The sequence below is a fragment of the Misgurnus anguillicaudatus genome, chromosome 5 (genome assembly GCF_027580225.2).
Source record: "Misgurnus anguillicaudatus chromosome 5, ASM2758022v2, whole genome shotgun sequence".
In the NCBI taxonomy this organism is placed as follows: Eukaryota; Metazoa; Chordata; class Actinopteri; order Cypriniformes; family Cobitidae; genus Misgurnus; species Misgurnus anguillicaudatus.
The window spans coordinates 10269554-10494600 of record NC_073341.2 but is presented as its reverse complement, the minus strand read 5'-3'; the positions used below and the strand labels follow the sequence as shown (position 1 = coordinate 10494600).

At 37.0% G+C, this 225047-nt stretch overlaps 11 protein-coding genes and 1 long non-coding RNA gene across 20 annotated transcripts; 4 read left to right on the top strand and 8 right to left on the bottom strand.

Annotated features, from left to right (window-relative positions):
- Window positions 1–12102: 12102 nt before the first annotated feature.
- Window positions 12103–19085, bottom strand: LOC129415074 (uncharacterized). Its single transcript, XM_073867511.1, has 8 exons — window positions 16961–19085; window positions 16696–16796; window positions 16468–16518; window positions 15957–16347; window positions 15696–15872; window positions 15258–15378; window positions 15085–15172; window positions 12103–13652 (listed from the first exon to the last, which is right to left on the bottom strand). Exons 1-7 carry the CDS (start codon window positions 18165–18167, stop codon window positions 15148–15150), a joined length of 2073 nt encoding a protein of 690 aa, XP_073723612.1. The 5' UTR covers window positions 18168–19085; the 3' UTR covers window positions 12103–13652; window positions 15085–15147.
- Window positions 19086–26576: 7491 nt separating this feature from the next.
- Window positions 26577–30741, bottom strand: LOC129414898 (uncharacterized). Its single transcript, XR_012369549.1, has 3 exons — window positions 30717–30741; window positions 30345–30420; window positions 26577–28587 (listed from the first exon to the last, which is right to left on the bottom strand). It is a non-coding gene; the product is annotated as an uncharacterized lncRNA (long non-coding RNA).
- An 8009-nt stretch (window positions 30742–38750) lies between these two features.
- rad21l1 (RAD21 cohesin complex component like 1) lies at window positions 38751–53158 on the top strand. 3 transcript variants are annotated; one of them, XM_055169024.2, is made up of 14 exons: window positions 38751–38910; window positions 39714–39882; window positions 43655–43784; window positions 43899–43998; window positions 44094–44194; window positions 44278–44373; window positions 44687–44791; window positions 46774–46899; window positions 47241–47470; window positions 47600–47696; window positions 48061–48203; window positions 48297–48410; window positions 50692–50766; window positions 52315–53158. In XM_055169024.2, exons 2-14 carry the CDS (start codon window positions 39742–39744, stop codon window positions 52501–52503), a joined length of 1647 nt encoding a protein of 548 aa, XP_055024999.2. In that variant the 5' UTR covers window positions 38751–38910; window positions 39714–39741; the 3' UTR covers window positions 52504–53158. The 3 variants fall into 3 exon arrangements, with proteins under 3 accessions (XP_055024999.2, XP_055024998.2, XP_055024997.2); XM_055169023.2 differs by lacking the exon at window positions 38751–38910 and adding an exon at window positions 39303–39460 and having other exon boundaries at window positions 44094–44188; XM_055169022.2 differs by lacking the exon at window positions 38751–38910 and adding an exon at window positions 39304–39460.
- A 627-nt stretch (window positions 53159–53785) lies between these two features.
- On the top strand, window positions 53786–63130 carry snpha (syntaphilin a). Of its 4 annotated transcripts, none has more exons than XM_055168934.2 (5): window positions 53786–54008; window positions 57922–58019; window positions 58357–58482; window positions 60017–60166; window positions 60971–63130. In XM_055168934.2, the coding sequence occupies exons 2-5, from the start codon at window positions 57976–57978 to the stop codon at window positions 62187–62189; spliced, it is 1539 nt and encodes a 512-aa protein (XP_055024909.2). In that variant the 5' UTR covers window positions 53786–54008; window positions 57922–57975; the 3' UTR covers window positions 62190–63130. The 4 variants fall into 4 exon arrangements, with proteins under 4 accessions (XP_055024909.2, XP_055024908.2, XP_055024907.2 ...); XM_055168933.2 differs by having other exon boundaries at window positions 53786–54027; XM_055168932.2 differs by having other exon boundaries at window positions 53803–54008; window positions 58354–58482.
- A 3271-nt stretch (window positions 63131–66401) lies between these two features.
- Window positions 66402–69241, bottom strand: fkbp1aa (FKBP prolyl isomerase 1Aa). The gene is made up of 5 exons (XM_073867509.1): window positions 69100–69241; window positions 68843–68890; window positions 68016–68128; window positions 67026–67190; window positions 66402–66761 (listed from the first exon to the last, which is right to left on the bottom strand). The coding sequence occupies exons 1-4, from the start codon at window positions 69134–69136 to the stop codon at window positions 67062–67064; spliced, it is 327 nt and encodes a 108-aa protein (XP_073723610.1). The 5' UTR covers window positions 69137–69241; the 3' UTR covers window positions 66402–66761; window positions 67026–67061.
- A 2234-nt stretch (window positions 69242–71475) lies between these two features.
- On the bottom strand, window positions 71476–81112 carry mfsd2al2 (major facilitator superfamily domain containing 2a-like 2). The gene is given in 16 exon segments (XM_073867368.1): window positions 71476–71697; window positions 71781–71854; window positions 71857–71864; window positions 72117–72233; window positions 73058–73110; window positions 73470–73522; window positions 73525–73588; window positions 73707–73725; window positions 74074–74215; window positions 76678–76689; window positions 76692–76753; window positions 78697–78777; window positions 80459–80507; window positions 80866–80907; window positions 80910–80958; window positions 81011–81112. Coding segments are annotated over 16 exon segments (1149 nt in total).
- A 3334-nt stretch (window positions 81113–84446) lies between these two features.
- fam110a (family with sequence similarity 110 member A) lies at window positions 84447–91495 on the bottom strand. Of its 2 annotated transcripts, none has more exons than XM_055168908.2 (2): window positions 91373–91495; window positions 84447–86450 (listed from the first exon to the last, which is right to left on the bottom strand). In XM_055168908.2, the coding sequence occupies exon 2, from the start codon at window positions 86323–86325 to the stop codon at window positions 85033–85035; it is 1293 nt and encodes a 430-aa protein (XP_055024883.2). In that variant the 5' UTR covers window positions 86326–86450; window positions 91373–91495; the 3' UTR covers window positions 84447–85032. The 2 variants fall into 2 exon arrangements, with proteins under 2 accessions (XP_055024883.2, XP_055024882.2); XM_055168907.2 differs by having other exon boundaries at window positions 91212–91390.
- Window positions 91496–97021: 5526 nt separating this feature from the next.
- On the bottom strand, window positions 97022–139329 carry prickle3 (prickle homolog 3). Its single transcript, XM_055168186.2, has 11 exons — window positions 139099–139329; window positions 130934–131016; window positions 112976–113159; window positions 109347–109460; window positions 107781–107918; window positions 104674–104877; window positions 102243–102429; window positions 100629–100985; window positions 99996–100259; window positions 98026–98382; window positions 97022–97641 (listed from the first exon to the last, which is right to left on the bottom strand). The coding sequence occupies exons 1-11, from the start codon at window positions 139138–139140 to the stop codon at window positions 97217–97219; spliced, it is 2355 nt and encodes a 784-aa protein (XP_055024161.2). The 5' UTR covers window positions 139141–139329; the 3' UTR covers window positions 97022–97216.
- A 1576-nt stretch (window positions 139330–140905) lies between these two features.
- Window positions 140906–159598, bottom strand: plp2b (proteolipid protein 2b). Of its 2 annotated transcripts, none has more exons than XM_073867508.1 (5): window positions 159248–159598; window positions 144506–144661; window positions 144228–144326; window positions 144048–144140; window positions 140906–142025 (listed from the first exon to the last, which is right to left on the bottom strand). In XM_073867508.1, exons 1-5 carry the CDS (start codon window positions 159341–159343, stop codon window positions 142014–142016), a joined length of 456 nt encoding a protein of 151 aa, XP_073723609.1. In that variant the 5' UTR covers window positions 159344–159598; the 3' UTR covers window positions 140906–142013. The 2 variants fall into 2 exon arrangements, with proteins under 2 accessions (XP_073723609.1, XP_073723608.1); XM_073867507.1 differs by having other exon boundaries at window positions 140906–141769; window positions 159248–159597.
- Window positions 159599–161182: 1584 nt separating this feature from the next.
- On the bottom strand, window positions 161183–173263 carry sypb (synaptophysin b). The gene is made up of 8 exons (XM_055168458.2): window positions 173119–173263; window positions 168968–169033; window positions 166255–166379; window positions 165953–166151; window positions 163962–164153; window positions 163740–163881; window positions 163028–163216; window positions 161183–162640 (listed from the first exon to the last, which is right to left on the bottom strand). Exons 1-7 carry the CDS (start codon window positions 173134–173136, stop codon window positions 163059–163061), a joined length of 900 nt encoding a protein of 299 aa, XP_055024433.1. The 5' UTR covers window positions 173137–173263; the 3' UTR covers window positions 161183–162640; window positions 163028–163058.
- Window positions 173264–173849: 586 nt separating this feature from the next.
- nfu1 (NFU1 iron-sulfur cluster scaffold homolog (S. cerevisiae)) lies at window positions 173850–179293 on the top strand. 2 transcript variants are annotated; one of them, XM_055168459.2, is made up of 8 exons: window positions 173850–174001; window positions 174520–174596; window positions 174755–174890; window positions 175239–175305; window positions 175386–175503; window positions 175883–175946; window positions 176826–177000; window positions 178531–179293. In XM_055168459.2, the coding sequence occupies exons 1-8, from the start codon at window positions 173943–173945 to the stop codon at window positions 178573–178575; spliced, it is 741 nt and encodes a 246-aa protein (XP_055024434.1). In that variant the 5' UTR covers window positions 173850–173942; the 3' UTR covers window positions 178576–179293. The 2 variants fall into 2 exon arrangements, with proteins under 2 accessions (XP_055024434.1, XP_055024435.1); XM_055168460.2 differs by lacking the exon at window positions 173850–174001 and adding an exon at window positions 174112–174130.
- A 2114-nt stretch (window positions 179294–181407) lies between these two features.
- On the top strand, window positions 181408–218832 carry gfpt1 (glutamine--fructose-6-phosphate transaminase 1). The gene is made up of 19 exons (XM_055167969.2): window positions 181408–181522; window positions 189719–189826; window positions 189921–190028; window positions 190215–190340; window positions 190487–190545; window positions 190629–190763; window positions 190845–190906; window positions 192483–192562; window positions 196246–196354; window positions 196819–196982; window positions 199606–199701; window positions 200144–200241; window positions 201455–201575; window positions 201666–201823; window positions 207809–207923; window positions 209021–209148; window positions 214765–214932; window positions 215329–215490; window positions 216993–218832. The coding sequence occupies exons 1-19, from the start codon at window positions 181516–181518 to the stop codon at window positions 217035–217037; spliced, it is 2049 nt and encodes a 682-aa protein (XP_055023944.2). The 5' UTR covers window positions 181408–181515; the 3' UTR covers window positions 217038–218832.
- Window positions 218833–225047: the final 6215 nt, after the last annotated feature.

Below are 225047 nucleotides of genomic sequence, written 5' to 3'. Positions count from 1 at the left end.
CGCATTCATGACGATTTATGATGATTTTATTTCCGTTACACCATTGCCTAAAATGACGCTGATGCGGGATTCCACTGTTTCAAGATGGCGGCTCTGTTTGACGCATTCGGTCCAATGAACTGCCGTAGCCAAGGTGACATCTAGTGTACATATCTATGATTCATTTCAATGGAAACCTGGCGACTTTCGGCGACACGAGCGAAAGTGACCGTTGGCGACCGTATGGGCATGTCCAGCGACGCGAGAAAGTTAAGAAAAGTTTAACTTTATGCAAATGTCGAGCGACTTTCGGGAGCGACTACCAATGAGAACAAAGCAGTGGAGTTCACGTCATCCTTCCCTCGTCAGTTACTGGCTTGGATGGTACTCATTTGTTTATGACAAGCAGATTTAGAAACGCCTCATTGAAAGAGACAAGGGACACACAGCGATAACGTCGCCGGACACGCCCATACAATCGCCAACGGTCACTTTCGCTCGTGTCGCCGGAAGTCGCCAGGTTTCCATTGAAATGAATGAGATCGCGTCGCTCTGCTACTGCTTGTCGTTGGCTGTCTGAATGGGGCGTAATGCTTCAAATCAACCGCTAGATGGTGATGACGTTGTACGACTTCGCGGACACGTCAGCGCAGCTCGCAAGCTTATAGCTCATGAATATTAATGAGCTGTGTGTACATAAATACGTTGTAATTAGAATCAAAGTCCCCATATGAAAAGTATCCGCACTCCGCTGCCATTTTTTGCAACGCCTCCGGCAGATGTTTTAGTCATGCAAGACAAAGTCCTATCGTCTTTAATGGGGAAAGACTGATGTATTATTAACAAAATATTTTAAACCTAACATCAAGCGTGTGATCACAGACATTGTTGCAAGGTGACCAGGAAGCACGCATAATTATCTTTAGCAACTCATCTGTTGGTCAAGAGATGCCAAAACTCACAGGGACAGTGGAGGCTGCTTGGGCACAGTGGATATCCACTGAGACCATATCTGTTCACCCCTGTTGCTAATCCTGTCAATAACAGAGAACCAGATTTCATCTATGCTTTCGGGCTATTCACAAGTCCAGTAGTGGTCTTTGCTTTGTGCCACAAAAGTTCTGTAATAACAGTAACAGCCATGTTGCACAACATTGTAGTGCTGGCAAGAGTGCCCTTGGACATCAGGGAGGAAGACAAAGAGGTGGAGGAAGAAAATAAAGAGGGCAGAACCATAACCAAGGCATGTACAATGGCTGGGTTTCATGCACGCCAGCAAGTTGTTGACACTTTTTTTTTTGAGGTCCTCCTTTATTTTTTCCCTCTTAAAAGCATCCTGGCTTTGAAATGTTCATATAGTATTTTCATTCTATACTCATTTATTTGTGTTCAGTCATGTCATTTTTATTTTATTTCTTTATTCATTATTATTTCTATACTGAATTATGTGTAATGAGAAAAGAATATAGGTAAAAACAAAATAAGTCGTCACACTGAAGAGGTCAATTTTAGGTGCAATTTGCTGGTTGTCCAGCAGGTGACCTCATAACTCTGTCTCTTTCTTTCTTTCGTTCTTTCTTGCATTTCAAGCATCTTAACAAACCAAAATAGGCTAACATAAACACAACTGTAACTCCTCACAGACTGAGAGATTCATATAATTCATATTATAAAAATAGAAATAAACCTCCATACAGACAATAATTCAAATAAAATAACATAAAATAAAGTAAAATATATATTCATGCAATCAAAAGAAATGTAGGGGATTAAGCAAAGCCAAACTTATTAAACAAAACCCGTAATTTCTTGGCTTGTTCACATCTCATAACTTTAAGGATATCTGTACACATGTCAAGCTCCTTTTTAAAAACATTAAACTGGGGTGCTGTTTTCAGAACTTTATATTTGTGAATAAAGAATTTTAGCATGATAAGTAAACAATTTACAACCAAGTCTACACTTTTATCCTCCAAATGAACTCCAAAACGTCAACATGTCCCAAGTAATAAAAATAGATATTCTTTGTTTTATCCAATGAAATACTTCAGTCCAAAATGAATTAACCAGATAACAATGGAGAAATAAGTGTTCAACAGTTTCTACATCCTTATGTAATCTCAGAAACTCCTTAGAATGATAAATATCGTATAAAAGTTCACTTTTTTATATTTTGGTGGAAGAGGAAATAACAAATATTTGCATCTAAATTCATTAACTGATTTCCTAATTAGATGTTGAAAAATATAGTAATTCTTATTGGGCCAGGATAGCTTTCCTGCATAAGATCATTTCTTATAAACTTATTAATACACTTCTCATCTGCAAAATTTACTTTGCCTAATATAAGATCCAAAATTTTGGGGATGATAGTCGAATATGTTAAAATCCCTTATAGAATATTAAGGAATGGTAGGGGAATACTTTTAATAACTTTCAAAACTCTGTCTCTTTACAATGCACTTTACGAGTAAGCCATAGCACTTGTAGATCTACGATGATTTTCAAGTGCTACTCAAGTTAGGTGCTTTTGGGAAACAGACCGTAATATTAAGATCAGTCATACGATCGTTTTAACGAACTTCTTTGGCTTACGAAGCTTTTGGGAAACCCGTCCCAGATCCAAATGATCTGAGTAAACTGGTTTTTAATCATTTAGCATATCTGTCATGCAGGGCTGGACTGGGACAAAAATTCGGCCCTGGCATTTTGGCCCAAACCGGCCCACACAACCCTGCAAAAAATGATTTTCAAGAAAAAATATCTTAGTATTTTTGTCTTGTTTTCAGTAAAAATATCTAAAAATTCTTAAATTAAGATGCTTTTTCTTGATGAAAATTACCCAAGAAAATAAGTCTAGTTTTTAGACCAAAAATATCAAATTTAGGTGATTTTGTGCATAAAACAAGCAAAAAAATCTGCCAATGGGGTAAGCAAAAAATCTTGAACATTTTCTTAAACACTAAATGCAAAAAATTCCCCATGCTTACCCCATTGGCAGATTTTTTTGCTTGTTTTATGCACAAAATCATTTAAATTAAATTTTTTTGGTGTAAAAACTAGACTTATTTTCTTGGGTCATTTTGCTCATTAAGAAAAACCATCTTATTTTAAGAATTTTTAGATATTTTTTACTGAAAACAAGACAAAAATACTAAGAATTTTTTTCTTGAAAATCATTTTTTGCAGTGTATAATTACAAATACCACCCATCTTTGCACGCCTTTAAATATAGCAATAGCAACTCCAATTCCATAAAAGCACTAAACCCAATTAATAGCAGAAAAGAGTGAGAGTTGACACAACAAACACTTCTAGAACATTAGTTCACTTAGTTTAGTTTAGTTTAGTTTAGTTTAGTTTAGTTTAGTTTAGTTTAGTTTAGTTTAGTTTAGTTTAGTTTAGTTTAGTTTAGTAATCCACACTTATGAATCCTAAAACAAGCTATATGCAATTGGCAAAATTTGCCATTGAATTGCTGACTTTTTACAAAATACAAGTCCTGCTTACAGTATTATTGAAAACTGATTATTACTTGCAGTACTTACAGGAAGTATTCAGTACATTCACTGAACTAAACTTGTGTGATTACAGTAATAGAGATTTTTAAGATTATCTGTCAAGTGTGTTGTTATATACAATAAACATATCTTTTTCTGTAAGCAGATCTCCTGTATTGTTTGATTTTGCTTGAAGAGAAATGATACGTTTTGAAACAGACAATAAACGAAAAATCTACGAATCAGATACAATCTCGTAGTCACAGAGCAAAGAGTGCAATTATTTTATTGCAGCTTTATCACCATAATTGTGTGTTTTTGACTCAGTTTTATCAAGGGGTATCTATCTAAACTTGTGTTTTGAAAGCAGTTCTGCTTACCGCAGGCACTACACTCACTTATCTCTCCTCTCCTCACTGACACTTTGCGTGCTGGAGCTGCCAGTGCCACCACCATCATCATCATCATCACCAGCGACGCGAGTTGAAGGTCCTGCTGTGTTATTTTAACACATTGCAGCGTCTGCTGAATAGCCTGTTTCTTTTGTCGCGCAGTTTATCTGCGCCTCCCTTTCGTGTTATCTCCATCTCTCTCTCTCTATTTTGACACGTGAACTGACCGACGACGCATGCTCGCTTGCACAGAGACCAAAGCGGTGATTGGGCCAGCTTAATGTCAATCAAAAATAACCAATGGGCTGCTGCTGAGTGGGCCGGTCTATCTAGGAAAAAGAGGACGATGGCTGGGCTGGGCAGTCATTGGGCCAGCTTAATGTCATAAAAAAAAATAACCAATGGGCTGCTGCTTAAATGTCAGTGGGCCGGTCTGTCTAGAAAAAAAGACGCTAACTGGGCTGCTCAGCAGACAAAGATAGTATGAGATATAGCGGCCCAAAAAGTACGTCGGCCCACCGGGAAACTGCCCGGTGTGCCAGATGGCCAGTCCGCCCCTGCTGTCATGTATTTTGACCCTAAGCCGAGTAATAATACTTTAAAATCTGTTCTAAATGTAACAGGAACAAGAAGTCATTGTAAGGACCTACATGAGCATATGTGTCATTTACACTGGGTACGCTGGGGACATGTCCCCACCACTTTTTGAAAGCATTTGGTTGTTCTAAAAAAAACAAGCAATGCTTAAGACTGGTTTTGTGGTCCAGGGTCACATATATGTTGCGTTGTATGCTTATGGTGTGTTTTCTTGTACATATGTAATGAATTTCATTGCAACCATTGACTTAACATGCACTGCCGTTTTCTACAGTATGGTGCTTTGGCACTGTTCGGTTGAGCTGGTGTTGCAGGGACTGTTACATGTGCAGTCAACATTGTCGAAAGATTTATCCTGAGTATTTTCGTGTTGTTGACTGGCCTACGCTATGCCCATTTTTGATGCGCCTTATTAAAAAATTTTCCCATCCTGCTATAATGTTTTTTTTTCATCTGATCTTTTGTCCCCACCACTTTTCAGGACTGGTGTGCTCAGATGTGTTCTGCATGAGTTGCAGCTGTCTACTGGGCTTTTTGGGATCCCAGTTAGGACTCCATTGCAATCCACCCTGCTGGTGATAAAAGCATGAACAAGTTTCTCTAAGTCCTGTCTTGAGACAAAACATCTAATTCTGGCAATATTTCTGAGGTGGAAGTAAGCTGATTAGCTTATTGCTTTTACATGACTACTGAAATTAAGGTCAGACTCTAAAGAGGGTCGCACACCTCTTTAATGTTTCCAGCATTGCTTGTCGTAATTGTATTTTGGCGAGTAAGAACTACACCGAGAGCTCAGGAAATATGTTCAAATAAAAGATCAAAATGGCTTCCTCAGGTAAAAGTCAGATCTTTATTGGCACTTAACAAACCTTGCATGTTTTTGAGGATATTGAAGTCCTGAAGTCATTAGATTAGAATTAGAAAATTATTTCATTTAGATTTAAAAGGATAGTTCACCCAAAAATGTAAATCCTGTCATCATTTACTCATCCTCATGTTAGTCTAAACCTGTATGAGTTTCTTTATTCTGTCGAACACAAAAGAAGATATTTAATATCATAGATGCAGTAAGCACACAGCTGATATCTTCTTTTGTGTTCAACAGAATAAAGAAACAGGTTTAGATTAACATGACGATGAGTAAATGATGAACTATTACTTTAATTGTCGTAGTATTAAATCCAATTAATGTTTGCATGCAGTTTGTGTAATGATCTTTATAAACTCCTTTAGCAGTTTCTCTTTGTTGTTTGTGATGTTTTTGCCAGCGACTTCCGTTAGAGGATCAATCATATCAGGACCGTAGGCAAGTTGATTGGTAGTATCCCTTATGCAACAAAAATATACTGCAGTATATTGGAAAATATCATGTAATATATTAGGCAATATATTCCCATATATCGGATTTAATATTTATATTTCCCAATATATTGTAATATATGCATAGAAAATATCATGTAATATATTAGGCAGTATATTCCCATATATAGGATTTAATATGTATATTTTCCATTATATTGCAGTATATGAATAGACCATACATGTATATATTGATACAAAATATATTGTAACCAAGACCAAAAAGGGCACTATGTTTTCCATGTAATAGTTTGTCTTTATATGATTTAATATGCTGCAATATATGCAGGGGCGTCGCTAGATCCCTTTTACTGGGGCACATGCCCCAGTGTAAATCTTTTGGGAGGAGGAGGAGGGAGAGAAAGAGGAGGAGGAAGAGGAGGAGGGAGAGGAAGAGGAGGAGGAAGAGGAGGAGGGAAAGAAAGAGGACGTGGTGAAGGAGGAGAAAGAGGACATGGTGAAGGAGGAGGAAGAGGACATGGTGAAGAAATAGGTCGAGGAGGAGGAGGGAGAGGAATAGGAGGAGGGAGAGGAGGAGGCAGAGGAGGAGGACGTGGTGAAGGAGGAGGAAGAGGACATGATGAAGAAATAGGTCAAGGAGGAGGAGGGAGAGGAGGAGGCAGAAGAGGAGGAGGGAAAGGAAGAGGACGTGGTGAAGGAGGAGGAAGAGGACATGGTGAAGAAATAGGTCGAGGAGGAGGAGGGAGAGGAATAGGAGGAGGGAGAGGAGGAGGGAAAGGAGGAGGGCGTGGTGAAGGAGGGGGGAGAGGAGGAAGATGTAGTGAAGGAAGAGGAAGGAGATGAAGGGCAAGGTGACAAGCAATTTCAAGGTGAAATTCAAGCCACTCTAGTTGACCATGTCCTGGTCCATGGTATGACTATGAGGGAGGCTGAGCAATGAGTAAAGCCTAACTTCACTTATGCCTCCATCTTCAGAGCCTTCAGGGAAGAAAACAGATAGATATACTTACAGTAAGACTGTTCTGTACAGTAACTTTAGTGTGCATACACTGTTGGACTATGCTACTGGAATAAAGAAATGTATCAAATTGCCTTCCATACAGATAGACATATCAGCAGATGAATGCAGAGGGTGGATCAAGCAAGATGATTTTACCCTCGCTGTTTGGCTAGGACCAATATAGCCTGTGATGTGGATGAGATTCTCTGGCCTGACCCAGATCTAAGATGGGATGTTGAGGCGAAATAATACAAAAATTACAGTTGTGCTGTGTATAGCACATGAATGAATAAAAATGTGCTAATGCATACATTGATTGTGTCTTTTAGGTCATGTGAAAAGGTTTTTGAGGGGGAGAACCACAAGCAACTTACCAGTTTTGGATATATTGTTTTGAATTAATTGCACCAGTGTGTAATACTATGTTGTAGTGTGTGTGTGTTTTTGAAAGCTTGTGTGTGTTTGGTATTTCAGTAAGAGTGAATGGTTTTGAGTGTAGAGCTTCATTTTGACCTGAAAATATGATGTTTGGAGTATTGTGTGGAATTGTGTTTACTGTTTTGAGAATATGAGGCATAGTTTCAAGAAATGTGTAATAATGTTAGGTATAATGAAGATTATACTTGTATATATGTATCTTTTGCAGTAACTGTTGAACTGTAGAATAGTGGGTTAAGCAAAGGACATTGTATAGAAGTGTTGCACACTTCTTGCACACAGCAGGCTTTCAAAAAAAGTCAGCAAAAAATGGGGTGCCTGTGCCCCAGTAGAGCTTTATATCTAGCAATGCCCATGAATATATGCATGTGCTATGTATGTATGTATGTATGTATGTATGTTCCTTACATTACACTTACAAGTAAACAAATAGTTTAATCCGAATTCATACTTGAAATCGTAATTCACACTATTTGGTGACTTGTCCCATTGGTGTGGTTTTGCTTATCAACTAAACTACAGTAGAAATGTCATTATTTAATTATAAGATTATGTTGAATATAGCATGATATATATTTATATATCTTGTATTAAGTATATATACTATTACATTATAATATTTTAAACGTTAGTTCTTTGTAATTCTAGCAAGTTAAAGTTAACTTTCTTTTGTTAATAATTAGTAAGAATTAAAAAAAAAATTAATTAAAGAGGATATTTGTTTTGTTCTTCCTCTTCTCTTTTGTTTCATTTCTTGATGAATTTGTAATAATACTATGTATTCTATGATTTTAAGATTTTGTCATAACAATACATTGTATTGTTGTATAAAAAGTAAATTGAATTTCAATTAAAGTATAAGTGATTTTGCCTTCCTTTATTTACAATTTCTTTATTAATATTATTTAAAATAACCACTGTAGAACAATCAGCAATAACTTTTAAGTTTTAAATATATTTTATGTATATACACCAGTAGGTGTCACTGTCACAAAACTGTCATGCATTCTAAGGTTAATCAATTTAATTTAATAATATAGCACTTTTCACAATTGTACATCATTTCAAAGTAGCTTTTTCATGAAAAAAAACAAAGTAAAGAAAAAAGCTAAGAAAAAAAGTAAGGCCATTTTAAATATACTTTATGATGCAGTATATGAATAAACATGGGAATGGACTAATATTATTTAAATAAGAAATAAATGTGAATTGCCCAAAGTATATTATGAACATAATGTAGAATGGAAAGTATGCAGGTATTCAGTTTTGTTATTACAGTTTTTCTCAGTCGCTTTGGTACACTTCTCAGATCAGAATTAAAATTCTCAATTGAAATTCTCATTTAGTATTCACTAAGTTATAGAATATAGTCAATAATACATTATAGAATTCAGCATCCCTGCTAAATTTACATGGAAGTAATCAATTGTCACTGGGAATTCATCAATTTGGTAGCATGATAATAGACATCAAGTGGATCAATTGTGGGATGAAATAGGTTCAAAGTGGAATTGAACCTATTTGTCTTAGATGTCCTCTGTGAACCAAGGATAACTCAGGGGAACAGACGCAAGATGTTATTAATATAGAGGCTACTTACATTTAATATTAAAGGCATACAGTCATACACTATAATAGATATGTCCATGCTCATTATAACTAGGGATGCTCCGATCAATGCCGATCTCCACTAATAATACATGGCCGATGGCGATCACTATTCTGAATCGGACAGCCGATCTTATTACAGCTATTTCCTGTACTACGGCTTTCGATCAGTAAGTCCTTATCGATCTAAAATCACTGTTAGTTTGAGTCGTTTATAACATGCATTTGAAAAAGCAACACTAGTCAAAAATAATTATTAAAAATATTATTTATTATCATGAAAATAACTGAAAAGGTTTGAAGAACAGCAAAATTAATATATCCTTCAGCCATTTCATGGAGCTGCGTGTCATCACAGTTGCGTGTGTATTGTTCTTCGTCTACAGCGCATTTTGAGTTTCTGCACGAGAGCGCCCCCTGGCTTTTGGATGTAGCGGCATTTCACCGTAATTCATTGAGAAACATAGCAAGCATTATCGGCCGATCGATCGGAGCATCCCTAATTATAACAATGATTCACATCAATACACAAAAGTTTATTTACTGTATTCACTTTAGACAGCTTTAAAGTTGTAATTCTATAAACCAGGTTTTGTCATTCTATAATTAAAATGCAGCCATATTTATCATTGTACATCTACGCCATAATAGACTATCATAATTGATTGATCAAAATATCTTTTCTGTTCATCTGAAAAAATAAATTCAAATAGGTTAAGAACAAGATGCAATTGAGAAAATTATGAAAAAAAATAATTTATGAGTGATCACTTTAAAGCCAGTTTCATAAAATTTATAACCAGCAAGTGGAACTGTCACAATACACAACAAAATATAAAACAAAATAAAATAAAATAAAACTCTTACCCAAGGTTTCACAGACTCAACAGAAAATAACTTGCACTGACAAATCTTAAAGGGACACTCAACTTTTTTGAAAATAGGCTAATTTTTACAGCTCCTCCAAACTTAGACATTTGATTTTTACCATTTTGGGATCCATTCAGCCAATCTCCGGATCTGGCGGTACCACTTTTAACATAGCTTTGAATAATCCATTGAATCCGATTAGACAATTAGCATCACACTAAAAAATAACCGGAGAGTTTCGATATTTTTCCTATTTAAAACTTGACTCTTCTATAGTTGCAGTGAGTGATATTACGCAGCACCTGAAAATAGCCCTCTGCTATTAAAAGTTACCAAGGGGACTATTTTTGGGCACTGTGTAACATCATTATACCTCCTGCAGCCATGGTACAATAGCAAAGTCCTTGATTATTTATTACACAGGAACCTTGGATGAATGGCCTAGAAAATTGCAACTTTTAATTTTCTGTCAGTTTTAGTACACAATGTAACTACAGAAGAGTCAAGTTTTCTGAAAAAATATCGCAACTCTCCGAAACTCATACAAAAATAATTTTTCTAAGGCATGTTTAAAAAAAGATCTTAATTTAACTAATTCTTAGTCCAGTAGTATTTTCTGTGAAACTAGGCCTTAGTGTATATATAATCCACAGACAGATAGTCTATGTTATATTAACACTATATATTAGTGTTAAAAAGTAACATTGCATTAGCATTGAAGTTAATGAGATCATGAACTGATGAATGAACATTACAGTTTTTCTCAGTTGCTTTGGTGCATTTCTCACATCACTAATTACACTTAATGCAGTTCTCCAAATTAGTACAAACTGCAAAACCTAGTTTATAACCTGCAAAGCGTGTCACCTGCTCAAAATGGATAGGTCATTTCTCAAAAGCAAGTATTCATGTCAATGAAAGTGTCAGTGTCATCAAGATGAAAAGTCCTGACATCATTGTTTATAAACAAGATAGTCAAATGACTTTATCATGTTTTTATTATAAACGTTTAATAGGTAAATGTTTTCCAATGCAAAGAAGTCAGATCTTGGTGACACTACCTGCTCAAGGCAGCACTATATGGGTGATTCTCACGAAACCATTGAAACACCACGGCACTAATGATTTAAGCATTAAAATGTGTAATATAGTAACATTAAAAAGCATCAGAATTAACACAATACTGTGTTCTACCTTGCACAATCTGTGATTTCAACATAAGAATTTATAATTGGAAATTTTATCTGATTTTCTGCTGAAATTCTCATTACCGCAATGTGTCCGGCTGTGTTTGAACATGCGTTATGTTGTAATTTAATCAAATTAACACAAAAATATTAAGAAAAAAAATAAATGGATGTTTTGCTAGACTACTTTAGATGACAAAATTTTTTTTTACTGAATATTCATGTATAATAATAATGAAGAAAAATTAGGAAAATAATGTGTCCATGCCTGATGTTCTCATCCTCCGCAACACTTTTTGAGAACAGTTTAAGCACACATACAGAATTTTAATAAAGTTTGATTTTGAGTGACCAAGCACATGGACCAGTTACTTCAAGATGGATACCAGGTAAGATCATTTTTTTACAGTTAATTTGAAATATTGTCTTGTCAGAATGCTTACACGACATTTTGATTATCATTACCGCAACAGATGCTTATTAAATGTTCATTTAATTAATAAAATCATAATACTTTGATTTTAAATGCTTGTGCAGAATCTCCAAATTATGTTCTTTCAGGTTTGTCATGTCATTTTGAAAATATGTCAGTGTTGATGTTTTCTGACTGTTGCGGTAATGAGATTTTTTAGGACAAATGTTTTAAATTATGTTACAAAAAGTGTTAAATGATAAGTAAAAGTTTTAAAATTAATGTTCCCATTTACTCCAGACTTTGTTTTTCAATGTCTGGTGGGAAAAAAAGTACATTTAAGCAATTTTTACATTTTCATGCTTGACATTTTTAAAACCAAGTTTTCGTGAGAATCACCCATATATACTATTAGCACAGTCATTTGAAAAACACAATAAAGTTACACATTACTGTATTTAGTGAGGTAGCTGAGTACAAGACACTGAATATGTATGTTTCACATTTTTACTTCATATGCTCTTAATCCATGATGACTCATGGTTTTAGATGTGTTGTTGCAGTAGTTTTAGGCAAAAATAGCCATTTTCTATCTCAAAACCACTAGGTGGCGCTATGACAAAATTGTGCATGCAACATCAGGTCATGACTGCGTTACATCTAGCTAGTTTCATGACTATACACTTTAGTTAAGCAATAAAATAGTTGTATGACCATAGGGCTTGCTTAATATGAAAGATTTTGCTCAATTATAGGGCCACCTAGTGGTGCAGGCATACCATTTTTTCATGTGGCCTCAGACTCTGCTCATACATCAGCGTATCAAATCTGGTGAAAAAAATCCATTTCGTTGTGGAGTTCTAACCATTCATGTGTAAAAAACACAAAATTTAAAGGTAATTTTTCGTTTTTCGCAAATTCCGGGCATCAAAATTTTAATATAGGGTCAATAGAGTTTTTTGTTCAGAAGGTCTTGCATTGTTCTTCCTATGGCATTTTCGAGTCGATCAGAATAACGCTCGCGGAGATATTTGCGTGTGTTTTTTAAGTGCTGTTTTGCTGCGCAGGGCTAACCGTAATCTGGCATGTTTGGTATCGTTGGACTCGGCGACTACTCAGGACTCCTAAAAATCAAGTCCCGTCAAAATACGTTGATCGCAGCCGAAGTTATAGGTGTATGAAACATTTGTCTTGCCACTAGGTGGCGCTGCGACGAAACTGTGGATGCACCCTCAGTTCCTGACTGGCATCACAATTACCAAGTGTCGTGTCAATAGGCCTAAGTTTGACAAAGATACAGCCTAAAATCAGTTTTTTTGCGCTCTACGTAAAATTCGTTAAGGCGCTATACGACAACGGATTGGTTTTGTGGCAATCGGACAACAGCTTTAGGACGAGTTTGAAAAAGTATGTTTTTCGAATAATTCAAAATGGCGGAAACATTTTCATGACGGAAAATGACGTCATAGGGTCCAATCGAATCGTCTTGAGCCAAGGAATCAGCAAGAATTTTGTTTCTAGGACTTACGGATCAGAAGTTATAAGCAAAAACATAAGTGCAACTTTGGACTGTTGGTGGCGCTAGCGGGTTAGACATAGAGACTCCAAATTTGCTGTGGGGACAAATTAAATAAGTTAATCAAAATGTCTTGATGATTGAGAGAAATGATGCAAATTGAACTAAAACACAGAGTAATGAAGGGTATATTTTAAGGTTTAGGTCAAGTGTACTTATTCATTTGGGTTAAAACAGCATCAGGTTTAACATTGTGTCTGATTGGATTTACTACGTTAACTCCCAGTATTTTATACCAAGGTCAAGGGTTTGATATTGCATATGAAAAACATGTACATAAGTAACCCAAGTTAATCAGTTTGATCAAATAAAAAAATGTAAAAAAGCTAATTAAAACATCTGCTAAAGAAAATCTTCCATATTCAATTCAATTTCATTTATATACTGTAGCACTTTTCAGAATAGTTTAATTATTGCAAAGCAGTTTTACATAAAAAAAGGAAAAACAGAAAAATCAAGGGACAACAAAAGTTGCAAAGTACAGATTAAGCTAAACTAGCGAGCGTTGTGATAATGTAATGTATAGAAGAGAGATCTAAGTTAAACCTGACTCCCTAAACTCCTAGGAGAAAAAAAACCCTAGAGAGAGAGCCAGACATAGCTGATTCTATAGAGGACTTACTATATATTAGAAACTATATTATACAACTTTAAAATATAAAAACATTAAGAATTAAATTTTTTTTTTTTAATGTGTTCAAGGATGAGACAGGATCTGCATCAGACGTTCAGCCAGCGGTCTGTGTTCATGAAGTCTGAGGCTGAAATAAAACCTGAAGATGAGAAAAAAAGGAAATGTCAACATTTAATTTTAGTCATCATATTTATAGTATATCTAGAACCTTAAAGCCACAATATCAGTGGCGGCTCGTGACTGCTCATCCGAGGGACGCTAATTCAAAAGAAGTGTTCGGAGTGTCATGTGTGTTGCTTGTGTTTTTAAAATATTCACATCATATGAACCATGTGCATCACGTGTTTTGTCAAAATAAGTGCCTGCTGCACGGGCGTCTAAACCATTTATGATAAAAGAGACGCTCACGTTCACAAAATACACGCAAGACACTCCCTTAACAGTAAACTTTGATTATGAACGAGATTTTGCGATTATAGTTAAAAAAGCATTCATTCATACTAGGGATGTCAAATTATGCAATTTCCCATATTCGATGATCATTTAAATTAACGATCAATCAATCGAATAATCGTTAACAGTAATAGTGCAATAAGCCTTTACAGCAGTGGCATATAGCCAATGACATAAGTGCGTAAAAATGCCAGCTTCCTCACGCGAATTAAAAGATTTTATTTTGTCTAAATAACATGCTAGTGGGATTGTAAAATGAGTCCATGTAGTTGGTGTTTTGATAAGAATCAACAATTTAATCTCGTAATGAAATATAATGACTAATAGACACAGTAAACACTTCATAACAGGCACTCCGCACAGTCGGATGAAAGTCCGTGCGTCCATGACAAAATAAAAGTTTCTTTATCATCACGTGTTATTTTTCTAGTTGTTCACTTCGCTTTTCGAGTCATTGATACACCGCTTGTTGTAATTATATCCAAGAAGCACACAAAGGGCACTTTTCCCATCGTCACCTCAGCTGCGGCGTAGTTTCAGCAAAGATGCTTATATTATGAAGACTTCAAACTTCCATTAGAAAACCTGCAAAAGTGTTTAGCGTGTAGCGCCTCAGCCAGTCAATAATGATGATCAATGATATATGTTGCGGGCGTTCAGAGTGTAACGACTGTCAGTTACAGTTTACATTTAACAGTTTCTTGCCAGAATTTAAGTTTTACATTTCAATCTGTTTATTAAAAACGGCTTCTGGTCTCCTTTCCTGTGTATAGCAGCGTAGCCATGCTAATCTTGCAGGCTTCCCTGAAGAGGGTCTTTGCTTTCAGTATCCGAACTGTGTTTAGATTTTCGTCATCGGACCCTCTCAGATCCACTGCGGATGCCATTTCATTGCGTTAGCAGCCAGCCTTGTCTCGAATGAGGTTAAAAAGCCCAAGTGTGTGTTTGGCATCGAGCATCGTTGTGATCATGGCTAGTTTAACTTCTTTGCACTTGGTTAGTTTTTTCTCCAGCTGTGTATGTGCTTTGCGCAGGCGCCAGACACACGTGCTTGCTTTTTCGCCAATTTTTAAGTTTTATCGATTTAATTCTTATCGACAATTAATCGAAGATCATACCTCCTTCAAACTCCATATGTCTGAGGATGATGAAAACAGCATCTCCAATCATTCCCCTCTTCTTCAGTCATTCAGCTCATTCAGTGCCCTGTAGTGATGAAAATGTACAATCTTACTATACAACTAACTTCACAAAATAAAAAGCATGTAATCTGCAAAATGTAGTTTCCTACTTGGAGTATAACTCTTCTTCGTCAGACTCAGTTTTAAACCAATCATGATCTAAGATCTGCTTGAGCGTCGGACGATCACTTGGATTTTTGGCCAGGCACCATCTTAACAGATCATAGATTTCTGTACAAGATTTAGGAGAGAGCTGGTTAGTCATCATGACACACAAATGGCAATAATGATCATGGCATAAAGAGACGCTTTTGTTGTCATTTAATAATACTGCAAAAAAGTCTGTCTATCATCTAAAGGGCCCCTGGTCACAGACAGACAGTACCTCAGGTTAAGATGATGGCACAGTGATGTAATACATTGGCGAGCCACTAAATGACTGTTTAGCTAAACACAATAAAATCTAACATCTTGCCAGACAGACCGTATCCTCTGATAATATTTATTGTGGATTTGTGTGTGCATGTTGATCAGTCATTTTCACTCACCCTTTGATAAATCCTTCTCATTTGTATTCAGATACCCGGAATTAAAGTTGTCTAAAAGAACGGTAAAACATCCAACCACCATGAAGTACAGCACAGTACCCAAGTTCAAGACGCTTGCTGGCACGATGTCCAATTTCTTAGCCGTTTCGATCTCAAGAGGGGTGCGACATGGAGCTCCTGTACACAAAACATCACGTTGAGTCATTTTGTAGAAGAAACAACAGATTTTAATACTCCACTATATAAAAAAATGCAGCTCACCCATAAAGTAATAGGAATCATAGGAATCATAGGTGTCATGCGTCAGATTATATCCAACCCCAAAGTCAATTAACTTCAGTGTCATTGTTGACTTTTGTACCAAGAAGTTTCCGGGTTTGATGTCGGCATGGAAAACTCCATTATCCAGACAGTGTTGCACTGCCAGTACTGCCTGACGCATGAGATGTCTTGCTGTATTTTCACTTAGTTTTTCTTCACGAAGAACAAATTTCAACAAGGATTCGCTGTGCAGTGGGTACTCCAACACGAGCATGTGAAAGTGTTTAGTCTCGTACCAGTCATACAACTGTATGACATTGGGGCAAAAGGGCGCATCTCCTAACTTAAGCAGCAGCGCCACTTCTGTAATAGGTTGTTTGGGGTATCCAGGCTGGAGAAAAAATGGTCAACAAATTACAATTAGATAAAACGAATATCTTGTATTGGTGCGTAATCGCTATACTGTCTATTTTCTGTTTAGTTCACTTCATCAAATTTTATGACAACTTACAATCTGAAGACTGCTTTCATTCTTTCGTTTGCTTATTCGCTTGATGGCAACCTGTAAAGAGAAAAACAACAAAAGTTAATTTCTCTTGAGCTGACTAAAGCGGCTCACCTGACACTGCACACATAACTTTAAGGTTTGAGAATCTACAAACTTTAAAACATGGTTTAGATCAAGTAAACATACAAATTTCAGCAAACATTGTGTTTGATTTAAATACGAGTGCATTACCGGAGTGCCATCCGATATACGGAACCCTTTGTACACTTTGCCACAGTAACCTTGCCCAAGCAATTCATCCTCCAAGAGTTCATATTTAGAATCAAAAGGCTCTGAAAAACACAGACAAATGATGAGGTGAGAGTACATGTTAACACTCATATACTCACAGATGAAAGGTACAGCATACATTTCCAGGTACAGAAGAATATGATGAAGAAACCATTTCACATATTGGTGCAACCCACCGTAGGAGTAATGAAGTCAGTACACTCACCTTTAGGCACTGAGGGATCAGCTGGTTTCTTCTCGCTTGGGGATTCAAAAGCTTGTTGAACAACATTTATAACTTTTGGCCTGACAACTTCTTCTGGCGAGGGATATCTGGGATTTTCAAAAGCTTTTGGGCTGACAACTTCATCATCATCTGGCGAGGGATCTCTGGGATTTTCAAAAGCTTTTGGCCTGACAACTTTATCATCATCTGGCGAGGGATCTCTGGGATTTTCAAAAGCTTTTGGCCTGACAACTTTATCATCTTCTGGTAAGGGATTTCTGGGATTTTCAAGGGCTTTTGCCTCAGGATTTCCATCTTCTTTTGACCCAGGATTTTTTGCTTTATTTGGGTCGGGATTTCCGCCACCTTTTAACCCAATATTCTCTGTAATGGCACCTAACTTCTGTAGCCTGGCATTGGCTGCAGCGATGCCACCAAAACTGGCCAGATCCGCACCATCCATGGCATCAGGAATAGCTGGATCGGCATCTTTTTTCACTTTACTCTTCCCTTTTTTTCCCCAAGGGTTGTGAAATGAGCGGCTCTTTGAAGCCTTTTGTTTTTGTTTCTTAAAGCCAACACTCTTCGATTGAGAATCTGCCAGATCAACAACTTCCCTGGCATCAGGGATAGCTGGATCGGCCTCAATCTGTGAAGTCGGCACTGACTCCACTTTACCCCTCCGGACGCATCCAAGCAAGCGTTCCCACAATGTCATGCGTTTATCCGGACAAATCTTTGGTTTTGATTGGGGGCAGGCCAGATCAGGAACATCCATGCCAACAGGAATATCTGAAATGACCTTGGGCTGTTGAGTTGGCACAACAGTCACTTTTTCTCCCTGGAGGTTAGATTTGCGGCTCTTTGAAGCCTTTTGTTTCTGTTTCTTCGGACCAACGTAGGTCTTTGACTGTGATGCAAGATCAACAACTTCCCTAACATTAGGGATAGCTGGATCTGCTTTAAGCAGGGGAGTCGGCACTGACTCCACCTTGCCCCTCCAGAGACAGTCAAAGAATGCCATTCGTTGTTTTTCCGGTTTGATCTTATTGTTTAATTCAGAGCTGGCCAGACCAGCATCATCCTTTAGATTAGGATTAGCTGAATCCGCATTAAGCTGTGGAGAAGACCAGAGGTGGGTCAGACAGACGGACAGACAGACAGACAGATAAATGTTTCCAGCCATGTTCAGAAGCCATGTTTCCATCCAAGGCTTTTTAGCAAAAAAAAAATGCTTTAGCGCATAAAGGCAATGTCAATACCTCAAAAAAAAAATTTTTTTTAAATAGCTTTAATGCAAACAAATGTGATGTCACATGATAGATCTTCATCACGCGCAACCTCTGAAGGGCATAACAGCAAACAATGGGCGCTCTTATTGCAGCCTGAGACTTTCTGTTTTGATTTGCAGAGTCGATCCTCCATATACGCAGAGGGTACGCAAGCTGCACTGAACTTACTTCATGAAGTGCTGAAATTTCAATCACTTATACATAAAATAAATCATGTTTATTCTCCTAAATATTCAAATTTTTCTCCTAATAATCGGGTCTCTTTGGTGAAAGCATTTATTTTAAATTACAGAGACCACAAACATCAGACTCAACCTGGCTAAGCTTTTATTGTAAGAACATTAGTGAAATTAGGTAGATAATTTGCTCAAGGTTTGATTTTTTTGCGATACACAAAAACTTATGTGACAATTCGCTTTCATCATTCGTGACATCACCACGGACACCATTTTAGCACCGTTTAAATAGAAAACCTTTTTTACGCATATTCACTTGGTCGATAACAAAACCTGGATGGAAACATGTCTATAAATGGACAGATAGTTGTAGAAAATGTAATGTAACAAACCTCTGAAGGAATCAGTGTTTCCACTTTATCATTATGAAGGAATGGCTGCTTTACATTCTCCCATCCCTTCTTTATTGATTTAAAGATTTTATTCTTGCATTTTTCTACACCAAAAAATAAAAACAAATGATTCATTATGACAAAAGAGAATGACAAAAAACCGTGGTCAGTAATAATCCTTAATAAACACATTTAACAAACTCTCCACCCAGATACTATTTGATCAAATATGTATATGTAATTGAGTATCTAATTCTTTATAACAAATTCCTAAAAATACAGCAATGATTATTGCATTAATAACGCTGTTAAAATAAGAGTTTAAAACACACTAGAAAAAAATTCTAAACTTAATTTCTTATTGTAAGATGCTTTATTTTACTGACTTTAATGTAATAAGATATCAGTATCTGCAAGGGCAGATACACTAGAAAAAAATTCTAAACTTAATTTCTTATTGTAAGATGCTTTATTTTACTGACTTTAATGTAATAAGATATCAGTATCTGCAAGGGCCAACAAAACTATTGAGGAACAAACATGATACAGATTTAAAGATTGTCAAGAACACAAAATTTCCATCTGACCTGTGGGGCTGTTCGCCTCCTCAAATGCAGGAGTAAACTCCTTTACTCCTCCTCGTGGATGTGAACTCCAGGCGCGTCTGTCTAACAAATGTCCGTTGTTCGGGACAATTTCAGGGACAGCGCTTGGAAGGACAAAATCCATTCCACCATCATCACATCTCCATCCCAACACTGCAATTCAATAAATAATGTTATGAAATGAATGCTTTAACTGAAGTGATCAATACGTGTCTAAAACTTGTCACTTATTTTCATGTATTATTTATTCAACTGTATAAAATATTTCACATTTGCAATCATGCTGATATATATATATATATATATATATATATATATATATATATATATATATATATATATATATAACAAGACCTCATACAGTGGCAATTCTTATTTTTAATTTGGGGACAATTTATTCATGTTAATGTCTTGTTATGAAGCTGTTGTCAGACCATTTTAGATACATGTATTTAAAATCTGTATTTTAGTTTAGTACTTTTGCATTTTCAAAATATAGAAAATCTCTTAGACAGCAGAAATGATAAACATCAGACAGTAGCAAAACAATGACATGATGTTGTGTATTGTGTTATTGTAAATCTGATGAGACAATAACATTAATAAAGCTGTTTTAACATACTAAACATAAGATTAAGATTGAATTTGTTTTTATATTGAGGCTTTGTCAAAATTTGGTTTTCTGTATTGCTTAAGTGAGAAGTGATGTCATGTGCCAAAGGAAAAGTAAAATGAGGTAAAAAGTACACAAGCACCACCCAGTGTCTATCTGTGCACGTGCATTAAGAATAATGTATGTAAACTTATCAGCATTAAAGCCACATTTTGCTTTCATTTTCTTCTTACTTGTTGGGATTTTCTCCTCTCCTCCTCCACTTGGATTCAAACCCCCGGCAGCGCATCCGACCTCTGACGAAAGTCCGATGTCAGGGACAAAGTCATAGGTCAACACAGCATTCGGTAGGAATGAATCCATATCTCCTCCAAACACTGCAATTACAATTCAATAAATTAATGGCTTCATTTGAAATGATAATTTTTCTTTTTGTCTAAATTGTATTGAAGCCGAGAGAGACCATGCATTATTATTATTTTTGCTTGCTTGTTTTCTCATGATCATGACTTAATTTTCTGGGGATCTCGAGATAACAAAAAGTTGTTATCCTGACAATCCAAATGTCATAATGTAATTTCCTGTCCATAATTTTTAGTGTATTTTAAAGTGAACTGCTGATGCATACGTGTAGCTAATAATTACATAAAGACTAATAAATAAGAGCTGTCCAAACTGAAAGGAACTTGCACTGACATAAAATACATCAGTTCCCTTTGTTTTGCCTCAAAATGCACACAAGTAATGCTTTTAGTAAGGCAAATAAATGAAGGCCTAGTCCTGGTTTAAGATAATCTATTCTCTTCCTGGAAAACCACCCCATAATGTGCGTGAATTTAGGGACCATCTTTAAAGTAATAATGTACATGTTTCTATCTTCAATAGTATTTAAGAGTTTATATTAATAAATATATAAAAAAGTAAAAGTGTACATTATAGCTGACAACCATATGAACACAGTTGGGTTTGTGACTGTTGACTAAAAGTAGCAATGCTGACATCGCGGGCACGCGCTTCGAAATTCTTAGGCATAAAATCTGCTTCCGCCCGCGCGGGACTTTTACAATGCTTCTCATGCTATATCCAATTCTCGTCGCAAGGTTGTAGTGTGTTTTCACTAAATACGACAATAAATACGTCAAGTCCGACCACCGGAAGCGTTTGATATTTTGAGTTTTCAACTCGGAGGTGTTTTAGTTCACAGCAACGGTTTAAAAATGTGTGTCACTTTCAACCGGTCGGTGTGCTTCCACTAAACTCTGGACACTAATGAAACGTAGATGGACCACAATATATATCTTTTATCTTGGTGCTGAAACATTTTAATCTAAATCTATGGAGGAGATTGTATTTAAATAAATCGCGGAAATTTGCATACTACGTTTCTTGTAATAGACTACAGTGAAAGTCCTCTGCAGGCATCGTTCTAAAAATCATGGTTACCATGGGTCCGATGCCCATTCCAACTAAAGTCTGATGCCCATTCTGACTAAAACAGTAAATGTTTATAATTTAATTTGAAGGTACTAACAAAATTCTACCTTCTGTTAAAATTTCATGAAAATATCTGATAAAATGAGAAAGTTATAAGCAAAAACATGTGAATAAGCAGCATTTTGGTCACACACATTCCATAGACATCCATATATAACTTTTTTCCTCTGATTTCTAATATTAAAAATATAATAACTTTCTCAATCCTCAATGGATTTTTACAATCCTGGGGCCTCATTTATAAAAGTGCGACGTAGGAACTGTCCTACATTTAATCTAAGACCATTTCTGAAATGATCGTAAGTGTGATTCAGAGAAAATGAGCGTACGCCTCTTTTCCAGATGTGCGGTTTATAAATCACAAATGATCTTAAAATTGTGCGCAGATGAATGCTTTTAGAACTCTGCCTTGTAAACGCCCCTAGTTTAATTCATTAGCATATAAATATTATCAAAGGCCAAATTCTCTGACTGCTACAATGGCGAGTGGTAAAACAGGCTATTTGTTTGCTTAAGTTTTTAATATTTCTAAATTCTAACATGGAAACTTTATTGACATCACTCAAGTTAAGGCGATTATTAGTGGACCTTTCAATTCACGGGTTTCATTTAAATATAGTTTTACACATAAACGTAATATTTGTGTCTTTAAAGTTTTGTTTCAGTTTGCCATATGCCTCCTGCATAGCGATGTTAAAATAAGATATTTTCAACTTTAAAATTCAAAGGTGATATCTTAAACTGTCAGAATATATTCCATATGGATTCATTTGGATTTACAGATGTTTAACATTAAAATCGACGCATGGGAATAATTGATATTAATTTTTGAAATACCTCAAATGTCTCTTAAATGTCACATGTCCATTATTGTACATCGAGGCTTTTCAATTTAGTTCCTTTCACGTCGTTTTAATCATTAAATTCGATTCGTTTTTACTTTCATTCAATAAAGCACACGTTCTGTAACATTTACATGTGCGTTAAACACCGCGAAACAGTTTTGCTATTTTTTTTATATTTTTTTGAAAATGTGACGAACTAGAAAATCGTTTCCTGAACCTATAGCATGGGCGCCACCTTTTTGCATTAGAATAGACCTTTTAAAATATCAAAAGCCTACATATTTTGTCATTTTGTTATGTTGTTTAATTTGTATGAGCCATATTCATTTTGTATTATTCATTTTGCATTATGTAATTTTGCCATGTGCCACTAGAGGGCAGTTTAAACTTGCTAGATAATATAATACGCAATTGTCTCACTGTTGATTGGTTTTTTTTCCTAGGGGGTTTTTTCGTCCCAGGGAGAGTCAGCCAACTTTGGCTTAACTTAGCACTTTACTGTATACGTTACATTATTAATACGCTCGCTTGTACGGTTTAACCGCTATCTCTACTTCTTATATTATCTATTGATTTTCTGTGTTCTCCTCTACATCTTCTCATGTAAAGCTGCTTTGCAACAATTAACACTTGTGAAAAGCGCTATATAAATAAAATTGAATTGAATTGAAGTGTAAGCTGCACGGGCACACGTCAAAACTTTATACACTCTATTTGCACCAGTACTAGACTTTGTTAGGACATAGTCAGTACATAATTATTTTGGAGTAGTAGGTCTTCTCCACAGTTCATTCTTGTTAATTTTCTGAGTTCGTCATTGTTGCATTCTGAATAACGAACAGCGCAGTTTACATGCTTCATCCTTGTTACATTAGTTCATTAACATAATTCTGAACAGATTTCTGTAGATTAAACAACTCTGAATTAAAACATTTTCGATAATGTGTAGGTCGGGCCGGGCTCGGACACAACGTGCAGAGGCTTCGGTTATGGTTTTTTGGGCCCGATTTAAGCTCTAATACAGACAGATTTTAATCAAACAAATTCAACACTTTTTACATTAACCAGGGGATAAAAGAGAAAAAGAATTAAATAAAAACATGGAAATGCTGACATACATTAATACATTTAGCAGCTTTCTTGTTTATCAGATTATAAATAGATTTTGGGTATTGCTTAACTTCTAATAGAAAAATACGGAATAATGGTTTATAATCACCATATTTACATTAATGTATACTAAACTTAATTAAACATTTTAAAAACAAAGTCTGATCAAAATATAAATTCTAACAAAAGAGCACAAATCTAACCAAAACATTTTTTTTAATAAGGACAACTCCAAAACAAATGAAAAAATGTTTCTGTATGTTGACCACAAAAGGTAAAAAACAAAAAGTTTTGAATATGCCTACCTGCAATACTGCAATATTGCCACAAGGAAACGTGCGTACGTCAAGTCGGAACCTGACGTGGAGGTAAGTACCTTTCCACATTAAAGACGAGTTTTATAAATCTGAGCGTTGGAGTGGATTTGAGCGTACGCACGGTCTAAGATCAAATTTGTGCGTAAAAACGCTTTATAAATGAGGCCCCAGGTATCTTTGTAAACGGGAATGTCTGCTCTGTCTAGTCATGCGATAGATTTTGAGCTTTGGGGTTTTTGAAAATTTTGTCATCATACCTAGGCTACTAAAAGTCATTCCATTTAAATGCTGTAAAAAGTAGAAACGTGTATATTAAGGAGTAACTTTAGAGACGCTCCCTAAATTCACCACTATCAAATTGTCAACTACATACTGACGAATCGTAGCCTGACGTTGTCATACTCAATTCCGGGGTGCATTCCACTCCAGTTTTAGACACACACTCGCGAACTTCCCTAAGCACTTCCCCTCAGGGGAATCCCTGTCGCCATTTTGAAGTGCGTTCCACTTCAGGGAAGTTTGTATGGACAGACCCTCGCTCCCTCGATTTTGACCGAGGGAGCGAGTCTGCTTCATATGTACACTTCATGCAGCTTCATATCCCACAATGCAGCACGATTGTGACGTCACTTCAGCAACTGCGCTTTTCACATGGAGGGGGCGGTCTAAGATCGGCTGGCACCCAGGCTAGACGAATCGATTTCATCTTAAACGAATCCCTGATCCAAATAAAACGTACCGTGTTTCTCAATCAGCTCCCTTGTTCAGTAGTCAGGGCACTGATCAGGGAGTCTGACATTTGAAGGGCTGTCTCAATGGCAAAATCCGTCCAGTGCACTGAAACATTTGTTCCCTAAAAACTCCCACAATGCAACCCAAAAACCAGTGAGCCTCGATGATCCCTATGTTCCCTATCCGGAAATCACGTGACCTTTTCTGAAGCTCGCCAACCGAACATCACGTGATCCAACTCAATAAACTTTATGAAATATTACAGAACTTTTATAAAGACAAACGTTTGTTTTAGTTGTAAATATAAACACACATTGCTACACAGTAAGGGACCACAATCTACTCAATATTTAAAAGAATAATATTTATTTAAAATTGTAAATATATTTATTAAATTTAAAATATAATTATATGCCTCCAATTTTATGCACAGATATGTAAGAGAATAATGACAGCATTTTTCACAATGTACTGTTTTTAAAATTGAGTCAGAAAGATGTTGGTTTTGCCGGTTGTTGATGAGTAACAGCTGTGAGTGATTACAAGGCGCTTAAGCAGCCGTGACAGAAAAATAAGTGAACATCGTCCCAAGGTGAAGTGAGCTAGGGTCCTTACCAGTGCCCGAACCTGTGTACACGATATACTGATTCACGACCTCGGGAGCTAGGGAACGAATTGAGACACACGGGTAATTTGTTCATCCCCTAATTTAACAAAATATACCTCTGCTGTCTTCAAAAACAATACAACCCGTTCATGTACAAAAAATACACATAGCTTTCATCACATCACAAAAACTACAACTTATGTTAACTTGAGATAACAAGAAATAAAGTTGTGATCATGAGAAAACAAGCAAGCAAAAATAAAAATAGTACACAACCTCGGCTTCCGTAAATGAACAAAACAGTCTGGATAACAACAGTCGTATGCACTGCTAACTATTTATTATGTTAATATACATCACTTATGTAATTTAACATGGTTTTACTACAGTTACATCGAACAAAACATGGTTTACTGTACTGTATTAAAACCATTGTTACCACAAAATAACAATGGTTTTGCTAATAGTACTCAATACACCAATAACATGGTACTTTTACCACATAAAATCCATAGTTAATTTTCGTGAGGGACATTAAAAAACAAGGCCTCATACGGCGTAATTATTATCTTAAATTGCGGGGATGTTTTATTCATTTTGGTCGCTTTTTGTTAAATTAATGGAGTCAAAATTTGTCTGCGTATTCTGCCGGTCAAGAAAAACGGCGGGTAAAATGTCAAGTACACGAGCACCACCTGGTATGTCTACATGTACACGTGCATTAACAACAACACAATAACTGTATGTAAACTTATCAGCATGAAAGTCAGACTTTTTGCTTTAACTCTCATCTTACCTCTTTGGCGTTTCGCCTCATGTGTTGGATAAACATCCACCATCTCCTCCTCCTCCTCTTCTCCTTCAAATGGATTTAAATAACCGGCAGCGCGCCCGACTTGTGACGAAAGTCCGATATCAAGGACATAGCCAAAGTTCGGCACAGCATTCGGCAGAATAAAATCCATATTTTCAACATCTGCTCCTTCCATGTCCTTGTCGGACAATGGTGTTACAGGACGAAACATGATGTGAAAAGATAACTGCAGACTTAACTGTGCTTAGACTCGGTTCACAGAGGGTTGAAATCTAAGTAAACTGTCTGTCTGTACACAGTGCGTCGAGCAGTTTAAAGTTGCGAACTTTTGGAAAGTCTGCAAAATTCACTTGGTAATCTGTACAGTAGCGTTCGGAGTCAACCAAAGGCAAGCGTTCAGATCAGTCAAATGATACCGGTCTCATCTGGCTGAGCCCTTTTATAACCATTATGTGATGTCATAATGTTATGTGATGTCATAATGGTTCCATGACAACGGCGAGTTATATATAGATGTCATTGAGTTCAGTGATAGTTCTGTAATTACGGCTCAACTCTGATGAGTTTTTTTTATTTTTATGTCATGTCCCCTGTGTTGTTTAATTAAAACTATTAACAACTTTTGGACTTTTTATTGTAGATATATATGAATAGCATATCAAAACTCTTTAATATGTCTTATTTAGCTTATTACTACTTTTTAAAATTTATTTTACAGTATGTATAGATGCTATTTTGTATTCATATATTTAGACCTATTGTGTTATTCATTTACAACCACTAGATGGCGCTATGTCAATTACCAGTAATGTTAAAAGAAAAGAGTATTAGTCGAGAGTAAAACACAGACATGCTCAGATTGTATGGAGATTTTATTTAAATCATTAAAAAGCACCAAAGGTCATATATTTTAATGCATGATACATACGAAAGGTTTTTTCATTGTTCAAAATCCTTCAGGCATATCAAAAAGTTAAACACTGGCAGTCAGTCAAAAACAGACATTAAGTTAGATAATAATCCCTCATCCCTTACAGCAGTTAAAGCATCAACAGAGTTACATATTGCTGGGTTTACTGCAGGGTTAAATTCACTAAACACTACTTAATATTAATTCCCAAAAACATTAAAGGACATTTGACTGATGAAGAACCACCACAGAGACTAAAGGGTCATGGTGGTGGACAAAATCCTGTATGAGATGAGAGGAAAAGATCTTAAAAAATGTTTCCAATACCAAAATTATATTTTCTGCCCCAAACCAATTTATGCAACAATCTCCTATCTTTGGTCAGATAACATGAAGCCTAAATTAACCTCCTAAGACCGAGCTTTGATTTGTCTTTTTTTTCAGATTTCTACCAGCTATTTTTGGGAACCAATTAATATAATAACCAAATATTTTTCTATGAACATGAAGCAGTGTATTTGTCCATGTTTGTGTATAATAGGTTCCAGTTACACAGAATTAAGTATTATGGTGCAAACAACAAAAACATTGATGTCCACATATGTGACATCCAGGTCTTAGGAGGTTAAATGTGGCATAATACAACTGTAAATAGAGATAGAACTTATTTAAAAATGTTACCTTATTAAAGATATCAAGATTATATTTTTTACATTATAGATTTTATGTAGAAATCTCTCAAACTTGCTTCACTGATACTCTAAACTATATTAAACTACATCTAAACACAGTTTAAGAATTATCTTCATTCACTGTTATATTTACCTTTAAGCTAAAGAAGACTGTACCATTAATCTATATAAAGCACTGTACCATCCCAGCAAACACAAAAACGTTATAAAAACGTTTTTTCACGTTGTGAAAAGATTGTGATAACGTTCTTTTCCGACATACTTAATATGACCAAATGTCGGGTTTTTTGAACTTTATAAATACGTATTTTCACAACGTTGCAAAAACGTTTTGATAACGTAATCTAAACGTTTTTGCAAGGCTTAGCTAAAGCTAGACTATGCCTTAGTTAAATTAAGATGTTTAAATATCTTTAATAAACATGCCTTAGAAAAAAATGTTACTAGTGTCCATCTTAAGAAAAATCACTAGCACTGGCTTATTTTAAAATCTTGCATTGAAAGTTCTTTTCAATTGAGACAGCTCAAACATGTGTCTTAGTCTAGGACTATAGGCTTAAGCCTTGTCTGTGAACCTAGAGATAAGCATTTATCTCATTAAGTAACAAAGTAATGTTCATATGTTCACATATGTTTCACGTCATGCTCAGTTAAACAGACAATTATGATTATAGAGGAAGTTTACAGACTTCCAACCCACTTTGTATTGTTACAATGTCTGTAATATATGTAATCTGTCATCTGGCAGAGTATTGTCAAGAACTAATTGGGAATTTAAGTTTAACTCAAGAAAAAAAGCGTAAACATTGCCCGTTCAAATACCCCAATTTATTGTAAAAATATAAAGTGAGTTGAAAATCTGCAAACTTATGCTTTGAGGCAGTGATTGCAATATATATAATGTTTGGCAGTTTTGTATGTCCATCCAGTTGCCATCATCTGAAGTCTCTGAGAGTGTAGGTGTCATCTGATGTCTTTACAAGTGAGGCTGGATCCATACTGGAGCTTCTGTAACCTGTATGGGTATCCTGATAGATAAAAACAGGAAAGCAAAAGGATTACCATAGCTGCTGTTCATATTATTTCAAGCAAAAGATGATCATGTGCACTTGTTTAATACTTTTCATAACTTAAGAACAAGGTTATAAAATGTGTTATGTGAATGCTTGGCTGAAAAGGTAGGACTTTTTCTAGATTTACACTGGAAGAGTTTGGAAGTAAAAGGTGAAAAAGTTCTGCCTCCTTTTGTGGACTTTGACATCCTGGGTACTACCAAGAATTTTGTGACCTCAAAAAAATGTGTCCTTATTATTTGGGGAACCGAGACAGTCTATATGGAACAAACTACATATGCAATAGTATTATTAAAGGTGTAAAAGAGGATGTTTGTTTAATACATTTTTGCAATATTACTTAAAAATGTCTTTACTAAATGATAAAAGGCTATTTATTAGGCGCACTGAAAGTAATAAAATTAATATATGTCATCTGTGCATAAGGTAAGGCCTTAAAAACATCAGCCAATCGTTCACGCAATCATCGCATCAACAATTGGCCCTCTGGCTTGTCAATCACTGCCATTACGTTCCTGTTGAGAAACGTGCACGCTCCAGTAACTTTACACGAGTGACGTATGCGCATAGCGCATGAAACTCCGTCTTTAGTTTCGGTTTGTTTTCATTGTCGCTCCTGCTTTCCTCCTTGAATTTGCACCATGGAAGAGAAGAAACCCGAAGGAGGACATAAAAGAAAGAGTTTTTAAGTCGCTGAGAAGAGGAGAAAATTGTCAGAAGAATGTTATCTAACCAGAGTCGTTATTGGAGAAACATTTCAACGTTAGAGAGAGCAATGAAGGAACAGAGAGGTATCAAGACAGACGCACATGTCGCAAAAATTCTCTTCGACAGGTAACAGTGATTATTCTTTCTTTGTGGAATAATTATTGTTGTACTGTTATTCAGGTATATCGATGTTGTTCTTGTACAGTAGTTGTAAGTGACCAGTCTGCTACATGCTAGTTGAAATGGGAGTAGCGTCGACTGATCTAATTTTACATCTTATGTGTTTATTATCATATCATTTCACATAATGAATCCACTGATGCGACACAGCATATGCCCGTTGTAAACAAACACTCGTGTTCAAATGCTCGTGCACGAGTTTTGGAAGGCGTTCCCTAGAAATGAGCTGTGAAGGAGGGAGGCTGTTCTTACGCATGCGCTTATTTAAAAAAACTCAGTAACGGTCTTTGGATTCTCAGTCGGCGGAAACATCCTCTTTTGCGCCTTTAAGTTGGAGGAACAAGCCATCATAACTATAATTTACAATACCATTCAAAGGTTTAGGTTCAGATTTTTTTTACGTCTTTTATTATATGAATATATTGTAAGTTGTAATTTATTCCTGTGATTAATGATGAATTTTCAGCATCATCACTCCAGTCTTCAGTGTCTCATAATCAATCAAAGTTCATTCTAATACGCTGATTTGCTGCTCAAGAAACATTTCCAATTATTATCAAAGTTGATTGTTGTGTTAAGAAATAGTTAAGTGTTATTTTAGTGTTACCTTAAAATGGTAAGTTGCACTTCTGTTTGTTATAAGTGAGAGTAAAGATTCTGTTTTGCATCACAGAAATTACACTTAACTGCATATTCACAAAGAAAACAGCTCATCTAAATTGTGATAATTTCACAACATTTCTGTTTTCACTGTATTTTTGTCAAATAAATAAATCACAGCCTTTTGAACAGTCAGTAGTGTTTAAGTTTGAGGTCTTACTTACTAGCCATATGGTTCATACATAGCCCCTTAGAGGTGTTTTCTGACAGGTTTGCTTCAACTCTGCTGCATGGACAAATCTACAAACATAACAACTTGTCACAGAGCAAACATTATTTTGGATGCAGTGCAAAGGGAAACAAGCAAGAGGAGAGTTGAAACGTTAAAAAGGATGGTATACAAAAAATAGAATATACAAAAATAGCTGAATTTTATGTTTTAGGTTTACTTATTCATTTAATATTGTGCAGTGTCACTCACGTTTGTCAAAACCTTCTTTAAATAACTGTAATAAAAATTTTAAAGGAAAATAACAAGATGCAAGATTACGTTGTGAAGTGCATATGAAGTGATTGAATGAGCTTTTTCAACTCACCTGAGTTTTCAACATCTCTGTCAGCTCCCTTCGAAAAAATGCTGAAATCTTGAGCTTCTTTTTTATTAAAGAGGGGTTATTTTGTCACTCCTGAAATCAGAGAACAACTTTTATCTATATTGGTTTACGATAAAAAAAATTGTAATACTTTCAGCTAATTTTGACGTCCCATGTTAAGTTGCTACTGCCTAACGTAACAGTACATCCATAGACTGTGAGTACATCGCATATTTTAAGATAAACAAATTAACCTACTTCCAATAATGCATTGACACCCTTTACAACACTTTTAAAACCTCCCAATGACACATTTAGATGTTCTCAATCGCCCAAACTTTCATAAACAAGCGCTAAGCGTTAGCGCCATGCTAACGGAGATGCTAACGGACTTTTCTCGAAGACACAAACCATTTCAACAAAATATCAATTAGGTGTCAACCACAGTTGTGTGTATTATTTTTGTAATTTGAGGGACGAAACTTACCTGAAAATGTGAAGAAAACGATAAGAAACGCGGAGCTTTGCGGCTTTCTGTTGTTCCTAGCAGCCTCGTTTCCATGGTAACTGAAGTCACTTCAACGGATTTAAAGAGGCAGCACCCGCTGCGCACACACACACACACACACACACACACACACACACACACACACACACACACACACACACACAGCATTTACATAAATAAAATCTTAGAAAACTACATAAACAATTTAAATCGCATTAAATTATTATTGAATTGTGAATTTAAAACTTTTGGTTGTTCTTTGTCATATAAGATAATTTAATATTTCTATTAAATCTTTTTATTTAACTTTTTTTTAGCTATTAGGGGGCGTGCACACCAACGCTTTTACGCCCGCGGCCGGCGCATGTTTTCAATTCATTTCAATGGAAACTCAGCGTTTTTCAAATAAGCCAGCAGCTAGCGTTTTTTTCCGCGCTGAAAACCGGCGCAGAGAGTTGAGAAATGTTCAACTTTGGAAAAAAAGCTCCGCTCGTCAATGTCAGCTCTCACGCGGCCGTCCAATCACAGTGGAGGAGGGGCGGGACAAGTATCGCGGCAACCAACCGTCTCACAGCTGACGTATCACAGCTACCAAAGCGCTCAGCTGAAGAAAGCTGGCACTCAGCTGAAAAACAGCTGGCATTCGGCGTCCTCACGGCGTTTTCAGCCGCGTTTGAAAGTTTTGGTGTGTCCAGCCCCTTACGCTAGTATTTTATTCTAATCCTAAGGGGCTGGACACACCAAAACTTTTAAACGCGGCTGAAAACGCCTTGAGGACGCCGAATGCAAGCTGTTTTTCAGCTGAGTGACAGCTTTCTTCAGCTGAGCGCTTTGGTAGCTGTGATACTTCAGCTGCGAGCCGGTTGGTTGCTGAGGTAATGTCCCGCCCCTCCTCCACTGTGATTGGACGGCCGCGTGAGAACTGACATTGACGAGCGGAGCTTTTCTTCCAAAGTTGAACATTTCTCAACTCTCGGCGCTCAGCGCGGAGCGCGGAAAAACCGCCGGGCGCCGGTTTTCAGCGCGGAAAAAAACGCTAGCTGCTGGCTTATTTGAAAAACGCTGAGTTTCCATTGAAATGAATTGAAAACATGCGCCGGCCGCGGGCGTAAAAGCGTTGGTGTGCACGCCCCCTAAGATTCTAAACTTGTATAAATGTATTTGCTCTAATTACCTCGAAGGTATTATGAGGATGTTCATAATTTAACCGTTCGGGAGCCACATTCACTTACATAGTATACTTTTGTCCTACTATGGAAGTGAATGGGGCTTATTAACAGTTAAATTACAAACATTCCTCAAAATATCTTACATTTTGTTCATCAGAACAAATACATTTATACCGGGTTGTAGCAACACGAGAGTGAGTCAATGATGACAGAATTTTCATTATTGGGTGAACTATTCCTTTACTGGTCAATGTGTTATGGAGCCATATGCACATGTTGTTTTTCAATTTCTGAGTTGGGTGTGTAACTCACCAAATCCAACTTTATATTATCGTTTTATCTAAAATATAGTACAATTTTGTTCTATTCAAAAATCCTACAACTGCCCGACTTGAAAACTTTTGTTTACAAAGAAAAGTTAAAGTAACACAGTGTTACAACTAATCCATAAGTTTACAAGATAATGAAAGAAAACAATGTAAATTTCATTAATCAAAATGAACTGTAAATACAATATCACATAGTTGACAATTATGAATTTGTGTGTGTGTGTGTGTGTGTGTGTGTGGCCCTTTCAAAAATACTTAAGCTATTCATATGCAAGGATCCAAGGATGCTTATGAGGGAGACATGGATCGCTACAGTATGTGGATATCTGTTATAAACAAAAACATCATTCACATCTAGCATGTATAGAATAGTATTTAATTATTTTTAAATATAATTTTCCAGCAAGTGTTACAACCCTTTTAATTACCCCACCCATGGGGTTATCTGTAATGTTTGCACTTCTGTCAGTTTAGCTAAATAAAAATATATCTGGACTTTATAAGGACTAAGTATAAGGAAGCACACGCAAAATCTGAGCTGAGCCAGTTCAGAGTTGTATAGTGTAGCTGCACATTGAGATTTGTGTGAGAGCTGAACTCTAAAGAAGAGAAGTATGTAAAAGCTGCGAGTGGGGACTGTGCAGCTTTTTAGCACCACCTTTGCGCTTTGGTCTGCCCATTTTGAGAGAGAGGGAGGGATAGAGAGGGTAATTTAAGCGGAGCAGCTACTTGCTTCTGTGGCGCGTTTAGTGATCAACAGATGGCAAGCCGCTGGCCCTGCATGATGGAGCAGTCCTTGGCAAAAATATCAATGCCGGATCGGCCCCCAAAGTGCGTCGGCCCACCAGCAAAATGCCTACCAACCCAGTCATGCCTAAAACAAAACGTTGCAAAAAAACATTGCATTTTGATCTGGTTTGGTTGCGTAGTAAACAGACGTGGTATTTACGTTTTATTCCAACGTTATAATTACATTATTTTGACATCTAAATAAAACGTCGTACAAATGGTTTCTTTTCGTCTGGTTTTATTTTCGTAGTAACCCTGTCAACACACCCATGTGGGGCCCATAAGGGATGGATATGGGCTGGTGAGTGGGGCCCAGTTAGTTTTGTCCGGGGGTTTCATGGTGGCCCCACATGGGCTTGCCCAGATGGGTTGAAGATGGGCTCTTGATGGGCCCCTTATTGGGCCCATATGGGTAGACCAGAAAGATCCCTTGGCCCCATCTGGGTTGCCCACATGAATTTGATATCGAAACTGAGTGGGGCTTATGTTGCCCCACCTAATGAAGCCCACATTATTTACCAGGTCCCAGTATGGGTTTTTAATGGGTACTGGACTGGTCCCTTATTATGTTATAATTATACTATTAATGCTTAATTGTAATTGACTTAAATAATGTATTTGTTTAAAATTGATAACCGATAAAAGCAACATAATTTCGGTTCGATAAAGATCAGTTTTCAGTATAAATATTCAACAGTTCATTCATCTATAACATCACAAAACATGAAGGAGGTGCAATATGAAAAATGAAATACAAAACTGTAAAGGTTCAATATATCAAAATACTTTATTGTCAATTTATAACACTTTCAATGCGAAAATAATCATCAACATCTCAAAACTGCTAAAGCAGGTAATGACTAACAATTTAACATAACACTTAAAATAAGCATCAAAAGAAGTCAAACTCTTAAAATACTTGAGACTCAAAAACAAACCAAATATTGCTCACTGTTCTGGAGATGGTCTTAATTCTGATCATCAATTAATCTCTACTCAACAGTTTTATGAAGAACTTCCAAAGCATCCACAGCCGAACTCATTAAATGTCCTTGCACGTTTGCTTTGATTCATCCCTGTGCAGTCCGTGAACTTGTACCGTAGTATTACATTTTCTATAAACACAACTCAGGATAAATTACAAGTGTAACAGTTGTGAGAGACTCCTGCTGCTCTGATAGAAACCGTATCCTTGCGCCTGAGCGGAAATTCTTGTAGTTTAAATGTTTATCATCTTTATAAAAGTCTGCCTTTTTAGCAAAGATTATTTAAAATATGATATTATATTATGTGAAAAAAATCACAATTAAAAACATTTAAAGCAGGACTACTTTGTCAAGCGTAATGTGTTGTAGCAGTGAGCAGATCTCCTTATATGAAACACCTGACTCCACTAATCAGACTCCTTTCAGAATGTTTGAAACATTTCTTTAATTAACACAACAAACTGATGAACTTTCTGACATTTCTTATTTTCACTCATGCTCAGCTGTGCAAATTCAACTTAAAATTATTAATTGGCAGGTAAACATTATAAATATCACAATTAAACAATAATGCATTTTTATTTTAAATATTTTATACTGATCATATACTATCTGCGATATTATTTGCTCTTTGTATAAAAGTGACTATCAATCAAAAGTAATAATTTTAATAGTTTAAATGTATATAAAATGTATTTTAAGCATGAAATTATTTTGCCCACATAGGTCCCATATGGGTCCCATATTATCATCCAACATGGGCTTACCTATATGGGACCCACATAGTCAACCCACATGGGACCCATATATATTGCCCATGTTAAGCCCATGGCCACATGAAACCCATGCTGCCCAGATGGGACCCACGTGGGGCCCACATATGTTGGCTGGGAAACGGACGTGATATTTACGTTTTATTTCAACGTTATAATTACGTTATTTTAACACCTAAATAAAACGTCTCAAAAATTGTTTATTTTGGTCTGGTTTTATTTTCGTAGTAAACTGACGTGATATTTATGTTTTATTCCAACGTTATAATTACGTTATTTTAACACCTAAATAAAACGTCTTAAAAATGGTTCATTTTGGTCTGGTTTTGTTTTCGTAGTAAAGAAGTAGTACAGACGTGATATTTACGTTTTTTTACTACCTTAAAAAAGTACTAATTAGGTGCCTTTACAACGTATTAAAAACGTCCTTTTTTGGTTACATTGTTTTTTTTTTAATTTAGGGTGTCGTTTTTAAAACGTTGTGCTGCAACATTACCTAATTACAACCAAAATACAACGTTGTGAAAAGTTGTAAAAACGTTTTGTGTTTGCTGGGACGGCACTGCTGAAAGTTTGAAATAAATAGACCTTTCGTAATTTAAATTGCTTTAATTTATATTTTGTATATTTTCTGTTTTATGTCACTCTTTTAAAATGTAATTTATGTAAATGTAATGCAAGACATTTATGTAATGTAAAGCAAACCACATTGTCTGACCATGTGCAAAACCTCTTGTGGTTGTAATAGGTCTGTTTAGCTCTCTACCTCAAATTTAGTATGTGTGCCTGATTAAAAGAAAATAAAGGTGGCTTTTGATAGATTATCCATTAGTCTGTGTTAATATGTGGTATAAATGTGTGTACATATTTTTATGTATATATTTCTATATCATTTTACATATTATTTAAAATATATTCTACCATATAGTAAACATACATTTGACACTATATCTGTACATATATTGTTAATAAATTTTTGCATATCAATCGGAATACAATATAGCAGATATTTATAAATATAATATTGCATATATTTTGAGATATATAAACACATATATTATATTCACATGCAATATATTAAAAGCGGCAATTATTTATATTTATCAATATACTGCAATAAATTACATATATATAGAATATATGTATCAACATATTACTCATGTATTTTACAATATACTGCAATATATTGCATACATAAAGAATATATGCATCAACATATTACTCCATATATTGCCAATATATACTGCAATATATTACATAGAAAAAGAATATATGTATCAACATATTACTCCATATATTGCCAATATATACTGCAATATATTACATACATAAAGAATATATATATCAAATTATTACTACATATATTGCCAATATATACTGCAATATATTACATACATTAAGAGTATATATATATATATATATATATATATATATATATATATATATATATATATATATATATATATATATATATATATATATATATATATAGACACGGTAGGGATAGGAAGCGGGTAAGCGGATTAAACTGGTTCAGCCGGTGGTCGTTGGTCACGTATCGGCGGGCAACACGTTGAAGGACAGCCAGTAGATCAGTGGTGTGATGACCTTCACAGCATCAGGAACTGGGTCTGTTTGTCTAATTGTCCTCGGGGTCGAGGACGAGACAGGGAGACAAAAACAGAGTTGTATTAGCATAGGGGCCGTTCGCATGTAATGCAAGTGTCATACATTATAGTGGTTTAAGTCAGCTCGGTTCTAGACAGGCTAACTATTGCGGCAATAGTATATTACCCATATGAGGTATGTGAGTACTTTTTTCTAAAGAAACTAACTATTGCGGGATAACCCTGCTGAAAAAAACAGCATACCAGCAAGACCAGCATATGTTGTTTTTTGGTGCTGGTTTGCTAGTGAACACCAGCTTAACCAGCATCACCACCAGCATCACCACCAGCATTAGCACCAGCTAAACCAGCATTAGCCCCAGCTAAACCAGCATTAGCACAGCATCCCATGCTGGTCATACCAGCATATATTGTGTTTTGGTGCTGGTATGCTGGTGACCACCAGCTAAACCAGCATAATTCCCATGCTGGTCTATGCTGGTTTGATGTTGTTTTTTTTCAGCAGGGAAGTACATTTACTGGACATTTTATGTGAATGCTTTGTTAAAGAAGAATGTCTTAAGTTTAGATTTAAATTGATCGACTGTGTCTGATACTCAAACATTATTTGGTAAATTATTCCAGAGCTTAGGGGCTAAGTAGGAAAATGATCTACCACCTTTAGACACTTTTGATATTCAGGATAATTAAGTGACCAGAATTTTGTGATCGCAGTTTACGTGATGGATTGTATTCTGATAGTAGTTCTTTAATATACGAGGGCGCTAGGCCATTTAAGGCTTTGTAGGTGATTAGTAATATTTTAAATTGTATGCGATGTTTAAAGCTCACGTAACACACGCTGTTTCTGCATTTCGGATGTTAATCTGGAGTACCTATAGAGTAGTATGACATCCTTTATATCTCTGAAGAGTCTTTAGTTTAATCAGATTTATAAAAGAAAGATTAGCTTTACCGAATCTTTACGATAACGTACGAAAAAATGAAGAAGGAGGAGTTATACCACGGGAGGAGCGAGTACGAGTCATGCAACACTATACAACACTGTTTTAACTGATGATTCACTACATGTTCGTGTCATTTATATAATATACACGCGCCTATTTCCAACATAAGACAGAAGTCTTACTTACCACGTGCAACTCGCCATGACCTGGTTGGGAAAATCCACTGCATCAAACACACACGCAAAACTCCGCTGCTACCCCGGATAATAAACTATAGGCTATTCATTGTTTCCATAAGGCTGGATGTCTTCTCCTTAGATCCAAAAACACACTTCATCTTCCGTGCCATTGTTGACTTTTGAAATTAAACAAAGCTGAGTGGCGTGATAAGCTGTTAGCAAGCTCTAGCGTCTCCCGCTGATTGACGGGTGGGCGGGGTTTTCCGGGGGAAGTTTTCCGGGGGAAGCCCATATAAAGAAGTGATACGTGTCGAAAACCCCTGAAACGTCAGTTAGAACCATAATCGAAAAAAAATTGCCGAAACTTGTACGAACCCTGGCGAAGTGCATTCGGCACAGAAATACTCTGTAACACGTCCAACTGCTGTTTTGACACTTTGCCTGCGTTTAGCTGTGTTTATAAGTCAGAATGCTTGAAATACCATTAAACCCCCCCTTTAACACGTCAAGCGCACTGATGAGATCCTTGTTTACATTTAGTTTAAATGTAAAAGACTGTAAGTTACATACCTCAACAAACTACATCATTTAAAATATCTAAGATTTGAACTTCAGTATTTGACCTTTATTTTATTATGCATGTCCAGTGTATTTTTGCATCTTTACATCAAACAACGTTAAACATTGGGACACTGAACCAAGTGTGTTCATGGTAAGAGCGTGATTTACAAATCCCTCACAAAATGCACGCGCATAAACGGCAGTTAAAGATTACACACGCAGGCTGGCTAAATAAGGATATATCGCTTTAAGAAATGGCGGGATGCACGCGGGTGTCTTCCGATGGAGTAATATGTTATTTTCACCTTTAAAACATCATTTAAAACAGGTAAGAGGCAAAAGTTAATGAAAGCTGTCAAAACAATTAAAATAATGTGTGCCACATCCGCTACATTTAAACTATATTCTAGTCAGCAAACTTAAAAATGATGCTGCTTCAAAGCGGCAAACCTGTGTGGAATAACCGAACATACTGCGTGTAGTTTTTAAGAATAAAGTAACGTTAACGGTGTAAACGTTGTAAAAAGTTAGCATAAGAGATGTAACGTTAGTTAATTGTTAGCTCGCAAGCTAGTGAGCTGACTAACGTTACATGGGTAATTCCCTAAGCCCTAAATGTGTGACAAGTTACCTAACTACAGCAGTTTGTTCGGAACCCGTCTATCTGTGACCCTAGTAACCTGTGAAAACCCAGCTAAAGTCATTTGTTAAGTAACTTACGTGACAATCTCGGCTGTCAATTTGGTTCCTCTCGACGAAACTTCGGAGTAACTTTGATTTAGTTTAATTGCTAAACTAAGTGAACGAAATTTCAATGAATTTGAACGACGCGCAAGGGTTGCTTTACCACCCGCATAATGGAAAACAATGGGACAAAGGTGATGATTTTCGAGTTTCAAATGGACAGTATTTTGTTATGCAATAGACATGGTCTTGGTGTCATTGTAAAGTTTTTTTCAAGCTCTTTCTATCTGAATGCTCATGAGACTTTAGCCTTGATTTCAGGGTCACATTATTGTTCGGTTTTTCTAGGTAGTTCAATCTAGACACCGTTTGCTAGTAGAAATATAAACAAAACAAAACAGTGGTTTGCATATTCACTATCAATTCATTGTTATTTGTGCTCCACAGTGCATACTTTGAATCTTCGTCCAGCACGATGTTTTATGCTCAACTCTTCACCTCTAAACGAGGCACACTAGCCAAAATCTGGCTGGCAGCCCACTGGGAGAAGAAGATAACTAAAGCACATGTGTTTGAATGTAACCTTGAGACCACCATCCAAGAAATTTTATCTCAGGTGAGATTTACCTGGTTAAAGGAATAGTTCACCCCAAAATGAAAATTCTCTCATCATTTACTCACGTTCACATTGTTACAAACCTGTATAAATTTATTTGTTGTGATGAACACTGATGAAGATATTTTAAGGAATGTAATCAAACAGTGTGGTAGCCCCATTTACTTCCATAGTATTCTTTTTCCTACTATGGAAGTTAATGGGGCCCACAAACGGTTTGGTTACAAACATTCCTCAAAATATCTTCATTCGTCTTCATCAGAACAAAGAAGTTTATACAGGTTTGTAACAACATGAGTGTGAGTAAATGATGACAGAATTGTCTAAGGCTGGGTGATAGTAACCAAAATTCATATCTCTGTAATTTTGGGATGATTGGCAATAAATATGCTGTATTTTCTACAAAGTGGAATACTGCCCTACAAAGACAAAACACCTGAACTCACTAAAAAAATATGATTTGACTCATGAATAACATTAGGTAGCGTGCACACCAAAGCTTTTTCACCAGCGGCCGGCATATGTTTTCAATTGTTTCTAATGGAACCCTGGCGCTTTTCAAAAAAGCCAGTAGCTGGTGTTTTATTTCGTGCTGAAAGTCAGCGCTCGGCGCTTTTTTCTGCACTCGGCGCTAAAGTGGTGTGGACACCAAAGCTTTAAAGCAACACTATGTAGTTTCTATGTAAAAATGACTTACAGCTCCCCCATGTGGCTGAAAAGCACAACAGTGCCTGATATCAGACACTCTTCTGCAGGCAGGGGAAGGGGCGGGGCTTTGTGCTCAACCCTCCACCGCCACTTTCAGAGTGTGCTTGTAGCAGCTAGGAGGCTGCTCGGGTTGCAGCAACAGTACAATTTGTCCAGTAAAAAGTTGTTCTATCACTGAAATAATTTTATAGACATAGTTTGCGCCTAGTTTGCCGCTTGAACAGTTTGAATGCACTCTACTGTCTAGAGCGAAGTAGACGAAGTAGAGTAGGCAAAATCCGCTTCTTGTGGAAGGGGCAAGTGCTATGCAGTTGTCTGTTTGCAAGATGACTGATGTTGATAGCTTGTGTCGTATAGCTCCGGGTGACTGCTTACGGACAATTTCAAGCGTTTCTTCAGGTTAAATGAGTGACTCCGTGTGGGGCTCCTGATTGGTTAACGCAGCGCGAAATTTTGCCAAAGTTCAAATTTTTCAAGTCGAGCGTCAGCCGCAAATTCGCGTCAAACGCAAAATGCACCATTCGCGCCGCGCCAAACCCCTCATCCGCGCCACGAGACCTCCAGACGCGCTTTAACGTGTCTTCAGGTTGACTTAACATTGAAATCACTCGCGCTTCACACCTCTACCGCGGCTGGTGTAAACGCAGAAAAACACCTATACCCGGTGTATATTTTCAATTATTTCCAATGTAAGCTGGGCGTTTTTTAAAATAGTCGGCAGCTAGCGTTTTTTCCGTGCTGAAAGCCGACGCTCGGCGGTTTGTCCACGCTCAGCACTGAGCACCGAGATTTGAAAAATATTCAACTTTGTGTGAAAAGCTCAGCTCGTCAATGTCAGCTCTACACGGCCGTCCAATCACAGTGAAGGAGGGGCAGGACAAATATCACAGCAACCAACCGGCACATTGTTCAACGACTGATAAACAAATAGAAGTATCAGCAACCAAAGCGCTCAGCTGAAGAAAGCTAGCACTCACCTGAAAAAACAAATGGCATTCGGCATCCTCCAGGCGTTTTCAGCTGAGTTTTATAGCTTTGGAGTGCACATCCCCTAAGCGTAGAGAGTTGAAAAATATTCAACTTTGGGTGAAAAGCTCAGCTCGTCAATGTCAATTCTCACACGCAGTGTTTCCCATATATTAATTTATATATATTAATCAACACTGGCCGCCACAAATAGATTTTTCATGATTCCCATTAACATTTTAATTTTACTATTTAGAAAGGCTTAATTCATTGCAGCGAGCGCTCAGCGCGCCCCCATCCTCCCTCTCTCGTTGTGTGCAGCGCCTCAACAGCGCGCGCCTCCGGCCCCCTCCCCTCTCTTTGCTTGCCGCCTCTCTCACGTAACAGTGAAAAGTATTTAACTCCGTGTTCCTCCGTGTACTTTCTCTTTTTCGCGTAAGCATCAACAGTCACGGATGTTACTGACATAGAAGACGGCTGATCAAGTTCATCATGAGAGTAACTTAACAAAAGGTTAGCAGTAGTGTTTCCCACACATAACCGTTCTGATGTGAGTCTGTGTCCGAGCTCTCTCCCTATGATGCGGCATGCCCGTGCACATGTTCTGTAGTAACAGCAACCGTTTATTCTCTCATATTTCTGAATTTGCAACAAATTGTTTGCTCTATACGCGATATACAATAAAAGTTATAAAACTACCACTCGTATTTCAAATAAAAAAGCGCTCATAACACAACAACACTGATGAGAAGAGCAACATCAGTACAGCCTCAATGTAAACGTATGATGATTTTTTCAGACAATGTCGCGTTTTTAGCAGCAGTTAAAGAAAGAGCTGATTGGATTAAACAAAGAGTTACTGAGTCGTGGGTCGTTACTGGGTCCTGTTTAGTCACTATTTTATAGACAACAGAACAGAAACTATGTAAAAATAGCATTCAGTTGTGTTAAAATGCAATATAATGTGACGGATCAAAGGGGCTGTCCACACGGAGACGCGTATCACTGTATACGTATAAATTTGTTATCGTATTGGCGTTTCATCCACACGGATCCGGCGTTTTGGGAGACTGAATCCGCTATTTTTTTAAACCGGGTCCTAAAGTGGATAAATCTGAAACCGACACACTCGCGGTTTCGTCTGTACAGCCAATCCTATATTTTGTGAAGCGAAAACGTCATCACATCACGTGTCGGAAGCATCACACGTAACAGCAACAACAATAACGGCGGATTACGTGATTGTGTTCGTGCTACAGAAGCTACTAAAGCTTACTAGCTTTATTACAGCAAAATCTATTGCTTCTATGCAATTGTGGTGACCAACAAGCGGTAATGGACAACACCATACGTTGGTTATGCGCATGCTCAAAGTTCTTCTCCGTGTATAGTGTATATCTGTGGCAGAATTACAGCGCCCCATACTGGTCTGGCATATATACTACACCGCTTTCAGTCGGTTTCAGTGGTTTCGTGTTTACGGATTATTTTTTAGAGCAAGGAAAAAAATTATCGGATAGGGAATGCACCGGCTTCGTGTGGACATAGCCAAAGAGTAAAACACGACGGAATGACGTCACATATATGCTAATCAGCGTGTGACGTCATCACCGCCACAGTATCTCAAAATCCTGTGGGAAACACTGCGCACGGCCGTCCAATCACAGTGAAGGAGGGGCGGGACAATTATATCACTACAACCATTCGCCGCATCGTTCAACGACTGATAAACAAAGCAGAAGTATCACAGCTACCAAAGCGCTCAGCTGAAAAAAGCTGGCAGTCGGCTAAAAAAAACTGGTAGTCGGCGTGCACCTGGCTTTTTCAGCCATGTTTAAAAGCTTTGGTGTGCAGACCCCCTTCATTATGAAAAAACTTTCAGATTGTTTACGAATAATTATTGCTGGCAATCTCTCAAATATATTAACTAAATTTGATATTCTGCCCAGCCCTAGTGAATACTTATCTAACTTTGACACTCATCTTAATTCTGATAACTAAATGTGCTAGTGCTAGTTTTACTGTATCAAACATAACTTTTATTTGTGTCTGTCTGTCTGTGTGCGTGTGTGATCCATGTCAACCATTAACTTTCCAGGTTAAAATTGGTTTGCGTACTTCAGGTCACCTTCTCGTAGGAGTTGTTCGGATATACTCTCGGAAAACCAGATACTTGCTTGCAGATTGCAGCGATGCATTGGTCAAAATTAAAGTGGCTTTCCGGCCAGGTGAATGCAAACTCACATATGTTGTGTTGTGTATGTTATCTTAGATTTGACAATAAATGCAGAATGTCTATATTGAAAAAGCACAGTGTATGATACAGATTTTTGTCACTACAGGACAGACAGATTTGCCTGAGGATGCATTGGAGGCCACATTTAATCATATTACTCTGCAAGAAGACTTCACTGACTTTGACCTCCAATTGCCTGATCTCAAGTAGGCATTATCTATATCACCCAATCACTGCACTTCAGATATACATTTTTTGCTATGCTATTACTTATTTATCACGTTATGTCATTTACCCATAGCACCATTGATGTGGTAGACCACTTCTCTTTGAATCAATGTCGCACAGAAGACATTACTCTAAAAGAGACTCTTGCAAACAACTATCTCAACATGGGTATAGGTAATAGCTTGAATTAATAGCAGTACTAGTTTTTTACATCAACTGTACCACACTGTCTGCATTTGCTTTATGTGCATTTACAGGGGAAGAAGCCCACACATTTCAGGGGCTGTTTGATCAAAGTTTAGGCGTCCATGGCGACTGCTTTGGCGATGAAGAAATGCCTGTTGACCTCATTGGTACATTTTAACATCCACACATGGCATTCACATTAGATTTTCACAAACTTAGTACCCAGTAAGCAATAGCTGTCATTTCATTGTCTAGGTTAACTATAGACCTGATATAGTCCGGCTATGAGTAACCCACTTCTAGCCAAAATAAACTTTAAATAACTTGTGAGATGTATGATATTGGTAGACGTTTATTACGTAAAGTCTTACTGACAGCCCAAATTGTGCCTAATTGTGTTATTCGAGTGATGTCACATAGGTGGATTTAATGGCTCCAGATTTTATTGCATTCATTGTTTTTTGTGCTCTGCATGGCAAGATTTTATAGCAAGCACCAGTAAGGATGCTCAAGTGACTGATTTCGATGAGAACACACCTAATGAATTACCAGCTACACCTCCACCAACTGCTATTGGTGTAGAAGGTAATATGTGCTATATTAATAATTAAAGGGGCAGTTTCCCAAACAGGGTTTAGATGTCAGAAAAGGGATTATGTATGTTTTTACAATCATACCTTACAAAAACATTACAGGTGTGCATCAAAACAATGTTAATGATATATTTTACAGTTTTTTACAGACCCTAGGACACATTTCTCAATACTTAGGTCACTTTTGCAAACTCTTCACACAGTTCTCCTAACCAACTTTCAGCTTGGCAAAGCAGTTCATTTCACATTCAAAATGCACTACAACTACCAAAACACTTTATTCAGGTCTCAAATCAACTCATTGTTCCAGAACACTAGCAAATGTTGACATCCGACAAACGCACTTTGTCACCCACAAAACAATGACCTAAAAAACACTAACAACATGTAGCATTATACAAGGTTTTCTTGTGTAAAACAAGGACACAACTCTGTTTATAATTCACTGCAATATATGTTACTGGAATGAATCAAACATGATGCAGAATTTGTCATTATTTTATGTTGTTTATTTTATTTTAATTTTTTTGCACTGGGTAATTCCAAAATACAAGAATTTGTACACCATCCACTGATATAAGCCGTTTCTCAATGTCAAGGAAGGATCCTCGGAAGCTAGAATTTCGAGGATGCTACGTCATCGACGTCTGTCGAAGGACTGTTCCAATGTCGAGGATCCTTGAAATTTCAGCCAAGGACTGAGTCCTTCGTTCGAGAAATATCCCATAAAGGATGCAAATTTGTATCCTTCGCGCTCTTCACGCGCTGAAATCACCCACAATCCTATGCGCGCAGCACCGAAAGCACACCTTTCAATCACGCAATGACGTAATGACGTGCACTTGCTAGCCTGTTCCATTTAACGTGTTCTCCGAATCCTTAAAAGGAGCCTCGCCTAGCCTCTGAAGGAAGTGACTTGTAAGGACTAGTCCTGCCAAGGAAGTATCCTTGACATTGAGAAACGGCTATAGATACAATAGTAATGCTAATCTACTCGGTCTTCTCCTTTTGGCCAATTGGTTTTATAGCATTTATTTTTAAGAATTGTTTTGAACATAAGTTTAACAGTTTTGAAAACGGTATGTAAGCAAATTGGCCTGTATGTATAAAGAGTTTTGAACGTTGAGTGAGAAAAAAATTTATTAATTGAATGCATTTTGTGCCAAAGCAATGATAATTGATCCTCAGTTTAGCCCACATAGACTTCTGTTGTGCTCACTGTGTTGAGAGTTTTGCAAAAGTGACCTAAGTATTGAGAAATATGTCCTAGCTTCTGTAAAAAACTGTAAGATGTCAATGCAAGTTGTTTTCATGTTTTCAGACATGCATTTTAGTCTGGGATTATGCTTAAATCCTGTCTGGGAAACCGCCCCAAAGGGGTTAAGTTAAGTTTTGGTTTCAATGGATACATGAAGTAAAAACAAGAATGCACTGTAACGTTACAGTTAATAATGTGGGAATGGACATCTCGAATTTTGTTATGGAGATTAAAATTAAGATTGGGTGTTTCAGTCCATTTGCATTATGATACGAGTGTATGTTAGCATGATTTTTTTGTTATTTCTCTATGGCTTTTGAGATTGGTTGGACCGGGTAATTTGGCTCCTATTGTAATGTCAGAATAGGATAATACCGCCCCCTTTATCTGCACTATCCAACCACGGGACAGTACAGAGAGAAAATAATTCACAGCACGACTGAGATTCAATTGCTAAAAACCACCATCATTGTGATCAGTGTTTGCTAGCCGCTACTCACCGAATAAATTCTTGCGCCTCGACAGCCGACGAGCTCAAGTGTCTGAAATCACTTACTCGTTTTCATTCATTTATTTGAGTTCACTATATTAGTGGACTAATGTGGGGAATAATGGATGAGGGCATGGGGGGCTATTTTAAAGCAGCCTATGTGTGATGTCTTAGGAGTTGCCTTTTGCTTGCAACGTTAACATTTGTGTCCTCCTCCTCCTCAAAGAGCCAGTGTTTGTGAATCCAGAGTTGTCCACTTCAGAGATGAATATGAATAGTCTGAACGTAACCGAGACCACGTTTTTAGTGCATGCAGAGGAAGGCTTTGCCCTCGCACCCACTGCTGCTACACGTGAGTGTTAACTGCTATAGGAAATAATTTTAACAGTAATTTAATGTTTTTGTAATTTAAGTCACATTGTAAACTGTAGGACTTTTAATGTTGAGGTTATAACTGCTTGTGAAGCCACAAGAGGGCACCATTAACATAAGATTTGATAGGGACATGTTTGGAATGCAGTATGTTTACATCAAATAGCATGCATGAAAAAGTTATATACTTTGCAGAATACAGTGTAACATTAAATTCTGTATCCCATAATGCAATGTACTCAAATTTCCAGTGTGATGAATGAACTGTAAGTAAATACCAAAAGCATTTGGATATCAAAATATTGATGTTTCATTCCATAGCATCTTCGGTTAAAAAGAGAGGGAAGAGGAAAAGGAAGTTGGTGGTTGATCGATCAAAGGAACTAACTAACGATGTCATCAAGGAACATCTGTCTGACACCTCTGATATTTTAACTGTATTGGAAATAGCCCCACCCACTCGTCAGCTCATGGAGTGGAAGGAAAACGGAGGGGTGAAGCAACTGTTCTCATGTTTCTGCCTTCCAGTCTTACACCCCGACTTAAAGCAGGTATCACACACTCACTTCTGTCTGGTCCTGATCCTGCAGCAGAGCTCAGCTTTAGTCCACAGCTATCATTATACTGTCAGTGTGACATTAAGGCAGTGCATCATGGGAAGCATCCTTTCTTTCCTCTAGCTGTTGCCTCGTGACATGTCTGCTAGGAGACAGAGGTTAGGCGAGGAAGCGGGAGAGCAGATAGACCCCGAGGAGATGAAAGAACAAACCAGAGAGGGTACGACATGATGAGAAACTGTTGGGTCAAAAATACAAATTCTGTATTTCTACTTGGATATACTTATTGTATATCTACTATATATCACTTATCTATACTTATTTCTGTGTAAACTAAATCTCAGGTTCTCATGTTGCTTTTTTAACACATAAAATAAAATATATATATATTTGTGTAAGGACATCAATGTAAAAAAATCACATTTTCACTCAGTGAATACTTAAATATCAGCCTGGGCATTCTACAAAATAAATGAAAAAAGTGACTCATGGGGGATTAAGGAGACAGCGTTTATTTAAAATCATACAAATATGCTTTCTCTACTAATGCTTTAACTTGTTGGGGTGTATGTTGTGCGATGTAGCTGACGTAGAGGACACTGCTGACCCAGTGTTGGATGACTGGAGTCTGCTACAGCAGTCTGTAGCTCAAGATAGAGCAGCAGATACATCTGTAGAGCCCTCCATCACTCATGCAGCACCTCCACCTCCCTGGAACACCACCAGTGTAGGAACAAATTCACACTTTACTGAATAAAACATTATTTCTGTAAACCCATATTTAATTTGTTCCTCTTTCTTTCACATATCTCTGTCACAGGAGGAGAGTAGGATGGAGGTGTCATATCCTGAGCCTCTCTCTGAGGACACAATGTTTGTTGATCCATCTGGAGAGATAGGGGAAACCTCAGGAGTGACACAGACACTGGTGCAGGTGGTTTTAACACCCAGCCACACACAAACACATTTGCTTTTAATCATAAGGGCACTTAAAAACAGTAAGGGGCCAGTCACACCAAAAGCGTTTATGGCAGTTGCAGGCGCCTTTTTTGAATGATATTCTATGGGCAGGGCGCGTTTGCGTGCTGTTTATGCGCACCAAGCGCCTTTGCGGTTTTTTGCCGCCTGCGGAGAAGAGCGGAGAAACGCCCGACGTCATTCATGTCTTTTCATTGTCCAATCGAATGAGGGGAGAGGCGGGCCTTACGTTGTGGTGAGTGAAGTTTACAGTTGCTTTGAAGAACCGGACTCCACTCGCTCACTCTCTCCTGCGTGTTTGTGCACCTCTCATTTGTGCATCTTTTTAAAGTTCCAGCTAATATGACAGTTAACAGCAAAAGAGCGCTCACGCTTCAATATGTGATTGACAATACAGCTGACTCGGTGGTTGCTTAGCAATATGAAAAGACGCGTCGCACTGCTCTTTTTTTTAAAAAAAGGCAGTGCGTCGCGCCTTGCGTTTGCAAGCGTTTAAAGCGCTTTTGGTGTGACTGGCCCCTAATAATGTTTGTAGGATGATAGCGGATGTAAAGTACGCGCTTTGTCTTTTAGCAAAGTTTTTATGATCATCCATACTTCTTTTTCGTGTCCCTGTGAAATACAGTGAGGGTAATAAGTATTTGAACACCCTGCTATTTTGCAAGTTCTCCCTCTTAAAAATCATGGAGGAGTCTGAAATTGTCATCGTAGGTGCATGTCCACTGTGAGAGACATAATAATAATAAAAAATCAGAAATCACAATATGTTTTTTTTAACTATTTATTTGTATGATCCAGCTGCAAATAAGTATTTGAACACCTGTCTATCAGCTAGAATTCTGACCCTCAAAGACCTGTTAGTCTGCCTTTAAAATGTCCACCTCCACTCCATTTATTATCCTAAATTAGATGTACCTGTTTGAGGTCGTTAGCTGCATAAAGACACCTGTCCACCCCATACAATCAGTAAGAATCCAACTACTAACATGGCCAAGACCAAAGAGCTGTCCAAAGACACTAAAGACAAAATTGTACACCTCCACAAGGCTGGAAAGGGCTTCGGGGAAATTGCCAAGCAGCTTGGTGAAAAAAGGTCCACTGTTGGAGCAATCATTAGAAAATGGAAGAAGCTAAACATGACTGTCAATCTCCCTTGGACTGGGGCTCCATGCAAGATCTCACCTTGTGGGTTCTCAATGATCCTAAAAAAGGTGAGAAATCAGCCCAGAACTACACGGGAGGAGCTGGTCAATGACCTGAAAAGAGCTGGGACCACCGTTTCCAAGGTTACTGTTGGTAATACACTGACTAAGACGTCATGGTTTGAAATCATGCATGCGACGGAAGGTTCCCCTGCTTAAACCAGCACATGTCCAGGCCCGTCTTATGTTTGCACCTACAATGACAATTTCAGACCCCTCCATGATTTCTAAGTGGAAGAACTTGCAAAATAGCAGGGTGTTCAAATTATTTTCCTCACTATATGTACACAAAATGTACAAATATTCCACAACTTTTGAAAAATAATAATGCCTGCTTCTGGCAAAAGTTAGTATTTAGTGTGACCGCACTTGGCAAGAAAACACAGCAGGGCCATGCACATAGGGGTGGCCCGGTGGTTAGAGCCTCTGCCAATGCCAATGCCTTTACAAAAAAGAAGACACAGACAGAGGGTTTTTCATTTATCTTTAGTTTGCCATGTTTTCTGATCTAGATATGTTGCTAGATCCTCCTCTCCTCATAAGCCTTCCATACATATGTCAGGTCTTTAGATAACCGGAATGCCATTAGTACATAATTTTAATGTTGTATATAATTTTTGGTATCTGTTTAATGACAAAATGACAAAAACATAAAAGGCATATGCTTTAGTTTATCATTATGTAATAGTTGATAATGAAGTATAATACTAAAGAGGAAGTTCAGAGGTCAATGTTACATATACATTCTGGGTCACTAAAGACCCAATGAATGATGTGTAAAACATTAATGTATTTAAGGGTAAATCTTTGAACTTTGTGTTATAGCACTGCTTCATGTTACTAAACCATTTTGTGGTCTTTTTAATTTAGAAGGCCAATGTGGTCATTTAAAAACAAACTTTATTTTTTAACCTGTTCTTTTATTCAATAAAATAATACTGACAAATGCTACAGCACCGAACCAAATCCTTATGCAAAATTGATACTGGCACATGCCTAGTCTAATCTACTTATGTCGTCCCTGTGTGTCTGCAGTCTTCTCTGGACAGTCAAGATGTGGAAGATAAGAGAATGACCAGTCAGGCACGCAAACTCCTCCAAATGCTCAAAGTAAGAAGTAAACAAACAAAACTCTATGTGGGTGTGGCCATAAAGGGTTAATTAATCGGAAAATTCTATTTCTATGGATAATTTTTGGACTCTTTCAACAAAAAGACAGTAGCTACATTAACATGCAACCAAATAATTTGTTTGTTATTTGATTGATGGCTCAATCGTATTGAAAGAAGTGGTGTACTGTAGTCCGATCTGTGATCCATTCTTCAGGAGAAAAGTATGCATATAAACGCGTGAAATGTAGTATTTTCTTAATCGAATGTAAAAATACATTGTGCACATGCGCAGAACCATTGTGCTGTAGTTCTTGTCCTATATTTACCTCATATTTACATATCGCATGATCACGTCAATGAAACATGCATTAGCAAGGCAATGGCAACATGCATTATTAAGGAAATGGGGTCGCACGCTGTACATTTCTGCAGTGTTCATGTGTACTTTCATAACATTAGGCTACATAAAAAGCAATAAAATAGCGCTGTGCCTCTCTAAAATTGTGTTTTCATTGCCTAAACTGCAAAAAATTAGTTTCAAGAAAACCTTTTCTTAGTATTTTTGTCTTGTTTTTAGTAAAAATATCTAAAAATTAAATTAAGATGCTTTTTCTTAATGAGCAAAACGACCCAAGAAAATAAGTCTAGTTTTTAGACCAAAAATATCAAATTTAAGAGATTTTGTGCTTAAAACAACAAAAAAATCTGCCAATGGGGTAAGCAAAAAATCTTTAACATTTTTCTGAAACACTAATTTCAAGAAAAAAATCAAGGAAAATATGCTTACCTCATTGGCAGATTTTTTAATGCACAAAATCACTTAAATTTGATATTTTTGGTCTAAAAACTACTTATTTTTTGGGTCGTTTAGCTCATCAAGAAAATGCATCTTAAATTATTTTTTTTATATATTTTTACTGAAAAAAGACAAAAATACTAAGAAAATAATTGTTTTGCAGTGATATCTGAAAACTTCTTTATAACAAATTTCTTCAACTCAAATTTGACTTTGTACATTTATCCAGAGATAAAGCGTGAACTTGTCAAGTGATGCTGGGCGCAACGTGGCATTGTCAAGTCCTCTGCTTTTTTTAGTTCAAATTTGGGCTACTATCCACAAGTTGTTGTTTTTCTGCTTGTTAAAGGGATTTCGTTCATTAGTAATTGATATTTGGGCTGTGAATAGTCATTGGGATGCTTTTGGGCTAGTTTTGAATGTCCATTGGGATGGTTTTGACATGCGAATCTGGCAACCCTGGTTGTGCGCAGACATTTGGTTCAGATTATATAGAACGTGTAAACAAACATTTTAATTAGATTGCAATGTTTAGGGTACATGTAATCTGTATTGTCGTAATCTTCAATCGCTTCAACTTTAGTCGGATTGACAAAATTTTGTGCATGTAAACATAGCCAGTGTGGATTGTGCGAAGCAAACTTGAACCTAGAGTAATTCAATAATAGCATTAAATGACAATTTGTTATGTGCAGCTTGTAAAGTTCAAGTGTGTGTGCTCACTAACAGTTTTTTGTTTGCTACCCTCAGAGTCAAAACTGCTCTCCGAATGCAACATACAGCCTTCACGCTATATGTGAGCGAAGCAATCGTTCCTATGTAGCAGCAGTATTCTTCTGCCTACTGGTGTTAAAGAAGCAAGAGGCGCTGAACCTGCATCAGAGCGCCCCCTACAGTGACATCATAGCCACACCTGGACCCCGCTTCCACTCACTGTAGAACAAGTCATCCTTAGCTTTAGGAGCCATAAACTTTACTTGAATATATAAGTTATTAAAAGCCCTAGGCTTGTTGCATGTTCTTGGTTTGAAGCACATTGCTGCCCTGTTTAGGTAGACAACTCACCTTACTAAACATGATGAACTCAAATCCAAAACGATTGTAAATTATTTTGTCATTTTTATCTGAATTTGTAGTGTTGTATAGTGTAAAACAAGGTAATATATACTAAGATCTATCACATTTTTATGACCTGGGTCTGGACCCCGAACTATAGAGCAGAAAGCATAACATTGGACTGTTTTTGTCTCTATATCAACTTAACATTTGATTGTCTCAGCCTAGTATAATACATAAAGTACATTTAAATTTAGGTTCATCACAATAGAGGTATAGGTTAATAAGTACGTTGAAATGGCATGGGCAAAACCCCAGTAGGTTGTTCTGTTCATTTCTCCCTACACAGATTCAATATTAGCTTAGTTTGGTTAAATTTGGTTGGTTTTGTCTTGTGTTGAGTATGTTTCCTATTGTTGGTTGTGTTTTCACCCTTTGTTTGTTAAAGAAAAGATGACTTCACATTTGGGCAATTGACACAGTTATATATTATATGTATATTTATATGTATAAATAAAATAAATCAAACATTGTTAAATTAATTAATTTTTTATTTAAGATACTAACAATATCAAGATTATTTTTTACAGAATGTTCTTTACGCTATTTAATAGAAAATTTTGTGTTGAAAATCACAAAAAAAGATTTTTCGGCGTTTCATAAACTAGTTTTGTGGTCTTTTTTTATTGAAATATAAGAATAACAAAATTATATTAACAACAAAGGCAAATATACATTTACAGTGTAGATAAGTATTACAGGCTCAACACATTATAACTAATAAATTGTTTAGAAAAAATAAAGAAAATAAATAAATAGAAATTTGAAATTATAAATTACATGAAGTTAAATAGTGAGTAAAAGGAAAAAAAATGAAATGATAAATATTAGGGGCAGTATCACAATAAATTAAATGATGTCAATAAATGTATCAGCTTCATAGCACTCTGACCTTTCATCTTACTAAGGGCTTTGAAAAAACATTTTAAATCATTTTTGAATACAATAAGTAGTGGGGGGATTTAAATAATCTACATTTATGAATTTTGCTAATATTACAATGTTATTAAGCAAAAAGGAATTAACACACCAGTCTTTAGGTACTCCAAATAAAATATGATGTAAAGAAACAAAACTATATCAACAACCACCTCTTTTTCTATACTAGTTTTGTGGTCTCGGTCCCTTTAAGAACCGCCGTTACATCATCGCGCTGACGCATCTTTCTCGTTTCTGCAGGACTCGTGCGCGCTCATCAGCCGCATCCGTACATCTACACCTACACACAAGCCTTAAAACATGATGTCGCGCGCATCACTAGCCCGCGCACAGGGCCACCTCACATCCCCAAACAAACTTCAGTGGAATACTGCAGTGCAGCGTTGACGGTAAATAACAGGATGTACTGTAAGTCAATTTCATCCTGGTCGACTCTTAAGTTACATCCATTTCATAAACTTGACTGTGTTTGTCTATCTTGATAGATGCTTTATGTATTTCACCAGAATAATTTAATGATGCTCTAATTTGTAATTATATATATATCAATAACATAAATCTAGTATAAATCTAGTTTCTGTATAATTATGATTATTATGTTGGCTAATACGTGTGTATGATCGACAGTTTAGCGACTCGCTGTTGCTGCGCGGAGTTTTAGTCTGAGGCAGAAGTGTTTTGGCTGATATCAAATGATGTTGTTGCATAATTTCTGTCCGTGCCCTTTACTAGACGAGGACGATTCACCTGCAACATATGGGGTGTGGTGACGTCATACATCCGGTCCCATTATGGCCCAGAAACCACTCAAGTCAGAAGTGCTTCTAGCCTTAGATGCGTAATACTCAAGATATTAAACAGGCAAACGTGTTATCTAACATATTTTATAAAATTCTGTTGTGGGTACATTTAGTTATTAATTTAATGTCTCAAAACGTGTGTTGGGATATGTTTTTGCTTTTTACATATACTTTTTGAGATAATAAAGGGGTAGTTCACCCAAAAAATAAAAATTTGTCATCATTTTCTCACCCTCATGTTGTTACAAACCTGTTTAAATTTCCTTATTCTGATGAAGACGAATGAAGATATTTTGAGGAATGTTTGTAACCAAACCGATCATAAGCCCAATTCACTTGCATAGTAGGATAAAATAATACTTTTGGTTATGAACGGTTTGGTTACAAACTTTACTCAAAATATCTTCCTGTGTTCATCAAAACAAAGAAATGTATACAGGTTTGTAACAAAATGAGAGTGAGTAAATGATGACAGAATTAAAATTGTATTTAATTGAATCCCTTTAATTTATCATTCTGAATATCTGACTGACCTGCATTATTCCCAGTGTGCCCCTAAATGATTTTATAAGCTTTAATAAATAATTTTTGAACAGTTAGAAAGCTGGTTAGAAATAAATGCTTACTTTGGTATTGCAGGAACAGAGAAATACTTATTATTTATATATATTTTTGGCTTTTAATAAAAAAAAAATTAAATTATATATTATTTTCTATAAAACAACATTATTCTTGTTTAAATGCCAGGCATATTTTTTATCATACTACAGCATATCTTAAGCACATCTTTTAAAGGATGACTGTGCAGACTTCTTGGGAACAGAGTATGTTAGAAATGGGTCATGCTAGAAAAATCATAATTGTGAGCCAGTCTAAAAACACACAGTTTTTTAGTCATTTACTGTTTTCTACATAAAATAATCATCATAATGTAAAGAACATGATTTTTTTATTGACTGAGTAAGTTCATGTCAACGATTGAATTCAATACATGCTCCGCATCTCATCATTAGATTATGATACTTTACAGACAGGATCACATAATATGTTATTAGACATTGTGGGGACAATTATCATTTATCCTTAGACATTTAAAATTAACTAATCTAAATATATTGCCTACTGTAAAAACAGGTACGACAGGCTTTCACGACAACCCTTGACAAATGCATACACATGAGAATCCTACAATTACAGCATTTACTGAGAATGTTAAGCAAATATGCAAATGCATTAAAATGAATCTAGAAACGCATGACATTTGTAGTTTGTGTTAGCTTTGAGATGGCCGCCCGCCGGTATTACGTCAGTAACACCCACACACACTCCTGTCACTCATGTCACTACTTCATGTACTAGACACAGTTCATCATTATGTAAGTGTGTGTGAATAGCTCGGTGTTTTAGAGTTTGTCAGCTGTTATATGTGTGTTTGAAAAGCTTATTTTCTTTATTGTTTTTGAGTGAATGGTACACAAACATTTAAATTTCTGTGAGCCATGCAATATCCAGAAAAAATTTGATTTTTAACAGTTCTCTTTAATAGTTGTTTAAAGGGACACCCCACTTAAAAATATCCTAATTTTCCAGCTCCCCTAGAGTTAAACATTTGATTTTTACTGTTTTGGAATCCATTCAGCTGATCTTCAGGTCTGCCGGTACCACTTTTAGCATAGCTTAGCACAATTCATTTAATCTGATTGGACCATTGGCATCGCGCTAAAAAATAACGCTAAAGAGTTTTGATGTTTTTCCTATTTGAAACTTGACTCCTCTGTGGTTGCATTGTGTGCTGGGACTGACGGAGAATTGAAGGTTGTGATTTTCTGGGCGATATGACTGGAAACTATACTCTTATTCTGGTGTAGTGGTCAAGGAGGCGCAATGATATTACGCAGCAGCCAAAAATAGTCCCCTTAGTATCTTTCAATAGCAGGGGACTATTTTCAGTTGTTGGTTTCAGTTGGGACTAGTTGTTTATGTGTGCATTTGATGTTCTTATTTAAGGTTCTGTTTTTTAAAACAGGTTCATACATCTCAGGCCTCAATGTTAATGTTCATTTAATGCAAGGGCGACCAATCGATCACAAAGGCAATGCCGGTAGATCGCACATAAGTTAATAACTGTGTATGCTGCTCCACGCCTTCATGAGCTTCAGAAAACAAAGCGCCAAATTGGCATTATGGTCTTAGAAACAAGTCCTTTTGTGTTGCTGCGCATTTCTTCTCAAAGTGTGTTTTTATAAATCTTATGGCTGCCCGCTGCACGGAGTCATCTAACTTCTGAAATTTGGATGCACATTCTTGCCTTCATGCAGGAGCTGATCCACACGCACAGTGTATGTGCGCGCGCGAGTGGCCGAACGAGGGAGAGAGAGAGATGCTTCTGATGTTGTCATTTTCTAGTTTGTTTAATCAAAACCGCATCTCCGCTATTTTAAGGAGTACTCGGCATGTTCTCAAGATTTTTTTTTAACTCCTCAAAAAGAATGGATTAATGGTGACAGCCCTAAATCCAATGTAGAGATATATGCAGTATAGTCCTAACACACATTTAAAGTGTTATTAAATATGTATGTAATAAAAAATTTAATTTAGCATGTAGATCTTGTCAGCTTGATCATTTTAAAAGTAGGTTGCCACTCAGAAAAGTCTGGACACCCCTGATTTAATGTTTATGCTTAAAAAATTACAAATTACAATAAATAAACTACGTTTAAAGTACTTTGTTGTTATTTATTCTTAGAGGAGTTACCGGAAGTTACGTGTTAACCACGAAAGTCGCTTGTTTATGGTGTTACTGCTGAAACTGTCTATAGTTCCTAGACATATCTGCATAGAAAATCTTAACTTTTAATTTTCCATCGGTTTTAGTACACGATGTGACTGCAGAAGAGTCAAGTTTTAAATGGGAAAATATCAAAACCCTTTGGTTATTTTTTTTGCGCGATGCTAGTGGTCTAATCAGATTCAATAGATTGTGCTAAGCTATGCTAAAAGTGTTAGATCAATGGATTCCAAAACGGTAAAAATCTAGTGTTTCACTCTTGGGGAGCTGGAAAATGAGTGTCCCTTTAAATCTAAAATGTGTGTTGTGGGTTTGTGTCAAATGGCAACTAGCTTCTTATTGTACAGCAGCGTGTTTATCACACAAGGACTAATATGAATATACAACTTTAAGGTATAATTCGGCCACAGATGAAAATGTTTTAATGACCCTCATGTCATTCCAAACTCACATAATAGACCAGAGTAGCTGTGCTGCTTTGGCATACGTTAAACAGTATGTATCATATATAGTCTGTACGACATGTGTCGTACAAGTCATACGATAGATAAAAGCAGACTTTTATTATACTTCCATGGTGCATTTTGTCTCTTTTCACTGGTTGTTGTGTGGGCTGAGTCTGACCACCTCATTCTCCTTTTGTCATTTTTGTGATGTTTTTATTTATATATGTTTAAGCTTTGGCAATCTTAATCTCTTATATTTGTGTCTTAGAGATATTTGTCCTCCCTGTATCTCTGGAGACACTGTAAAAGGCAGTACAAACCCATGTCCCTCTCTTCTAGCAGAAGGCCATCTGCTGGTTCTCGCAGGTAATGCCACATTTTTTAGCATTTAGATTTCCGCATAGTAAACAAAAATTTAAATCTACAAGATTAAGACTGAACGAAGAAGCCTTGGTATATCATTAAATACTCATACACACAAGAGTAACATGGTAAAAAACAGCACCCTAGAATCATGGCAGTTGTAAAAACTGCAAAAGTCCTGTTTAATAATGTAACGTAATATATTTAGTGTTGACAGTTTGAGTTCTTTTAATACATGACCAGTTGACTGTGTAAAAACTTTTGTTTTCAAGGTTTCATTGACAGCATGTGTGATATATCATCAGAGCTCAGCTGTCAATGTGTGTTTGTATCCTAGAAGGTCTGCGGCCCCGAGCGGCACTCGACACTCACATGGGGACTCGTCTGTCCGAAGCAGTTACTCAACAACACCCTGCAAATGCACAGAGAGCAGTACTGCACCACGTTCAAACCCAGCCACACCACGGTAAGCACTCACATACTGTACTAAAGGCAAATGAGATTTATGTCTGACTTCAGGGTCGTGTTCCAGATTTAAGACTGGTTAGAAAGTGCAAGATAAAAATAGACTTACTAACCGAGCAAGCTTGATGGATGCTATATATTTATATTAGCAAAAAGTGTGTTTATTATGTTTGTTATGTTTTATTTTTAGAAATGTGAAATAAACAATGGGTTTCATTCACTAAGCATGTGTACGCACAACTTTGTTCGTGAAATGTGCATACAGGCGTTTTATCGAATAAATCATATGTATGCAAAAATGTAAGAAAAACTTACCGTGGGTTCACACCGACCAGACGCGTTTGAGGCGTCAAATTTGCGTCTACCGCGCGTAGTTGGACGCTTGAGCATTTTGAGTTTACTCCCTTCATTCGCGCGTGAAAGCTGCGTGAAATTCTAGTCATTGAGACATTCACGCGGAAATTCGCGTCATGGGCGGGGCATCTGGGACTCCGCTCGCTTCCTGTAATCACTACTAGAGCAAGCTCATGATTAGTTAACGCGGCTCGTTCACATTTTTCAACTCGCGCGTTTCCCACGGCAACCCTCAATTTGCGCTATTCTACCACACCGCGCTACACGGCTCATTCGCGGCGCAAGCCCTCCAGATGCGCGTCAACACGTCTTTACATTGACTTAACATTGAAATTACTCGCGCTTGACGCCTCTACCGCGGCTGGTGTGAATGCAACATTACTGTGGGTTCACACCAGCCGCGTTTGAGGCATCAAATTCGCGTCTACCGCGTCTAGTTTGCAGCTTGAAAATTTGGAGTTTACTTGCTTGAAGTTCTAGTCATTGACACATTCACGCGGAAATTTGTGTCATGGGAGGGGCTTCTGCGAATCCGCTCACTTCCTGTAATCACGTCACTACTAGAGCAAGCTCCTGATTGGCTAACGTGGCGCGGTTTTCCGTCAAAGTAAACATTTTTCAACTTGCGCGTTTCCCGCGGCAACGCTCAATTCACGCGAACTAGACATGCAAATGAGGCGGAATTCTGTGTCTACCCCGCCGCGCTAAATGCCTCATTCGTGCCGCGAGACCTCCAGACGAGATTCAACGTGTCTTTACATTGAAATGACTCGCGCTTGACGCCTCTACCGCGGCTGGTGTGAACGCAGCATTAGACCACACATACGCAATAATCATGAACAAGGAAAAAATATATAACACACATAAAGTTCTTTTTTCCTTGTTCATGATTATTGCGTACGTGTGCTCTAAGTTGTTAAGGGACTTTTTTGTGCATTGAATTGAATAATGTCTCAAAATAGCACAGTTGAGTACACTAAGGTTTATCTTAAGAAGTACTAAAGACACATTTTTGGTTTATTAAGTACAAAATGAGTGCATAAAAATATTACATTTACATTTAAAATAGTACATTTAAGGTGTACTTTTTTTTTATCTGAGATGTTATTCCAAAGCCTTATCAGGCACAGCTCTTCTTGTAGCTCATCTTGTCTCCTTTTTGGCCTCTGATTTTGAACTAGACGGCAAACAAAGTATGCAGCCTGTAGTGAGAATCACGGGATCCGTCCACCGGCACCCGAACAGTATCTCACCCCTCTACAGCAGAAGGAAGTGTGTATTCGTCACTTACGAGCTCGGTTGAAAGAAAATGTGGAGAGGCTTCAGGACCGGTCAGTAGTTTCTCTAAGCAATTCAGTTTTACAGCTTCTTACCTTTTTAACACCATAAAATCACAGCCAGAGTATCCTACATGCACATATGCTCAGTGTTGGGGGTAACGCATTACAAGTAACGCGCATTACGTAATAATATTACTTTTCTGAGGTAACAAGTAAAGTAACGTATTACTTTATAAATGTACACATTAATATTTGAGTTACTTTTTAAAAAAAAGTAATGCAAGTTCCTTTTCAGTTTAATTAATTCAATTTAAAAATAAAATAATGTACTGAATTAATCTGAACATATTAACGTAGAATTACGAACTCTGAGCGGGAACAGTTTGAGTCAGAAACGGAGATGGCAGGCCAGAGCTTGACATTTTTGTGAACATAAAAAACACCTGCAAGGCCTGAAAGAGATCATGCCTCAGCCAAGTAAGAAAAAGTAACGCAAAAGTAACGTAAGCAATACTTTCCAGGAAAAGTAACTAAGTAACACAATTAGTTACTTTTTGGGGGAGTAACTTAATATTGTAATGCATTACTTTTAAAAGTAACTTTCCCCAACACTGCATATGTTAACTAAAATGCATGCTAGCATCTCATGAACTGTACATTTTTTTGCACTTTACATTTTTGGCACTGTATTGATATCTGTCAATATTAGTTTTTTTTAATCATCTGATTAAAAGGCATTATTAGAAGGATGAGTCGAGTGTGGGGAGTATGTCCAAAATCATTTATCACAGTACGATATAACCAGAAACTATAGGTTTGTTGTATGTCCTTATATTTGTTTTTCTAACATGACAGAGACTCTGAGGTCGAGGAATTAAGGATGCGACTGACTCAAATGCAGGAGGATTGGATTGAGGAGGAATGTCATCGTATAGAGGCCCAGCTGGCCCTGAAAGAGGCTCGGAAGGAGATCCGGCAGCTTCAGCAGGCCGTGGACACAGTTAGGTCCAATCTAGAGTCAGAGCAACAGGACTGTAAGTCTGAAAGTTTAGGTGCAGGTAAGATAGGGCCACGAATTGGGGCATCTAGGTCTTGTGGCTGTTCTCCGGCCCATACCATGAATCGCAGTGCCACTTTCACCAGGCTCAGTAGCGAGACGTCACCCGGCACCACGGACCGTAATGGAAACGTGCATTCCAAACACTACATTCCCGCCAACAGAGGCGCGATGACGTTACCTAGAGGTGACGGTCGCACTCATCTTCTTCTGGAAGCGGCTCTGCTGCCTGAGCATCTTCCACATGCACAAATATGCTCGGCTTTGTCGCGATCCTCCACCTGCGAGAGGTTGTGCGGCGGAGAGGCGATACTGCCGGTTAGTCGATCTTGCCATGCCGTGAACAACAACTGCAGCTGTGGCCCACATACCTACCTCCCACATCACCATCTGTTTTTGCACCTCCCACAGGAGGAAGCACCTCCTCCTCCTTCCCCACCTCCAGCGCCCCCTAGTGCATCAGAGGTAGGTGACAGGCCAGGGTACCGTTCACAAGCATGCAGTCCCACCATAACCTGGATTTCTGAAGAGGGTGATGCTGAGCCGCAGGTATTTTCGCCCCCATCTGCCGCTGCTTCGCCTGCTCAGATGTCGTTCATCACAGAACCTTTGCCGCTTGACAGCGTAGCTGAATTTACATCATCGACAACAACGCCTACAGTGTTGACCATACCACAAGTTCATCAGCCTTGCCCCCGAGCTTCACCACTTTCAGAGGAAGCCGGTGATGAAGATGGAACGGGTGGAGCTTCTGCCCCGGAGGAGGAGTCAGAATTCGCTTCTCCTCAGATGAGCCATTGGAGTCGTTACTTCCTAATCGATCTGTTAGCTGTGGCTGTACCTGTAGTGCCCACGGTGGCATGGCTTTGCAGAGGGTCAAGGAACGATGGCGTGCCCATGTACAACATGAGCTCCCTGCTGCGCGGCTGCTGTGCCGTTGCATTGCACTCTTTAAGGCGGGCTGGCAGCAGATGCGATCATGACCCCTCGGGAACAGGAAGAGCAAAACCTATTTGAAAACTTAACAACATCAAAAAGATAATTAACTTCAACTTGGGTTGACTCTTTGTTCTTGGTCTCGGCTAAATAATATTTTTCGAGTCAAGTAGGTCTTAATCCATTATACTAATGCTTGTTTGGGACAATGATCGAGGGTACCTTATTTGCACAGACATTCGCTTGTTTGCTCTTGCTCATTTCCACCATTTGTTTTCTCTTTTCCTTTTGGCTCTTTTCTTATCTGCATAATTTCCTCTCATTCTAGGCTGAAACTGAGTTGGCAATACGTAGTCAAGCAGCAATAAGTTACATGCAGAGCAGAGAACGTACAGATAGTTAAAACCGATGGGGAACAAGTTTAGGGATGTTCACTTCAGTTAATTCTTTTGACCGACAGCCGCAGCTGGTTACCTGAATTTTAACCGTTAACTGATAAGATTTTAAAATTAAATTGTAAGAATATAGTTGACTGTTGTCTGTGACTAAGTAAAAACAATACAAACATTTTATTTAACTTGACTTCTTATACAAATGACTATTTTACCAGACCGTCAGGGCAGCAATAATTCACGTCATTTACAAATTAAGGATAGAAAAGTGAAATGTCTGTAGGCATGTGTCGACATGCACTGTGTGTTAACAAATATTTTTTTCTTTTACTGATAATATTAATTGGTCTTAAATTCTTACATTTGGTTAACCTGTCAATATGAACATCCCTAATCAAATTAAATAAACTCCTTTAAAATAAGTAAGGGTTCTGTCTAGGGATGCACTGATACAAAACTGCAATTCAAAATAATAACACAGCATGAACATCCTCCACTTTTGTTTGTCAGGATATAATCTGCCCTGATCATCGGCTGTTTATTACGGAGCCCCTTAGGGGACATGGAGCAAAAATTAAGTAAAGTTTAGTTTTGCGTGTGCACATGAAACTATCGCGTGCTCACATGAAACTATCGGGTGCTCACATGAAACTACCGCGTGCTCACATGAAACTATCGCGTGCGCACGTGAAACTTTCGCGTGCTCACATCAAACTACCGCGTTTAGTTTCACGTGAGCACGCGAAACTAAACTTAAAAATAATTTTGCACATGAAGGTTTTGCGTGAGCACATGAAACTAAACTTTAGATTTTTTTACTCCAATGTCACCTTAGGGGCTATAAGCTTGTTAATTCATGAGTAAAGAATACTGTTTCAGAGTCCAAGCCTCCACTCGTTTCAATAGAGGATATTATTTAAACATCCGTTTATGAGCACCATTTATTCATATTACACATTTACGCGAAAAATATATAAACTGTACACTGCAGTCTCCAGGCTCACAACAGCAATATATTAATAATTTGTACAAAAATTCATTTTCATTAGTCCATAACTCCATGTTTGGTCATCTCAGATATTGTTATAGAGATAAAAGTAAGGATCTGGTGTTTTTGTGATACATTGCAAACATCTTACTTGGTATTTTTGTCTTGATTTCAGTGGAAATATCTAGGAGTTCTTGAGTCAAGATGCGTTTTCTTGATGTGCAGAATGACCTAAGAGGATTAGGCTAGTTTTTGGACAAAAAATATATATACAATTTGGGTGAATTTGTGCTTAAAGCAAGCAAAAATATCTGCCAATGGGGTGAGACAAAGTTTACATTTTTCTTAAACACTTAATTAAAAAAAACGTTCTCACACCATTGGTATTTTTTTTTTTTTTTTTTGGTTGTTTTAGGCCCAGATTCACTTAAATTGTATTTTTTGTCTGAAAACTTAACTTATTTTCTTTCATTTTGCTCATCAAGGGGGTGCATCTTGATGTGAGAGTTTTGAGATGTTTCAACTGAAAACAAGAAAAATTCTTGTTATTTCCTTATGGCATTTGAGATCAGTTGGACCCGGAAGCGGTGGATAACATCTGACTTTTAAAGGGACACTCCACTTTTGTGAACATATGCTCATTTTCCAGCTCTCCTTGAGTTGGACATTTGATTTTTACTGTTTTGGAGTCCATTCAGCTGATCTCCAGGGGACGTGGAAAAGTGCTTAGCACCACGTCAGGGTCTGAGCAGACGTACGCACTTTTGCTTGTCTAATTGCTGCAGGTTTTTGGAAATATGAACCATTCTTGCTGTTTGAAATTGGGTTTAAACATTGACAAGCGCTCTTTTATATGTCCATGACATTAATGAGGCATTTTTTAAAGGCGGAGATCTGAAACTGCTCGGCTGCGCGCACAAGTTCAAGTTCATTTGCAGTTTATAGATTTGAAGGGGGTACGTTCGGTTTATGAATCACACGTACGCAATTTTGATAAATGATCATAAGATCAAATGTAGGATGTTTTTTACGCAGCATTTTAGAAATGAGGCCCCAGGTCTGGCGCTAGCACTTTTGGCATGGCTTGGCGTAGTCGGTTGGATCTGATTAGACCATTAGCATCACGAGTTTCGATACGTTTCCTATTTTAAACTTGACTCTTCTGTAGTTACATCGTGTACTAAGACCGACAGAAAATGTAAAATGATTTTCTAAATAGTCCCCTTTCAATGGTAGAGGACTATTTTCAGGCAGTGTGTAATATCACTACGCCTGCTGCAGCCATGTTACAGCAGCAAAGTCTTTGATTATTACGCCAGAATGAGAGTATAGTTCCTAGACATATCTGCCTAGAAAATAACAGCTTTTAATTTTCATATCGAAACTCTTTGGTTATTTTTTAGCTAATGCTAATGGCCTAATCGGATTCAATGGACTGTGCTGGGCTGTGCTAGAGGTGGTGGCGCCAGACCCGGGATCAGCTGAGTGAGTTCCGGGGCGGTGAAGGTCGGATGTTTGATTCTGGGGGAGCTGGAAAATGGGCATATTTTAAAAAGGGTTGAATGTCCCTTTAACAAGCGGATACCAAGTATAGGCCCATATATCTGTGCATCCCTAGTTCTTTGGATTTTGTTCGTTAAATAATTTCCATTACATTCTCGTTATTAATTTTAATTATGACAATGTGAAGCATTTTGTAAATCACTGTTCTGATGACATTTACTGAAACTCTACTTTCTTATTTAACATCATATTGTAATTTATTTACCTATTTATAATATAAGTAAAAATATATATTTTTGTTTAAAATGTCATATTTTATTGATGAAGCAATATGTGATGATTTATAATTTTGTTTGTTAGCTAACAGGTTTGAGAGGGAACTCAGGTGACAAGATAAGAGAAATTAATGAGGACAGAAATGTTTCATCAACAATAGTTGTACATCTATTGTCATAATGACATAATTTGTAATACAGTATCGTAAGATTTCTGTTTAATGCTTAATTAAAAAATAAACTGATAACTGCTGCATGCATCCAGCTAACTTAGTTGAATTAGTAAAATACTGAAGTGAATAATACTGGCATATCAGGAAATTATGATAAGGGCTGTTTAAGATGCATGTTAGCTAAATTACTAGTAGTTTGGAACTACTTTAAATTGACATTTGGATAGTTGGTCTTAATTTGTGACCCTGGACTTCAAAACCAGTCATAAGTCGCACAAGTATATTTGTAGCAATAGCCAAAAATACATTGTATGAGTCAAAATTATCGATTTTTCTTTTATGCCAAAAATCATGATGTTATGTAAAGATCATATTCCATAATTGTATTAAGTAAATTTCCAACCAAAAATATACATTATTTTTGTGAATGGATGTTAAGGACTTTAAAGGCGATTTTTTTCAATATTGCCAAATATTGTCCTATCCTAACAAACCACACATCAGATGATGTATAAATCTCAATTTAATTTTTTTTTACCCTTATGAGTAGTTTTGTGGTTCAGGGTCGCATTTGAAAATGTGTTACAAAATGTTTCTGACCAACACTTCATCCCTGGTTGTAAATTTTGATTGCTTAGTTCAATCACTCTTACAATGAAGTTTCATTAAAAATGATAAGACTACTTAAAATGTTGACTTGCTCATTTGCAGTATCTTAATGTTTTTCCTCATTTAAAGGAAACCGCTGTGCAATGTCAAACATTACAAGAAATCAATTACAGATGGGTACGGATTAACGTAATGGGTCAGTGTGCATAACGCTATTGAAATGAAAGTCAGGTAATCATACAAATATCTTGTTCATCATCATGGCTTGTTGATTTAAACTCTGGTTACGAAAGAAGGTTTTGTTTCAATATTTTTTTTCAGAACCACATTTCCGATCAACACACCAGAGACCATTGTTTTGTTTTATAAACAATTTATTTTCAAGTAGTTTATTGTTTTATATTTAACCAGATTTCCCCACCAGAGTACTTTTACCAGCTCAGCAAAACCCTGTTGCTGTGATCGTGTTTACACACAGAAATCAAATGTAAAAAACAGAAGGAAACAAAGAGAGCTTGTTTCATAGTGAATATCCAATGATTGAGAGCATACCAGTAAAGATGATGTCAAACAGGAAAGAAATAAAAAGACAACAAAATATACAAATGTAGAACAGAGCTAAGCTAAGTGGTATCGCTAATAGCACTAGCCCCTTTTGAGGATCACGTGCATGTTGTTTGCCATGTTCCTTAAAAAGGTCGACCCTGAAAGAAAAGGAAAGAGGTCCGTTAAACAACTGCATCATGGTCATCAAGAAGGATTACAAGACTTGTTAAATAAACTCGAAAGCTCCTAAAGGACAAGAATTATCTTCTTTAAAGATCATCCTCAAGTTATTAAAGCTACCTGCATGCCATGAACTATGCACAATAACAAGGAAATGTTTTGATCGAAGTAGACTGGGGTTATACATTGACTAAACAATAATAAAACACATAATAATAATGGTGGAAGACAGTGTACTTACCCTGAAAGAATGAATAGGGAATAACCTGAGTCCAACTGTGGGGGCTTTACTCCAAACCAAGCAGCTCAACGTCAAATATGAGGGTGGCATTGCCAGGAATGATGCCTGGGTGCCCCTTGCTCCCGTAAGCAAAGTCTGGAGTGCAAGTCAGCTTGGCACGCTGCCCCACGCTCATCTGTTACATGGAGGAAAAAGTCATTTAGCAAACTTCTCTCAAACATAAATACCAATAAAGTGCCATCCTGTTATCCTCTACATGAGGCTCAGCTTGGCAAAGCTCCAAAAAGCACATACATCCATTATTTATGTAATCCAAATGGCTTAATATACGTCTTTAAGCAAAGCAATACACTTGTAAGAGACAACTTAATATTTTGAGCTAATTTAGCAATTGATACATCATGTCAACGATATTTTAAGACAGCATTTGGATTTATGTAAATGATTCCTTTACTAGATTCTGTTAAGTGTGATGGCCTGGATATCAACATTTTACCAGAAAGTATTTGTCTTTTGCAAAACTATTTTTTTCTAAATAAGCAAATAAGATTACTATATGTTTTGTGTGCTTGTTATTTGTAAAAAAAAAAAAGTTGTACAGAACATTAGTCAACAATTTTGTGTTTTTAATTATGCTTTATAAATAAATCACCTTGCCTTATGAACAGACAACCTAGCAAACACAGGACGTTTCCCTAATGTTAGTTTTTGGTTACCTTTTGGGGACTAAATAATTCTGGAAACGGCCTTTACGTTTTATTTTTGAACCATAAAATAACAAGCCCATAACGTTAAACCAACGTTGAACCAACGTTATTCTAACGTTAAACCAACGTTTTATTTTCGTAAAGAAAACTTTCCTGGCTAATTAAAAACAAACCTTGGAAAATAACGGTTGTGGTGGATTTTTGAAACAAAAAATTATTAGCTAGGAACATAGGATTGCACAAATAAAAGTCTATCTGACCTATTGATTGTTTGTTATATAACTTGGTAGTACCTGGGCTACTCCCTCATCCCATCCACGGATCACTTCCTGTTTGCCAATCTTGAATTTGAAAGGCTTGCCCCGGTCCCGGGAAGAGTCAAACTTGTGTCCATCTGTCAGAGAACCTGTCAGAAATGTAAATGATGCGGTATATCAACACATGACTTCAAATTCAATCAAAGCAAAACCACAATTTAATATTCTGGATCATTAACACGTGATTTATAAGCACAATAACCCCGCCTGACTGCATTTTAAAGCAGCATGGCGCGTCAAATTCACACGGAGCGTTCCATTTGAAGCTGTTTTAACAATTAAAACGCGTTCATAAAAGTACATAAACATTTTGAAAATTGCGAATAGTTAGGAAAACATTTTAAGTCGTCATAACCGCAGTCGAGTCGTACAATATTTGAGCATCACTGGCGCGTTATTTAAGTTGAAATAAAAACCTATGTTAAATATATTTGATCCGAAGCATCTTTAAGTATTTTACGTGCGCGTTAACGTTTGTGTGTGAACCGTTCGGACGCGCCTATAATGTCCCAAACAGCCAGCGTTTGAAACACAGCCCATCTCAGCATAGCGTTAACGTTAAATGACGACGGTACAAAACAGGCCACGGTTGTTACGAACAGAAGATCTGAACGCTGTTACAAATGCCACAGATAAAGACGATGAAAACAAACAGATATGTTATCATCTTATAGATTCAAACCCACAATGAGCCGATTGCGGATGTAAAACGATCCATTGTGTTAATGTGCTAATCAGCTAATGCTAGCTCACCGACTCACTGACCATTTACGCGATTCATCCAGAACAAACATATAACTTACCCACATAGTGCACGATACACGTCTGTCCTTTTTTAGGGAAGGTACTTCCTAAAAACAATAAAATAGAGAGATTATCAGAAAATTGTGGTTTAAACCATTTGGGAAATTGGGCTAGCTACGGACTTGATGTTTAGCTAACAGGCTAAAGTCCGTTATGGGAAATCCGTCAAATTGTACCGATGCAAAGTAATAATCATTTTCTATATTGCATTAATATCGTAAGATAGTGATAAGATTTAATACGATGGATATTTTACCGTCTCCAGGAGTAATGGTTTCGACCTCGACTCCCATTCTGGCTGCTTGTTTTTACTCCTGAAGCTCCGCACACAAAATGCGCTTCAATTCAGTAATTGTGATTGAGGGCAGTGAGCCCCTGCCTGCCTGTATGCGCCACATATGAGCTTCGTCCGCCTCTAGCGGACAAACAACGAACAACACGTCATTGGTAATCCGACTGAAGTAACCATGGTAACAGTGCTTTCCTTAAAAGATCATGCTTATTAAAGTTTGTCATGAAATGTCTTCGCTTAGGTTGGAAAGTCCTCTTCTCTTTGCCGACAAACGACTTTTAATTTTAATAACAATCTGCATTCATGTGGGTATTATGGCTTCTGGATTTTGCATTTTAGTTCACAGAATTCCTACAAAGTGTGTTGTCTCCCAAAAACTCTTTTTTTTGTCACATCCATAACACCAATGTATATTTCCCTTATCTAAAACACGAGTATATAAACTGAACTGAACTGAACTAAATGTGGGAAACACAAAGGAGATATAATTTGATCCTAGAATAAGAGATTGTATTTATGACCCTCTTTATTGCTCACAGAAATATTTAGGAGTATTAAGGCATTGGTAACAGTTTACAATAAGATTGTATTTGTTTACTTTAGTTAATGCATCGACTAACATGAAATAACAATAATCAATATAGTTTTTCTTTGTTAATATTTGTTAATGCCAATAGAGTTATTCTAGTTAGTTAATGGTGCATTGACTAACGTTAACTGAAATTAACATGAACTAAGAATAATAAATGCTGTAATAAATGATTCATTGTTAGTTCATGTTAGCTAACTAATGTTGTTGGGGAAAGTTACTTTTAAAAGTAATGCAGTACAATATTTAGTTACTACCCAAAAAAAGTAACTAATTGCGTTACTTAATTACTTTTCATGGATAGTAATGCTTACGTTACTTTTAGGTTACTTTTGCGTTACTTTTTCTTACTTGGCTGAGGCTTGGTCTCTTTCAGGCCTTTCAGGTGTTTTTAATGATCGCAAACATTTCGAGCTCTGGTTTGCCATCTCCGTTTCTGACTCAAACTGTTCCCGCTCAGGTGCACAGAGTGCGTAATTAATTTTACGGTAATATGTTCAAATTATTTCAGTACATTATTTTTACATTTAATAAATTAAACTGAAAAGTAACTCGCGTTACTTTTTTTTAAAAAGTAACTCAAATGTGTACATTTATAAAGTAATGCGTTACTTTACTCGTTACTTCAGAAAAGTAAAATTATTATGTGCATTACTTGTAATGTGTTACCCCCAACACTGGTTAACAAATACAACCTTATTGTAAAGTGTTTCCAAGGCATTTAGTTGCAGTAGTCATAATCAAGGTTTACCACTGTTGTGTGGCAATAATGACATATTTTGTATGTATACTGATTAAATAAATTTATTACACACCACTGAGATTGGCAACTTTAAATAAAGAATAATCACATTATTTATCAGTTTATTGTTATTTATTTAATTTATGCAATGTTGTTCTGGATTGTTTATTTACAAAGTGTAAAACACTAAAACACACATAAAAACAAATAAAAAAGTCATAAAAATTATGTAAACATTTAATCAAAACCTTATTTACTTTCTTAATACACATTTTTTTGTTTTGTTTCATTCTGCATGATTCATCAATAGACCTTGTAAACTTCAACAATATAGTATTACATATTACTCTGGCTTTGATATTACTTTCTTTATAAATGCCATTCTGCATCGAACTTAATGGTTTAATCAGGGCTGCTTGTTTGCAAATTCAAACCCATCAGTTTGGTACTTATATCCAGACCCAAAATACTTTTGAGCTTACATCAGGAATGTGTGGACACCTCAAAGCACGTTCATGTGTGTAGTGCAGTGGTCTCCAACATGGTACCCGCGCGGAGTCTGTGAGTTGACCGCCAAAGCCTCAATTTTAATATTTATTTATTACATATTTTACATATAAGCTTGGCTTCTTGTATGTATGTTAACACTTTAAACAATGATAAAAGTTTGGAGACGCTGGTGTAGTGAATATATCTCTGAATGATGAGATAAGTTGTTTGAATGATGATGAGTAAGCTAAAGATTTATTGTTGTTATGTTTTTGAGAAAACAGTTTTGCAGAATGTTTTACATAGTCCAGCTGTTTTTAATTACAATGAGAAATTACTCTTGACTTTGATTTAAAAAATAACTCTCTCTTGTTGAATTCAGAGTTGTTTTTTTCTCTTCCAAACAAGGGAGGGTGGTAAGATCAGGCCTAAAAACAAGCAAACAATTAAGTATTTTTCTACAGAATATATATAGAAATGCAATCTGTGTAATTTGCACAAGTTAGACCCCTTGCACTTCTCACTTTATATGTTTAAGATTTTCCTTTCGGTGTGTTTCATCGATGCGGTACAGAGAGAAAAACACTAAACACACCATCTGTATAGGAGCCAAAAGCAATTTCAATGTCAGAACAACTGTATCTGTGTGGCTGCAAGCACCTGCTTTGTATCCCGTGAAGCTTTAACAAAACACATTGCAAATGTAAACATTCAGAGTAAACACTTCCATACAAAGGCTGAACTATTGTAAACATACAGTAAGCTTTATTTATATTTTTAGCCAAACATAGTCACTTGAAACTTTGTGATACATCAAAAGTGAACACCTAAACTAGGATTTAAGAAGGAGATGCCGGCAGACAAAGGGTTTTGAAAAGCAAACTCGCCTAATACATCTGCAACATTGACCTGAGCATAACAACGCAAATTAGTCCAATTTGGAGAAAATGGATGTGAAAATGACTCTCCACCACAATGCAGCTGTAGGTGCCTGTCAGGGTGTTGCTGTTATATGATTGACGATAATATATGTTTTAGGAAAAGTGATTTCCATTTAAAGAATTACTGGTAGATCACCAATTCTCCATAGTGAAGAGCTCTGGCCTGCTTACCAGAGATGAACAGAATAAAGTTAGAGATCCAAGTCTTAAATTTTCTCACCATGGTAACAAGAACAGTACCGGTAAACTGGCTCCTATTAAAACACACATGGCTGGAAAGTTCTCAGACACGCTAACTAGGACAACCAGAGCTGGTATGAGGAGCTGCAGAGAGATACTGACAAATTAGATTTATACAGTCATGGCCAAAATTGCACCCTTGGTAAATATGAGCAAAGAAACCTGTAAAATGAATCTACAATGTTTCTTCTTTTAAGCTTTCATTAAAAAAAAATACAAAAATATAATGTTTGATTGAAGTAAAACAATTGAAAGTGGTGGGGGGAATTACATTATGAAATAAATGTTTTTCTCTAATACACACTGGACACAATTATTGCACCCTTTGGCGCCTCCATTTGTAAGGATAACAGCTCAGAGTCTTGTATTTTAAAGGGGCCATGGCATGAAAATCTGATTTTTTCCATGTTTAAGTGGTATGATTGGGTCCCCAGTGCTTCTATCAACCTAGAAAATGTGAAAAAGATCAAGCCAGTAACTTAGTTTTGGTAAACCATTCTTTACAAGCACATGAAAAATAGGTTGTTGAAATGTGGCTCTCCTTTTGATGTCATAAGGAGCTCTTGTTATAATAATACCACCTCTTAATCTGCACTATCCAACCACGGCACTGCCATTTAGTGCAGAGAAAAGCACAATTGAGTTTTAATTGCAACAAAACACCATCATTGTGATCAGTGTTTGAATTTCATCAGCTCATTTGCATTTTAAAGGACACACCCAAAAACTGCACATTTTTGCGCACACCTACAAAGTGGCAATTTTAACATAATAAATTATTTATATGGTATTTTGAGCTAAAACTTCAAATATGTGCTCTGGGGAAACCAAAGATTTATTTGACATTTTAAAAAAGTCTTGTGCCATGGCCCCTTTAATGTCGGATGAGATTGCAGGTGATCTTAGATTATTCCTCCATACAGAATTTCTCCAGATCCTTTATATGAGCCTGCTCTCTCCTCTGCAGTCATTTTCTGTACGGTTCAGGTTCAGAAACTGGGATGGCTCTGCACTTTTGTGCATTTTTTGGATAATTGTTTTGAACCAATGTCTTTAACCATGACCCACTAGAAGATATTTTATTAAATGATGGTAAGCACACAGCGGATTGTAATCATTGACTTTCATAGTAGGAAAAACAAATACGATGGAATTCTATGGGTACCGTCAACTGTGTGCTTACTATCATTTACCATCAAAATATCTTCTTTTGTGTTCATCCGTAAAAAGTTTTTTTTTTTGAGAAAATTATGAGAATTTTAATTTTTAGGTGCACTATCCCTTTAACTTAAGTTCATGTGTCATTCACAAAATCATATTCCAGAGGTCCAACCTGAAAAGCCAAGGTGGAGAAGGAGAAGCCGAGGACCAGACGTTTGTATGATGATGATGTATGTTCTTCTTTGAAGCTTTCAGGTATGTGGTGTGCATGTGACTCTGCCCATTGTGAGGCTTTACAAAGGCCAGAGGGAGAAGCAACAAAACATCTTTTCAAAAGAAATTTGACACTGAACTAGGTGAAGAATTAAGAGTGCCAACAACATGTACCATTATATAAGGCCCCACACACCAAAAATGATACATGAAACCTAAAGTTTAAAATTAAAATACTTATATAAATATTGAATGATATATTATCGGAACATTTATGATAATAAACTATATGTTATGTTATATTTTATTATATTATATTATATTATATTATATTATTGCATTATATGAGGTTCTATTATTTTAGTTACACATATTAAATGTATGTGTCATGTTTAAAACTTGGGGTTGTTCAGGTTCCTAACCCTACTATATGTGCAGTATTGCCTTAGCAGGCACTCCTTTACATGTGAAAGTATTATGTTTTCGCAGATAACATCTGCACAGTTATACTGTAGTATTTGCAGCAGTCATTGAGGCTGGTATTTGTGTGTAGGTGGTGTTACGGTTTCATGTTGTGCTGTGGCGTGTGGGAGCTGCTTTGATCCATGCTGAGACAGGCCTGATCTCAGTCTTTGTTATACACCCACAGCACCTGACCTTGTATCACAGCAGCCATCAGCATAACTAACACCTCCACACTCATCCCTGATGAAGAAAGACAGATGTACACAAAATAAAACATTGTTCAGCAAACTAAGGACAAATCGGTACATTGAAAAAAAAATAACATCCTGTAATGTATGTGAAATCCGGGCTGATGATGTCACTGTAACTTAAAAAAGTAGGTTACCTGGTTGCCTTAAAATTTGGAGTTAATTCAATTTAAAACTTTTACTGTAGTTTGCAAACTATCTTTACACAAAATATTTTGAGATAACTAATATTTTTAAGTTGAATTAACGCCAAATGTTAAGGCAACAAGGTAACTTTTTCTTTTTTAAAGGGCATTATAGCCTTTTACAAGATGTAATACACTTACCTAAAGGATTATTAGGAACACCATACTAATACTGTGTTTGAGTCGCCTTCAGAACTGCATTAATTCAATGTGGCATTGATTCAACAAGGTGCTGAAATTCTTTAGAAATGTTGGCCCATATTGATATGATAGCAGCTTGCAGTTGATGGAAATTTGTGGGATGCACATCCAGGGCATGAAGCTCCCGTTCCACCACATCCCAAAGATGCTCTATTGGGTTGAGATCTGGTGACTGTGGGGGCCATTTTAGTACATTGAACTCATTGTCATGTTCAAGACACCAATTTCAAATGATTCGAGCTTTGTGACATGGTGCATTATCCTGCTGAAAGTAGCCATCAGAAGATGGGTACATGGTGGTCATAAAGGGATGGATATGGTCAGAAACAAATCTCAGGTAGGACGTGGCATTTAAACGATGCCCAATTGGCACTAAGGGGCCTAAAGTGTGCCAAGAAAACATCCCCCACACCATTACACCACCACCAGCAGCCTGCACAGTGGTAACAAGTCATGATGGATTCATGTTCTCATTCTGTTTACACCAAATTCTGACTCTACCATCTGAATGTCTCAACAGAAATCAAGACTCATCAGACCAGGCAACCTCTTTCCACTCTTCAACTGTCCAATTTTGGTGAGCTTGTGCAAATTGTAGCCTCTATTTCCTATTTGTAGTGGAGATGAGTGGTACTCAACTGCTGTTGTAGCCCATCCGCTCCAAGGTTGTGCGTGTTGTGGCTTCACAAATGCTTTGCTGCATACCTCGGTTGTAACGAGTGCTTATTTCAGTCAAAGTTGTTCTTCTATCAGCTTAAATCAGTCGGCCCATTCGACCTCTAGCATCAACAAGGCATTTTCGCCCACAGGACTGCCGCATACTGGATGTTTTTCCCTTTCCACACCATACTCTGTAAACAAAGGAATGGTTGTGCATGAAAATCCCAGTAACTGAGCAAATCACCTTTCTTTCCCATTCTGACATTCAGTTTAGAGTTCAGGAGATTGTCTTGACCAGGACCACACCCCTAAATGCATTGAAGCAGCTGCCATGTGATTGGCTGATTAGATAATTGCATTAATAAGAAATTGAACAGGTGTTCCTAATAATCCTTTAGGTGAGTGTAGAAGACTCGGGTGTGCCCAGAATGTGTATGTGAAGTTTCAGCTCAAAATACCCCACAGATCATTTATAATAGCATGTACAAAATACCCTATTTGGGTGGGAGCAAAATGGCTGTTTTGGTGTCTGTACCTTTAAATGCAAATGAGCTACAGCTCCTCACTCCCTTACCAACAGACAGTGAGCGCTTTCAGTTAAAATAGATCTGATTAATACATTCTGAGACAATAGTATCTAGTGTAAAGAAGGTGGAAACCAGGACTGTAAGTGGGCGGGGTTTTATCAGTGTGATGTCACATTGATAAGAGCATCAAAACGGCATGTCTAATGAGACTGCTTTGGTCTAATGGGGTGTAAAAAAACAAGGAGCAGGTGGATTTTTTTCATTGTAGGGTGGTTGTGTTCACACACTGCCAACACACATTAGGTCCAAACACCTTGTTAAAGTGGATTTTGCATAATAGGTGCCCTTTAAGTTGAACCAACAAATCTTTATATAATTATGAGATAAGAAGCATTAACGTTTTATTTCACTCATTCTGAGTTCAATCTTTGACTTCAATCTTTGTCAATATTAAAGATATCAAGGTTATATTTTCACAGAATATTTTTAACTTATGTAGAATGATTTGATGTAGACAACAATCCCAAAAAATTAGCTTAAGATGGGCTTTCACAGACTAGGTCACAATTGTCTTGAGAGTACAAGGGGTGTACAGAGCTCTGTTCCAAAATCTAGTGAGCAACCTAACAGGACAGAAGAAACCTTTACTCAGAAGAAAAGGTACAAAATCCGTCACGGGGGCGGTACTCTTTCAAAAAGCATACATTTTGCACCTGAACAGTTCATATTAATACCTCAGAGGTATATAATTTATACATATCTGTACCTCAATGGTAAATATTAAGACATTTTAAAAGGGATGACATCTTACTAGGTGCTGAAACCTAGTGTGATTGTTCCTATAAAGCAGAACATGTATTAAGTGTTTGGGCTGGTTTTACTGTAAGCCGTGCTGAGTCTCTGTCTCGTGGATCTCCTCCCAGGAACATGTTGAGGGTTATATATGGAACAGTGGAACATAATGTTCACTTTAAAGAAGTCAGGGGTAGAGCAGAAGAAATGAAAGTGGTTGTGGGGGTCAGCTGTGTGATTGACATCAGTAATGAGCATGAGAGTGCCACTAATGGAGGCTAATTTACCGATTACATAAAAAGCTTTTGCTGAGCCACTGAGAACATGAGAAAAGCAGTGATGTGTTTGTATTTGAAGGAGGACTTTAAGTCCTACACTCCTCAAAAAGACAGCTGATTGTTAGGTACTGGGACACGCCGAACGCCGAGCTCACTGCATTGTGAACCAAAGGGTGTGTCTTATGACTTTTAAAGCAACCCCACAAAGGTCGGGGGACACATATTATGCCCATTTTTACAATATTTAAGTATCAGGTGTGTCTAAAAGTTTCAGCTTAAAATACCCCAAAGATCATTTATTATAGCATGTACAAATTTGGATGGGAGCAAAAAAGTGCTGTTTTCATGTGTGTACCTTTAAATGCAATGAGCTGCTGCTTTAAGTTAAAAATAGATCAGATTCCTGTAAATAGAGTCTGGGACAATGTGGCAACAATCACATGTAGAAAAGCTTTTGGGTAATATGAACCAGTCAGTCAGTGGCTGTGGGTGGGGCTCTGTTTGTGTGACATCACATTAAAGGTGCAGTGTGTAAATTTTAGCGGCATCTAGTTGTGAGGTTGGGAATTGCAACCAACGGCGTAGTCCACTGCTCACCCCTTGCTTATGAAACACATAGAGAAGCTATGGTAGCCGCCCCCGGAAAAACATGTCATCGTCGGAGACAACTTAGTAAAAAAAATTGTCCGTTAAGGGCTTCTGTAGAAAAATGGCGGCACAAAATGGTGACTTCCATGTAAGGGGACCCTCTTTGTATGTAGAAAAAAAGGTCTCATTCTAATGTAATAAAAACATAACGGTTCATCATGAAAGGTCTTTATACAACCCTGATCATATAGTTTGGTATATTATTTTGCATTTCTGTCAAGAGATCCTTCAAAAAATTACACACTGCACCTTTAACAGGAGAATCCAAACAGCATGCCTAATGAGAATGCTCTGGTTTAATGGAGATTATAAAGTGGAGGGTGATTTTATTTCATTGTAGGGTTGTTGTGTTTACACACTGCCAAAACACATATTTATGTCCAAACACCTTGTAAAAGTGGATTATGCGTAATATGGGCCCTTTAAAATATATCTTGTAATGCATTCTATGTCGTTTTGGATAAAAAGCATTTGCCGAATGTATAAATGTCTAGTTTAATATGACGGCTGTTATTTTTTATATTAACTGACATGGGGCGGTTTCCCACACAGGGATTAGATTAGTCCTAGACTAAAATAAATGTAAGAGCTGCTGAAAACAACTTGCGGTGACATCTTAAAATACATCAGTGCCCTTTGTTTTGCCTCAAAATGCACACAAGTAATGTTTTTAGTAAGGCATGTTTGTTAAAACTAGTTATATTTCATAATTAAACTAAGGCCTGGTCCTTGGTTAAGCTAATCCCTGTCTAGTGGGAAACCACCCGTAAATGTCCAATAGTCAAAGAAGAATATACCATTTTATTACAATATAATCTCTATATAACAGCAATATATTTTACTCTATATACTGTTAATTTAATCACTATCCTGGTTTCTTTTCTTCTTCATTCACACATGTAAAGCTGCTTTGAAACAATACAACGAAAGTGCTATATAAATAAATTTGACTCAATGTTTATGTGCAAATGCAGCTCTTATTGAATTGAATGGGGAACACCAACATCTAACATTTCAAAATCATTTTCCCAGTCAGCAATTCTAAGACAAACTTTGTTTCTTATAAAATAATGATAAAACATTGCACATTTTCCTCCGGCAAGGGTGCATGTGCGATGTAGACCACACGATAAGCACAAGATTTCTACTGCTGGATCACAAGCTGCCTCTTAACCCACCCACCATGGGAGGAGCTTGCCAACTGGGGTCTGCCTACTCCTGCTCACTAGATATCCAACAAGTGGATCAGTGACAGCATCCCACCCAGATAGCAAGAGCATGTGGGCCACTTCAGGCAAAGATGCGGCACTGCTGTCCTTCCTATGGCCCCGGATAAAAGGGATGTGAAGCTAAAGTGGCTCACATGTAAAATATCAGAAATGGGCAAAATATATCAAATCACAGGTGGGCCTTTTTAGGCAAAGATACGGCGCTCACGGCAACATGTCATCTGAATATGAACCAAAAGTGGCCCATCCGACAAATAGTGAATATGGCCCAAATATCAAACAACAAATATGGGCCACCTTTGGCAAAAATGCTGCACAACAGACACGCCCGAATCTTGGAATAAACCAAATGTGGCCCTCACATGTTGCAGTTCTTTACAAACGTGTCTGGGCCAGTTTTGGCAAAGATATGGCACAGTTAGCACCAGCTTATGTGGGTGTGAGTCTAAAGTGGCCCATATATGATGTTGCAAATGTGGCCCAGCTGTATAAAGACACATCCGGGCCAGTTTTGGCAAAGATATTGAACAGTAAGCATCGGCTCATGTGTGTGTTAGTCTGAAGTGATCCATTTACCAGCTAACAGAGAAAAGTTCTAAAAACGTTCTCTGAAAGTTCCCAACGTTCCTAAAAACGTTTTGCCAACATAAAAAGCATCCAGTTTTCTTGATGTTTTAGAACGTTTCTGTTGTCTGAACGTTAGAGGAATGTTACATTTTATCATTTTTAAACGTTATGACAATCTGTTTTAATGTTCACACAATGTTTAAAACAACAACTGTTTTTTATATTGACTTGTTTGATTGTTATGTAAATGATTGCATTTTATTATTTTATAAAACATTATTTCTGAATGTTCAGTAAAAATATTGCAGAAAACACAATTCACTTATTAGGTTTAAATGTTGATGCTTTGTTTAATTTTGAGTCACCATTATTGGGATTAGTGTTTGGTTTAGTTAAACCCTTGACTTATTTACTAGATTTTCCTAGTTTCCTTTTCCACATTTGTTATGGTAATGTAAAGTTAATTGTGCAATTCTGTGGTGGTTGGTATATGATGGTAAAAATCATTAACTAATTAATTGATTTACCCATCAAAAGTTGATTTGCTGTCTATATTGTATATGCGATCCAGCACTTCTTTCACAGCAGTTTGTCATTAAGGAGTTTTAGAAACTTTGGGCAAAAGTTAACTGCGGTATATTTGGGACGTACAAACACCAAGAATCAGAGTATGAATCTCAACCATGGTGACAAAGAAAATTGTAAAATTCTCATATTGCAGTGCAGGCTGGGAGTCCTGAATGAGATTTGTAATTTGTTAATACCCAGCATGCATTGCAGCATCAAGTTTTTAATTTAATTAGATTCATACTCTGATTGTGGCATCACTCTGGCTTGCTCGTGGCTGAGATGTGTCAAACAGGAGTGGACCACACAAGTGCCATCAATCCATGCCAGGTGTGGGCCAGAGAAAGGTGTTGGATCTGGGCCAAATTTTAAATCAACTATTACCCAGATTTGGGCCAGATCTGCATTATTTGCGTTGTGCTTGGCTGACATGTGGTATCTCTATAGCTTGCTTGTGATAAAGATCTGGGAAAAAAAGGGGTGGACCAATCAACTGCCATCTTTCCATGCCAAAGGTGGGCCAGATGAAGGTGTCAGATGTGAGCCAGATCTGGGCCACAGCAATTTTGCTATCTGGGCAGGCATTACTGATGAACAGGATTAAAGACACAAAAGACGCCACCATCTGCAGCCAGTGCCAAGACAGAAATAATGCAATCACAGTGAAAATGAGGGATGATGGTAAAGAGGTGAAATGAATACGGGATTATTTCCCACATGTAAGAGATATAAGCCTGCAGAATGCTTCTGAATAGTTTGCTAATCTATTCATATAGCGTGTTAAATACAGATGTTCATTCTTAGTATAGTTGTTTTTAAACTCAAGTCAAATAAGCCAATTGTACAATTACATTTTATCCATAGATAAGACTGAGCTGGAATACCATCTTTGGGAAGTGATAGAATGTGGCGAGGGTGTATATGACTATGTCTTTAGGCACCTTTAGACTGTAATTGTGAGAAAATGCTGAGGTCATTCATTCCTTGACTACATCTATCAGAAAGATCTGTAGAGAAAAGCCAAATGCTGTGGTACACCTCCTACTGCATAACACAGCTTTCTAGACAGAGGAAGGCCATCCTTGTATTGTGAAAAAACAGGGATAGAGACTGGTCTTATGAAAAGAACTTACAGTCGTCTCTGTTTCCATGTTTATCACAGATACAGAAGAAAGCAGTCTGTTGTTTATCAGCAGTCGACAGCTGCTGGTGATGTGATGATGTTTTTCTTTCATTTTTTCTTTATAACCTTACGTACTCCAATTCACAGGTTTTACTAGTGCTTGCTGATTTCTTAGAAGAGTGAAACCAGTGAAACAGGTCCAAGTTAATCTTGAAGTATAAGTACACCTGACCTCACTACATTGGTGATCTGGTCCTCCCACATGGCTTAGCAAACTGAACAATAGTCTGTCAATCACACAAGAGCTTCAGCATACTTGATCTTTTACATCTTAGCTTTTTAGTACTTTAGTGTTTTTATTCCATTTAAGGCGTAAATACGTTTTGCATCTGAGACATCTTAGTGGCAACAACGTAAATAAATGGCATTTGTGGACCTAACTTTACTTCCGGTAGACTTCCATAGAATCAATAACATCAGAATCTCTCTAAAGTAGATTATTTTAAGGCGACATTTTTTAAGATGTCAAATAAATCTTTGGTGTCCCCAGAGTACATGTGAAGTTTTAGTTCAAAATACCATCTAGATAATTTATTATAGCATGTTAAAATTGACACTTTAGTCAGCAAAAATTTGCTGCATGTTTTTGGGTGTGTCCTTTAAAATGCAAATGAGTTGATCTCTGCACTAAATGGCAGTGCTGTGGTTGGATAGTGCAGATTAAGGGGCGGTATTATCCCCTTCAGACATCACAAGGGGAGCCAAAAACTAATTTACTGGGTTGATTTTTTTCAGTTTTAAGTTACTAGGTTGATTGAAGCACTGGAGACCCAATTATAGCACTTAAACATGGAAAAAGTCAGATTTTCATGATATGTCTCCTTTAAAGTCAGATAAATTTTTTCTCAGTTTGTGACACCACAGAAAAATGTCATATTAACCACCCAAATCTTGAAAAAACAAACTTCAGGATTGTCGGATTCTCTGCTCTCAAACGGTGGGGGCGTGTCCACTGTCTGTGCTAAAACCACGCCCACTCCCAAAAATACGAAAATAAGTGAAAGCAGGTATTTAAATAACCTAAAAAAAACAAATAAAATAGATTTTTAAATTTGTCAAATAAATTAGGATAAAAATATTTGATTATACTTATAGAAAGCAACTTTAACATATTTGATATGCATGTATTTTACCAGATTGTTCTGCTTTAAGTGTTTTGAGAATATATCAACCTATTAAAAAAAACAGCATTTTCCCATTTAGTTAAATGGCTGTCACCACTGAAAGCAATATTCACAGGAGGGGTAAAAAAATTATTTTGTTGTCCCACCGGTGCATTTCAAGGTAAAAAAACTGCAGTAAAAATGTTGCTTTCCATATGACGACCCTGGCACTTAAAAAAACACCTGATGTAAAATTGTACTATTGTCCAAAATGAAGCACATAATTTTTTGCTACATTTTTTTACATTTTAGATTTAAGTGCACACAATTTTCTTAAACGTGCACTGAAAAAAATTATTCATTCAATTTACTCAATTTTTTTTTATTTTATTTGACTTTACTAATCTTTTTTGTTTAAATGTAGCTTAAATAAATTGATTGCAACCACTTACCTTAAAAAAATTGAGTAAATTGAATTGAGTCCGAAGTTAATTGTGCAAAAACATATTATAAAAAACAATAACGAAACCCAACGTCACAGGGGTCAAGGCAAATCTTAAAAAAAAATGTACGAATGTGGTCGTACAAATTAATGCGAATTAGCCCCCTTGTTAAATACGTACAAATTGCCATGAGATAGTGTTGAAAATACTAACAGGAATATTGTATGTGTTGGTAGAGCAGAGGTTAAGGACTCAGGCCACCACAACTAAGCTTTATCTTTTTAACTCTAAAAAGTTAACAAAAAATCTGAGCATTACAATAATTTATTCATCGTGTCCTTGAGCAACCAACTTAAAATCAGGTTGTTACACGCCAACCGTTATGCAAGATACTTTGTGTTACAGGGCTTTATGAATAGTTTCAGGATACTTATCATTATTAGAGATGTGGAATGGGCACTAGAGAAAGAAATACTGCCCCACTGTTTCCGGTCTATAATAACAGGAAATAATGAGAACTACAATGTACCAAAAACAAAAACTTGTTTAATCTTAGCTGCCTGCTATATTCATGATGAAACCAGTTAATCTACACAGTAAAAAGTGAAAACTTTAATTACTTCAATTGGTAACACCTAAAAAAGTGAAAAGTTTTTCAACTTAAATATTTCACCCACTCAAAAAAATAATTCATTGGATCAACTCAATTAAATTGTGGGCGGGATTTTTTGTCAAAACTACACTTAAGTGTAGTTGCCTCAACTCAATTTAATGTAGTCTAAATAACTCAATTTAGTGTAGTTTGTATAATTCAACTTATTGTAGTGTAGTCTGAATAAGTAAATTCAGCTATTTTATATAAAACGTTTTTATATCATACTAATTAGCATGAGCACATGTTAGCATGCTAATAATAATAACATATGATACATTGGATGAGCATGTGAGACTGATCTCCAAACAGTCATTAGCACAGCTAGAATTCATTGAGAGAACTACGTCACATCCACAACTTAACCACAAGCGCCACTCTTCTGCATGATGGTTACCAAACAATTTGAAAAAAGAACACAAACTCTTCTAAAACAATAAGATAAACGAACATTAAACACTATTAAGGCTTTCTTTTTACCTAAAAATGCATAAAATAACACTTAATTAAAAAAATACTCTCCAAACACAGTTGCATGCAAAGCATGGTGGGAAATACAGATCCACGGCCCAGTTAGTAATAGCAACAAAAATCATTCATGTTGTCCCAACATAAAATGATTAAGTGGACTAAACATGATAAAATTAGGATAAAAAAACACTATTCTTAACTCAAAGTAATTGAGTCAACGCAATTCAATAAAGAAATCAATAAATTAAAGTACATATTCATTTTGTGTTAGACTTATTTAATATATATATAGTTATTTCTTTTAATGAGGTATTTAAATTAATTGAACACAATTTTAATGTGTCATTTTTAAGAAGGGCTTGAATCATTTTTTTGAGTGCCTAAAGTGAAACGTACGTATTAAACAAACTTTTTACTTGGATTACACAAGTTAATCTATAGACAAGTTGGGGAGGTACGATCTGGCATCTCAAATTCATCTAACCATGTGTTTGGACTGTGGGAGGAAACTGGATGCAAAGACCTCCCAAACCCATCTGAGGCTAAAACCTAGGACCTTTTTGCTTTGAGGCAACTGTGCCACCCCAAGGATAATGTGTAATGTGACCTACAAATGTTCATTTAAATGCCACTTTTATACAAGCGAAAACACTTAATATAAAGCACTGCACTTTCATTGAGCAATCCATACAGTCACAAAAATGACATGAGGGGGAATAAATGTTTTATTCTTTTTAATAATCTTGCAGGTATACAATCATACTGTCTGTTATTATTTGTAGGTGCAATACTGTCAACATCTGCTTTGTCATTTGACAACAATATTTGATATTCCTTACCTACAGAATTTTATACATACTGGCGTGTCGCATTAAACCAAGAAAACAACTTTCCAAAAACCATTCAAATTCATCTTTAATGAACAAGGATTTCAGACAACTAAACCAGCGATAAACAAAGCACTGTCAGGAAACAAATACAAAAGCGATCACATGGACGGTAACCTTTTGAAAGGTCCTAATATGTATAATTTACAAGTGACAGCTTTTGTACTTTAACCTCTGAGAGGGAATATTCACATTTTTATTTCATTTTCCCATGTACCAAAGAAATAAATATTTATCATCAGCTGCAATAATAGACTATACTATTTGCCAAAACTCCAAGTACAGTACTTGAAAACACCTGAACACTTTGAAACATAATAGGCTAGTCGTACCTTACAAAAACCTATACAGAGCTGCTGTGCAACAATGAAGCGCTACACAAATGAAACTGAATTTAAGACTTTCATTTCGGTCTGTTACATACTGGCCACCGTGGGACTTTCTTTGGCCTGACGCATTCCATAAAGCCATTTGATCACTCGTGCATTTCTTTCTATAACAGAAATACCATAACCCGTAGGTTCATCTTTTGCTGCGTCTTCCTCCTCATCATCTTCACCCTCGGCCGTACGCTCGGATGCCGGGGCGCTTGCGCTGCGAAGGCGGGAAACAGACACGATGTCGGAACCGGGTCTCGCTAGCTCCTTTAAATCAGAGGGGTCGAGCCCACAATAATTAAAGAATCGTTCAAGCTCCGCCCCTGCCCTTGAAAAGCAGTCGCTGACATCCGATTTCGACCGTGTCAGTGAAGGACGCTTTCTGGAGCTTGTGGAGGAGCGATGGGTGATGGCTGGAGACGGTGGCGACTGGAAGTCATTTTTGGCTAGGAATGACGATACTGGGGACGGAATATTTGTGGTGGGAGACGAGCACGCTGCCGGTTCAGTGTTTGGTTGAACGGGGACAGGCGGAGAATCAAATGGGCTCGATGGGGAAGTTGGTGAGATCTGGGCAGGACTGTTTGGTGGTTTAATAGGTCCTCGGGAGGCATTTGTAATGTTTTGTAGCCGTTTGAAAGCAACCGGGTGCTGATTTTGCTGTCTGTATGGCCTGAGCAAGCGCAGAAGTTGCATGGGGACCTGCGGTGTAGTGGGTTGCAACAGCGGTCGGCCTTGCAGCTGCGGTCTTCCGGTCATTCTCATTTGGGGTAACTGCGGCCTGACGTCGACTCTTCGTACGGCCACGCTGGGACATCCGTTAGCACTTGCAGTCTCTCCCATGGCTTTTACTTGACTTGACGAGGTTGACGCGACAGACGGTTCTTCAGTCGCTCTCACAGATGGGGAGAGCTGTTTGCACGGATCAGCATCCTCTTGGACTTTCCCATTGATGTTGGGTTGCGTAGACTCAACGGTGGCGGTTGTATCACCAACATCATCGATCAGTTTGCAGAGATGTTTCAGGTCAAGGGGTGGAGTCTCAGATTTAGGCGGTCGTGCAGGGATCTTCCTCGTTGGTTGTTGAGGACCTGGTCCACTCTGGCTGTTGTTAGAAGGACAAGTGACGGGTTGCTGCTTCGTCAAAGCCACCTGTTGGCTCTTGACATACTTGACCTTGTCCGCTTCCAAACGTTCTACCGCACTGGGTTTGCGTGTCCCTGGAGATGCTTTGACTGGACAACGGATCTCTGGGTTGCGACTCGGAGTGCCCGGAGTTTCAGCAAGCCTTATTACTCGCCGTGGAGATGGTTGCAGAGCGTCAATTGACATCCTTGGAAACAAACAACTTGAACTGTTTGCTCCTTTCTTGCTTCTTTTACTCTCAAAATCGTTCACTCAGTATTTGTCGGTATCCTTCCTCAGTAACTCATTTATGCATCCGAGATCGGATTCATCTGGGGGAACAAAAATAGCAGTCACAAAAAGATAATACCAAATTTTGGCTAAACATCATATTCACGTACACTGTGGTCGCAAATATCTGGTCTTTTAATTATCCCTAGAATGTCAAAAGTGTGTAAAGGTGGTAAATCCTTTTCCTACTTAGGGCCGATTCACACCGGCTGCGTGGCGTGTGCGTCTCAGCTGCATGGCGTGTCCGTTTTTATTTAGGCTCCCATGTTAGCAGGTTTGACAGTTCACACCGCCTGCATGACACGCACGAAAATGCGTGCATGCTAGGAATAGGACCGACTCCTATTTTTCACGCCACACGCAAGCGTCTTGGAAGCGTTTCCAGGCAAAACATATGTCACCTATAGCAACAGCAGCGCGTCAGCGCCGCTTCAGGCACGCTTCTGGTATGTACAGGCACAAAAAACGTGACGCAGCCGCCACGCAACTGACACGCAACAGATACGCCACGCAGCCGGTGTGAATCGGCCCTTAGCCCCTAAGCTCTTGAATGATTTGCCAACTGATGTCCGTGAATTAGACATAGTCGATCACTTTAAATCTAAATTTAAGACTTTTCTCTTTAACACAGCATTTCACATAATTTGTCTAGTAAATGTACTTATCTCGCAATAACTAACCTGTACGGAACTGAGCAGATATTAAACCACAACACTGTATGACACTTGCATTACATGTGAACGGCCCCTACGCTAATCCCCGTCTCATCCTCAAACAGACCCAGTTCCGGCTGCCGTGAAGTTAACACATCACTGATCTACTGACCGTCCTTCAACGTGATGCCCAGCAGATGCCCAACCCAACGACCACCGGCAGAACCTGTTTAATCTCCTTATCCGTTATATATATGTATCCCAAGGGTTTTTTCCTCCTAGGCTTAAAAATTGGGAGTTTTTTTCTCCTAGGGGGTTTTTCAACCCCGGGGGGTCAACCGACATTGGCTTAACTTATGCACCCTCTTCTACACGTTACATTATTAATACGCTCGCTTGTAAAGTTTATTCCTAGCCGCTGTATGTTGCTACTTATGTTGTTTTTCTATGTTTTCCCCTGTTTCTATTAATGTAAAGCTGCTTTGAAACAAGTACCAATTGTGTAAAAGGCTATATAAATAAAATTGAATAGGAAGTATGAGTCACATTTAAATGCACACTTTAAAACATGCATCTTATAAAACTGTTAGTTCGACAACGAAGGCATTGTAAAACACCCAAATTAACCATACATTGACCACATTACTAAACCTTCTGGGTCTAGCTAGGACAAATGTGTCTTCCTAACTAGCCACGGGGGTGGTTTCCTGGACAGGGATTATTTTAAACCAGGACTTGGCCTTAGTTTAATTATGAAATATAACTAGTTTTAACAAACATTCCTTAATAAAAAACATTACTTGTGTGCATTTTAAGTGGTTTTCAGTTTGGACAGCTCTTACATTTTATTTTATTTTATTATTTTAGTCCAAGATGTGTTATTTTAAACACATTCGTTTTGAGGTCTAAGGTCTCGTAACTGAAAACAATTTGCACGGACGCATCTTAAAATTTGTCAGTGTCATTGTTTTGTCTTAAAATGCACACCAGTATTGTTTTTTGTAAGGTATATTTGTAAAAATCTAATTAAATACCCTAATATAACAAAGGCCTAGTCCTGTCTTAATCTAAACCCTCTCCAGGAAACCACTTTTCTGTGTGTTTAAGTGTGTGTGTGTGTGTGGGGTGGGGGGGGGGTGTTTTCGGCATTACAGGAGCTACTATCTATTATTGATGTCAAAGGAATAGTTTCTGAATGAGAATTTTTTTTCAAAAATGAAATTTCTGTCATCATTTACTCCTCGTGTTGTTCTGAAGCTGTATGAACTTTATTTTCTGATAAACACAAGAGAAGATATTTGAATAAATGATAGCACACAACTGATTGTATGGCTTCCATAGTAGGAAAACAAATATTATGGAAGTCAATAGTTACAATCAGCTTTGTGCTTACCATCATTTATTAAAATTTCTTCTTTTGTGTTCATCAAAATAAATAAAGTCATGAACTATCTCTTTAATATGTGTGGTAAACAATGCCTGCAGAAACAAAGCATGCCACATAAAAACTGTATATTTCTCTTTGTCATGACCTTGCAGCATTTGCATTCAAATAAATGACACTGCTTGGTGGAAGTAGCATTATTTTCAATATCGTTATACTTTTTTCCCCTCCTATTTCATTAAACTTTACCAGGTATATACAATAATATTTTATAAAAAAGGCAACAAGCCCAATAAAGCAGTGCTTTAAAAGTGATTTTAGAAATAAGGGTTTTAACGCCCCTTCAGTTTTAACGCCCATTAGCAGTTCTACAATCACTGTAAACGGTCCGAAAAACTTTCAAGAAATGGACCCTAGCTGTCACTGGGATGGTACTCTTTCAAAAACTACACATTTGTACCTAAAAAGTTCATATTACTACCTTCAATAATTACCCTCTTGGTAAAAAAGATACAAATTAGGAGCTTTTTAAAGGGTAGCCCCCCAGTGACAGCATGGGACAGTTTTTTGGACAATTTTTTCTGACAGCTTTATTAGCAAAGAACAAGAATGAGCTCTGCAAGTTATTAATGAACGTTTCAGGATGAGTTGTAAGCATCATTAGGATCCATTAGCAAAGACTAAAAGGACACAGTTGTATTGATAAATGTGACCCTGGACCACAAAACCAGTCATAAGTCTTACGGGTATATGTAGCAATAGCCAAAAATAAATCAGGGTCAAAAATATCACTTTTTTAAGCCATAAATCATTAGGATATTAAGTAAAGAAAGATCATGTTTCATGAAGATACTTTGTATATTTTCTACCATAAATAATATATCAAAACTTTATTTATCATTAGTAGGGTGATTCTCACGAAACCATTGAAACACCACGGCACTAATGATTTTAGCTTTAAAATGTGTAATTTAGTAACATTAAAAAGCATCAGAATTAAGACAATACTGTGTTCTACCTTGCACAATGTGTGATTTCAACATAAGAATTTATAATTTTTATCTCATTTTCTGCTGAAATTCTCATTACCGCAATGTGTCCGGCTGTGTTTGAACATGCGTTATGTTGTAATTTAATCAAATTAACACAAAAATATTAAGAAAAAAAATAAATGGATGTTTTGCTAGACTACTTTAGATGACAGAAAAATATTTACTGAATATTCATGTATAATAATAATGAAGAAAAATTAGGAAAATGATGTGTCCATGCCTGATGTTCTCATCCTCCGCAACACTTTTTGAGAACAGTTTAAGCACACATACAGAATTTTAATAAAGTTTGATTTTGAGTGACCAAGCAAATGGACCAGTTACTTCAAGATGGCTACCAGGTAAGATCATATTTCTTTACAGTAAATTTGAAATATTGTCTTGTCAGAATGCTTACACGACATTTTGATTATCATTACCGCAACAGATGCTTATTAAATGTTAATTTAATTAATAGAAGCATAATACTTTGATTTTAAATGCATGTGCAGAATCTCCAAATTATGTTCTTTCAGGTTTGTCATGTCATTTTGAAAATATGTCAATGTTGATGTTTTCTGACTGTTGCGGTAATGAGATTTTTTTAGGACTAATTTTTTAAAATATGTTACAAATGATAAGTAAAAGTTTTTAAATTAATGTTCCCATTTACTCCAGACTTTGTTTTTCAAAGTCTGGTGGGAAAAAAAGTAAATTTAAGCAATTTTTACATTTTCATGCTTGACATTTTTAAAACCAAGTTTTCGTGAGAATCACCCAGTAATGTGTTGTATGGACTTTATTTGAACTTTAAAAGGCACATTTTTTTCAATATTTAGATTTTTTTTGCACCCTCAGATTCCAGATTTTCTAATTGTATATCTAAACCAAATATTGTCCCATCCTAACAATAGAAAGCTTATTTATACAGCTTTCAGATGATGTATAATCATCTCAATTAAACAAAAAAGACCCTTGTGACTGCTTTTGTGGCCAGGGTCACAAATGCAAGAATCATTTATCATTTAGTCTCAAATGATGCTTGATACAACATGAAGCTCAGTAAAATCACAACGAGATCTTTTTTAATGCTGCTATTAAGATACATTGTCTACTTAGCAAACAACACTTAACATGTCTGCTTATAAGTCATTGGTTAACTCAAAGGTCATTTATTGCACTAGACAGCATATATAAAGTAGTTGCATTTATATCCAGACCGCAGACACATCAGCTGAATGTTTATCATTCCATTATAGTCACTCCGCCTGAGGTTAAAGTGCACTGGGCTCTCCCCCTCTCTAATGTCTTTCACAATCTATCCATTATTCTGTACTTTTAGTTTCTCTGTAATACATCTACCTCCTTCACACACTAATAATAATAATATATTTCCTTCACACACACACACACAACAATGAGGGTAGATTTCAGGGTAAGTATTGTAGCATAAATAAGAAATCAGTCCCTTAAGGCAGGAAAAGATAAGGTAAACAAGAATTACTGTAAGAGGAGATTTCACAAACAGATTCCGAGGACAAGATTCAGCACGTCTATACGTTATCCAGAAAAACGTCTCAAATAAAAAAGTTACAGGGAATCAAAGATGAGTTTATACATTACACGTATGTTACTGGACTATCCTAGGTGTGATATTAATCAGTCACATTTTTTAAAAGGTTTTAACACTGACACACATTCACAGATCTACTATACACACACAATAACACATACCTGGAACTGATTTTAGGAAGTGAACTGCACCGGCGTTTTCTTTAAAATGTAGATATATCTCCACTGCTCGGTTTAGAAAGATGAGCCCGAGTAGGCAACTTGTGAAAGACAATAAAGAGACAGATGGTACATGTGTTTGTTAAGAAGAAAGTAAAACTCACCAGACCAGTTTGAGTATCCCCTCAAACACACCTCCCGCCCTTTATTTTCTTCCTGTCCAATCAGAAACTCAGTTACAAACCAGGAAGTCCCATATTTGAGTCACCTGATAACTGAAGAAAGAAGAAGAACTTTGCCTTCAGGATGTAGTCCTGTCTGTTATCGCTCTTTGTGTACACTTCCTTTTAAAAGTTTTGAAAAACGTACTTATTTTTTCACACAATTTATGATCATTGTAAACTCGTCAAATGTAACTACAGGAGATAATGTTGTGAATAAAATCAAAACTTGTATTTTGGCATCTTCAAAGTCACCTTTTGTCCCTCACACAGGGATTTTTAAACTATATGGAAAATTCCACATCTATTATGGGTGTGTATTATTATCTACTTTTCTTCATTATATAATAAAAGTCATGCATTTCACAAATCTTTCATTTATAAACCAAATCAAAATAGTTGCTTAAAAGGATAGTTTACCCAAAAATAAAGAATTGTCATTATTTACTCAAGTTCAATGTGTTACAAACCTTTATTATTTTTGTTTTGTTCTGCACACGCACGCACGCACGCACGCACGCACGCACGCACGCACGCACGCACGCACACACACACACACACACACACACACACACACACACACACACACACACACACACACACACACAATTTTGAGCAATGTTTGTAACCAAACCATTTTGAGCACCATTGACTTTCATAGTATTTTTCGAATGGGGATCCTTTTTCCTGCTTGATTACAAACAATTTTCTCTGTGTTTAACATAACAAAGAAATGTATACAGGTTTGTAAAAACAAGAGAAAGTGAGTAAACGATGACAATATTTTCATTTTTGGGTGAACTATCCATTTCAAGTATTTAAGTACAGCCTTGTTTCACAAATAGGGTTTAAACTTAGTCCCAGACTAAAATACAAGCTGTCTTAACTGAAAATCACTTGTCATGACATGTCTTAAAATATATCAGTGCCATTGTTTTGGCTCAGGATGCACATCAGTAATCCCTTACGAAAATTAACCATAGTTAACAACAACAACAACAACAACAACAACAACAACAACAAAAAAACGGTTATTGTAGTAAAACCATGGTAACCACAAAATAACCATGGTTTTGACAACCATAGTTTTCAAAAACCATAGTTAAACCATGGTTAGTGTAGTAAAACCACGGTTTTGTTAAAAGTAATCAATACACCAAAACACCATGTTTATTACACACGTTTACCACAATAAAACCATGATTAATTTTCATAAGAGATGTTCATCATTTATAATTAAACTGGGCCTTAAAGGTGCAGTGTGTAATTTTTAAAAGGATCTCTTGACAGAAATACAAAATAATATACAAAACTATATTATCAGTGGTGTATAAAGACCTTTTTGTAATGAACTGTTATGTTTTTATTACCTTAGAATTATACTTTTTTATCTACATACACAGAGGGTCCCCTTACATTGAAGTCGCCATTTTGTGCCGCCATGTTTTTACAGAAGCTCTTAACAGACAAACCTTTTTTTGCTAAGTTGTCTCCGTCAATGACATGTTTTTCCGGTGGCGGCTATCGTAGCTTCTCTATGAGTTTCAAAAGCGAGGGGTGAGCAGTGGACTGAGCCGTTGGTTGCAATTCGCAACCTCACCACTAGATGTCGTTAAAATTTACACACTGAATCTATAAACATGCAATTTCATATTAAACAATTTTTCACTCAAGTGTTTCAAAGAGATTATTTTAATGTCTTGGTTTCATACCAGTCAAAACAGTTTGATAAGAAAATACATTTTCCCTAAAGAGGTTATTTTACTATACATTTGTTTACAGTGTGGTTTATGAAATAAAGTCCAAAGGTCATGAAACAAAGAAGTGCAGGTATTTCTCATTTTCTAATGTTACGATTGCCCATCATAAACGGGACTGTATGTAAACATCACTTTGTTTAAGCAGTAATGGTTTATTTTTCAATACAAAATGTTTTTATTTACACATATATGACATAATATTCAGGTTCAAGTCTTTTAATTTGTTGAAGGATGCTAAAATTATGTTGCATACCAGGCAGAAAGCATCTTCATAAAGATATGAACACAATCACCTTGTTGTTCATTGAAGTATAATTTCATTTACAATCTCAAAAAAAAAAAAGTGTCTTTATTTTAACTTTCATTTACAAATTGACTGGCTTTAAATGTAAATATTTACACATCATGTAAAGATAAAAATGACATTCCTGTTTTATTGCAGGGTCTTAGGTTTGTTGGCTTTTATTATACTGTATGATATACACACTCATAGAGATAAAAGGTACAAAAGTTGTTACTAGGGCTGCGCCCTTAAAAAGATCCTAATATTTACCATACAGATAAGTACCTGTGAGGTACTAATATGCACTCTTTAGGTACAAAGTTGTACATTTTAAAGGGGTACCACCCCAGTGACAGTTTTGTACCTTTCCTAAAAGTGTAGGAATTCCACAAAAACCATTCTGCTGGTTAACTTGGGTTACTTATGACACTGCATATGTTAACACGGTAACAGAGTAACATTGTGTTTGCATTTCAATAAGTTTCAGCTTGTTAAACATTTAGCGAGTGCAAATTACACAGCCCTTTCAAAACTAGTCAAGCAAGACACAACTGCTCACTAGTTGAGGTAGCTGCTTTCAGATACGGTACTAATAAATTTAACATCACCTATACTATGGCTTCAGTAGATCTAGGACTTTACACGCGGCGAAACCATGACTGTAAATGTAAAATGATGAATTTAAACACATTATCTACAAAGAATGATCTTTCACATAGAATAGCGCCATGGGATAGTACACTACCATAATTTAGCATACTAGACATTTTGCATACACAGAAAACCTGGCACAGTGGTGCAGTATTGGTAATGGCACTGCAAAAATGACCTAATAAGTCTGATTTTTAGAAAAAACATACAATTTAAGGGAATATGTGCTTAAAATAAGAAAAACAATCTGCCAATGGGGTAAGAAAAAAGAAAAACTTTTTTCTTAATCACATAATTCAAGAAAAATTAGCTTACCCTTTTGGCAGATTTATTTAGCTTGTTTTAATTAAGCACAAATTCACTTAAATAGAAGAAATACATCTTGATTTAAGAATCTGTTGATATTTCTACTGAAAACAAGACAAAAATACTAAGAAAGTAATTGTTTGCAGTGAAGGGGTTAATAAAGGTCTACTGCAGGTAATTGATGCGATTTTTTGAAGAAAAATATTAGGGCTGTGAGATGCATCGCGTTTTCCATTAAAAAGATCTGTCTGAAATCGATTCTGGATCGCAAGACTCCGATTCATGCGCAGCTTGTGCGTGTATACGGCTCTTTAATCAGTAGGAAGTCCATATCGATCTAAAATCACTATCAGTTTGAGTTGTTGATAACGTGTATTTAAAAAAGCAACACTCGTCAAACACAATCATTCAAAATATTCTTTATTATCATGAATAATACCTGAATCTATTTGAAGAACAGCGATGTAAATAGGCTTATAGACATTTCCTGGAGCTGCGTTTGTAATGCTACTTCTTCTGCAACACAAATGGAGTTTCTGCACGAGAGCGCCCTCTGGCTTTTGGATGTGGCGGCATTTCACTGTAATTGCCATTTCACACGGTACGCGGCTAATCGCCGTGCGGCTGCAGCTTTCTCGTGTAGTGAAAGCGTTTTGTGCAGCATTTAGTTCCAATCTGTGTATCTTCAATGAAGAGCCGTGTCCGCAACAGAAATAGGATTTTGTAACCGCCCCTGTTGTGCCACTTTCCGCATGTCTCCTATTGAAAAAGAACTAAACACTCACGGTTGGCGCGTACTGTGTGAAACGCCCAAATAATTCATTAAAATTAATTCATTCAGAAAACGCAAATTGCACGATTAATCGTCACAGCCTTAAAAATATCCATATTTAAAAAAAATAAATCCCTTTATAAACTGTAATAACTAGCTTCTGGTAACAACGCCATCTCATGCGATTCAAGAGTTTTGGTGTAGTGAGCGTTGGTTGTCATGAGTGTTGTCAACTATCAGAAGCTAGTTATTATAGGGTGACCATACATGCCATTCCTCTCCGGACGCGTCCTGGCCAGGATTTCCAGAAGTCATATTTGTCGACCGCATACGTCATTGCGGATTAATATTATTATTACAGAAAAGCAACCGTTACATTTTAAAGGGACAATAAGTAGGATTTACCCCCATCTAGTGGTAAAATTGTATTTTGCAGTTATCGTGCTCTCTAGCGCCTCGCTTTTCCAAATGCGTGTTGCACCTACGGGAGCCGTTCTGAAATAAAACTCGTTGTGGAAACGCGTTGGTAGGTTAGTGCTTTTTGTCCCTCTCTGTTATTATAGTTTAGCAATATCTCCTTGGATTTACCCGTTCAATGCAAGTAAAGAGAAGAAATTCTAAGCTTACAAAGAAAAGTCAGATTATTGGCAGAGCTCATTTGACACCAATGAGGACATATTTATGAATAAAGACATTGATTTTGATTAATAAAACACTTACTTACTGTCCCTTTAAGGTAAGAATGAAACTACGATTGTATGTCTTATGTTTTTAACTGAATGGCGTATGCGGTCAAGAAATACGACTTCCAGAAGACGCACCGAAATCTTGGGCAGGACCCGTCCGGGAAGAATGGCACGTATGGTCACACTTATAGTTTATAACGTTTAAAAAAAAATTGACATTTTTCTTACAAAATCGCAGCGATTACCCAAAGAGAAGACCTTTATTAACCCCTAAGGAGCCGTGTGGATTACCTCTGTGAAGGATGAATGCACTTTATTGGGGTTTAAAGTCAGAGGTTGTTCCCTGATCCCCGTTTTCTCCCATTATAAAGCTTGTAAGTATTTATTTTTGTTAAAGCAACACTATGTAGTCTTTTTACCTTTAAATAATGTCTCTAAAATGATTTCAGTGATAGAACAACTTTTAACTGGACAAATTGTACTGTTGCTGCAACCTGAGCAGCCTCCTAGCTGCTACAAGCACACTCTGAAAGTGATGGTGGAGGGTAGAGCACACAGCCCCGCCCCTCCCCCTGCCTGCAGAAGAGTGTCTGATACCAGGCACTGTTGCGCTTTTCAACCACATGGGGGAGCTGTAAGTCATTTTTACATGGAAACTACATAGTGTTGCTTTAATATAAGCCCATTTACTAAAATAACTCCTAATGTGCTCGTCTGAAAGATGATGGATGTGTATCTCAGATTGCTTGAGGATGAGTTAATTTGATTATTCGGCTGTAGCTTTAAATCATTATTTAATGGGACTGACATGATAATTTTTTGGGCAAAGTCAAACATTACATTGTGCTCCTGTATAGCTCAGTGGTAGAGCGTTGCATTAGCAGCGCAAAAGGTCATGGTTTTGAGCCCAGGGAACACACGTTGGTAAATGAAAATGTATACCTTGTAATGCACTGTGAGCCGATTTGGATAAAAACGTCTGCCAAATGCATTAATGTAGATAATACAATACATCTTACGAAATATACAGTAAAATGAATGTTTTACGTATACTGAAAAATGTAGAAATGTTTCTCGGATCTAACGGTTATGAAAAAAGTACATCTGATGAAGCACCCTTTAGAAACTACAGTATGCATATAATCACCTTTATAAAAATACTGGTATGAAAATGCACAAACTGTAAGATAATATCTGTTTTTACCATACAAAATGTGATCTTTAATGACTAAGCAGCTTTTTTGAGTTTATAAAATGTTGATCCTGCCATTGTGTTATACAGTAAATCCACAGTAAGTTTCTTAGGTTAGAGTTTTTAATAAGGCCGTCTCAGGACAGTATGCAGTTGTCCTTTTCTTTCGTACTGAGACTCTGTGTTCGTCCCCTCCTAAAGCTTCCTGTTCTGCTCTTCTGTACTTCCTCTTTTTGTCCATCGCTCACTTTCACTCCTCCCGTCAGCTGTGGTGGCAGAGGAATACGCTCACCTAGAAAAAAGCCTTCCTCTTCTGAATCCGAGGACGAGGAACAGGTCGAGCACGACTCTTCGTGTCTGTATCGGGTGGAGTGCAGGGTCAGACTGCCGTGTTTTCTTCCATCCAAAACGCTGTTGGACCGGTGTCTCCGGTCTCCTTCCCGGGATTCCAGGATGTCCAGACGAGGTCTGTCGCTCTGTGAGCCTCGGGAACGTCTTATATGCTTTTCGATGGCGAGGTGACCGCCGCGCCCCCGTCGGAAGTTGCGATGGTACGACCCATCTGAAGGAAACACAAGATTGTGATGGTTATGATAACATGACATTTTCCTGCAACTTTCCCATCAGCCAATCACGATAAACTTCTTGAATTTCCAGTTTTTGCTTTTAGTTTCAGTCTGGCCTCTTTTCTGTCTAAACCAGAATGTGGGAGACACTAAAAGTCATTTGCAATTGAAAGGGATGCAGGAAAGAATGGATTGATGGCATGAATCTAAAGTCATTATTTCGTTCTGCTATATTTATTATTTTAATACTTTTGTACTCATTGTCCCAAGATCACAAACCATAACAATATCATATTTTATGTCTCATATAACTCAAAATCATATATAGTACTGAATGTTAAATTTCCTTAACATTGTTATTAAAAGCCGTGTTGTATTACCCAGCACGTCCATCTGTGATGGTACTCCGGTGCAGAACCGCAACCTGTGTCCCAAGCTTCCCAGCACTTCTTCTTCATCCTCCTCCTGCTCCTCATCTTCTTGTCTTCTGTTGACCTCAACAGTTTCCTCTTCATCCCAATCCTCCTCTTCCACTGAATAACTGCAGCTGATTGGCTCTCTGAAGCTGACCCTGGCTGTGCTGCTGCGCACAGGTGTGACAGGAGGGGTTTCAGGTTCAGCGACAGTGGGTGGGGAATCCGAAGAATCAGACGGGTCGAAAAAGACAGGGGGCGGAGGTGGCGGAAAAGAGTCGGAGTCGGCTAAATCATCTGATGGCTGAGGTAAAGAGGACATTTCTGTGATGGAGAAAGCAGAGCGGGAAAAGATAAACACACACAAACCTGTAATGTATGGCCTCATGTGGCTTAAGGCCGAAGTATGGTCCATTTTTTTACGCGTACGCGAGGGTACAGTGTGCATGACACAATTTTCATCATCAGAAGAGATTTTTGAAACCCAGTGTACATTTTACGTATAGGTTGCGCATGTGCCTTAAGGAACATTTACACTCCCCAAAAAAGGATTATTAGGAACACCTGTTTAATTTCTCATTAATGCAATTATCTAATCAACCAATCACATGACAGTTGCTTCAATGCATTTAGGGGTGTGGTCCTGGTCAAGACAATCTCCTGAACTCCAAACTGAATGTCAGAATGGGAAAGAAAGGTGATTTAAGCAATTTAGAGGCCACCCTAATGGTTGTTGGTGCCAGACGGGCCGGTCTGAGTATTTCACAATCTGCTCAGTTACTGGGATTTTCACGCACAACCATTTCTAGGGTTTACAAAGAATGGTGTGAAAAGGGAAAAACATCCAGTATGCGGCAGTCCTGTGGGGAAAAATGTCTTGTTGATGCTAGAGGTCAGAGGAGAATGAGCCGACTGATTCAAGATGATAGAAGAGCAACTTTGACTGAAATAAGCACTCGTTACAACCGAGGTATGCAGCAAAGCATTTGTGAAGCCACAACACGCACAACCTTGAGGCGGATGGGCTACAACAACTGAAGACCCCACCGAGTACCACTCATCTTTACTACAAATAGGAAAAAGAGGCTACAATTTGCACGAGCTCACCAAAATTGGACAGTTGAAGACTGGAAAAATGTTGCCTGGTCTGATGAGTCTGAATTTCTGTTGAGACATTCAGATGGTAGAGTCAGAATTTGGCGTAAACAGAATGAGAACATGGATCCATCATGCCTTGTTACCACTGTGCAGGCTGGTGGTGGTGGTGTAATGGTGTGGGGGATGTTTTCTTGGCACACTTTAGGCCCCTCAGTGCCAATTGGGCATCATTTAAATGCCACAGCCTACCTGAGCATTGTTTCTGACCATGTCCGTCCCTTTATGACCACCATGTACTCATCCTCTGATGGCTACTTCCAGCAGGATAATGCACCATGTTATCAAAGCTCGAATCATTTCAAATTGGTTTCTTGAACATGACAATGAGTTCACTGTACTAAAATGGCCCCCACAGTCACCAGATCTCAACCCAATAAAGCATCTTTGGGATGTGGTGGAACGGGAGCTTCGTGACCTGGATGTGCATCCCACAAATCTCCATCATCTGCAAGTTGCTATTCTTTCAATATGGGCCAACATTTCTAAAGAATGCTTTCAGCACCTTGTTGAATCAATGCCACGTAGAATTAAGGCAGGTCTGAAGGCGAAAGGGGGTCAAACACAGTATTAGTATGGTGTTTCTAATAATCCTTTAGGTGAGTGTAGTATGTAGCCCAGGAGATGCATTGCATTTTGTCGCAATGCGTATGCTTTGAATGTCTGCGTACACGTATGAGTCAAATAAACTGTAGACTATGCTAGGCTATGCGTTCGACCATGTGCATACGTTTGCATGCATTTAAAAATACATTCATGATTTTATGCGAGTTAAAGCGCACCTATAAAACTTTCAGCATTCCCATATTCCTTTGCCGTTGAAGTTCCTCTGGACATGCAGCTTGTTGGGAAAGGACCGAATTCAGCATAGCCGTTCAGTTCCACTGTAAACTCCAGAGCGCTGTATGGACTCTCTGATTGGTCCTTGCAGGATAACTCTGACCTGTCATTGGCTGCCGGAGAGGGCAGGTGCGAGTTCGGCATGTGTGTTTGGTCATATTGTAGCGGGTCACCATTTGGTATGGAAGGGAATGTAGTGCAGACACCTAAAAAATGACAAGAAACATCCTTAAATGCATAAATTCAATGCATATGATTTTTGTAGTTTAACATTGTTTAGAAATATGCAACTTATGCAGTTGCTTGGGAGACTTTTTTATTATTTTTTAATGTGAATAAATGCAAGTGAAGTCAATACATAGTAACCGGAAATCCCTTTAAGCTTCAAAATATCCCAAAAGTGTTAAATAAATAACTCCACTTTACTTTTATCATATATTTAAAGTTTTACTCCCCTACTTATTGTGAATAACACCGTTTCAGTTGTTACACATTAGTGAACATCCTAAAACTGCTTAAACAACAGTTCAGACACAGAGAATGTGTACATATAAATATAAATAAAACAGTTGTACCTTTGCTTTCCAGTGTAAAATGATTGCCCCCATTGACTGTTACTGTGGTGTTCTTCCTTTTACTGTCTTTAGATCTGATGGCTGTGGGACTGCTGCCCCCCTGTGGTCGCGGTCCAGAACTACGCTGCTTCTTTTGAGTGAGTTTATGTGACACCGATTTGCTCTGCAGGGCCGAATCACAAGAGTCTGAGTTATCCGGGTCGTCTCCCAGCGAGCAGGAGCGAGAACAGAAAATGAGTCCGCTGCGAGGCAGGAAGGGTCTGCCCAACAGAGGGAGTCGACAGGTGGCACAGCAAAAACATTCTTCAGAGGCGTGCCAGTGCTGACCCTCATATGCCATCTGTCCTTGGTCTATACCTACATACAAACACACACAGAGACAGAGAGAGAGAGAGAGAGAGAGAGAGAGAGAGAGAGAGATTTTTCTAACAACCTTTATTGAAATAACAATCAATTTTAACAGACAAACATTAAATCCTCAAACAAAAGTAAAAAAATAAAAACACCTTAACACCACAAAAAAGAAAAAATTAATTCCCCTTCCATCACAGAACAAATTATGTTATTATAACACCACTGAAACTCAAACGTTCCCAAGTCATTCATTGCTTTATAGTATTTAAAATCAACAACAATTCTTGATTTAACATAAGCCAAAAAAAGAGGTAAAATGTCTTGACCATGCCTATTATCCAATTTATTCCTTCTTGTAATATAAATAGCAAGTTTAGCTTCGCCAATCAAAAAATTAATCAGTTGCCATTTCATCCTATTTTTTCTATTATAACCTGCACCCAGGATAAAAACATTTGATGTAAATCTTTCACCGAAATCCAATAACACTTGACTCAGTAATGCAAAAAGTGGCATAAGCCTAACACACTCCAAAAAACAATGAAAAACTGTTTCCCTCAATCCACAAAAAATACATTTATCAACTACATTTGGATTAATGACAGAAACAAAAGAGAGAGAGAGAGAGAGAGAGAGAGAGAGAGAGAGAGAGAGAGAGAGAGAGAGAGAATCATAAAGACAGAACGTAAGCCTAACTTACACTTTAACTCTTACAGTATGTGAACTGAATTTATCACTCTTTGCCACAGTAGTCTTTATTGTTTATGGTATTACTGCATACTTTCCACACTTTTACTGTTTTTGTATATCTTTATTTCATATTTTAAAATGGTTTCTGTTAAGCACTATATTAAATAAAACTGAATAAACATCACAATCAGTAGCTTCTCTATGTGTTTCGGTGAACGGTGGACTGAGCCGTTGGTGGCAATTCACAATCTCACTGCTAGATGCTGCTGAAATGTACACACTGCACCTTTAAGCTATGTAATGTGGTCTGAACTGTGGGGTTACTGGGGTATTTTATTACATTGAACGTGATTTAAACCAATCAGAATGAAGGACCAGAGCTACCCGTTTTATAATATTCATCTATGCCTAAGTAAATACAGTTTTACATTCTACGGCACCTTTAAACTGCTGTAGAAATCAACTTCATCTGTTTCGACTCTGTCATATTGTATAATCTTCACAGAAACAGTAAAATTTTAAATAAATTGAATTGAATTTTGGGTAAAGTATGGTTTGGACTGTACTCACTGATATGATCCCCACAGGTGTCACAGTACTCTGCATACAGGGACTCATAACAGCAGCAGCAGTAAGGACGACTCTCTCTCATGATGTAACGCTGACCGCCCAGCGCCGCTTCACACTCGAAACAGCAGAAGTGCTTCATGTGCCAGTGTCGGCCCTCGGCCTCTGTACACTCATCCGCAAAGATGATCTGAAGAGGAAGAGAACGGTTAATGTGTATAGTGATGCGAGACTGTCTTTCTTTCTATTGTTTAAAAACATTTGGTCAAAAGTTGTAACATGCACATTTACTTATGTAAAAATAAAGAGATCAGTATATGAAAACAAACCATAAATGAATTGCTATAGATAGCAGTTTTTTCTTTCAAAGATTAATTTAATTTATGCTATAATTTATTTTATTGTACACTATATTTCTGATGTATTGTTATTAATTCTGTATATTTTCATTATTTAAAGTGCCCATCTTATGACTGCTTTTACACAAGTTAAATAGGTGTATAAGTTTCATAAAACATGTTTCAAAAGTTGTTTGCTCGAAATAGCTTGTAGGAAAAGATTGTTAGCCATCTCAAGTAGGCTCTGTTTCAGTGCATTTCAGATTGTGCCGTTTTGAGCTAGTCATTACATATTTATGAGCTGCTGCTCCTTTGATCACGCCCCACATCTAACGTCATGTGCCTGTGCACGTGCTCAGTGATATCGTGAGCAGTACAGACCATACTGTGTTATTATTTTTATATATTATTATTATTAACGGTTTATGTTGCCAACAGACAAATCAAGCAGAAAAGTATCACTAATAAGTACACGACAGGAGAAGAAATTCATGACACACAATGATTCCAGAGTCAATTGTGATGTAGGAGTTTCAACAATAAACTCGTTTTCCCTGGACAATGCTAACATATTCCCGTTATAAAATTTTTTCAAACGCATTATTTTCGCAAATGACAAAAATTTAGACCCGGCGGGGGATGAATACTGCTTGTATACAGACCGCGTGCTAATTGCTAGAATCTAGCGGGAGGTCCGGACCGTAAAGTTATAAGAGACTCGGGGGTACGTTAGCCTCGTCAGAAAGCCGGGTCAGTAAGGCCCGGTCTCGGTTAGTTTGGCAAATCACTTAGTTTGGCAAAGCACTATTACTAAGTTCATGTAGAATTGTAAAATAAAGCTGTTAAAAAAATTTTAACTTTCAAAACCACGCTGTAAACTGTCTAGGCTGCAAAAAAATATCTATATAGCGTACTGTCTACAAACAATATTATTCACATTACTATACATTTAAAAAGTATAATTTATGGAATTAGCGTCAATGTATGATCTCTGTTTTGAGATACAGATGCTTTAGCATCGTAAATGTAGTATTTTGTGACAGATGATGACAACATGCAAAATATAACGTGACTTCTTACCTTTTGTGTTGACATAACGATAGCGAATCGAATCAAGTCTGTTTCAGATGTGTGAATAATCCATGAAAGTCCAATAAAATCCAATGACCATTTTTGTCCATAGTCTTACATCAGATTTCGCATGAACGTCTTATCGCCTACAATCTGATGACTATTTGCGTCGTAACACACTGTATATAAGATTACTCTTTAGGTTCCAATAAACACGCATTTAAACTTTGTTTTTAAAAGTAGGCGGGAATATAATCCATAATATCCAAATAGCGCTGTTATTTCCGTGAGAAATGACGACAGCATAGAGGGTATCAGCGAAGTGACTGCTCTGTGCTCTCTAGCTCCCTGGTGGGTGGAGACCTGCGAGTGGGGTGGTGGGCGGAAAATTCAAACCGAATGTGACGAAACGGCTAGTTACGGCTGAGTTTGGATGGATGGATTTTTTGGATGGATTTTTTCCAAGTTTGTATGCGTGTGGGAGCATCAGAGACACAAATGAACACCCCAAAAAACAGAAAAAGTGAGTTATATGGGCACTTTAAAATTAAATCTCACTTTTATGCATCTGGCAAATGCTTAAATCCAAAGCAAATTATAGTAAATTTAAGTTATACTATTATCAAAATGTTCCCTGAAGATCGATGTAATACTCACACTTGCATGTTAAAAATGTTGAAAATAATGAATGATTATAATAATTGAAACTATTAAAAGTAATACCTTTTATTTTAATTTGAACATTTTAACTATTATTTTAATGATAAAAAGTGATTTCTTTTATTATTGTGCCATTTACTATTTTTAATAAACAATAAATAACTAAATATATTGAATAGACTTTTTAATATAAATGATTTGGGGACACAGGGATACTATTAGGTAGCATTTATCTAGGCAATATATGCTGAATTTGCATATTCTGTGTGAGCACCAAGGTCTGTAAAAAACACTACATCACAGCTGTCATAATTTCATAGAATAGCAAATGAGCAGAAAAACACTGGGTTTAAAACAACTCTCACCTCATCACAGGCCTGGCAGCGGGGTTTGATGCGCTCAGCATGGTGCCGGCCGCAATAGATGTGACCGTCCTGATAGAAATAAATGAGATCTACCAGCAACTCATTACAGGAGGCACACTGGAAGCATTGAGGGTGCCAGCAGGTGCCGTGACCTGCCCGTGACGCAAACACCGCAATGTCCCCACCACAGATCTGTCTTCCACACTAACATGAGAGAGAGAAAGATAGAGACATTCAAAACCTTTAAAAAACAGGCTATGTCCGAATTCAAACTATTTTTTTAACAGTACACAGCATATTCATTTAAGCTAAAAAAATGTATGCAAGGACTAGGCCTAAGTTAAATATAAACGTTTAGGCATTTTTTATAATCATGCCTTAGAAAAAGATGTTACTGATGTGTACCTTGAGACAAATCAATGGCACATTTTAATATCTGTATGTGCACTGTATCTTTAGTTAAGACAGCTCAAACATGTGTTTTAGCCTAGGACTAGCCTTAAGCCTTGTCTGTGAAACCGAGGGAAATAGTACTAGTAGAAATATTAGACCATACAATACTTCAAGCATGCTCATTTCAACATACTACACTTTGGGACTTAGTAATTCAAATTTTTTATGATATTTAGGATGAATATTTTGAGGGATGCACCAATATAACTGCCTATAACCGTACCGGCAGATAAAAGCAATTTTTCCGGACAGTGTTTAAAAACAGCCGATGATCAGGGCAGATTATCCACCTTATTTTCGAACGCAGAAGTAAGTGATGTGTATTTCCCTTTTTTTTTTGCAAGACTTCTGTTTCAATAGCCGGCTGGTAAAAAGCAGTTTTTTGTATTGTGGGAGCATACACAAAACACGATAAAAACAGTCATGATAACCATTTACTACACCTGCCATGTATGAACCACTGTAAGGATGAAATTAAGAACTGGCTTGATATATGAAGATATATTCAATCATTTCGTGTTGTTGCTCGGGGGTGACGGGTCTTTAGCTTCTTACACTTTGAGGCTATTTTGCGGATTTCCGCCTGGATTTGGCCTACCCAATTTCAAAAGCTTCCCATACCCACATGCAGAGGTGCACATACAAAAGTTTGGTATAATTTTACAGGAAACCCTTTGAAATTACATAAAACACTGTTAAAAGTGCTCAACATGGTTGTATGTGTTGTCAGTCCTCTAATAAACAAAAAAATAAATAGTCGCTTTTTGATGTTTTTTTTCGAAAGTCTGTATTTAAAAGTGTATAACTCTGGCCCTGAGTGGGAACGAAACCTGCAGACAGTTTTGTTTGATTCCAGCTATTGCCAGCTTACAGAGGAAAAAGGAATTTTTTCTCTATCATAATAATTGCAAAAGTTATTTTACTGGGAGGAATAATACCCTTTTTGTATTTAATTTCCGCCTAAAAACATTTGAAGTGCTCCCATAAGCACATACAGTGGAATAAATGCAATATCTTTATATCATTTTGCAGAAAACCCTTTGAAGTTACATAAAAAGCTGCTGTTTGTGACAAATAGTGTTATTTATGTTGTTTTTCATATGATGAAACACCAAATTTTCTTTTTTTATGTTGTAAATACTGCCTTTGATAGTGTATAACTCTGGTTCTGGGTGCTCTAGCAGACTGCAGACAGTTCTGGTTGTTACCAGCAGCAGACAGTAAACAACCAAAAAAAGAATGATCTCTTTAGCATGTAGCATTAAAAAGTTATTCTCATTTTACTGAAGTGTGCGAAAATAATTTTTCATATAAATATTTTTTATTTTTATTTTGCACATATAATAAATAGCAAGGGATTATTCATGCACACAACCAAAGAAAATGCTGTGAATGGACTCATTTTTTAGAGTAGGACCTAAAATAAAAGATGGTGTATCATTTGTGGCTATATGTGCTATCTGAGGCAGTCCACACTCACGTTTCCCATATGTTTACAAAAGACGATTTTTTACATCATTATTCATTCGACGATTGTTAGACATGTGATGAAAATAGAACAAAAATAACGCTGCAGCCTTATTCCTGAAAGTGAGAGCTTTCATTTGATATAAGACTTGCCCATGTTTGTCATACTTGAAAAATATGAAATATGTGAATATTAAATCATATAAAAAATTGTGGGGGGGTTGATAGTGTAAATTAAGTGTAAATAACTTTCTTACAGTAAAACATATCTCAAAGTGATGCATATCTGCAGAAAGTAGAGACTCTAAGCTTTCTAACAGTATCTCATATGTGGTACTGGGTCCATGGCAGACCATTACAAATTACAGGAATATTTTATATTAAGTCAAAATAAGATAATTCTGGACCCGGTACAGGGTCCCAGAGTTAAAGAAGTTAAAAGATATAAAAAAGTATTGCAATGCGCAACGTACTGTATCGTATCATGATACATTGTATCATGTCCCATGTATCGTGATACGCATTGTATAGTAAGGCCCTTGCCAATATCCAGCCCTACTCGCGTCACCCGCAATACGACTACCATTAGCTTTAGTGGCTCACCGGAAGTTTAACACATTTATGTCAAAAATAAGGTGGCTCTTCTGGCAATTAAAAGGGGTGGAAAATGCATCCGAACTCATACTGTGTGATTATATTGAACCCTCAACAATCTTTTTGCTTCAACTGTTGTTTAGCATCTAATCTGACCAATTCAAAATTTAAATCTTTATACACAGAATGAATATATGAAATAAAGATAACATGCATACAAACTCTATTTTCAATGCCAATAAAACACAAGACAACACAGGAAAACACTAACTGCCTCTTCCCAACACAACCACACCCTCTTGGCTACATTTCAGCTGAAATATGGGTGTTGAAACATGACAAAAATACATTTGAAACACTACAGGGGGTGCATGGAAACTATGTGCTTTATCTATTATATATGTTATACTGCATGGTGCTGGTCTGGCCTTGATCTGATCTTGTCATAGGATATCTAAAAATGTCCTAAACCCACTAGCCAGACGAGTGCCTCTTCAGCTCTATACTTGAGCTGAAGTATGTTTTATTTCTGTAGCGGTCAGAAGTCATTAGATGTTATGAAAACCATCTCATCCTTAAATCTCTTTCTCTACCTGTTGGCAGATGGCTCCAGTCATGGTGACCGGAAATAGTCGAACAATGCCACGACCAAGATTTTCTCTTTTCCTCTGCTGGCTGAATAACCGCAGCTCTTTCTTCTCTTCTTCATCCAAAGAATTACAGTACTGAGGCTGCACAAACACAATAACAACACACTTACTGTTATACCAACACAAAATGACATGTTTACGGATATCATGTGTGTATTTATGCCATTTAAAAATCTCATGAAAATGTTTAAATGTAAAGACATTTAAATAAAAAAAATTACATTTTGCATAAAAAGTTTTTTTTAAACCAGTAATATTTCTTGCATTGTGACAGCATTTTAGTAACAAATAAGCCCATCATCATTTTATCTTTTTATTTTCTTAATGCTGTATCATATGGGGATGTTTTGTAAGTCTTATTATTCTCATTGGTGAGTTTCATTAGATACTACTGTAATAATGTAATCTGGTGTCCTCCATTACAGTTAAAAATACTGTAATAATACTTCAAAGTATTTTTAAAAGTTTTTTTTTTAGTTTTTTTTTAACTGCATAAACTAAAGGTAATACAACAAAAACTGTTACAATGTTTAATATCATTAAAGCATCTTTGTTGCATTAAGCAATAGGTTATGCTAAATGTTTATTTACTTTGATAACACTTTACATGTTGTACAGGTTGTATTGTATTAAAATAAGTAAATGCTAGTGATGCACCGATGTATCGACCGCCAATATTTATCGGCCGATTTTTGATGAATTTGAAACCATCGGCATATCGGCAATAGCACGAGAAAGGCCGATACCGATTGTTTATTAATTAACTGCATAAAGAAATCCATTATATGTAAAAAGTGAGTTAATATTGTTCATAAAATAAATGCTGAATAGCAAAAAACACCTTTGAAGGTTGTCATGCTGTTTTATTATATTTGTTAGCTTAATTTGTGCCTCTCTTATTATGCTGGTCAGTTGAATGTTAATTAGATCCAATCCATGTTCAGAAAAAAATAATTTGATGCAGAAATAAACTAGCTAATAGACCAACTGTATAGTATTGCATACAAGTGTTTAATATCGGTATCGGCATCGGTCAGAAGTTGTCTGTTTAAATCTGTATCGGTCCAAAAAAATCCTATCGGTGCATCCCTAGTAAATGCATTAGCTAACATGAATTACAATGAGCAATATAGTTTATTTATTAATCTTTGTTAATGTTAGATATGTCAATACAATTATTATTGTTAGTTCATTGTGCATTAACTAATGTCAAGCTAAAATGTTTGTAAATGCTGAATTAACATAAAATAAAATTAATACATGTTTTGAAATATTGAAGTATTTACTGTATTGTTTATGCATTAACTAATGTTAAGAAATACATTATTATCTGATTTTGGATTATGGTTTTAAAGTGGACAGTATTTTTCTTTTTTTCTGGTAAAGCTGCTTTGAAACAATGCAACATTTTAAAACAGCCCTATATAAATACATTTGAATTGAGTATTTCAATTAAAATTCAAAGCATCTATTTGTACTGTGTACAAACTAGTATTTAAAGCGTTTTACCTCACTGTCATGGGCTGGAAGCTGGTGTAAGAGTTGTTTAATGCGATGTCGTTCTCCAACACTGTTTACATACGGCACCTTTTCTTCTGGAATACAGCTGTAATATTGATAAACCTACAGATACACACACACACAAAATTTACCATTGACACACTTGCAAAAAAAAAAAAAAAGTTGTCACTGGGACGGTAACTTTTAAAAAGTGTAACCCTCTAGTTTTCCATTGCATAGTACCCAATGGGTCAGGTCGGCTCACTTTTAGGGGCTTTTTGGGGGTACATAGGACACAATTTTTTTGTACCACCTCAGTTGGGGTTCCAAGTGAGCTAATACTAAAACATGACATGAATACCCTGTAGATCACTGATTGGTCTGAGAGAATCTTCACTACCTGCGTCATCGCTAAATGCAAGATTAGCCTTACCTTCTTGTGTGCACTGTCTCAAGCAAACATGTTGTCATCTGTGCTTTGTTGTAAGTTCCCAAACTCCCTTTTAGCGATGAAAAACATCCACAAGTTGAGAATCAGGAACACCATAACAGTGTTTTTCAGACTTGCAGTTTGTGGTGGCACATGCGCGATGTGCACTTCCGCATGTATGCGCAGCATTTTTGCAACTTTTAGGCTTAGCATAACGTATCGACTGACGCCACACGGGTGTTTGTACAAAAACTGTCATGTGAGACGGGGTAGTGATAAACGCGATGTCCAAACATCTATTTGTGATGTTCAATTTTGATTTTGTGGTGGACTGAGAGATAAATGAATGTATGGGAAACACTGCATTCCAACGATGCTCGCTTTGTTGCTCGCTCTAATTTGTATGATGTCACAGCAGTAGGCAGCGCAAATATAACGACACGCCTATAATCCCTCCCAATCTAAGGTGATACTAAACTCAGTGGAAAAGCAAACTGAGCCAAAGTGAGGTGAGCTGACACGACCTGACCCGTAGGTACCAATGTGTACTTTAAGGTACCAATATGCACCTTTAGGTAAACGCTTACGTTTTTCCAAAAAGGTACCGCCCCAGTGACTTTTGTACCCTCTTGTAAATTTTTCATGAGAGTGCACACCCCATGACACCTATTTCAGCCATTTCTGTCACCAGTAGAGGGGTATTTGCAGATATACCAAAAAACAAGTACATCAAATTTCTCTGTTCATAATAGATGGGTCCCAGTGATGGAGTACTCGAGTCCTGGACTCGGACTCGAGTCCGACTCGAGTCACTATTCTTTGGACTCGTGTCCGACTCGAGAATCCATTCTCTGGACTTGTGACTCGACTTGGACTCGCGGATTGATGACTCGTACTTGGACTCGGACTCGAGGATATATACAATCGGACTTGAGCATTCATCACTTTGTTTTTGACAAAATATGTTATAAAAAATTATATAAGGTGTTACACTTTTCCTGTTTCGTGCCCAAGACCGGTCGCGATCTCCCTTCACAGACACTGCTACCTCTCGCTCTCTTTGCTTGACAACACACTCACTGACGTCACTCACTTTTACGCTCGTGCAATGCATGATGCATGATTCGCGGGCTAAATGTTCACATTTGTAAAATGCAGAAAGACGTGCCCCGGATCTACGCGAATTTTGCTTCTAATGCTGGAAATAGCAGCGCTAAATGTTGTGTGTGCATAATCGCACAATTGAGGAAAAGACTGTGACAACCTCAAACTTTAACAGACACGGATGCACCCAGAAAAGTAAGTAAAATGCTTTCCATTGCCTAACGTTAGCTTTTTTCAAAAAAAATATTACTGACTTGCATATATAGCAAACAGAAGAAGCTAAGGTTAATGTATGTCAGGTTCAGATTACAGCATTTTTTTGTCTGTTGATAACTTAAAAAGAGCAACTAAACCCCAATCCAAGTTTTTTTAGTTACTGATCTGCAAGAATGATGGTTCACCAGTGCTGTTCACTGATCCTGATGTACGTTTCTCGACATTTGGACACAAAGTTTTTCAATACTACAATATATGGTCCAAAAACGTCCGAGTGCTGCCCTCTTCAGGTTGAACGGTGGCTACTGCAGTTGAATTTTCCAACATCCAATAGGAAAATTCAACTGCAGTAGCCACAGTTCAACCTGAAGAGGGCAGCACTCAGACGTTTTTACACCATGTATTGCGGTGTTGAAACACTTTGTATCCAAATGTCAAAAGGCTTACTAAGGTCAATGGGCTGCACTGGTAAAGCCCCATTCTTGCAGATCATTGACTAGGGGAAGTTGGTTTAGGGTTTGGTTGCTCTTTTTAAGTTATCAACAGACGTTACTAGTCACTGTGCCAAGGTCACCCACACAATTTCTCTCTCTCTCTCTCTCTCTCTCTCTCTCTCTCTCTCTTTGCATATCGTATTGATTTTTACGTTTTAAGTATCTTTAAAATACAGTGCCCTGTAAAATGCAGGTTTCTTTTTTTCGCTGAGTGTATTTCTATAATACAGTGTTAAAGGATTAGTTCATGTACTCCTCACACTTTTTTTCTTCAGTGGAAATAAATTGTTTTTTAAAGAAAATCATTTCAGGATGTTTTCTTAATGGACTTCAATGCCAACTCAGTTGTTTGTTCTTGTTTCCTCAAAAAAACAAAATGCAGCATGATTAAACATGCAATTTGTAAATTTTCTATGCTAGTTCTCAATCACAAGTTCACAACAATGGAAGTAAACACATGCTTTTGATGGCGTCGTAAAGTTGCAAAGTGTGTTGCAAAGTGTATATGTCAAATCAGTAAATAAACTCCCTTTGCAATCGTGACAGTGGTGACATTTTTGTTTAATGTAGAACCTCTTTAATACATTTTATCAGTTTTTTGAAGGTCCCAGAGTGGAGATATGTAGGCACTCTCAGACTCAAATACGGGACTCGAGACTCGACTCGGACTGGAACACTGGGACTTGAGACTCGAATCGGACTTGAACTCTGGTAATGGTGACTCGACTTGGACTCGACTCGGACTCTTCTTTGGTGACTCGGACTTGGACTCGGACTCGAACACTGGAACTCGAGACTCGACTCGGACTCGACAGTTGGTGACTCGACTACAACACTGATGGGTCCCAATTCGAAGGCTGAATTTCGACCAAATTTCTGGATGCATGACGTGACACAGCATGGTGCTTCTTGCCCGGTGTGCGAACCCCTTTAAAAAATGGTTCTTGAAAGTTTCTTCACAGCGATGCCTTCGCAAACCAGGCGCGAACATGTCTCACATGTCATCATATTGCTTAACGTTAGTGGGTCTGTCACTTGTGCAGCTCAAGACATTCACGTAACCCATCAGGTTTTTTCAAGGAAGATGAATGGTCGCGCAATTGATGTCTCTCCTTTTGAACTGCGCTCTGGAGCGATTGTCACATTGTCAACGACGCTCAAAGCCCACCTTTGCCAAACTGCATCCAGGTGCAGTATAGAGCGATCACACTAGTCCAGCGAACCAGACTTTGGGGACCAAACGCGCCCGGGTGCGGTTTGGATAGTGTAAGTGCACCATAAGAGATGCTGTGGTTGGTTTATCTACACCAAAACCACCAATCACAGAGCACTGCTAAAATGACTAGCAAATATTTACACTTAATGTCTTTCTGATACACATACTGCTTCTTCACCTGTTCAGGCTTAAGTCCAGGCGGCACCCATGCATATTCTTCTGAAGCACATCCCGAGTCGTCGTCGGATATCGAGTGCCTTTGGAAGTCCGACACCAGCTTCATCATCATCTTTTCGAGCTGACCAGGCACCGAGCGCACAACATGCTCTTCCCGAACACACTTGCAGTGCACACAGATCTTCCTGTGGAAACAGATCAGCAGAGAGGTGTTGAGAGGACATGACAACTCAGACTTAATATATTGTTTCGGATTTGGATAATACAAGTTCTGCAAAATGCACAGTTGAGGAGATTAAACAGTTTGCAGTTAAAAGAGATGAAACCAGACTTTATAATCCTGACAAATCTCTCTCATCTTTCATCTCTCTCCACTTGCTACCGATTAAAGCCCGTGTCAGGTATAAGTCACTACTGCTCACCTACAGAATCTTCACTGTACCGCACCGGCATACTTTCATACTTTCCTGCATTCCTACACCCCATCCAGAACCTTACGTTCAGCCAAGTAGCAGGGCTTTGTATTACCTTCACAAAAGGGCACTAAATCACGTTTCCGCTCCTTTTCCATCACTACTCCCTGCTGGTGGATTTTCTTATAGGAGTCCAAAAATCAATTAAAAACTATTTTTCCAAATAATAGACCAATTTATATTGACTGCATTTCTACCTCTTTTATCTAAAAAACTAACTCTCTCTCTCTCTGTCTCTCTCAACAGGTACTAACAGAATAGTTAAAACCTGTAACCTGCCCTTTTTATAAGTCCCATACACACTGCATAATATTAATTCGGTCATCACTTCACCTTTTAATGCTTAATCCTGTTCTGTACACACACAGTTCAGTAATTTACGGGACAACCGCATTCTACAACCGAATTAACTCCCACAAAATGCAGGTAGTGACAACCGCATTTACAGAAACTCTGCACAGTGTGTACATAACCCAACTGAACAACTAGTAGTTAATCAAGTGTTTAAATATGCATCATGGACATGACAGATCTCTCTTCTGAAAAAATAAAGTACTAGAAGGAGAAAAAGTCTTCTGTATGCACGCTGCAGAAAATGACAGATGCACGAGCGTGTGCTTAGTGTTGCCAGATCTTGCACTAAAAAAACAGCGAACAAGAAAAATCCAATAATAAACCAAAATAAATCCAAATGCTTTACCTCAAAGACCTTCACACCTTAATAACAACAAAAACTTAATCGCTTCATGAGCCAAAAGCCATAAACGGTTAAGCACCAAAACGTACGTACCTACAAAAAAGACGAGGACCTGGCAACACTGCAAGACAGCGCGCTGTGGAGCAGAGTCAAAAGCGTACAATATACAACGCCAAGACGGAGGTTTATTACAAAACATTATATTGGTCAAAGTTGTGAGTGATAAGCACGCGAGACGGCAGAACATTGCTATTGTTGTCTCTCTCTATCGAACGTCACATTTTCCAGAGTAAGTCTTGTTCCATACAGATATATAACGAACATTTAGGGGTTTCACTCCCGCATTTAAATGTGGTTGTCACTCCCGAAAGTTTGCAGTGTGTACGAGACCATATTATTCCCTCCCTGTGACAAATCGCTTTATTGTATCCTACTCTTTTTAAGTCGCATTAAATAAAAGTTTCAAAAATGTAAATTGCAAAAATTCTAATAAAATCTACTGACAAATGCAAATGCAGCATTTCTGTACAGACAAATATGGATCAAATGTACAGCCTAAATGCACTGTAAACCTCAATAGATAAAAATGTCTGACAAATGCACGAATGTAAACGGAAAAACTTGAATAGAATAGAACACAATTTAATCTGTGTTGGATTAACTAATCTTTAAATTGTTGTTCGAACAATGATCTTTGCCATCTGGAGAGAAGAAGGACATGAAGGAGAGACTGACAGTGTGACCAGTCTTTACTACCGGTCTCATTGGCCATTTAGCAATGGCTTGGGGTTTATTCTTCAAGTTATTTTGGATTATTTTTGGAAAAAATGACATGTTTTCCTTTATACAGGCTCATCATTAATTCCTAATCTAAATAAAGAAATAACACCTTAAAGTGCAGAGGTTTCAGCTGGATAACAAAGTTGCAAGGTGTTGAGCCAAATCCTATCCCTCTGTTAAATCCTGTCCCCCTCGGACCCCTTAATCATTTCACTGGATGACAGAGCCTCACATAAAACTAATGTAATCTTACAGTAGTATAGCAATGGTATCGAATGGTATTAACATGCTGCTGAAATTACCATGGTTCTCCAAGGTACTTCTTAAGAATATCATGGTTCTACTATAGTACATTCCCAAAAACATGCCAGTACAATGGCACTGTTGGTGTTGTTCCAAAACAACAAAACACCATGTTTATTAAATAATACTTTCAAAATATCTACATTGTCTATACAAAATTGTCAAAATGTATCCCTAGCTGTCACTAGTGAGGTGAATATTAGTACCTCAAGGTAGAGGTCTTCACGGGTCCGACCCGAGACCCGATTGGGTTTGGGTCTAAAAGTTTCACGTGTGCCTCGGAAAAGGGTCGGGTATAATATTAGCGGCATCGGGTCTTGGGTAATTTAAAATTAATGTGTTTTTGCCAAACAGACCCGAAAACCCGAACTCTCTCGCATGTGTGCGTCAATGTCCCTTTTAAACCTCTCTCCCTCTCCTCTGTTTGCCAAGAGTGCTTGTGACATTGTGTGGCTGGCGGTAGGTTAATTTTTGTTGAGACAGACGTCAGTCAATTTTAAATGTACATTTTAGCGATTACCTGGGTTTCGTTTTCAGATAACAAAGTAAAACAAATGGAGCAGCTCGCCAAATTGGTTGCGAGACCAGTGGGGTTTCTTTCTGTCTGCATAAAGAATTGTACTACCCCAGGGACAGTTGGGACAATTTTTTCAGACAGTGTATTTACTGTAGATATTTAAATATAGCATGAATAGTGTCTTATCTATGGAAGGTTTTTTGGTCTTTTTAAAATTAATTAATTAAATTATAAAAGAAAAAATAAAATCGCAATGTTGCTCGGTGCCCATCTCCATGCACAGAGGGTAGACGCACATTTCACCGTGACAGCGCCACCCGGAACTCGTTGGCCAGTACAATCGACACAGTAGCCTATCTGTACAGATGTGAAGCTAAGATTCATCCAAACAGTCGCTAAGTTTGGCTAAATGAGTCTAAAAGTCGCTAGATGTACCAATAAGGTCACTGAGTTGGCAAGCAACACAGTCACTGAGTTGGCAACACTGCTTCAGCCAATCCGCTTTTTTTAAGCAAGTAAGCCCCACCCACTGATTAACATTGAATTTGCATATAAGTTGAAAATAAAAATGAACACGAAAATTAAAACGAAAATGAAAAAGAAAAACAGAACATAAAATTAAAACTGAACTTTACATTTTAATTTTGTCCCTATTATTGCTTGGGCATGAATAAAAAGCCTTTTAAAAAATGTATTTACAGATTCCTTTTCAAGCTTGCCTTTTTATTTTAATTTTGTCAGTCTTGACTCAAGATTATATTGAAAATGAAATGTCAAAGCATCAATTTAATTTAATTTTTCAATTTGTCCGGAATGATGCTTCATCACGTTAAAAATAAAAATGAAATAATTTAATATGATGTTTTCATTTTTATTTTAGCATTTCATTTTCAAATTTGGGACATGTTTTGCGATTTTATTTTTTATTTTAAAATTTAATTAATTATTTTATAATTTAATTAATTAATTTAAAAAAGACAAAAAAAACGTCCATACTTATCAACCAAATACGTCAATAATATTAAACAATATATGATAGCCTAACCATATACTACAGATAATCATAATAAACATCAATTCTATGGATTTTCCTGTTTTCAGTTGAATGCAAAGATGGACGAGTTGTGCCCATTGTAGCACCATTGGTTCTTTCATGTCACGTAATGTTTATAATGTTATGAAATTTTGAAATGCCTGACTTTGCATGTACACTTTGTATTTTTAACTGCAAAGCACAATAGCTGCATTTCCATTAAATTGCGCTAATTGACTTTGCCAATTGAAAATGCGGGCAATGGAAACGTCAATTTCCTGAAAACTTCCATATATCGCAAAAAGTTTTACGCACACATGGGGTGGTTTTCACTATTTTCAGGCAATTTTTTTCAGGTTTTTCAAGTTTTGCGCACATTTGCAATGGAAACGCAGCTAATGAGAATGACATGAGGGTGAGTAAAGAGGACAATTTGATTATTTAAGGGTAAACTGTTCTGTAAGTTATAAAGGAATGTAATGTCTCGATTTATGTGCATGCAGACCGGCCTGTTTGGTTTTCCACCTCACCCTAATTTAATAAACACGCTTTCATCACCGCCATCAATAAATGGTTAGAAAACACCATCTAATGTTTCTGATGAAAACAAACCTAGCAGGTTAGTCCATGGCAACTACATAAACAACAGCTAGAGTAACAGCAACATGCTCGAATCGTATTTTTCATTACACAGTGAAACAAAATCGCATTAAACAAACAAAATCTAATTATTTACTTTAAGTGAAACTGCTGATATGTTTATACAACCAAACCAAGGACAAAGCAATTATTAATAACTTTATCAAACCAAGTCAATACATTTTCTAATATTTATTTACGATAAAACCACATAATACAAAGCAACGTCTATAACCTCAATCTAATCAAAATAACAAAAGAATCATTCTGGTGCTGTATGCCGATTGGTCAATAATAATCCTCAAAAGATCAAAGTATAAACAATACGTACACTAACTAGACCGCTGTTCCAGAATCAGGTGCACTAATCCTCCATCCCGACTTTAACACACAACACGACAAAACAAACATCCGACTCCGACTGAGTACTGTTACAAAATGATAAATGACAGAGACGCGTGTCATAGTTTAAAGAGGCCGTCATTGGGCGGGAAGAGATGACATCACACCTCTACTGTGCTCAGCCCAGATCTCAACTTTCATTCCATTTAATCAAAAAAAAAAAAGTCAAAATCTTTACAATCACATGAGGTGTGTGTGGTAGGGGTGGGTGTATAATCTCTCTCCAGCAGTTACGGGATGAGCTTGATTGTTTTCTTAAAGTAACACCTTTAATAAAAATCTTCAGCAAAGCAATGTCACTATATCAGTGTGTTTGTGTATATACCAGTATTTACACCTTATATACTGGCTTACATTGGCACAGGGGTAAAATGGGCACAGATGGATGACAAAAGCTGCTTTTTCCTCATTTTTCTCTTTTCCTGCACCAATACAATACTATTCCACCCATCCATTCTTTACTGGATAATCTGCCATTTCACATCCTCTGATGAACCCAATGAACTAATGATCAAAATGTTTGATGCTTTGGTGGGCAACTCAGAGACTCTGGCAACCATGTTGGAGACCTCTGTGGCAAACCATACAAGACTTGAAAATGACTCTTAATTTTAAGGGCCAGAGACTGCCAATGTTGACATAAGTTGAATAAAAAATTATGAAAATACTAGATAAGCAGGATATAAGGATCTAACTCAAAAGCATTGAGCACATGTGACCTGTGATTATGTAATATGGTGGAAATGTAAGCTAAAAACCACTAAGCACATACTTTATATCTCACACAAACTCTATTCAGAAAAAGAGAGATTACATAAATGGGGCATTTGTTCTTTTGTTCCCTGAATAGGACAAACAAAGATTACTACACTTCTGAAAAATAATGTGCAGAAGAGGAAAAACACCAGGTTCAACCATGGGGTCTTCACACAATCTGCCACCAACAGTTTCCTCAATATATTCAATACATATGCCATGGCTGCATAATATGGTTATGTCTAAAATCCTGTTCTTCACTGACTGTGGAAATTTAACAAACATATTTACATACAAATCTTTGGTAATATTGTCCAGTATGATCCACGTACAAACATAATTTGCCTTAACGTATTTGTCTATAAAAACACCCAGTAAGCAATCTAAAGGTGAGTGTAGCAAGGAATAAAAAATAATTTGTTTATATAGCATAAACACAGTGCCAATGCTTATTTCATATATTAGTAAATATCTCCAAAAGAAACATTGAGAATAAGAAAAACTGCACCAAGAGTAAACAATTAAATGCCAATAATTTCAGGCTGCCTAATGATTAGTCGTGACTAATCCTTTGCAGAATAAAAGTTTTTGTTTACATAATACAAATAGGTAGGGCTGCACGATTAATCGCATTTTTATCATGATAACGATATGTGCGCCCCACGATTAGTTTAAGACAATCGTCGCGATTAATGTGTAAAGACCAAGCACAAAGCAGACGGTCTAGAATCAAGCAATGTGTTTGTTTGATATGGGCGGAGTCAGAGTATACGGAGTGGATATTTGCAAGCGGGGTCTGTGTCATGGTAGAATTAAGTTGGCATCACGAGATTTACAGTCATTCATCTTAAACGAACACAATGGCAGAGCAACAAGAAAAAAGTGCAGAAATACGTATGTTTGTTCCCGAAAAGGGTCATATACTCCATTGTTTGGATATTTCGGATTTGAGGAAAGTGATGTTGATTAGGAAAGTTACGAGTCTTGTGCAAACTGTGCTTTTGTTTCGTCCAAACGTGAAATATCAAGATTTTTAAAAGTTGAAGACACAAGCCGCAACCATAAAAAACCCCGACCATCCACGACATATATATATATATATATATATATATATATATATATATATATATATATATATACACTATTGAACATTCGAAGTGGATCAAAACCTTTAAAACAAATCCCTAATACCCATTCTTTCTCTCAGGACAACTTTGATAAACCTTGTTAACCGCTTGGTCATCATCAAAAACCTTAATTTAACAAACATAAAATGCTGTAAAATGTAAGAAATAAAATATATTTAATTATTTTGACAGTTAAAACAAAACTGAACTGCTTTAATTGCTGTAAGAGTATCAGCTACAATTGTAAGAAGTTATTTTTGCTATTTCTGCTGATTTCTTCTGCAAAATCTATGCAGAATTTTGCGGAATGATTTTAAATGTTTTAAAAAGAGAATGGGAGCTGTGAATATTACAAAACAATAACATATTTTTTAATATATAAAATATATATAGCCTAATATATACATGGCTGTAAAGTGTAATAAAAATACTGAAGTGAATAGAAGTTACTTCACTTACAGAATGATCGTGATTTCTAATCGTGATCAAAAGATTAAGCAAAACAATCGTGATCATAATTTTTCCTGGAATCGTGCAGCCCTACAAATAGGCGTACTGTAGGGATGGGCATTTTTCAGTAATATAATATTCTAATATTAAACTCATTCCCCGAATGAGTTTTTTGAAAAGTTGCCCGCCACCATTTTTTGTGATTTTCACAAAAGTTTCACAAAATGCCTTCCAGGAAAATTTTCTTCTAAAAATATATAAACATACAAATATATAAAATGAAAGAACAGACCATTTGCTATTAAACAAACAATAAACAAACAAACAAAACGGGAAATAACGTTTCATCCTATCTTTATTTTTTTTTCCGCTTATAAACTCTAAAATATGAGGGTTTTTTTCAAAAGTTTTTTTTAGCAACAAGCTGAAATAATTGCATTTTTGTAAAGGAATTTTGTTCCTGTTTGATTCAGAACGATTATCAAAACATACACAGAGTGTACAATTAGTAACATAACATAAAACTCTTTAGGAACATGTTTTCATGCAAATGTTTTCTATTAATTGACGAGATAACTATATATAAAAACAAAGATATTTTAAAAATTCTTTAAAAAAATTACAGTGAAAAACCCTGCACAATGTTATAATTACACACACATACACGTTTAATATTAAGAAAAATATATATTTACAGTATATATATATATATATATATATATATATATATATATATATATATATATATATATATATATATATATATATATATATATATATATATATATATATATATATATATATATATAATATATAAATGCAAAAATTTAAACACCCACATATATTAACCTTTTATTCTGCAAACAATTAGTCAAAAACAATTAGCCACATTTTTAGGCAAACAAATATTGTGAGCTCATAATGGTCTCAATTTATTAAACTATCACAAATTATTTGTAAATAACCTGTCAAAGTTGCATGGTTACAATTAAATCCTAGCTCAAATTTTACCTTTAATCTCATTCAAAACAATGAGACTCAGTTTATAGTCATAACACCCACACTGTCACAAAAGTATTATAAAATTGTGCAGAACTCTTTAAAAATGTAATATTATGCACCATTCAGTTACAGATATGTATACATTTGGTATCAATAGGAACCTTTGAGGTACTAATATGAACATATTTTATGTGCTTTTGAAAGAGTACCACCCCAGTGACAATTAGGGACCATTTTTTTTCTGCACAGTTACCATTAAATTAGACTACATCAGTGATACTCATTAGATCTCCTGTAAGCCTTCTAATTAAACAATGATAGAGAGGTTATATAACAGCACACATATACAAAGTCATTAAAACTAATACTAAATAAGATGGGAAACAAGAAGGTAACAATCCATCCTTTAGCCCATATGCCAAACTGTAGCGTATACTTACAGTCAATGGCACTCTTAAACATTATACGGTCATTATTAATCATGTTATTCTTATGATTGTCAAACTTCCTGTAAGACTAGTTCTAACACATTAACTAAATGAATAGAACGCAAGATCATATTCTAAGTAACTAGACACCCTGTACCTACTAAGGGTGTATTACCTTAGATCACAGCGTAGTCCATGATGCCGCTAAAGTCCGGCTGGATGTTCAAAACTGTTACTGTAAAAATATTCATTTAACCTCCAAATTCTTCATTGATCTCGTAGTGAACGAGATGTCACTAACCAGCCCGTGCCAAGTGACGAATGACGGTTGCTCTCTTTATCTGTTGTTCTCTGCCTCGCTTCATTCACCCCTTCAGGCCACTCGGTTAACACTCGGTCACAAAATACGTGGCTTCCTTCACAGCCCCTCCCCTCTGCCCTCTCTTCACTAAAGCCAGGTTTCAGTTTTTACTTGTATTCATTACACAACAGCTTATGTGATTTGAATAACATACAACACAGTGTAGGGCTGATTTTATCTTGCCAAAGTAAATGAACTTGGTATACATTAAGTTAATTTAGGATTTTGACCTTTTATAAAGGGCAACATGTTGTTCATAGTTAGCATTATGGATTTGGACAATCCCAAAATTATAACATATGTTATGTATAATGCTACATGCATACTCATTTTCCAGCTCCCCAAGAGTTTAACATTTGATTTTTATCGTTTTGGAATCCATTCAGCCGATTTCCGGGACATTTAGCATAGCTTAGCACAATCCATTGAATCTGATTAGACCATTAGCATCATGCTCAAAAATGACCAAAGAGTTTCAATATTTTTCCTATTTAAAACTTGACTCTTCTGTAGTTACATCGTGTACTAAGACCAATGGAAAATTAAAAGCTGTGATTTTGTAGGCAGAATTGGCTAAGACTATACTCTCATTTCAGCTCAATAATCAAGGACTTTGCTGCTGTAACATTGCTGCAGCAGGCGTAGTGATATTACGCACTGATCGAAAATAGTCCCCTTGGAAACTTTCAATAGCAGGGGACATTTTTGGGGCAATGTGTAATATCACTATGCTTGGTGCAGCCATGTTACATCAGCAAATTCCTTTATTATTACGCCAGAATCTCGCGACCTCACGTAATACGTCATCACATCAAGAGGTCACGGATGACATATGCGAAACTCCGCCCCAGTGTTTACAAGTGTGGAGAAAGAGGACCGTTCTGACGTTGTTGTATGTGGAATGATACTAATTAATGTCTTTGTGTCAGTTTATTGTTTAATGGTCCGCAAATGTGCGTTTCATATATGTAACACGTGACCTTTTAACGGCATTACGCAATTACGTGAAGTCGCGCTGAAGCGTCACAGGACCACAGGAAGAGAAGTTGTGGTTTAAAAGTGCATATTTTCTATTTTTCTTGTCAAAAATGACAATTGTTTCGCTAGATAAGACCCTTATGCCTGGTTTGGGATCATTTAGAGTCATTTGAAACTGCAATTTAACTGCATTAAAACTGTTAAGTGTTGGGGTCCATTAAAATGAGAAATATCCTGGAATGTTTTCCTCAAAAAACATAATTTATTCTCGACTAAACAGAGAAAGACATCAACATTTTGGATGACATGGTGGTGAGTAAATTATCTGGATTTTTTTTAAAGAAAATTGACTGATCCTTTAAACTCTTTTGAGGAGACTGAATTCCTGAAGTTATTAGATTAGAAATTAGGATTTCATTTAATTTAGGTTTAAGAGACCCTGCAGATTCCTGCTATTGCTCAAGTGGAAGAGGAGATCACACTAAATTCTTCACACTTTAAGTTATAACTTTATTCTGTTTTTAATACTGCAGTGCATACCAAATTTTTGGTTATATATAGCAAAAGAGAGACTGATAAATACTTATTTATGGTCACTATGCAAATGCAAAACAACAAATCTGATAGTGACAGTAGGGCTTTTCACACTATGCTTAACCCTGGGTTATCTTTGCTTTAAACCCTACTTTAAACCCTGGGTTATCTTTTGAAAATATGTCAGTGTTGATGTTTTCTGACTGTTGCGGTAATCAGATTTTTTAGGACTAATTTTTAAAATTATGTTACAAAAAGTGTTAAATGATAAGTAAAAGTTTTTAAATTAATGTTCCCATTTACTCCAGACTTTGTTTTTCAATGTCTGGTGGGAAAAAAAAGTAAATTTAAGCAATTTTTACATTCTCATGCTTGACATTTTTAAAACCAAGTTTTCGTGAGAATCACCCGAACAGTGTGAAACGTGAAACCGATAACCCAGGATTTCGTTAACCTGGAGTTTAGAATAACCCAGGGTTAACAATTTCAGGTGTGAAAAACCCTATTGTGGCCTAAGACTTTTACACGGTACTGTATATTTCAAGAAATGTATGCCTTGTGGTTAAATTGTACTTATTTACCCAAGTAAATGATCTTCGCAGTTGTTGTTAGTGGGTCATAGGTCAATGAAACCATGGAGGATGTAGTATGTTTGGAATGTATGCATACTGCATCTTCACATACTATACACAAAACATAATTTTAAGAGTCAATAGGTATCTATTGCAGTAAGTACTCTCACAGTATAATTTCAGACTCTGAGTGTTAAAATGTCCAGTCCTTAAACATTTAAAAACTCTCTTGAATGTGAATAATAGAGAGATACGGTTTCGAGAGCAGATGGACACTTTCTGCTACAAGAGTCGCGATGGCAGCATTAGTGGTTGATAAATGGCTGCTTGGGTTTCCATGGGTAATTAAACGACCATCCATCCAGGCTCTCAGCACAACCACAACATCTTCATTTGTACTACAAGATTCCAAATTTAGTTTATGTTTTAGGAATTTTTCAGTTTTTTGTAATGATTCAGTCCTGCCAATTGCCTTGGGGAGTAAAACTGTAAGAAGGTTACATGTTGAGACTATAAACAATACAACATAATAAAATGCATCATTTATCCAAACATACAATGAAAAGAGGGTAAAAGTTGTGTGAGGAAACTTTCACTAAAGAGCCAAACTAAACAACTCATTTACTTTTAATCCGTTCATTCAAACAAACAAAACAAACCAGACACTGCTGTCTGTCACAGCTCCTCTCTTTAAAATGCAAATATAAAGTGCTCAAGCACATATTGGCACACGTCCTTGTGTCAAACACAAATGCACTTCCAAACACACTATGCACTTCCTGTGGGCATAGCAAGTCTTTCTTTCAAATAGACTGAAGGAGAAAGGGAAAGAAAGATGAAAACAAGAGGCCCAGACACGGCAAAAAGCGGGATAAGTGTCAGACTTTGATGGGTCTATTTCTGAACCCTGGCAGCAGCTGTAGCAGAAGGACTTGAAAGGACTAATCTTATTAGTCTGACAGACTGGATTAAGAAACAGAACCAGGGGTCCCGACGGGTGGACATGAGGGGAGAGAGTCCTGGTAGAAGAAAAAGAGGCAAAATGGGGCGAATGGGGCAAAAGTACTGTAAAAAACAGAAACGTTTTTCCTAATCAAATTTACTCACACAGGAATAAAACAACTAATAACGCTGTATTATGCGTGCCTGACTAGTGTTGGGCGATATGCGCCATTTTGAGATTGTCCTATCACCAGCCTGATATTTTTGGGGGGCGGGACAAAGGTTTACTCATTTATTAATTCGTTCATTTATCTAATTTATGACTTGATTAGTGAACAAAAACCTCTCCAGTGCAAGGAAATGTTCAAGGTCTGAATCACACGCATTACAAGTTCAGGTGATAGAACGAGTCCATGCTGTGCGCATTCAGGGTCTAGGTGCGTGCGAGAAGGATTGTGATTAGGGGTGTAACGGTACGCAAAAATCACGGTTCGGTGCGTACCTAGGTTTTGAAGACACGGTTCGGTTCATTTTCGGTACAGTAAGGGGGGAAATGCAAACATTAAACTGCTGGTTGTTTATTACTATAAACTTTTTTTAACAATTTGTTTACACTTTTTTTAAACACTTTTTATTAAAATATAATAAATAAAAAATATATAAAATAAAATAAAGAATAATAAATAAAATACTGCTGCAAAGTTCTCCGCTAAATAACAAACTTTTTTACATTATTTTATAACAGTAGGTAAATCTTTTCTTAACCTTCTCTTAAACTTTTTCTACTAAAACCTTGCACTAAACAAATTACTAACAAATTCAATCCCTGAATACATTTATGACCTATACGCCTACATTTTTGCCACCAAAAAATGTTTATGTTTTGATTTATTTTGGATTTTTTTCAGTCACAGTATTAAATTGGTTATGTGCCATCTCTGTATAAAAATAATATTACTGCTCTATGTGTAACTGCATAGCAAGTAACATGATGATATACTTATTATACACTCATATTAAGATGAGTGAGTGGCATACACAGCCATCTTTTATCTTTTGCACGTTTCTCCTAATCTTTGCTTGATTTGAAAATGTAAGCTGTGACTTAAACTAACGGACCCCTCCGCAGATGAGTAACAGCTGAGTAAACCCGGGTTACAGCTCTTCTCCGTCCCGACCAGCTGATCGCATTGTGACAATGATATGATTGATGTGAGGTGCAGATGAAAAATCTGATCACGCATATTGTACATTGAATAAGCAGTGTTGTAAAAGTTGTGTTTTTGCCATTCATTTATTAGCTTTGAGGTAACTCGTAGAAATACTTAAAATTAAGTTAACTTATGTTTTTTCAAACCAGTTTTACAAAGACAGATTAAGAGAACATAAGTTGTGCAGACACGTGCGCCCACGAGATAGACACGGAAAGTGAAAGTATACCCCGCTACCTTTCACTTTACATTCTTCGCGGGTCACATGTGCCTTTCCATATGGATCACGGATCAACAGCAATTCGTCACTTTACTTTCAAAAGTGCATCTGAATCGTTACGGAAGGTGCTGTATCGATGCGCACGTCAACAGGCGTCCATGACGATGTATCGTCGTAACGATATTTTGAACACAACACTAATGGTAATAATAAGAACCATCGCCAATAACCATCGCCAGCTATCGTCACAAAACCCTGCTGTTGGCAATGTGTCTGATGATCGTCGATACACGATACTATCGTTGATACACGGTACTCTCCTCCATCGGCACAACCCTATGCCAGACCAGTAGATGGCGATATTACTTTGTAAAGAAACATATGACATGTTGTAAAATACGCACAAATTGCCATGAGATAGCATTGCGCATCTGCACAATTTTGTAGTTTACACAAAAGAAACAAGGTGTCGTTTTCAAAAATGTGCACTTTGAAACCCATTTTCAAAAGTTTGTCTTTTCAGAACAGCCAAAAGCATAGACACTAGGGATGGGCACGAGTACTCAATTGCTCGAGTACTCAAACGTGGCATCGTGGTTTATTTATTTATTTATTTTTTGTGGTTATGGCAGCATTTGGATGTCTGGTTAGCATTACAAGCGCCTGTTGTAGTAAAGACTGGGTGCATGTTTGACATTGTTTTAAGCTCTGCAGACTGGCGTATGACATCAGTAACGCTACCATGCATGATTCAAAAACAAACAGATAAAGGCTGTGCACCCGTGCCGCGGAAGCCCACCGATCCACGCAATGCTGTGAAGCCGAACACACCTCAGATCACTGGTCACTATGGTTTAAAAGGATGCCGTGATTTTGGGATTCACTTCGGTAGGACGAAAATACAGTCAGACAGACGCAGTTTGTATTTATTAACCCTTTAGTTTCACTTCATCACGCAGCTTTTCTTGTTAGAGGTTTCTGTTAAAACATTTAAATCATTAATAATCTAGTATGTGTTCATTTTTCTGTCATAGTTTCTTCAAAATTAAGTTTTAGCTGAGTGTTTTTAATAAAAATATTTTCATTTTCATCATGACATATACGCCCCGCCCCCAGTTAATCGATTACTCGTTTTTCAGACCTATGGATTAATCGAAATGAAAAAATTACATAAATGCACATCCCTAATAGAAACTGTTCAGGTTTAGGTTGGCCGCTACAACAAAAAGTGAATTAACCATGAATAACATGCGAGATAAACAATAACGTCACTTTCATTAATGCATTTCATTTAACTTTCAAAATTGAAGCTTTTGGAGAATCACAAAGGTGTGGTATAACAACGCAGACTGCCAGATTAAAGCAATGCTGTTTTGTTGCTACTGGATTAGTATGGCAGTATATGAATAGCCACTGATCTGTGGTGCAGAAGATTAGATTTGGAATGACGCTGATGTATGACTCTGGATAGAAATGTAGGCGTGAGATTGAATAGAGCAGAAAGGAGATTTATGCTCTGTTAACACACATACACGCAAACAATAGGAAGCTAAGAAGATCTGCAGTCAAAAGCTAGTGCTGACCCGCCAAATGAAAGTGAGAAAAACACACACACATATAGGATTACCTAGCTGTCTTAGACATCACAAGCTTCTGGTGTTTTTTATTTATGGCTGGTGACTAACCCTAACTCAAAAAGCAGCCCGAACTGTTCCTGTAGCTCAGCTGGTACAGCATTCAGGAATCGTGAAATTAGCATTTTAATTGAAACTGACTGATAAGACTATGAATATTTCTAGTCGTTCGACTCATGCGACAAATTGCAATACCACTCGTGGCCTACATACTTCATACTCCTGTACGTGCAATTCAAAAATCCGGCAGTGCACATCCAGTAAGCCTGGATTCTTTTTTATTATTATTATTTTTTGGGCCATATTTTCCTTTTATTGATAGACAGTAGTCTGAGAGACGACAGGAAAGTAGAGGGTGGAGAGAGGGGTATGGGATCAACAAAGGGCCTCGAGCCGGGATTCGAACTTGGGTCGCCGGAAGTGCGTTTGCAACATAAGTCGGAGCGCTGCCCCCTACAACATCAGCTCCTGACAAGCCTGGATTACAAGCCTTCTGATTACGAATATTGCGTCATGTACACGGTAACCAGACCCTTGTGTACACACAAAAAATAAACTATACTTCGGCCTATATTCACAATACAGCGCAGCTAATTATACCCAATTACTTACATATGTCTTTTTTGGGACTAGAGGTCGCTAATATTTCATGCATTCTGACTCCTTTTCACAGTTAAAGATTCTTTGGAGATATGAAGGATGTAATACTACTCTGTAGGTACTCAAGATTAACATGAGATGAGTTGTAGTCTTCACCTTCAAAGTCAATAGCAATTGATCTGACAGGTCTTACAGAGGGGAAAATAAGTATTTGACACATCAGCATTTCTATAAGGGGATTATTATAAGGGGCTATTGACACAAAATATCCACCAGATGTAGCCATCAAGCCAAATATTCAATTCATACAAAGAAATCAGAACATTTAAGTATACAAGTTGAGTCATAATAAATAAAGTGAAATGACACAGGGAATAAGTATTGAACACATGAAGAGAACAAGGTGCAAAATGGCATAGAAAGCCAGATCACCACCTGAAATCTGTCAGTATTGAGAGAGAAACCCTGCCCCCTATCAGTACTATTTGATATCAGCTGCTTCCCCTTACTGATAAAAATACTTATTTTCCCTGCTTTATAACCAACTTAGCTGGACGTTGTCATACTCAATTCTAGTCAGAATTTGAGTCTGATACCGCTCCATTGGGCTATGATTATGAGGCGTTTCTCAACCGAAAAATGCCTCTGCACTCAATTGGATAGACCTATGACCAATCAGAGCAACGGAGTGTGTGGTGTATGTTGAAATGACGTCTTTTGCAGCCTGACCGAACTGCTAGTTATTTCGCTACAATGACACTAACATTGTGGTTATACTAAGTCCAAGTTAGCGAACATACATCAACACCCACTATGTTTACAACATTTCATCCACAACGATACCCTTTACGTTTGCTTGAAAAATATCGGAGCCTAGCATGTCCCTCCACTTATTCAGCAGCCACATTATATCCATCTCGTCGTGCACGCCGAGTTGCATCGCCGTGATACGGATTTCAGTTGCTTCTTTAACTTTGTCCTCCATAAGTGCGACCAACTTTTGCCGAATCCCATAGAAAGGACGGCAAAAACATCTTTCCGATCAACAAATGCCTTGCTTGGGTTTCTCTGTTCCTCTTTTAAAATCAATGCTCTGTCGATATCTTTTACAACAGACTCAATGTCAGAATCCACACATCTGAATTCTACAGCGGCAGCCATTTCGTTGTAAACAGATTCAATACACGCGCTCTTTGGTGACGTGGTTGATTACGTTCAGTGTTTCCCATACATTGATTTATTTGTGGTGGCCCACCACAGAATCAACACTGGCCCCCACAAATAGAATTTTCATGATTCCCATTTACATTTTTATTTCACTATTTAAAACAGCTTAATTCGGCTTAAAATATAATTTGATATATAATACAGATCAAATACAGATACAGATCAAAGAGTAGAAGTGAAACATTTCAGGTGCCAACACTAGATCAAACGCAAACACGACATGATGACGTCACATATATGCTAATTAGCGGGTGACGTCATCACCACCACAGTCTCCTCAAAATCCTGTGGAAAACACTGACGTTACTGTTGATCATCTGTCTATCCTCGTATAAAGCCCTCCCTGACAATTTGATTGGTTTGACCAGCTTTGGGTCTAGCATAGTAGCTCCTCAACGAAGAAACCCCAGACCGGTCTTCCCGTCTTTTAAAATGTTGTTGGCGGGGCTAAGATCGGCTGGCACCCAGGCTATAACCAACTAATCAGAAACAACAAATCTCCAAATGATTTATCTGATAATTTTCACCAAATTTCAGATCATATTGCCTGCCTTATAAGTAGAAGACAGAATGGTCAAAATGTAAAAAAACACAAATTGACCTGGACAGGCGGATGACCCCTGTTGTCTTATCTAATGGCATCTGCAAGTGTTACAATGTAGTGTGGTCAGTGTAAACACCGACTCTCTCTTATCTGCTATGGAAATATGATTATACATCTCAGGTTTCACAACACTAATCCAGGTCTTCTCTAAAGCATGTGCGTACCTCACAGGCTGCTGTTCTCTATCTGTCCTCCATCCTTCACTTTATCTCAATCTAATTACAAAACAACCGCTAAATGTCTACAATAACACTAAATGTGTTATGTCTGAGGATGTTATGTTTCCGTCTGCACATAACAGACTTAGTACAAATGTCCTTCAAAAGTAAGCCAACGGTCGGAGCTGAGACTGTTTATGTACATGCTTTGACACACTGAGCTGTGGTGCTCATACAGGTGATACTGCTCAATAAAAGGACCAAACAATACAATGCAAGGAAATTAGTGGAAATGTGTATGAAGATCTTACCTCCATCCGTGCATACGGAAACCAGGACATTGTTCTCCACAGCGCATACAGGGCTGACCTCTGTCCGGATCTTCATCCTCTAACTAAGACAGAGAAAGAAAAGTTACATTTTAAATATTCAAATAACAAAATAAACCACTTCTATAGGTAGGCATGGGTCGGTCACAGGTTTCAAGATATACCGAGGTTTTAAACAGTGAAGGTTTTAATACCACTAAAATGTTCTGTTATACCATCTCCAAGGTTTGAGCTGTGTTTATACAAAATTCATTAAATCATTAAGTCATGTGATTGATTTGATGTTTACTTTTAATATACATTACAAAAATATTATATATTTTTTGAGAGCATATTATAATAATATTAAGGCTATAGGTGGACAATGCAATGATCAAAATGGCGGGTTTGGCAACAGAACTCCCGCCTTACAGTTAAATCAACATATCATCATTGGATAAAGATTGGGAAAAGACTGACGATTCTCTGGGGGTAAAATGGCTGTGAAACAGCTCAATTTGAGCTTAAAAAACAAGTTATGCTAAAGTTAATATCAGATTTAATTGTTGGTCAGAAATATGTTGTTTAACTGTGATTTTAGAGATATCTGTCTTTTCCCAGTTAAGTAGATAAGATTTTAGTCTGGCACGACTCGTGAATAACTCGTGCAATAAATTGATATATATCCAGACAGAAAATATCTATGTTAGGTTATGTAATTGTTCACCATTTTTGCATTCACTATCATTTTATTGACCCTACGATGTATCAAGAAAAATACTTTACAAATTAACTCTTTCCCCGCCATTGGCGAGTTAAAGGGACACTCCACTTTGTTTAAAAATGAGCTCAAACATTTGAGTTTTACCATTTTGGAATCCATTCAGTCGATCTCCGGGTCTGGCGCTACCACTTTTAGCATAGCTTAGCATAATCCATTGAATCTGATTAGACCATTAGCATCAAGCTTAAAATGATTAAAAAGTTTCGATATTCTTCCAATGATATTACGCAGCACCCGAATAGTCCCCTTGGTAACTTTCAATAGCAGAGGACTATTTTCAGGCGCTGTGTAATATCATTGCGCCTGCTGCAGCCATATTACAGCAGCAAAGTCCTTGATTATTACGCCAGAATGAGAGTATAGTTCCTAGCCATATCTGCCTAGAAAATCACAACTTTTAATTTTCCGTTAGTCTTAGTACACAATATACAGAAGAGTCAATTATTAAATAGGAAAAATATCAAAACTCTTTGGTTATTTTTAAGCTTGAGGCTAATGGTCTAATCAGTTTCAATGGATTATGCCAGTGGTTTTCAAACTGGGGGCCCCCAGGGGGGCCGCTAGATGGTGCCTGGGGGGCCCCAGTTTTATGACATTTTATGAAATACATTAATTTATCATAAATTCTGTGTAATTAAACCTAAAAAAAATAAGGCTACTAACCAAAAGCACTACTTTTTTGTATAATTTAATGTTTTTTTATTAAAATGTTTAGAACAGTTTTTTTGGTCACAAATTTTCTTTGGGGGGCCGTGAAGGAATGCACCGTACACAAGGGGGGCCGCACGCTGAAAAAGTTTGCGAACCACTGGATTATGCTAAGCTATGCTAAAAGTGGTAGCGCCAGACCCGGAGATCAGCTGAATGGATTCCAAAAAGGTAAAAATCAAATGTTTAACTCTAGGAGGGTAAAAAATGAGCATATTTTCAAAAAAAGTGGTGTGTCCCTTTAAGAGAAAAAGCTTCCCTGCCAATGACGAGTTTATGGCAATCCATATTTCCGCTATTATCCACTGTGTGGGACTCTTACAAAACTTATAAAACACTAAAGCATCCACTGATCCAAAAAGAATAAAAAGTCTGTGTATGTTTTGATCTTCGTTCTGAATCTGATCTCTAACAAAAGTCCTTTACAAAAATGCAATAACTCAGCTTTTTGCTCAAAATTTGGTATTTGTAAGGTGATAAAAAGAGAACAAATAAAGATAGGATGAAACGTTTTTTTTTTTTTTTTGAAAGCAGATGGTCTGATTTATTCATTGTATTTTTATATATTTAAAGAAGAACATTTTTTGGAAGGCATTAAACGTCAAAGCCAATGTTTTACCAACTGAGCTACAAGAACACAAGTTGAGCTACGGTTCAGGCTAAAAGCACAAGTATGTTTGTTGAAGCATTTTGCCCAATAAATAAGCACCTTATTGGGCACCACCTCCCTTCTCAAAAGACACATGACAATGTTCCAGGTTGACTCACGACGCCCTGGTGACAACTTAATATATTGTCAGATTTGTTTTTGGCATTCAGTTTTCTTGTTGCAGGCATGTGACTTGTTGGTATCTGTATTGTCACATTCCAAAGTAGATACACTGCTTTTAAAGTTCTGCACTAAATTCTTTCAAAAATATAGACTATAATTTGTATTGCACATCTCTGTGTTCTTCAGTAAGCTAATTAAAGCATCTGTTTATGACTCTATGCTAGGCTTAGTTTCGCCTCAAGGTCTTTTACTGTTTGTGGGAACAAAACTCAGAACTTGTTCTTCTAAACCTACAAGTGACGTGCTAAAGTGTTTGAAATCTCTGACATGCCTGACTTTATATCTATAAAACAGTCATAAAATTAAAACACCCAGACTGCTCTCCAACACAGGCTGAGATGTACAGGGGATATTGTGTGAAAGTGTCAAACTTTTTTTTACAACAAAACATTGATCATGAGTCTCAGCATGCATGCTTCTGAACTCTTAAAACATTTATTTAATGGACTAAAACCCTTCCTAATGTATTAGAAACACAATGCTATATCAAGGTCAATTAATGCTTATATCGACAAAAGAAGCTTTTTTGAAAGCATGAACATTAACATTAGCATGGAAATACAAATTGTGTGCCCAGTAAGCCCACTCAGGACTAAAGACAGCTACTTGTCGCCAGGAATGAGAGAACTATGGAAACACACGTGCTTAAACAAACACTGCCTGTAAGATCAGTGAACTCTAACACTTCACTGAACCAAGACCAAAGCACTGCTATTCACAACGTGTGTGTGTGTGTGTGTGTGTGTGTGTGTGTGTGTGTGTGTGTGTGTGTGTGTGTGTGTGTGTGTGTGTGTGTGTGTGTGTGTGTGTGTGCTCTATGTCGTCTTGTGCATGCACAGAGAAAGAAGCACATCCCCAAATTAAATTCTGGCATACATTTTTTGTGGTTTTACACGGGTAAACCTGTAATGCAGGTTAAAAGGTGTACAAGTACTTTGATTTGGTGTATTATGTACTCCCAGGTGAAAAAGAAGTAGACTTCCATAGTGCACTTAAAGTGCTCTATTTACACACACTTTTTTTTACTAAACATTCTTCTTTAGTTGTTTATAAGATAATCTAAAGAACATCCAAGTGTACTTACTATTTTGAAACACCAATATGAATGAAAATGTGCTAAAAATGTACTTGAAAATATATATTTAGGTACCACTTGTAGTAAACAGTTGGGTTCAAGTTTAATACAAAGCGTTACCTAATTAATTTTTTTAATACAGAGATAGCTGTTCAAAGCACATTTAGTTCATATTCATGTCGTCTCAAAAGTGATAAGTACACTTAAATAATAATAAAAACATCTTAAGAAGAACTAAAGAAGACATTTTAGTATATTAAGTGGAAAATTTGTGCGTGAAATTAGAGCACTTTAAGTACATTTTGGAAGTGTACTACTTTTCACCTGGGCTACGCAAATAAAAAAAAGCCTGTCTCATATAACGTATATAAAAGGTACCAATCAATGCAAGTTTACATGAAATACTATGATATATTTTATGTTGGGGGGGTTGCATTTGCAGGATAAAGGAATCAGTAGTAGAATAGTATGACTGTCACATAAAAAGTCAAGGCCTTTTAACACAGAGATTACGGAAAATACACTCAGGGTTCCCACACCTTAGTTAACTTTAAACTCAAGGACCTTTCAAGGAGTTTCCAGGTCCAACACCCTCAATTTTAAGGACTAAATGTGGGGACACATTTCAAGTGAGAGCAAAGTTACATCGTGTTACCTTTTAAGATACATTGTTACAGTTCCCTTTCGAGGGAACTTGCGCTGCAAAGTGACACTTTGGGGGCGCCTCCAGGGGTAAGTCTGAATGTGTATATCAAATTCAACCAATGGTGAGGCTTAACGACAAAGACAGGGTGACGCGGGAGCCAGCAAGTATATCGCTATCTGAAATATTGCCAAAGACGGCATTACAGGGACGCGGGAAGTAGGGCTGGGTAAAAATATCGATTCATCAATGCATTGCAATTATTTGTTTCTCAATTCAATATCGATTTATCAAATCCTATGAATCGATTCAGAGAGAGAGAGAGAGAGAATAAAGGTCTGACATCAGGTACCCAGGTCAGGGAAGCTATCAGTCCTTCCAGAAAAACGCGGAGTTTTTTTGTGATTGTTGCGGGCAAAAATCCTCGATTTTGCGGCACGTTTTCTTAAAAAATGCGATGGAATATGCGGGATATTTATGCAATTTATGCGATGGAATTGCGTGAATTTGCGAAAAATTGTGGAACTTGCAAAAGCTGCAATGATGTTCACGTCACATAATCACGTCACTTCATAACGTTTCCATGGCAATAGAGGACACGGCTGCGCTTTTGGGAAGTAAATGCAAAACTTTTCAACTTTCTGCTAATATATATGTGACTTTTTGCTACGAAAATGCGGAGATTATGAAATCATGCAAGCCCCGCATATTTTGTGCGCGGAAATATGTAATTAATGCGGCAAAAGTGCGTCGTATTTGGAAAAAATGCAGCCCCGCATAAATATGCGGACTTTGGCTGATTATGCAATATATCGCGCGATCGCACAATCGACAATATAAGACAATAAACGTGTCAAAAGTATGACATGGCACTCATCTCATTATATGCTCATTTAAACTAGATATATAGTTTAATAAAATAATGTATGTTAACAGCAATACATCAATTACAACCTTACTATAGTGATTGTATTTACAAGCTGCTGACCACCTTCAAAAGTGCATAACTCACATGTAAAATCATTAAATAATTCCATAAATGTTTCTTACTTTAAAAAAAGCTTTTTATTTTATTAACTTTTTGTAAAGATGTTCCTACAATTAAATACAACTAGTTTGAGATTTATATTCCTTGTCGTTTTTGAACTATACTAAAATCCTCCACCTCTCCCCGCTGTAAAAAAAAGTAACTTTTACTGTGAGTAAAGTTAAAATGATTTTACTTTTACTTGAGTAGATTTTTAGACCAGTAACTTTACTTTTACTTGAGTACAATATTTTAGTACTTTTTCCACCTCTGAACATTAGTAATACTACACACATTATTTAAAAATATACTCAGGTACTTAATTGCTTGTGTATTTACTTATTATTGAATTGATATCGAAGGAAGTAAATCAATATTGAAGCGAATCGAAATCGAATCGAAATGTAAAATTCCTAACAATACCCAGCCCTAGCAGGAAGTATGGCAAAGGAGACGCAGTGTCTCATTCCCTTCTCAGGGAACAACAGTTACATACGTAACCCGAGACATTTTCATGTGTCAAACACAACTATGCAAAAAAAGCATTTTGGTATGAATCAACATTCGCATACAAAAGATATAAACATTTAAAGCGAACAGTTTAGAACGTGTGCTTAAAAAGTCTAGAATATTTATGATATTATCATAAACTACACAAGGAATAATATGGCTATTTTTCCAGAAAACTTCTTGCATAATAAAGATTCAAGCACTTTCAATTACCTGTATCTAAATTTTCAAAAACTTCCCAGGGCCTTGAATATTTTTCCCCAGATTCACAAACTTTCAAGGATTTCAAGGACCCGTGGGAACCCAATGCATCCTGGATTTGTCCGGGATCATTTGATTTTTCGTTCACTCCCACTGCCAATGATTTTCCAGAATCTGTGCGTACATTCACAAACATACCGTTAAGATCCCGTAAAGACACGTGGCATAAAAAGTCCGGCACCTGGTAGTTTTTCCCACATCGTCTTAAGTTTGCTAATAACCTGTGATTTCTCTCTCGAGAAACCACGTGTGTGCACTTTAGTTTATGACCAGATCATAAGGATCACGTGATTTGCTGGTCTGTCATACTGGTGAATGATCTCAATTTCAGCGTGGATAGTGATGAGCTCCCAGATCTCTGCTTCAGTCCAGTTTGCCAATATTTCTCGTTGTGAATGTTGATCTGCGTTTTAATCCCTGTGCCAAAGAGCTGAACTATAACTTTTTGTTTGTGATGATACGCATGTCCTCACTATGCCATTGTTTCTGCCTTTTGTTCACACAGGACATTTTTCCGTAAATGTTATGCCAATGTTACTAGGTCCTCTTTACGGGAGCGATCCCAGATTATTTCCAGGAAGTGTTTGTGTTCACACAGAAGACTCTCTGCAAATTTAACAGAAATTTTCTGGAATCAAAGTGCTGTGTGAATGGGGTATTGGAAACGTAGTGTTGTTGACGGTAACAAAGTACTTAAAGCAGGGATGCACCAGGTCCGGCATAAATCAGAACAGGCTTTTGCTTATAATGCGCAATCGGCAACCGGCCAGTTCAGATTTATGGCCGGTCAACCGGTGCATCCCTAACTAAAAGAAATATGTCAAAAAAAGTAAATATGTCAAAAAAAAGCACCGTAAGACTACTAAGAAACGAAAGTCGTGAAAGTATTCAAAGATTAGTTTGAAAGTGAGCATAAATCCAAAGCAATAATTTCCTGTACAGCATCGAGAAACATTCAGTCACCTGAAGGTTTATATGGAAACTGTGATGTCTGTATTGTCTCCCGTCTCTCACGGTGAGACAGGACGACCTTGGGGTGTCTTCCTGTCCACACCCTCAAGGGGAAATTTCCACTTGATTGTTACCATAACAACAGTTACAAGAGGTCAAAAGCTCAAAAGAGTTTTAGAGGTTTCATGAGACCTGCAATCATTGTCCTTGTGTTCAGATCAGCCAGAAAAAAGACGACTATCCTGAATAAGTCTCTTTAAAAACTATGGCACATTGAGGTTTTTAAACGAATACTGGATAAGTTCACAGTTCATCAAGTTAAAGACACCTAACCAAGATTTTGTATAGGAGAAACAATAAAAAAACAAGCATTTTTTTCCTATTATTTCAGTACCTTAACTATATCATGTGGTATACATAGTCTTATACAAATGTATTTGTGCTATGCATGTGGTGCACACATACACTTTACAGAGAAAGCATCTTGTAAAAACAAAAAAGTTTCCTATTGTATTCGTATCCATTCAAACAATCGAATCCAATCAAAACTGTCAGCAGGCATACAGTAAGCATGTCCTGAAGTTTTAGGCTGTGTTTACTTTTTGCCTACTTGCACTTCCCAGGTATTTGAGGAACATTTCCTCAAAGGAAAGCCGTTCCTACAGGAAAGTGAAAATAAAACAAGAGCAATACGAATCGTTTACAATAATATGATCTAAATAATCTGTCCTATATATGTAATCTCATAGATTACACTGCCTAATAAATTATTATTGATAACAAAACTACTGGATCCTAATTGCTAAATTTATGTACTTTCAGTAGAAATGACTTTTGTATCATTTTAGACTTTAAAGTTACAGTGCCAAACACTCATGCAATATATTACAGTATTGTTAAACGGATTCAATCTAATAAACTCACAAAACAACACAAAATGTGTAATTAGCCATTAAAAATGTCCTTTTCACGTCACATGAAAGAATACCCTAAAATGATGTCGTAACCTGCACAGGTAACTGTGACGTAAGCACAAAGCGTCTCACCTCTGCAATGCAATCTTTAAACAGACTGAAAAAATGTCAGGAAAGTAATAAACATCGATAATCACCGATAAAGTAATGTTCACACAACTTAAAACCAAATGTCTAAGCATGTCTGCTAGTTAACTTCATGCTTTGAACTTGCGACATCTCGTCAGGTAAAACGAGTCTGAGAAACAAAAGTAGCCTTTGGTCATCAACATCGCCGAAACATCGGTCGAAATGATGTTTAAACCCTTAAACCATCTTATGTGGGGTTAACTCGCCATGGACAGGCACATAATAGTTTAAAATCGGTGAAGATTATGTGTAAAACAACGGAGGAGCGACTTACCGAGCGATTGGAGCGTCGCTTTTTTGATCCGCGTGCGAACATGTCGGTTGCTTGTGTGTCGCGTGTGGCTTCACACGAATGCTTTCATGACTCCGACGATGTTTCTGAAGGTTTTCTCGGCAACGTCCGCTGTTTTGGCCTGTAAATCTCCAGACTGACAATAACTCTACAAGAGTTAGTCCCATAGAGAGTAACCAGAGGACGGGCTACACCTACAGGATGAGTATCCGAACTGTAGTGTATAAAAGACCCCCCCCCCTCAACATTATTACTGTAGCCTACGTTTACACTATTAGTGTTTGCTTCAATAACTTAATCTAACTGATATTTTTTAAGAAAACTGTACACCCGTGTTTGTGAAGGTTTCCTTTGTTTAAAAGAAGTTTATACATTTATTCATGTTGATGTATGTTGTGTGTTTTGCTTGCTTGTTTGCTTGTTTGTTTTTTATCATATACTATACTGTATTGTATGTTACTGAGCATTTGTATTGATTAGTTATAGGTATACAAACATACACTATTAATTGTATTAATAGCAAGAGCATATAAAAAACTTTCAGAATTTTATTTAGTATTTCTTGTTTGAAACAAAATATAATAACAGTAAAAATATGGTCAAATTACTTTATAAAATTAGAAGTCTTATGTCTAAACTGTTTATTTTATTAAAGAATTATCAGAAGAAAGTAGCATTTTCTATTGATTTTCTATTTACGTTTTCTGTTTATTTAACCAAACAAAACCTTTAAAATAAATCATTACAAAGTTTCTATTTACAGAAAAGCAGAAACCCTGTAAATTATTTTGAAAGTAATCCTTTAAAAATTGTTAAAAGTACTCAAACCATCTTTTGTGATTGCCACTGTAAATTAAGGTAAATTCTGCCATCTAGTGGCAGATATTTATATTATTATAATGAATTTTAGAGAAAATTAGTTGTGGCTAGAAAGTATACAGCTACGCCCCAAATTTCGTGAAATCTCGCCGGATGAGCGCTATTTTCATTCTAATCATATCCACAAACCTAACCCCAAGACAAAGAGTATAGAAGCCTATACTATACTTTATATATTATATTATACTTTATATATTATATTTTATATAAGCCTTCTATACTCTTTGCCCAAGATTTCACGGGAATAGGCCGTTGCTGTATCCTATCTAGCCAGAACCGATGTTTTTCATTCTAATCATACCCCAAACATCTCGCGAGATTTGGCCGTAGCTGTATCCCCTTTAGCCTTTGTCGAGATTTAACAGCATAAACAGTCAAACTCTGACGTAAATGTTTTGTTTGATTTCTACAAATATATTTTTCTAAATGTATATTTTAAATTCGTATTAATTTTGTGTTAATGATATGCAACATTATTAGTAGAAGTGGAAGTTTTGTGACAATCCAGTGGGTGGCGCTGTCTACTACAGATTCGTGGTTAAACACATAATTTGTGAGATACATTTCTGTAACTATTTTCAAACACTTTAAAATAGCATGCAAACAGTGTATGTCAAAGTGTACCTTTCTGAAAATACCTTTCTCAAAATCCATAATTTATAAAACAGAAAAAATTACTAAATTACACCAGATTACACTAAAGGAAAGATGATAATTGGTTACAACTGTCCAAATTCTCCTGAATTTTCTGCTTTCAACAAACAAAAATAATAATCTTTAATGTTTATTATTTATTTGATTTTTGAGAATTCTGAACGGTCACACTTCAATTTAGCATTTTGTTACACTTCATATGACATAATTCATGAATAGGGTTGCATGGAAAAAAGCCATAAAAAAGTAAAACATGTCCAATATATGACTCAGTTTATTTTTAATTTAAAAAAAAGAACACATGTATGGCATTTTTTGAGGTAACATGTTATAATATGTAAGCAGGTTAATGAAAACAAACATATTGTACCAACAAATGAACTGGTATCTGGATGAACTGGTTTGAACTGCTATAATAAATACCTGTTACATAGTAACGTAAAAGATATTAGAGTTAAAATCAGTTCTTTATATTTTAAAATTCACCTGCTAAACACTTACTCTTGACTGCAACTGAGTTGAACAGATCTATAAACTAGATTCATTGAATTGGAACTGAGTCCAATCCCACTTCAAATCTAAAAGTACAGATCAACTTTTACAACTAACTCTACTTTAGGCATAAAATACGTATTAAACATGAGTTACATGGCTATGACTGAATGTTTACACCGTAACAAACTTAATATAAAATGTGTTATTACACAAAAACAGCACCAGACTAAACTAGCTCAAGTTTTCAACATTTGAATGTGGTAATTGTACCTTCATTTAAACTCACTGGGTCAAAATAACAACAAAATAAAAGTATTTTTTTGCAATACCTCTCAATATATATTGCATTTAAAATCAACCAAGGTTACCCAAACCTTGTGATAAATCTTTAGATCACAATGGCTTTCATATTTGGTGGTTCTTCTTACACGTTACAATGCAGCATTTTCCAATTACTTCATGCCATTTTTGCATCAAATTTCCCATGTCTTTCATCGTTCTGGTCTTTAGCTCTTGTTCAGTCTCCGGACGTCTTCCATTTGAACCATTTAAAAATGTATTGTCCATGTTTTGGTTGCTGTTAATGTTGTAGTGAGGGGGGTAGTTTTCACACTCCCTCATCTGTTAAAAAATCAAAAAGGAAACACAAAAAAAGATAGAAAATAAATAATTAGGGACTAGTTAGTTAGGTTAAGTGGTTATAGTTACTTGATGTGAGCAGAGGATCGAAGCTACATTATAAAATGCTTTGTCTGATTAAACTGGCATTATTTTTAGTGGAATAGCAGTGCTAGCCCTGGCATCTCCCCCCAGAATAACTGTTTGGTTCAAATGGCAAATGAAAGTTGTAAATATTCTTTGGACAGCCCTCAGCGACCTGTTTAAAGAGTAACAAGACACTCCATTAGAATATACGACAGCACCTCTAGTGAAAGAGACATATAGCCTAAATGTCTTTGTACTCAAACAACAGACATAAATTGTAATGGGTGAATACATTTACATGTCTGTTAGAAATAGGCACCGGAGAGAGGCTGTCATAGTCTGAGCATTTGAATAACTTTTGATTTCGTAAATGTAGTTTTTAATTTTAAGAGTTAAAAAATTTGGGGGCACAGGAAGATGTTTTAGGCTGGGGTGCTGTGTGTAATCGGCTATGACGTCACCGACATCCAGACTACTTTAAAACGTTAATATCCTCTTTGAATTAATAATAATTGACTCTTTCGTAATAATTAACTCGTACTTTCAGATCGCTGCAATGTTTAAGAGAGCTGTGTTTAGGGCACGGGTGCAGCCCCCGCAACTATCTATACTTCATATTGTCAAAAACTATTTGCACCACATTATTTTGTACATTAACAGGATGCAATAATAAAAGAGTGTAAATGAATATTTTTATTAAAATTATTAAATAGATGCTGCATTATTGGGAAAATTAAAGCCCTCCCTATACCGACCCCAAACCTTACCCAGTAAATACATAATTCTCAATAAACACTCTTTGGGCACTTAATTTACACTATTAGAACATTTTCTTCCTTTTTACTGAAAATAAATGCCTTTTTGATGTGATAGAAACTGAGAGAATTCGAACCAGGGAGATCATGTCAAAAGCCAGATGTACAAAGCCATATGTACCAATGAAGATGTTGAATTTTTTCTTAAGCCTCTATTTAAAAACCAGACAGACCAGACATGCAGAACTAGTATAAATAGCATTTACCAACAAATTATGCGACACTCAACATGACACTTAATATAATTGAACCAAAATTTGTGTTGCAATTACTGTGGGTTCACACCAGCCGCGTTTGAGGCATCAAAATCGTGTCTACCGCGTCTAGTTTGCCGCTTGAACATTTTGAGTTTACTTGCTTTATTCGCGCGTGAAATTCTAGTCATCGAGACATTTGCGTGTGAAATTCGTGTTATAGGAGGGCCTTCCATAGGCTTCTGCGACTCCGCTCGTTTCCTGTAATCACATCACTACTTGAGCAAGCTCCTAATTGGTTTACGCAGCGCGTTTTTCGGCCAAAGTAAAAAATTTTAACTCACGCGTTTGATCCTCAATTTGCGGCATTTGTGCAAACTAGACGCGCGAATGAGGCGGAATTGCGTCTACCGTGCTAAACGCCTCATTCGCGCCGCAAGACCTCCAGATGCGCGTAAATGTGTCTTTACATTGAAATCACTCGCGCTTGACGCCTCTACCGCGGCTGGTCTGAACGCAGCTGTGAATTTAGTGGGTGCTGAAGCACCCCTCGCACCCCTACTTCCTGCGCCCTTGCATGACTCTCTAAAGCCCAATTTATAGTTGTGCGTAAGCTCTATGCTGTAGCTGCGGCGTAGGTTATTCGTAGCCTGTGCGTAGCTCGGCGTAGCCTGATGTGCACCTCGCAAACTTTTTAACAGCGCGTCAGTTCTACGCGGACCTCAAGTGTTGTGATTGGTCCACCAAAACCCCTCCCATCAGGTAAAAAAACTGTATAGCTATAGGTACCCCAATTTTTTTGTGTGTATCTCCATGACAATGTTTGTTGTAACCGTGGTATGAGCAGAATAATTGAGTCCAGTCCTTTGAATTATTTAAAAACAATGCACACTCCGCATCTTGCCGCATTACCACCTTGGGTGTGCATTATTTTCTTATAATTCAATGGCCCGTCATCAATTATTCCTTACTTAATGAATAGAAACGTGTGACAAGTGTTACCATAACATTTGTAATTGCATATGCCTTTGGTTTTATATTTTGAGATTAAATGATGTGTTTAAACAGATTTTGGGTAACTACAATGTTTTCCGTGCGCATCTTGTATATTTTTATCTTGTATATAAATTGCTGATAATGATCTTGTACATCTGTGTTTATGATTAAATACGTGTGCGAAGTCATCTGTGGCTGCAGCTGTGTGCTGCCTGTTGCTCTTGACCTCCAGGAAGATTGTATAAGTATCATAGGCAAACAAAATTCCAGCCAACAGTCCGAACACCTGGGTGAGGAGGTGAACATCATTAATGAACAGGTTACCCAGCAGAATGAAGCATTAGTGACGTTTTGAGGCTGTTTGATGTCTTACCCCACCAGCGATGCGAGCCCCATCCCCAGATCCACCAATTACACAAATCAAAGAGGTTATGAGATACAGGAGTGCACCAATCCCAGCGCGGAACAGGTCCTTAGGGGGGTAAGGGAAAATATGTGCACTTTAAAAAGATTTATGCAATTTTGATCTGCCTACTGGGACCTTTTCATGTTTATTCTAAATAGGACTGAAAGCAAGATTGTTTTTATTACATGACTGGTGTGTGTGTGTGTGTGTGTGTGTGTGTGTGTGTGTGTGTTTTTAATACTTACACTCCAGAGCCAGTTCACAACCTGAATGGATTTGTCCAGCTCCATCATGAAGATAACGAAGAAGACAATGGCAAAGACCATCTCACAGATGGCGACTGCTGAATATCCGCCATACATTGATGCAGCATAACAGATGATGATGATGAAACTGATAAGCTACAAAAAAGAGAAATAAGTGTTTCATGACACCTTAGTGTACAAAGTTGAGTAGAGAACAAAGTTCTGTTAATTCCTTTCTGACATGTCTCAATTTTCACCAATAACCTGAAGCAAACTACACTGAACAAAATTATAAACGCAACACTTTTGTTTTTGCCCCCATTTTTAGAGGTTTTTAAAGAGGTGTTCTCTTCACGGATGAATACCGGTTTTCATAGTACAGGACATTTTAATTACACAGAGATACCGTGATGAGGTCCTGAGGCCCACTGTTGTGCCGTTCATCAACGATCATCACCTCATGCTGGAGCATGATAATGCACGACCCTATGTTGCAAGGATCTGTACACAATTCCTGCAAGCTGAAAAAAAATCCCAGTTCTTGCATGGTCAGCATACTTACCAGACATGTCACCCATTGAGCATGTTTGGGATGCTCTCGAAGGGTGTACACGACACCGCAATCCAGTTCCTGCCAATATCCAGCAACTTCACACAGCAATTGAAGAGGAAGGGACCAACATTCCACAACCCTGATTAACTCAACGCATAGGAGATGTTTAAGGTAAATGATGGTCTGATACTGGCCCCCCGGACCCCTCCCAATGCAGTAAAACTGCACATTGTAAAGTGGCCTATTATAGTGGCCAGCCTAAGGCACACCTGTGCAATAATCATGCAGTCTAATCAGCATGTTAATATGCCACACCTGTGAGGTGGATGGATTATCTCTGCAAAGAAGAAGTGCTCACTAACACAGATTTAGACAGATCTGTGAATAATATTTGAGAGAAACAGGCCTTTTGTGTACATAGAAAGAGTTCAGCTCAAAAATAAATAGGGGCAAGGGCAAAAGTGTATTACTTTACCGGTATAGACAATTTGGCAGATACTACTACTTTTACTGCACTGTCTGTTTCCTTACAAAACATTGTTCACAGAACATACTTTTTTAGTATGTAAAAACAAAGTCATTCCCCAATGCTGACAAATCATCACTACAAACGTCCTACTATACTACCCACAATCCATCTGAACATACCATCTGTTGTAAGAGTCAGTTAACAGCAGAGCTCTGAATTTCTCACATCCTCTAGAGTTTGTGAAGTGTTTTAAACTTTAACTATGTGGGGTGAGGACTGAAGTGAAGAATATAGCACCGGCGTAAACCCCTGACAATTCATGCAGCTCACAACAGAGTGGGATTTGGTCCTAAAGGGCCTCATATGGTTTTAAATCAAGTCTCAAATGACTTAGGGAGGAGATGGCAAATGTGAACATCAAGTTAACTCAACCAAAGCTGTATATATTTACTATACAAAAATTAAACATTGCCAGAAACTTCGAACTACAAGGAAATGTTGACTCTTGATGTGGCATTAGTCAGACTTCAAGGACTTTGACTGTAGCTTATAATTAATGACTCATGGGTTATAAATACCCATGAAAGAAAAAAGAAAGCATGCTAGTTGAAATATCATTACAGATAGAGTTTTAAATAAGCTTCTTCAAATCTACTATCAAGCCAGATTATATTAAAAGATTAAATAAATAGTGTTTTTTACATTTATTTTGTTAACTAGACTTTAACTAAATATAAACAGGGCATCTCCGTGCTCTGTGAATGATTTGTCTCTTCTGCCTACTAACATGTGGATTTTTCCTCTTTTATCTCCCTAATCTGATGACTAGTAATTTGCACCTCTCCTCAACAGGCATGACATAATTCATGTGTGATATGAGTAACATGCCAGTGTCAGTATCAGATGGGTCATGTGCCAAAATTTTTGTCCAACAGTGAGTATAAACCATTTTAACCAACTATTTTAAGTTTTGACCTGTGAAAACTTATTAAAACAAGCTGAAATGGTTTAACTTATATTTTAAAGTTACTTTAAAGGAATAGTCTAGTCATTTTCAATATTAAAATATGTTATTACCTTAACTAAGAATTGTCGATACATCCCTCTATCATCTGTGTGCGTGCACGTAAGCGCTGGAGCGCGCTGCGACGCTTCGATAGCATTTAGCTTAGCCCCATTCATTCAATGGTACCATTTAGAGATAAAGATAGAAGTGACCAAACACATCAACGTTGTTCCTATTTAAGACGAGTAGTTATACAAGCAAGTTTGGTGGGACAAAATAAAACGTAGCGCTTTTCTAAGCGGATTTAAAAGAGGAACTATATTTTATGGCGTAATAGCACTTTTGGGAGTACTTCGACTCGGTGCAGAAACACCCTCCCTCTCCCATTATGAGAGTGAGAAGGGGAGCGGACTTTTCAGGCGAGTCGAAGTACTCTCAAAAGTGCTATTACGCCATAAAATATAGTTCCTCTTTTAAATCCGCTTAGAAAAGCGCTACGTTTTATTTTGTACCACCAAACTTGCTCGTATAACTACTCGTCTTAAATAGGAAAAACGTTGATGTGTTTGGTCACTTCTAACTTTATCTCTAAATGGTACCATTGAATGAATGGGGGCTAAGCTAAATGCTATCTAAGCGTCGCAGCGCGCTCCAGCGCTTACGTGCACGCACACAGATGATAGAGGGATGTATCAACACTTCTTAGTTAAGGTAATAACATATTTTAATATTGAAAATGAGTAGACTATTCCTTTAACTTAATAATTATGTTGATTTGACAAAAATGCTGCTTTTACGGTGTACTTTTGCCGCCTCAGTGATAGGGTAGAGCACTTGAAACATGGAAACTGGTGGGGGCAATTGTGTCTTGTAAGCTTTAAACACATTTGGCGAATTAAGTCATTTCTTCTCCTTATCTGGGAAAACCCTTTGTGTGGTGTCCACTTCCTGCAGTGCCCTTAAAGTGCGAAACCGTTACTTTGAATTTGCGTTAAGTGTTAGATTGTAAATTTCCTGTTTGCCATCAACAATGTTGTTACCATGGTCCCTTAACCAGACACAAAATCTGCATAGAATATGGTAGAAGTATGTGGCAAGAACAGAATTTTTAACCACATTATGAAATATGATTTGATCTGTTTTTGAATGCCAAACGTGCACTGATTTTAACAGGCAAAATTTTGAATGCACCTAAACATTGTTATTTTCAGCCAGAAACTCTTCATTTTTCAAAATGTATTGTGTCTAAAGCAGTAGTAAAAAAATCTAAACTCAAATCACACCCACTGTAGTCAGTGCAACCAGGGTAATAACAGTTAAAGTCCAATGTCCAATGTCTATTATTACCCAGAACCAAATCAACTGTAAACCTAAACCATTTTTAGCACACACTGTTTTCATTTCTTCATTCACCATTGCTAAAAAGAAAGAGAAATGCATTTTTTCCATCAGGGTAGCCAGTAAAAACATCTTATCGAACTATGCTATTGAAGTGAAGCCAGCATTGGGGCACACAGATATATTTCTGCCAGCACAACGACTGCTGTTTGGCTTTAATCTACTAAGGGGCCGTTGACACAATAATGTCATCAACAAAAACTTGATGTGGTTTAACTGTTCGTTTACACAACAACGCTGTTTTGATGTCCCCGAATGCGCAAACTTTTGAAGACATTCACGTTTTGGAAACTACGCCTTGTGTGAACTACGTAAATGTCAATCTATGATAACTGTGACGTCATGGGTATGTGTTCAGTCTATAGACAAGTAAAACAACAATGGCGGCCAACTAGGTGTTTTTACTGCTCAAGATACAGAGTTAATTAAGCTTCTCCAACAAAATTTTGGAGTATTAAAGAGGACCAATGGTCCGATTCACGTTTTATATTTCCTTTGGTGTGTAAGTGTGCATTAGTACATGTTAACGATATGTCAAAAGGTACAAACCCCAAGGTAAACAATGATGCGAGTTATCGTTTCCAACGTAAATCTCTTTTCAGTGTCACGTGATATAAGTCTTTCTCTACACTCTCCAAGTAGCCTCCAGTAAAATTCACGTAAAAAAACATAGTGTTCGCTCTCACGTCCACATTTGAGAAAGTGGAGGAAATGACGTATGCCGTAAAGCAGATCTTTGTGCTTGGGTTACTACCCGAAACGCCAAGTTTAAAAGTATGAGTAAAAGCAAAACATACCTGTCAGGCTATGGTAGACATGTCATTCAACCTATTTTAAGTCGATGTACCATCACAAGGGTCTTGAAAATATATTATGAAGGTTGACAAACTACAAAGTGTCACTTTAAACAAAACTGCTCGATGCTTTGCTGTCTTAATTGTTGTTGAAATGTATCGCTATGTGGAGAATGCGTGTAGTGTTTCTTTACAAAGTAACATTTGCATGTACTGGCCTGGCACACATAATTAGGGCTGGGTAGTGGGTATTGGCAAGGGCCTCATGATTCTAAAACATGCCACGATACATGATGCATGATACAATGTAACGCGATACAATACAATATGTTTCATGCTACGGTACATTGAAATACTTTTTCTTTTTTTATTAAAAATGTAAAAAAAAATAAAGCTGAATTTTTTTTTTTTACTTTTTTTAAAGCAAAAGTGCTTCCACACGTCGGCTTTGAAAGTTGCTGCCGTTTTTACATTTTATGCCATTTTCTCATTCCCGCTAACTTCTGAGACATTGGCCAAATGGCCGTATATGACAGACAACTAGACAGCGACAAGTACAGCAGCGGCGGAGGAAGTCGTTTTACGCACACAGAGGGATGTGATTGTTTTTTAAAATATCGAAAGTAGAGATTGAAATACCGATACACTAACGTGAAAAAAAATCACGATAGTTAGCCGTATCGATATTTTTGCACTATAATTATATATATAATTTTTAGACGTTATGGCAGATCCATGTAAATGCGTATCATTTTGAACTGTGTTGTTGTTTGTACGTGAAATTTTAGCGCAAAGGATAAACTTTTGGTTTTTACTACTTCGTTGTTGTGTAAACATAGCTTAAGTTTGCCAAATGTGTGACACTACAGGCTCAGTTTTCACACAGTGGTGCTAATGCCCATCTGCTTAGATTCAACATGACGCCACAATCATCTGTCAGAAAGCTAACAGAGGCTTCAATGCCCTCCCATAGTAAGGGCTCATTATTAGTGCCACTTGTATCCCTAAGATTTACTAATATAATTAGACCTACATAAACAAATAAACTTTCAATGTATTCTGTAATGTTTGTTTTTCATTGGACCATGAGCCAATTTGCATTTCCACATTCACCCCCATTACATTTTAATGACCCAGAAAATTTTTAATTGTAACAGGGTTGCAAATTAATTGTATTAGTTTCATTTTTATTTATAAATGATATAATATAATTTATAATGTGCGAATTATTGCAAGACACACATGCTGGGTGTCACAACAGTTATTTATTCAAATTCAAAGTATTTGAATACCAAACTTTTAATGTTTTCATAAAAACGTTTTTAATAATGTAGCATAATGGATAGGCTTGGGAGAATAACTGAATAACTGTTGGTACCTTGGTACTTTTATTTAGGATTGTGGGTGTATCTGTTTCTCATTTATTATCTCTTATTATTATATTCTCAGTTGTTATACGGTTTTAATATATTATTGTTTCAGAAGATGAACTATATTTATTAAAATATTAATAATTTTAATGCTCTAGGTCACTTCAAAGTAAGTTCAATCTAGCTAACCTCCTATGTTAAGCCTACTGAGTTACACCAGGCCAGAAAAGGAGAGTCATTCTGCCTGTGGAGGGGCGAGAAGCAGAGCGGGGCAATGTGATGTCATCAGTCACCACTCCCTCACACACATGTATCAATGCTTTATGAGTTGCGGGGACTGGCACAAGCTGCCTCTTTAAGCCTCACGGGCAAAATGAGCTCCACCCGGCGCACACAATGAAGCTCTATTTAGGATCCCAGCACTGGCCCTTTAAGAACACCCACTACTGAGGGCTCTAAACTGAAAAGGATCAGGGGGTAAATAAGGAAACACCAAAAATAAAAACAACTACAAGAATATACCCAAAGTGACACTTCTTGAAACACTAAGAACACTTGCATATCCAACATAAACATGAGAAGAAATGAATGATAAAACTGTGCAAAGCGTATAACAGAAATATTCAAATCATCTGGCAAAGATGTGCATTCTCAAACTCAGCCTTGACGCCTACAACAACTTTTTTCATGCCGCACTATCTACAGCAGAGCCATTTAATACATTCTTGCATGCATTACATTTTTTCATCCAAATGTAGAAAGAAATGCATTTAAACAGCATGTCGCTTATGTAAAACCAGCCTCTGTAAATGGCCCAGCATGCATGGTTACTTATAACATGCAGCGTGGCAATTGCTATGACCCTCCATGTTTTTTTTTTATTTTTTTTTTATTTTATTTATTTATTTGACAGGGACAGTGTACATTAATTAACATTTCTGTAAATGCACCAGAATTAGCCAAGAGGCTATTTTTCATCCGTTGTCCCTGGACAGATCTTAAAATTGTCTTCCTAAAAACACAATATAGAATTTACAAAAACAATACAAATAATAAAAACAATAAAACAGCTAAAAATACATCAAATCCTAATACTAAATACAATTTACTATAAAATAAACAGCAGATAGGGTTGAGGGAAAATTCCTGTTCTTAATAATGCTGACATGTCTGATGTGTTAAAAACCAGTTTTTTAAGTGTTTTTTAAACAAAGTGTATGTAGTAAGCTCTCTGATGTTCTGAGGTACAGAGTTCCATTCCTTTGCTGCTGTAACTGAAAAGGCACTCTGCCCAAATACACTTTTCCTTAGAGGAACAACACAGTCTCCTCGGACCGACCCTCGTGTTACTCTCAGTGTTGTATTTTTAATATTTACAAACTGACTAAGTGGTGGAGATGACAGACCATGGATTATTTTATATAACAAACAAAGGTTTGAATACTTAATGACATTTTCATAACTTAAAAACTTATGCTTTTGTAAAATAGGACAATGATGATATCGTAATGGTTTTTTATCCACAATTTTGATTGTCTGTTTGTAAAGTGACTCCAAGGATTTTAGTGTTGTTTTATTTGCCTGTGACCATGTTGTAAGACAATAAGTGATGTGAGACATAACCATACTGTACATGAACATTTTAGCTGCCTGAAGTGACAAGTTTGATCTTATGAACCTAAAATTTGCTATATTAAATTTAACTCGATTGGCAACCTTTTTTATCTGTGATTTAAAAGTTAGTTTAGAGTCTATTATGATACCTAAGTATTTAAATTCTGACACAACTTGTATTCTTTTCCCTGCCACATAAATATCTGCCTGATTATTTACAATGTTTGATTTAGAAAAAAACATTGAAACCGTTTTGTTTACATTAAGTTGCAAGCAGGATTGATTCAGCCATTCCGAAACTTGGGCCATTGACTGTGTAAGTTTTTCAGCAACTTGTTTTGAGTTTTTACCATGAGTATAAATGACTGTATCATCTGCGTACATCTGAATATAAACGTCTGTACAAACTGATGGGAGATCATTTATGTAAAGTGAAAATAGCAATGGCCCCAAAATAGAACCTTGAGGAACCCCTGTGGACATGACGAGGGGTGGTGAGTGGTAGTCACTGATCCTAACTGACTGTGAGCGATTCGATAGATATGATTCCATCCATTTTATTACATCTGAGGAAAAATTAAATTTGCTTAACTTGATTAATAATGTTTTATGATTCACAGTGTCAAAAGCTTTTTTTAGATCGAGAAACACAGCTCCAACCACGCCACCTCTATCCAGTAAATGTTTGATGTTTTCTATGAGGAAACAATTAGCAGTTTCTGTGGAGTGTTGAGCTCTAAAACCAAATTGCATTGGATGAAGTGAGAATTTAGTAGTATTAAAATGTGTTGTTATTTGTTGTGAAATTAGTCTCTCAGCAACTTTTGACACTTTAGATATAATTGCTAATAGGTCTGTAATCCACTGTCATTGAATCTCCATTTTTGAGGATTGGAACAATAGCGGCTGACTTCCACGCACTTGGAAACACTGCCTCAGTAAAGGAAAGATTGACAATTTTGGTTACTGGTGCAGATAATGTGTTTAATGTTTAGAGGTGGGTGTGTCCGGGTATGTTTTGTGCATTCATGCTTGCACGACCAAATTTATCTCTTGAATACGAGTAATGCCCTCCTGATACCTGCAGTGGATTGCATGGTTTTATGAGCAAAATTCAGACATTTCAAGAAATGCTGACATTGCATTTTAACAGAAACAGAAACTAGGCATAAGTTTCTTAACACATGGCTTAGAAGAATTATCCAAGGTTTATTCAAAAAATTTCGGGTTAGACAATTTTTGTGTTTTCATGTGGTTTTTACAGTTTTTTACTATAGTTTTTTGTTTAACAGCTATGTATATTAGCCATATTAAAAATTTGCTAGTGTAGGCGATATCATCGGACGCACGTGCGTTTTCTTGGTTACGCATCTGGACGGAACTTTACTTCCGGTTTCGGTTTGTTTAATGGTCTGATTAGTAACTAAAATGAACTCTGGAACAAACACCTCATCGAAAATAACAAATGTTTCGGTTTCCTAAAGACGAGGGTAGACGACGATCATGAATCACCACTATGTGAAGGGAGGTTTGGCAGTCGATCTGTAGTTAATATTGTATACATTATAGTACATATTTTAAACATCAAAGTTAGCTCTGTGTAATTTTTATACGCTTTAGCTATGAAATATGAACTACGATAATCTACTTGTTGTTTAATTTGCTTGTTATTTGAAAAATCTACTCTAAAAGTACTTTGTTGTTATGGATTCTTAGCGGAGTTTACCAGAAGTTACGTGTGCTCCACAAAAGCCGTTTGTTTATGTTGTTACTGCTAAAACCGTCTATATACCATTTTATTACATTATAATTTATTTATAAGGACAAAAAATTTGCAATAATACTACTATATACTCTTGAGCCCGACTGATTTATCCTTTTGTTGATTTTATAGGCCGATATAAACTTGTCGTCGCAGATATATCTGTATCGGCGTATATGCCGCAGATATGCAGCCGATATAAACATTTTTTACAGAACACAGATAAATGCTTGTAAGTGAGGTAAGCACTTGTTTGTCCAGCAGAGCGCTTTCAATTGTTTGCTACTGGCGAACCAGATCACTCACTGTAGTGACACCAGCCAACCGTCAGTCAGTGGTCTCTTGTTCAGGCGGTGACAGACAAGCAGTCAAGCGGTTTCTTCACAACATTTACACCTGATTTTAAGATGTGTTTTTGTCGATCGTATTAAAAGTGGACGAGACAGACACTAATCTAAAATATAAAGTAGGGCTGTGCAATTAATCGTTTTTGATTTTCAATGTAAATTTTTGATTCAAACAATTACAGAAACAAGATAATTGAGGTAAAACTATTATTGTGCGATTAAGATATAAATTGCGTGCTGCTGGACAGGTGTGTGTTTTGAAGGCACTGCTGCTTTGACACATATTGCAACACTTACTTAAGAAAACAGTTAAAAATGTTTACTCATTCTGAATAATCAAGTTAATTGTTAAACACCCTGCCTATATTACATATCTTTATCACGTCATTATAAGTGTTTGATTACCACATTTGAGTGATCATTACAAAAAAATGTGTTTATGTATGTGGGTCATTCTACAAAAAAGGTGGAAATGCTTGTCCCTTGCTTTTGCAGACCCCTTAATCATTTAATTTGACCCAATAATCCCATAATGATATATTTAATAAAGATAGACTGTCCTTAACATGTTGAAATGTGTACTTATTATGTAAAACCATGTTTTTTATAAAACAAATCTAATTTACATTTACCTTTAACTCTGTATGAATTTACTACAACACCGAAATGGTAAAAATACACTATTAATATGAATAATATCAAATAAAGATTTGTCCCCCAAATTTATGTCATGTTACCCTACCCAAACACTTTTATTTTGAAACAATGCATCAGCTCTTTAAAGTTTTTCATGGGTCAAGAGGTCAGTGGAAGAAGTGCAGTGGAGGAAGGCAAAAGGTTTGTGGGATGTCTCACCTTATTTGTCTTAAATATCATGATATATCTAAGAATTTTGAGATAAGATTTTTTGGATGACTCTTTTTTATAGCTGGGAGTGTTAAGATCTTTACATAAAAATACATTATACTGAATAAACATGTGATTGTTACATCTATGATGAAATAGCACATGGCTAATGGCAGTCCTTTTGTTAAAATGTTAGTTTTTCCTGTAAATTTTCATTGGTGTTACCATAATTGTTGTTACTGTCATTGGTGTTACTTCTCTAATAAGTACTTCCTAAGCTCTATTCCTTTAACTGACCAACATAAAAGCATAAAAACAAAACAAGATGGAAAAATGTTTAAGTTTATAAGTTTTATTATATTCATTATCTATTATTATATTCTAATTTTGTCAGGTATTGAAGATACAATGTCATGGGTCCTTTATTAAAATGTATTAAAAGTTAAAAATAGATTAAGCTCCCTATTTTGCGGATTCATAGATTTGACAAGTTAATTAAAGGAATATTCCATTTTCTTAAAAGAAAAATCCAGAAAATTTACTCACCACCTTGTCATCCAAAATGTTGATGTCTTTCTTTGTTCAGTCGAGAAGAAATTATGTTTTTTGAGGAAAACATTTTTCTCATTTTAATGGACTTTAATAGAGCCCAACATTTAATACTTAACTCAACACTTAACAGTTTTTTTCAACGGAGTTTCAAATGACTATAAACGATCCGAAACAAGGCATAAGGGTCTTATCTAGCGAAACGATTTTCATTTTTTACATGAAAAATAAAAAATATCCACTTTTAAACCACAACTTCTCGTCTAGATCCAGTCGTGATGCGTCAGCGTGACCCCACGCAATACGTCATGATGTCAAGAGGTCACAGAGGACGAATGCGAAACTCCGCCCCAGTGTTTACAAGTATGTTGAAAGAGGACCGTTCCTACGTTGTTGTATGTCAACTGATACTAATTAATGTCTTTGTGTCAGGTTATTGTTTACAATGGTCCACAAATTTGCGTTTTATATATGTAACACGTGACCTCCCTACGTCACTACGCATTTACGTTAGGTTGTGCTGGACCGGACCTAGACGAAAAGTTGGGGTTTAAAAGAGCATATTTTTTATATTTCTTGTCAAAAATGACAATCGTTTCGCTAGATAAGACCCTTATGCCTCGTTTGGGATCGTTTATAGTCATTTGAAACTCCGTTAAAAAAAAAACTATTAAAGGGAAATTCTGCCTTGAAATGATCCTAGGGTTAATAACAAACGTGTACCGAGTTCGACCGTTCACTCGAGTTTGTTTTCATGCTAGTCTAACGTGACCAGTGTTATTGCTAAATGCAAATTAGCATGTTATGGTAGCCTTCGGGGCATCAGTGCATTAAAAACGAAATCGCTATGTCTATACTACTAATAATGCTCAAAATAACCCCACACTTACACTGCAGCACAACGAGGGTCTCCACATGCAAACCGAAGCATCGAGAACTTTGCAAGTGTACAGGCAGTCCACCAAATAGAAACATCCACCGTACACGTCTGGACCACACATCCACGCGGGCGCCACCCCGGGAAAACCAAACTCTCGCGTGAAACGTTGTTGCCCTGAACAGGTGTTGTGCTTTCACGCGAGAGTTCGGTTTTCCCGGGATGGCGCCCGCGTGGATGTGTGGTCCAGACGTGAACGGTGAATGTTTCTTTTTGATAAACTGCCTGTACACTTGCGGGGTTCTCGATGCTTCGGTTTGCATGTGGAGACCCTCGTTGTGCTGCGGTGTGGGTGTGGGGTTATTTTGAGCATTATTAGTAGTATAGACATAGCGATTTCGTTTTTAATGCACTGATGCCCCGAAGGCTACCATAACATGCTAATTTGCGTTTAGCAATAACACTGGTCACGTTAGACTAGCATGAAAACAAACTCCAGTGAACGGTCGAACTCGGTGCACGTTTGTTGTTGGCCCTGGGATCATTTCAAGGCGGAATTTCCCTTTAAGTGTTGAGTTAAGTATTAAATGATGGGCTCTATTAAAGTCCATTAAAATGAGAAAAATCCTGCAATGTTTTCCTCAAAAAACATAATTTCTTCTCGACTGAACAAAGAAAGACATCAACATTTTGGATGACATGGTGGTGAGTAAATTATCTGGATTTTTCTTTTAAGAAAATGGAATATTCCTTTAATGCTATTATAGAAGTTTTGGGTATTTTGAAAGAAGTTCATTTGAGCAGATTTCCATCACCCGAATTCCACCTTTTCTGTAGAATGACCCATGTACAATATATTCTGTTAATGTATTTAGTATATTCTATGTACAGTACAGTCAAACGTTTGGGCACACTGACCAGTACTGTAGTATATAATATACTGTAGTATTTGTATACTGTACTATATATTATACTTATAAAGAATATCGGCAGATATATTGTTATCAGACTTGTTTTTACTCCCTAATATCTGTATCAGTGTCGGCTCAAAAAAAAGAAAAACATAGGTCGGGCTCTAATATATTCTATACTATAAACCAGGGTGTCTCCAAAGTGGTGCCCAACAAGTCAAATAAAATAGAATCAAAGAGGTAAAACACAGAAGTTTTGAGTAGACTATATTAAAAAGTAGCCCACCATATTGTTTTATCCATTGTGGAGACCCCTGCTATAAACTATAATTATACATTTAATAGGGGTGGGCCGATCCGATATTCAGTATCGATATTAGACCGATATTGCCGAAAATGGCCGGATCGAATATTGTAGAAGTCGGGGAGTACAATCTGATCCGCTACCAACACGGACCTGAACTGTCATGGCAACTTGGCATAAAGCGCGACTTGCTGAGCAACATGAATTTGCACAAAGTTGCACTTTAAATTGTTAATTTTGTTTCATTTTGCATTTTGTGCTGACTAACTAAAAATGTTGCTACTATTCTGTTTGAAACATTTAAATAAACATGAAGCAGCAGTCTTGCACAATGTTTCATTGAGTCTTGAATTTGACCAGTCATTTGTTGCACAGTAAAACGTTTGAGTTCTGTAGCTCCGTTTTAAGCATGATGCTTTTTGTAGGGCTAACACATATATTATTTGCAGCTTAATTAATTAAAAGGGTGATAGAGATGGTATTGGATCGATATCGGCAGATACTCAAGGTTGTGGTATCGACATCGGTATCAGACATGAAAAAGTGGTATCGTCCCAGTCCTAACATTTAAAGGGGCCATGACACAAGACTTTTTTAAGATGTCAAATAAATCTTTGGTGTCCCCAGAGCACATATGTGTAGTTTTAGCTAAAAAAATCCATATAAATAATTCATTATAACATGTTAAAATTGCCGCTTTTTAGGTGTGTGCAAAAATGTGCCGTTTTGGGTGTGTCCTTTAAAATGCAAATGAGCTGATGAAATTCAAACACTGATCACAATGATGGTGGTTTGTTGCAATTAAAACTCAATTGTGCTTTTCTCTGCACTAAATGGCAGTGCTGTGGTTGGATAGTGCAGATTAAGGGGCCCTATTATTATAATAAGAGCTCCTTATGACATCACAAGGAGAGCCAAATTTCAACTACCTATTTTTTTCATGCGCTTGTAGAGAATGGTTTACCAAAACTAAGTTACTGGGTTGATCATTTTCACATTTTCTAGGTTGATAGAAGCATTAGGGACCCAATCATAGCACTTAACTCTTTCCCCGCCAGCGTTTTTTTAAAAAGTTGCCAATTATCTTCATGAACCATGATCTTTACTTAATATCCAAATAATTTTGGCATTAAAAAAAAGAATCACTTTGACCCATACACTGTATTGTTGGCTATTGCGACTTGGTTTTGTGGTCCAGTGACACGTATTACATAAATTTGACTTGCCAGTATATTCAAACTTATATTTTCTACAACTTTCAATTTCGTGGATTTAAAAAAACTACAACAGAGAGAAGACCCTCCTCAATCTTTCCAGCAGATGGATGAAAACTCGTGCCCTTTGACCTTACAGCATTAAGTCAGCACATGGACAACATTCCAGTCCACCTCCTACCAACATACAGCACGCACTTGTATAGCGCACGCACTTGTGATGGGAGGCATTTCATTCAACACTATTCATTTCTTGCCACTACTGTTGTTACTACCCAGTAGGCATACTTCAAAATTCAATGATGTAACGTTTTGCATTGCTGCATAATGTACAAGCTACAATTCAGTCAAACTGTTTGTTATTGGATATACTGTAGCACTGTGCCACGCACATGCAGGCAAGGACGCTGCCAGTGTGACATAAAATGACAAACTTTTTCCTATATGCGTAACAGAAAAAAAATTCACAGTCCAACGTTGTTGTTATAGCTAAAAACATATTTAACATTAAAGTAATACATTTGCTTTCTCTATGACTCGTGTATATGAATCAACAGGTGAATTATGTTGATTAAATAAGTGAGGCGCCATGGCAACATTCATTTTACTTCACGCCTCCGCATTTATCACACTTTCAGAGAAAAAACTGACACTTTACTCACAGCACTGTTAAAACGTTAAACACAACTTAACGTAAAATAAAAGTCATTTTGATGTCTACAACTTACTATTTCAGCGGCAAGTATCGTCCCTTTTCGAGTACGCACATAACTCTTCAGTCTCTCCAAGCAGCTTGCAAAAGGAGTCGCGTCTGTTTCTGCCATTCTGCGGATGTTTTCTTAATAAATAAACTTCTTTACAGTACTCCCGTGAGCAGACGTTCACTGAGTTATCGGTTTATATTCGGTCAACTTTGACGTAACCGAGTCTTGGGACGTACTTCCTGCTGGCGCCGAGTGCTAAAATAAGCAAATAGTTGGTGCGGTAACGGAGCAACAGTAAGTTACAGTGAAGAGAACGCAGCGACTGTGTGTTGGGCGTTGCCTTCATAACTCTCTCGTGTCTCGTCTCTTTTAAGGTAAATCATGGAGAAGGAATGAAAGTTTAGTCGCTAGAGGGAGACATACACAGCTCACGAAAACTAACCACAGTTTTACTATGGTATTTGTAGTAAAACCACAGTAGCCACAGGTGTTATAATGAAAACAGTTTTTTAAAGCTGAGCACAAAATTTAATTTCTGCCATGGTTACCCTGTAGAAGAAGATTAGTGGGGTGAACTGAAGATAAGAGTGGATTTGGGTATTTAAAGGTTCTGGAGAGATTCGGTATGGATGAAGCATCTCTAGCCGTTTCTCAATCCGAAGGCTGCAGCCTCCGGAGGTCGCATTTCAAGACTACGTCATCAAGTCTTATATCAGATTTTAACAATTATAAAATTATAATTATTCTTAGTTAATCGTAAATTGTTATAATATTTGCTTATGACTTGCGAATGTAATGCTCAGTTAACTAAATTAATACAGACCTGATGACGTATGCATATGCGACCTCCGCAGGCTGCAGCCTTCGGATTGAAAAAACGGCCTCTTTCTGATTTCTTGTCACGTATTCTCCAGACTCATCGGGCGTTTTTCAACCCGAAGGCTGCAGCCTCTTTTTTTTTTTTTTTGAAGGCTGCAGCCTCCCGAGGTCGCATATACAGGCTGTATACGTCATCAAACCTGGTTTATTTCAGTTAAATGAGCATTATCTTCGCAAGTCATACGCATATTACAAAAAATTACGATTGAATAAGAATCACTGTCAACTTTTTAATTGTTAATATTTTGAAAATTACAGTCTGGATGACGTATGCAGCATACAAATGCGTCCTCCGAAAGGCAGCCTTCGGAATGAGAAACGACCATCATGATAGGCTTGTTCGACTTCATGCGCCATAAGAACTGACAGCGGATGACGTCAATGTACCGCGAGAGCGATTCGAGAAGTCTATTTCGACTCAGTCGCGCGGTACCTCGACGTCATCCATGTCAGTTCTTGCGGCGCTGCATAAAGTCGAACAAGTATTTTTATCTTTGCCAAAGGCATTTGCAAAAAGTATTGAATACAATGGTGCCATTATTTGTGGCTAACATATATTTTTTTCATAATGATATTTTCATCCCATACTCAATTATTTTACTTCAATAAAAGGTACATTTTGTGTGAATTATACTAAAAGGATTAACAATGCAAATACATTTTTACTGGCTTCTTTGTTCATATTTACCAAGAATGCTATCATTCTTACCATGGCTGTATATATATGGACTTTGTGCCATATCTCTGTATGGGTCCGAGAGCTCTTCTTTACAGACCACCATGTAGACAGAAACAACACAGGCCTTGTTTTGGCTACAAAGTGAATGATCATAACAAATGTGCTGCCTTGTCTTGAGAGGGGAAACCCCACACTTCTGCTTATTTTGTAAGATGCATAAAACACTTGCATTGCAAAAGACGTTGCTAGATGTTATGTTATAATAATCATTCATTGATTTACCAATAAATGTTCAGCAATTCTGATAGTCCTTTTAGGACAAGGCTTCTAACTTTCATGCAAATTATTACTCGATACAGAATTTGAAAAAAAAAACTTTCAGGACATTTACACCAAAAGACTCAAATTTAGATTTGCAGTTTATTGGAACAAGATTAAAAGTATGGAAAAATAAAATAGCAATTTTAACAGCCAAAATTGTACCCCATTCACATGTTTTACTAAATATCTCCCTCTTGTGGACATCATGTCAAGAGGGAAAATAACAAGAACGCACTAATATTTTACACATGCAGGATTACATATATTCTGTATTAACATAGATATATGAATAAAATTCTTGTAATCTATCTAGACTTAACTGTATTAAAATATATTTGAAAATGTATAATCTTCACACTTAAATGTTATAGCCTTAACCTTTATCCAAACAATACGTATATACTATACACTATTTAGACTTCTGTGCTAAACTATTAGCAGTCATTTGACTTCGTAAATGTGAGAACATCATAAAATAAAAGCACACACTGAATGTCATCACCACTCGCCATCATCTAACATTATTTTATTGTGCATTATCAGACAATATAATGAGGGAGAGAAAAGAAACCATTTGGACCAATAAATAAAAGAAAACATCAATTTCACACAGAAAGAATATAAATAGGTGAGTCACATTTACAACCCATCTGTGAATAACATGTGAATAACAAGTACTGAAGCACCCACACAACCTATTTTGAGTGTTCATTGTTCATTATTTTCCCATTTGGCCTTTTATACCTTATACTGTATAAATTTAAAGAAGGCTTTATTAATACTATAAATGTTAGAAAGGTTTTAACCAAATGTTAAAGTAAATCTCCATAATTTGTGCACATTATCAGAAAAATGTGCCAAAGATATCTTTGAGGGTAAGTCGTATTTCACTTTTTTAAAACCTTTATTTCTTGCTCTACCATAAATAACTTCCAGTTGTTTATTATATTTCAGACTACTAATTTTCACTTAGCAGTGATTGACATAACTAATAAACCATATTTATTATCTGGGTTTACACAAAGGAATGTTTCACATGAATTAAAAAAGTAAACTTTTTTTGTTCATTAAGATGTTTTAAGTTCAGCACTCTTAATAGGAGTTAAACATTAAAAAACACCACTAAAATAAATAAAAAGTAAAGACATAAAACAACATTAAGTTTCCTTCACAATACTGTATCTATTTAAATATAATTTGTATTTACACCAAACAGACAAAAACATTCAGTTTAATATTTGTATAATTCATTCAAACAGTTCCTCTTACGTAAGATTTACATTATAATTTTCATTCATTTTTGGTAGCATGTTCAAGTTTTTCTTCATCAAAACAGGAGTGAACTCCAGCTTGTTGAAATTAGGGTCACATTTCCTCAATGCATTTCCCCTTTGATTATGATGTTTTTTACAACCCTCCTTAAATGTGCCCCCACCCCTTCCCTTTAAACCCACGGCTCACACAGAAGATTGAAGAGAGTGGAAACAAAGCTAACAACGTTTCCATGCTGGCTGATGACATCACCGTCTTGGTGTGATCTGTAGGCAGAAGATGTTGCATGCATTTGGAGGAATTTTTTTAAATGTCTAGATATGCAAATGTAAAAAAACCTGAAAATATAGTGAAAAAGAGTTCAAATAAACTTATAAAAATGAATGTTATAAATAAACTAAAATAGTACTGCATTTGTTTTCTATGTACTATTTGCAATGTGGAATTCTCGAGAGTACAATACCAAATAGTCTGTTTAATCTTATAAGTAACTAAAAACATATCTCTGTAAGTGAAAAATACATAAAATAAGGAAGAAATTAAGAAAACTTTTACATACATAAATGCATGCAAATTTATGTCAAATATGTTTAAAGTTGACCAAAACGAGAAAAAGACATCATAGTGTAGTGTTTCATATCTTGTTTACTCACCAGCTCAGTGTTTCTGCCCTTGTTGCTGGGCTCACATCTCATTGGAATAAGAGGTGGGCTCACCCTGACCATACACTCCTTGGTTGTAGCCTCCGCCTTCGTAACCACCACCCTGCTGGCCATAGTCTGGCTGGTACCCGCCCTGAGAGGCAGTATAAGGGTCCTGCCCATAACCTTCCTGCCCATAGCCTTAAAAATAAACGAAAAATTTATATATAAGTCCTATTAACCCTAAAATCAATATTCATAAACTGCTACTACAATATGCACTTAAAAAAATTACGCAATTGCTTAAAATTCCATGTGAAACTTACTTAAAACAGTGGATGCAAAAATTATGCACTATATTTTTAAGTAAATCCAGCATATTTTTTTGTGTACAGTGTACTCCATAATGTTAAAAAAACAAAAGACTTCTTTTATTTTCTTCTGTAGTAAAACAATCAAGCGTTGTGAGGTTTTATTACAGGGTGCTGTAAATAGGTTGAACATATAGGGGCAGTTTCCCGGACAGGGCTCAAGTCTTAAGTGAAATCAGCTTGAACTGACGTATCTTAAAATATATCAGTGCCATTGTTTTGTCTCAAGATGCACACAAGTAATGTTTTTTGTAAGGTTTGTTCTGGACTGTCAGGAAAACTGCCCCATAGAATTTTATCTGTAAGTAGGCCTATGGCGTTAATTCAGTTAGTATTTTATCTTTGCCCATAGCCTGGCTGGCCGAAAGAGTCTGGGGCTGGCTGCTTCTCTGCGGATGGCATATAAGTGCCAGAGAAAGATGCAAGCCAGCCTGTTTCCTTGAAGATGAACCACAGGTTCCCTGCCCAAAGCACCAAATTACAGAACCCAAATGCCTGCAAGAACCCGAAACATGAGTTACTAGTTACTCGCACTATATCTATATATCTATATATATAATAGCAAGTGTACCCACCACAGATGTGTTTAGGCCAGACACAACAGGTTCATGGATTTCTTTACAGTGATTTTCCTCACGATCACACGCAGGAATGAGATTGATAACATCATCGGGGTCTGTGGCCCTCTTGACATCTGAAAGACCTTTGGCCCACGCTGATGAACTTACCAACCACATAAAGGTAAAAACAGCTGTCACTATGAAATCCTACAGAATAAAAAAACAATAACATAACATTATGTAACATACACTCACCTAAAGGATTGTTAGAAACACTATACTAATACTGTGTTTGACCCCCTTTTGCCTTCAGAACTGCCTTAATTCCTTAATTTTAGTACAGTGAACTCATTGTCATGTTCAAAAAAACAATTTGAAATGATTTGAGCTTTGTGACGTGGTGCATTATCCTGCTGGAAGTAACCATCAGAGGATGAGTACATGGTGGTCATAAACGGATGGACATGGTCAGAAACAATGCTCAGGTAGGCCGTGGCATTTAAACGATGCCCAATTGGCACTAAGGGGCCTAAAGTGTGCCAAAAAAAAAAAAACATCCCCCACACCATTACACCATCACCAGCAGCCTGCACAGTGGTAACAAGTCATGATGGATCCATGTTCTCATTCTGTTTACGCCAAATTCTGACTCTACCATCTGAATGTCTCAACAGAAATCGAGACTCATCAGACCAGGCAACATTTTTCCAGTCTTCAACTGTTCAATTTTGGTGAGTTCGTGTAAATTGTAGCCTCTTTTTCCTATTTATAGTGGAGATGAGTGGTACCTGGTTGGGTCTTCTGCTGTTGAAGCCCATCTGCGTCAAGGTTGTGCGTGTTGTGGCTTCACAAATGCTTTGCTGCATACCTCGAGTCGGTTGTAACGAGTGGTTATTTCAGTCAAAGTTGCTCTTTTATCAGCTTGAATCAGTCGGCTCATTCTCCTCTGACCTCTAGCATCAACAAGGCATTTTCGCCCACAGAACTGCTGCATACTGGATGTTTTTCCCTTTGCACACCATTCATTGTAAACCCTAGAAATGGTTGTGCGTGAAAATCCCAGTAACAGAGCAGATTGTGAAATACTCAGATTATGCCAGGCTCATAATTGCGTAAATCCCCTTTCTTTCCCATTCTGACATTCGGTTTGGAGTTCAGGAGATTGTCTTGAGCAGGACCACACCCCTAAATGCACTAAAGCAACAGCCATGTGATTGGTTGATTAGATAATTGCATTAATGAGAAATTGAACAGGTGTTCCTAATAATGCTTTAGGTGAGTGTATGTGTTCATTAAAAGATTAAACTCATCATAATTATATTATATGTATTGTAGATATTTTCCAAATAAAATTTCAACTGTGCAGGTTTTTTATATACATTTTCTGAAAGCCTGTATAGTTCAAGATGTGTTAATGTATATACACTAGTTAAGACTAATATCAGATATTTTGCACAGAACCTTGTTATATTTAACCCCAAAACATTTTACTAATAGGATTCATGAACTGGGAAATCTACTTTTCATTGAACTTTTGACATAAAAGAGGTCACTGTTCTAAAAATACAGAACTGAAAACTAATTGAAACCAAGCTATCCAGATGGTTCTTTTACAGTTTCTAAGCTTATCTGATGTCAGAGACATCAAGTCTCAAAGGCAAAACATCAATGCCTTATGTTGCCTGATCTTCTCAAACTGGAAATTCTGTGTGTCTACATAGCATTCCAAAGATTCCCAGCTTTAGGAAAGACTATCCAATGTAATTCAGTGCTGGATTAAATGTTTGTCCAACTGGATTGTATGGTTACGTATATATTACTATATTACTATTAGTTAGTACGAAAAATTTACCACAAAAGGTTTAAGAATCTGCTACTGAAATGCCACTGGTGATAAGAGTATAAAATAATAATAATAAATAAAAGTAAAAGCTTTCCACCTCTGTGAAACACAAATTAAAAGTTATGGTTTGGTATCATAGAAAGTGTACTGCAAGAAGACTCACGGCCTGAGCGCCTTTGTTTCCCTCACGGTATTTCTCCAGGAGGAAGACATACACGGACATGGCTGCCATTGAGTAAAGAAAGGAAAAGACGCCGATGGTGACGAAGAACTCGGCCGAGGAAGAGTTGTCTCCCACCAGGAAGAGACGCTCAGTCTCCTCCCCTTTACATGATGGAGCATCAAACCACACCTGGTGCAATCTGTGAAGACAGAATACGTTATTGCATCTAGATCTGTGTGCTTGCACTTATTTGTGTGACATGGGATTATGTTTATTAAAGAGGATGATAATAAAACACTGACCTGAACGGGTAGCCAAACTCAACCTCGATGTTCAGATTACTTTCTGAGCGATTACTACACTCCACACTCAGACGAAACACTCCAGAGTAACCGCCACAGGTGGAGAACGCAAAGATGGCAAAGAACTGAGACACGAAAAGAAAAAGTTGCACATTAATACTACCATAAGAAATCATCTGTAAGAATGTTTCAATTAAACAAAGGGTGACCACATTTGAAGTGTGCATAAGTGATTTATTAAAACATATATACAAAAAGTTACATTCAGTGTTATCCAGCTAGCACATTGTAGTGAGATGAGTATCATGGCCATACATACTTGTATCCTTTACACGTTTCTCGTCTTTTATACAGTTTTCCTAACCAGGGCTGCAGGGCACCTGATGTCTAAGACCTTCATTCTCATCTATAATGTTTTTGGTATTAATTAGGTTCTCCCGCTCTCTCTATCACTCATCTCTGCAATGACCCCCATGTGGGGCATTGTAGACCCATCGGTAGATTAACTGAGCGCATGGTGACGTAAAATGTTGACGTGTTGTGCAAATGAGCAGTTAAACCCCGGTCGCACATTCCGTTTTTGTCACAGGTGCCTTGTGCCGTCGCTCCTCGTCCCAATGCCACCCTTGGTGCCCATGTCGCCCATGCCTAAATCCACCACTCAACACTTGTGGCATCAGGATCTACACGTCTTTTAACATGAAATAGCAACTAGAAGATATTCCAAATTTGCAAGTAGCACATGCGTGAGTAATTGTAAAAAAATGCTTGTGCTTTCTCAAAAACTTGGTCGCAGTCTGGAGGCCTTGGTCCCCCCTTTTGGTTGGTGCCCAGGGCACTCGCCCAATCTCGTCAATGGATAATTCGGCTCTGGTGGTGTGTGTTAATCGCTGCACTTTTCGACGAGTAAGATCACAGAAACCAGTCAGATTTGCACCGATGACACAAGCATACGAGGTGCAAACAAAAGCAGAAGTTACCAAATTATCATAACAACATCTTAAAAACAATACTATTACAACAGTGCACACATGCGCATACACACACACGCACACAGATCAGTCTATCTGTCAGTCAGTTAGTCAGAGTGTATTTACCACAACCTCCCTTCAGTACAGGAAGATCTGGCTATTAATCTTACTGAGGTGCTGTACCATCTGTCACTACACGCACGGAAGCGCACGCACGCACGCACGCACGCACGCACACACACACAATGAACACATTCGGTTTGGCAGAACATGTGCACAAGCAGAAAGCAGGTGCATGTATTTAGTGCAACTTAAGCCCTTTTCACACAGACATTCCGAAAAATACATGGAAAATGCATCCTGGATTTTTCTGGAATCGTTTGGTTTTTTGTTCATTTACACTGCCAATGATTTAGCATCTGCAAGGTCCCGGAAAGACACATGACCTGTTGAAAGTCCTGCACTATCTTCTATGCAGCGTCTTAAGTTTGCATATTATATATTATTTCTCTCTCCAGAAACCACTCGCGTGCATTTTTGTTTATGATAAGACTATAAAGTAGTGCGTGACGCACCGTTCTAATGCTGGTGAATGATCTTAGCTTCAGAGTGGATATTTGAAGAGCTCCCTGATCTCTGCTATTATCCAGTTTTCAGACATTTCTCATCATGATTGTTTATATGCATTTAAAACCCCCGTTTGAAGAGCTGAACGATATATCTTGTTGGGATGACGCACGGGCCTTTTTGGTTTATTATAAGCTCAAATGAGCATGTGACGCGATATTCTTTATGCTGCTGAATGAACTCCTCTTCAGCGCGGTAAGTGACCAGCTAACTTACATGATATATGCTTCAGTCCAGTTTGCTGACATTTCTTTTCGTGAATGTTGATCTCCATGTATATCCCTCATTTTAAAGAGTTGAACCAACTTCATGTTGCCATGACACGCGCGTCCTCACTATGGTCATTGTTCATGCGTCTCATTTATCATTTCCTAATAACTGCTTCAATCTAGTTTGCGACATTTCTCGTGGTGAATGTTTATATGCATGTTATCTCTCGTTTTAAAGAGCTGAACCATAACTTTTGTTGTGATGACGCACGCATCCTCACTATGACACGCCCATTACGGCATTGTTTCAGCTTCTTCTTCACACAGAGGGTTTTCCGTGTATCTGACTAGGTCCTCTTTCTGTCAACGATCCCAAAATATATACAGGACGTGTTTGCGTTTACACAGAAGCTTGTCTGGCAATTTTACGGGTATTTTTTGGGACCAAAGGTCTGTGTGAATGGGGTTTTACAGTAGTATTGTGTCTTATAGCTTTTAAAGTACAATAGACCCACGGACAGCAAACAAATAACGACTGGTGTAACATTGAACAAACAGATATATCCTTAAAGCACCTTAATTTTTAAGAGTGCACTCTAACAAATGGTGTCAAAATTGCACTAAAAGTGGTTCATTGGCTTGTAATTAAATGCACAAAAAACAAGGCAATAAGATAAAACAACATTGATGACAGACAGATTCCATGTTAGCTGACATTAGACCCTAGATGTTTGCTTTTAAGTGTCATCTTACAAATCTTAAAATGTGTAAAGTTTATAAGAATCAAAACAACATAAAATACATGTTTACTTTTGACAAACAAATGTAAATAGTTGTAAAACTATTGTAGAAAAGTGTGTAGAGGAAAACTGCATTGTTCAGATTGGATTCACTGTAGTTACTCACCCATTGTAAGACTTTAATGAATCCTAATGGCTGTTTGACAACTGTAAACTGCCCAGAGGCGACCAACTGTAAAACAAATAATTTTGACAAAACAATTATTCATATTCAGAACCTGACATACTAAATAATAACCTTATGATTTAATTTGACATTCTGAATGACAAGAAGCCTTGTTTGTTCAATGTGTTTAATTTCTCTGAGTGGATACATTTTTATTACTGTCTGGGTGATTCTCACGAAACCATTGAAACACCACGGCACTAATGATTTTAGCTTTAAAATGTGTAATATAGTAACATTAAAAAGCATCAGAATTAACACAATACTGTGTTCTACCTTGCACAATGTGTGATTTCAACATAAGAATTTATAATTGGAAATTTTATCTCATTTTCTGCTGAAATTCTCATTACCGCAATGTGTCCGGCTGTGTTTGAACATGCGTTATGTTGTAATTTAATCAAATTAACACAAAAATATTAAGAAAAAAAATAAATGGATGTTTTGCTAGACTACTTTAGATGACAGAAAAAATATTTACTGAATATTCATGTATAACAATAATGAAGAAAAATTAGGAAAATGATGTGTCCATGCCTGATGTTCTCATCCTCCGCAACACTTTTTGAGAACAGTTTAAGCACACATACAGAATTTTAATAAAGTTTGATTTTGAGTGACCAAGCACATGGACCAGTTACTTCAAGATGGCTACCAGATAAGATCTTTTTTTTTTTTTACAGTTAATATGAAATATTGTCTTGTCAGAATGCTTACACGACATTTTGATTATCATTACCGCAACAGATGCTTATTAAATGTTAATTTAATTAATAGAAGCATAATACTTTGATTTTAAATGCATGTGCAGAATCTCCAAATTATGTTCTTTCAGGTTTGTCATGTCATTTTGAAAATATGTCAGTGTTGATGTTTTCTGACTGTTGCGGTAATGAGATTTTTTGGAACTCATTTTTTAAATTATGTTACAAAAAGTGTTAAATGATAAGTAAAAGTTTTTAAATTAATGTTCCCATTTAGTCCAGACTTTGTTTTTCAATGTCTGGTGGGAAAAAAAGTAAATTTAAGCAATTTTTACATTTTCATGCTTGACATAAAACTAGGGATGCTCCGATCGATCGGCCGCAGATCGGTATCGGCCGATAACGGCATTAAATGACTCAATCGGTCCTCGTTAAATTTGCCGATCTCGTGAACCGATCTTTCTGTTTACTTGTGTCTGCCATGAAATGGCTCCTCAATGCGGCTGCACGTAGAGACCTTTTTTACGCAGTGAGAGCATTTTTATAACCCGTGGGCCGTGGCTGATGAGCGACGTGTAGATTTGCATTTCTCTCTTTGCCTTCACAGAGATATGTGTATTTTCTATGAGGACGCGGTCCGGTCCTAACAGCGCGACCCGTCTTCACATCCCCATCAAACAGCGTATACAACACATATCTATCGCGGACAATTGCATCCTCGTGTCAAAAGTTTATTATTTGCATGCGTTTTAAAGTTTTGAGCATTTAAACTTTCATTTTCCTCCGCCGCGCGCACACAGCAGCCTGTCATCAGTGCACGTGAACAGAGCGATCTCTGTCAAGTTTTAAAGCTGCAGTAACCTAATTCATCTCTCAATAAAATCACTCTCTGCTCTTCACTAAAGAACTGTTGTACTTCATACGAATGCGTGTATATTTAATTCATACAGTAAAGACTGTTAACTGTTTTATTTTCATTCGTTTTTACAGACATAAGCCTTTTTAAAGGCATATTAAATTTCTCTTGGCAGAAGAAATATTTGTTGTGCTAATTTATTTGATTCTCTATTAAAACAATAATATACCTAATTACTGCAAGTAATATAACAAAGGCAACATCTGTGGTTTTACTTTACCTAGAAAAAATGTTAAAAGTTACAGTCATCAAAGAGCTTGCATAGCAGCTTGAAAAATCGGTATCGGCATTGATATCGGCCGATCACAAAGACAACAAATCGGTGATCGGTATCGGCCTGCAAAAATCCTGATCGGAGCATCCCTACATAAAACCATGTTTTCGTGAGAATCACCCGTCTAGGCCAGAGATGCCCAAACTAAGGACCGCAGGCCAAAGATGGCCCGCAATGACCTTAAATTTGGCTCGTCATGCTACGTAAGTTAACAAAAAATGATAAACGCCATTGACGCAGATGTTCATATTTCTACTTTAACATTTCCTTAAATGTGACATTTTTTGTTTTATTTGTACAATAAAAAAATGTCAATTGAAATTAAATGAAAGGAATTGAAATTAATTTTTTATGTACATGCATACTTGAAGGTGTATAGCATGCATCATTAAACCCAATGAACTTGGGTACTAAAGGCTAATAATAGAGGTCGAGGCAGTGGCACACAGACAAAAGGAAATAAAAAGGCAAAATGATTTCGTTTTTACAACAGTTACCATTGAAAATAAAACTGCATTAGTTATGCATTAACAGAGTAATGTTTGCTTATTTATTTTTTAAATATTAATAAATTATAAAGGAGGAGAATCAGGGGAACTTTCATTTTAATACAAAGCAACACTTACGTAGTCAGGTTTGATTTTTGGCCCTCGATAGGAAAAAGTTTGGGCACCTCGGGTCTAGGTTAAGAATTTAGGTAAGAAAGGTCTAATATTTGTAGCCTTTGTAGATCTATGGACCCCATTTATTTGGTAGTATTTTTTAATAATTCATAAAGAACAAACATTATAAGTAATGCACCAAAAACCATTAGTTCAAAATGTGCTGAAATGTCATGAAAGTGGTCTGCAATACTGAACACAACACAGATACAATGCTTCTGAAAGTGGCAACAATTTATTCATGTTTTACTGCATTCATGCTTTCATATTTTCATGCTACTGTACTAAATGTTTATGAATATGTTTTTTGAAAGAATCATAATAAAGGCCACATTTGGTAACAATCTTTGTCAATCAAAATAAAAAATATCTTGAACCGTTTTCTGTCATAATCTGTCTGTCCACTCCCCTGTCGTAAAGACGATCCGTAGAGCGCACGCGACAGGAGAGAGGGGGAGACTTTGCAAGCATTAGAATTAGTCAAAGCCGCTTATCTCAACGTTTCCTCTATGAAAGTGCAACTTGCGAGCATTTGCAGGCTACAGTCCGTTATATCTGACTCGCGCCTCGGGCATAAAGCCAGCGAGCAGTGCCGCGTGCGGGAGAATGCGGCACACTGCAGTCTGATGCAGTAAAAGCATCGGACACAATTTTCACTCGCCTTGCACTTTAAAGTCCACGCTAACGATGTGACACCTCTTGTAACACAGACTCTGACACCCCTGTTTTATCATAATGTAAAACCTTCTTACGCCATGTTTAAATAAATAATAAACTGATATGTCTGAATCGTGTTTTAGCGAAACAGTTCCTTTGAACGGATCTTTTCAATCACCCGATTCGCCTTGGGCATCGCTCAAAAAGTCCCTACTGTGCAGGACTATTTCATTCACAGTAAAATATATTATATTGTATTACTTCCTATTTTTTTTACACAGATTGTTTTTGCGCCAGCATGTTATGCACACCACACTTTTATTCCCAAAATTATCCTTTACAACCACGAGTTTTTAAAATCTGTTCGATCGAATCATTACAAAAGATCCGGTCACACAACGATTCGCTCGCACATAGAGCATCAATGTGTATATAAAGATAAATAGCCTGGAGCAGGTTCTCTTCTTTTATGCCATGAATGAACGTTTTGCATGCTATATGAACAGACAGATTTTGATTCATATGAGTCACGTTGACGTACATTCACCTTACTTGCGCATTAGTTTAGTCGTTCTCACAAAATATATATCCCATCATTCAAAAACACCACGGCATGCGAATCACCCTTCGGTTATTCACATTTTCACACGATTTGTCTTATTTTTAAAGGTGACATCTATTCGGACGAAAATAAACGATTCTTTGAAAGTCAGTGAGGTGATGGAGGTATTTTCTTTTACAGTCCGTTATTCTTACAGTAAATAATAATACATATTCCAGTAATTGTTCGTCTGTCCTTAGGCCTATACGCAAAATGAAAGGTGTTTGCAGTATCTTGTGGAATATATTACACGAATAGCTGTGATTTAAAGCCCTACCTGGTTGACAACATCCATCTTGGCAGCCCTGTTGGTGATAAGAGGATTAGACGTGCTGAGGTAGAGCGCCGTTACATCCGGGTCACAACCAGAGTTCCTCTACAGTCCACTACACTCACACTATTATAAGCTTAGCAGCACTACTCTGTGTATTTAAGGCATTAACGTGACCGCTTAGATAATCTATTTGTTGTTGAGATATCACGCTTTTCTGAGGAAATTAATATTTTACAGGATAATAAATAATAATTATTATCAATCAATACTAACAACTCTTAATAAAATGGGCTGCACATCTGATGAGCTTAAACGTTTCAAAATAATGGTTAATTTATTGTGTTAGCCATAGAACAGCCTACGTAATGAGTCCCGGACTCGGGAGCACGTCTTAAATAGAAATAAATACATACTAATTTGTTCATATTTAAGATACGTTTTACAATTTACTTTTTATAATGGCAGTCTATGGGATAGAATGCTAGGATGGCCAAAATGGTTGTTAGGGAAATGTAGTCGAAATTTATTTTTTGATTTACATTACGCTCATATGGGATAGCGCTGCATGATGTGCGTCTTGTCATGTTCTTTACTTCTCGTTGGGGGGCGATGCAGCTCTTTAAGTAAAGATGTTAGAAACTATACATATTTGCCAATGCCACATATATTAATGTAATCAATTTTATAATCACATTTATTGTTGTTTATTTAGTTTTTTTTTAAATCTACAAATGCGTTTGCATGTTCTAAATTTATGTTATTTATTTACAATAAATAAATACCGAAACGATCATTTCCGGAGTTGGTATGTGACGTCACGCACAAACATGGCCGCTTACAGGAGCGTTACATTTGCGAGGAATGTTGCGGCTCTTTTTTCGAGATCGTAAGTTTTTATTGCACAGCACTGCTTGCATTTTCACAAGAAAGGCATTGGCAGTATTACTGGATAGATGTCTTGGATTGTTGTGATGCGTTTGCGATTTATTTCGTAACACTTCAGTGTCCCATCAAGGTCTGTGGGACGCAAATCTCCAGATACCAGCTTGTGGTCAAAACACTTGATAAAATTGTCATAAACTAAAATATTACCATTGTATTTTTGTAATGTTGTAATATTACAGTTTAAGTTTACGTTATTACTGAAATCCATAATCAATTCAAATATGGACTTTGTCTATTATTTTGTTTATATTATTTTGCATGCCAACTGGTTACTAAAGTATAATGTAGAAACATTCAGTACTAAGGTGCATCTTGTTGTATGCACTTTTTTATAACAGCAAAGATATTGGTGACAATTTTAGTTGTCTGTCGCATTTATATTTACTTATGGTATCTGCCAAAAACAGTTATGCCAGTGCATCATTGAAATAATTCAATTATTTGACATTCTTTATGCAGGTACCATGGGCTCAGCAAACCCCTCCATAACGTAGGGAGCAGATGTGCATTGCCACAACAACCAACCACCATATTTAGTAAGTTTTTCAAACAAAACACATTTACTCGCTTAGCAGATACTTTCATCCAAATGAGATAATAACAGTATACTTGTATAATAAGAGAGTATACAAACTTATGTTTAAGCATTCCATAGGCTCACAATGTTTAATGTCTAATCTTTCCATTCATCAAGTCAGGAACATGTTTATTCAAACCCAAAACACCCCAAATCCAAATAGTCTGAAGTTTCTCCCTGGCCGTGTGGTGTTGGAATCAGGAACCATGGATTTTTCTGGACCTAGAGATGCATATTGTTCACCCTTGGCAAGGTGAGTCTCTATTTTACCTTACGTGAATGACCCAGATATGTTTTGACAGGCTTGGCGAGACCTACCCAAAAACAATTAATAATAATTATGTTTCATCATGTCATAATTTATTGTTTTTTTTTTTAATTACCTCTTTCTGTTGCTTGCACAATCATTTTGCTAACCAGACCTACATTTCATTACAAGTTGTATCGTGTGTATAAATAAAAGATCTCTAAATACTGTACTTAAAAGACAAATAGTAGAGTCAAACAATAGAGGCAATATTAAAATGATTTATTTAATTATTTATTAGTATAATCTTAATGGTCTCCTGACTGTGTGAGTAATCCTGTTTTTATTCTTTAGGCAGTTGTTCAGAATTGATGGAGTGAAGAGTGTTTTCCTCGGCCCCAATTTCATCACCATTACCAGGGTAAAGAATTCACACATTTTAACCCTGTTTAACTGTGTTAACTTTGTTTATTTTAACTGTTATGCTACTTTATCGTTCAGGTTGATTCAGACACAGAGTGGAAAGTTTTAAAACCAGATGTTTTCGCCACTATCATGGACTTTTTTACTTCAGGGCTTCCTGTTGTCAACGAGGCAGATGCTCCACGTGCAGACACAGGTTAAAAATTAATCTTACGTCTCGTGCGTTTTTTTTTTTTAATCATCTAAAGCTGCTTAAAGGGCGAGGTTTTCTGGGGGAAGTGCCCATATAAAGAAGTGATACGTATAGAAACCCCTGAAACGTCAGCTGGATCTGTAATTGAAAAAACTTTCCGAAACTTGTACGAACCCTGGGGAAGTGCATTTGGCACAGAAATACTCTGTAACACGTCCAACTGCTTTTTTGACACTTTGCTTACGTTTAGCATGAGGAAACAACTCTATATAACTGTGTTAATAAGTCAGAATGCTTGAAATACCATTGAACCACCCCTTTAAAAAAACATTAAATGTCTTTACATTCTATACATTCTCGCACACAATGTATTCTCCTGCAGCTCCTTCCAATGAAGATGATGAGGTGGTTTCCATGATCAAAGAATTGCTGGATACACGCATAAGGTACAGCACAAATATTTACATTTGCTGGTACAGCTACTGTAGAAAGCGGCACTGTCCTGCACAGTACAAATGAGTGTAAATAGTAGGGGTGTAACAGTACACCTATTCGTACCTAACCTTTTCAGTACAGGACTTCTGGTTTGGTGCACATGGTTCACAGGTTCAGAACAGTGGACCGATCAGGAAACCTCAGAGGCGGGATACGTGTTGCAAGGTTTTGTTTACAGTTGGCAAGGCAATTTTTAAAATTAAATTAAGCAGATGTTTTATTTGAAAATAAAACTTAAGACGGGCCTGGACATGTACTGGTTTAAGCAGGGGAACCTTCCGTGATTTCAGACCCCTCCATGATTTCTAAGTGGGAGAACTTGCAAAATAGCAGTGTGTTCAAATACTTATTTTCCTCACTGTATATAGAACATATTGTGCCTTTAAGATGAGATCAAGTCCTACATGTAGTGTTTCTAATGTAATGTGTACATGATGCTTATCTTTTAATTGAGTTGTTTTTAGTAGGCTTTAACATTGTCAAACTAGACATGTAATTAAGTGTACATATCACTCATGATATTAAACATTTTTAGCAATCATTTTTTAATATTGACATATTGATTAAAATCAAATGTTATGGGGTTGAATCCCATGAACTACACATACTGATCAAAAGTATAGCTTTAATGCACTGTAAGTCGGTTTGGATAAAAGCATCTGCCAATTGTAAATTAAATGTAGTATTTTAATCAAAGTCTATATTTTTCACAACCTTCAATCATCCTAAATTCACAAAAACTGTATTAAAATCCCTCCTGCAACTTCCTTTTCTTTTATTCTTCTACTGTTTTATCCTTTCATATATTATTTCTCTATCTTATCATTCAGACCCACTGTACAGGAGGATGGTGGTGACATTCTGTATCAGGGTTTTGAGGACGGTATTGTAAAGCTGAAGCTGCAGGGTTCTTGCACTAATTGTCCCAGTTCCATCATCACGCTAAAGAACGGCGTCCAGAACATGCTACAGTTTTATATTCCTGAGGTGGAGGGAGTTGAGCAGGTGAAGACATCTTTAATCAGTCTGGACTTCTTATGCTGCATACACACCAAACACAAAGCATTGCTTTCCTCGCAGGATTTCACTTTGTGTCATGCTAATTTTTCGCTTGATTTAAATATTTTCGACTTTTGCGTAGACGCGTTTGAGTCGAATACAGCTTTTTCATGGCAAAAACCCAGTTCGTGTCATTTCGCATCACCCCCGTGCGAGTTCGCATCTTTGCATTGACTTTGTTTGCAATCTTCTTGCGCAAAATGTTGAATTTGTGTTTGGTGTGTACACCCCATTAGTACAACAAGTTTAAAACAGTGCATCCCTGTCGAACAATAAATATTTAGTGAAAGTTCACCCAGCAATCAAATTAGCTTATAAACTTGCTGTGTTATAGTGCATACACACCAAACACGGAGCATCGCATTTCTCGCTCTAGATTACTTACAGGATTTAACTTTGTGTCATGCGAATTTCTCAAATTTTTACTTTATGCGAGTTGTTTGAGGTGAATAATGTGTGTTTTCGTGGCAAATGTGCGTCATTCACATCCCCATACGCGAGTTCGGGTCTATTTTGGTCTTTGCATTGACTTTATATTTAATCTACTCACGCAAATTGTGGAATTCGCGTTTGGGTGTGTACAGCCCATTAAGGGGGTCACACACCAGACGCGCAGCTCAGCGCAGCGTCGTGTCTAGGACAACTCGGAGGTATCGTAAACCGGAAGTGCTTCGTCAGATAGCGTCTACTTCAAAATGCAAAATATACGTTAGCAGCCAATGTTAATCGTTATTAATTGGGGACAAATATGATGTTATTTAATGTTAAACTATGTGAGTGGCGCTCTGTGGCACGACAGGGATTTGAGCAACTTCCTGAGTCGTTGCTGGGCGGCACGGACAAGCGCCACCTGTCGGCGCCGGTGTGCATATACTCATAGAAAACAATGTGTTCAATCTTTTTTAGAACGGCGCGGTGCTGCTCGGCACGGTGCTGCGCGGCGCGCGACCCCCTTAGAAGTGAATCCAAGAGATTGGAAGGGGTCAAACCCATTTCTGCTGCCCATTGTGTCATAGATATGTATACATAGATTATGCGTCATTCAACTGCTGATAATTTCCTAGCATGGGAGTGGGATTTTTTTATTTAAAGGGATAGTTTGGCCAAAAATTATATTATATTAAGATTGACTAACCCACAAGCCATCAGTGATGCATAAGACCATAATTTTTCAGAAGAACACATTTTTAGTTTTTTTAGAAAATGTCCTAGATCTTTCAGTTTATAAAATCCAAAGTTATGAGGTCCACCACTTCAGGTCCAAAAATGTGCATCCATCCTTCACAAAAGTAATCCAAACAGATTGGATTACTTTTGTGAAGGATGAATGCACATTTTTGCATTTAACCTATCACAGTGAGTGAGTAGTAAACGCATGCAATGCTCTACCAATTAAGATAGATGATCATATGTTGATTTATGTTGTTCATAATATATGTAGTCTTCTTCTAACCTTGTGTCTCTTTAATCTTGTAGGTGAAGGATGAGGATACAGAGGTAGAAAATAAAGTCCAGGGATGAGTTCAACTGGCCAGCGTCAGGCCTATAGACTAATTCTTCCCTACTACATTAGCCAGCGGGACCGCTTCATTTACGGTCCAGTTGGGAAGAAGGTGATGTGAGTTTGGCAGTGGCTGCTCAGTTACACAGCTGTATGGAAGATTGAATAACCTGTGTAGGCTTACAGTTCTTTATCTTTAAACATTAGCGCTAGACATTGCTATGGCTCCTAGTATGCAGCAAAGGGTTTTTTACCCTGCATTTTTTATAAACAATATATGATTGGTGTTGTAACAGGTATTGGATTATTTCCCCTTAATATATCAACCAATGCACTGTTTAAGGTTCTCAGAGTATTTCCTGTATATGTGAATAAATATGTGTTGCACAGTATACTGTATTTGCCATTATATAAAACTACACGCACAAATGCAAATACAGCAAGTTTTCTAGAGTACAAATGGTTGTATTTTGGGTTGAAATACAATTGCAGTGGCATTTTTTTAAAGAATGAAACTTAACCTGGTTACACCTAAATAAAGGTAATAAGAACCAGTATCACCACTGATTTATTTTCCTCATTGAGTCATATCTTGAGATGGAGGATGATAAAGCTAACATTGTTTTAATAATTGTGTATGTTACAATCTATTGGTCATCTAACAAGATGACAGAATCTGTCACTGTAAATGCAAGAATTTTGTTTTAAGAATTATAAATAATAAAGTTAATGAAAGAGTTTGGTTGTGTGGACTTTTTTTCTACCATGGTTTTCCAGTAGCTTAAATGGTACATTGGGTTGACATTGCAAAGGTCATGGGAACATTTTAGGTAAGGATTATGTATCTGTGATCAGCTTTATTGTTATAAAACTGCATTGTTATTTATCCAATCATTATTACTTTGTTAATAAATTTCTATAGATCTCCAATCAAATATAGTGGGAAAATCATTTTAAGTCATTGTCTTTATCTTATTGTATACACACCTCTAAATTATAATGAAAGTGGGTTCCTGTAAGTTTCTGTCTCATTTTAATATGAAAGAAATTGGCCAGGTATCTGTGGCCCTGGTGCCTCTTGTTCCTCTTGTTGTGTGTTTTAGTTGGTGGCTGTTAGCCAAGGGTTTAAGTCAAATGTAAATGTCATGTCTAAGGTGAACCCATTTCTGTGATGATAAAATGGACTGGGGGTGAGACGGTAAAAGCCCTTTAGCCTGTTGATGGGTTTAAGGGTTGGTGAAGCTCCAGGATTGTGGGTGGCAGTGTTACTTACCTTCAATGCTTTGTTTAAAGTGGAGTGCTTTGTTTTCCATGTGGGGACTGCCCCTTAAATTGTGTGTAAATGCAGTGGGTGACTGCAGTGCCCCCCGAGCTCTACGCGCTGATTTGAAGATCGCTTTATACAATAAAGACTACGGCTCGAGAAAATCCAAGTCTCCTGGTCTTCGCTAATTTTTTTCCATCAGCAGGTTTTAGGCTTAACTTTTTGTAAATGCTTTCTCTGGGACAGGGCTTCTCAAACTTTTAGGGGCAAGAGACCCCTTACAGGGGAGAAAAAAATGATAAGGACCACCTTATAACAGTTATTAAAGGCGGAGTGCACAATGTTTGAAAAACGCTTTGGAAAAGGAGACGGGCCGACTACCAAAACACACTAATAGCCAATCAGCAGTAAGGAGCGTGTCTACTAACTGATGTCCTTGCCGGGTTGCGTATGTGTGGGGCGGGTCTTTTAAAAGAAGGTCCAGATTCTATTGGGGTAGGGGCGTGTTTGTTTAGGTGATTTCAAATATCAACATTGGCTTTCAAACATTGTGCACTCCGCCTTTAAGCATGTGCTTACCAAAATTTGATTCAATTCAAGTATTTATATTACACATTTTATCAAACTAATACTTCAGACCTGTTTAGTACCAAATTGAAACTCATTTCAACTTGAATTAATAAAACTTGTATTACAACTTTGTCTTCTGCTCTTTTGTAAAGACTGTAAAAACTCAGTTAGTCATTTGTTTTTTATTTATTTGTTTTTATGTAAAGTACGTTCTGTGAAAATATATCCTTGATATCTTTAATATTGAATAGATTATAAGACTTTCACAGGCAAGGTCAAATATATTAACACACACATACTTTCCTGATATTGCTGTAAATTCAACAGGTCAGTTATAATTAGGAACTAAACTGTTATCCAGTTTTTACACTTTTTTTTAAAGAATTGTTTAGATTAGAGGATCTCTTATTTGGAAATAATTGCAGTAAACTTACTTAACTTTTGTTAAACTTATTTAACTTGTTTCAGATTTTTGATTACAAATGTATGTTTTTTATTTAAAGGTCCTTTCTGAGTCAATTGTTGTATTTGTTAACAATTAGTTAATGCATTAGCTAACATGAACTTATGTTAATTTTAGCATTTACTAATATTATTAAAAATCAAACGCTTGTACTGCACTACGAACTAGCAGGCATAACTTTATTAACATTAACAAGAATTAATAAACTATATTGTTCATTGTTTGTTCACGTTAGTTAATGGATTTACTAATGTATATATTAACAGAACATTATTGTGAAGTGTTACCAAGTTTTTCAATTTTATTATATATATTTATATTTTTTAAATAAAAAATAAAGCAATATATTTTATTTTATATATTTATATACAGTTAATTTATTTATTACTGCATTTTTTTTTAAATAACTTGCAGTGCATTGTGCAATAAAAAGAAAAGGTTTTTAATCATCAACAACGCGCGACAGCGGACTCGCATCCTGCTGCCACGTCTAAACTGACGCCGTTGCAGGTAGCAGAAAGACTGACAGCCTTCTCGACCAATCAGCGTGCTCTCGTTCAAGGCGCACCCTGCCTTTCGCCCAATAAGCAACTTGTGGGCAGGATTACGTGACAGCGCTTGAGAAATAGGAACTAAACAGCGCTTGGCAACAGCACCGGAGACATGTGTGGTAAGTACGGCAGTTCAAACAGTTTTATTCATTTTATATTCAGCTGCTTTTATACGTGGAAATAATTTTGATTACCCGCGACGTAAAATCAATGCGCGTGAACGGAAATAGTGAGATAGAGAGGTCGTTGAAGGGAAAATGCACTAGCATGTAAGTTAGCATTGGACTGTGTAATAAAACCTAGCGAGTTGCCTGACAGCATATTTTGGCATCAGTTCGAGCGTTTGAACTAGGGTATTTTTTAGGTTACTATGTCTTTGAATCGTAATTATTGAAATTCTGTGTTCTGTAAGTGCAGATGTTTTCCCAGTTGAGCATTTAAACCATATAAGTTAGCGTTAGATAATGTACCGTCTGATTATGTGTCGTAGCTAAGTGGATTTATTTTTACACTTAATATTGTGTATGATGTTGTGTACTAAGTTAGTTGTTCATCGTGGTGTTCTTTTATCCAGCATCTCAACATAGATCCCATTACCTTGTTTAAAGATGACCATCCTTCTTTATCCTTTATTTCATTGATTGCCTAACGTACTAAAGCCAAAGATAAAAATACAGATAAAGTAAATGTAATACTAATATATGCAACTAGATTACAGTTAAATAGTCTGTGATTTAAAAACTCAAATGTCCATTATTAACTTGTGGAGAGAGAGAGAGAGAGAGAGAGAGAGAGAGAGAGGGGGGGGGGGTGAATGGACCTACTGAAACATCCTTTTCCCAGAGGTTTGTCTGATAAGCTAAATTTGTCTTTGTTTGACCTCTCCAAACAAGATATTGAAAGTTTTAGAGACCTAACCAAGGGCAGACCATCACAAAATGATTACAGACTGAATGATCTGTAATAGAAAACAGCATTGGTTGTCCTTGTGTTGTCTTTTGTTTTTGTATAAATGTAATTTAATCATTAAGAGATACAAATGGTCGCCAACAAATTGTTTACATTTTGATAGTTATATCAATAAAGAAAGAGTTTTAAAGGTTTAGAAGTTAAAGCGGTGGGTTCCCGGACAGGATTTAAATTAATCCAGGACTTTGTCTTTAGTTGTATTAGGACATTTAAGTAGTTTTCACAAAAATTATAATTTTTTTGCTATCTTTATTTCAAATGTATGCAAAAAAGAACATCAAACAAGAAAATAAATTCAAGTATACAAATCACACAAAACATAAAACATAATAATTAACAAATTATTCTAATTTTTTAACTAACTTCAATGTCCTTTGCCTATTCGAAAAGTAGTGAAAAGAAGAAAAAAACTTTAATCCCACCCCTTCTCCCACAACTCAAAGCTTACAATAAACGACCCTCATTCCAAATATTCATACATCTTGCTTCTTATACCCCAAAACAATACAAAAAAAAGAAAAAGCACATCAATTATATAAACCAAAAAGAAAAGAAATATGAAAAAAATTACTATGGAAAACATTACATAAAAATAATATAAAATTAGTACAGTGATGTCGATAACACAATAAAACCAAAGACAATTGATAACCCCAGAACTTCTAGTAAATTATTCACACCCATCTTCATCCCTGTACCTCACCATATCTTTATACCTAAATGTAAACTGATTTATGTTTGGGCATTGTTTTAATTTCTTGTTAAAACTATTCCATATCCATTACTCCAGAGCTTGATATACAAAAACTTTTTCTCGTTGTCCAAATTCTGTTAATTTTTACATTTTTTGTCCCCCTTAAATTATAACCTCCATCTCTTGCCCTAAATAATATTTAAATATTTTACATTTACATAAAACAACACCGGTGTGCATCTTGAGACACAACAATGTGACTGATACATGTTAATATAAGGTGTTTTTAAATAAAGGCAGCTCAAACATGCATTTTAGTCTGGGACTAAGATAAGCCCTGTCTGGGAAACCACCCCATGAAGGTACAGAATAGTGATGCGCGGGTCGGCGTTTTTCCAACCCGCGGTTCCCGCTTTTATGAAATCCAACCCGCCCCGCAACACTCTATTTTTACAACCCGCACGCCCCGCGCCCGAGACCATTAAAATAGACATACTAGGCATTTGTAATGTAATTTAAAAGAGGCTTTATTTCAGCCAAAAAGTGCTTGGAAACAGCCATTAGATTTACATCGCCCTGTAAACTGGCAACAACATACGCGAATGAACCATTGAAACCAGCATGGTCATATTAATATAGAGATAGGATAATGATAAACATTTTCAACATTTACAAATCAGCGTTTGTATTATCAATTCCCTACCTTCATTTCTCCCACAGATCGTCTTTCATCTTTTATTTCTCCGTTTGTTTTGTTGTTGTGGCTGGCAGCGGGAGCTACTTGGCACTTCCGTGACGTGACGCCAAAGGTATGGGGATATCAAGTTACATTGCGCAAGTTACGTTGCGACGTAGGCCTACGTAATTTAACCTTATCAAAAACGTAATAAAATATACAAATATAAATTCCCAAATATTTAATATATATGCTACTGGGAATTAGACGCAACATATCTGTTTTTTTATTTTGTTTTTAATGACCCGCCCCGCATTAAAGTTACAATTTCTTTACCCGCCCCAACCCGACCCACGCTTTACCCACGGGGCCCGCGGGTTACGAGATGACCCGCGCATCACTAGTACAGAAGCTAAACCATCCTGTAAAATTTTGCTTTAAGCATTAGAGGGAAAGGGTAAAACATTTAATGTAATATAATTATTTACTTAATATAAATTATAATGCAACAAACCTTGACTACCATTGTAAGTAAACTTCAGGGAATTTAAAGGTTATGTTTATCCAAAAACTAAAGCATACTAGTAATAATCAGCAGACTGTTTTTAAGAGTCTGACTCACGCTGGGTTGAAACTGTATTAATGAACACCTGATTCATCATTCATTCATTTTGTGAGACATCTGTCCTTATGAAGTGGAGCCTTGTTTGACTGCCTAACCACACGCGCACGCACGCACGCACGCACACACACACACACACACACACACACACACACACACACACACACACACACACACACACACACACACACACACACACACACACACACACACACACATCACAAGCATTGCCCAGGGATAGAAAGCTGAATGGTGCGTCTGTGTGTGTTTTATTTTATTATAGTACTACACTTATATTTTATATATTATAGTATATACACTTATATAAGTGTATTTATCCTATATGAAGGTATCATGAATATTTAAACCATGTGACTGCTGTATTTTATCAGTCTTTTTAGTTCTCACTTACTTTATCTTGCTGTTCACACAGTTTTTGTTGAAGTAAGTCCTCGCCTAACATTGATTTTGTTTTGACCTTGTGCATCTACGTAGATGGATGTGTCTTTACATCAGTGTTGCTCATTTTCCTATCGCTGCATTACATCACATCCTTGTTTGCAGTTTGTACTAAAACTATTTTATTTTCTTGCAGTTCATAGTAATAATATTTGCTCATCTGGTTCTCCCTCCCCTCAGTTAAAGGTGTCAGACCGGTTGCTTGGGCTCTACCAGAATACTTCCTTATCTGATTTGAGACATCACATTGCTTTGCTTTTGTTGACATGTTATCTGTATGTTGTGTTGTGAGGGTGTGTCTGGTCTTTATTACTGATTGTTTGCCATCTTTAGAGACACTACACTGTAGCTTTGTGAAAAGAATAGGCTGTATCTGGTTGTTTGCATAACCTCTGTAATATTATGTTTCTCTTGTTTAAAAAAAACCCTTAAACGTCAAAGATCGTGGGTGGACTCGCGAATGTAAGCTGATGGTTGTTGTTTACTTATTTAATGTAAAAGATTTAACAGTAACACAACAAACAATACATCATAAGAGAGGTCTTAGGCTCCAGTGTTTGTATTTATAAAATCTTATAGTGACAGTAATGTCTTAATTTGTGTCACAAGTTATGAAAATGAAAATCGGAGTTACCTGTAAAATGAAATATGACCCTCAGCCGCAATCATTTTGAAAAATGTCATGCATGGTTGTCATGTACTAAACAAAACAACATACCTCAGTGCTTTTGGTTTCAAGGTGTGCACATTTGGAGAAATAATGATTGATGCTATATGTGATGCTCCGCTTCGCGTCGTGCCTAACAACGCCCTTCAGCCGTTACTTATTCACGATACAGCACAGCCTCTCGTACCTTATTGCTTACAAGCGCATTGTCTAAAGCACACAGCGCAACGTCTAAATGGGCGTGTCCGAATCCACACTTGCTAATTTAACAAAAAATGGTTTCTGCGCCGAGTGCATGGTCGAAAAGGGTTGGTCCTATTGTAATTTTGGGCGTAACATGCAATAAACCAATGAGAGTCTCAGCTCTCATCCCCTTTAAAAGCCAGTTGCGCTGGCGCTATGTCTAATCTCTATTTAGATGACGGACTTTGTAAACTGAAAAACTAAGCGGAGGAAGAAGATCCCCAGTTTAAGATTAATGTTAAATAATTGTGTTGTTTTTCACTTGTATTAAAATTGTTATTTTTTCATTAAAACCTTTAAGACCCGTTTTCTTTTAGTCATGGAAGTAAAAAAGCAGGCTTTTAATTGCTTTAAATGTATGGCTATCCAATATCATCAGAAAATAATTTACAAGTATGTAAGAAAAGGTTTGTACTGTAAAATACTTTATTTGTAACAAGCAGGAGATAAAGAATTTACAAACGGCTCTCCGCAAGGTTCAGCAATTGGACAGCGTTTTTTTTAAGCATTATTAAAAATGTTTCTCATCTCACCATATCCACAGGTAGTCATCATATACAATAAATCCGTGAGGTAGCATTTAAAAAACATTTAAAAACAGATGCATTTGTTTAAAACAAAGCATTTATTTACTTACCAGGCTGCAGGTGAAGCAGCTCTTTGTGCCTTCTAACGTTTCATAATTAGTCCTCATTTATGTCCAAGAGACTCAATAATAATCTTTTACATTCAATCCTTTAATCTTTCATATTTAAAAACATTTTTGTGCTGCTGCGCATTCATGTATGAGTTAAGCAGACCTGCGTTGTCGTCCCGTTTAGGCGCATATTACTAATGCGCTCTTTAAATAACATAAAACACATTGCGCCATTGACTTTAGACTTTAGAGCAGGTTTTTGTTGGTTAATGGCGTAGTCTATTTTAGTTGCCTCAAAATAGCAACGCGCCAACAATGTGCCTGAACACACCTTGTCTTCAGACCAGAACGCCCATGTGCGCAAAACGGGGCGCAAATGCATTTGCTATTTAAACAACGTGGCGCTAAACGTGAAAATTATAATTGCGCAGAGTGGAAACTAGCGAAAAACACTTGTCGCGCATTGCGCTGCATTGCGCCGGGTGTAAGATAGAGCCCTAAGTCTGTCATTGATACGTGAAGCTTGAGGGTGCACCCTTGCGCAGAGACAGTCTAGACTTGACACGCGAAGAAAAGCTTGGATTCGTTTAATCACTGTAACTCTCTGCGTTCACACCAGACTCGGGACTTGAGATCAAACTTATGTTTTTAGAGCAAGGGCTTTGTGAAATGTATTTTAGTTTTGGTATAACATTTTTTTTTCAAAAGGAGGTTGACTGCTTTATTCTGTTTTATTTGACCAATAATTTAATAATTGATATTGTCTCATACTAGGTTGTTTACAGTTTATCAACATACCAAAGATATACAGCAAAAAGTAAGCAATATTAGTGTTCAGGGCTGCGACTAACAGTTATTTTCAAAACCAGCCCAATGGCCATTCAAAATTTGTCAAAAAGCATCTCTATTACTATTCATATCCCAAATAGCAACAACTAATTAACCAAATCCTTCCATCTCTAACCTGCGGAAACAGTTTAAAAGTAGCTTGTAGTAGTAGGATTCGTTGTTGCAGACCTATTAGTGTCTCCCTACAAACCATATTGCTGAGCCAGTGCAGGTGATGTAAACATCTTGTGCTGCTGAGCTCGGCTAAATCTAATTTGATCTCGCTGTTTTAGGCTATATCTTTTTATGTGTTTGACAAAAGGCAAACAATGCTAAAGAGGTTAGAGAAGCATGTTTTTCTGACACTTTAAAATGTTTCCCAGGGCTCAATATAAAAGACGATGGCCCTGCAGTCTTTTATGGTGGGGGCCAGTGAAACACTTTTTTTTGGTGGGGCCAGTGAAAATTTTGGCAGGGCAAGTGAAAATTTAAACCACTGGCCCGACCAGCTCATTTTTGTGTTTGAATGTGGTTCAATGTAAATGAAAAAGATTTAACTCTTTCTGTAGCTATCTGATCAGAGAAATGATATTAACTCTTTCACCGCCAGCGTTTTTAAAAAAAGTTGCCAGCCAGCGGCAGCGTTTTTCATGATTTTTACCAAAGTTTAATGCCTTCCAGAAAATGTTCTTCTTTAAATATATAAACATACAATATACCAAATGAAAGAACAGACCCTCTGCTTTCAAACCGTTCATCCTAACTTAAGTGGTTCTTTTGTAATCAGCTTTTGAATATGGGTAGGTTTCTGCAAAATCACCAAAGCAGAGATAATTCCATTTTTGTGACGGACTTTTCATAGAGATCCCATTCTGAGCGATCTTTACAACAGACACGGACATGCAGCCGCTTGCCATAGGGCAATACTTCTGGGTTTAAAAAGTTGCGGAAGGGCGCCACCTTGTGGATAATAGCGGTATTGCGGAAAGACGGAAAATCTCGTCATTGGCGGGGAAGCGTTTTCCCTTAATTGACAAGATATCTCGTCAATGGCGGTGAAAGAGTTAAAAGCCCTATAATGAAGGCTGGAAAGTAAAAAAATTCATTGTTTAATAATGTAAAATAAATATAGTAAAGATGACACTCTGAACCTGTGCAAGGGTAAGACAATTGGCAAAATAATTCTAAAATAAATAATGGTTCGGCCTTTGGCTGAATGTTTCATTTTGTTCGGCTTCGGACACGAATTTTCCTTTCGGTCCTTCCCTATTAAAAATTTTATTGTTTGGTTAAATGTATTTGCTCTTTCTGCCAAACAACGAAATTTTTTTTTGCTATTTTTGTCTGAACCGTTTTTGTTTCTGAAACCATTTATGTGAACATATCTTATTATTTAGTAGTAATAGTAAGTTAAAAACAAATTGACTTTACTTTAAGCAAAACATATTAACTATAATGATAATGCAGGGCCAGTAATGATAATAACATTATTATTATTATTATTATTATTATTATTATTAATATTTCCATAACCAAAACATATGGTGTACAATGATGGTCACCGGCACAGATGTGCAGCTTTAATTTAACTATGGCGTTTATTGTTTCCAAACCTCAATTTTGAAATATTGTTTTGTAGGAGGATCCTTTATAGTTTTTGGATTTAAAACCTACTGAAACATTGGCCTCACATTTGCGTTTTCTTTGCAGATGAAAAGATTTATAGAGAAATCATGTGTTTTGTTAAATAATATTAGCAGGTAAAACAATTTAAAAAGGGTTTGGCTACTGGCAACCTTTTGTGAACTATTATTTTCAATATACCATGATATTCACTAATTCTGTATTGATTGAGTGTTGCAAACGGGTGTGCCTCATAAGCCTTGAAAAGTGAAGCCTCTGGCTCTTTGATCGCCCCCTGGTGGCTGGCTGCAGTACAAGTCATAACCCCGCCCTCTCCATTCAAACTAATGGCTCTCCATTCAAACTAATGGCACTATGCTCAAAATAAAAAAATTATTTACACTTCCAATAAAAGTTTCCAAAAGATGGTTTTGGTCCTTTCAGGTAGTTGTTTTCACGCTGATATATGTTCAAGTGTTCATTATTGTGGTACGTTTCATTTTAGCTAGTAATTTGATGCTATAAACGGGGCGTGTCGTTATGAGTGACGTGGTTGAATTGGTCGAGCGAGCGTTTAGGCGGAAGTTTGATACCGTGTCTCCGCCTCTGGCTCTACGGACGATTCCTTCTGCGCATACCTTGGCTCCAAACTGACGTTTTTACGTGACATGGTGGCGACCGTGGTCGGACATTTTTGGCTTCAATTCATTACAATGGTGGGAGGCGACGTCGCGTCGTCCATCTTTTTTTACAGTCCATGGTTGCAAATGAAACACATCTTTAATCTTTATATAAAGAGCAGAATATCAGAATTATTCTTTACAAGCAAACAGAAGGCAATACTCTCTCTGCATCCTCAACCACGGTTGAAAACACACTTTCTCTTTTTCTCTGAAGGAATATTTGCATATCTGAATTATCATGTGCCTCGTACTCGGCGTGAGATCCTTGAGGTCCTTATCAAAGGTCTGCGGCGTCTGGAGTACCGTGGCTATGACTCTGCAGGTCAGAAAATTCGCCTCTTAATCTAATTTCACAAACACTCCTTTCACACAGGACCTGCTTGCATTCATGTATATTTTTATTTTGTGGACCACAGGTGTAGGTATCGATGGAGGAAACAAAAAAGAAATTGAAAGCAAGGTCAAGAGCATCCATCTGATCAAACAAACAGGAAAAGTAAATGCCCTGCAAGAGGAAATCCATAGTAAGTCTGTTATGGTTTCATTTTTTGTCAATACAGACATTAAGCCTGATTTTTGTTGGTTGTTGTCAGATGTGTGAAGAAATACCTACTTTACATAGATCACCAAAATATGGCTTTGTGGTTTTATTTTTGATATCTTTGTATTTTAATACAATATATCACTCGTGCTGTGTATTTATTTCACAGAGCAACAGAATATTGATCTGGACGTTGAGTTTGATGTGCACCTTGGGATCGCTCACACTCGATGGGCCACACATGGCGTCCCCAGCCCTGTCAACAGCCACCCACAGAGATCTGACAAGAACAATGGTCTGCTATCAAACCCTGCTTTTCAAAACATTTTAAAATCACAAAGTCTCCTGTCTGTAAAATAATCTAATAGTTGTTGTAAGGTAGAAGTGCCTTAAATTCTGTAGTGTACTTTTTAATGTGATTGGCCAAACCTGTTTTTACAGAGTTTATTGTTATCCATAATGGGATCATCACCAACTACAAAGACCTGAAGAAGTTTCTGGTAAGTTAAACATTCTGACATCAATCTGTTTATGCATTTATACTGTATATGTATTGTGAACATGTCTGTTTGTATGTGTGCAGATGAGTAAAGGGTATGAGTTTGAGTCTGAGACCGACACTGAGACCATTGCCAAGCTGGTGAAGTATGTGTACGATAACCGGGAGAGCGATGACATCACCTTCGCCACCCTTGTGGAGCAAGTCACACAGCAACTGGTAAACAACTCTTGAGAATATTAATGATAAGCGTTCACAAATCATACTTTTGAGAATAATAAATATCTCTTCCAACATCAGGAAGGAGCTTTTGCCCTGGTGTTCAAGAGTCTGCATTTTCCAGGAGAGGCAGTAGTAACCAGGTAACTTCAGCAGCTGTACTAAATACAGTAGGGGTGAGCGGGGCACAAACTAAGGCGGGGTTAATTGTAACACGGCTACTTTACATATGTATACAGGGCTGAGCAATCTGTGCTTTTGGTCTTTTTTTTTGGTCTTTGTCAGAAGATGTGAATTTGTGAAAAGTTTTGATGTGTTTTGGTTAAGATATTGAACAAAGAGTGTTTTGGAGGCTATTTAAATCTATTTCTATGCATTGCTGCATAATACCAGGATGATTATATGAAGGATCATGAATGGATGAACGTGTGGATATCTATCTATTATAGGCAGATTTATAAACAATATCCACCTTTAGTGTATAGACCCCTTCACGGTTCACGTCACAGGCTGTTCCCACTGCGCATGTCGGGGTCAGAAAAGTCATTACAGCAGATTGAGTTGCGTATTATTCGGTATCGTCAAAAATGCCTACTTACGTCGTGGGCTGTGAAAATCGCACCAGGTCTTCCGTTAAGTTTTAGCGATTCATGCAGAATCTCAAAAACAAAAAAATACAACATCTGCGGCTGCAAGCAATTAACGTGCAGACTGGGACAATGCAAATATCAAAGAGGCTTGTGTTTGTAGTGCTCACTTCATTTGAGGTAAGTCATCATTTTTCAGCACTGTTAGGGCTCAGTCACACCAAAAGCGTTTTAAACGCTTGCAAACGCAAGGCGCGACGCACTGCCTTTTTAAAAAAAGAGCAGTGCAGCGCGGCTTTTCATATTGCTAAGCAACCACCGAGTCAGCTGTCTTGTCAATCAAATATTGAAGCGTGAGCGCTCTTTTGCTGTAAACTGTCATATTAGCAGAAACTTTAAAAAGAGGGCGCTTGCTCTGACCTTGTTTGAGGATAAGAGGAGCACAAACACGCAGGAGAGAGTGAGCGAGTGGAGTCCGGTTCTTCAAAGCAACTGTAAACTTCCCTCGCCACAACGTAAGGCCCGCCTCTCCCCTCATTCGATTGGACAATGGAAGACGCGAATGACGTCAGGCGCTCCTCCGCTCTCAGCGCTCCTTCAAAAACGCGTGCGCGGCAGGCGGCAGAAAACCGCAAGGCGCTCGGCGCGCATAAACAGCGCGCAAACGCGCCCTGCCCATAGAATATCATTCAAAAAAGGCGCCTGCAACTGCCATAAACGCTTTTGGTGTGACTGAGCCCTTAGATTAAATTATAAAGCCTAAATGGTATGAACAGTTCGACCCCGTGCTGCGCGCGCACCCGATAGTCATTCAATGTTTACAAACCTTGAAGGGGTCTATAGACAGAATTTTTTTAAATTATTTGTTTTTAAACTAAATTTAAAATAAAACCATCTGTTTGTTACAATGAACCCCACCTACACATTTTAAGTTTGTAGCAGAAATGTGTGTGTTGATTGTGTAAGAAAATTATTAATCAAGCTTAAATATTTGTTGAATGATAGAACCAAAGTTAAAAAGCCTTACTTTGAGCCCCGCTCTCCCCTACAACTAAAAGTATCAAACAATTACATTTTTCAATAAATGCCTTGTTTTAACCTCTCATGCTGATATTTTTGTGTTTTCATTTAGGAGAGGAGGTCCATTACTGATCGGTGTTAGAAGTGACCACAAGCTGTCCAGCGATCACATTCCCATCCTGTATCGCTCTTGTGAGTTCATTCATGTTGCTTCTGTAACACAAACCTTTTCGCTAATAATTGCAAAAAAAATCCCTTTCAACTGTGAAACATTTTACCTGGATGTACAACAGCATTATCTTTAAAATTTAAAAAATTATTGTTATCAGAATTTAAGTGGTGACAGAAACAATAGGAAGTGCACAGTTTGCAGTTTACACATACAGCGGGGGAAATAAGTATTTGACACATCAGCATTTTTATCAGTAAGGATTTCTAAGTGGGCTATTGACACAAAATTTCCACCAGATGAAGCCAAATATTGAATTTATACAAAGAAATCAGAACATTGAAGTATACAAGTTGAGTCATAATAAATACAGTGAAATGACACAGGGGATAAGTATTGAACACACTTTATTTAATACTTTGTAGAAAAGCTTTTGTACAGCTTCTAGACGCCTCTTGTATGGAGAGACCAGTCTTCTGCATTGCTCAGGAGTGATTCTGGCACATTCTTTCACACAAATGGTCTTTAAATCTTGAAGGTTCCTTGGGCTTCTTTTATGAATTATGATCTTCAGTTCTCTCCATAGAGTTTCTATGGGATTTAGGTCAGGTGATTGACTGGGCCATTCAAGCAACTTGATTTTCTTTCTTTGAAGCCACTTCATTGTTTCCTTGGCCTTGTGTTTGTCCACCCTCTTTTCATTTTCAGCTTTCGGGTATATAGCAGCAGATTTTTATCCAGAATGTCCGGTACATTTCTTCATTCATCCTGCCTTCAACAATATGAAGTCTGCCAGTACCACTTGCTGAAAAGCAGCCCCAAACCATGATGCTTCCACCCCCAAACTTAACTGTTAGTATGGTGGTCTTGGGGTGGTGGGCAGTGACATTTCTTCTCCAAACATGGTGTGTATAATGACTGCCAAAAAGTTACATTTTGCTTTCATCCGACCATGCTATAGTCTCCCAATAATCCACAGGCTTCTCCAAATGCTCTTTTGCAAACTTTAACCGAGCCTCAACCTGCTTTTTGTTCAGTAATGGAGTCTTGCGTGGTGAGCGTGCATGGATGCCATGGCGGTTCAGTGCATTGCTTAGTTTTCTTTGAAACAACAGTACCTGCTGATGCAAGGTCTTCCTGAAGTTCTGCCCGAGTAGTTCTTTGCTCTTGGAGAACTCTCCTGATTATTCTTTGGACTCCTCAGACAGGGATCTTACGTGGAGCACCTGATTGTGGCCAGTTTATGGTGAAGTGATGCTCTTTCCATTTCCAGATAATAGCCCCCACAGTGTTCACAGGAACATTCAGCATTCTTGAAATGCCCCTATAACCATTCCCCCATTCAACAATAAGATTACAAAGATCTTGAGAGAGTTCTTAGCTTTTACCCATCATGAAGTCTTTCCTGTGTGCCTCCTAGGTAATGAGAGGCCTTTATAGGCCATCATTATAGGATCATCTGGTTTTCTATGCCATTTTGCACCTTGTTCTCTTCGTGTGTTCAATACTTATTCCCTGTGTCATTTCACTTTATTTATTATGACTCAACTTGTATACTTAAATGTTCTGATTTCTTTGTATGAATTCAATATTTGGCTTGATGGCTAAATCTGGTGGAAATTTTGTGTCAATAGCCCACTTAGAAATCTATGAAGATAATTTAACGCCTAAAAGATTTGCATGCGCAGGATAAAATTTGTAAGAATGTACTTGACATTGCAAGCGTAAAATAAATTTGCATGTGCAAAAACAGTTTTGTAAAGGTGTAAATCAAGTTGCAAGCGTAAGAAAACAAGTTTTGCAACATTCTACTGTTAATCGTAAGTGTAATTCATGTCTTGTAAAACTGAAACTTCATATTTACGCAAATAAGTATGAACTGTATGCGTCTGACCTCAGTTTTTCTGTGCTTACACTTTTGGCACGGTTTTTGCGCTGAAATACTGCCAAAAGCATTGCAAGTCTGCAAACAGTGGTGTGCAATCAAAAGCACACGTTCATGAACGGCAAATATGAATGAATCGCGCAGAATCTGTCTCTGTGTGTAAAATAAACCGGTTGTAAATTACTTGTTGCATACGAAGGGAACACTACTTCCTGAAATAACCCGACATCTACTGGTCCCTCTGCGCTTGCAGTTTGTCACGATTCTCTCACTGATTTGAGTTTGCAAGCGCGGGTGGGAAGGCGGGGCTATGAAATGAGGCTCCTGATGACTCTCTTGTTTTCTCTTTTCTGATTGGTTCAATAATCCCAGGAGTTCTCTTAGTATTGTCCAAGAGGCTGCAGGAATACTACTATAATGACTTAATACATAAACCTTTGAGCTGGCTGACATGTGTTGATTCTGAATTTTAAGCTGGTGTTTTGTAATATTTAATATATAATAATGTAATATATATAAATAAGAATATATATAAAATATATAAAACGTCAATTTTAGTTATGTAGCGTTTTTAATAATTTTTCATCATACCAAAGCAGCTTCAAATAAAATAAAAACAAAGAAAACAGAGAAAGAACATCAAAGCATGGCAGTTTTTAATTATATAGACTAGGATGGAGTATTTGGTGCTACATTGAGTCATTTCTTATTAAGTAATTTTATAAATAGTAGGCTACTCCATTCCTTGCCATATTATTATGGTTTATGATGGGGTACATGGATGTATTCATTATTGTTAGTAGAACCGTGTAGCATATAATTCCAATTCAAAACTATATTCTATTTAACGTATTTACTAAACAAGTTACTGTAAGATTGGCCTACTATCACAGAAGTTACAAAATTATGTTTATGAATGAAGCCATATTAATGAAAGCAGTTTTACTGAAAGTTTTAAGTAAAAACTAGCAGCAGTCTTCTAGTAAGCAAGACTACAGGCAGGCTACGGTCAAGTGGTTGAGAAAAGTCCTGGCGTTATATTGAACCAATCAGAATAGAGAAAACAATGATACATCAGGTGCCTCATTTCATAGCCCCGCCTTCCCACCCGCGCTTGCAAACTCAAATCAAGTGAGAGAATCATGACAAAACTGCAAACGCAGAGGGACCAGATGTCGGGTTATTTCAGGAAATAGTTTTCCCTTCGTATGCAACAATTCATTTAAAACTGGTTTATTTGACACACAGAGACAGATTCTGCGCGATTAATTCATATTTGCCGTTCATGAATGTGTGTTTTTCATTGCACACCACTGTTTGCAGACTTGCAATGCTTTTGGCAGTATTTCAGCGCAAAAACCGTGCAAAAAGTGTAAGCGCGGAAAAACTGAGGTCAGATGCATACAGTTCATACTTATTTAGTGTAAATATGAGGTTTCAGTTTTACAAGAAATGAATTACACTTACGATTAACAGTACTATGTTGCAAAACTTGTTTTCTTACGCTTACACCTTTACAAAACTGTTTATGTTACAAAACAATGTTAAGTACATTCCCACAAATTTTATCCTGCGCATGCAAATCTTCCAGGCGCTAAATTACCTTCATAGAAATCCCCTTAATGATACAAATGCTGATGTGTCAATACTTATTTTCCCCGCTGTAATTTGCATACTTATTTTGCCTGCTGATGGTATTAGTATTTGTAGTTCAATGTGGAAATTGTGACCATTCATACCGTATATAAATTCTATAAGCAAAAATGGCAAAAATGAAACGCACTACTGCTCATAATGTAATTCTTTGTATGTTTTCTATAGCTTGTAAAGACAAAAAGAGTTGTAATACTCTGCCCAGGATGGATCAGGACACTTGTCTATTCCCTGTGGATCAGAAATCTGTGGAGTATTACTTTGCCTCTGATGCCAGGTCTTTACCTTTCTTTTCATTTCCATCCACACACAATGTTTGTCTCATTCTGTCACACATGTTTGTTTAGCTTGTAAAGTGATACTCGATGTGATCAGTCAACATTGTTTACTAATTTGACGTGCAAGATTATATGCAAATCAACTATGAGTCTGTTTAGACATACTATCAAACGAAGCCTGAGATTTATCAAACAATAGCTAGCCAAAATGTTTATTTTGAGGCAATCATTTTGACTGATGGATTAATGAATGATAATTATCAATAATGGAAAATATAATAAGAAATTATGGATGCTTTTTTACCTTTTTATAACTTTTAATTATAGGTTTGGCTGATACAGATGTGGTCTTTGATATATCGCACATGCCTAAAACAATGTTTTTTTTCAAGGGTGAAAACTTGAATTAAACAAAACTTGGTTAATAATTTTTTTAATGCCTGTGTTTTTGATGTCATGCCAGTGCTGTTATTGAACACACCAATCGGGTCATCTTCCTCGAGGATGATGATGTTGCAGCGGTGAGTGAGGGCCGTCTCTCCATCCATCGGATTAAGCGTACAGCAGGAGACCACCCGGCCCGTGCCATACAGACCCTTCAGATGGAACTGCAGCAGATCATGAAGGGTAAGCAACAATGAGGCTGCCTGGAGGTCTTCATTATTTATTTACAAGTAAAGAATATCTGACCTGAAACAAAAACACTTGAATGCATGAAGGGATTATCCTCTACGTGTTAATAAACTTGTTATAACACATTAAAGGTATTGCGGAGGATTTTCTTTTTCCGGGTGGATCATCAAGACTATTGGTCCTCCTAGTTGTCAATCAGGAGTGTTGCGCAATTGCATTTTTTTTAAAAGTGGAGAATGCGGTTCTTTTCTAAAATACGAGAAAATCCTCCGCTATACCTTTAACCCATGGTGCTTTTGTATGTGTTGCAAGTTCACTTTGTGTCATTTTTGATCCCATTCACCCCACTGCACCTTTTAGGACCTTCGGTGCATATTGATAATGTAGATACCATAGATGGACACAAAACGACACCTTTAAACTACTGTAGATGGTATTGCTCATTATACATTCACCTAAAGGATTATTAGGAACACCATACTAATACTGTGTTTGACCCTTTTTCGCCTTGAGAACTGCCTTAATTCTACGTGGCATTGATTCATCAAGTTCCTGAAAGCATTCTTTAAAAATATTAGCCCATATTGATAAGATAGCATCTTGCCGTTGATGGAGATTTGTTGGATGCACATCCAGGGCACGAAGCTCCCGTTCCACCACATCCCAAAGATGCTCTATTGGGTTGAGATCTGGTGACTTTGGGGCCCATTTTAGTACAGTGAACTCATTGTCATGTTCAAGAAACCAATTTGATATGATTCGAGCTTTGTGACATGGTGCATTATTCTGCTGGAAGTAGCCATCAGAGGATAGTTACATGATGGTCATAAAGGGATGGATATGGTCAGAAACAATGCTCAGGTATGATGCCCATTTGGCACTAAGGGGCCTAAAGTGTGCCAAGAAAACATCCCCCACACTATTACACCATTGGTTTAATGAGAAATTGAACAGGTGTTCCTAATAATCCTTTAGGTGAGTGTATATCAGATGATTTTGTATAAGAACAAGCGTAAATGTCTTCAGGACACTTGAAATATATGACACAAGTCAAGTGGAGTTGTTTATTTAACACGTTTGGGTCATTTTGAAGCTTGAAGGGTTTTCTGGTTACTATTGGGAGTTGATAGTGACCGATATGGTCACCATCCATCAGATTGCAACCTGAAAACCCCAAAACAACACTTTTTATAAAAAGTCTGTGTTTGGGTTGTGAAGAACAATGAAAGCCATTGGTGGGTCAAATGACATGAAGGCAGCTTACCATTTTCAATCACCTCTTGCTGTTGGAGAGATGAATGTATTAAAGTGCAAATGTGTAGCTTGTTTTCCTTATGGCCACCAGATGGTAGTAAAAGACTTGAGATGCATTTCTTGTGCCGTCTTTCTCTTTTTGCTCCTCCTTCATTGTATTTCTTTATCACTCCTACCCCTGCATCTCCCCGCCTCCCAACATTTTACTGGATCTGCTGGGAAATGCTCATTTCTCATAACCTAAATTAGCAGTCACCAAGTAACAGTTTCATGTAAAGTTTATTCCTAATCCTACATCCTTATTAGATTGAAACTCTATGCTTGTATTTGCTATCTAAGAGAAGAAAGATTTTCTGACTTGATCTAAAAATTCAATTCTTTGGTGTTTTCTCAGCATCAATAGCTAAAATCTCTTAATACAGATTGAATAACAGATGTTTTTAATAAATGGTATTTAATAATTTTGCAATCATGGCTTACACTTCTAACATCTCATCCAAAATGGTTAGATTATCTCAGAAATATGTTACATGTCAAATAGAAATTTGTTGCTTCAGATAAATTGTCTGTTGTTATTCAACACTGTTCCAGTTTATTCCAATTCATTCGTGGGTTGACTTCAAGCTGTGGTTTTTAAATTTGGGGGTCGCAAAATGCTGCCGGGGGGGCTCAGTTTCATAAATCCCACGCTGAACTTTGAGAACCACCGACTAAAGAGTGTTAGTTACTATGGTGCTTTTTAAAATGTTGCCATGTCTCGGCATGTTGGCATCTGGCCCAGCCAAAGGTTATAATCATTAGTGGTCCTTACGCAGAAATTAAATTTTTTTAACTATGGATGGGACTGACTTTTTTAAGCAACTTGATGTTATTTTTTTAACCAGTGGAAAAACAAACTATTTTGCGAGGACCGATGATCTGGAACAGTGGTTCCAACTTTTTTCTTTGAGGGGAGCATCTTTCCTTTTGATTTTGTTGTTACGTTGACAAGCACATTGTGATGGAGCGAGCAAATTTTATGTTAATAATAATAAATGTTACACAAGAATAATTTAACTACCTTATCTTTCCATTGTAAGCATATGATTGAAGAAAAAACGTAAAAAACATTATTTTAAAATATGTTTTAATAAAATTGTTAGTGGAGCATTTTATGCATCTTCATTTGAGCTCAAAGCATATCGGATCCCACCTGTAAATTCTGGTGGACCCCAGGTTGGGAACAACATATCTGGAACACCTTAGCAACCATGATGAAGGGTGGCACATTTGACTTGGGACTCCCGGTTGATCAAGAGGAGATAGTTTGTTACTGCCTACAGTTTTATAACAACATTTCGCCTCTTTTTTTCCCCCAAAACAGGTAACTTCAGTTCCTTCATGCAGAAAGAGATCTTTGAGCAGCCAGAGTCTGTGGTCAACACCATGAGAGGAAGAGTTAACTTTGAGAACAACACAGGTAAGTTCATCTGTGGTTTTATATTCGATGAAGGGATTTTACACATGTGGCTTTAAAAGTAGTTCATGATTAGTCAAATGCATCATTATCCGGAAAATGTGCTTATGAGGAAAAGAGTCAGATTTCTGCAGAGCTCTTCTGACTTAGCTGCTTATGGTAAACTAAACATCTGTGCATTGTGTAATAACTGGATGACAAAATGTAAATTGTTGACATAAGATCGAAAATTGTGTCATCATTAACCTATGTTGGTCCAACTAACGTTGTTCTCCTATTTTTCTTTGGGACTATACATGTACTATTAAATGGTCCATACGAATCTTGCACTGTACACAGCTTTGTTTTGAGGAGAAAATTGAAATGTATGTTTGGAATAACATGTTGCTTGAATTTTCCTTAATCGGTTTTCCCTTTCCTTTATTTTTGTATGTACTGTATGCAGTGATCTTGGGAGGGCTGAAAGATCACATTAAAGAGATCCAGAGGTGTCGCAGGCTCATCATGATTGCTTGTGGGACTAGTTACCATGCTGGAGTTGCAGTATGTACATCTATAAAACATACAGAGACACATATGGCGCTTTTCCATTGCATAGTATCCCACGGTTTGGTTTAGTTTGGGTCGGGTCAGCTTACTTTTGGGAGCTTTTCCATTGGGTACAGTACGTAGCACCCGATACTTTTTTTCGTACCACCTCGGTTGGGGTTCCAAGCGACCTGAGCTGATACCAAACGTGATGCGAAAACACAGTCGTTTTTTCCAAACTTGCAGTTTGTGGCGAAACATTCGCGACGAGCATGTCAGCATTATATATGCTTAAATGCAACTTCAATGAGGCTCAGCGGAGCGCGTCGGCTGATGCCGCAGTGTTTGAACAGAAACTGTCATGTGAGACAGAGGTACCGTTAGTGATAAACGCGATGTGTAAACATCTATTTGTGGTGGCTAATTTTAACTTTGTGGCGGACTGAGAAATAAATAAATGTATGGAAATGTACGACACTTTCACTTCTATGATGTCACAGCTGTAGGCAGTGCAAATATAACGACACGCCTATAATCCCTCCCACTGCGAAGTGATACCAAACTCGATGGAAAAGCTAACCACGCCAAAGTGAGGTGAGCATAGCCAACACCAAACAAAATTAAACCGTGGGGTACTATGCAATGGAAAAGCGCCAATACATGTATAAATTCAATATTTTAAATCATGTTTGAATACAGTTTCCTGGTCAAACTTTTTTTGTCATTCTTAAAATATTTGTGTTATTATATTATTATCATTTTGCTAAAATTAAGCTCAAATGAAGTTACACATTTTTTAGACCAGTAAATGGCATATGTGTTTTGACCGTCATTAGTATGCAGTAAGTGCATCGTATTATGTTTTCATCAATGCACAGGCTATAAAGTTTATTTGTTTATTCGTTTTGTCCATATTTGTGTTTTTGTATATATATTTACAAAATCCTCAGGGCCGACAAAGTCAGTCAGTATTTAGTCCGTTTGATCGTCTGTTTTTACGAATTTTGTAAGTCCGATCCATTAGAAGATATAGCAACTAAGTTTAGAACAGCCTGAAGGTCTGACCTGAGTTTGGTGGTTTACAGTTTCGGTATAAAGAAAAATAATAAACTTATTTTGTCATGCCAACATAACAATTTTTGGGGGAAAAAAATAAAGATGATAGCATTGAGAGATTATGAGGTTTCTGTTCAGCAGTAACGTTATGTCTGTTCTGTTTCCTCCTTAGACTCGTCAGGTTTTGGAAGAACTAACTGAACTTCCTGTCATGGTGGAACTTGCCAGTGACTTCCTGGATCGAAACACACCTGTGTTTCGTGATGATGTGTGCTTTTTCATCAGCCAATCAGGTCACTTGAATATCTGCATGTGAATCTGTTTTCCTGTGTATTATGTTCTTGAGACAGTGTGGATATCTGAACTCTGGTGTTTATGTTTAGGAGAGACAGCGGACAGCCTGTTAGCTCTGCGCTACTGTAAAGAGAGAGGTGCACTTACTGTGGGAATCACAAACACTGTGGGCAGCTCGATCTCAAGAGAAACTGATTGTGGCGTTCACATCAATGCTGGACCAGAAATTGGAGTGGCTAGCACCAAGGTGGGTTCAGCTTTATTGGTTTCTACAATTATTGGTAAATGCCTTTTTTTGTTTTGAACAAATCTTAAATTTCCCACTCATAAATACGACTTTGTGGTTGTGTGTTTGCACATCGAGGCGGACGGCGATGCAGAAGTATATATGAAAACCAACGCATAACCTACGCGGTAGAACCTACGCACAACTATAATGAGCCCTTATTTGAGAATTAAAAATGGTTAGGGTTTGAGTTAAGTGTAATTTGGGGTTTCTTTGATTAAAACGTTGATCCGGGACCAACAAAAAATGTTGAATCAGGATCATCTTACTTTGTGAAATCACGACAACCCTACAATGATGGGGGCTTGGCAGTGGGGGACTTTAGCTCGGGGACCCCTATAATCTTTGACATAATTCGAACACTGGAGTGGTTAGGTACAACATTTGAAAGCATTACTTACTGTTAACATATAAGAAACACTTGACATGTGACCGCTCTAGTTGATTTATGACAGGGCTTCATTAAGGTAGAAATTTACATGCCAGGCTGTATATTGTGATATTACTTCATCTCTTAGTTTAAAGGCTGGAGCAATTATAAGACATCTGGCAAAATCCTGCACAGAGATTTGAAGTTTGTTTTAATTCAGCTCTTGGATCAATTGGGCAGGCCATTTTCAGTGAGTTTCAACAATTTATAGACTTCTTTAGGATGTTTTCCAAGATTAAAATCAAACGCAGGGCCAGTTGTAAAGTAAACCCTAATTAAATCTGTGGTTTATTTGTTTCTAGAATAATTATATTGATGTTATGCAATTGTGACTTGAGAAACTCCCAAAGATTGTTAAAGACCAGGTGTTTGCTGTTGTAAAAGAAACCCCGGTGGTTATTTTTGCAAAGGTAGAGAACATAAAATGTAGATTTATGACATCATGAACAAAAGACAATTGTGCAAGGTAATTGAGTGTCTTACGACAAGGATTATTTGCTGAGATCACATAATAGATTGTTAATTAGGTCAGTTTAGTAAAACAGAAATGTACTTTTTTTAAGTGATGCATTATTACACAGGTCAGTGTAATGTTAACTAATAATAGCTGTTTAACCACTCTTTAGGCTACAGGTGTAGGTAATGTGTCCTTTCAGAATCTTTTAAACATGCTTCTGTACAGCCCCTGCTAAAAAGATCTCATCTTGATCCATCTGTTTTTAGTAACTAATGGGCTCAATCTAATCTAAACTCACATGTATTTCTAAGGTTTTAGAGAAAGTCGTGTTTCAGGCCTAATCACAGCCGTGATGATATAGAGCTATATCACACGACTCCGAGAGCGATATTGCTTTTATACAACAGTTCGACGGCACACGTTTGAAAAACGAAAACTAGAAAACAACAACAGAGTTATTTTAAAAGCATCTTTGTTTGAGAACTACTTCTTCCGCCACGGATTTGAGGGCGGCCAGAATGAAAGGTAACACTTTGAATCTCATAATAACTCAATGGACGGATAGGCGTTTCTTTATATTAACGTTTCTTGGTCACAAAGTGTAGTTTTAAGATTAGTTCAGTCGAGAATATATATGTATTATATTTAAATCTACAGTCGATTAGTAAAGATAGCGCCTGTTTGAACGTTTGCTTAGTGAGATTCGGTACGTATGAGAACCAAAGCATGAGCGGACGTCGCCTTGTTTGTTTTTGATGGTCAAAATGAGATCAAATCAGCAGTATTTGGTGTCATGATAAAACTATTACTTGCTTTCATATTTAGTTTCTTTTATGTTGTTATTGTTTTGGCGTGAGGTAAAAGTTAATAAAACTATACTTATATAAATGTTACTATTGGTTTACCATTTCATCTTAACGCGATACGAGCACTCGGTTATTATTAGACTTCGTTCTTGTCAGTACTATATAAGAGTCAGAGAGATGTTTTTGCATGCTGCTTATAAATATACCAGTGGCGATATCTCATAACATGTTTTAATAGTCACGTCGCGATTAAATAAATGATCAATGTCCACATTTAAAAGCTGCGGTGCTTACCTGCAGTTCCACTGTGTTTTCGCGTTCTGATAAGAGATATAGCTTCAGAAAAAAACGAGTGTTTACATTCCTCTTTTTAAGTGTTAATCGTCCACACGATGTGACAAGACATTACTCCCATTAACTTTAACGTAACATCCAAGAGCGCTGATCTTTGACGGAATAATAACTTCCGATTGGGGATTCACAGACTAGTTCACTAATGAGACACACGGAGAGTGATTCGAAACAATGCGGTTGTGTGTGTGCGTGTGTGTCTGCAGTTTTTCCATTCAGAGATGAGCCTGTTTTTAGAGGACCTCCATTCACTAGGTGGCGGAATGATACGAAAGGTGAAGCGGTTACTGTGCCGTTATCAGTAGAATATTGCACGCCTCTTAGCCAATCAGATTCGAGAACCAGAAAGAACTGTTGTATAATATATGATACACAGCATTGTGGTGCGCAGTCATGTCTCACACATTTGGCAACCAGATTGTAAGCTCCACATAGTGGAAATTGTTCAATCCCAGTCCAAGGATGTGCCATTCAGAAGCCTTTGCAGTCAGCAGTTTCACAGGCATGAAGCATCTTTCATCTTTTCCTTCCATCTTGCCAGCATTCATCAGTTCAGTTTGCAGCCTGTTAGATCATGCTGGACAATTTGTGAGATGTTGTGTTAGGAATTATGACATTGCTTGGTTAGCGTGACTGCTCTGTAATTGCAGTCCTCCCTCTCCCTTGAGGCCTCTTTCCAACCAAACAGTCCTGCTGTTACTTTTTCCTTTGTTTTATATACATTATTTTTTTAGTGTGAAATGTTTAGTGTGAATTTCGTTTTAATAACTTAATAGGATTTAGCAGTTTAACTAGTCTGCGCTATCCTGAACAAGCTGCTTAAACTGGGATTGTCCCCCCTGCAGGTAGAGAGTCAATCATCATGTCAGATAAAAAGCATCTGCAAGTAATAGATGACATAGTCATGTCTTTGGATTAGCTCCCATCTGGAAGTGATTGTCAAGCTAAATGTCTGATCTGTGACTCTTCTAACATCACCGGAAATTTATTGTGAATTTACAGAACCAGCTAGCATGCTGTCTTAACTTCCTAAATGCTTCCTTAATGTGCCTCATATTTGGCTGAGAGAGGCTTTAGTATGGTTTAAAAGATGAGGATATAGCACTTTATCACATTTTAGATATGTGGTGTATAAGGACACAATATCGGACTCGAAATTGGACGTTCGGTTATCATACGGTTATTATTACCGAAATAACTCTGTATAACAGTATTATTGCGGTATCTACTGAATCGCAATTCCTTCTTACTATTGTTTTTTTGTTTGTGATTTTTGGCCAATAAATTATACTCAAAAGACCAGAGAAAGTTTGTAACCGTTATGGCTTATAAAGGGTTGGATTACCGAAGAATATTTTTTTGACATTTAAAAAATTTTTTGTCTGTAATTATGTCGTTCCACATCCATAAGACCTTCGTTCATCTTTGGAACACGAAGACATTTTTGATGTAATTCAAGAGCTTTCTGAGCCCCCATAGACCACAATGGAACTTGCAACTTTCAAGGCCCAGAAAGGCAAATTTTAACTCTTTCCCCACCAGCGTTTTTAAAAAAAGTTGCCAGCCAGCGCCAGCATTTTTCATGATTTTCACAAAAGTCATGCTTTCCAGAAAATGTTCTTCTTTAAATATATAAACAAACAATATAACAGATGAAAGAACAGACCCTCTGCTTTCAAACAAAAAAAAGTCATTAGTTCTCTTGTAATCACCTCTCAAACATGGGTAGGTTTCTTCAAAAACACCCAATTTTGAGCAAAAAGCTGAGATAATTACATTTTTGTGAAGGACTTTTGATAGAGATCACATGCAGAGCGATCTTCAAAACATACACGGAGTTCTTTCTCTTTTACGTGAGGCGCTACCTCCGGGTTGTATAAGTTGCGGAAGTGCCACCTGGTGGATAAAAGCGGTATTGTAGAAAGACGGAAAATCTCGTCATTGGCGGGGAAGCGTTTTCTCTTAATTGAAGAGATATCTCGTCAATGGCGGCGAAAGGGTTAAATAGTCCATGTGACTACAATGGTTCAATCTTCATTCAACGAGCAACAAAAATACTTTTGTGCTTTTACATTTACAAGATGTTTTTATCCAAAGCAATTTACAGTGCATTACAAGCTATAATTTTTTTTAAACCCGTGTTCCCTGCGTTTAAACCCATGACCTTTTGTGCTGAAAATGATCTACCACTGAGCTATACAGGAGTTTATTCTTTTTTAATTATTATTATTTCTATTTTTTGACATCAGGGCTAATGGGGCGGTGACACTAGACTTATATTTTTCAGATGTTACTGCGAATATTCGTCAATATATGTTCTTTGGCTTCATCAATTTTTGCTTTTCAGTAGAGAGAAAGGTCACACCTTGACGTTTTCTTCTGGTCACATATAGTGGTGTGACGGATAGCAGTTGATCATGACCCACGGTTCGGCTGGCATGCGATTCGCGGATTAATACGCAAATTTAAGTAGGGAAAGTTGATAATGTGCACATGTTTCAAAGGCTTGCAAATGTTAACATTCGAGTGATTTTAAACTGCAAAAAGGCCCTAAAGTTAGCAGTTTTCTGTATACACAGACGCACATGCGGTTAAATGTGTGTGGTCCAGCTTCAATCAAACGTGATCATCCCTATGCCCTTCAAAGATCAGAACTCTTGATGTGTAGACTATAGAGAGTTGCGCTACTATGTCTCATACTGTAGTATACTAAAATACATTTGGTGAATAAAGCACTGAAAAACAACGTAACGTTTTTATGTGGAGCGACTGTTTATGCTGCGCCATTTGGAATTAGCCCTCTGTCTGTGTGTGTGCGCGCATTTAAGTGCACTCAGTAGTGCATACACAGAGAGACGTGTTTCAAAAAGCAAGCGAATATAAAATCTTCCTGTTCTTGACAGGGACATGCAACCAAAATGATCTCCACAGTATTCTTTTTCTAATAAAAACATTTGTTTATGTCTTAAGTATATGTATAGAAACCAGTCCTTGCTTATCTTAAAGAGACAGTAACCTCAATTAATTTACTTAGTCTGTTTAATTAATGTTAATCAAACAACCCAAGACAAAGAGAAAATCACTTCTGTAGCTCTAAAAAATAATAATTATATTTAATTCATACAATAAAGACAGTGTTATTATTCATTTCTGTACCTAATGCTAGTTTTAGACCTTACATAATGTGCAAATTTGTTCTTTTTTTATAAATATCATTTTTTATTATTAGATTTTTCCCACCCCTTTTTTTTGTTGATCCGAAAAAGTATCCGATCCGTGCCTCAAAAACACGTAATGTGATCCGAACAGTGAGATTTGTGATCCATCACACCCCTAGTCACATATCTCCACGTGATACGAATTCTCAGGTCAGCTTTCATCAGACTTGAACTTGGTACGCAGCGAAATGCAAAATATCTTCTCACGAGTTTGCGTTGTCGGTCTGACGCATTTGCATGCATTTGAATGGACGTCAATGTAACGAAAATTGTAGTATGACAGCCCCTAACAGCTCCGCCCACCCTAAGATTTTATTCGATGAAAGTTCTCAGCATCATGAATAAAACTAGCCACAATAAATGCGATGGTAGATAATTTACCTCAGTTCTTGAAATTAATTTTTATAATAATCTATAAGAACTAACAACTGTTTTTATAAGAATGATCGTGTGTCAGTCATTGAGCATGTATTTTTAATAATGTAATGTAGAAATTCTTTCACTATATTATGATTATGTTCTCATTTTCTATGCAAGTGCAGAACAGCAGCTCCGCCCACATGCTCTTCTGATTGGCTGTGATTTTGTTGTGTCTCATAGTCGTGTAGCATCTCTTAGGGCACGGTTTTACGTAATTAGATGAGTTAAACAAATATTGTACATACATTTTTTTTTTCTTTTTAGGCATACACAAGTCAGTTTGTGGCACTCATCATGTTTGCCCTGCTGATGTGTGACGACAGAATATCCATGCAACCACGGAGGCGAGAAATCATACAGGGTCTCCGAGTACTGCCAGGTAAATATACCTGTTGTTCATGAAGAATTATGGGAATTCTATGAAATTGGTGTGATTGATTAATGTTATGGCAAATAACTCAATAATAACTTGTTCAAGTCTCTTGAATGTCAACATTATTGCGCTTATTACACATGTAAATAAATCATAAATTAAATCATTTTATTATGCAAGACAGAGCGTGGAATATTATGAAAGATCTAAAACCAGCAGAGCTTTGTGGAAAGTTGTCTGGGGCAAAACAAAAATGTAACCACAGAATGATCCGAATTAAGGTCATTAAAAATTCCTAACACTTAGTCCAAGAATAATTTAAATACCAGACGTTGAATATTACTATTAATGTTACTATTTGTTCAGAAATATTTAGACACTGCAAATATTGTATCATAAGACGTGACAAGACTTCAAGGCACACAAACACACGCAAATATTGTTTACAGATTAACTTCAGCACATCATATCATAAATACACAAAGAGCAGACGAGTACAAAAGGTTTGATATGCGTATGCCTGTGTATGTGCGCAACAGTGTGTTTACAGCAGGGAGGGGCTGATGGCCTCGGCCAGCTCTGTCCGTAACTGTTGGAAGTCTTTATTGGACCTAAAGTGTCTGCCGGGGCATCTCTCTCTCTCTGTTAGTCTTTTCCCAATTCTTGCTTTCTCTCTCTCGCTCTCTCTCTGTGGAGTTTTAGAGCTGCATCAAGCCAACAAGGTCAGGAATGTATTGGCAAGCAGTTCCCCCTGCTCTCCAGAACTGTTTTCATACGAAAAATGCTGATTCTGTCCTTAATGCATCAGTAATAAGTGTTTTGGTGACTGTATATACAGAGGCCTCGGGCCAAACAACATTGCAATACAAACACAGTTGTTGTGCTAATATCCGAACACAGTTTATTGCAAAGCATTTGTGTTCATGTATTTGCAAACAGTGTGTTCTAAGCAGCAATTGCATTTGGGAATCACCTAAACACTTTCGGGAATAATCCACTTTATTGTTCAAGCATATTTTTTGTAAATCAGTTCTGCTGCATCAGAACTTTCCCAAAAGTAAATTTATTTGACCACAGCTCTCTCTGTCTCTCTCTCTCTGTAGATCTGATTAAAGAGGTGTTGAGTTTGGACGAGGAGATACAGAAGCTGGCGGCCGAACTTTACCAGCAGAAGAGTGTTCTCATCATGGGCCGTGGTTACCACTATGCTACCTGCCTGGAAGGAGCTTTGGTTGGTTACATTTCTCAGCTTTCACTTTATTCATCTATCCTCTTATATCCCTTCACTTTCCTTTTATCTTTGTGAGGGGAAAATTGATTAAATTTGAGACTTTATTTTTTGGTGACTGTAAGAACTAATCGATAAAAATTGATATTGACATATGTTGTCAACGAATTTCATTATCAATTAGTTGGTCTGTGACATCACATGCTCCTGCACCACCATCGGACAGCACGACAAACATCTGAAATCCAGGTTTCTCGAGATGGTCCTCACTGCAGAACGCGACATCCAGGGGGCGATCTAGATCCAACTTCTCCCACTATATCAGTGCTTCTCAATTATTTTCTGTCACGCCCCCCCCCCCCCCCCCCTAGGAAGAGGTAAACATTTGGCCCCCCCCCCAACTCTCCGCCGCGACTGTAAATAGTGTAATTTGTCTATAAAATTACACATCTGCAAAACATTGTATCCTTATTAACATTGTGAAAACACAAAAAGAAAACACAAAAAAAATATCGATCAACTTACAACAAAGAATAACTTTATTAACATTGTTTTTTAGTCTGTAACAGAAAAGACTTAAAATGCATCAATTTGCCTGAAATAAAAAAATCAATCCTTATTTAAAGTATAATATTTTTTGACCATTTGATACTGAAAAATTAAATATAATCAATAAATAATAATAATAAACACAAGCGGCTTATCAACGTGATTGGGGTGTAATGTCTTTAAAAATCACTTCCTGAAAAAGTATTTTCCCTGGGGTCTCGCGCGCCCCCCCTGGTGTCGCTTCGAGCCCCCCCTGGGGGTCCCGCCCCGCTATTTGAGAAGCACTGCACTATATATACTTTGCTCTGCCAAATGAACCAATATATTTGCGTTGTTGCAGCCTGCAATTAGTTGCAACCTGTGGTTGCCAACGTTTGCTCTTATCAATTTAAGTCTACGTTTGACTAATAATATAGTCGAGATTGATTCATACTTTATTAAGTAATGATCACAGTAAACTTAGGTGTAAGGGGAGGTAAGGGACACGTTCCCGACAGGGTGATATCACTGAAGGGATTTATTTACGATTCGATTGGCTGTACATTATCCCACTTATTACACAGCTATTCCTATACAAGTAAATATAAAAACACAATTTTATTTAATATCTTTTATTAGCACATTTGTAAGAAAAATAAACCTGCGAGAACAACCTGTTTCCTAATGACTGTAAGATGCGTTAAAACAAGTTAAAAGTCCATACAAGATAAACATTCAATTTATTAATTTCTAAATAACATGCCATATATGTTAATAACTATGCATATTTATACTGTATACATTCAATTAAACTGCGCGTGGAAAGATTACTCGTAGAAACCGGAAATCTTACATTTCACCTTAAAGGCACTACTTTTATTGTAAATACTAGAAAGGGAGAAGCGCACATCCAAACACTAGCAGTTGCCGGAATCCAAAAATACAACTAAACGAGACAAAAAAGAATCCGCACACTGAACTCACTAAAAAATTATTTAATCACCGAAGTAACGCTTCGGGCTCGATTAAATAATAAATAATTTTTTGGTGAATTCAGTGTCGGATTCTTTTTTTGTCTCGACTACTTTTATTGTAGTCATAAGTTTGTTTTTCGGTCAAAAGAATAACTTGATTTAGTTACGACTCAATACAGAAATGGTAACGCAAAAAGTATAGACCCTTTTACTGTTTGTATACAATGATGACGTGGCAGCGTATGCGCGCGCATTTAGGCAACGGAAGTATCGTAAGAATCAACAGTGAAGCAACACAAACAGTAAGTTATTTTAAAAAGTTGACTTTATCAACATTTTTAACACAGCTACCAGATGCATGTACTATAGTGGAGTGGATAGAAGACGTTAGCAGATGGCCAAAAATAAAGTTCTTGATCCAACCCCGCCCCCTGGATGTTGTGTTCTGCAGTAAGGCGCTACTTGGTTTTTATTACTGTAACAACACATGTCTATCACTTTCAGATCATAATGGCTTATTTATTTTATAAATAAGAATTATGTTAATTCTCATAAAGGTCTTAATTTGAAGATTAAAAGGAGTTTATTAATCTGTCGCAAAATTTCCTGACCCGCACATCCCTGAAGACTCGATTTGTTTTGTTAATTGATATTTTAACATTTAAAGATGTTTTACGATTTAAAAGCTGCACAAACTTTTTTATGTAAGGCTTAATATCAAAATCAAAAAATATAGTGTCTTATTTAGTTATAATTAGGGGTGCACCGATATATCGGCGGATGACGCTTGCTATGCTTCTCAATGAATTACGGTGAAATGCCGCTACATCCAAAAGCCAGAGGGCGCTCTGGTGCAGAAACTCAATATGCGCTCAAGAAGGAGAACCATACACACACAGCTCCAGGAAATGGCTTAGAGATGTATTTATATTGCTGTTCTTCAAACCTTTTCAGGTATTTTCATGATAATAAAGAATATGTAGAATGATTATGTTTTACGAGTGTTGCTTTTTCAAATGCATGTTATAAACGACTCAAACAGTGATTTCAGATCGATAAGGACTTACTGATTGAAAGCAGTAGTCACATGAAATAGCTGTAAATAATATCGGCTGTGCGATTCAGAATAGTTAGCGGCCACGTTTTATTAGTGTATATCGGCATTTATCGGTGCACCCCTAGTTATAATAAGTGAAAAATCTAAATATTTATGGTTTTATCCGATTAGTCGATTAATCGAAAAATAATTGGTTAATTAATCGATTATGAAAAAAGTTGTTAGTTGCAGCCATAGTGGCATTTGTGATCGAGTTTCATTTAAAGCTACAGTCAGTAGGTTTGGTCTCTCTATCGCCATCTACGTTTGGACTATAAATTGCTACTTGTGCAACTTGTTACTAAAATTGCTAAAATTTTCTGTATGTTCATTGTGCTTCACCGGCGCTAGTTTGTGCGGATGAATCTGATGTCTGTGATAACCGCACCAGAGCGGATCTGTCATACACTGACATGACATTTGCAACCTAAAAGTCTTATATCCAAAAAAAGTAATCTGAACTATGAAGATATATGTCTGCCACATACCACTCAAATTATAAAACATTATTACCAGCTTACCATTGTGAATCAGGAGATGGTTTTGAACACTAGCTGGTTATGTACTCACTCAATGATTGATGTTTTTAAACAAAAAAGATTCGGACAGCAGCATTAAAGGAACAGTATGTTAGAAATGTATATCAATTAATCATAAAATGACCCTGATATGTCAGTAGACATTAAGAAATAATTTTCATTTTAAATACTTATATCACTGACAACAGTGATCTGGCCAGAATATTGTCATTTAAAAAGTGGAGTTGCAGCCCTCAACTAGAGATGCGCGGTTGGCGGTTACAGCCGCGGACTCCGCGGATAAACCGCGGATCGGGCGGATGACGTGACGAAAAATAATATTTTAATTAAATTCGGGCGGGTGGCGGATCGACTGCTTGTTATTAGCTTTGTTCTTCAAAGCATACGACCTTAAAGGTGAGCATTATGTCTATCAAGGTGGCATGCTCAGAAGTTCGCGAAGAGAACTGAAATGAGACAGTCTAGCCTTCAGAGGACCCATAATTTGGGTCACCTGTTGCACGCGCCCCCAGTAGCGCCATCGCACCTGTCAGCAATAAACAGCGGAGACATTTCTGACTTATTCAAATAAATTTGTAATCAGAAAAATATTAATTTATTTTAGAAAATATGACACATTGATGTAGATTAAACTATTCAACAACAGTATATCAAATAATCAACCTTAGAAATATACGCAACATAAACCGAATAATATTAACACAAAACATAACTTATAATACTAAAACAGTGGCAAGAAAAAGTTTTCTAAATACACTTTTATTTAATAAAGGTTTTAATTGTTTGGGATAGCCTCGGCATGTTAAGGATCCATTCGTTCTATCATTAACAGCGCAGAGAAATGAGGACGCATTTTGACACAGCTCTTATCAACGCCGGCGAAGGAGGTACGTGGCAAACTCAAAAAAATGAGAATTAAAAACAAAGGAAATAAAAGGTCAGAAAAGGGTTGCCTGGAATAAGTTTTACAAAATGGTAAATCAGGAGGATGACACTAGTGCAGACTATGTAATTTGTGCGTTTAATTTAGGCTATTTATTTATTTTTGTCCCATGTCATGTGCGCCGATCGGAGACTGGTCTTTATGATTTAAAAAGAAAGCATTCAAGTGAACAGTACTAAACATACTTGAAGCAAAAATAAATTTCAGCAAATGCAAACTTCAATCAAACATAGTAAGAGGTGAAGTATAGCTTTAGCCTACAGAAATGCTTATTGCATTAATTTTTAAATGTGTGCGAGGTCCGTGCACGTCCTTCGCTAGCTAAACGAGCATTAAATATTAATGACGTTGAGTTTATTGTTTTTATTAATTTATATTCACAAAACTTATCAACAAAACATTGATTAAAATTAAGAGACAAATTATCTGAAACGAAATTCATTTCAAAGTAGAAAACAAAACTTAAATTAAACTCGAAAATAATGTCTGACCCATTACAATTCTACCTTCATCTTGGCCTTTACAACGCCCTATATGGCGTTTAAAATTACAGTCTATCTTTCGTAATAAGCTAACTAAAATTAAACAAAACATAAACACATTACAACAATATTCAAACCCAACAATACTCAAACATAAATCTAAAATAGACATTATGATACATGTTAAAACAATCCGATATGGCATTTATAATAGCTGGTTGGTAGATGTTTACTATTTTTGTCAAAACCTCCGTTGCAAACCTCCATTTACCTGAATAAAATAATTTTTACTTTGAAAATGATGCGCTGTCACGTTAACACCAGCTGTTTGTTTACATAAGACTCCATCTACATTTACACTCAGCGCAACGTCTGATTTCTTAAACTAAAACAGGGTCTGCAGCGTTGACGAACGAATCCGTTTATGAGGGTCGAAAACGGTGATGTAGATGAAAGGCGTAAACGTAGCAAAAGTAACGCATTTTAAAGGATAAACGCATTAATGTAAACATAGCCTGAGTTCACTGCTTATATTCTAGGGCTTTCTAGTCTCGCGGCTGTCATCAGCAGCGGCTGTCATCAGCAGCGCCTTGCATCGCCCGGATGGCGGGCGGGTGCGGTTTTGAAAACTGGTCAGAAACGTTGGTGCGGATGGATGGCGGACGGATGATGAGTTTTGTGATGCGGTTGCGGATGAAATAAAAGCCCATCCGCGCATCTCTACCCTCAACTGATGTTTATGTTGTCATTTTGTGTATTGGCCACAAGTTTTGTGATTGCAATACCAGTTTTGGTCACAATCCTACATACTGTTCCTTTTAAGTTGAGCTTGATATAAACACACATTGCACTAGATTTGACACTTGATTTTACTGCTTATTGTTTATATTGTCATTTGACTCTGTTGGTTTAGAAAAAACTACCAATGTCTACAGCTTTGTTTATTATTATGACAAATTATTTATTTTCTATTTACTTTGTAAAACATACAAAGGTCTGCTGTTTTGTGCTTTTGTATGATTTGTCATACAAGCTCCTTTGTTTGTGTATCATACAGAAAATTAAGGAGATAACGTACATGCATTCAGAGGGGATTCTGGCTGGAGAGCTGAAGCACGGCCCGCTGGCTTTAGTGGACAAACTCATGCCTGTCATTATGATCATCATGAGAGATCACACATACACAAAGTGCCAAAATGCACTGCAGCAGGTGGTGGCCAGACAGGTAAGACATCTTCACTCCTATACATTTGTGTTCAAGGGTTAGGTAAGGTTTACTAGCTTATTATTGTTTAACCAATGCATTTAATATATTTTAGGCTTAGAAATATGACTTGATTATTTTATTAGATATGGTTTTACATGCATAAATTAAATATATTTGGTCTCTAATGGGTGTTTATTATGAAAACCGCCTTTAAAGTCATTTTAGGGCCTTTTTGATAATATTCAATATTTATTTAACCTATATATGTGTAATCTATAGATAATGATACAAATTTCAATCATGTAATGTAATAAAAAGCTTCTGCCAAATGCAATGTAATGTAAATGCTATTTTACTCTTCGTCTATTTTCATTCCTGCTGTATTTGAGTAAATGTGAATGTGATTTGTTGTAGGGGCGTCCAATTGTGATCTGTGATAAGGAAGACAATGAGACTATAAATACCTCCATTCGCACCATCAAAGTGCCTCATTGTCTGGACTGTCTACAGGGAATTCTCAGTGTCATCCCACTACAGCTGCTCTCTTTCCACCTCGCCGTGCTACGCGGATACGATGTGAGTTCATCTGACTTTCTTTCTAATCATCTTTATAGTTCCTGTCTGGAACTTTCTTTCTTTCAGCACATAAAAGATGTCTGGTAACATTTAACACAGTCATCTTCTGTAGATGCAAGACTTTTTAAAGGATTGTTTCTTGGCCCTGTTTACACCTAGTATTCGATCGGATCACAAGTGGAGGAGAGACGCACATTCCCATTCACACATTGTGTTTTAATCCATCTTTTTTGATCGCTTCTGTCCTGATTACGTCGAGGGGGTGGTCTATGGGCGATTCCCTCGCTTTTTTGACACGCACCAATATTATGTTAGAGTACTGATACTTTGTTGTTAGTAAACGTACAAAAAGTTGTGCAGTACATGTACACTCACCTAAAGGATTATTAGGAACACCTGTTAAATTTCTCATTAATGCAGTTGTAAAGGAAAAAACACCCAGTATGCGGCAGTTCTGTGGGCGAAAATGCCTTGTTGATGCTAGAGGTCAGAGGAGAATGGGCCGACTGATTTAAGCTGATTGAAGAGCAACTTTGACTGAAATAAGCACTCGTTACAACCGAGGTATGCAGCAAAGCATTTGCGAAGCCACAACACGCACAACCTTGAGGCGGATGGGCTACAACATTAGAAGACCACTACAAATAGAAATAAGAGGCTACAATTTGCACGAGCTCACCAAAATTGGAAAGTTGAAGACTGGAAAAAATGTTGCCTGGTCTGATGAGTCTCGATTTCTGTTGAGACATTCAGATGGTAGTCAGAATTTGGCATAAACAGAATGAGAACATGGATCCATCATGCCTTGTTACCACTGTGCAGGCTGGTGGTGTAATGGTGTGGGGGATGTTTTCTAGGCACACTTTAGGCCCCTTAGTGCCACTTGGGCATCGTTTAAATGCCACAGCCGACCTGAGCATTGTTTCTGACCATGTCCATCCCTTTATGACCACCATGTACTCATCCTCTGATGGCTACGTCCAGCAGGATAATGCACCATGTCACAAAGCGAATAATTTCAAATTGGTTTCTTGAACATGACAATGAGTTCACTGTACAAAAATGGCCCCCACAGTCACCAGATCTCAACCCAATAGAGCATCTTTGGGATGTGGTGGAACGGGAGCTTCGTGCCCTGGATGTGCATCCCACAAACCTCCATCAACTGCAAGATGCTGTCCTATCAATATGGGCCAACATTTCTAAAGAATGCTTTCAGCACCTTGTTGAATCAATGCCACGTAGAATTAAGCCAGTTCTGAAGGCGACTCAAACACAGTATTAGTATGGTGTTCCTAATAATCCTTTAGGTGAGTGTATTCTCAGATTAAAGGTTCTTGCACTTGGATTAGCTTCTCTCCCATGTTGACACAGATTTACGATTAAACAGAAATTTCATTACTTGGTGTCTGTTAGCCAATCAGAATGAAGCTTATGATTCAGACTCAACAGTTTATTGACTCTGTAAATGTTTATTTTTGGTTCTCTCTCTCTTAACACAGGTTGATTGCCCAAGAAACTTGGCCAAGTCGGTGACTGTAGAGTGAACCTGATCGATCGATACCCCAAACACACACACACACAAATATCAACTACAGACTATTGAAGACATGAAGAAAACGTTTCTTTTTTACATATTAGCTTTCATATTATAAAAGAATCTGAGGTATATCTCCTATATAATTGTATCTCCTCTCAAAGCACGAATCCTAAAGCATCATGTCACTGTCATTGACTGGATTGTGTTTTTCTTTGTGGTGGCGTGGTATGGAGTGGCAATATACAATAAAAGCCACCCTTCACAGATGAGCTATAGCAAATCTGTTTTTGTGCTGTGGCGGTTTGTTATTTATTTGTTTGCTGTATTCGTAATTCATTTGACCCACAATGACTCTGTTTCCATCAAATACACTTGCAATAGTGTAGCACACTTGATGTTCCAGTCTGCATTATGCAACTTAACTGGCAATAGCTTGGCTTTTATTATTATAGGTCTCCATTAGTTGCTAACCCTAAAATCCCACAATTCCAGTTTCGTGGTATTTGGTACTGAAACAGAACTTGTGTTTAGTGGTAGTTTGCACACTTGTTTGTTTATCAGATTTGCTGCTATTTAGGGAGGTTGTTGTGTTACTGATGATCATCATTTTATTTGGGATTATTTGGAATTGCATTTCCACTGGGAATAATGTTTGTTAGCACTTGGTGAACCATTGCTAATGTCTGCTCGGGTGGTTTGGTGACGTTTTAGCCATTTACATCTCTTTTTATGAAATAATTGAACTGTAGGTTATGTAAAGTACGTATTTATTATCGTTCAGTCGAGGTTTCTTTCATTTTCCAGGCAATATAAATGGGGCTGGTCAGGTTAAATGACTTCCAACGCCTGCAGTTTTTAAGGAAGAGATTATGTATATGAAGGGTAAAATATGAAGGTTAACACATGATCTGTTTGCTGAGCCAATCTTTGTGACTAGTCTTTCGGTTTGCCAAACTAAGTCGTGGAAATGATGTTGGTTTGCACATCAAGACATCTACTGGTATGTTAAAAAACCAGTCTGCCATTACATAATAAAATGTTTTGTTTACATGGTTGCATGAAGAGACAAGGGTGTTTGCATACTGCCTTCAAATTAATATCCCTTGGGTTCAAGCCTAAACACTATATCTAGTCTAGATTTGAATGATTTTACTCAAATACTGTATTTAGTTACTGTATACATATTTCATGTTCACAATCACGTTGTCTTTTAATATGAGATTAATATAAAGGTACACTCAACACGTTGTGCGTATTTAAATGAATGCTTGACATTTTTGGCTACCACTTTCCGATTCCTTTGTTTCTGCTGGATATTTGAGGCCTTGTTATAAAGGAGATTGGTCTCCAGTTTACAGTTGTACTGCCATGTAGTGAGATCATAAAGTATGTTACGTAGCACCTGCCCCATACCACGCCACCATCATTTTTGATTGTTTCTATGGGACCATTTTGTTTGTTATTTGTCTTTGTCGTTATTGGGAATATAAGGCCTATATTTTTATTGTGTACTTTATATTGTTCTTCCTTTTAATCCAAATATTTAATATAGCCATTTTTGTTCAATTTCATTTATTTTATTATGTTGTGTCACAATAAACACAAATAAACAAACATGACGACATCTAAAAAAAAATCAGGTTTATACCAAAAATACCTGTTACTATTATTGGCATATAACCAAAGTTGTGACTCTGAGTTTTTTAACGAAGGGTCATGTGGGTGGTAGCATTGAAGATACAATTAAAAAACTTTGTATTTTTCTCTTTTGGAAAATAAAAAACTAAACTATTCAAAAAATATTTCCATTGTGAGTGTCCTTGAATGCTATTATTGTTTCCTGCTAAGTGAAGAGTTCAGATGCAAAAGCCGCTAATCCCCACCACTATCAAAAATTGAGATGATGATATTGACTGAATGCTCTTGGCACGCTTTATACATTCATTGAATACTTTAGCTTCAAGTGCGCCTGGTCCCGGACTCATGCCATTCAGAAATGCCGCTTTGTTGGCAGAATACGCAAACACAGTGTGTTGAGGTTATAACCGCTGTAAATGCAACAAGAACAGCATATATACACATTTAATGACGTGAACAATTACAAATGTTTTTATTAAAGGAGATATTACTTAATGCAATTAAAGGTAAATGATTTGCGCAAGTACTGCGCCCGGAGTGGAGGACCTACTTTGGCCCTGTCCCAAATGGCACCCAAAACACTTCTGTCTTCCTACAAGTCCGCACTTTGGTGACATGACGCCATTTTTCCTGTCTGGAAGAAGTCTGCTGCTAAGTTCACACAGGTGCGGCCTCAGGAGAAGTGTGCATCAGGGGAATATCGATCGAAAAGGGGGCGCGCATGAGCACCCTTTTCAAACATAAAATGACAAATGGGACACCTTACTGTCTTGTGGACTTAAGGGCCATTGTGAGTCCACTAGGCCACAAGTCAGATGAAGTGCGACATTTTGGACACAGCTATTCAATTGGATTCTGAAGTGTGGATTCGATGGATACTTTACTATCCCATGACTGTGGGTTCACACCAGATGCGAGTTCAGCGATTTGCGCGAGTAGATTACATACAAAGTCAATGCAAAGAACCGATCAGATGCGTCATCGCGTAGGGCGATGCGAATGACGCGATATGGGCGTTGCCTTTGCCGTGAAAAAACATGCGCTATTCGCCTCAAACGCGTCTTCGCCCAAGTTAAAGAAATTGGAGCGAAAAATTTGCATGACACAAAATTAAATCCCGTGAGTAATCTAGACCGAGTAATGCGATGCCCCGCGTTTGGTGTGTACATAGCATGACACCTATAATGTAGGGTTCACACCAGACACGGTAGAGGCGGCAAGTGCGAGTGATTTACATGTTAAGTCAATGCAAAAATGCGATTAGGCATCCTGCGGTGCGGATGGCGCATTCCGCGCGAACTGAGCGTTGCCGCGGAAAACGCGCTAGTTGAAAAATCTGAACTTCAGCGGATTTCCACGGCGTGTTAACCAAACAGGACCTTGCTGTAGTAGTGACATGATCACAGGAAGCAAGCAGTCTCAACGGAGTCGCAGAAGCCCCGCGTGATTTCCGCGTGAATATCTCGAATTACTAGAATTTCACGCATGAATGAAGCGAGTAAACTGAAATGTTCATGCGTCCAACTACGCGCGAATAGCGTGCTTTTGCCGCCTCTACCACGCCTGGTGTGAATGCACCATAATGCTACAAACACACCAAACGCTGGGCATCGCGTAACTGTGGGTTCGCACCAGACGCGAGTAGATAACATACATAGTCAATGCAAAGACACGACCAGACGTGTCCTCGCGTGGGGCAATGCAAATAATGCGATATGGGTGGCGCGTTTGCCGCATAAATGCATGCTATTCGCCTCAAACACGTCTTTGCCCAAGTTGAAAATATTCAACTCGAGCGAAAAATTTGCATGACAAAAAGTTAAATCCCGCGAGTAATCCAGAGCGAGTAACCCGATGCCCTGTGTTTGGTGTATACGTAGCATGTCTCGCTCTAGATTACTCACAGGATTTTTCGCTCGAGTTGAATATCTCCAACCTATAGGCGAAGATGCGCCCGAGGCAAACAGCACGTTCTCGCGGCAAACGCACCGCCCACACCGCGTCACTCGCATCGTCTGATTGTGTCTTTGCATTGACTTTGTATGTAATCTACTCGCCCAAATCATTTAACTTGCTTCTGGTGTGAACCCACAATAAGAGCGGATTTGTCAGTTATGGAGATAAAGGGATGCAACTGACGCTGGTAGGTTGCATGACAATGACAACATGACGAATGTAGTATGTATGGATTTCATTCATACTACACGCATCCATACTATATAAAACATACTTTTTTGAGCTTATTTATTAAGTACCTACTCAGGAGAGTATGGGATTTTGAAATATGTATGAAGAAGTCTTGATTACCATAATAGTTAAACTGTCAACATGTTTATTGCTATCAAGCATGAAAATAACATCTGGTTAATGGCACAGACATCTATATCTAAGTAAGTGGAGGTTTGGTACCACCACAGAAACACACAAGCGCATGTCAAGTATGTACAGCAAAACCGCATTCTTTCAATGGCCAAGTGTGTGGTTGCATACCAGAGCCATGTTTCTGGCCACAAATAGTTAAACCCCTATATAGTTTGACTCGAATAGTCTTTTAAACCACTCTGCAACTTGCATTATAACCTCCACACAAACATGGAGATCTAGTGCCTTACTAAAGCTGTCGAAACAATTTTTTCCTCCTCCAAATGGTCCCCAGGGCGCAGAGGCTTTGTGCTGTTTTTCCTTCGAAAATGTTTTTCTTCAAGAGCAAAGAAACATTGGAGCTCAGACTCTAAAGGATCTTGGCAGCAGGGATGGATTGAAGCCACTTGCGTCACGGCTGTTGATACATAGATTATTTTATTGGCTAAAGCAGAAAGTGGGTCAGGGAGTGTGGTGCAAAACAAAGACTTTACTAAACGGTGTGAAGATGAATACCTTCTAACAATGGACTGTTACTTACACAATACTTGCGCATCACTGGCATGGCATGCACTTTTGTGTATTGTCATTAAATCATTACTTTATTATTCTTTAGGCACAACTATTTGATGTTTGGGTGCGGTGTTTCATATAAATGTTAGCAGCCTCGTTGCCCTTCGAGTAATCATTCATTCAGTCCAGCAGAAAGTAGATAGTACTGGAAAGGTTTTTATTAATGCATGATTTCTTTTTGTCAAAAAAAGTTTGGTATATCAAAACATGAGATGTTATTCCACCATGTTACTATGGTAACAAAAACACAGAGAATTGCACTGCAAAAATTATTTTCAAGAAAAAAAATTCTTAGTATTTTTGTCTTGTTTTCAGTAAAATAAAAAACAATTAAGATGCTTTTTCTTGATAAGCAAAACCACCCAAGAAAATAAGTCTAGTTTTTAGACCAAAAATATCAAATTTAAATGATTTTGTGCATAAAACAAGCAAAACAATCTGCCAGTGGGGTAAGCAAATTTTTCTTGAATTTAGTGTTTAAGAAAAATGTTCAAAATTTTTTTGCTTGTTTTTTGCACAAAATTACTTAAACTTGATATTTTTGGTCTAAAAACTAGACTTATTTTCTTGGGTCGTTTTGCATATCAAGAAAAAGCATCTTAATCTAAAAATTTTTAGATGTTTTTACTGAAAACGACAAAGATACTAAGAAAATGTTTTCTTGAAAATATTTTTTTGCATTGTGTGAAGTCATCGGCTGCGTCCGAAATTGGTACCTTCGGAGGCAGCATTCGAAGGCAGCATTCCAAGGCAGGAAGGCATCAAGGAACGTCCAAATCTAATGTTTGATTTACTTCCTGACGAGGGTGGCCATTCGTGCCAGTTCCGCCGGACACATCCCGAACATGTTTTCGGGTTCGTTCTCCGGAAGTCGCGTTGGCCGACTGCATACGTCATCAAGGTTTAACATTTCGGGTTTAATTTCAGAAAAGCAACCGTTACATTTCAAGGTAAGAATGAAACTAAAATGACTGTATTTCTTAAAAGAAATAAATCTTAATTTTCTAATGTATTTTAACTGAAATGTGAAAACCTTGATGACGTATGCGGCTGAGCAACGCGACTTCCGGAGAACGAACCCGAAAAAATGTTCGGGACGTGTCCGGTGGAACTGGCACAAATGGCCACCCTATTCCTGACTCCTGAGATACCTTCATCATCTTGTCCCACAATTCTATGCGTGTGTGTGTGTGTGTGTGTGTGTGTGTGTGTGTGTGTGTGTGTGTGTGAGAGAGAAATGTGATTGGTCGAGCCTGCACTGAAAAAAAATTATTCATTCAATTTACTAAATTTTTTTAAGGTAAGTGGTCACAATCAATTTATTTAAGCTACATTTAAACAAAAAAAAATTAGAAAAACAAAACCAAAATAAAAAACTTTTGTTTAAATGTAGCTTAAATTAATTGATTGCGACCACTTACCTTAAAAAAATGAGTAAATCGAATGAATAATTTTTTTCAGTGTGGTCCAGTTCGAAACAACAAAATGGCAGCCAAGAAAGTGGATGAAGCACAAATTTAGTGTAAATAAATTTATATTTTTACACATTTTGATTGCATTTCTAGTTAGAAATTAGTACAGCAGTTTTCAAATATGGGATTGGTTATCACAAAGGCACTCTCTGTTTATATTGGTTAGGGTTAGGGTTACATTACGCTGCCTATAAAGGCTGTCCAAATGCATTTCCCTAAGCTGTCCTCATGCCGTAAAAGTCATTGCCTCATGAGGCAGCGAGGCAACAATTCAGCTGCCTTTGTTTTCGGACCCAACCAAAGTCCCTTAAGGGAAGTCGCGTTCCTAGGCGGACATGTTTGCAAAGCCTCCAAGTTATTTCAGTCATGCAGGACTAAAGTTCTTTCTGCTTCAATAAGAAAAGACAGATATTGTTAAAACCATAACCTTCTTTTTAAACTTAAATTGTGATAAAACACCCTTTTTTGGGTGGTTTCATCTACTGCAGCCATTCCCAAACTGTGGTCCGTGGACCACTAGTGGTCCATGAGGGTACTGCAGGTGGTCCGTATAAAGGCAAAATAAAATATAAAATAATATATATATATATATATTTTTTAAGAATATGTTTTAAAAGTCTGTTGTACTTATGTGATGACAAGTTATAGTTTTAGTGCTAGTAAGCCTATTTAGAGGTGCAGATAAATTCAGGACTTTGTGTAGACATATTTTATTATGAGTATTATGAGGTGGTCCACGAAAATTCTTGATTACAAATAGTTGTCCACGCACACAAAAAGTTTGAAAACGCCTGATCTACTGTGCATGCCACAAGTTGTCAAGTTCCATGTGCAACTCTATATGCGATTACTTCCCCAAATAATCATCAGTCTTTATCGGTCAATCATTTGTTTTTTTAACTGTAAGGCGGGACTTCCATCACCAAGTTGAGCGTTGAGGAACAGTCCTCAATCTTGTTATATCCAATATCTTTGGCTAAGCTTCGGTAAAATGTCCTCGCCTCCTTTTGTTCAGATTAGTGGTCAACAAATACTTTCAACAGGTTTTTCAATGACTGAATCCTAAACTATTACCTCAAGTCCTGAATATGTGCTTGCAAACTACCAACAGTTTTTCCAAAACAAACTCATGGCAATGCCTTTTAACAAGGTGGCCAATTCCTATGAATTCCTACGATTTCATTCGTAAGTAGTATTATTTGCTTTACACTTGGATGTAGGGATATGGTTTCATTCATGCCTTTTCACATCATTCATGCGAAATGGCCACCATGTGAAATAGGTGCGTACAATTACAGTAATTGTGAGATCAGTTTTTCATCATGACAGATACTCTTTTACATCTAACATGTGTCTTTTAAAACATGTTTTATTCGAATGATTTTACTGATTTTATTTGATTAGCTGTTGCTCGTCAAATTTATTGTTGGAGTTAATAAATTATGGAATTTTTATTATAAAATATGGAAATATTGGACTGAATGAATTGTGGCTGACTGCAGCAAATAGCAGATTGTAACGATGGCATAAATCCCAAAACTTGATTTTGTGTGATTTCACATCCAGCCCTCTTTTTGTGTAAATAATGGTGTTAGCATTTGTGAATAAAAAAAGGTCACTGCCTGAAATGCAGTTCAAATCAAATTCAAATATCAATTTCATTACTTTTATAATGAAATACTTCATAATCCAGAGATCACACAGTTGTAACAATATAGCCCACACAGGGCTTTGAGTCCCAGACTAACCAAAATTTTTGTGTTGTCTTGATCGAAAACAACTCGCTCTTACATATCTTAAAATATATCAGTGCGAGTGTTGTGTAAGATGCACACCAGTAATGTTTATTTATAAAATATGTTTTTAAAACGTACTTAAATATCTTAATTTAACTTAGGCCTAGTCCTGGCTTAAACTAATGCCTGTCCGGAAAACCGCCCCAAACTGTTTAAATAACAGGATTTAGCTGCTTA

Coding starts and splice junctions, on each gene's coding strand:
- LOC129415074 (XM_073867511.1), bottom strand. CDS start 18,167: ATGGAAACATGGCTTCTGAACATGGCTGGAAACATTTATCTGTCTGTC. Junction 16,797..16,960: donor TGATCCCTCAGTGCCTAAAG/GTGAGTGTACTG, acceptor TGTGTTTTTCAG/AGCCTTTTGATTCTAAATAT. Junction 15,379..15,695: donor TGAGAAGGATTTATCAAAGG/GTGAGTGAAAAT, acceptor AATCTTGTACAG/AAATCTATGATCTGTTAAGA.
- nfu1 (XM_055168459.2), top strand. CDS start 173,943: ATGGCCGCTTACAGGAGCGTTACATTTGCGAGGAATGTTGCGGCTCTT. Junction 174,891..175,238: donor TATTGTTCACCCTTGGCAAG/GTGAGTCTCTAT, acceptor TTTATTCTTTAG/GCAGTTGTTCAGAATTGATG. Junction 175,947..176,825: donor TTGCTGGATACACGCATAAG/GTACAGCACAAA, acceptor CTTATCATTCAG/ACCCACTGTACAGGAGGATG.
- fkbp1aa (XM_073867509.1), bottom strand. CDS start 69,136: ATGGGAGTCGAGGTCGAAACCATTACTCCTGGAGACG. Junction 68,891..69,099: donor AACCATTACTCCTGGAGACG/GTAAAATATCCA, acceptor TATTGTTTTTAG/GAAGTACCTTCCCTAAAAAA. Junction 67,191..68,015: donor GGGATGAGGGAGTAGCCCAG/GTACTACCAAGT, acceptor TCCATGTAACAG/ATGAGCGTGGGGCAGCGTGC.
- gfpt1 (XM_055167969.2), top strand. Junction 199,702..200,143: donor TAACTTTGAGAACAACACAG/GTAAGTTCATCT, acceptor TACTGTATGCAG/TGATCTTGGGAGGGCTGAAA. Junction 214,933..215,328: donor AGCAGGTGGTGGCCAGACAG/GTAAGACATCTT, acceptor GATTTGTTGTAG/GGGCGTCCAATTGTGATCTG.
- snpha (XM_055168932.2), top strand. CDS start 57,976: ATGTCCCTCTCTTCTAGCAGAAGGCCATCTGCTGGTTCTCGCAG. Junction 58,483..60,016: donor TCAAACCCAGCCACACCACG/GTAAGCACTCAC, acceptor ATTTTGAACTAG/ACGGCAAACAAAGTATGCAG. Junction 60,167..60,970: donor GTGGAGAGGCTTCAGGACCG/GTCAGTAGTTTC, acceptor CTAACATGACAG/AGACTCTGAGGTCGAGGAAT.
- fam110a (XM_055168908.2), bottom strand. CDS start 86,325: ATGTCAATTGACGCTCTGCAACCATCTCCACGGCGAGTAATAAGGCTT.
- rad21l1 (XM_055169022.2), top strand. Junction 39,883..43,654: donor TCCAAGAAATTTTATCTCAG/GTGAGATTTACC, acceptor TTAACTTTCCAG/GTTAAAATTGGTTTGCGTAC. Junction 43,785..43,898: donor TAAAGTGGCTTTCCGGCCAG/GTGAATGCAAAC, acceptor TTGTCACTACAG/GACAGACAGATTTGCCTGAG.
- prickle3 (XM_055168186.2), bottom strand. CDS start 139,140: ATGTTCGCACGCGGATCAAAAAAGCGACGCTCCAATCGCTCG. Junction 109,461..112,975: donor CTGGACTTAAGCCTGAACAG/GTGAAGAAGCAG, acceptor GTGTATCTGTAG/GTTTATCAATATTACAGCTG. Junction 102,430..104,673: donor GCTGCCAGGCCTGTGATGAG/GTGAGAGTTGTT, acceptor CTTCCTCTTCAG/ATCATCTTTGCGGATGAGTG.
- sypb (XM_055168458.2), bottom strand. Junction 166,380..168,967: donor TCATTAAAGTCTTACAATGG/GTGAGTAACTAC, acceptor TTCGTGTCTCAG/TTCTTTGCCATCTTTGCGTT. Junction 163,882..163,961: donor CTGGCCTAAACACATCTGTG/GTGGGTACACTT, acceptor GGGTTCTTGCAG/GCATTTGGGTTCTGTAATTT.
- plp2b (XM_073867507.1), bottom strand. CDS start 159,343: ATGGCAGAAACAGACGCGACTCCTTTTGCAAGCTGCTTGGAGAGACTG. Junction 144,662..159,247: donor CGATACTTGCCGCTGAAATA/GTAAGTTGTAGA, acceptor TCTTTTTTGTAG/CTTATCAGTTTCATCATCAT. Junction 144,327..144,505: donor TTGTGAACTGGCTCTGGAGT/GTAAGTATTAAA, acceptor TACCCCCCTAAG/GACCTGTTCCGCGCTGGGAT.